The sequence below is a fragment of the Astatotilapia calliptera genome, chromosome 20 (genome assembly GCF_964374335.1).
Source record: "Astatotilapia calliptera chromosome 20, fAstCal68.1, whole genome shotgun sequence".
Taxonomy (NCBI): Eukaryota; Metazoa; Chordata; class Actinopteri; order Cichliformes; family Cichlidae; genus Astatotilapia; species Astatotilapia calliptera.
The window spans coordinates 5,066,586-5,342,393 of NC_137441.1; the positions used below are offsets into that span (position 1 = coordinate 5,066,586).

General features: G+C 39.4%; 17 protein-coding genes and 8 long non-coding RNA genes across 38 annotated transcripts; 5 read left to right on the forward strand and 20 right to left on the reverse strand.

Annotated features, from left to right (window-relative positions):
- Positions 1-479: 479 nt before the first annotated feature.
- Positions 480-2,791, reverse strand: LOC145423007 (uncharacterized). The gene is made up of 2 exons (XR_013904146.1): positions 2,594-2,791; positions 480-1,116 (listed from the first exon to the last, which is right to left on the reverse strand). It is a non-coding gene; the product is annotated as an uncharacterized LOC145423007 (long non-coding RNA).
- Positions 2,792-6,884: 4,093 nt separating this feature from the next.
- On the forward strand, positions 6,885-13,987 carry LOC145422923 (uncharacterized). The gene is made up of 2 exons (XR_013904095.1): positions 6,885-7,056; positions 11,410-13,987. It is a non-coding gene; the product is annotated as an uncharacterized LOC145422923 (long non-coding RNA).
- A 4,978-nt stretch (positions 13,988-18,965) lies between these two features.
- On the reverse strand, positions 18,966-23,473 carry LOC113013904 (uncharacterized). Of its 3 annotated transcripts, none has more exons than XM_080295201.1 (7): positions 23,378-23,473; positions 22,506-22,856; positions 22,102-22,317; positions 21,531-21,632; positions 21,157-21,191; positions 20,919-21,074; positions 18,966-20,345 (listed from the first exon to the last, which is right to left on the reverse strand). In XM_080295201.1, the coding sequence occupies exons 1-7, from the start codon at positions 23,409-23,411 to the stop codon at positions 20,175-20,177; spliced, it is 1,065 nt and encodes a 354-aa protein (XP_080151327.1). In that variant the 5' UTR covers positions 23,412-23,473; the 3' UTR covers positions 18,966-20,174. The 3 variants fall into 3 exon arrangements, with proteins under 3 accessions (XP_080151327.1, XP_080151328.1, XP_080151326.1); XM_080295202.1 differs by having other exon boundaries at positions 18,966-20,341; positions 22,506-22,859; positions 23,378-23,438; XM_080295200.1 differs by having other exon boundaries at positions 22,506-22,859; positions 23,378-23,438.
- A 4,587-nt stretch (positions 23,474-28,060) lies between these two features.
- Positions 28,061-66,984, reverse strand: LOC113013450 (uncharacterized). The gene is made up of 9 exons (XM_080294441.1): positions 66,814-66,984; positions 65,389-65,724; positions 65,028-65,171; positions 62,125-62,265; positions 36,227-36,397; positions 35,123-35,221; positions 34,713-34,747; positions 34,475-34,630; positions 28,061-33,903 (listed from the first exon to the last, which is right to left on the reverse strand). Exons 1-9 carry the CDS (start codon positions 66,851-66,853, stop codon positions 33,727-33,729), a joined length of 1,299 nt encoding a protein of 432 aa, XP_080150567.1. The 5' UTR covers positions 66,854-66,984; the 3' UTR covers positions 28,061-33,726.
- Positions 39,554-45,472, reverse strand: LOC113013451 (uncharacterized). Its single transcript, XM_080295218.1, has 6 exons — positions 45,260-45,472; positions 44,241-44,579; positions 43,876-44,025; positions 41,880-41,978; positions 41,280-41,320; positions 39,554-40,260 (listed from the first exon to the last, which is right to left on the reverse strand). The coding sequence occupies exons 1-6, from the start codon at positions 45,432-45,434 to the stop codon at positions 40,126-40,128; spliced, it is 939 nt and encodes a 312-aa protein (XP_080151344.1). The 5' UTR covers positions 45,435-45,472; the 3' UTR covers positions 39,554-40,125.
- Positions 46,758-52,559, reverse strand: LOC145423087 (uncharacterized). The gene is made up of 6 exons (XM_080295219.1): positions 52,467-52,559; positions 51,445-51,783; positions 51,081-51,230; positions 49,084-49,182; positions 48,484-48,524; positions 46,758-47,464 (listed from the first exon to the last, which is right to left on the reverse strand). The coding sequence occupies exons 1-6, from the start codon at positions 52,504-52,506 to the stop codon at positions 47,330-47,332; spliced, it is 804 nt and encodes a 267-aa protein (XP_080151345.1). The 5' UTR covers positions 52,507-52,559; the 3' UTR covers positions 46,758-47,329.
- Positions 66,985-70,976: 3,992 nt separating the features above from the next.
- Positions 70,977-72,762, reverse strand: LOC113013999 (uncharacterized). Its single transcript, XM_026155281.2, has 2 exons — positions 72,461-72,762; positions 70,977-72,319 (listed from the first exon to the last, which is right to left on the reverse strand). Exon 2 carries the CDS (start codon positions 72,231-72,233, stop codon positions 71,238-71,240), a length of 996 nt encoding a protein of 331 aa, XP_026011066.2. The 5' UTR covers positions 72,234-72,319; positions 72,461-72,762; the 3' UTR covers positions 70,977-71,237.
- Positions 72,763-76,586: 3,824 nt separating this feature from the next.
- LOC113014002 (uncharacterized) lies at positions 76,587-82,221 on the reverse strand. Of its 4 annotated transcripts, none has more exons than XM_026155282.2 (7): positions 81,431-82,221; positions 80,375-80,710; positions 80,015-80,156; positions 79,355-79,456; positions 78,997-79,034; positions 78,777-78,914; positions 76,587-78,328 (listed from the first exon to the last, which is right to left on the reverse strand). In XM_026155282.2, the coding sequence occupies exons 3-7, from the start codon at positions 80,133-80,135 to the stop codon at positions 78,140-78,142; spliced, it is 588 nt and encodes a 195-aa protein (XP_026011067.2). In that variant the 5' UTR covers positions 80,136-80,156; positions 80,375-80,710; positions 81,431-82,221; the 3' UTR covers positions 76,587-78,139. The 4 variants fall into 4 exon arrangements, with proteins under 4 accessions (XP_026011067.2, XP_080150569.1, XP_026011068.2 ...); XM_080294443.1 differs by having other exon boundaries at positions 79,355-79,402; positions 81,431-82,219; XM_026155283.2 differs by having other exon boundaries at positions 80,015-80,099; positions 81,431-82,215.
- Positions 82,222-83,840: 1,619 nt separating this feature from the next.
- Positions 83,841-91,216, reverse strand: LOC145422731 (uncharacterized). 2 transcript variants are annotated; one of them, XR_013904019.1, is made up of 6 exons: positions 91,136-91,216; positions 89,473-89,808; positions 88,846-88,887; positions 86,475-86,620; positions 86,214-86,254; positions 83,841-85,336 (listed from the first exon to the last, which is right to left on the reverse strand). XR_013904019.1 is itself a non-coding variant. In XM_080294442.1 (6 exons), exons 1-6 carry the CDS (start codon positions 91,173-91,175, stop codon positions 85,184-85,186), a joined length of 711 nt encoding a protein of 236 aa, XP_080150568.1. In that variant the 5' UTR covers positions 91,176-91,216; the 3' UTR covers positions 83,841-85,183. The 2 variants fall into 2 exon arrangements, 1 of the variants encoding a protein (XP_080150568.1); XM_080294442.1 differs by having other exon boundaries at positions 86,475-86,573.
- Positions 91,217-97,035: 5,819 nt separating this feature from the next.
- Positions 97,036-105,074, reverse strand: LOC113013348 (uncharacterized). 2 transcript variants are annotated; one of them, XM_080294955.1, is made up of 7 exons: positions 104,842-105,074; positions 101,239-101,583; positions 100,872-101,036; positions 100,238-100,282; positions 99,969-100,003; positions 99,740-99,886; positions 97,036-98,260 (listed from the first exon to the last, which is right to left on the reverse strand). In XM_080294955.1, exons 1-7 carry the CDS (start codon positions 104,882-104,884, stop codon positions 98,084-98,086), a joined length of 957 nt encoding a protein of 318 aa, XP_080151081.1. In that variant the 5' UTR covers positions 104,885-105,074; the 3' UTR covers positions 97,036-98,083. The 2 variants fall into 2 exon arrangements, with proteins under 2 accessions (XP_080151081.1, XP_080151080.1); XM_080294954.1 differs by having other exon boundaries at positions 97,490-98,260; positions 100,238-100,348; positions 104,842-105,057.
- A 926-nt stretch (positions 105,075-106,000) lies between these two features.
- Positions 106,001-111,545, reverse strand: LOC113013548 (uncharacterized). Of its 3 annotated transcripts, none has more exons than XM_026154552.2 (7): positions 111,449-111,545; positions 109,668-109,994; positions 109,267-109,455; positions 108,403-108,504; positions 107,352-107,389; positions 107,125-107,268; positions 106,001-106,729 (listed from the first exon to the last, which is right to left on the reverse strand). In XM_026154552.2, exons 1-7 carry the CDS (start codon positions 111,486-111,488, stop codon positions 106,541-106,543), a joined length of 1,029 nt encoding a protein of 342 aa, XP_026010337.1. In that variant the 5' UTR covers positions 111,489-111,545; the 3' UTR covers positions 106,001-106,540. The 3 variants fall into 3 exon arrangements, with proteins under 3 accessions (XP_026010337.1, XP_026010338.1, XP_026010336.1); XM_026154553.2 differs by having other exon boundaries at positions 108,403-108,450; positions 109,668-109,997; positions 111,449-111,518; XM_026154551.2 differs by having other exon boundaries at positions 109,668-109,997; positions 111,449-111,518.
- A 4,229-nt stretch (positions 111,546-115,774) lies between these two features.
- LOC113013503 (uncharacterized) lies at positions 115,775-127,221 on the reverse strand. Its single transcript, XM_026154486.2, has 8 exons — positions 124,976-127,221; positions 124,231-124,421; positions 123,335-123,385; positions 121,691-122,089; positions 121,128-121,562; positions 118,462-118,575; positions 118,277-118,317; positions 115,775-116,794 (listed from the first exon to the last, which is right to left on the reverse strand). The coding sequence occupies exons 2-8, from the start codon at positions 124,268-124,270 to the stop codon at positions 116,675-116,677; spliced, it is 1,200 nt and encodes a 399-aa protein (XP_026010271.1). The 5' UTR covers positions 124,271-124,421; positions 124,976-127,221; the 3' UTR covers positions 115,775-116,674.
- Positions 127,222-139,096: 11,875 nt separating this feature from the next.
- Positions 139,097-143,935, reverse strand: LOC113013528 (uncharacterized). 4 transcript variants are annotated; one of them, XM_080295284.1, is made up of 7 exons: positions 143,825-143,935; positions 142,496-142,852; positions 142,095-142,301; positions 141,559-141,606; positions 140,280-140,317; positions 140,044-140,199; positions 139,097-139,633 (listed from the first exon to the last, which is right to left on the reverse strand). In XM_080295284.1, exons 1-7 carry the CDS (start codon positions 143,880-143,882, stop codon positions 139,478-139,480), a joined length of 1,020 nt encoding a protein of 339 aa, XP_080151410.1. In that variant the 5' UTR covers positions 143,883-143,935; the 3' UTR covers positions 139,097-139,477. The 4 variants fall into 4 exon arrangements, with proteins under 4 accessions (XP_080151410.1, XP_026010310.2, XP_026010308.2 ...); XM_026154525.2 differs by having other exon boundaries at positions 141,559-141,651; XM_026154523.2 differs by having other exon boundaries at positions 141,559-141,660.
- A 5,319-nt stretch (positions 143,936-149,254) lies between these two features.
- Positions 149,255-155,843, reverse strand: LOC145422915 (uncharacterized). The gene is made up of 2 exons (XR_013904089.1): positions 155,101-155,843; positions 149,255-151,881 (listed from the first exon to the last, which is right to left on the reverse strand). It is a non-coding gene; the product is annotated as an uncharacterized LOC145422915 (long non-coding RNA).
- A 7,062-nt stretch (positions 155,844-162,905) lies between these two features.
- On the forward strand, positions 162,906-174,088 carry LOC113013687 (rhamnose-binding lectin-like). The gene is made up of 17 exons (XM_026154791.2): positions 162,906-162,920; positions 163,974-164,016; positions 164,282-164,314; positions 165,835-165,912; positions 166,928-166,972; positions 167,063-167,201; positions 167,304-167,407; positions 168,324-168,368; positions 168,456-168,594; positions 168,691-168,794; positions 169,001-169,045; positions 169,134-169,272; positions 169,381-169,484; positions 171,294-171,338; positions 171,427-171,565; positions 171,675-171,778; positions 173,920-174,088. Coding segments are annotated over exons 2-17 (1,293 nt in total). The 5' UTR covers positions 162,906-162,920; positions 163,974-163,988; the 3' UTR covers positions 173,922-174,088.
- On the reverse strand, positions 164,403-164,883 carry LOC113013688 (uncharacterized). Its single transcript, XR_003270852.2, has 2 exons — positions 164,770-164,883; positions 164,403-164,672 (listed from the first exon to the last, which is right to left on the reverse strand). It is a non-coding gene; the product is annotated as an uncharacterized LOC113013688 (long non-coding RNA).
- Positions 174,089-178,073: 3,985 nt separating the features above from the next.
- On the reverse strand, positions 178,074-181,558 carry LOC113013946 (uncharacterized). Its single transcript, XM_026155196.2, has 6 exons — positions 181,489-181,558; positions 180,135-180,494; positions 179,735-179,839; positions 179,085-179,183; positions 178,398-178,435; positions 178,074-178,317 (listed from the first exon to the last, which is right to left on the reverse strand). The coding sequence occupies exons 1-6, from the start codon at positions 181,526-181,528 to the stop codon at positions 178,207-178,209; spliced, it is 753 nt and encodes a 250-aa protein (XP_026010981.2). The 5' UTR covers positions 181,529-181,558; the 3' UTR covers positions 178,074-178,206.
- A 15,467-nt stretch (positions 181,559-197,025) lies between these two features.
- Positions 197,026-198,812, reverse strand: LOC145423236 (uncharacterized). The gene is made up of 4 exons (XR_013904339.1): positions 198,652-198,812; positions 198,422-198,520; positions 198,252-198,289; positions 197,026-197,161 (listed from the first exon to the last, which is right to left on the reverse strand). It is a non-coding gene; the product is annotated as an uncharacterized LOC145423236 (long non-coding RNA).
- Positions 198,813-205,908: 7,096 nt separating this feature from the next.
- On the reverse strand, positions 205,909-211,837 carry LOC113013530 (uncharacterized). Its single transcript, XM_080295110.1, has 7 exons — positions 211,474-211,837; positions 209,791-210,141; positions 209,600-209,692; positions 209,347-209,442; positions 209,118-209,158; positions 207,533-207,640; positions 205,909-206,236 (listed from the first exon to the last, which is right to left on the reverse strand). Exons 1-7 carry the CDS (start codon positions 211,511-211,513, stop codon positions 206,231-206,233), a joined length of 735 nt encoding a protein of 244 aa, XP_080151236.1. The 5' UTR covers positions 211,514-211,837; the 3' UTR covers positions 205,909-206,230.
- Positions 206,244-207,157, forward strand: LOC145423027 (uncharacterized). Its single transcript, XR_013904151.1, has 2 exons — positions 206,244-206,834; positions 206,966-207,157. It is a non-coding gene; the product is annotated as an uncharacterized LOC145423027 (long non-coding RNA).
- A 10,313-nt stretch (positions 211,838-222,150) lies between the features above and the next one.
- On the forward strand, positions 222,151-224,916 carry LOC113013529 (polymeric immunoglobulin receptor-like). The gene is made up of 6 exons (XM_026154526.2): positions 222,151-222,251; positions 222,675-223,013; positions 223,098-223,421; positions 224,152-224,256; positions 224,398-224,432; positions 224,537-224,916. The coding sequence occupies exons 1-6, from the start codon at positions 222,212-222,214 to the stop codon at positions 224,666-224,668; spliced, it is 975 nt and encodes a 324-aa protein (XP_026010311.1). The 5' UTR covers positions 222,151-222,211; the 3' UTR covers positions 224,669-224,916.
- A 1,210-nt stretch (positions 224,917-226,126) lies between these two features.
- Positions 226,127-229,045, forward strand: LOC113013962 (CMRF35-like molecule 6). Its single transcript, XM_026155223.2, has 6 exons — positions 226,127-226,268; positions 227,385-227,723; positions 228,004-228,084; positions 228,615-228,707; positions 228,797-228,852; positions 228,940-229,045. The coding sequence occupies exons 1-6, from the start codon at positions 226,223-226,225 to the stop codon at positions 229,042-229,044; spliced, it is 720 nt and encodes a 239-aa protein (XP_026011008.2). The 5' UTR covers positions 226,127-226,222; the 3' UTR covers position 229,045.
- A 451-nt stretch (positions 229,046-229,496) lies between these two features.
- LOC113013963 (torsin-1A-like) lies at positions 229,497-242,341 on the reverse strand. Its single transcript, XM_080294745.1, has 5 exons — positions 242,080-242,341; positions 238,428-238,691; positions 233,483-233,657; positions 231,352-231,479; positions 229,497-231,276 (listed from the first exon to the last, which is right to left on the reverse strand). The coding sequence occupies exons 1-5, from the start codon at positions 242,306-242,308 to the stop codon at positions 231,032-231,034; spliced, it is 1,041 nt and encodes a 346-aa protein (XP_080150871.1). The 5' UTR covers positions 242,309-242,341; the 3' UTR covers positions 229,497-231,031.
- On the reverse strand, positions 234,130-238,068 carry LOC113029003 (uncharacterized). Its single transcript, XR_013904070.1, has 4 exons — positions 237,310-238,068; positions 236,804-236,959; positions 236,260-236,352; positions 234,130-235,959 (listed from the first exon to the last, which is right to left on the reverse strand). It is a non-coding gene; the product is annotated as an uncharacterized LOC113029003 (long non-coding RNA).
- A 21,836-nt stretch (positions 242,342-264,177) lies between the features above and the next one.
- On the reverse strand, positions 264,178-266,145 carry LOC145422862 (uncharacterized). Of its 2 annotated transcripts, XR_013904072.1 has the most exons (4): positions 265,873-266,145; positions 265,349-265,496; positions 264,900-264,987; positions 264,178-264,315 (listed from the first exon to the last, which is right to left on the reverse strand). It is a non-coding gene; the product is annotated as an uncharacterized LOC145422862 (long non-coding RNA). The 2 variants fall into 2 exon arrangements; XR_013904071.1 differs by lacking the exons at positions 265,349-265,496; positions 265,873-266,145 and having other exon boundaries at positions 264,900-265,337.
- Positions 266,146-275,808: the final 9,663 nt, after the last annotated feature.

Below are 275,808 nucleotides of genomic sequence, written 5' to 3' on the forward strand. Positions count from 1 at the left end.
AAATAAAATGGAGACAAATAAAAGTTAGAAGAGAGAAAGTGACAGAAATAAGAAGAGAATTTACTCACTGAGGAAGATGAAGCAGAGCAAAGTGTGTTTCATCTCAGAGCTCTGATGGTTTAATGCTGCTTCAGTTCGTCTTCACTTCAAACCAGGAACTTCTTACTTCTCTTAATGACGAGGTCACGCCTTCAAACCACACACACACACACACACACACACACACACACACACACACTCCTCTCTCACCAGTCGGGGTGAGTGATGCGATCCTAAATCCCGTGAAAATGTTCATGCCTGTCTGAGAAAAGTGTATAAAGTGTGTAGTGAGGGGTTTTACAGCCTTACATCTATACAGAAAATATTTACATCTATAATAAACGAGGGAACACTGTACATGTTTTGTACACTGATTGTACAAAACATGCACTAAACAAATCATACTTGTGAGTCCTCAAAGTTACACACCAATCATTGTGTACATTTGTAAATCTTACTTTATGGTTGTGGATCATATCGTACACATTTGCAAACCTTCTCTCCATATTTATGCTACATCAGCGTTTCTGACACTATTTAGAGAACAAATAAAAGGAGACACTTCAGACCTTCATCCAGTCTCAACTGAAACTTCAGCGCTGTTATGCTGAAAAGTTAAATATTAACAAGTGTAGGTATTAAAAAACATTTTTTACATTAGAATTTTTTTCTGTCTTTTTATTGTTTGTTTCAGTCTGACTGATGACAACAGCAACAGGTGACACAGCAGTTAATCTGAGTTCCATTGGTTTGGTAAAATACACACTAAAATAAAATAGATGAAGTTAGCCACCTGGAGCCTTTTTGCTGACTACATTTAAGGATCGTGCTCCAGGAGCAGCCTGCCAGTCATACCATCATGCCATCTGTTAAACTAAACTAAAAGTAGCTGTAATAAAAACAACTTTCAGTGTAATTGTTTGACAGACAGATGGTCATAAACAGAAAAATATACTGTTGTATGGATTCTGTTCATCTGTTAGCCACCGAGCTTTCATCAGCAGCATCACTACTGATGTTTTTGGACATATGAGGAGGTGAAGCATCTGCGGTGTGGTCGGCAGAGCTGGCATGTACCTGGGATGAAGTACAAACATATATTGCATTACCACAGGGGGCGCTGTTGGTGGCACGATAGTGGGAGAAATCCACTTCAGTATAATCAACTGCATTCATGTCATCTTCAGTCCTAAACAGTGTTGGTCAAGTTACTTGAAAAAAGTAATCAGTAACTAATTACTGATTACTCCCCCAAAAAGTAATCCCGTTACTTTACTGATTACTTATTTTCAAAAGTAATTAATTACTTAGTTACTTAGTTACTTAGTTACTTTTTAAAAACACGATTTACAACCTGAAGAGGTGATAAAGTGATAGCTCTTTCAGCCCAATTCTACTTTTTCTACATAATCCATCATACAAAATGTAATCAAATGGAAAAGTCTCTTTTTTTAACTTGTTTTATCAGTTTTAATCTTTTAACTTTATGCATCAAGCAAAACATTTAATTATATGCAACATTCTCTGACTTGAATAAATTTGTTTAATATTTAAACCTATTTTCTACACATTCCAGCACATAAAATAAAATATTTTTTGTGTTTTCACTCACTCTTTCAAACAGATGCAAGTAAAACACAGCAGAAAATAAATAAAGTCAAAGACTCAGCGGTCCTTTTGCTCTATTTTCACCTGTAAAGCAGGAGCAGGGTAGGCGGAGGGTTACCCTGGTGTAGGTGTGCTGCGGTCAGTTGAAGAATCCGCGCGAGTGTCTCTGTGAGTTTCCCATCACGTCGTAGCTACTCGGTGCTTGCTCGGAAGTTTAGGGGTTTTTTTTCGCTGTAAAAAGAAGTTTTCTTCCCACGCACGATGGACGCTAATGTTTTTGTCACTTTTTATGGAATCAAACTCAAAGTAAGGTCAGTACTTCCACACTTTAAACGCTGCACGCTCATACTCTCTCCCGCACTCGATATATTATCCATTGTTGATCTGCACACAGCTGCTGTCACCAACGTCGCACTTGCTTACGTCACTGTCATGAGACATTCTCGCAAAAAAAATCACGGTTTTAGTAACGCAGTAACGCAGCGTTCCTACGGGAAAGTAACGGTAATCTAATTACCGATTTTGCAATAGTAATCCCTTACTTTACTCGTTACTTGAAAAATGTAATCAGATTACGCGTTACTGCCCATCTCTGGTCCTAAAGGAATCAAACTTCAGTCTCTCAAAATATGATGTAAATGAATAAAAATTCATACAGATAAACTCTGAGAGAAGATAAAATATGTGTACAAGAAATATTTATGTATGAAATCTTAAAAAACATTTGCTATCAGCTTGTTAATAAAACAAGAAAGAACCAAAAAAAAATGCAATTTATGTTAAATGCAAAAAAACAAACAAAAAACTAAAAAGCAGAATCTTTAAGCATTAATACTAGCAATCGCATAAAATATCTATCAATGATAAATTACTTTAATGCACAAACTGTGATCTAGATCCTAATTTCTGACCTCAGAGCTTAAAATCAGACCACAGTTTTAATTACTTTGTTGTGAGGAGAGGTGGAGAGGCTGTAGAGGTCTATTGTTTTCATCTCCATCTGGCTGGAGGTTTTTGGTGCAGCATCTGTTGAGGACACGTCTGCAGGAGGTGAACTGCTCTGTCTGTCCCCCTCTCTGATCTCTATATATACGTTGTTGCCCTGCAGAAAGAGGTCTCAGAGTCCCGTTTGGTGTTGAAGTGGTTGAAGTTGTGAACAATGAAACCATCAGAGTCATAATAAGACCACTTGAAGCAGTTTATATATCTGCATGTGACTGACGTGGTTATGGGCTGTTTGACAGCAGAACTGATGAAACTTGATGTTTCAGATAAATATAACATCTGTAGGTGATTTGAAGGAAAAGTAGCTGCTTTTGAGACGTGAAGCTTCTGTCACACCTTCAAAGACAAACACGACTGTTAGCAGAAACTCACCTTCTGTGACAATCAGCTCAAAATCATAGTTTCCATCTGGCCACAAGACTCTCTCCAAGGAGCACCTGTACCGTCCTGAGTCAGACTGTTTCAGCTGTGTGATGCTCACATACATAATATCATATGAGGTAACACCTTTGTTTTCATATTTAATGCTGTATCTGCCGTTCTGAGCTGCATCATCAGATGTTTCAACAAGAATGTTTCCATCTTCACATTTTTCCTTACAGAAGAGTTTCCTGCTTCCAGGGAAATAAAACCTGCATTTAACTGTGATGTTTCCTCCTTCCTCTGCTCTGTGAGGGAGAGTTTGTGCTTTGACCAAACCAGTGTTTCCATCCTGAAGTGCTGCTGAAAGGATGAACAATCTTTAGTTACAATCTTACTATAGATTAAATGTGACAGATGATTATTAATTTGAACTGATCACAGAAGTTCAGTTAACTTCATTTTTCTGGTTTTATTTGCAAACAGCAAACTTCCTGTTTTATACATGAACACAAAGCATCTTATGTGGAAGATTCAGAGTTTAAGGTTGTGAAAAAGATACAAAAATGAAATTTGACTTTTTTTTTTTTTTATCTTTGATGACATCATCATCATCATCACCAGCAGCAGCAGCAGCAGCTATTTCCATATTTGTATGTGAAATGAACATTTTAGTCGCGCTGCTAAACATCCAGTTCTCACTTTGTTGCTCTTCAGCTCATTAAAAGAAGAAATGAAACACAGAGTGTTTGTTTCATCAGCTGTACTATTATAAGTTTGTCTCTCATAGAAGAGTAGACGAAAAGCATTTGATTATAGATTCCATGTACAAGAAAAAAGTAGAAATTTCTGGGGATCAAACTGTTGGGAAACTAAAAATATTTTGTAAAGTGCAAAAAAAAATTTGTGGAAACATTTAAATTCCACTCATATCCAAACTTCACACTATGTTTAACCACAGAAACCAATAATTATGAGAGAGAACAAAGAAATGAAGAAGTGAGTCGCAAAACGAATTATAAATGAAAATAAAATGGAGACAAATAAAAGTTAGAAGAGAGAAAGTGACAGAAATAAGAAGAGAATTTACTCACTGAGGAAGATGAAGCAGAGCAAAGTGTGTTTCATCTCAGAGCTCTGATGGTTTAATGCTGCCTCTCTTCTTCTTTACTTCAAACCAGGAACTTCTTACTTCTCTTAATGACGAGGTCACGCCTTCAAACCACACACACACACACACACACACACACACACACACACACACACACACACACACACACACACACACGCTCCTTGAGTGATGCGATCCTAAATCCCGGCAGTCTGAGTGTGTGTGCAGGTCTGGATCCTGGAGGTCACGCTGGAAGGATCCATCTAGTGGAATCACTGGACTCTCTTCATGGAGCTCATGGCTCAGTAAAACAGCTGACACGGAGCATCGTTGATCACATGATCCCTTATCTTACCTGCTTAGCCTCTTGTGTCCTTGTCTAGTGTGTTTTTTTGTATTACTTTTCCCTGGAACACTCTCTCACAAACCTAAAGAGGAATTATGGATTTGATCAACTGGTCCCTGAATGCAATTCACACCCTTTTCTCAACGAGAAGTCTGGGTTCGGGTGAGCCTGAGTGTTGAAGATATCAACCTATTTGGAACCATGGTAACAGGGTTCTTGCTGATCGGAGCTGGCTTGGCCCTGGCTTATCGAAGATTAAAGAAAGCGGAATCAGCTGTTCAAAACCCCACAAGGCTGGGATTGAATCGATGGGACGGGTGGTGAATTCTCTAAATGGGCTCACTGAGCGCAGCACGCATAAGATCTTGGAGAAGCTTACGGCTGCTGTGAACACTCAGAATACGACCTCTGAGCGAAACTTGATCACATCTTGGAGAAGCTCACTGCGGTTGTGAGTTCTCAGTATCTGCTCTTTGAGCATAAGAAGGACAACATCACGGAGCGTAAGTTTGATAACATCACGGCTCTCCAACAGGAGATTGAGAGACCAGTGTTGGACTGTTAGAACAGCTTTGAAATTCACATGAGTTGTTCGCACTAAAGTAAAAACCACCATCACTTCATACGGCTACCACTCCAGCAACAGCTGTGATCTCAAGGCTGGAGCTAAACAAAAACACCCTGATAATAGACTGTCCTTCCTATCCTACGCAAGGCCACCTGGGTTAGCTGGAAGACTGTTTACTTAGCCTGGCAGGGCAAAGGACACTGTCTCAGCTGAACTCTGGACACACACACACACATACACTGATATGCACACACTGATCCCCCCTCCCTTTCCAAACGCCTTCGATGCTTGTGCCCTCCCGGGGAAGATGGCGGTCGACTGGACCAGCGCAGACATGCTGCAGGACCGGATGCGCTGTCTACACCGGCTCTCTCTCACCCTTTACCCACCCCTGTTGCTTGTCTTGTGTTTCTATGCTGTATTGATAGTCATGTGCTTTTTATGCTGAGGTGTTTTTTCTGTTATCAAACTGTTCTCCCATTAGGAGCTCAGTCTGAGTGGAGTTTTTTTTCTCCTCCTCTCACCTCCTGTTATGTATTTTCGTTGTTTTTTTCCTATCAGCCTACGTCTCTGACATGTCTTCCCAATGTGATGTTGGTGTAAGTTTGGTCAGAAGGTTCCTTTGTAAGTGCGCATTTGCCATTAGCGTGCTGCCTGCTGTAACCCTAATTTCCTTCGGGATTAATAAAGTATTTCTGATTCTGATTCTGATTAAATAGTCAGTATTTTAACAAGATGATGTACTTTTGAAATTATGCAAAGGACCTCATGTGCAGCACAAGGCGGCCATTTTCTGCTTGTAGGGGATAAGTTGCAAGATCATCAGTGTGCTCCAATATCCCGAGTGAGCTGAGATATTGCTGTGGAATATAAGTGTTTATATAAAATGCATGTAACATTTCCACACTTTTTAAAGGAACCTGGTGTAATTAAGCTCTTTGTATTTAGTTCTTTACAGTCAGAGGCCACTGCCGTATTTTGTCCTTTGTATTTTATTTAATTTCCTCTATTCTTCATATTGATCTTTTTTCCTCTCATGCTGTCAAAGTTCAGTACAAGTCCATATGGTTGTTGTTGGATAAAAGTAAAGGGGAAAAATACATTTTTGCTTATTCTGTCTTCCCCAACAGTAAAAGACTGCACATTAAGAACCCCAGCAATTGTGTTCTGTGCGGGTCCCAGGCTACATATAGGTGAGAATTTGTGTGTGTGTGTGTAAAAAAGAAGAAGAAGAAAACATTGTTTGTAAAAAATATTTACACAAGTTACACATTTTCTGTTAAGTTCTGGTTACAGATAGAAAGCAAAAAACTATGTGTAAAATTCACACACACAAGTTCCCTCACTTATGTGTGCGTTTCAACATACGAGTATGAATTTTGACCCTATTTTTCTTCCTTTCAGCTGTGTTACAGGAAAAAATGATTCTATGTTTCTTTACCTTCTTTTAAATGTACAAAGATGCCTTTTGTCTGCCCTCTGCCTATGGTTAGATTAGTTTAGAATTATCTTTTTAGACTTTCTCAGCAAAGACATACTGTTTTGGGACATATTGTTTTAGATTGTTTTATCTCTCACAGCTTTCTCCCAGCTCTCTGCTGACGAGACTAGCGCCACATATGGAGTTGTTTATTTTATCTGTTTTGTATTTTCTTATCCTGTTCTCACTGTCTTTCCTATAAAAAGTGCCCAGCCTCTGTACACGGTGTGAGTTGTTCTGAACAGCTTACCCGTGTGCACGTTAAAGCATAAAAAGTGATCTTGTCTCATTGTGTCTTTATTTCTCCTGGGTCTTTTACAGAGTTTTCCCCAACATTTCTTGGTCCTTCGAGCCGGATCGCCTCCATCGTGTCCCATCTCCGTGACCAGTCCACGTTGTTCGTCTGTCGACAGCCCACACACTAGGTGTGTGGTCAAAGACCAAGGGCGTTAAATTCGAGTCTTGGCCAACGTTCTTAGAAAGCGACCCACGGTGGTGGGGCCCGATCGAGGTGGACCAGACCCGGCGACACTGACCAGGTAGATACAGACACACTGACACAATCTTGCGTAAAATCGTATTTTAAATCCAGGGAATTTAAAATAGCGAAAGTAGCTCGTCGCGACTGGAAGCTCCCCACTTCTGTGGGTTTAAAGTAGCTCGTCGGCTGGTAGCTTGGAGCTCGTCGACTGGAAGCTCCCCACTCTTGTGGGTTAGGTTTGGAGCTCTGGGTAGCTCCCCCAGCTGGGTCAAGGGAATAAGTAGCTCGTCTACAGAAAGACTGGCAGCTCCCCTTACGATAAGGGTTCCGATCGCGCGAATAAGTGTGAATGTGAATGTATGTGTGTATTGTTGTAACTAACGGAGCAAGCTGACTTTTCACGGTCCAATAAGAGACTGAGCCGCTCCTACTGTGTTTTTCTTTCACTGCTGTTCGCTGAAGTGCTGGTGGTTTGAGAGAACGGTCGAGTTCCGTCTCGTAAAGTTCACACCGCTTTTGGAAATAGTCCGAAAGTAGAAGGGCGTGTGAGCAACCACTCTCGTCTCTAATTCCAGCGAAGGTGATAGCAGCTGTATCGTGTATATATTACTTAAACAAAAATAAGTAAATACATAAATAAGATGGGTAATCAAGCAAGTGAAATTAAAACTCACTCCTGCTGACGAGCAGTGGTGAGAAAAGAAAAGTCCAGACGCCGGACAAAAACAGTGTCTGTAAACTGAGAGATTTAAGAAAACAAAATATAAACAGTCAGAAGAACAGAACTCAACTGCCAGTTTAGTAAAACCAGAAGACGAGACACTGCAGTTCCCACAATCCTTTTAGTAAACCATCACTCACTCCTGCAGCCGCATCTGCAGCAACACCCATATCAGGAAGAACATAATAATCCCTTATTAAGTGAAAACTAGAGATCACAGTAGTTTTGTGGTAGTTTAAAAGGGTTGACAACAGACCGCACTGAGTAGATATAAATATAAAAAGTACGAAATAAAGAAAGTGATATTATCAATGAAACACAGTTGGCATGATGACCATGCCCACAATGTATAAAATGAATATAAAGCAAATAATTCACACGAAAATATTTTAATAAAATAAACAAGGTATATTAAGGCTGTGTCACTGTTCAGCCAAGGACAGTGTGTGAAAAGGTAACTGTCTCCACCTTGGGAAAAGGATGATTCTGCAGGTCATCTGAAGCCCTTGATGGATACAAAATAAAATATAAATAATATATTATAATAGAACTGCCTGGTCCGCCATGCAACAGAGAGAACAAATGTGACCGCAGATTGGACGAATTCAAAATTATCTGTTTGCTGAATAAGATGATCCTAACTAACAAATTGGCTCAGTAGTAGTTTAGTGGTACACACTGATAAAATATTATAATATGCTATTGCTGTCATATAAGACAAAGAGGATAATATTAACAATGACATAATATTAATATGAAGAGGCACCTTAATCGGTTATGATGTGAGGTGGATAATTGTTAAGCAGTAGTCTGCATCAAGCTTAAGGTTTGCTGAAACTCAGTGTAATGACATGTGAGATGAAGACAATACAGAGAATAACTAAACTAATGAAGTGCATAGAGGCACTTGACCAGCTTGAAACCTATCATTCTAGAATGACACATTGCTGAGATATAGAGCACACCTATAATAACAACCAATAAGCAAAACCCTGTAGACAACAGCTACAACTACAGGATTGAGAAGCTGAATTAAATATGTAGACACTGCTAAGCTGATGAGCATGTTCCACATTTTCTTTTCTTTTTCTTTTTTGTTTCTTTTAGAGCAGAAGCTGCTGTAACACACCCAAAGAAAGACTGTAGGTCTGACCAACCGTCTCAGTCATGGGCAAAAAGATGTCAGTCAATAAAATTCTAAAAGATAATTTATTGACGTAAAATATATCAAGAGATAAAAGATAAAACAGTCCAGTGTCCCACTTATGAATTGTATAAAAACACACAGTCCCAAGGCCAGAGCCAGCTATGCCACACGGCCAAGTTGCACCCCACATGTTGCCTTTAACAGGGTTAGAAGTTGTCCTTGGAGACCCACCACCCTGCAAGCATATAGTCAGTGGTCACTCAAGCCTCTGGAACTCTGCTGCCTTTAGGCTGTGGCATATAATAGGCCCTGGACTGCACAGAGAGACAAAACAACACAGCAGTGTTTGTAGTGTGGGCTATATGTAGACCAGTGTATCAGTGCAATCAAGTACACCTGCCTCTAATTAGTCCAACCCCATTCCAGCCATTGGCTCACCAAAAATGTGACAACCACAAAACCACTCCCAACCCAGTCCATATTATTGTGTGCAACTTCACACAATAATATGGAGCTGAATTAACACAGGCACATTAGTCTACCATGTTACAAGCTGCATGCTATTAAAAGCCAACATATGTAGACTTCTGCCTTGTTCGGATGGCAGCATTTTTTCTTTTTTCTTTTGTGTCCTGACACGTTTATGTTTTTTTGTTTTTGTTTGATTATTTTGTTGGTTTTGGAAATGAATTTAAACGAACTTGTGACAATACTTGAGAATCACAGTGACACATAGTGATTAGGCATATGATTGAAAAATGCCTAGGTTTAGAGCTGTGAGCTATGAGCTGTGAGCAATGCAAAGTTAAATATATATATATTTGTATAAATGGGAAACAACCCTAACTTAAAAGTTTGAAATGTGTGAGATCCATGAATTGTTTGAAAAACTAGAAATTATTTAAAATTGCCTTAAGTGAAAATGTAGAGTTGCATCTATTCTCCCAAACCAAAAAAAAAAAAAAAAAAAGGAGAAGAAGCATTCTGTAACTTAGAAATACGGCTGACGTGTTGACAACAGACTAAAACACTAATTCGCAGGTGGCTATCAGGAACAGAGAGGCGAGCAAAGTCACAAACACCAAGGCTGCAGACAGCCACGCAGAAACAGCAGATAACATAGAGACAACGCCTGCTAGAACCGTGGAGAGGACGGTCACTTCACACGAGATTGTAGGAGTGGGCCACAGAGAAATAATGCAAAACAGTTTTGAGGCAGCCACTTAAGAACTTATTTGACCTTACAGCACAGGCCGAGATTGTGTAGGTTACGCAGTAACCACAGATAGTACAATAATAAAAGCAAAACCACTTTCTTCTTCATATTCTGCACAGAGCGCTGAGCTGATAGCTGTGATACGCGAAAGCTAAATACACAAAGACAAACTAATAAACATACATACAGACAGCCAGTATGTTTTCTCTGCTGTGCATCATTTTGCAAAAAATTTGGCATAACAGAGGAATGATTACACCAACTGGCAAACCAGCATGCCAACCTCTTACAATGCCTACTGACTCTTTTATTACTACAGGCAACAATTTTGCTGACAGTGCCGCAAAACAGGCGGCACAAAAGACAAACATGACATTGATGGCAGTAAACACGCATCAGATTCCACTGGATGTGTTGCAAAGTGAACAAAAAGCAGCAAGCACAGCAGAGCAGGCAAAATGGCTAAAACACGGTGCAGTTCTGACAAACGATTTAATGATGTGTTATGGCAAGCCAGTGTTGCCAAAATCGCTCCACAAGATGGCGGCATTAGTGACTCATGGCTGTACGCATTTGTCATCGGGGGGAATGACCTGTATTGTCAACTCTCATTTCTACACTGTAAATTTTGAAACTTCAGCAAAACAATTTGTCAGAACGTGCATGACGTGTCAAAAATATAATGCTCAAGGTAACCTGCGACCAAGGAGAGGCCGTTTTCCAACTCCGCCTCATCCCTTTCACACAATTCATATGGATTTTATTGAACTAAGCGAATGTCAAGGGTCAAAATACGCCCTAGTGGTTATAGACGTGTTCTCAAAGTGGCCGGAAATCTATCCAGTGAAAAAGGCAGATGCAATTTCAGTAGCAAAGTGCCTATGCAATCACTTCATACCCACATATGGCATCCCAGCTTTGATACGATCAGACAACGGCACTCATTTTGTAAATGATGTCATCACTAAAGTCTCTGAAGCACTCGGTTTCAGCATAAAACACCACTGTGCTTATCACCCTCAGAGCGCAGGCCTTGTAGAGAGAACTAACGGCACTATAAAACAAAGGCTCAGGAAATGCATGGCAGAAACAGGAAGGCCGTGGCCTGAATGTTTGGGTTTAGTGAAGATGTGGATGCGCTTAACACAAGGCTCCCATAAACTAACTCCATTTGAAATCATTCATGGCAGGCCGTTTCCACTGCCTATTACCAGTCAACCAATAGACAAAGCAATCAGAGAAAACACATTAGCAGAGTGGATGTCTAAGCTGTTAGAAAACAAAGAGATCGTTGTACATAATCAACAACCTGATGATGTTTCTCCAGTGTCTTGCAGACTAAAGCCCGGTGACTGGGTTCTGATCAAGGTGCTCCAAAGGAAAAACTGGAGCACACCCAGGTGGGAGGGGCCATACCAAGTCCTCCTCACTACACCGACCGCTTGCAAAATTGCGGAACGACCATCCTGGATCCATCAGAGTCACTGCAGGCGAGTAAGTGAAGCCATCTAAACTCAGTCGACACAGGCTCGCCCAATTGTTGTGATCTCGCCCGGTGGAGGGAACAGCCTTTCTGGCCGGGGGGTCTACTCACGACAGGAGGGTGTGTCCTGTTGTCATGAGGTGGTGGCTCCTAATAACTGCAGCGGCCCTGACCCTGGCCGGGCTCCTCACCTTTGCTTCCATGAGGGACAACAAGTCACGCTATATGGAGAAAAGGCAGACACTGTATGACAAAGGAAAGTACACCAAGTTTCCCCATGGCTACGCCACTAACTTCTGGTGGCAGTTTATGAACACTACAGCTCATTTGAATAACAAAACTGACTGCTATGCATGTACCCATATGCCCCTATCCTCACAGACGTCTGGCCTGTGGCCGTACAGCATACCTGAAGATCGCAGTTGGTGTCTGTTGGGCCTGGCAACACATCCAGGCTACGGTACTCTTTGGTCCAAAGCCAACTACAGCATCCCAGCAAAAGCAACCTGGAGGTCATCGTCACTCACAAATGTGAACTGTTCCGGACAGACCTACCTACTGACCTGGCCCCAAGTCTCAGACCCACTGCCTGATGTAATTCTACTGAACAAACTGAACGCATCACAACTGCCAGTATGTGTGATGAACAATGGATCGCGGGCAGTGGGGGAGCTGCCTACTCACCTATGTAAGTCCATATACACTTTCTGCCCACCGAGGAACGAGAGGAAGTGTATGGACTGTTCACTCAACGAAACCTGTGCCAGTAACGCGACACTGATGAGCCTCAACTGTCGCTCCAACTACAGCTACCGAATGATACTACAAACAAAGACTCATTACCAGACAGGATGTGCACGGACGGCACCAAGCAGCAAAGGAACCAGAGTTTCGCATCTGAGGAGGAGTGAAATTCTTACAGAACTTGATCCCCGGCATTGGAGTTGCCGAGGTGCGGGATCATGTGGAAATCAACCGATATGCTCTGCTACGACACATCAACTTGACTAAGACCCTGGGAACCGCCTTAGCAGGAGAACAGCAGGCCATCAGAACGATGGTGCTGCAGAACAGACTGACACTAGACCTGCTAACAGCATCACAAGGAGGAGTTTGCAAGCTGATCGGGGAAACATGTTGCACTTTTATCCCTGATGGATACGAAACTGGAGGAGACATTTATGAAGCTTTGCAGAATTTGACCGCTCTGCAAAAATATGTCACTGACCACACACCTGGAGCAGCTACAGCACAAGGCTGGCTGGACTGGCTGTTCAGCGGTTCATGGCTAGCTGCTGTAGCAAAGCCATTTTTTCTTCTAGGTCTCATCATGATAGCACTGCTCATATTAGTGTTGTGTGTGTTGCCATGCCTAAGAGTAATGATTTCAAAGATGATAACAACTACAATGACTGCTTATGTTGCCGTGCCTGAAGAAGAACAACATCCCGTTGCAATTCTGTTAGAGGAGAACTTGTACTAGCTGCTAATAAATGACGTGGTGATTAAAAATGACTTGTCAAGTGATCATGCACTGATTAAAACATTAGTAGGTTATGCAAGTTTTCATGCTTTTATTTTTTTTGAAGTCTTCAGTTTTAAACATAAAGTTTCCATTTTAAATATGACGTTTTCATTATTTTACATATAAAGTTTTCAATTTAAGGTTTGCATCGTTTTAAGTATAAGGTTTCAGGCTTGTATTTTTTGAAGTTTTCATTTTATAATATAAGGTTTTCATCCTTGTATTTTTTGAAGTTTTCATTTTACATATTAGGTTTTCATCATTTTTAAATATAAAGTTTTCATTTTAGTTTTCATCCTTTTATTTTTTGTAGTTTTAGTTTTATTATTTTTTCTTGTTTATTCCACTTGTTATTTCATTTACTATGATTTTCATTTACTATGTTTTTCTTTTTATTATTTTCTTTTGTTTTATTCTTTAGACCAAATGACTTCCATTTCTGCTATGCTGACATTTTGAAAATTAAAAAATTGCTTAAGATACTTAATAAATAACCTTCACAGACAATTGTTGTATACGTTTAAAATAAGTTAAAACAGGAGGGAATGTTACAGGAAAAATGATTCTATGTTTCTTTACCTTCTTTTAAATGTACAAAGATGCCTTTTGTCTGCCCTCTGCCTATGGTTAGATTAGTTTAGAATTATCTTTTTAGACTTTCTCAGCAAAGACATACTGTTTTGGGACATATTGTTTTAGATTGTTTTATCTCTCACAGCTTTCTCCCAGCTCTCTGCTGACGAGACTAGCGCCACATATGGAGTTGTTTATTTTATCTGTTTTGTATTTTCTTATCCTGTTCTCACTGTCTTTCCTATAAAAAGTGCCCAGCCTCTGTACACGGTGTGAGTTGTTCTGAACAGCTTACCCGTGTGCACGTTAAAGCATAAAAAGTGATCTTGTCTCATTGTGTCTTTATTTCTCCTGGGTCTTTTACAGAGTTTTCCCCCAACAAGCTGATTGGTCAATGTCATGTCACTCACAAATGTAAAAATCCAATCAGAGAACAGATGGGTTTGGCTGTCAGAGGGGCACTTTATGCAACTCACACACAAGTGCAGAGTTTAACACGTAGTTTTTTGCTTTGTATCTGTAACCAGACCTTAACAAAAAACGTGTAACTTGTGTAAATATTTTTTTACACACACACACAAATTCTCATATATCATTGCACAAACATTTTCAGATATTTTGGTTTACAAGGTAACAAAACTCAGTCCACAACTACACATTTGATTTACAAGTACAAAATATTTATGGCCACAATTTGAGCCGGTACAATCACATCCAATTTGTGAAATGTGCCATGATGCTTCTGCTGTGCATACACAAAGTTTCACAACACATCTTCTAAAGAGCTGCAAACTTCTGTATACATGTACATGTAAGAACTGCATACACGCGCTGAGGCTACATGACTGGCTAATATTGACCATTTTAACAGTTCACTGCCGCTTCCTCTTAATTCTCTGCAGCAGCATGTTTAGATGAGCTTCAGCTGATCTGCATGGACTGCTGGCTGAGCTTAACCCAGGATAATGTGTTTTAATGTTAAAATAGGGCTTCATGTCTTGTGTCATTTAAATACTTGTTCACTTGAAAACATTGTTTCAATCTGCTCTACCATGATGTAGATAGGAAGTAAAATGAAGTAGGGGTTATATACTCAAGAAAGAGTATATAAACAGTGTTGTGGAGGTGAAGAGAGTGCAAGAAAGAATCATGAAATTAAAGCTGGATATTGAAGCTGTGATGATGAGTGTTGTCAGTGAGTTTTCCCCACAGGCTGGATCTCAGTTAGAAAAAAGAGAAATTCTGCAGTAAGCTGGATTAAGTGTAGTGTAGTGAACACGCTTCAACAAAAGATGACTGACAATATACAGCTGTAGTGCTGAGGGAAACTGCCAAGCAGGAGTTTGATATTTCCTCTGGACAAAGATTTAAAAAACACAAGGAGAAAAGTATACAGGAGTGCTGGGAGGCTATGCATACAAAGGCAGACGTGACAAAGAAAAAGACTAGTGAGTTGTATGTGAGGCTAGACATTAAGGAAAGACAAAAGGACTTGTATTGATTGGCTGCGCAGAGACATAAAGCTGGAAAGAATTTTCAGCAGGTTAGAGTGATTGTGGATAGAGATGGAAATGTAGTGAGAAACTAATGAAAGAGAGAGCGAGACAGAGGAGGATAGATGGTGGAAAACTTGTGAGGAAAAAACGCAGACCAGACTTGAGTATAAAGTCAGATGTTAAAAGAAGGAACTCACTGTGAGTTCCTCATTTCTTTTTCTGCGTTGTTAACATCAAAGTTCCTGAGAAAAAATTCTGCGTGTGATCCAGCTTTGAACCACATTTCACTCTGTTTTTCTCATTGTATCATAATGGGACAGATAGTTAACCAGACTGAGGTCTCCAACAGAATGTTTGACACTGCTGTGAAGTCTTGTGTCAGGACACCAGTGGAAGATCGAAAATACTGCAGGTTCGTATTTTTTGTTTCTAGCCTCTGATGGTAGGAGGTTGCAGAAACACTTCCTACTGAGCCGCAGTTGTTTTGCACTTTGCGTTTTGGTGTCACAGCCCTCAGACTTTACTTTATCACAACATGCATGAACACATATTTCAACATTACTGTGAAACAGGATGCTTCTAATTTTGGAGATATTGCGAAAATGAAAGAGAGCAGTCTTACATATTTGTTGAATGTGTGCATTGAAGGACTAGATAGACACCATATTTCTAAGGGTTTTAGGGCTGCACCCTGTGGAACTCCATAATTAACCTTTGTGTTGAAAGAGGACTCCCTATCTACATGAACAAACTGGAGTCTGTTAGATATGATTCAAGCCAGTGCAGCACAGTACCTTTAATACCCACAGTGTCACGGTACTGGTTCTGTGACCCAGTGTTTTGTGTTTAAGTTATATTCCTTGATTATTTGTTATTCATGGCTTTGCTTTTCTTGGTGGTTTTCTGTTTATATTATCTTTATAGTTCTAGCTCCTAGTTTTGGTCACAGTGTCTTCCTTTTGTTCCATGTTGCATATCCAGTCAGTCATGTCTCAGTGTCAAGTCTGTGTCTCTGAGTTTGTGTCTTTGCAAATGTCTCTGGCTTCCTGTTTTACTTTGAGTGTCCTTGTCTTATGTCAGCTTTGTTCCCACTTGTTCTCCATCCTCTCGTTAGCTGTGTCCCAATTCATAGGCCCCATCCTTCGGAGGCCGCTTTGAAAGCCGATAATGTCACAGCCAGGCAACAAAGGCTGTCCCAATTCGAAGGCTGCTCGAAATGCGTCCTCCTTTTCTCTGGATATGAAGGATGGGTCGGGTGTATCCTTCGTGGCCCAACCTATCCCAGGATTCATAGCGCAGCGGTGGCTGTGGATAATTTTTTTTAATGGCAGATGGCTTAAGCGGGCTGGCTTAACAGTAAACTTTTAAAAGTACTGACTTTTATGTCACGTATTTATGCGGCGGTAGATGCCGTTCAATTGTTGACCTTAATCTTAAGCGAATGTGATGATTTTGTGGATAATTAACTCAGTAATCAATACACAAACAGAACAAGCTCATAGTCTGTGAAGGCTGCCGTGTTTAGTCCCAAATATCACGGCACAAGCAGGATTCACTGCACTGTTAATGTTGCTATTTTGCTGCCTCTGTTCAGTGGTTAAAGCCAAACAGACTTGTTAAGCTAAACAAAATGTGCTTTATTCATAGGAGTCAAACATGTGGCCACTGTACCATCTGGGAACTCTTCTTATTTAGTACTCGTAATAACACAAACAGAAAATACTCCTTCTCTTTCGCTGTTTTGTGTAGTAGTGTGTACCAGCGGTCCCCAACCTTTTGATGTCCGGAGTGGTTTAATGTCAGACAATATTTTCACAGACCGGCCTTTAAGGTGTCGCGGATAAATACAACAACATAAAATGATATGACCAAGACAAAAACTGGTATTTTGTAAGTATAATAATAAACGCAAATTCACAGTGTAATCGTGTAACTTTATTCGCAGCGTCCTCCTGAAATGCAGCAATAACATTGAGAGTAGCATCCTCTGCCCCTTAATGGTCTCTGGTCGCTATGGTAATGCATAAATATTTCTTTCAAAATAAGATACACAACTACAACACAGGAAAAGACCCAGGGAGACCGAGTTAACGATAAAATCCCTGAAAACCATAAATTGCACACCCGAGGCCATCTGAGACCGTCACCTTTTTGTCTGTCCTGCACTCTCTCTCTTTTTCTTTCTCTCTGATTGTTAAATAAAAGTATAAACATGTATTTATAAGTTAAACTTGTGTTTGAATCCTGTAGGTTATCACACATTTGATCTCCATGTGTGAGAACTGCAAGTGCCCAGAGTGAGGACAGACTGAGGGACCCACTGCTGCACATCATCTGTGAGACTTTGCGTGTGTGGGGAAGAGGAGGAAGAGGAGGAGGAAGAGCCAGCACCAGCTGACAGATGGAGATAATAGAACTTTGTGAACGACTGCTAGAAACGTTTAAAAGCAGCGATGTGGTTGGGGATGAGGAGTAGGTCTCTAGCCCTCCATCATCCCTGCTTCCTCTTCAAAGAGGAAGTGGCATCCACGCCGCGACGCTCCTCACCACAGCCGGATTCCGGGACTTCTGAACAACCGGCTGTGGTGTGTAACGCAGGTATTTTCTAGTCACCTACTAAAAAATTGACTGTTTGCTCTGGGACAGTGTATTGTGTGGGGAGCAACGAAGCCAGTTTTTCTTGTGCTTCTTCTGAGCCAAGGATTATTACCATGGGCACTGTCCATTTCGAGGACTTGCATATTAATCCTGTGAATAAGTAGATTTCCCCCCCTCTGTTTCTCTAGTCAGCCCTGAGTCTGTCAACTCAGTGACTGTTCATTCCGAGGAAATCTGCTCCGAATTAATGGATTTTAAGAAGTGTTCCCTCCGGAAGATTTAAAGACTGTTTCTCCTGAGAGCTCAACTGAGCTGCCATGTTTCTGTTCCACCAAAGGTTTTCGCACCATCTGGTTCAGTTTCTGTTCCCGCTGGGGGCTCAGGAGAACCACTCCAGCCATCCACGGCTTCCACGCCACCCTCTGTTTCTGCTGGGGGCTCTGAGGAGTCTATCTGGAGAGTTCGTCCAGTTGTCCAATGCTTCCATGCTGCTGCCTGTTCTCGCTGGTGGCTCAGGAGAGTCCATCTAGCTGCCAGCACAACTGTCTGCGGCTGTCACGCCGTCACCTGTGCCTCCACCACGCATGGCGTCCATGCCACTGCCTACTCAACTGCTAGCTCAACCACCAGCTCAACCATCCACAGCTGCCACCAGCTGAACCACTTGCAACCGCCATGCTGCCATCTAGTCCAGATCCGTATCCGCCAGAGGTTAGTGCGCTGTCTGGTCCTGCCTCGCCTGGTCCTGCTACGTCTGATCCTGCCTCGTCCTGCCTGCCATGTGAATGGCCATCATTGAACAGAGAGGGTGATTGATGACACCACCTACTAAGCAGTTTTGAGATGCCTTGCTTCAGGTGACCTCAGTGGGTCATATGATATATCACAGTGTCTTCACCCTAAATGTTTTTTCACAGCTTGGCTCATGTGATGAGGCACATGATCAATAGTGGGCCAATGACCACTAGGATTCAAACACCTGGGATTTTCCACTTCTTGGTTTTTAGAACTGAAGAAGACTCCTGAATGAAGCATCTTCAAAACACTGCTGAGCTTCAAAAGAACTCCAGTTGCTTTCTTTTTCAGTATCCTTTGTTAGAAGAAGTTGAGTCGAAATACTTCCACTGCAGAAGTTAAGGAAATGTGTGTATTTTAATATTTGTATATTTTTATTTATATTTTATAAAAAAAAAAAAAACCATACACTGTTAAAACTGCCAATGTTCATGTTTATTTTCATTAAAAATGAGTAGATTACTGCATCTCTTCACTTTTTGTCTTCCTTATATCACATGTCCTTAAAAGATAGCAGTCTGTTTCCTGGTTTCAATGAATCTATCCTATAAAAACCATAATATCAACATTTTTTGTATCTGTTGAGCTAAATTATAAGCAGCTGTAATGAACTTTAACCTGAGGCCATATAACTGTGCAGTTAAGCTATAAATATGTCAAAAGTAAATAAAGATAAACTAACTTTAGTATCATTTATACTGAGCTGTTGCCCGCTGAGATAGTTGAGGTTTCAACTATTTTCTACACCCTGCCTGATGCCGAGGCTGGCTGGTGATCGGGGGACTGGTTGACTGCGTCCCAGGATCACTGCTGGCTATGGGAAGGCACCTGTCCATCCACACTTCAGAGTGTGGGGATGGCTGTGTGTGTCCGGGGCTAGCTTGGGCCTCTTCTTCATGCGGTGGGGGCTCCGCTGGGTGTTGGGCAGTTATTGAGTCTCGCCTTTGGCTTGTGCTGGGGTGGCCAGCGGGGTCAGTTGCCTGCTGGCTATAGGAACTCCGTCCGGGGCCTCTGTCTTCCCTCGGCTAGGATACAATGCATGGTTGTTGGGATTCAGATCTTCAGATCTCTTGGGAGCTATAGATAGCTGGGGTCTCCTGGGTCTTTCCCGGCCTTCACCCTCATTTTTCAAGTATTTTTAAGTACGTTTCATGACAAACAATCATGCACACTCCCATCTTCTCTCTCTCTCTCTCTCTCTCACACACACACGATGTGCTTTGTCTTTCAGGTGTTGCCTATTGTTTGTATACTTTGTCACAGCTGTAGCAGTTGGAGACCCAGCATGTCTGTTTGTTTCATCCTCAAAATTTCCCCCACCCCCATATTTTTCTCTTGTTTTTCTCTCATTTTTCTTCTTCTAGTCCTCTAAATTTCTTCACCTATCTTTTGCCAATCCAATCTTCACACCCTGTCCGCTCCAACATAATATCCACACACAGAATAATATGAATAATAAAATTAAATAAATAGATAAAACAAAAACATAAAAAGAGGAGCCTACAGAGAGTCTACAGTGCCCCTCTTGGGAAAGCAAATATGTTTGGCACAACAAAGCATTCAGACCATTACGCTTGTTACAGCTGCTGGACAGGACAGGTTTAAAAATAGTACTAATATATTCATAGTGAGGAAACAGAGTACACAGGAGGTGAAGCATCTTTGGTGTGGATGGCAGTACTCAGGTCCACCTGAGGCATTGAGTAGACAACATCAGTTGCTTCACCACAGGGGGCGCTGTTGGTGGCAGGAATGTGGGGAAGATGCACTTCAGCGTAGCAGAGGTTGTCTGCCTTAATGAGATAAAGAGGTGAGATCAAACATTAGACATAAGACTGTTAAAATTAAATAATGTTGAATATTTAAATTGAAAAACCCACATCTGAAAAAAACAAAAATCAAAAATACATTTTTGTCATAATAATCATAAAGCCTCTGAAGTCACCTTTCAAAATACCTTTGTAACAAAATCTGAACATGACAACGTTCACAAACGAAGGATTTACTAGACTGCTTTGTTTTTTCTTTACTGGACAGTGTTTTACAGTTGTGTTAAATACAGATTAATTAACCTTAACGTTTGATAGACTTGTTTTCCACCAGAAAGGTGTTTTTTTTTAAATCCCACTGAGTATGAAGCTGATATTTATTCAAAAATACACATTTCAGAATAGAAAGGATTCTTTTGAATCTTTTTCTCAATTTAAAAGATTTTATCTGCTCCAAACATAGAGGAAGAACTTTTATTTCTTCAGTCTTCAGTGGAACATGGCTCTTTGTGTCTGAGAACAGATGAATTACTTCACTACACAAACAGTTACCTGGTTTATGACCTCAGCTTAGAATCAGACCACAGTTTTACTCACGATGTTCTGAGGAGAGGTGACGAGGCTGTAGAGGTCTATATTTTCAACTCCATCTGAACTGGGGTCTTTGGCGGTGGCATAAACTGAAGACACTTCTACAGGAGGTGACCTTCTCGGTATGTCACACTTTCCAATATCTTCATACAACCTGTTGGCCTGCAGCAGGAAAACAAACCAGCTGACAGATACAAAGCAAACAATAATGAAGCTGATGTGTGCCACAGTTCCTAAAACCCACCTGCGTGTCAGCATACTCTGTTTCCACAGGAGGTCCTGAAAAACATGCAGGTCAGAAAATAAACGTCTGTCTTTAAGGCACATTACAGGAAGAAGAACCTGAGGAACTAAACACAGGAACGATATGAACAACTACATATGAACTACAGTTAGATAAGACACATGACTGATAAAGAATCAAAATCATATCAATCAAATCTGCTACAATTAGTTTCTGTTGTGAGTCATAAATGAACATCCGGTGCTCTTTTTACAAACAGACTGAACTTCAAAAGTGAAAACTGCGTGACAGAAACATCACACCTGACTTAATTCATGCAAACTGGGACATTCTGAGCTGAGCATGTTTAGCCTTTTCTGTTTTCCTAGCCTCACCTCTGGGTTTAGTGGTCCTCCTCTTCATGCAGCAAATCAGCAGAGCTGCTGATAAGACGACGATCATAACGAGCAGAATCAGACCCACATAAATCAGCACATCTGCAGGAGTTTAACAGAGAAGATTTCTTTTACTCACAGTGTAAACATGTGGCCTGCAGGTCTGTTCATCTAGCAGTAAAGTTGTGCACATACAGAATAACGTATCTTTGGACTGAAAACAGTTCCTCAAACACTATCTGACAAACTGTTTATCAAGAATGACAGAACAATTTATTGCTTCTAATTTATTCACTAAAATATCAGAGCGCTCCTTCCACAGCTCTTAATGTGTCATTCTTTTGTAGTTCTCTGATAACAACACATGAATGAACCCAAAGCCCTTTTCTACTCGAGCACTCGTACGACCTGCCTTATTCATCCTTTTAGACAAACACTTTTTTCCTACACCTTGTGCTTTCTATCCAACAGTTACACTCTGATAAACACACTGGAATATGGGATCAGACGAATGGCCTTCCAATTAGAAGATGACTTGCTCTACCTGCTAAGCGACAGCCACCCAATATACCTGATCTTGCATGTTTGGTTTCAGTGAAGGCTGATGAAGATGTGGAGCTTAAACTCTGTGTTGTTTCCATTTTTTGTGGCGTGGAGGCTGATGAAGGTGTGGAGCTTCCTGAAGTTGAGCTTAAACTCTGTGCTGTTGGTGGTGTGGAGGCTGATGAGAGAAACACTGAAGCTGAAAAAGGTCTCAGAGTCCCGTTTGGTGTTGAAGTGGTTGAAGCTGTGAACAATGAAACCATCAGAGTCATAATAAGACCACTTGAAGCAGTTTATATATCTGCATGTGACTGACGTGGTTATGGGCTGTTTGACAGCAGAACTTTGATTTGAAGGAAAAGTAGCTGCTTTTGAGACGTGAAGCTTCTGTCACACCTTCAAAGACAAACACGACTGTTAGCAGAAACTCACCTTCTGTGACAATCAGCTCGAAATCAGAGTTTCCATCTTTCAACAAGACTCTGTCCAAAGTGCACCTGTACCGTCCTGAGTCAGACTGTTTCAGCTGTGTGATGCTCACATACATAATATCATATAAGGTAACACCTTTGTTTTCTACATATTTAATGCTGTATCTGCCGTTCTGAGCTGCATCATCAGATGTTTCAACAAGAATGTTTCCATCCTCACATTTTTCCTTACAGAAGAGTTTCCTGCTTCCACGGAAATAAAATTTGCACCCAACTGTGATGCTTCCTCCTTCCTCTGCTCTGTGAGGGAGAGTTTGTGCTTTGACCAAACCAGTGTTTCCATCCTGAAGTGCTGCTGAAAGGATGAACAATCATTAGTTACAATCTTACTATAGATTAAATGTGACAGATGATTATTAATTTGTTGTACTTCTTCATTATATGAAATAAAGAATAAGTCAGTGTTGTATCAGGAGATCTAGTGAGTTGTTCAGAAGGATAGAGAAAAAAATTGATTGGAGGCTTAATGTACAATAAAAAGTCTAATGTTCCAAAGTGATTTCTGGGGATCAAAGTGATGTGAAACTAAAAATTATTTGCACACTGCAGTCGTGCGTGCAAGAGCAGAAGTTTGTGCAAAAATTTTAATTCCACACATCTTTATATTTCCGGGTTTTATCTGTTTATAACTATTACAAAGTGTCCTTTCTCTGAGCTGCATGTTTGAGTGACTCTTTTCCAATTTGTATGAGAGAGAACAAAGAAGTGAAGCAAGTTGTAAAGCCAGCTGATTACCTACAAATGACAATAAAGCGAAGGTAAATAAGACTTAGAACGGAGAAAGTGACAGAAATAAAAAGCAAATTTACTCACTGAGGAAGATGAAGCAGAGCAAAGTGTGTTTCATCTCAGAGCTCTGATGGTTTAATGCTGCTTCTCTTTTTCTTCACTTCAAACCAGGAACTTCTTACTTCTCTTAATGACGAGGTCACGCCTTCAAAACTCACCCACACCCACACAAAGACTTTTTTTAACTGCAATAATGTTTCTTTATTTAAATTTCCTGTTTCCTCACATAACTTTAGTGTTTTTGATTTTCAGAGTATCATTCACGCTCTAAAGAAACCAACTGCGTGAGGTTTACTAAACTATAATTATAGGATATAAACTAGACTATTTTATAACTAGACTAGTTGACTAATGTTGGCTGTCCTCCATTTTCATCACACCAAACAGAACAATCTTTAGTATTTCATTTATCAGACGATGCAGAAATAAAATGTCTATTTATTTACGACTTCTATTTTAAGTTTTGTGTCACAAACTGAATCTTTTAATGTTCAGAAGTTCATCCAGTCTCTATCCAAACTTAAACACAGCAATGCTTTTAAAGGAAATATTTACCAGGTGTTTATTTTTTTATTTATTCTTTTTAGATTATTTGAAGTTAATTTATTTTTGATACTGTGTTGTTTCTGAAAAAACTCTGACCAAACAGAATAACCTTATATATGTTACATTTTTATTTTACACGTTTATAAGCAATTCTACCCCCAGGTCAAAAACATACAAAAGAAATAGACAAGTAGCCCCCAACCCCTGGGTCATGGAGCGGTACCGCGCCGTGAGAGTTGATGCTTGTTTTTATCCTTAAATCGGTTTCCCTGGGTCTTTTCCTGTGTGTTATGAATAAATCTTCTTTGTTTTGGTACCGTTACTGGTTTTATTTTGTTGTATTTATCGACACCTTAAAGGCCAGTCTGTGAAAATACTGTCGGACATAAACCGGTCCGTGGCGCAAAAAAGGTTGGGGACCGCTGAAATAGACTATATATATAAGCCATTATATGTGTGTGTGTGTGTGTGTGTGTGTGTGTGTGTGTGTGTGTGTATGTATATATATATATATGTAAATGTACCTGTACACTGCCCAATTTACATAACCACGTGGAGGCAAGGACCTCACAGCACATGCATACTCCAAGTGTATTATAAGAGTTTGCTGCACACAAGATTGGCAAAAGTACAGACATCTGTACTTACTTAGAAGTACAAATACTGCTGTTAAAAAGAAGTTGAAGTACTGATTCAACTTCTTTAGTCAGGTAAAAGTAAAGTACAGGCTCTGAAATGTAAAGCAAAAGTATTAAAGTAAAAAGTAGCTCTTTGGAGGATATTTCCATTTTGGTGCAAAGCTAACTGAACCTTGTGCTATAATAACATAATTATAAAATAATATCACTAGATGGGAATAAAAACTTTTGTTATGGGTCAGACCCAAAAGCAGACACAGGAAAAATGAACTGACGATCAAACAAAAAGCGAGCCTTTATTATGGCTGATACAAAAACAAACAAACAAACAAACAAACAAACAAACAAACAAACAAACAAACAAACAAACAAACAAACAAACAAACAAACAAACAAACAAACAAACAAACAAACAAACAAACAAACAGAAAGCAAGGACAGAAAGACAAGGCCAGGTGAAATACACAGGCCAGTAATGAGGGAAGAGAAACACCTGGGGAGACACAGCTGACACAAATAATCATGACCCCACAAGTGGAAGTAACACAAAACACAGTGAACATGGACAAGACAGACTACATGGAGGACAGGAAAAGACTCATAAATCAGGAGACATAGATGAAACAAAAACTAGAATAAAACTTCACCAAATCGTAGCTCATAATAACAACACAAGAACTTAACATATTTCCAATAAAACATATGGAATCCAAAAGTACAAAGTAAACTCAAAATGCTGCATCACAGACCAAGCCCCCGACAACTTTAGTCTAACTTTTTAAAATTTTAATTATACTCAGCTTGGATCTGAAGAAAAAGAAGGAAAATAAAGGCTATATATGTCTGTGAAGGTTCTCAGTCATCCAGGTCATCGTAGTCAAAGGAGCTTGCAAAGAAAAGCGTCTGGACTTCTTTAAGTTGCTTGAAGACGTTTCACCTCTCATCCAAGAAGCTTCTTCAGTTCTAAGGTCAAATGGTGGAGAGTCCCAGATATAAACCTAGTGGGAGTATCCCTCCACAGAGGGACAAAAGGACCCCCTGATGATCCTCTAATTGCCTGAGCCAAGGTGGGAAACTGGGCGTGGGTCCCAATCAGCCAGAGTTTCGGGTGAGTTCATTGTGAAACCTGGCCCCACCTTATCATGCTAATTCCTGAGATCAGATGGCCCAGGATGTGAGTGGGCGTTAAGGCGTCTGGGAAGGGATCTCAAAACTGGATTATAGATGGCAGAGAGTTGGTGTCGTAAACCCCCGCCTCTGTTCAAAGATGGTCGCTCACAGTGGACATAGATGGCTTCTTTCACTCCTCTTTCAAACCATCTGTCCTCTCTGTCCAAAATGTGGACATTGGCATCCTCGAAAGAGTGTCCTTTGTCCTTAAGATGCAGATGGACAGCTGAGTCTTGTCCTGTGGAGGTGGCTCTTCTATGTTGTGTCATACGCTTGTGAAGTGGCTGTTTGGTCTCTTCAATGTAGAGGTCTGGGCATTCCTCGCTGCACTGTACAGCGTACACCACATTGTTAAGTCTGTGTTTTGGCGTTTTGTCTTTCGGGTGAACCAGTTTTTGCCTGAGCGTGTTGCTGGGTCTGAAATACACTGGGATGTCGTGCTTGGAGAAAACTCTCCTGAGTTTTTCTGATACACCGGCTACATAGGGGATGACAATGTTGAGGCTATATATCCATTTTCTGTTGCCTTCATTGTAGAGGGTGACTTTGCCTCTAAACAGGAAAATGTGTAGCTGTCCCAGTAAGATGTGATTATATTGTTCAAAACTGGGCATTTAATGTCATTCCTATGTTGTATTGTTGCCACCTTCTGGTGGACCTGAGTATTGCGCTTTCAGGTGCGCATGGTTTGGACAGATGTTTAATTAAGGCACACATGTCGCCAGAGAGTGAAGACTCAAGCCAGAAAACAAGCTAGTCAAAGTCAAAGTCAGCTTTATTTTTAGCTTTATTGTCAGCTGTAGCTTGTGGATAAAGAGCAAAACTGGACAACAGGGACTGCAATTGCTCCTGAATGTGTGGTAGAAAGGCACACGCAGCATGTTTGTGTATTTTACTTTGTGTGTACGTTTTTATTTGGGTTGTAATTTAATTTTGCTCACACATTATTCTGTGTTTTCTGGTGAAGAGGAGATTAAATTACTGGTTAAACATCAGCTGAAGCTTGGCTCTTTATTCTACACCAAACATAAAAAATAACCTTTGGGGGCAGTTACATGTAGTCAGGGGTTAAAGTGGATTCAGCAGGTGGGGAACCCTAACATTGGTTGTAATGGTTCAGTGAGAGGAAAAGAATCATAGCTCACAATCATTTCTACTGAAAGCTCCAGCGGATTTTCTTAGTGCACAGGCTGTGATCAGCCAACCTGCTGCTCTTTGTGGATGTGAGCAGATGTTTCAGAGTTGTTCTGCCTGATTTGCATCCTCTACACTGTTTATGCTGTATTTTTTTTAGATGGTATAAAGTTTGTATGAAAGTGGAATTCAGTGGATGAATCTAAGCATCATGAGCTTAACTTCAATTCATCTCTGCTAAACTTGATACAACCTTACTCTGACCATGAAACCGCAGCCACTGTGCACCAGTCAAACACTGTTCTCTAAGTCCATCACAGTACAGATCCTGCACTAACATACTGAGGATTTTCATGCAGCCTTTAAATAACACAGTTATACTACCTCAGTTTGTTTTGCACCATGATATATATACTGAAAAAACATAATGTCACATGTACAGACCCAACATTTAAAAACATGAGGACTTACACGTAAGCTTTATATGAGGAGTCCTTCCCTTTAAAACTAAGTTCTCTTCTTCCTCTCCTGTCTTTCTTATCTTTCTTCATCTCTGAGTGAAGTTAGCTTTAGTTTTTCTACATGTGAAATACAGCAGCTGGACCTTTAGCTAGCAACACACTGTGAGACAAACTCCACAAACAGTTTGTGTGTTTGCTGATGTTTGTTGAGCTGACTGAAACGCTGCATTTGAAATTACCTGACACTTAAAAAACAAGTCACTCACTTTATGCTTGCTCCTCTTTTGTAACGCTAGTCAGATGCTCAAATACCTTAACCGCAACCATGGAAACCTGCAGTCGTTCCATTGTTGAGACCAAATCAAAAACAGAACAAAACAACAACAAAATACCTTCCTACTTTTAACCCCTGACTTTGCACACGTCATTTCTTTTTATGCAACATCGAACAAGATTGCCTTTCATGTGCTTCTGTTCAGGCTCGAATTGATTTGATGTTTGAAAGCTGGCAGTAACAAAATAATACTTTGACCCAAATGTGTTAAACCAAAAGTGAAAAACCTGTTTTGAAAATGTAGGGAGTCAAAGTAATAAAAATAACTGAAAACTGTACTTTAGTACAGTAACAAAGTATCTGTGCTTTGTTACTTCCCACCTGTGGTTGCACATTATTATATATGATGTATTTTTATCTATCATGTCTACAAATGTCAAGAAGTCACAAACAAATGGAGAACATGTCACAGGTTTATTCATTAAAATGATTTATTAAACATATAGACATAACGTTATTTTTTTACACCCCAAAAATACATGTTCAAAGCACCACAGAGATATTCCGATATCAGCTCAGGTAGAATGGACAGTCACAATGAAGCAGTTCATTTTAATTTGCTCTGCGCTTCATATTTTTGGCCACCAGATGTCACCAAAGAGCACTGTGTTGAAAACCTTGGAGTAATGAACCCTTTTTCAATATAAGCTTCAGAAAGCAGCCTGTGGCTGTGTCAGCTTATATCGGTCATGTGATTTGGAGGTGCGACGTCCGTCAACCCCAGAGAGCTAATAACACTCACCTTAATTCAATTTTCAGAGTGGAACAATCAACCAACTGTGTTTAAATCTGAAATGTCCATGGTGTTGATTCCTAATGTGCTCTGGCACAATCACAGGCATCCGTAAAGCCGCTCTGCACTATGAGCTGCACCATTTTTAAATGGTGGAGGGTGGCACCAGGGGTGTCAGGAGATCATTTTAGTGATTTTTAAGTGAGTGGTAAAATGAAGAAGAAGATTTGGGTAAATGCTGTTTTTCTTTTCTAATGAATGCCACAATGTGATGAAAATCAAGTCTGTGTTTCCTGTTTGTAAGATGAGCTGTAGCTGATAAATGTTTTATTAACATATTTATCTCGCTGTGGTTGAAGAGTTCAAAATCAGAGCCAACAAGTTTTATCGCCTTGTGGTGGTCATTATTAAACCACAATATATAAAACAATGAACGGCGAACCTCTGTGGAGCACAGCGGATTCTTTCATGTATTACACACAGTGTTTTATATATTGAAGGCTCTATGAGAAAATTGTGGTGACCTAATTACAATAGTCACTCAGCAGACAGATGTTACATTTTTGCCGTTGGTTTCATCTGCATGTATCATATTAGCTGATCAGCTGTGACATAAAGAAACAGGAAGTCAAACACCACATTGTGGTAAAATTTGCCTCGACCGTCACATCATGTATCGTGCTTCAGACACATTTTCTGTATTTTGAATTCTCCGCCCTCATTTCATGCCGTTCAGAGAGAGCAGAGATCCTCTTACACAAAGCTGTGATGGGGGTTATTGTTAGTACAGCGATTCCTCTAAAACAGATGAGACAAACACTGATGTGATTGTCTCTGCTGCTGTGACATCCAGTTAAATTACTTTCCTTCTGCAGTTAGTTTGCTTCTTTAAGAAACATCAACACTGTGTCCCAAGACAATGTAATGGTCTGCAGTTAAATATCGTCTCACCCTGAGGAATGCAACCCTGTCTTACTGCAGTTGTTCTAATTACACACTCTTTCCCCTTTAGGGTCGACTCAGAAAAGAAGACAGTTTTTCTGTTTTTACGAAGGAAACTCTGCCTGTTCTTAGGCTGCAAACCACAGACCAGACTGACCTGGTTAATAACAGGAACAGAAATGAAGATCTAACACTGCAGTTTATAGAATGAATATGAATATTTGACTATTTGGTGTTAAACACAGGACTTTGATAGCTCCTGATACCTTATAGACTGCATTATTAAACCACAAAAATATTGTCTTTAGTTACAGTTCTTTAATTGTCATCGTTTCAACTTTTAACACTCAGCACACCCCGGTGATGACTCATTTCTGGGCACTAAACCGCGACCTTCTCGTTTAGACAAAGCGCAAATGCATTTCCCACGTTAACAGAAGAAACTCGCTGTGGCTACGGACTTCCTCTTTTCTTTTTCTGCACTATTAACATCACAGCTCCTGAAAGTTTCAGCTTATGAACTACCTTAGAAACACATTTCACTCAATGTTTTTGTTTTCACGGTATCACAAAGTGACAGATATTTAACCAAACTGAGGCCTCAAAAGTCTGATGTCAGCACACCAGTGGAAGATTTGTAGCTGAGTACTTATTATTTTTATAGCCTTCAATGACAGGAACCTGCAGAAACACTTCATACTCACTGAGCTCAGCTATTTCTGCACTATATACAGGATGTAAACTCGTACTTGAGTAGTAATATATATATACTAAAGTCAGGGTCAAGTCATCATTTATTTTACATCATAAATTACTCTCAGTCTGGGCCACAGGTGTCGAACTCCAGGCCTCGAGGGCCGGTGTCCTTCAGGTTTTAGATGTGTCCTTGATCAAACACAGCTCATTTAAATGGCTAAATTACCTCCTCAACATGTCTTGAAGTTTTCCAGAGGCCTGGCAAGGAACTAATCATTTGATTCAGGTGTGTTGATCCAGGTTGAGATGTAAAACTTGCAGGACACCGGCCCTCGAGGCCTGGAGTTCGACACTCCCGGGGGCTATACCGACAACACCATGTACCACGTAGGCAGCAGAATCATATATTTAAACTGTATCTACATAAAAGGAAGTAAAGCTTTGCTGTAGACAGCAGAACTGAGGGAGTCAGAAATATATTCTAACACTTCAACAAAGTGAAAATAACACTTGGCTTGAGAGAAGAAACAACACATGAGCTTCCTAAATCATCTTCTGTGTGATATTGACTCTGTGCAGCATTTATGCTGTCGCCTGACCTTCATCCTTTCTCTGTTTATCTGCAGTGTCTCATTATTTCTTTCAACCTTTCACATGTTGTATTTAGGCTGTTATTTCTAATATTTACTAGGATGATAGTTACTGCATCTAGATGTAGAATTTTAAACCTGCCAATCTTCATGTTTTTTTTCACAAAACAACAACAACATGTCTCTGGGTCTGAGCTTTTTGGGTTAATCAGTTAGAGCCCAGGAAGATCGTCAGTGTCCAAAACGTTCTTCTCTAAACCAAATGTAGATCTGCAGGGTCACAGATTCAGTGTCCAAAAACTGTCCAGGTGCCAACTATTGACTTTTCAGGGTCTTGGGTTCAATGACCCAGCACCCAACTGTCGAGTATGGCACAAAAAACTCCTATACAGGTAGTCTGGTTGTGCTCTCTGATTATAAAGTCTTGACCTGGTAACCTGTAAGAGCTTTGTGAGCTAATAAAGAATACGACTCAGACTTTACTGTTTCACAAAAGGTTAGAAAGTGAATGCCCACAATTTAGACTTTAAATGCAAGAAATTTTATGCAAGAAATTTAGCAAAAGCAAAAAAGAAATCTAATAGTTTAAGTGATGATTTTTACTGTCTTACTACTCACTTATCTACCTGAGCTAACGCTGATTTTGCTCTTATCTTTGGTGAGGAGAGGCTGGAGAAAGGATGAGCACACCTGGATCTGAAGATGCACTTATCCTGATGTTCTGAGTTGATGATAATCACTCAGCAGGAAAGCCACTGGGCAGTGGAAGTATAAATGTAAATGAAAATCCATCTGAATTAACTAAAGAGGCAAAAATGAGCAGATGAAAAGCCAAAAAATACAAAATTTTCCACATTTACAGGTTGGACTGCAGTTTCCCCTCGAGCATCGCTGCTGGAATTTGAACTGTGAACCTCTTAGATCCAATTGTCTGAACCGCTCATCTCACAGAAGACAAAAGGGAAGAACTCAGAATCTCTTCTTCATCCCACTTTTATACCCACTCACCCTTTCTCCCCTTTCCTTCACTGGATGTCACATCTTTACATTTTAGCCATCCAATCAAGGTGCTGACATTTAATTATCCAAGGTCCACCCACACCTTATCCCCTCTGTCTATCTGACTGTGTTACTATCAGTAAAACCACAAATCATGGTTCTGTGTTTAACAATGACAATACTTAATAATTTTTCTCCCGGTGGCGCCACTGTCCGGCAGCCTCGCCTCTGTCAGTGCGCCCCAGGGTGGCTGTGGCTACAATGTAGCTGCCATCACCAGTGTGTGAATGTGTGTGTGAATGGGTGGATGACTGGATGTGTAAAGCGCTTTGGGGTCCTTAGTAAAGCGCTTTACAAATACAGGTCATAAAGAGTCGGTGACACAGTTCTCAGATATCATCATTTCTACTACTCAAACTACATTTCTCATTTACATATTGATCAAACTTATATTTTGATTTATCTTTGATTAAGAATAGAAATGATTTATTAGCAGGAAACAGTTTCCTCTGATCATTTTTAATCACCTAATGCTGGATATTAAGACTGTTAAACCTCTTAGCTGTGATGTAGAGGCAGTAAACTTCAATCTCTGCTGACCTCAGATCACAAGACAAAGTTGATTTATTACAGTTCAGTTATTTAAACAGCATTATTGTTTTACAGTTTACTGCATCCTAAAAAAATACTGTAATGCTGAGCACAGTGAAACATAAATAACAGATATAAAACATATACATATATATGCAAATGCAATAGCTTAAATGAATATAATAATATTGTTTTTAATTTAACAAAATAAAATTTGTTAAATTAATACAGTAAATTCAGTACATTCATCATTTTCAGTGTAAAATGACATAAATAAGAAGTTTTACGGTGACACTGTTGGGACCTTATATTTGTGGCCAATATCTATTAAACAGTTTGTAGAATTTCATTCCAACCAGCTCTTATTTCATTTTGTATTAAAGGTTGGGAGGATACAAAGAGATCTTCTCAGAACTACTGCTGCTATTATAAGAGACATCCATCACTGACATTTATCCACACACGGGATACATGTGGAAAAAGACAACATAACATGACATTTAAATTCATCCCTCAAATTCTTGTGTGAACCTGCAATAAAATGTTCTGTGACTGAATAGATTAGAGGAAATGAGCTGGACTTATTGTCCACTTTCTCATTACTTTCATATATTGTTTTAGTAAGTATCCAAAACATACAAGTTTCATTTATAATTTTTCAAGGGATCTTATATCTGTTTTCACTCTTGTATGCTTTTCATACAAGTTTCACACAAGACAGATACAAACGTTATAAGATTTATATATATCTTTTCCATTTGGGATATCACACTGCATTCAGTAAAGTTGTTAGAATATCCTTCTCAATATAGACTGTTGGCAAACATTTCTGGATATAATCCAGAAATGGGCGATCGTGGCTCAAGAGTTGGGCGTTCACCTTGTAATCGGAAGGTTGCCGGTTCGAGCCCCGGCTTGGACAGTCTCGGTCATTGTGTCCCTGGGCAAAACACTTCACCCGTTGCCTACTGGTGGTGGTCAGAGGGCCCGGTGGCGCCAGTGTCCGGCAGCCTCGCCTCTGTCAGTGTGCCCCAGGGTGGCTGTGGCTACAATGTAGCTTGCCATCACCAGTGTGTGAATGTGTGTGTGAATGGGTGGATGACTGGATGTGTAAAGCGCTTTGGGGTCCTTAGGGACTAGTAAAGCACTATATAAATACAGGCCATTTACCATTTATATCGAGTAACAGACAGAGACAACTTCACAGAGAGTATTTTTTTTAAATAAAAAGTTGGACCAGCTTTTTGAGGTCTTTAATGATGCATTATTCTCTTTTCTGTAAACACAAGTGGCCATATTTGAACAAAAAGGTGGCCGGAATTGTACTGGCTAACGCCAGCTAGCACTAATATTATGATTTTATGTAATTGTCTGTCAATTATGACAATAACATTATTGGGAAATACCATAGTTTGAAAAAAAAAGTGAATTAGTTATCTTTTAAGCTAAATAATGAGTAACTATCATAAAATATTGCATTTATCCAAGGCTAATTATGTTCACCTGCTGACTACTGAGGTGCCATCCACAGCATTAGATCTAATGTATTTCAACAGTAGAGTACAGAGGAGGTGAACCAACGTTGGGGTGATTGGCATAAATCGCAGGTATACAGTAGACAGTGTCACATATATTACCACAGGGGGCGCTGTTGGAGGAAGGAATGTGGGAAAAATCCACTTCAGTGTAATCAGCATCATTCATGTCATCTGTAGCCTGAAATAAAAAGGTGGCATCAAGCTTCAGAATCTTAAAAATGAATTTGTAATTACATGAACATTTAGAGATACTACCAGACAGAAGATAATTTTTGTACATGTAGGTTAAAAAATAGACTAAATTTGTGAACTCTTAAAAAAAGTTTACCTTCATCTTGTTGATAAAGTAAGAGTGATTTAAAATAGAAATCTATTTTACTTATGCTACAGAAACGGATACCAGCACAAGCCTGTGAGCTTCCACTCTGCTGTTTTAACAAAAGATCCATCACTGCACTGTTTAACTGTCATTGGTCATTTCTGCTGCTGATTTGTCACAAGGCTGCATGGTTTGATTTAGAGTTTTTTAGAGTTTTGATTTAGTTTTACATCTGCTGCTCTTCCTGAAGCAATTTCTGTTTCTGCCTGGAATCAAACAGCAACTTTTTGCATGTAGTAAATCACTATAATATAAGAGACAGTATAACAGATCGATCAAGACAGCTAGTGAATTACTTTACTGCCCAAAATGTTGCACCGATCATTGTTTCTGATGCCAGAGTTTAAAATCAAACCATGATTCTATTTACTGTGTTCTGAGGAGCGGTGGCGAGGCTGTAGAGCTCTTGGTTTTCAACTCCATCTGGTTGCGAGCCTTCGGGGTAGTCATAAACTGAAGACACCCGCACAGGAGTTACACGGTTCTGAGCTTCATCCTCTGTGATGTTTCCATAAAGCCAGTTGGCCTGGAGAAAGAGAACAAACTGGCTGATTGATCCTAATCAAGTAGTAATGAAGCTCAGGTCACTCATAACTCCTAAAACCCACCTGTGAGATGTCAGCATGATCAGTTTTCATAGGTCCTGAAAAACATGCAAAAAATAAACATCTGTATTTATGTCACATTAAGTGACACAGTAACAGAACTCAAAGAACTGAACAGTATGAGGAAAAAGAACTGAAATCATTAAACAATGACTGATTTGAAGTAAACTGCAACCAATGACCGTGTCACAGGGCTTTCGATTCCTTTCAGATTTTCTTGTTACTTTTATTATTAAAGCATAAAGTTATTTACACTTTCACATTTTGCAATAAAAAGTCCCCATAATAAATATTACACAATATATTATAAAGGTTTGGCTTAACATTAAGTTTAGGGTTAATCTCCAGGAAATGAACCTGCATGCCGGTCATGTTGTGGAATGAAGAGATGAATTTGTTTACTACAGGCTCACCTTTTAGTTTAATCTTCCTGTTCTTGTAGAAAATCAGCAAAGCTGCTGATAAGATGGTGATCATAGCGACCAGAATCAGAGTCACATGAAGCAGCTTATCTGAAACGTAATAGAACAGATTTTATGCTGTTACACTCTAAATATGTGATATGTAATAAATGCATTTGTGAAACAAAGTCTCAGTCATTCAACCAACCACAGATAAAAAAAAATGCTAAATGGCCTGTATTTGTATAGCGCTTTACTAGTCCCTAAGGACCCCAAAGCGCTTTACACATCCAGTCATCCACCCATTCACACACTGGTGATGGCAGCTACGTTGTAGCCACAGCCGCCCTGGGGCGCACTGACAGAGGCGAGGCTGCCGGACACTGGCGCCACCCCAGAGGTTAATTCTGTTCATCTGGACGTCGTGTTTTTAGTGGGAGAAACGTTTCGTCACTCATCCAAGTGACTTCTTCAGTCTCAGCTGACTGCAGGATTCCCCAATCTTATAAAAAGTACACTTGCACAATGACTGAAACTAGCACCACTGAATGCCCATTGATAAAATCCCATTGACCATTGATCAACAACCACTGATCAATGGCCATGAGTACCATTCACAGAGAGTTGGCAATGGCTGCAATCACAGCATTGTAAGATGGTGACAGATGTAGCCTTAGGCCCCCTCCTCGATTCAGAGTTGGTCTTTCCCTTTTTATGTAAATGGCCCCGTGTCTGATCTTTACTGCAGTACATTTATTTTATAACTTCACTTCTGTAGCTTAATATTACAAAACATACTCAAATAAAGAATTATATAAATTTCGTTCAAGCTATAATGAGGGTACAATAAGATGGAATAACAAGAAAAATGTTTAAATAAACAAAAATAATATACCTCATCCTGCAGCGAATCTGGAATTTTTACTTTTGATACTTTAAATCTATTTTAATTTAAATACTTTTATCTTTTACTTCTGAGTTGTGTATTTCTCCAATGTGTCTGTTTCTATTCATACTTATAGGAATAAATCAGACCCCTTCTTCCATGAGGTTTGTATTTTTTTGATAAACATAGTGACGGATCCACACTCACACCCACATGCATATACGATGTACCTGAACCTGCAGCTGTTTGAGGCTGTCTGGAGACTTCAGAGGAGGCTGATGAAGCTGTGAAGCTTCCTGAACTGACGTTCACATGCTGTGTTGTTGTTGTTGTTGTTGTGGAGGCCGACAGGAGAAATGTTGATGTTGATAAAGGCTCATGAGGTGTTGGAGTGTCTGAAGCTGTGAACAAGGAAAAATCAGAATAATCACAATCCTGCTTGAAGCAGGTTTTCTGTCTGCATGTGAGTAATAGAGGTTAATGTGTGTTTACAGCACAACTCATTGAACTAAACTTGTAGTGTAAATATGACACATGTAGGTTATTGAAAGAAAAGTAACTGTGGTCAGTGAGAAGTTCACATCTTCAGGGACATGAATACATTTCTTTACTCACCTCCTGTGATGACAAGCTGAAAATCACATGGTTGTAAAGTTCTGTCCAGTGTGCACCTGTACCATCCTGAATCAGACTTGTTCAGCTGTGTGATGCTCACGTACACAATATCCTTTAACAGTAAATTCTTTTTTACAAATGTAATGCTGTATCTGCCGCTCTGAGCTGTGTAATCAGCTGTTTCAATGAGAACGTTTGCTTTTTCACATTTGTCTTTGCAGAACAACATCGTACTTCCTGGGAAATAAAATTGACATTCGACTGTGATGTTTCCTCCTTCCAGTCTTTCATAGACGAGAGTTTCAGCGTTGGCAAGTCCAGTGTTTCCATCCTGCAGGTCTGTAGAAAATATGAACAATCAGTTACCAACTTCCTGTAAACACTGCATTTGATTTTAAATATTGTATTAAATTAAACTGAAACAGATAATTATTCTCTCTAATTGAACAAAACAATTTAAAGTAGTTCATTTAAATTCACTCTCTTTGTATTTTTCATTTGAACAAAATCATCCTGGTTCTTCCTGACATCGGTACAAGCCATCTGCTGAAGAACCGCTCAGTTAAAAGCTTGAAAACTGACCTCTTATTTGTTTGTATTAAGATCTTGATCTGCTTTGAGGTTTTTGAAATAGTTACTTAATATTCAGAGTTTTCATTCCGTTAACATTAAAGCTGTGCTGTTCCTCCTGAACTCAATGATAAGGTTGTTTCCTTACAAGCTCTAAATGTGGTTTAGTGGTTTGGAAAAGAAGGAAGCAGCACTCTGAACACAAACGAGCTGCTGTCGGTCTGAAAGCAGCTGCTAACCAGGTGACGTGTCAAGGTAGATATCCCCGACAGAATTTGTTTCCCCTGCTTCGGGAGCGCGCACTGGGCTTTTAGATCACAAACACCTCTAATAATGAGTTATTACTTCTGAAATTTTGGACGTTTTAGCTCTTTGTACAGTACAGTTAGAGAAGGATACAAATAATTATCAGTCAAAATATCCTTGCTTTATTGAAATCATCCAACAAACTAAACGGTAATGTAATGGAGGCGGAGGCAATTGGATCCGCTCTCCGTCCACACCGAATGCTCCGACGTAAGGGAAACAAATTCTGACGGGGATACTTACCTTGGCACACCTGTCAACTCGAGGAGGCGGGGTATGTCTTAATCTCAACAAACTATGCTGTAATTCTGTCATTTCCATTGACTGTTAAACCTTTACCAGTATGAATGCAGGCTTTCATCTGCTCTGTGAGAACAGTGGTGGACATTGACTTACAGACAACCTTGGCTTCTGCTTTCAGCACTATTTCTGATGTAGCGCAAAACCTGCAAACATCTTTATAAATAAGAAATAAGAAGAATTTACTCACAGAGGAAGATGAAGCAGATCAAAATGTGACAGAGTTTCATCTCCAGGTTCTGACGGCTTAATGGTTAATGCTGCTTCTCTTTCTTCTCCGTTTGCAAACCAGGAACTTCTAACTTTCGTTTCTTGTTGTGGTCCCTCCCTCAAACCCACACTCCTCTACTTTCACAGGGTTTTTTTTGTCCATTTATTTATGGTTTCATTTTACATTTTCTTGAAACTTTTTTTATCTTCCAAAACAGTGTTTGGAGTTAACTAATCTTATTTAACTGGCTGCTGTTTCATTGTATAAAGCAGTGAGATCCATCTGCAACTCACCTACTAAAGGAGCAGTGACACTGACAGAAAGCTCATCACTGAGGGGCTTCCTGTCAAAATAAAAACTGTTTAATACAAAGCTGTGTTCACTCACCTGCCACATGATTAAGTACACCTGTCTAGTGACTTAATTGTTTGATTCTTTTCGTTCTCATCAGAAAATGTCCTGCAAGTCGTTTATCTTTTCAATATTGAGAAAGTTATCCAAGCTGTAAACAACAAGACATTTGGAAGTGTGTGCTGAGGGTGTAGGTGCAAACTCAAAAAGTAGCATCAGATACATGGAAATGAACAGAGCTAGATACTGACAATAAAAAAAAAATTAGCCTACACCTGTCATGGTCCCGAGTCTTTGATTCAATATTTCCAGTTTTATTCTGGACTTATTTACATCAGAATCGGAATGAAAATACTTTATTTGTACCTAAGGAAATTATGTAATTATGTATCTTTGAAAGTTACAAGTTAATTTAGCTTCTACTTCCTGCATATGTTACACTCTGTTGTCTATGAGTTTGTTATTTATATTTCTTGATTTCTTGTCCTTTTGTGTCCAGTCTGTTTCGTCCCTGTGTTGTGTCTCCAGTGTCTCTGTGTTGTTTTACCTCTGGTCTCCCCATTGTGTTCATGTCTGTGTGGTTTGTTTTTGTTTATTTTTTGTGCATATCTGTGTTCCCTGTCTTCTGTAGTTAATATATCTAGTTAATATATCTCAAGTTAATATATCTATAGTTAATATATCTCAAGTTAATATATCTATAGTTAATATATCTCAAGACATTCATCTCTGTGTTTCATCCTTTTGTGTCCCCAGTCTGTCATGTCTCCATGTCTGTTTATCCCTAGTCCAAGTCTCAGTCTCAGTGTGTTCCTTCCTGTTTTATTTTGTTAGTCCCACGTCTCCTGCCCGTACATTCAGTTTTGCATCCTCTGTCTTATTTGTCAGATTTAGTTCACTTGTGTTCTTGTGAGTTCCATCTCCCTGATCACCTCTTGTGTATTTAAGCCTTTAGTTTCCTTCACTCCCTTGTTGTGATCACCCCTCATGTTGTGTGTTCTCCCTTCTCCCTGTCAGTGTTAGTTTTCAGTCTGTTTGCTCCTGTTTTACTCATCTGTATGTGTTGTTAAGTTTGCCATTTGGTAGCTAATAACGCTGTGTTTTGAGTTCAAGTCTTTCTGCATTTGGAATCCACACTCTTCCTAAGACACAAATGTGTCCTCATAACATATTTTAAACAAAGAATGAGACGAGTGATTCCAGATAGTTTAGAAACTTTGAAATGACTTTTATTTTAATTAAAAAGTAGACCTTCTAATAGGTGACTTGGGCAGACTGTAGATCCATGTACGTCATTCATTGACACTGTGGCTAAAGGATCAAACTGATATCACGGCAAAACGTGTAACAGACACGTCGGTCGACAGTGTCCATCGCACGCTTTACCTCTTCAACAAATGAAATGGACATGAATGCAGAAGTTGCATTACCAGCAGGGGGAGTAATATATGTAAAGCCATGAAGTCGGTAGTGAGGACCAAGTACATTCGTCCTTAATCATCAGAAACAGTTAAGCTAGGTGGCTAATATGTATATGCATGTAAATGTGTTAATAACATTTATTTAAAGGCTTTCGGATGATTATTTTCATGTTGGCTTGAAATAAATCTCCCTCTGCTGTTACTGCAACTTCTGCATGTGTGTCCATTTCATGTTTTGTAAGGGGCAAAGTGTCAAATGTACACGGTGGACCAGCGTGTCTATTACATGTTTTGACACGATACTGGGCTAAAAGATGGAAGCAATGGGAGAAAAATGACAGGTACGCTCATGCAGTCATTCAGCTTCACAGGAGTTCATGTCTGAAAACTGGTTATTGTGTCTGAGTGTAGAGTAGGTTTGGTCGTGATCTCTGCTCGAGGTCGAGTCTTCACATGAGGAGACTGGACGATCGATTTCACTGAGACCAATCTGGGAAAATAAAAATAACAAATTGACTGAATTGAGGAGAAAAGACAAAAACACAATGACAGCAAAGACATATTAAAGCAGAAGATGATGATGCGCAGCAGGTTTTTAGTTTCAGGATGGAAACAGAAGCTGTGTGTTCTATTTATAGTACACAGAGAAGTGAAAAAGTAAGATTTAAATGAATCATATAATAGTGGATTTCATTTATATAGCGCTTTTCGGGCCCTCAAACCGCTTTACAATTCCACTATTCATTCACACACTGGTGAAGGTAAGCTACAGTTGTAGCCACAGCTGCCCTGGGGCAGACCAGGAGGCGGTAGGTGAAGTGTCTTGCCCAAGGACACAACGACCGAGACTGTCCGAGCCAGGGCTCGGACTGGCAACCTTCCGGTTACAAGACGAACTGCCAACTCTTGAGCCACGATCGCCTCGATATGATTGAAACTGGAATGAAATATTGTTTTAACATTTTCCTATTAGGTCAGCATTTACCAATTTAAATTGAAAATCATGAACTTTTTGTAAACCATGAAATCACTTTTTGTTTTTCTTTTCTGTCATGAATTGCTCTGTGGCAGGCAGGAGATTGGACCCAAAATGCAGGATTCGCAACACATGGGGGCGAACTCAAAATGCAGCTTCATTGCTGACTCGAGGGAAAACGATACAAAACTATAAAATATAAAAATATAAACTAAACTAGAGGGAGAGAGAACATGAGGAGCATGAGGGAGAGAGGCAGCCATGATAGGCTGGGGAAAACAAGATGTCACAAGAACTCACACAACCATATAAATGCAGACACCCAGGGGGAGACACAGAAGGCAACAACACAGGGAGACTACTGAACAGAGTGACGTAGGAAATCTAACCTTAACATAATGCAAAAAAATGACAAAAAGCACAGGAAACTTAAACCGCTGGGCCAAAATGACCCAGGACCATGCCATTTCTTTCCAGTCTCGTACAGATTTTTAAAAGATGACATAGAGAAAAAACAAACTGAGATAAGTCACCTCAGTGTGGTCAAATGCTGAGTGTCTCCTGCTGTTCAAACCTGTAGAAAAGACAGGTAATAAGTTTCATTAGCTTGACTTACTTATTCTGAAAACGTAATACAATTTTAACAAAATGTTGTGTGTCCAGTGTGTGTGCCTGTCCTGTGAAACACTGAGTTTATCAGCAACCAATCAGTACCACAAGAAATATTTTGAATAAAGGTTATTACAGTTAAAATACATTAAAAACAAAAATGCAATTTATTTAAATTAAATCCACTTCTCCTTATTAAGGTTGTGGGGATGCTGAAGCCTTTCTCAGCTGTCACAGGGCAAGAGTCATGGTACACCCTGGACAGGTCTAACGCAGGTGTGTCGCTAATACAGTTTTTATTGTAATACCTGTACTACTTATCTTAAATCTTGCCTCTGACATATGCCCTCCTCAGGATAATAATTGAAACTAATAAAACTGAAATATGAAAATCCACTCTGGAAATTAACTGAAAATAGAAAATAAACTGAATTGAAAACAAACATCAAAATGCAAAAGTATAATAACTCTGTTGTCAATTAATGAATCTTAAAGGTTTTAAATAATGTTTGAAGGTAACTCACCGTTAGAGGCCTCGGCCGTGATTCTGTAGATGAGCAGCAGAACAACAGGCAGCAGAACCACCACCACAGATAAACGTATCACCAGCTCCAAGGACAAACCTGGATGACAGACACACAGACACAAAACTTCAAATGCTGCTTTTCACGAGTTTCTCAGAAAAAGACGTGAAATGTTGTTGAGCTTTGCTCTTGTTGGAGAATTGTAACTTGTTTCTTTTTGTGAGGGAATAGTTGTTGTTCTGGGTATGGATCATTTGTCAAGTAAATAAACTGCTGCTCAGTGTCTTGAATCATTCTGTGCTGCTGGAATTTGGTCTTGGAAATGTGAAGAGTGGGTGAACATAAAGTATGATCTGTGTAGGTTAACAGTAGGGTCTTAGGAAACAGACATGCACCACAGCAAATAATTTCTAGGGTTAGTTTTCTGTGCACACAAACAACTTTTTGTCAGTTTTTCATGTTTTGCCATGAGACTGAGCTTCAGCTCCAGCCTTTTAGCTCAGCAGCTTGAGTCAAATCTTGGTAATTATTTTAAATTCCCATCCATCTAAACAAACTGGGAGAGAACCATCACTTTCATTTCCATGGTCACTGGGACATTAAAAACTCAGTGAATAGAATCTGTGGTCTCATCCAGTTCATCATATTCAAATGTTCTGCAACTTTACCCCAAACTTTTAAAATAAGCCTTTAAATGTGTTTTTCCTATAAGCTACACTCCTACTAAGCATGCACACAGATTCTGAACATTATGACAGAGTGAGTCCAGAAGATTTGGATTTAATGAGCCTCATCTCCATGATGAAAATCAGAAAAACTGATTAACAGAACAGATTTAACTGTTACAATTTGTACACACAAAACTAAACACAAATATTCAAAGTTAAACTTTTTTTCCATTATTTTTTTTAATAAAATCCTGGAGATTCACCAAAATGTTTTTGTCATGTGTATCTGCTGTAATGCTTATATAAATTCATAGGAAGAAATCTAAGAAACCACTGAACTCAAATATTGACTGATCACATCTTTGTCTGCCATCAAGAGCTCATGTAGTGACACTAAGAAGTCAGCCAAGTTCTCAACCAGCTTTTATCTGCAGTGGTGGTAAGTTTTTAAGTGCTTCATTTAGACGTTGTGCTCTTTACATTCCTAGATTTATCTCATAACCTCACTTCCTTCATAATTTTATATTCATTTTACAAAATGTAATATCTTAATCTTCTTCCACCTTTAAAGGGCGGGTCGCGGGCACAGCAACCTAAGCAGAGAAGCCCAGCCCTCCCTCTCCCCAGCCAGCTTTTCCAGGGGAACACAAAGGCATTCCCAGGCCAGACGAGAGATATTATCTCCCCAGCGTGTCCTGGGTCATCTCCCGGTGGGACAAGCCCGGAACACCTCACCCAGGAGGTTCCCAGGAGGCATCCTTGTCAGATGCCCAAACCACCTTAACTGGCTCCTTATGATGTGGAGGAGCAGCAGCTCTACTCTGCGCCCCTCCTGAATGGCCGAACTCCTCACCCCATCTCTAAGGGAAACACCAGCCACCCTTGGAGGGAGCTCATTTCCGCCATTCTTTCAGTCACTACCCACAGCTCACGACCATAGGTGTTGGGTGAGGACAGGGATGTAGATCGATTGGTAAATTCAGATATTCGCTTTTACACTCAGCTGTCTCTTACATCAAATACATAATTCAGTTTAAATTATGAAAAGGTTGCCATTGGGAGCAATTAACAGATAAAAATTCACAAACATAACCTCATCATAAAACAACTCTGGTAATTTTACTTTTGATACTTTGATGAAATTTTAATGTCAATACTTTTTTGTGTGTATTTCTACACTGTGGCTGTTTCTACTTATACTTCAAGAATTAATCAGACTGCTTCTTCCACACTGATGTGTCGTTAATGGACATGGATGAGGTTTTTATTTTTGTGATAAACAATGACAGATCCACACTCTTATCCACACTCATGCATATACGATGTACCTGAACCTGCAGCTGTTTGAGGCTGTCTGGAGACTTCAGAGCAGGCCAGAGGTACGAAACTTGCTGAAGTGAAGTTTGTTGTTGTTGTGGAGGCCGACAGGAGAAATGTTGATGTTGATAAAGGCTGATGAGGTGTTGGAGTGTCTGAAGCTGTGAACAAGGAAAAATCAGAATAATCACAATCCTGCTTGAAGCAGGTTTTCTGTCTGCATGTGAGTAACAGGGGTTAATGTGTGTTTACAGCACAACTCATTGAACTAAACTTGTAGTGTAAATATGACACATGTAGGTTATTGAAAGAAAAGTAACTGTGGTCAGTGAGAAGTTCACATCTTCAGGGACATGAATAAGATTTTTTTACTCACCTCCTGTGATGACAAGCTGAAAATCACATGGTTGTAAAGTTCTGTCCAGTGTGCACCTGTACCATCCTGAATCCGACTTGTTCAGCTGTGTGATGCTCACGTACACAATATCCTTTAACAGTAAATTCTTTTTTACAAATGTAATGCTGTATCTGCCGCTCTGAGCTGTGTAATCAGCTGTTTCAATGAGAACGTTTGCTTTTTCACATTTGTCTTTGCAGAACAACATCGTACTTCCTGGGAAATAAAATTTACATTCGACTGTGATGTTTCCTCCTTCCACTCCTTCATAGACGGGAGTTTCAGTGTTGGCAAGTCCAGTGTTTCCATCCTGTTCATCTGTAGAAAATATGAACAATCAGTTACTTCCTGTAAACACTGCATTTGATTTTAAATATTTTATTAAATTTAACTGAAACAAATTATTGTTATTATTATTATTATTATCTAATTGAACACAACAATTAAAGGTAGTTCATTTAAATTCACTCTCTTTGTAGTCTTCATTTAAACAAAATCATCCTGGTCCTTCCTGCCAACACAAGACATCTACTGAAGAACCGCTCAGTTAAAAGTTTGAAAACTGACCTCTTCTTTGTCTGTGATAAGATCTTGATCTGCTTTGAGCTGTGCTGTTCCTCCTGAACTCAATGATAAGGTTGTTTCCTTACAAGCTCTAAATGTGGTTTAGTGGTTTGGAAAAGAAGGAAGCAGCACTCTGAACACAAACGAGCTGCTGTCGGTCTGAACGCAGCTGCTAACCAGGTGACGTGTCAAGGTCGGTATCCCCGACAGAATTTGCGTCGGGAGCGTGCACTGGGCTTTTAGATCACAAACACCTCTAACAATGACTTATTACTTCTGAAATTTTGGAGGTTTTAGCTCTTCATCTGCTCTGTGAGAACAGTGGTGGGCATTGACTCACAGACAACCTCAGCTTCTTCTTTCAGCACTATTTCTGATGTAGTGCAAAACCTGCAAACATTGTTATAAATCAGAAATAAGAAGAATTTACTCACAGAGGAAGATGAAGCAGAACAAAATGTGACAGAGTTTCATCTCGAGGTTCTGACGGCTTAATGCTGCTTCTCTTTCTTCTCTGTTTGCAAACCAGGAACTTCTAATTTTTGCATTTGTTGTGGTCCCTCCCTCAAACCCACACTTCTCTGCTTTCACAGGGTTTTTTTTGTCCATTTATTTATGGTTTCATTTTACATTTTCTTAATTTTCAATTTCAACTTTGACATTTTCTTGTAACCTTTTTTTTTTGTCTTTCAAAACAGAGTGTTTGGAGTTTACTAATGTTATTTAAGTGGCTGCAGTTTCATCGTGTGAATCCATCTGCAACTCACCTACTAAAGGAGCAGTGACACTGACAGAAAGCTCAACACTGAGGGGCTTCCTGTCAAAATAAAAACTGTTTAATACAAAACTGTGTTCACTCACCTGCCACATACAAAATTATGTAATTATGTGTCTTTGAAAGTTATAAGTTAATTTAGCTTCTACTTCCTGAATACAGTATGTTACACTCTATTGTCTATGAGTTTGTTATTTGTATTTCTTGATTTCTTGTGCTTTTGTGTCCAGTCTGTTAGTTTTGTCCCTGTGTCGTGGCTCAAGAGTTGGGAGTTCGTCTTGTAATCGGAAGGCTGCCGGTTCGAGCCCCGGCTTGGACAGTCTCGGTCGTTGTGTCCTTGGGCAAGACACTTCACCCGTTGCCTACTGGTGGTGGTCAGAGGGCCTGGTGGCGCCAGTGTCCGGCAGCCTCGCCTCTGTCAGTGCGCCCCAGGGTGGCTGTGGCTACAATGTAGCTGCCATCACCAGTGTGTGAATGTGTGTGTGAATGGGTGGATGACTGGATATGTAAAGCGCTTTGGGGTCCTTAGGGACTAGTAAAAGCGCTATATAAATACAGGCCACTTAGCATTTGTGTCTCCAGTGTCTCTGTGTTGTTTTACCTCTGGTCTCCCCAGTTGTATTCAGGTCTGTCTGGCTGTGGTTTTTCCCTGTTCCCATCTTCATTTCCATGTTTCATCCTTTTGTGTCCCCAGTCTGTCATGTCTCCATGTCTGTTTATCCCCAGTCCAAGTTTCATGTCTCAGTCTCAGTGTTCCTTCCTTTTTTATTTTGTTAGTCCCACGTCTCCTGCCCGTACATTCAGTTTTGCATCCTCTGTCTTGTTTGTCAGATTTAGTTCACCTGTGTTCTTGTGAGTTCCATCTCCCTGATCACCTCTTGTGTATTTAAGCCTTTAGTTTCCTTCACTCCCTTGTTGTGATCTCCCCTCATGTTGTGTGTTCTCCCTTCTCCCTGTCAGTGTTAGTTTTCAGTCTGTTTGCTCCTGTTTTACTCATCTGTATGTGTTGTTAAGTTTGCCATTTGTTAGCTAATAATGCTGTGTTTTGAGTTCAAGTCTTTCTGCTGAGTCCTGTGTTTGGAATCCACACTCTTCCTAACACACAAATGTGTCCTGACAACATCTTTTAAACAAAGAATGAGACGAGTGATTCCAGATAGTTTAGAAACTTTGAAATGACTTTTATTTTAATTAAAAAGTAGACCTTCTAATAGGTGACTTGGGCAGACTGTAGATCCATGTACGTCATTCATTGACACTGTGGCTAAAGGATCAAACTGATATCACGGCAAAACGTGTAACAGACACGTCGGTCGACAGTGTCCATCGCACGCTTTACCTCTTCAACAAATGAAATGGACATGAATGCAGAAGTTGCATTACCAGCAGGGGGAGTAATATATGTAAAGCCATGAAGTCGGTAGTGAGGACCAAGTACATTCGTCCTTAATCATCAGAAACAGTTAAGCTAGGTGGCTAATATGTATATGCATGTAAATGTGTTAATAACATTTATTTAAAGGCTTTCCGATGATTATTTTCATGTTGGCTTGAAATAAATCTCCCTCTGCTGTTACTGCAACTTCTGCATGTGTGTCCATTTCATGTTTTGTAAGGGGCAAAGTGTCAAATGTACACGGTGGACCAGCGTGTCTATTACATGTTTTGACACGATACTGGGCTAAAAGATGGAAGCAATGGGAGAAAAATGACTGGTACGCTCATGCAGTCATTCAGCTTCACAGGAGTTCATGTCTGAAAACTGGTTATTGTGTCTGAGTGTAGAGTAGGTTTGGTCGTGATCTCTGCTCGAGGTCGAGTCTTCACATGAGGAGACTGGACGATCGATTTCACTGAGACCAATCTGGGAAAATAAAAATGACAAACTGACTGAATTGAGGAGAAAAGACAAAAACACAATGACAGCAAAGACATATTAAAGCAGAAGATGATGATGCGCAGCAGGTTTTTAGTTTCAGGATGGAAACAGAAGCTGTGTGTTCTATTTATAGTACACAGAGAAGTGAAAAAGTAAGATTTAAATGAATCATATAATAGTGGATTTCATTTATATAGCGCTTTTCGGGCCCTCAAACCGCTTTACAATTCCACTATTCATTCACACACTGGTGAAGGTAAGCTACAGTTGTAGCCACAGCTGCCCTGGGGCAGACCAGGAGGCGGTAGGTCAAGTGTCTTGCCCAAGGACACAACGACCGAGACGGTCCGAGCCAGGGCTCGGACCGGCAACCTTCCGGTTACAAGACGAACTGCCAACTCTTGAGCCACGATCGCCTCGATATGATTGAAACTGGAATGAAATATTGTTTTAACATTTTCCTATTAGGTCAGCATTTACCAATTTAAATTGAAAATCATGAACTTTTTGTAAACCATGAAATCACTTTTTGTTTTTCTTTTCTGTCATGAATTGCTCTGTGACAGGCAGGAGATTGGACCCAAAATGCAGGATTCGCAACACATGGGGGCGAACTCAAAATGCAGCTTCATTGCTGACTCGAGGGAAAACGATACAAAACTATAAAATATAAAAATATAAACTAAACTAGAGGGAGAGAGAACATGAGGAGCATGAGGGAGAGAGGCAGCCATGATAGGCTGGGGAAAACAAGATGTCACAAGAACTCACACAACCATATAAATGCAGACACCCAGGGGGAGACACAGAAGGCAACAACACAGGGAGACTACTGAACAGAGTGACGTAGGAAACCCAACCTTAATGTAATGCAAAAAAATGACAAAAAGCACAGGAAACTTAAACCGCTGGGCCAAAATGACCCAGGACCATGCCATTTCTTTCCAGTCTCGTACAGATTTTTAAAAGATGACATAGAGAAAAAACAAACTGAGATAAGTCACCTCAGTGTGGTCAAATGCTGAGTGTCTCCTGCTGTTCAAACCTGTAGAAAAGACAGGTAATAAGTTTCATTAGCTTGACTTACTTATTCTGAAAACGTAATACAATTTTAACAAAATGTTGTGTGTCCAGTGTGTGTGCCTGTCCTGTGAAACACTGAGTTTGTCAGCAACCAATCAGTACCACAAGAAATATTTTGAATAAAGGTTATTACAGTTAAAATACATTAAAAACAAAAATGCAATTTATTTAAATTAAATCCACTTCTCCTTATTAAGGTTGTGGGGATGCTGAAGCCTTTCTCAGCTGTCACAGGGCAAGAGTCATGGTACACCCTGGACAGGTCTAACGCAGGTGTGTCGCTAATACAGTTTTTATTGTAATACCTGTACTACTTATCTTAAATCTTGCCTCTGACATATGCCCCCCTCAGGATAATAATTGAAACTAATAAAACTGAAATATGAAAATCCACTCTGGAAATTAACTGAAAATAGAAAATAAACTGAATTGAAAACAAACATCAAAATGCAAAAGTATAATAACTCTGTTGTCAATTAATGAATCTTAAAGGTTTTAAATAATGTTTGAAGGTAACTCACCGTTAGAGGCCTCGGCCGTGATTCTGTAGATGAGCAGCAGAACAACAGGCAGCAGAACCACCACCACAGATAAACGTATCACCAGCTCCAAGGACAAACCTGGATGACAGACACACAGACACAAAACTTCAAATACTGCTTTTCACGAGTTTCTCAGAAAAAGACGTGAAATGTTGTTGAGCTTCGCTCTTGTTGGAGAATTATAACTTGTTTCTCTTTGTGAGGGAATAGTTGTTGTTCTGGATATGGATCATTTGTCAAGTAAATAAACTGCTGCTCAGTGTCTTGAATCATTCTGTGCTGCTGGAATTTGGTCTTGGAAATGTGAAGAGTGGGTGAACATAAAGTATGATCTGTGTAGGTTAACAGTAGGGTCTTAGGAAACAGACATGCACCACAGCAAATAATTTCTAGGGTTAGTTTTCTGTGCACACAAACAACTTTTTGTCAGTTTTTCATGTTTTGCCATGAGACTGAGCTTCAGCTCCAGCCTTTTAGCTCAGCAGCTTGAGTCAAATCTTGGTAATTATTTTAAATTCCCATCCATCTAAACAAACTGGGAGAGAACCATCACTTTCATTTCCATGGTCACTGGGACATTAAAAACTCAGTGAATAGAATCTGTGGTCTCATCCAGTTCATCATATTCAAATGTTCTGCAACTTTACCCCAAACTTTTAAAATAAGCCTTTAAATGTGTTTTTCCCATAAGCTACACTCCTACTAAGCATGCACACAGATTCTGAACATTATGACAGAGTGAGTCCAGAAGATTTGGATTTAATGAGCCTCATCTCCATGATGAAAATCAGAAAAACTGATTAACAGAACAGATTTAACTGTTACAATTTGTACACACAAAACTAAACACAAATATTCAAAGTTAAACTTTTTTTCCATTATTTTTTTTAATAAAATCCTGGAGATTCACCAAAATGTTTTTGTCATGTGTATCTGCTGTAATGCTTATATAAATTCATAGGAAGAAATCTAAGAAACCACTGAACTCAAATATTGACTGATCACATCTTTGTCTGCCATCAAGAGCTCATGTAGTGACACTGAAGAAGTCAGCCAAGTTCTCAACCAGCTTTTATCTGCAGTGGTGGTAAGTTTTTAAGTGCTTCATTTAGACGTTGTGCTCTTTACATTCCTAGATTTATCTCATAACCTCACTTCCTTCATAATTTTATATTCATTTTACAAAATGTAATATCTTAATCTTCTTCCACCTTTAAAGGGCGGGTCGCGGGCACAGCAACCTAAGCAGAGAAGCCCAGCCCTCCCTCTCCCCAGCCAGCTTTTCCAGGGGAACACAAAGGCATTCCCAGGCCAGACGAGAGATATTATCTCCCCAGCGTGTCCTGGGTCATCTCCCGGTGGGACAAGCCCGGAACACCTCACCCAGGAGGTTCCCAGGAGGCATCCTTGTCAGATGCCCAAACCACCTTAACTGGCTCCTTATGATGTGGAGGAGCAGCAGCTCTACTCTGCGCCCCTCCTGAATGGCCGAACTCCTCACCCCATCTCTAAGGGAAACACCAGCCACCCTTGGAGGGAGCTCATTTCCGCCATTCTTTCAGTCACTACCCACAGCTCACGACCATAGGTGTTGGGTGAGGACAGGGATGTAGATCGATTGGTAAATTCAGATATTCGCTTTTACACTCAGCTGTCTCTTACATCAAATACATAATTCAGTTTAAATTATGAAAAGGTTGTCATTGGGAGCAATTAACAGATAAAAATTCACAAACATAACCTCATCATAAAACAACTCTGGTAATTTTACTTTTGATACTTTGATGAAATTTTAATGTCAATACTTTTTTGTGTGTATTTCTACACTGTGGCTGTTTCTACTTATACTTCAAGAATTAATCAGACTGCTTCTTCCACACTGATGTGTCGTTAATGGACATGGATGAGGTTTTTATTTTTGTGATAAACAATGACAGATCCACACTCTTATCCACACTCATGCATATACGATGTACCTGAACCTGCAGCTGTTTGAGGCTGTCTGAAGACTTCAGAGGAGGCCAGAGGTACGAAACTTGCTGAAGTGAAGTTTGTTGTTGTTGTGGAGGCCGACAGGAGAAATGTTGATGTTGATAAAGGCTCATGAGGTGTTGGAGTTTTTGAAGCTGTGAACAAGGAAAAATCAGAATAATCACAATCCTGCTTGGAGCAGGTTTTCTGTCTGCATGTGAGTAATAGGGGTTAATGTGTGTTTACAGCACAACTCATTGAACTAAACTTGTAGTGTAAATATGACACATGTAGGTTATTGAAAGAAAAGTAACTGTGGTCAGTGAGAAGTTCACATCTTCAGGGACATGAATACATTTCTTTACTCACCTCCTGTGACGACAAGCTGAAAATCACATGGTTGTAAACTTCTGTCCAGTGTGCACCTGTACCATCCTGAATCAGACTTGTTCAGCTGTGTGATGCTCACGTACACAATATCCTTTAACAGTAAATTCGATTTTACAAATGTAATGCTGTATCTGCCGCTCTGAGCTGTGTGATCAGCTGTTTCAATGAGAACGTTTGCTTTTTCACATTTGTCTTTGCAGAACAACATCGTACTTCCTGGGAAATAAAATTTACATTCGACTGTGATGTTTCCTCCTTCCACTCCTTCATAGACGAGAGTTTCAGTGTTGGCAAGTCCAGTGTTTCCATCCTGCAGGTCTGTAGAAAATATGAACAATCAGTTACTTCCTGTAAACACTGCATTTGATTTTAAATATTTTATTAAATTTAACTGAAACAAATTATTGTTATTATTATTATTATTATTATCTAATTGAACACAACAATTAAAGGTAGTTCATTTAAATTCACTCTCTTTGTAGTCTTCATTTAAACAAAATCATCCTGGTCCTTCCTGCCAACACAAGACATCTACTGAAGAACCGCTCAGTTAAAAGTTTGAAAACTGACCTCTTCTTTGTCTGTGATAAGATCTTGATCTGCTTTGAGCTGTGCTGTTCCTCCTGAACTCAATGATAAGGTTGTTTCCTTACAAGCTCTAAATGTGGTTTAGTGGTTTGGAAAAGAAGGAAGCAGCACTCTGAACACAAACGAGCTGCTGTCGGTCTGAAAGCAGCTGCTAACCAGGTGACGTGTCAAGGTCGGTATCCCCGACAGAATTTGCGTCGGGAGCGTGCACTGGGCTTTTAGATCACAAACACCTCTAACAATGACTTATTACTTCTGAAATTTTGGACGTTTTAGCTCTTCATCTGCTCTGTGAGAACAGTGGTGGGCATTGACTCACAGACAACCTCAGCTTCTTCTTTCAGCACTATTTCTGATGTAGTGCAAAACCTGCAAACATTGTTATAAATCAGAAATAAGAAGAATTTACTCACAGAGGAAGATGAAGCAGAACAAAATGTGACAGAGTTTCATCTCGAGGTTCTGACGGCTTAATGCTGCTTCTCTTTCTTCTCTGTTTGCAAACCAGGAACTTCTAATTTTTGCATTTGTTGTGGTCCCTCCCTCAAACCCACACTTCTCTGCTTTCACAGGGGTTTTTTTGTCCATTTATTTATGGTTTAGTTTCACATTTTCTTAATTTTCAATTTCAACTTTGACATTTTCTTGTAACCTTTTTTTTTTGTCTTTCAAAACAGAGTGTTTGGAGTTTACTAATGTTATTTAAGTGGCTGCAGTTTCATCGTGTGAATCCATCTGCAACTCACCTACTAAAGGAGCAGTGACACTGACAGAAAGCTCAACACTGAGGGGCTTCCTGTCAAAATAAAAACTGTTTAATACAAAACTGTGTTCACTCACCTGCCACATACAAAATTATGTAATTATGTGTCTTTGAAAGTTATAAGTTAATTTAGCTTCTACTTCCTGAATACAGTATGTTACACTCTATTGTCTATGAGTTTGTTATTTGCATTTCTTGATTTCTTGTGCTTTTGTGTCCAGTCTGTTAGTTTTGTCCCTGTGTCGTGGCTCAAGAGTTGGGAGTTCGTCTTGTAATCGGAAGGCTGCCGGTTCGAGCCCCGGCTCCGACAGTCTCGATCATTGTGTCCTTGGGCAAGACACTTCACCCGTTGCCTACTGGTGGTGGTCAGAGGGCCCGGTGGCGCCAGTGTCCGGCAGCCTCGCCTCTGTCAGTGCGCCCCAGGGTGGCTGTGGCTACAATGTAGCTGCCATCACCAGTGTGTGAATGTGTGTGTGAATGGGTGGATGACTGGATATGTAAAGCGCTTTGGGGTCCTTAGGGACTAGTAAAAGCGCTATATAAATACAGGCCACTTACCATTTGTGTCTCCAGTGTCTCTGTGTTGTTTTACCTCTGGTCTCCCCAGTTGTATTCAGGTCTGTCTGGCTGTGGTTTTTCCCTGTTCCCATCTTCATTTCCATGTTTCATCCTTTTGTGTCCCCAGTCTGTCATGTCTCCATGTCTGTTTATCCCCAGTCCAAGTTTCATGTCTCAGTCTCAGTGTTCCTTCCTTTTTTATTTTGTTAGTCCCACGTCTCCTGCCCGTACATTCAGTTTTGCATCCTCTGTCTTGTTTGTCAGATTTAGTTCACTTGTGTTCTTGTGAGTTCCATCTCCCTGATCACCTCCTGTGTATTTAAGCCTTTAGTTTCCTTCACTCCCTTGTTGTGATTTCCCCTCATGTTGTGTGTTCTCCCTTCTCCCTGTCAGTGTTAGTTTTCAGTCTGTTTGCTCCTGTTTTACTCATCTGTATGTGTTGTTAAGTTTGCCATTTGTTAGCTAATAATGCTGTGTTTTGAGTTCAAGTCTTTCTGCTGAGTCCTGTGTTTGGAATCCACACTCTTCCTAACACACAAATGTGTCCTGACAACATCTTTTAAACAAAGAATGAGACGAGTGATTCCAGATAGTTTAGAAACTTTGAAATGACTTTTATTTTAATTAAAAAGTAGACCTTCTAATAGGTGACTTGGGCAGACTGCACATCCATTTACATCATTCATTTACACTGTGGCTAAAACAGTGGTTCCCAAACTTTTTCTGCTAGGCCCCTCTTTGTTCTACAATCAACGCTGCTGTCAATACATTCTTCAAAACATGCCTCTCTGTGCAAAATGGGTTTAAAAACATAAACAACTGTGGTATACTGTTTTTCCGTGATTTGAACCGGGGGAACAAATTGTGGCAGGGTCAGTGTTGTGCCAAGGTAGGTATCACCGACAAAATACATTCCCCCTGTGTCGCGAACATTCGCTCGGCACGGAGTGCGGATCCAGTTTACTCCGCCTCCATTACAGACTATTAGACGTGGAAGTAGTGATGTTTTAGTTTTATGAAAAAGTAAAAAATGAGTGTCGTTACATTACCATTCAGTTTGAGGGTTACAGCAGAAAATGATATATTTATTGTTCTCATGTGGGATTAACAAACGAAGGACATTTTGCCTGATAATTATTTATATCCTCCTGTAACTTTACTGTATAAAGAGCTAAAACCTCCAAAGTTTCAGGAGTAGTTAGTCGTTATAGTGTTTGTGAACTAAAAATCAAGAATGTGGGATACTGTTTGTCTGTGATTTGGAGAGCCCAGCGTGTGCTCCCGACACAGGGGAAACTAATTCTGTCGGGGAGACCTACCCTTGGTTTGACAGCTGTTGTGCAGGTGAAGCCAAAGGCAAGATATGCTTCATCATATGTTTGTGTTTGGCTTGGAAGGAAGTTGGTTTGGAAGCATATTTGGTGATGCTTCATCTTCTGCTTTGCATTTGTGTGGGAGCCCCGTCAAAAAACCTGCCTATTATACTAACAGTGTCCACTCTTCTTTTTCACAAAAATTCATACCGCACCCCCCATGCAATGTGGCACGTTCACCACTTTGGGAACCACTGAGCTAAAAGATCGAACTGATATATATAATAGACACACCGGTCCACTGTGTCCATTTCACGCTTTGCCTCTACAAAACATGAAATGGACGCGTCCATACAGAAGTTGCATTATCAGCAGGGCGAGGACAAACGTATGAAGTACATTAGTCCTTAATCATCAGAAACAGTTAAACTAGGCAGGTAATATAATATGTGTGTGTGTAAATGTGTTAATAACTTCTGTTTAATGGCTTTTCCGTAATTGTTTTAATGTCAGTGCGCCCCAGGGTGGCTGTGGCTACAATGTAGCTGCCATCACCAGTGTGTGAATGTGTGTGTGAATGGGTGGATGACTGGTTGTGTAAAGCGCTTTGGGGTCCCTAGGGGGGACTAGTAAAAGCGCTATACAAATACAGGCCATTTACCATTTGGCTTGAAGTAAAATCTTCCTCTGCTGTTACTGCAACTTACTGCAACTTCTGCATGAGTGTGCATTTCAGTTTTGAAAGGGGCAAAGTATGACATGTACATGGTGGAGCAACGCGTCTATTACCTGTTTGGTTGAAAAGGAGGAAGCAATGGGAGAAGGTGACATGGATGAGATTGACTTGTGGATTCTAAGAGGTCCATAATCTCATTCCTGCTTTTACAGAAGTTTGATAATCAAATCTTTATCACTGACCCTGGTAACTTGATTTAAAAAGTCATATTATACAATTCCCCAACGGCTCGTATCAGAACAAATGACCAGACATCCTCCAGCTTCTGTCTCCTGAGGGGCACCAGACAGGGATGCCCACTCTCCCCCTCACTTTTTGCAATTTTTATCGAACCTCTAGCAGCAGCATTTAGACAGGCTACAACAATCAAGGGCATAAAATGTAAGAACATAGAACATAAAATCAGTCTCTATGCGGATGATGTGTTGCTTTTTCTGCAAAACACACAAACCAACCTCTCTGAGGTAATTACTTTAATAAACTGGTTTTCAAGAGTTTCAGATTATTCAATTAACTGGCCAAAATCTACAGTTCTCCCCATTAACTGCTCCTTCCATAATTCTTCCTCTGCCCCACTGCAATCCGGAAATATTAAATATTTAGGTATTAATATCTCTCCTAAGCTTTCAGACTTAACTAAACTAAACCACATCCCACTTCTAAAGAAAGTAGAAGGCGATCTGACTAGATGGCAATCTCTACCTATCACTCATGGGAAGGGCCGCCACTATAAAAATGATGATCTTGCCAAAAATAAATTACTTATTTTTGATGATCCCTAACAAACCATCACAAGATTGGTTCAGATCTCTGGATTCATATATTTCCAAATTCCTTTGGAAAGATAAACCCCCGTGTATTAGCTTAAAAACGCTACAAAGAACCAAGGATAGAGGAGGATTAGATCTGCCTAATTTTCACCAATACTTCTTAGCCAACAGGCTTCAGTTCATCTCAGAATGGTTAAAACATACCTTCTTAGTTGAGCCCTGGCTAGATGTTGAACAGGCACTATGCAAGGATCTAGAGATTTCAGACCTACCATTTATTAGCTCAAACATCAAAAGACATGAATGCTTTAAAAGTATCAACATCAGCTTTTCTCTTACAGCATGGTGGGAGTTTCTAAAAATAACGGAGTCTTCATTAATCCCATGCAAACGTACACCTATCTGGAATAACCCTGACATATTACAAAACAATAATATGATTAATTTCCCAGAATGGAGTTGTAAAGGAATTAAATACTTAGAACATATATTAGAGGGAACAGAATTTATTCCATTTGACAGACTAGTTGAACAATATGGGATCAACAAGACAAGGTTTTTAGAATATCAACAAATTAAATCCATAGTAAAAAAGAAATTTAACCTCAGTCAAGTTGAATTACAAACACCACTAAGTGCGGCACATTTTCTTACTCTTAAATCCCCCAAATTATTATCTAAAATATACAGAACATTTTCTAAATTAGATGAATCAATATCCCTTCCTACTGCAAAGTGGGAAGCAGATTTATCAGTCAACCTAGACCAAAACTTCTGGTCTCAGATTTGCTTAAAAACTTTTAAATTAATTAAAAATCCCAGTCTGCAATTAATACAATACAAAATACTACATAGAGTGCGCTATACAGGTCATCGGATGTTCAAGATGGGCTTTACATCTTCCAACAACTGCTCACACTGTCAAGGCAATACACCAGACAATTACATCCACGCTCTTTGGTTCTGTCCACCAGTGCAAAAGTTTTGGCGCGAGATATGTGAAGACTTATCAAAATGTCTGAAATGTAACATTCCAACCTCCCCCTTAGTGTGTTTGTTGGGCAGCTTAGATAATGTCACTTCAGAAAAGAATATAGCCCATATGATCTTCACTGCCCTATGCATAGCCAAGAAAACAGTCCTCATGAACTGGAAAAATAAAAATAATCTTAATTCTAACCAATATAGAAATTATCTATTAGATTACATTAGTCTTGACACAGCCTCTGCCACCACATTAGATTAATTGCTCTGGGCCCCTTTTATCAGCTCCATCACCTAGTGGGGGTGGGGGGTCATAGTTTGGTCCCGCCTTCACTGTTGTGATTGGTGAGGGGGTAGGGACAGGCTTAGGGCGTCGGGGGGTTCCCCGGAGGCATCTTCCTTGGGGGGCTCAACCCGGGGTAGCGGTCACGTCCGGTTGAGGGCTCTGTTGGCTCTCAGGTGACTGTTTCCTCGCGGCTGCGTGCAGCGGGACTAGGGGAGGGTCTGTGCTGACGGACGTGGGTTACTGACCTGGCAACCTGGCTGCCCCTGGGTGGGTCCGGGATGGGCGTGAGGTTCTGGGGGCGCTCCGTCTCTGGGCTGGGGCCCGGGCCGGGCCTCGGGGGCTCGGGTCCTGGTTGGTGTGTTGCCGGGGTTGTGGGCGGGTGGGTGCATGGGGGCCCGGCCCTGGAGCAGGGTGCCGCCGGTGCATCGAGCCGCCTGGGGGGCTCTTCAACTGGTGGGGGGGATGGTCACATCTTGCAGGAGCTTTCTTCTCTCAGGAACTCTCTGCAGGAGGGGGAGATACAGGAGAGGTGGAGGAAGATCTCAGCCTGGGCGTTTACCGTCTTATGTAGTCTGGAAGATGTGTGGTTGGTGGGGTGGGTGCAGTTTTCTCTGTGGTGGGGTTGGGTGGACTGTCCAGGGCTCTGTGGAGCCGGGGGGCGCTACTGCACTGGGCCCCGGTCTGATGGGCCTGGGCCCCCCTTCCCTGGCGGGTCGCGGAGGGTGGGAGTGCCTACTGGGGTCAGCGGGGGAGCTGGCCCCAGGGAGGGGTTACCTGCCCCCCCCTTCCTTCCCTCCCCATCTCCAGCTGCCTCCCTCTTCCCGCTCCTCCACAACCACCCACACATGCAGGGCCTTGGAGTGGGGGTATGTCACCAGGGTGCAGAGGAGGCTACCTCCCACCCCCATTCTCTGCGGCCTGCTGGAGCGGGAGGGCTAGTAGGAGGAGTTGGCCGTCCGACTGCGGTCTGGGGTGTGGGGCCTCCCTGCTGCTGCGGAGTCGGGGTGGTCTGCCTCTCCCCACCGCAGGGAAAAGGGTAACACCACCTGGGTCTGGGTGCAATTCCCCCCTCCAGGGGCAAGGGTACCTAGACCCGGTTTGTAGAGTACGCTTGGGGAGTGTGATTGTGTGTACAGCGTCTCTTTATGTCTGTCTCCACGTTGGTTGAGTGTGGAGTGAGTGCATATGAGAGCATGAGGGTGGGAATGGATGTTTGTGTCTGTGTGTGCCTGTATGTCTGTGTCTATATGTCAGGTTGGGTATCAGACGCCACCTCCCTGGGCACACCTCAGGCCCTCCAAGGTTTGGAGGCCTATCTCCACCCACCACCACTTCCCCTGCCGGTGGCGGACTCCCTCAGGTGTCGGTGTGTTGGTGGTTCTTTGTATCTGGGGGTGGGCGTCCGGGTACACACCGGCTCACTCCTTGGCGGCCGCTTGTCGGGGCCTGGGGCTTGGGGCTCGCTCGGGCCCCTTTGGAGGTGGGGTGCCCCCGGCCTCTCGGCCTGGGGCTCGGTCACTCAGGCGCAGCTGGGGGCCGGCGGAGCTCACGGGCGCGTCACTGCAACTCCCCCTGACTTCTGCTCCGCGGCTGCTGAGTGAGCCCTCATCTGGGACTCTCCTCAGCTCTTACTGGAACAGTGGCGCGGCTGCCCCTCTGTTGGTCTTCCATGGTCTCTTGTATTCTGGGGGCCTCTGGATGTCTGGAGTTTTGATCTCCTCCATACCCACACTCCCTAGCAGATCATTACATGGAGAAACCTTTGGAATGCAAGCATGCTGATCCACACAGGTATGCACACATGGGTATTCACAGACGCGGACTAAAGCTTTCTTGGCTGCTACCTCAAAGCACACTGTGCGCTGTCTATCTTGCGTGCTGCACAATATCGTTTATTATTTAGTAAATATTGATATCTATGACTAGCTAGTTTATTGTGATGGTGCTTTGTTTTCTCTATTATTATGTTGCTCTTTGTTGTTTGCTGTCTCCTCTGTTTGTTTTTTTTGTTTGTTTGTTTTTTTTCTCCATACAGGTGACCCAGGAGTTCTTTTTTTTTTTCTTCTCTCTCTTCCCCCCCCCTTCTCACCGTCTCTTCTCCCCTTTGGTTTTCTTTCTTTCTCTCCCCCTCTTTCTCTCATTCATTCCCCCTGTCCTATTTATTAAAAAAAAAAAAAAAAATGACAAAGGATGAACTGAAGCTCTGCCATCACGTAATGTCGCATACTGCTGTTTCTGATGTCATTTAGAAAAAAAAAAAAAAAAAAAAAAAAAGTCATTTTTCCTTCAGAAGGAAAAATGACTGTTCATGCAGTCATTCAGCTTCACAGGAGTTCATGTCTGAAAACTGGTTATTGTGTCTGAGTGTAGACTAGGTTTGGTCGTGATCTCTGCTCGCTGTATTGGGACTTTGGTAGGTCAAGCCTTCACATGAGGAGACTGGACGATCGATTTCACTGAGACCAATCTGGGAAAATAAAAATAACAAACTGACTGAATTGAGGAGCAAAGACAAAAATACAATGACAGCAACGACATATTAAAGCAGAAGACGATGATGCGCAGCAGGTTTTTAGTTTCAGGATGGAAACAGAAGCTGTGTGTTCTATTTATAGTACACAGAGAAGTGAAAAAGTAGATTTTGAACTTTATTTTGGTTCATTTTAGTACCGCTTGCATCTTTTAATATAAAACAGAGACTAGTGCAGATTTAAATGAAAATTAATCATATGATTGAAACTGAAAAGAAATAATGTTTTAACATTTTAGGCATTTACCAATTTAAATTCAGAATCCTGAACTTTTTTTTAACCATGAAATCTCAGTTTGTTTGTTTTTCTTTCCAGCCTGGTACAGATTTTGAAACCATGACATAGAGAGAAAACAAACAGAGATAAGTCACCTCAGTGTGGTCATATGCTGAGCGTCTCTTGCAGTTCAAACCTGTAGAACAGACAGGTAATACGTTTCATTAGCTTTACTATGCCCTCCTCAGGATAATAATTGAGACAAATAAAACTTCAACTAAAACTAAACATGTTCTTACAATAAACCTTAAACTGAAATATGAAAATCAACTCTGGAAATTAACTGAAAATAATCTGAATTGAAAACAAGACATCAAAATACAAAAGTAAAATAACTCTGTTGTCAATTAATGAATCTTAAAGGTTTTAAATAATGTTTGAAGGTAACTCACCGTTAGAGGCCTCGGCCGTGATTCTGTAGATGAGCAGCAGAACAACAGGCAGCAGAACCACCACCACAGATAAACGTATCACCAGCTCCAAGGACAAACCTGGATGACAGATACACAGACACAAAACTTCAAATGCTGCTTTTCACGAGTTTTTAGAAAACGACAGATGAAGAGTGGTGACGGGTAAATTCAATGGGGTTGGTGTTTTTGGACTGACTACTTTAGTCAGTTTGGCAACTTGATGAAAGATTTTTAGTTTTGTGATTATGTTTAGTTGTAGCTTCATTTAAAGGAAGAAGAGCTTGTGAATTGGGACCACCACAGGAAAAGAGAGTGAAGCCATATGTGCAGAAGAATGCATGATACTACCTCCTGTGTTAACAGAGAAGCTATCGGTCTCTCTCTCTCTCTCTCCTTTTTTGGGAATGTCTGAATTTCTATACATACCAAGCTATCTCCCATTTCAGCAGACAAGTGAACAGTTTTCTCCTTTTATGGAAATGTTTTTGTATTCTGAACATGCCACTCCTACTTCCTTGAAACCTGTTTTGAGTATAAATAAAGAAAGCTCTGAAAGCCCTGCGCGGTTTTCCTCTGGTCACATCTGTTCTGCACAGATACCGCAGGGCAGATCGGACCAGGGACGGGAAATCGTCCATGTATGCATGAAAAAGATATCTTCAGTCTAAGTTTCTTTGCCTTCAAATAATTTCTCTTCACACAACTTTACCCCAAACTTTTGAAAATAAGACTTTAAATGTGTTTTTCCTATAAGCTACACTCCTACTAAGCATGCACACAGATTCTGAACATTATGACAGAGTGAGTCCAGAAGATTTGGATTTAATGAGCCTCATCTCCATGATGAAAATCAGAAAAACTGATTAACAGAACAGATTTAACTGTTACAATCAAAATATGTAATAAATACATTATATCAATAAAGTTGTACACATACATATTCAAAGTTTAATTTATTTTTGTTTTTTTAAGTAAGTCATGGAGATTCACCAAAAAACGACATAGCATGAACTGATAACATCTGAAGTAGGGGCTTTCAAAAAAAAAAAAACTAGTTTAAAAAAATGTTTGTCATGTGTATCATGTCATGTTGTAATGCTTGCTGGTAAGACTTGAACACCTCCTCATTCTGCTTAAAATATTCAATAAAAACTAACCTACACGCAACATTCCTGTGTGACTGTTACACTGATGCTTATATAAATTCATATGTAACTGTGGTCAGTGAGAAGTTCACATCTTCAGGGACATACTTTTTTTTCTTTTACTTCTAACAGAGTTGTGTATTTCATCACCGCGACTGTTTCTAATTATACTTCAGGAATAAATCAAAGTGCTTCTTCCACTCCTGCTGATGTGTCATTAATGGACATGGATGAAGGTTCTTTGATAAACACGAGACTGATTCACACTCACACATTCACACGTGCATATATGATACCTGAGCCTGATGACAGTGTTTCAGGAGAGGTTGATGAAGGTGTGAAGCTTCCTGAACTGAAGTGTGTTGTTGTTGTTGTGGAAGCTGATAAGAGAAATGTTGATGTTGATAAAGGCTCATGAGGTGTTGGAGTGTCTGAAGCTGTGAACAAAGAAACAATCAGAATAATAAAAATCCTGCTTGAAGCAGGTTTTCTGTCTGCATGTGAGTAATAGGTGTTAATGTGTATTTACAGCACAACTCATGAAACTAAACGTGTAGTGTAAATATGACACATGTAGGTTATTTGAAAGATATGTAACAGTGATCATAAAACAGTAAATGAGAGCAGCTAAACAGATTCCACCCACAGAAATAAACACAAAGCGGACCTGACACATCACACGGATCTGTGAGATGTCGGCTTCTCACCCAACGCCACGTACACAGACACGCCATTGGGGCTGAAAGCCGACATCTCACAGCTTCTGAAGCTGCCGGTTTTGTCACTCTCTGACCAAAAGACACTGAACCAGCAGCAAAAGAAGATCAGAACTGCACTTCATGTTTGATAAATATTGTCATTAATTCCTTCTTACTTTGGCTGTTTTGCTTCCACCACAATATAATCACACTTCCTGCTCTCTCCCCCCCCCGCCCCCCCCTCTCTCAGTGTATTTCAAGAACAGTTTCCAGTCTAAAAATCTCTGGTTTTTGCATTATTTATTCTCTTATTATGCACAAGTCATGTACAGCACTGTCGGCCACTATTTTCCCCCCAAAAATGATCTCTGACAAGAAAGCCTCATTTCTGCTGTTCAGTACGCAGAAATTTAAACTTTTTTAAAATTATGCCAAATTGCAAAACGCTTATCTGTGTCTCTAATAAAACCTCTCTAACTTTGCTCTGCTTCACTCAGCATCAGGTAATGTTCATGTGTTATAATGACCAACTACTACTGTAATTTTGGAGATGTTATATCCTTATACAGTATAGTTACAGTAGAGTTATAGTGGGATGCAAATAATATCAGGCAGATCCTCTCGCAATTTGTTCCCCCGGACAAACAGTATCCGACGGTTGTTTATGTTTTCAAGCCCATTTTGCACAGAGAGGTTTTTTTTGAAAAATGATAGCAATGTTGAATATTATTACACAGTAAAAAAAACCAAAACAATTACACATTGAATAATTACACCATAAAGATGGTTTGTTTTTGTTATTCAAAAGAGATAAAAGTTTATTGTATTGTAACCTGTAATTTATTGCAGTTTACTTTTATTTGTTTAATTGTTTACAAAAAGTTAAATAAACAGCAATGGAGTTTGAAAACAAAAAATGGGTGTGTGTGGTTGGAGGATATGTTTGTTCAGGAGGGCACGAATATTTTCTTATAAAACAAAGGGGGACCTAGCAAAAAAAGTTTGGGAACCACTGCTGTCAGACTTCACAACAAAGACTTATTGCACCTGTGTGGGTTTGTGTGTGTTTGATCAGCTGCAAAAGTCTTTGTTGTGAAGTCTGAAGACTAAGTGCAATACTCTTTTTCTGACAAAGTTGTATCTTTACTCAGTTGCATATAGCATTTGTATTCTATTTTATCCTACTGTATATTTTATTTTATTCTATTCTGTACAGTTATGTACAGAATATTATTCTTATTGTTCTAACAGTGTTCTCTAATTTTTGCTATATAGCTTTGCACTGTCCGCTTTCAGCTGGGACAAAACAAATTTCCCACGTGTGGGACTAATAAAGGCAATCTTATCTTATCTTATCTTATCTTATCTTATCTTATCTTATCTTATCTTATCTTATCTTATCTTATCTTATCTTATAACAACAGAGTAGTAAGTGGTGCTGTTGTGGAACAATCCTAAATGTACAGAGAAGTTTTAATTGGTCAGATATGATTTAAATCATGTCAGAACCACGCCTTTGATTCTGACTTCATGTTCCAGATGAGATAAAAGGATCTTTTGGTGAAGTGTCAAGCAGCAGGTCTAGAAGCTGTAAAACTGCAGGGACTACAAAAATCAGCAGTGATGATTTTCAGCATGATGCAACAATATTTCTTTATCAACCTTTATCAACAAAAGGAAAACTGACAATGAAAACTGTCAGTTTAACCCTGCCTGGGCTGGCCTGACCTGAGAACCATTGAAGTCAAATATTGACTGATCACATCTTTATCTGCCATCAAGACCTCCTGCAGTGACACTCTGACACCCTTTACAGCACTACATTTATTTGATGACTTCACTTTTTTATAAGTTCAGATTAATTTTCTGTTATACTTTAACTCTAGTTTAATGTCAATAACATTTTGGGTTTGTTTGGTTTTTTTTTGGGGGGGGGGGGGGGGTTGTTTTTTTTTTTACTTATATGAAAATTGTGTATTTCTACACTGTGGCTGTTTCTTCTTATAGTGCAGGAATAAATCAGACTGCTTCTCGGGTGGAGGCCGACAGAAGAAATGTTGATACTGAAAAAGGCTGATGAGGTGTGTTGAGGAAGTGTTTGAAGTGTTTGAAGCTGAGAATGAGGAAACAATCAGAATAATAATAATAATCATTTTTCTGTAGGTTTTCTGTTCGCTTGTGAGTAATAGGGGTTAATATGTGTTTACAGCACAAGTCATTGAACTAAATTTGTTGCGTGAATATGACACATGTACGTTATTTAAAAGATATGTAACTGTGGTCAGTGAGAAGTTCACATCTTCAGGGACATACTTTTTTTTCTTTTACTTCTAACAGAGTTGTGTATTTCATCACCGCGACTGTTTCTAATTATACTTCAGGAATAAATCAAAGTGCTTCTTCCACTCCTGCTGATGTGTCATTAATGGACATGGATGAAGGTTCTTTGATAAACACGAGACTGATTCACACTCACACATTCACACGTACATATATGATACCTGAGCCTGATGACAGTGTTTCAGGAGAGGTTGATGAAGGTGTGAAGCTTCCTGAACTGAAGTGTGTTGTTGTTGTTGTTGTGGAAGCTGATAAGAGAAATGTTGATGTTGATAAAGGCTCATGAGGTGTTGGAGTGTCTGAAGCTGTGAACAAAGAAACAATCAGAATAATAAAAATCCTGCTTGAAGCAGGTTTTCTGTCTGCATGTGAGTAATAGGTGTTAATGTGTATTTACAGCACAACTCATGAAACTAAACGTGTAGTGTAAATATGACACATGTAGGTTATTTGAAAGATATGGAACTGTGATCATTGAGACTTTCACATCTTCAGGGACATTAAGAAGATTTTTTTTCTCACCTCCTGTGATGAGAAGCTGAAAATCACATGGTTGAAAACTCGTGTCCAGTGTGCAGCTGTACCGTCCTGAATCCGACTTGTTCAGCTGTGTGATGCTCACATGCACAATAGGAGTTAAGAATTTTTCTTTTTCATATTCAATGCTGTATCTGCCGCTCTGAGCTGTGTAATCAGGTGTTTCAATGAGAATGTTTCCTTTTTCACATTTTTCTTTGCAGAACAATGTTTTTCTTCCAGGGATATAAAATTTGCATGTAACTGTGATGTTTCCTCCTTCCACTCCTTCATAGATGGGAGTTTCAGCATTGGCAAGTCCAGTGTTTCCATCCTGCAGGTCTGTAGAAAATATGAACAATCAATTATTACCAACTTCCTGTAAACACTGCAGTTTGATGATATTTTATTAAAATAAGACAGATGATTTTTCACTGTAATTCAGAACAACATTTTAAAGTACTTCATTTAAATTCACTCTCTTTATATTTTTCATTTGAACAAAATCACCCTGCTTCTTCCTGACATCGACACAAGCCATCTGCTGAAGAACAGCTCAGCTCAGAGTTAAAAGTTTGAAAATTGACCTTTTAGTTGTTTGAGATAAGAAATTGATCTGCTTTCAGGCTTTTGAAATAGATGCGTAATATTCAGTTTTCAGTCTGTTAACATTTAAGCTGTGCTGTTCCTCTTGAACTTAGTAAAAAGCCACAAATAACGTTGTTGTCTTTTGCCAGTTATTGCCCACAGTTAGATTGCTGCAGTTTAGCTTTCACAGAAACGTGACTTACTGGCCAAGACCAGGACCTTTTATTCTTTACTGAAAGCCACAAGTTACCTGGAAAACTCGAAGTGGTGGGTATGTCCTCATTCAAACAAAGTATACTGTAATTCTGTTACTGCTGCATCAAATTCAACAGTATTATCCCACTGACTTGTGTGTAGTAAGGTATTTGAAAATCCACAGATAAAGAAATTAGATGATATTTTGTAGAATTTGCTGATGAAAAATTGAACTTGTTTTGACATAAAAAAAAATTCAAAAGCTTCCTTATAGTCATGATGTTAGCCTGAATTATATAAAACACTGCATCAAATAGAACAACAAAGTAATTACAGATGTTTATCCCAAGAAAGCAAAATTAAACTGAACCAGCCTTTTAAACATTCTGATGTGTTCGGGAGTATAGATGCACGAGGTGCACCTAAAGCCACCATGAATATCGAACCCATATTGTAGCGTACAAAACGCTGAAGGCGCACAAACTTTTTTTTTAAGTGTGGATGTTGTGACCGCGGTTCAGTATCGAAGCATCCAGCTGTGGACATTCACTCACAGACAGCCTCTGCTTCTGCTTTCAGCACTCTTTCTGATGTAGTGCAAAACCTGCAAACATTTTTATAAATCAGAAATAATAAGAATTTACTTACAGAGGAAGATGGAGCAGAAGAAAATGTGACAGAGTTTCATCTTGAGGTTCTGACGGCTTAATGTTTAATGCTGCTTCTCTTACTTCTCTGTTTGGAAACAAGGAACTTCTAACTTCTCTTATCCTCGCAGTCCCTCCTTCAAATTCACACTCCTGCGCTTTGATGGGGTTTTTTCTACTGCAGAGTCAAAGATTAAGTGTCCATTTATTTATGGGTTTCTTTTAAATCGTCCTTCAGAAGTTGCAGAAGTTGATTCTTTTGGTTTCTGGAAGTCTGTCCTGCGTCTCACAAAGCAGACTTTTCAGACTTGATCAAATTCACTTTAATTTAGCTGTCTGGCTGTACTCCAGTTTCGTGTGAAACCAAAAACACTGCATCATCTAAAAGCAACTCGACTACTAAAAAAGTTTTGACACTGACAGAGAGGAAGTTTTGAGCCATCAAAATAGAAAATTTCAAACAAAAATGTATTCACTCACCTTATTACTCAATTGTACTGAGATTGGGTGATCGTGAAGATCATCTAAGTACAGTTAACTCACTTTCATCTTCAGTAAACAAGTTTGAAGTCATTTGAGTTTCGTGACACAGCACTTTATTTACTTGAAGGAACCATCAGATGGTAGGTACATTATGATCATAAAGCTGGACATGGTCAGCAAAAATAATCAGGTGGGTTCTCAGTTGGCCATATTGAATGTGAGTATTATAAGAATGTGCGTCTGACAGAAAATAAGAAAAAGCAGAACAGGTAAAAAAAATGTGGTGTTTCATCTTCTTATATGTGAGGGAATGAATTACAGAATACTTTGCGGCCATGACCTGTTGTAAAGTTTGAGTTTCAGGGTAGAAGCAGAAGTTGTATTTAAGATATAGAAAGTGAACGTGCATTAAGGAGAAGTGGGCTATGTAGCCTGTGCTTTTTAAAGTTCAAACGCACATTTTTGTTCATCTTTTCTGTAAGAAAATTGTCACTTGTTTGAGACATAACGCCCTTATTTATAAATGGCTCGTACAACCCAGTTGATTTTAAAGTGTGCTGAGGAAACACATTGTAACTGATGTTGCTGGATGTTCACTGTCTGGATTCCTCCATCAGAGGTCAGAGATACAGAGGTCATACATACAAATAAGATAAGATAAGATAAGATAAGATAAGATAAGATAACCTTTATTAGTCCCACACGTGGGAAATTTGTTTTGTCACAGCAGGAAGTGGACAGTGCAAAAGTTATGAGGCAAAAATTAGAATACAATAAGAATAAATACAGTACACAACTGTACAGAATAGAATAAAATACTATATACAGTAGAATAAAATAAAACAAATATACAATAAGATAAAAATAGAATACAAATACAAATACTATATACAACTGAGTAAAAATACAACGATGACAGAAAGGATTATTGCACTTAGTATTATTGCATATGTATGGATGTGTGTGCTTGATCAGTTAAAGTCTTTATTATGGAGTCTGACAGCAGTGGGGAGGAAAGACCTGCGAAATCTCTCCGTCCCACACCGTGAAATGATGGCAGCTCATTAAAGGCTCTGTTAGAATGTTTCAGTGAAATCAAAGCCTGGATGGCGTTAATTTTAAACTTCAGTGACAGCAAAACTAATTCCACTTATCTGGGTCATGGGGGCAGTAGCCTAAGCAAGGAAGCCCAGACCTCCCCAGTTACCTCCAATACGGGGGAACACCAAGGCGTTCAGGCTGACAGATATAATCTCTCCAGCATGTCCTGGGTCTGCCCTGGGACCTCCTCCTGGTGGGATATGCCCAGAACACCTCACCCAGGAGGTTGTATATGTCTGAAATAAAGTTATAATATTAATAATAATAATAATAATAATCCTTGTCAGATGTCTGAATCACCTTAACTGGCTCCTTTTGATGTGGAGCAGTAGCGGCTCTACTCTGAGCCCCTCCCGATAGCCAAGCTCCTCACCCTATCTCTAAGGGGGAGGCCAGCCACTTTTCTGAGAAAGCTAATTTCTGCTGCTTGTATCTGCCATCTCTTTTTTTCAAACACTACCCAGAGCTCGTGACCATAGGTGAGGGCAGGGATGTAGATCAAGAACTTTGTCTTTACACTCAGGTTTCTCTTCACCATGATGGACCAGTATGGTGTTGGCATCACTGCAGCCACAACACCAATCTGTCAGTGGATGTCCTGCTATCCTCTGTCTTCACTTGTGAACCAGACCTCAAGAACTCCTCCACTTGGGCCAATAACTTGTTTCTGACCCGGGGTGGACACTCCACCTACTTCTGACTGAGGTGTCCTAAGACTTGGAGGTGCTGATTCTCATTCACGCTGCTTCACACTCAGCCCCTCTCTTCACTAGAGTCCAGAACATACAGCTGCAGATCTGCTGATACAATTGTAAAATCACTGACCTTCTGGCCGAGGGTGGACACCCTTATGATCAAACATGGTCTTTGTTATTGATAAACTGTGGTTTGCACAGAAATTCAGTAACAGAACACACTGTTCCTCTCAATTGTGCCCCTCCAGGTTACATTGTTATTGCCTACATGAGCACTGAAGTCTCCCAAAACGATGGGAGTCACCAGGTGGAGCACCCCACCCTGGGACTCCAAGAAGCCCGGCCATTACCTGACCAGAGGTTTCAGGGAACCCTCTTGTCTACAGGGAGAAACACCAACGTATTGGTAGCAAGCCAAGGGGATACTGGGATATAGTCCAACCTCTTTCCAGGAGACTGGACTTATCCAAGGTTTTGAAACTCATCTACCTTCACTATCTCTGCTGTGATTAGATGGAAATTGTGTTGTTTAAACTAATTTTAATTTCCATTTATTATAAGAGAATTTGAAGCAACATGTGTTGGCTTACCGTCTGCTGCTAAATTGTTTTGCTACATTGTGCAACATCAGCTACAAGCGATAATCAAACACTTTTATAGAGATTGACAGACCACGTGACTTTCGCGCACTGCATGCCGGTAACTCGTGGCAAAACGATCCAAGCGCCGCATCAAATGCACGCATTTGCAGCACCGCAAGAAGTTCATTGTCGGTTCCAATACACTTTTGTGACTTTGTTGTGTGGACAACAGAAGCTTGTGTTATTACACGTGTGATGCCAGATGTAGACTTGTGGGCTAAAATGCTGCCTGTCGCTCAGGATTTCTTCTACAAAGTTGTGATGCCTGAGCTCTTGGCCAATCACTACACTGGTCCAGAACCCAGTGTTTCACAAGGGCCACATTCCATGGATGTTACCGTGACAAAAAAAAAAACGAAAGAAAAAAGCTTGCATAGAAAACTAACCAGACAGTATTTCAATTACACCCGTTCAGAGACAACTCTCTTATATTGAAGGACTTTATTGTGATTTCATGTTTAGTGTCACTTTAAGGTGGACCCATCTTCCTGTACTCTGCACTCTATGGTTTGTGTTACCTGGTGTTCTGTCACTCACAGTGAATTATAAGATGTTTACATTGCTATAAATGTCTGTCACAACAGTCATACTTTGTTGTAAATATTTGCCGATTTGCACCACTGCACTTTACAGCTGTGCTGTAAATTATCTCTTTATGTCCAGAATGGGCCGACGCAATCTCTTTCTTTTCAGTTTGTACTAATATACAGTGTCAGAACCAATACAAATAAAGTAAGTGTTGCACAAGTCTTTCATCAGGACTGTCTTTATTTATAACTGACAACAGTGTTACATGTTACTATTGAAGCTGTCACGGACCCAGTTCCAGGGATTCGGGGTCTGTGAGCAGTGTGGACTATTGTTATTATCGTGGTTATTGTGATTATTGTTATTATGGTTGTGTCCGCTGTCCTGCTTTCCGTGTTGGTGTACTGTCAGGTGTTTATGTGCATGTGTGTGTGTGTGTGTGTGTGTGTGTGAGGGTGCGGTCGTGGCAGGCACTTTTAGGCCTGGTGGGTGTGGCCCTGCCAGCTGACCGGTCCCACCCAGGAATCCACACACCTGGCGCCAATCAAGCCTCGTCAGAGGAGCTTCAAAACAGTGTGGCTGAGAGCTCCTCGACGCTGGATCGTTGAGTGACTTCCCGAGGAATTGTGGCGACCAGGAGGCAGCACACGGAGAGTACACAGGGAACGGAGACAGAGCACGGAGCACGGGCTAAAGGAGAAGACACGGAACGGGAGTTGGGATCGCACGGGGGGATTTATTGTTGTTCGGATTGTCACCACTGTAAATAAACACTGTTGCACTGTAGAGTCCTGCATTTTGGGTCCTCCTTTCCCCACATCCCCACGGTCTGCCAGCGAGACCGTGACAGAAGCTTACAGGACAAAGGCAAAATAGTATACCGTTGTGCATTATTTGCTGATTTGTATAAAAAAACAGCTGCACAACAAAACAATAACAACCACAACAAACAATTGATACAACAAATTGGAAAACAGTTATTCATCACTTGCATGCTTCACAACAACACTTGGGCACATATTTGTGAGCGCACATGACACAGCGACTATCTTATCCAGCAAAGTCATGTTCTCACCTTCACATGGCACCACAAAACCTAAACGGATGGTGTCATTTAGGATAGTGTACTTGGACCGTAGACAGCCTATAACGCGTTCAACATGGATCCTGACATGTGCCAGTTTTCGTGTGTCCTCCACATCTTTTGCTTGTAGCTGACTACGACCCCGTGTAAATGCTGGGATTTTTAAAGTGGCACCCATTAAGGCAACACTTTCCTTGATATCAAAACCCCGGTCAGCGAGCACTGTGTCCCCAGGTGACAGCTTCTGTAGAAAGCCAGATGTTTCAGCTATTCGTTTATCGCTGGTACGCCCTCCCCATCCTTTAGAAATGAAAGAGATGGTCCCTTGTGGTGTGATGCCAATGAGATATTTCATTGTGTGTCTACTTTTGTATGTGGAATACGTCTCCGCCATGGCGCATAAATTTTGTGCTCTCTCTATGAACAGTTCAAAACAGTCAATAATAACTGTCACCCGGTCACCAAACATCTCAACATACTGGTGTGGCATACTGGCCTGTATGCAATGTCTTCCCGGCCAGTGCACCAGTGGACTGAGGTGAGCATATAGCACATTTACAGTAATGTTAAATACAGTGGATGTGGTTGTCCGGCTAATATCAAAGAGGTGTGCAATATGTGCAGTTGGAAGGTTGAGTCTTAAACGCATGAGAGTCAACAAGAGCATCTGAAACTGGGAAATTTTCCTGTCAGTGTCTGGCAAGCTCGGGCTGATTTGTTGTAGCACCCCCATTAGTAAAGCAAAAGAAGGCAGCCCTGTGTAGAATTTAACTTTAGAGTTGTTATCTTTCAAGAATTCCATGTCTAATTTCCTTTTGGACAGTTCTTTTTGTAATATTAGGTTTTCTTCCTGCAGGTGTGCTATTTCTTGTAACCTTAGAGAACACATTTTACAGTCCTGCAGATCTTCATCCTCGTGCTGTGGAGTTATCTGCTGTGGTTGGATCTCAGCTGTAGTTTCCGTAGTGACAGGTGCTGAAAAACACACATGCATACAGACAAAGACAAGATCATTTTATGATCAAAGGAGCATAGCGCGATGATTTCTGTTCAGCGCCAAATAAGACGTATTAACTACTACAAAACACTTTGTGGAAATGCTTGGAGCAGACTAACATGTGAGGTGGAGTGTTTTCGAACGTTATATTAGGTCTTCGGATAGCGGCAATCCAGGCCATCCGTCGCCTCTTCTTGACTTCGGAGACATGGCTTGGAATATTTCTGCTCCACGCCGGAATCCGATAAAAACCAGTCGCTTTACCCGTCGGCTTCACGCGGCTGTTGCTCGCCCGGCTTGTGCAGTTAATAATACAACAGCTTCTTGCCATTTTTGGTTTCTTTTTATCGCTGTGTAACTGATTTCAATTGAAAGCCTGTGTGCGCTAGTAGCTCTTGCCACGAGTTACCACAATCCTTTGCGGTTTTCCCCTTGAATGACGTCACATTTTTCAATCTCTATTCTATGCCACTTCTGCATGAGAACTTATCTGACTCAACAGCACAACCTTGTGGGGTAAATTGTGCAGTGCACACCTTAAACTTTGCAGGTCAGGCCAGCGCAGGCAGGGTTAAACCGACAGTTTTCATTGTCAGTTTTTACATTTATGTTAGGCTACTTTTAATTAACTGCTTTAGCCCACTTACAATGAAAATTTAAAAAAATCTTGTTCATGACCTGTGTAGTATGTAGAACTTAAAATTTTAAATAACCTGGCACCTAGTTATCTGATTGACCTTCTTAATTTATATATCCCCACAAGGGCACTCAGATCCTCTAATCAGGGGCTCCTAATGCAACCAATGTCTCGACTAAAGACGAAAGGGGATCGTGCCTTTGCTTTTGCTGCACCAAAACTTTGGAACAGCTTGCCAGTTGATGTCCGTGCGTCGGAAACTATTCAATCTTTCAAGTCACGGTTAAAAACCCATTTGTTTAAGCTCGCCTTTCAAACTACTTAGTATAATTTCCTCCCGGTTCGTGCTTGTAATAATATTACCATCCTATAACTGTATTTCTTTGTTGTTGACTGTTCTCTTTTGTTGTAAATCTGCAAATATGGCTCGTCTGTGAAGCACTTTGTTGTACCTGTGACTCTTAAATGTGCTATAGAAATAAAATTGAAATTGAAACTCCAATTTCGAAAACACAACTTTCTTTTCTTTCTTTTTTTTTTATAAAGCTCTGACTTGTATTATGAGTATGAGTCTGTGGTCTGGGAGAGAGTCCTGTAACTCTGTCTGCAAAATACAGTATATAATGACCAATGCTGGGCAGTTAATTATATAGTTATTTCTTCAAAAAAGTTACTGAGTTTGGCAAACAACAAAGTTTTTTTGCAGCTATTTTTTTTTAAATGCAGCCAAGGCATTTTTAAATAAACATTTCAAACTATTTACAGAACAATCAGCTGTTCTGCATCAAATCTGATGCCACACAAATTATTTGTGCCACTCCAAAAATAATTTCTGTCCACTATGAGATAAAGAAGAACAACAGCCTGATACCTGCAGGCCTGACAACAGGAGATGTGTCACTCCTGTCACTCCTGTAACATTCAGCAGTCGCCTCATTGTTCTGACACACACAATAAAACTATTGACTACACTACACACCAGAGGTGGGACCAAGTCATTGTTTTGCAAGTCTCAAGTAAGTCTCAAGTAATGTCAGGCAAGTCAGAGTCGAGTCTCAAGTCACTGGTGTAAAAGTCCGAGTCAAGTCACAAGTCTGAAACTTTGAATTTCAAGTCCTTTCGAGTCTTTAAAAAAAAAAAAAGAAAAAATAATGTTGCAGTTATGCTAAATGTAAATATTAGACCATGTAATTTTAAAATCTGTGTTTTTCTCAACACATGACAAAATAGTGAACGTAGAAAATATACACAAATTGTGAAATTGCACCTCTATAAAATGCAGCTCAATTAAACCTAGCTCCAAGAATAATTTTCACCGACAGTTCTGAGATAAGCTGCATGTTATTCTTGGATGCGGTTGTAGGACCGGCTTTAAAATCGCATGACAAAAATATCATACACATTAAAAAAAACTGTATCACCAACGTAGCCTGGACAACATTTGCTAGTTAGATGAAGTCAGCTATCTCATCGTAGCATATTTATATGCATATTTATAATTATACGGTTCTTGGAGTGAGTGCATACACTCATGAAGTTTAGTAACTTCAGGTCACTGCAACAAGCCCAGGTACAGTTTACCGACGGATGGGTGCAGGACCTTGAAATGCACCGTGTAGAACGAAAGACCATCATACCTATCATTACCAGTCTCACAAATTGTCGTCATAAATACACATTCCTTAACAGTTTATTAATAGGACCTTTGAGCTCAACGGTAATTAATTAGTAGTGGAAATAATTTCTGGCAGCATCACAGAAATGTAGCAGTGACAATAATATTGTATGCTGTAATCGTACTGGGCAATTAGTGATACAAAAAACCTGTTTTATCCTGTGAATAAAAGTATATGTTTTTGTCAATGTACCATAATAACAGAGGCGAAACGCAATATTGTGTCAGGACAATTCACTATTTATGCACAATAAATAAAGGAGCATAGCGCGACAATTTCTGTTCAGCGCCAGACTTGCTTGTAACCTATATCACCAATTATGTTATGAAAATGACGTATTAACTACTAAAAAACACTGACCTTTGTGTAAATGCTTGGAGCAGACTAACCTGTGAGCTGGAGTGTTCTGGGACGTTATATTTGATCTTTGAATGGCTGCAATCCAGGCCATCCGTCGCGTCTTTGTTACTTCGGAAACATGGCTCGAACAATTTCTCTTCAACGACGTAATCCGATAACAACCGATCTCTTTACCCGTCGGCTTCCCGTGGCTGTCATGCGACCGGCTATTGCAGTTAATAATACAACGGCTTCTTGACATTTTTGTGTTTCTTTTTATCGCTGTATAACTGATTTCAATTGAAAGCCTGCGTGCGCTAGTACTTCTTGCCATGAGTTCCCAGAATCCTTTGCGGTTTACCCCTGAATGACGTCACATTTTCAATCTCTATATAATATGCATGTTAAATTTTATATTTGGGGTGAAATATCAAGTCTTTTCAAGTAAACCGGTTCAAGTCCAATTCAAGTCCCAGGTCATTGGTGTAAAAGTCCAAGTCAAGTCACAAGTCTTACAACATTTTTTCAAGTCAAGTCTAAAGTCATAAAATTAATGACTCGAGTCTGACTCGAGTCCAAGTCATGTGACTCGAGTCCACACCTCTGCTACACACTAACTACACAAGATTTGCGCTAAACGTCTCAAATCTCTCACATCTCAAAGCACCGCCGTCACTCCTAAAACTTCCCCCCGTTTCTTAACAACTAGATGCCATGTTGCCATATCATTTTTCGATTGGTCGACATGGTACTTTTTTGGACGAATAGGAAAGGGACAGGGGGGTGGGGTTTGTTTTTGCTCACAGGTGGAGAGTGCTTTCAAGCCTTTTTTTTTTTTTTTAAATGCCGTTTTTACCGTTTCTTCCTGCAGTAAATATAAACAACGACAGTATTCAGGAAGAAAACCAAACATTGCATATTTTTTTATCATAACTCTGGTTTTACGTGGCCGATCAACAGAATTTAAAAACTGGTATAAAGTCCACACTTTTTCCGTCAATTTTTCCGTCTGTCCTGCTCACATCTCCAATGGTTGTACACGTTGTCAATAACGTGGCTTCACTCCACATCAGCCACACCGCTTTGCTCGCTAAAACACCGGTGTCGGCGCATAAGGACGCTGTCATAGCCTGTCAACGACCTTGATTGGCTGCATATATAGGCATCATTGGCTGGACTATGGGATAAGGTGGCATCGTTCTAATCCCATATGGGAGCAGCCAGTCACTCACTGACTAACACTGCAAAACAGAATTGTTAAAGTTTTAATTTTAATTTAAATTCAGGTTAGATTTTTTTTGTGCGCAACGCAGAATTTCTGTGCGCAAAGACCGTGCCAGCAGTGCGCAATTGCGCACGTGCGCAGCTTAGAGGGAACATTGCTTGCATGCCATACAAATGTGATAAACACACACACACACACACACGCACACGCACACGCACACACACACACACACACACACACACACACACACACACACACACACTTGCGTTGTATTGTAGTTCTACAGTATGATAACAGGTCCTGTAGTTCCAACAGCTACATTGGAGAATAAATTGCCTTTCAATGCAGACACTGAAGAAATGTGTATCCAGACTTGGAGTATTTTTTATTGAGAAAACACATGTTATGTACTTCTTTTGATCGTTCATTTCCTTGAAACACATCAAAATATTCTTACATTTTATTTATTTAAATAGTATAATCCTTCCAGTGAAATATTATTTTACAGCAACACTGTAAAAAATACATTAACATTGTTCAATAAAACATAAATCCATCCATCCATCCATCCATCAATTCGCTTCCGCTTATCCTTGTCAGGGTCGCGGGGGGTGCTGGAGCCTATCCCTGCTGTCATAGGGCGAGAGGAGGGGTACACCCTGGACAGGTCGCCAGTCACACAGGGGCAGACAACCATTCGCACTCACTTTCCCTCGCACATTCACACCTAGTGGCAATTTGGATTATCCAATTAACCTATCCCCACATATTAAAACATAAATATAAAACCAATTTTAAATAAGAAAACGTATGTGCAAATGCAATATCTCAGAAAAATAATAATGTAATATTATTAAGATTATATAGTAATACGTATTTAGTTACTCTTAGTATGAGTGAATGATATGTGAGCCTTATTTAGACTGATTGGGACCTGATGAATGGAAAATCAAAGAATTACCTGATTATTTTTTTTCTACCTGATTTTTGTTTCTGAGAATAATGAGATCCACATAAGAGGACATTTGTTTTAAATTTCGATAGAACAGCGGCAGTATAATGTCCTCGTAAGTGGATCTCTGGCCCTTGTAGAGCAAAATTGGGTATTTTGGTGTCGACAACCCAAAATGTATTTTCCACATATGTGGATGTCAGGTCCTTGGAGGTTAGAGAATGTATATGAAAGATGGATGTAGCCACCATGACAGCTTGTCAACCACCTGCTTGTAGCAGGTCACAGTTTATTTCTGCTGTGATTTTATACACAGGTAAAAGTTGTTTAGGACCAGGATGGCTTTGGTGAGAGTAAACTGGAATAATAACATAATATAATAACAATTTCTTTGCTTTTGTTTTGTTTTGCAGCTTCCTTAATTTGTTTCTTTTTAGTATCAGTTTTTTTAGGTCTGGTAAAAAACAAACAAACTACTATTTGATTAAAATAAATGCTTTTAAAATGATTAACCATGCACACCGTTAGCCAAAGTTATGGAGCATGAGTTGAGACAGAATGGTCTTGAGGTAAACCTCTATCCAGACTGTTAGCCACAGTAAAAAATACAATTAGGGATCTCTAATAATGCTGCATGATTACAGACACAGGCTTGGTTATAGGATTACTATCTGGAAATCCAACAGCTAAATGCAATGTACTACTCACAGGTCAGTTTGCAGAGCTTTATGCAACTGTTTCATTAAATCTGTCCTACAGAGTTTCTATGGAAATATTAATGGGAATAACAGGATTAGTTTTCTGTTAAGTTAAACTAAACTATCAACTACCATAAAGAAACATTTTTAACCTGAGATTAACTGATTGAAAGCACATTAATATTTGCAATAAACAGAAAAGAACATTCAGTTTTGTCTGAATTATAATCACTTGTTGATCTTTGTGAGAGGTAAAGTGCCATCAACAGCATTAATACTGTTTCTTAACTGCAGAGTACAGAGGAGGTGAAGCATCTGTGGTGAGGTTGGAAGGGCTGGTATGTACCAGAGGTGTGGAATAGACGACTTCATCCGTTTTACTACAGGATGTGTTGTTGGTGGCAGGAATGTTGGAAAAATCCACTTCAGCATAATTAACTTTATTCATGTCGTCTTCAGCCTGAAAGAAAAGTGAGATCAACCTTCAGACCCTTAAAAACGTGTTTGTAATTAAATAATGGTTTATGGAGCTACAGCCTGAGACATCATTCTTTCTTGTACACATAAGTTGTACCCACATTTTGAGTGTGAAATCTTTAAAAACATAACCCTCAGCCATGTTTTCTGAATTGCTCTTTAAGTTATATCTAAACAAAAAGTAAACAAATGTCTCGTGAATAAAACGAAAGTGTTTGTACCTAATAAACTGGACCCAAATCCTGTGCATTGAATTTGGCCATTTCTAGTCATTGCTATTAGCTGGCAGAAAGAAATGCAACAGTATATCCACAGGGCATAATAATAGTATAATATCCATCCATGACTACTGATGAATTACTTCATTACTCAGACTGGTTTGTCCTGGATTTGGACATCAGAGTTTAAAATAAGAAACGAGTTGTATCTACTTTGTTCTGCGAACAGGTGGTGAGGTTGTAGAGGTCGATGTTTTCAGCTCCATCTGGTTGGGGGCCTTTTGCAGTGGTGTAAATTGAAGACACTTCCACCTTCCTCTGTGGGGCCCCCTCTCTTATTTCTTGCTTGGCCTGGAGAAGGAGAATAAACCAGATGGTGGATACAAATAAAGCGATAATGAAACTCAGGTGTCTCACAGTTCCTAAAACTCACCCGTGTAATGTTGGCATACTCTGTTTCCACAGGAGGTCCTGAAAATGCAGTTCATAAAACAAACATCATTTAACATAATTGATAGTCTGACCTGTTTAAAGCCAGGCTGGAAAACTACTGACTTTGTAAGATATCTCAGCTTTTTCGTTAAGACACAATAGAATTTAAACAAAATGTACATGAGTCAGTTTTTTTATTCTGTCAGCAGCAGAGATCAGTGGGTGTTAAGTTCATACCTGATGACTAGGTCTGCAGCATAAGTTTAGATTAACTGTAATGTCGGGTTAATCTCCAGGAAATTTATGTGTGATGTGCGCTGTAAAGATGAAACACTGCTGTGTGTTTATTGTAGGCTCACCTTTGGGTTTAATGGCCTTCCTGTTCTTGTAGAAAATCAGCAAAGTTGCTGATAAGACGATGATCACAAGAACCAGAGTCAGAATCATGTAAAGCATCTTATCTGCACCTCAGCAGGACAGAGTTTTAGTGTTACTCTCTTAATCAATAAAGGTTAACTGATGCAACTAAAGACACACAAACTGTTACACTGATACTTGTATAAATTCATGGAAAGAAATCTGAGAAACTGCTGAGTGATGGACCAACAACATCTTTGTCTGCCACTAAGAACTCATGTAGTGAAACTCTAATGAAGTCAGGCATGTTCTCACTCAGCTTTTAATGCCCGGTGGTTTAAACTTCTTGAGTTCTTCATTCAGATGTTGTGCCATACTGCACTACTTTTATTTGATAACTTTGAAGTTTAGCTTAAAATAAAATGACTCTTGTACTTTACTTTTTGTACTTTAATTCTATTTTAATGTGAATACTTTTTTTTCTTTTACTTTTAACAGAGTTGTGTATTTCTTCACCGCAACTGTTTTTAATTATACTTCAGGAATAAATCAAAGTGCTTCTTCCACTCCTGCTGATGTGTCATTAATGGACATGGATGGAGGTTGTTTGATAAACACGAGACTGATTCACACTCACACATTCACACGTGCATATATGATACCTGAGCCTGATGATGGTGTTTCAGGAGAGGTTGATGAAGGTGTGAAGCTTCCTGAACTGAAGTGTTGTTGTTGTTGTTGTGGAAGCTGATAAGAGAAATGTTGATGTTGATAAAGGCTCATGAGGTGTTGGAGTGTCTGAAGCTGTGAACAAAGAAACAATCAGAATAATAAAAATCCTGCTTGAAGCAGCTTTTCTGTCTGCATGTGAGTAATAGGTGTTAATGTGTCTTTACAGCACAACTCATGAAACTAAACGTGTAGTGTAAATATGACACATGTAGGTTATTTGAAAGATATGGAACTGTGATCATTGAGACTTTCACATCTTCAGGGACATGAATAATATTTTTTTTACTCACCTCCTGTGATGACAAGCTGAAAATCACATGGTTGAAAACTCGTGTCCAGTGTGCAGCTGTACCGTCCTGAATCCGACTTGTTCAGCTGTGTGATGCTGGCATGCACAATATCCTTTGAGAAAATTTTTTTTTCATATTTGATGCTGTATCTGCCTCTCTGGGCTGTGTAATCAGCTGTTTCAATGAGAATGTTTCCAGTTTCACATTTGTCTTTGCAGAACAATGTCTTTCTTCCAAGGATATAAAATTTGCATTCGACTGTGATGTTTCCTCCTTCCACTCCTTCATAGACGAGAGTTTCAGCGTTGGCAAGTCCAGTGTTTCCATCCTGCAGGTCTGTAGAAAACAGGAAGAATCAATTCTTACCATCATGTAAAACACTGCAGTCCAATGATAAAGTATTTTAAATAAATAAAACTGGAAACAGATACTTATACACTTTATTATAGTGCAACATTTAAAAGTACATCAGTTAAATTACATTTTTACTTGTCATTAGACTTTGTACAGACTTACACAGACCATCTGCTGAAAAAGACTCAGAATTAATCTCTTGAAAACCAACCTTTCATTTGTTTATGAGTTTATGGCAATTTGACGATGCTGCGTAAGTGTTGCCCTGTTGTTCTTAACTAGCTTAATAAAAATGTCATGGAAAAATGATTGTTGCATTACAAGCTCTGAATAATTCAGAAAGAAGGAAGCAGCACTATTTACTTCCATACAGATATATTAGTATAAGACTACAGTCTGCATTTTAACTGTCTGCGTGAGAAAAGGCAACCTTAAGTTAATTTTTTTAGACATTATAGAAAAAACATTTGACTGGAAACAAACTGAGATAAAACATTTCTGGGCAAGGCAGTGGGACGAAACAAAATTTGAGTGATCTTACACTATGTGTAACCACAGGAACAGAGAAAGACAGAAACAGTTTGTGGTTAAAACGGTTCAACAGGAAACAAAACCTAGAGGTCAACTTTCTTATAAGAAAGCAACCAAATAAACACCGAGAGGAGAGAAAATTAAATATGAAGAAGAAGAAAATTTACTTACGGAGGAAGATGACGCAGAACAAAATGTGACAAACTTTCATACTGATGCTCCAAAGAGTTCAAGCTGATTCTCTCCCTTCTCTATTTACAAGCTAGGAACTTGTCACTTCTCTTATTAATGTGCCCCTTCCTTAAAATAAACACTCCTCCTGTCTGCAGTTTTTCCACAGAGACATGATAAGTGTCTGTTTCCATTTAAATTATCCTCCAAAACTTTACTCTTTTGGTTTTCAGAGTTCTTTTTTTGTCTCTACCAAAACAGACTGTATGGACTTCAATGAAAATTTCTTTTAAATAATTGTCTGACAGTGTACTACTGCTTCCCTCAGTTCCTCCTCCATCCTCTTTCAGCTCACCCCTCCGTTAAGACCAGCCTTCATTTAAGTCAGCTTTCTCCTGATTGGCTTGTAAACATGAGTTTGTAACGGCAGGTGGGTGGAGCTTCCTGAGCTGTGTGTCAAAGATTGCAACATCTAAAATATCCCCTCTAACTGACGTCATACACAGAAAAGAAAAGAAAAGAAAAGAAAGACTGTCTATCAAGTGAATGCTTGGCTTTGCTTCACAGTTAGGGTGATCAGATGTTCCTCTCTTTGTGGGACTCGTAAGACTTTTATTATAGTCAGAAGACTTTCACGTGAGACAGTCTAGTGACCTGTCCACCTGTCCACTTGTGTCCCTGTGGGACATGCGAGGCTCAAGAATCCCGGAACCAATGAATAGTGCAAGCAAATTACTATCAGGAGGGGCTATGCGCTTACCTGCTGCTCTCTGGCAGGTAGCTCCATGCCCCCTGGGTTTTAAATCACCTTAGAACACACATGCATCAACACTACAATGAGCGGGTGGAGGGAGGTATGGCGTCTTCACACCCCCGTTTTCTGTTGCCTGTTGGGCGGGGGGGCTGGGAGGAGGAGTTGGCCGTCCGATTGGGGTCTGGAATGTGGGGCCTCCCTGCTGCTGCAGAGTCGGGCGGTCTGCTTCTCTCCACCCCAGGGAAAAGGGTAACACCACCTGGGTCTGGGTGCAGTTTCCCCCTCCAGGAGCAAGGGTAAGTAGACCTGGGGCTTAGAGTACGCGTGGGGAGTGCGATTGTGTGTACAGTGTCTATTTATGTCTGTCTCCATGTTGGGTGAGTGCTGAGTAACTGCATATGAGAGCATGAGGGTGGGAATAGATGTCTGTATCTGTGTGTGCCTGTATGTTTGTGTCTATATGTCAGGTCGGGTATCAGACGCCACCTCTCTGGGGACATCTCCCCCCACCACTCCCCCTGCCATTGGCAGACGCCCTCAGACATCGGTGCATTGGTGGTTCTTTGTGTTCGGGGATGGGCATCCAGGTACGCACCGGCTCACTCCTTGGTGGCTTCTTGTCAGGGCCTGGAGCCTGGGGCTCGCTCGGGCTCCTTCGGGGGTGGGGTGCCCTCGGCCTCTCGACCTGTGGCTCGGTCACTCTGGCACAGCTGAGTGACTGGGTGACTCCCCACACCCTCCAGCAGATCATTACATGAAGGAACCTTTTAAATACAAGCGCGCTCATGCTCACAGGTGTACACACGGGTGCTCACACACACAAACTACACCCTTTTTGGCTCCTACCTCAAAGCACACTGTGTTCTGTTGATCTTACGTGCTGCACAATAATATTTAATATTTAGTATTTACTGTTATATTCACATAGATCATCACAATGATGTTGTTTATTATATTGTTCTTTTTTTTGCTTGTTTTCTCTTTTTTCTTTCTCAGCAGGTGATCCAGGTGATTGATATTTGTATTTTCTGTCTGTTTGTTTTGTTGGTTTTTGTTTTTTGCCCTTTATCACCGTCCCTCTTCCCCGCTGTTTTTCTTTCCCTCTTTCTTTCTCCCCTTTCTTTCCCCCAGTCAAGTCTGTCCCGTGTTTAGCAAGTGAAAATAAAATAAAATAATCAATTAAAGCAAAGGTGAAACAAATAGACCAATACGGCAAGGCTGGGATGGTCCATTTGGTAAAGTAAATCCGTTGGACTTCTTTCTTTGCCTTTAGACAACAATTCTGATGGCAAAAGAACCAATCAGGACAGGTGGGAAAAAAAGGCAAATGAATTACATCCAAAATTTTCATGATATTACAGGTTTTATTTTATGTTATTTCATTTTCAATATCTTTGTCCTTTTTGATATTAGAGAGTATAAAGTCACTCCCCTGAGGTTCAGATTTGTCCATTATGTTTATGTTTTACTATCTGGAGGAAAGTTACACAGATTTTAAATACAAAACATTTTGAATGCATGCTAAGGCTGCTGGTACATCCTTAAAAAACTAGGAATAAATCAAGTGTATGAAAATAAACCAAGATAGTGTTACGAGTTCAAAATTGGGGATGGAGACAAGAGAAAAACCACAATAACAACACTGGTCCGGCCGGGTTAAGTCAAACGATGATTTTAATAGTCACACGCGTGGGAGATGGACACTGATGCAGACAGCCTCAGATCTCCAAATGGTGGAGCATTAATCAAACTCTTATAGCCTCTGGTGCCCCCACCTTATCATAAAAGCCTAAACATTCACATGCTTTTCTCTCACACGGCGCCTAAGCTACGACCTTGGCTCCCTGTTTTATCTGCTCCTGCTGAGATGGGGCAGAAAACTCCAGCACACTCTGTTCTCTTCTAATCAGACAAATAAGGCGATGACTTTCTGCAAACAGTATTTCTTATAACATCATAAAACAATATCATTCATCCACAATAAATCAGCAGTCTAATGTAATGCAAATCAGTTTAACTAATGCAATAGTTATCAGCTTCCTCTAATTCAGGAGAATAATGCAAACTAAAACTACATAATAATTCACAATCTTTAACTAGGGGTATGACATGGCATAAAATAATATTATAATTTTACACTCCCCCTGATGAGCTCATTAGAATAATGAGCTCACCAACACCCTATAATCCAGTGTGGCCGGGTTCATCTCTTCTCACTCCTGAGGTCCTTTGTCCCCCTGATGGGCAAACCATATGTGAGATGACCTCTGTGTTTGCGCAGTTCAGATGTAAGAAAAACTATTGTTGCAACAGTAGCCGGCACAGATGACACTCCCCAGTTCTCCCCCAGCTTTATTTGGTGCTACCTTATACCCTTCACACTTACTCAGCTTAGAACCTCTGTCCAAGGAGCTTTTAGCCTTTATTTTATTGCTGCAGTTACCAGTGTCGTCCAGTTGGTTTTGATACGCAGCTCAATCGTCTGGATGTCCGTGCCAAGCTCCAGTCTACGCTGCTGCGCCAGCTCTTCCTCTGTCTCTCCCAGCCAAGTCAAGATTTTTGTTCAGGTCAGAGTTCAGCTGCTGCCACTGCTGCTCGTTCTGCTTTGTTCTCATCACAATAAATCAGCAGTCTAATGTAATGTAAATCAGTTTAACTAATGCAATAGTTATCAGCTTCCTCTAATTCAGGAGAATAATGCAAACTAAAACTACATAATAATTCACAATCTTTAACTAGGGGTATGACATGGCATAAAATAATATTATAATTTTACAATAGTCTCTGACACTACTCCGTTACATTTCCTTGAACTCATAGTTGGTGCACTGTAGAGGAGTTTCCTGTCCTCTGCAAATGACTCATATCTGCCATCATTAAAAGTTGGCAGGCACGTGGACGTCTGCACAAAACCTTGAGCTCAAAGTCTGACGACAAAATCCGTGTCACTGAGCCTGGTAACGTAAACAATAGAAGTACTATTGCCATGTTTCATGTAGTCATTCAGTCTGACAGGAGCTCATGTCTGAAAACTGGTTATTGTGTCTGAGTGTAGAGTAGATTTGGTCGTGATCTCTGCTCGCCATATTGAGGCTTTGGTAGATCGAGTCTTCACATGAGGAGACTGGATGATAGCGTTCACTGAGACTAATCTGGGAAAAAAAACAACAATAAATTAACTGAACTGAGAAGAAAAGACAGAAACACAACAATAGCAGTGACACAACAGACCTAAAGCTGATGACGTACTACAGGTCTTTAATGTCAGGATGGAAACAGAAGCTGTGTGTTTTATACTTGCTTAGTATAAAGAGAAGTGGTGTAAGTGGAGTTATTTATTTATTTATTTATTAGCAGTTTTTCAGTTTGCTCAGCTTCATAAAATGAATTTATTGTAACACAGCAGAGTCATTGAAATGCTGCTTTTGTTTTACCAACCAGACCTAAAAAAAAATCTATTTCAAATGTAAAAGTATACGATGGAAAATGTCACTACTTGAATGAAAGCTGATCACTGCTGCCCCTGTGGAGGACAAATATTTATACAACCAAACATGTAAGCAGTGAAAAACAGTGAAGTCTTAACTTCTCTGTTTTTATTTTGAGTTTAGTTTCATACATATCCAGAAAAAAACACATCTGCTTCTGAAACTACTAAATATGTTACTTTCTTGTAGTGTGTGGTTGCTGTCAGATTTCGTACTTGGGTTGATGGAAACAGCAACATTGTGACTAAAACACTAAGCTGCAAGGCACAGAAGACTGAGATAAACTGAGCGGGATTTAAAAAATCAGGTGATGATTCTTTTGGATTATTAATGTTCAAATTACAAACAAACAGTTTTTTAGTGTAGTATAATGTTAATGCATGTTAGGCACATGCTGAAGTGCAATATTACTTAAAAGTTTCCCATTAGATCAGCACATAAACATAAATTGGAAATCCTGATCTTTTGTTTCTTTCCAGCTCAATAGTACAGTTTTTTTTTTAAGATGACAAAGCGAGTAAACAAGTAACTGATAAGTCACCTCAGTCTGGCCTTGTTCTGAGTGTCTCCTGCTGTTCAGACCTGTAGAAAAGACAGAAAGTTACTATTAACTTTATTCACTGAATTCTTACATGTTTTTTCAGAACCTAAAACATTTTCAGCAAAGTGCATTGTGAGTGCTTTTGCCTGTTGGATATAAACTGTGACGTAACCTGGGCACGTCAGCAACCAATCAGTGGCAAAAGAAATATTTTGAATTAATGAATATCAAATGTGCAGATAATGTTGGAAGGTAACTCACCGAAAGAGCCACCAGCCCATTTTCTGTAGATAAGCAGCAGAGCAACAGGCAGCAGAACCACCACCACAGTTATACTTACAACCAAATGCAAGGAGAAACCTGGATGAAAGACAAGAGAGGCGGAGACGCACAGTTCCTGGTAAATCCTGGTGAAATATAAAGTGAAATACTATCATCCCTGATCACATGTGTAGCATTTGTGTGTGTGTGCATTTGATGCTGCGTTGGTGTTTTTGGATGGATGACTAGGCCTCATGTTTACTGGTTAAGAGCTTCTGTTAAAGAAGTATGATTTATTTTCCTTTTACTCTTTTTAAGGAAGAGCACAATTCAGTAAAAACATTATTGTTCTGTGTATGGATCATCCGTCAAGCAACTAAAATGAATAGAATGAATTCAATTAGGTGAAGCATGTTCGGTGCAGGTTACCGCTAGGAAACAGAAATACATTACAGGAAATAATCTATAAAATATAAACCACAACATAGTCCTACAGGAGCTCGTGAACTTTTCGTGTTAGACACATGTTTGTAGACACAAACGATTTTTCATGTTGAAATACTATCGTTCAAGTTTGGTGAATTTTCGGTGTACAAAAACAGCTCTTTCTTGACGCTTTCATGGTTTAGAACTGAGCACTAATCAGAATAAATGTTCTGAATCCTCACCTCATCATCTAGATCAGCGGTCCCCAACCTTTTTTGCGCCACAGACCGGTTTATGCCCAACAATATTTTCACGGACCGCCCTTTAAGGTGTCGCGGATAAATACAACAAAATAAAACTAGTGCCGTTACCGAAAAAAATAAGATTTATTCATAACACACGTAAAAAGACCCAGGAAAACCGAGTTAACAATAAAAACTATAATAAAATAACGCTGAAAAACGATAAAAACCCTGAAAACCATACATTTCACACCTGAGCCTCAACTCTCACGGCCCGGTACCAATCGACCGGTACCGGTCCTTGGCCCGGGGGTTGGGGACCGCTGCTCTAGATGTATGAGGAGAGGCAGAGCGTAATCAAGTGCTGCATTTCAGTAGGAGTAAATCCATGTAAACAGCTAAAGTATTTTTTTATAGTAGAGTCTAGATTTAAAAAAAAAAAAGACCACATTTTATTTTATGTTTTTGCAAATACAGTATCAATATGAGTTGAAGTGAAATAAAATGACACTTATATGGTTTAGTTTTATCTGCAAAGAAAACCTTCTAAAGATTTGTGAGAGAATATGATTCCTCTGAAGGCAGCTTTTGCAAAAAACAAAATCAAAAACAAAACAAAACCATAAAAAACAAAGAAACCAAATAAGTAACTGTATCTAAACTTCATGTGTATAAGACGCAGTTGTGCTTGAAACTGATGCTATCTATCAGCAGGATGATGCTTCAAACTCTCTTCTGCTTTTGGGTTCATGCTTGAAAATACAGCCAAAAATAAAATAAGTGTAGTCACTGTTTCAACACCAACAACATGATAGAAATTGCCACAATACAAGAAGATTACATTTTCTAGCTGTAGATGCATATAGCCCTGACAGGACTCAGACCCACACTCACTCACTTGAGCTTTTCCTTTGTCTGTGACTGTTGTAGTGAAACGTGTATAATTATAGATAGAATTTATTTTTATCTTTTATCAAGACCACATGTAGTGATGCTCTGAGAAAGTCCCTCAAAGCTGTTGACATTTCATTTAACTGTTGTGCTGTTCACTTCATTACATCTATGTCATAACTTTTCTTCTTCTATAGTTTCAGCTTAATGTTACGAAATGTAATTTAATCCCACAATCCTAGAAAATTAGAAGCAAGTCCATTTTATAGTTAACAGACGTTAAAGTTAAAATCCCAAAAATATAATGTCCCTGTTTATGAAATAAATTGTATTTTTACTTTGATAATTCTGTTTTAGTGCCAATACTTTCGTTTTCTGTTACTTCTAACAAAGTTGTGTATTTTTGTGGGGCGATCGTGGCTCAAGAGTTGGGAGTTCGCCTTGTAATCGGAAGGTTGGCGGTTCGAGCCCCGGCTTGGACAGTCTCGGTCGTTGTGTCCTTGGGCAAGACACTTCACCCTACTGGTAGTGGTCAGAGCAGCAGCCGCGCCTCTGTCAGTGCGCCCCAGGGTGGCTGTGGCTACATTGTAGCTGCCATCACCAGTGTGTGAATGACTGAATGTGTAAATCCTTAGGGACTAGTAAAGCGCTATACAAATACAGGCTGTTTACCATTTCTGCATTTTCAGTAATAAATCAGACCGGTGCTTACACAGCTGTTGATGTTTCATTCATGAACATGGATGAGGTTCTTTGACAGACATATGGATGGATGCACACTCCATTCACACAGACATGCACACATGACGTACCTGAGTCAGGTATTGTTGTTGTTCTTGTTGTTGTCATGGAGACTGAAAAGAGAAATAGTGATATTGGAAAAGGTCGTGAAGTGTTGTTTGATGGTGACGTGATTAAAGCTGCAAACACGGAAGCAATCAAAACTATAAGATTCCTGCTTGAAGACTTTTTGCATGAGAGTAATGGGGGTTAATGTGTGTTTTGCATGTGAAATGAGGATGTGATACTTAACATTCAGAGACTTCAGTGTGTCAACATCCATGCATCTCTTATTATCACAGATATTTTAAAAATTCTGAGAAAACAATGTTTAAATTTAGTTTGTTTAAATATATTTTGTAAATCTATTTTAATCCTCGTTTTTAAGACTAGTTTCACTGCATTGTGGTTGTGACATGGAAGTTCAAATTATTTCCTGTTTTTGTAGAGCCTGAAAAGAGAAATACTGATGTTGAAGAAAGTTGTGTTTGATGCTGAAATGATTGAAGCTGTGAACAAGCAAGTCTTTTGTCTGATTTTTTCCTTGTTTGTTTGTCTGCATGCAAGTAATAACATATGGAGTTTATTTAAATAGAAAACAAGCTGAGAAGTAAATGTTGATTCAGAAACATGAAGAAGATTTTTTAGTAGAGACTCACCTTCTTTGACAAAGATCTTGAAATCACATGGTTGTAAAGTTGTGTCCAGTGTGCATCTGTACCATCCTGAGTCAGACTTTTTCAGCTGTGTGATGCTCACGTGCACAATATCCTTTGAGAAATAATTTTTTTCATATTTGATTCTGTATCTGCCGCTCTGGGCTGTGTAATCAGGTGTTTCAATGAGAACGTTTCCTTTTTCACATTCGTCTTTGCAGAACAATGTCTTTCTTCCAAGGATATAAAATTTGCATTCGACTGTGATGTTTCCTCCTTCCACTCCTTCATAGACGAGAGTTTCAGCGTTGGCAAGTCCAGTGTTTCCATCCTGCAGGTCTGTAGAAAATATGAACAGTTACCTGCAGTCTGAATAAATATTTTAAACTAAATTGAAAAGATGTAATTATTTAAAACAAAATAGCTCAAATTAGTTTCAATTCAATTTCACCTAAAATCTCTACTTTTATTTTTGAATTTGTGAACAGAAGTCTTCCAATTCTTCCTTACAGCTGCAAAAAGACATCAGCGTCAGGCTAAGCTCGAAAGCTTAGTTACAGGCTTAGTTTTGTTTGTGATGACTTCTTTATTTGCTTTTTGTGTATTTGTCTGTCAGATGAGGTTTTTGAAATTGTTGTTTAACACATGTTGTAAGGTTTTCAGTTTGTCACCATGAGGCTGTGCTGTTCCTTTTTAGCTTGAAAAAATTGTTGACACATTGACTTAAAAAACATGAATTTTTTAAGGCTTCATAAGGTCTAAATGGTGAGTCATTCAAAAAACTTTGAAGTTCTGTAAAATACTTGTAGCATTTAGTGATTTAAAAATACTGTTTAAGTCCACTTTAATTTTAATGACCAATTTACATTATTCATAATATATATGCTAAAAGTGCATTAAACTGTGTGCCTCTTGTCTTTATCATTTCATTTTTAACAATGCTGCAACTGGCTTGAACTTATTTTCAGGATGAAATATGAAAACAGAACAAAGCTGCCTGCAACTACAGAACAGGTGGTCCTCTCATTACGCCAAAAAGAAAACAGGCAACCAGGTTTTAGAAAACAAAATCAGTACACAAATAAGAGGGAGATGGTTATTTCTGAAGTTAGCATTAAAGATGAAAACATTCTGGAACAATAATATTCTTCAACATATCTGTGGCCTTAGAGAGACTAGGATCTGAGTCTACCGGTTCGTATTTATAGCCAATTCAATGAGTTGAGACAGGTTCTTCAAGATTGGGCAGTCCAGAGAAATAACAAGAAGAAAAATTAAACAGAATTCAACAAGGCTGCCTTGGAAAGATGTTTCCCTTCATAGGATTCATAGGATCATATCATCGTGTGATCAAATAAGACCTGATCTCCACTTCAAGGGACAGAAAATAATAAATAAATAGATAAATAATGATTCTGAAAAGAAATTTGCAATGCTTACATTTTTTAAAATCGAAATATCAAAACATTTTTTCTTCTGGATCTCAGGAGGATGTTTTCAACTTTAAACACCACATTGAAAAAAAAACGCGTGAGTGATGAAACAGTATGCAGACAAAACTGTTTATGAGGAACAAAACTTACAGACGATCTCCTAAAAAACAAAGATAAAGGCCAGCGATGACGAGAACAGAGAAATGAGAGAAATGTGAGGTTAATTTACTCACTGAGGAAGATGAAACAGAGTAAAGCTTGACAGACTTTCATATCGAGGCTTTGGTGGGTTCATGCTGCTTCTCTTCCTTTTTCACTCACAAACAGGAACTTGTGTTTTTTGGGTTTTTTAAAATGATGACACTTCTCCTTCAAACACATCACACACAGATACACAATCTTCCCTTCTTCATTTAAAAAAACGTGGTCCTACAGAATCCATTTATTTATCCTTTTGGGTTACTTAGCTTTATTTAGTTTCTACTGACACAAGCTGTTTGGGTTTAATTAAATTACATGTATGAATTTACTGGATGGCAGTATTGTAGTTTCATCGGGTCAAACAATGAACACAAACCCGTCAAACTGCAAACACTGCCTAGCAACTGTTTTTACTCTACAATCAAAGTTATTCTAAAGCCGTACTCAGCTGGATTTCTGTGAGTCTCAACACACAGTTCCTTAACTGTGCTGTAGGATATAAAATTCTGATATTTATACTGTTCAGCACTAATGGATTTCAATTCAGTCAAACATTTCTTAGAAGCAAAGGGTTCTGCACAGAGAAAATTACCCCTGATATAGTTTTAATGAAAGTCTTTGTTTGTTCAAGATATAAATCTCCTTATTGCAAAACTTATTGCTAGTTTGAGATGACGGTGCACCGCAGGAGACAGACATGCATGTGGTCAAGACGAATACTAAGACAGGCTGTGACATTAAAACCATGACTTAAGCAAGTAGGCCAACCTTCCCACAACTGCAACACTACCAGCAGCAGCCTCTTGACTTCTGCCCATACCAACCAGAGATTAGGCCGACACTGTGGAGCTGTGTAAATTACACTACTTTTATTTTTAACAGACCTTTAAGCAACATGTGTTGGCTTACCCTTAGAAACCTCTGCTACAAAAAATCTGATTTAACTGCGTGCAGCAGGTAAGAATAAGGACACTTCCTTCTTTTGTGACACGTCTGCTTGAGAATTTTCCTCATTTACTCAATAGCACAACTTTGTGGCAGGAACTTTTAGTCCACAGAGTTCTTATGGATCAGTATTTACATTCAAATTGCAGAGGTTTCTCCAGGGGAAAGCCCTTTTACTCGGCAGCCATACTGAAACATATCTGGGTACTTAGATGGGCAGTTTGGGCAATTTGGGCAGTTATTTGGAATCATTGGACATGAACAGAATATCCAGTTAAATCTGAGAAAAGAAATTACTGCCTTCATACAGGAAAGAAAGAAAATAGAACCGGGTAAACAAGTTTGAATTTATTCTGGATTTTCTACACAACATCAAAAGTATACATACAGACTCAAATATATACTTACACTGACTTTAATTTTTTACCATCCAAGAAGGAGAAATGTATATTTAGACGAACTGGGAAGATCTCTTGGAACCATTTCTAAACAACTGCAGATTCCAAGATTATCAGTTCAAATAACTGTATGTAAGTAAAAGTTATTCGGATGTGTCAGCACTTTGCCAAGTAGCATCATGGTCTGGGGCTGTTTTGCTGTGGTACTGTACATCGCACAAAGTGGATCGAATAATGAAGACAAATGACTACATCCAAATATTTCAGCTTCACCCAAATCAACAGCTCTGCAGTTTAAACTTAAATTAAACTGGGGTGAAGCTTCAGGACCGTGATCCCCAACACAATTCAAAACAAGTTTTGGAAAAAAGCAAGCTAACATTACACTTCTCAAATGACCCTGACCTCAATCCTACCAAATATTAGTGAGGTTATTGTGTACAGATATTATAGCCTGCAGTCTGTCTCAAATGACCCATGTATGGTCCCGTGTCAGACTTTTTCAGTTGTGCGATCCTCACATACAGAATATCAGATGACAGAATACATTTTTTTACATACTGAATGCTGTATCTGCCATTTTTAGCTGTGTTCTCTGTTGTTGCAATTAGGATATTTCTTTTTTCACATTTTCCCTTACAGAAGAACTTGTTGGTTCCAGAGTAAGAAAATTTGCATTTAACTCTGTTTTCTCCTTCCATTATTCTATAAGTGGGAATTACTCTATTGACTTGACCAAAGTTTCCGCCGTGCAGTGCTGTAGAAATGATGAACAATCAATAGTTAATATGTACCCTGTAATAAATATGTTGTTGAAATATTTTTGTGTACAATTAATTCACTTTATGTGAAAAGTCGTAACTTGTTCAAATTAGTTCAGCTGAACTCCCAATTTCTTACTTTACTTTGAAGGAGGACAGGGACAAGTTGCTTTGATAAACACGTGGATGGATCCACGCTCACATCACACCTACCTACCTGAGCCCGATGAATGACTCTAGTCATGGTTGAGTCATGGAAGTTCAAATTCTGTGTTATTGTTGTTGTGGAGACTGATGTTGAAAAAGTTGCGAAGTGTTGTTTGATGTTGAAATGATTGAAGCTGTGAACAAAGAAAATATCATCTTTGTCATTTTTGTGTGTCTGCATGAGAGCAATGGGAGGTAATGTGTGTTTTACAGCAGAGCTTCGCATGTGAAATGAGGATGTGTTGCTTAATATTTAAAGACTTCAGTGTGTCAACATCTATGCAGTGCTATTTCTCTCATTATCATTCACATTTTAAAAAAAGTAACATTGTTGCTGCATCAGCTCCAAGCAGAAACCGGTTTGACAAACAGAGCAAATGACATTAACATTTAGTTTATTTAAATATGTTTTCTAAATCTATTTTAATCCTTGTTTTTAAGACTAGTTTCTAAGGTATATTTCAGTGGAATGAAAAGCCAAGTACAGGGGTGGATATTTCATTGGATATTCAACAACAAGTTAACCATTTCTAGGCAGAAAAACGAGCACGAGAACCACAGAAAATAACAATATACATAAGAAACAGAATATAATAACAATATATTTAAAACTATATAACAAATATATTAAAACAGTTTACCATTAAAATGTTTCATCAACCATGCAAAACTTAATGATTAATTAAAAGAAAACTAAATGACAGGGGATTTCTTTAGATCACCCTGTAATTCTTCAGCTAAGACACCTGAGTTAGAAAACACAAAGACTGCAGTCGTTTTTACACGCGTGGGCAGCAACTTCTGAGATCGGCACTCTGCGTCTGCCTGCGTAGTTTATTTATAGGTCTTATGTCTGTGTGTGTGTGTGTGTGTGTGTGTGTGTGTGTGTGTGTGTGTGTAAAAATAACAACGTCACTCAGAATCAACAGGTTCTTGCCCTTTTCTACAACTGCATGTTCTCGGAAAGAGCTGCGGTTTATCTTCTCTACATCTATTCTCTAAAAACAGGAAGTGATTTAGTAGCTGAATAAGTTCATCACAAAGTTATTAGGTGAAAAGCCACATAGACATGTAGATTGCTCAGTAAACAGAAAAAAGCACATTTCATGAAGCTGATCAAATTATATAAAAAAAATCAAAACTCTTGACACAAAGACAAGTAACACCCAGAAAGCACAAAATTACAAGATTACAGCGATAAAGCAGAACAAAAAGTGACAGGCTCTCATGTTAAGGTTCTGATGGTTTAATGCTGTTGTCTTCCTTCTTCACTTGTAAACCAGGAACCTTTCACTTCTCTTAATGATGAGACCCATTCGTCAGCTCTGCATTTCTACTTATTTATTTATATTATATCTCATGTTTTCTATACCCTGAAAAGATCTCACGTTGTTATCCTCATCCAAAATCACACATGTACCTGAGTGCTGAAAACTAGAAATTGACTGTATATGTACAGTACAGAGTACTGTACTCTGTACTGTACAGGGGGTTGGGAAGCGCATCTGTAACCGGAAGGTCGCCGGTTCGATCCCCGGGCTCTCTGTCCTGGTCGTTGTGTCCCTGGGCAAGACACTTTACCCTACCGCCTCCTGGTGATGGCCAGAGGGGCCGATGGCGCGATATGGCAGCCTCGCTTCTGTCAGTCTGCCCCAGGACAGCTGTGGCTACAACCGTAGCTTGTGATAATGTGAGAGAATGTGAGAGTGAATGAATAGTGGAATTGTAAAGCGCTTTGGGTGCCTTGAAAAGCGCTATATAAATCCAATCCATTATTATTATTATTATTACTGTTTTAACTATAATGATAATTATATCCATAGGAAACAAATGTCATCAGTGATATTTCAGAAAAATACAAACCCTTCATTTGTGTGCATTTTGTACTATTCAAAAATATCTCTGTTTCTGTATATTGAGGCCAATGCACAATGTTACGTCCCTTGGCTTATGTGTCATCTCATGGAAATATGATGGACATTTAAAGACACTACACAGGGTAGTTTGTGTGTCAAATGTAGATAAAAATAGTGCAATGACAAAAACAAAAGTAGTAAAGTAAATGGTGAATAATTATTAAACTATTAAGAAGAAATTCTAAAGAAAAATAAGTTAACAAAGGAAGGCGTGATGTGGTTGTGAAGATAAACGTGATTAGGTGGAAATAGCACAGAATCAGCTGATTACGCTGTAGTACAAAAAAGTAGCAATGCAATACTAAGTTTTGATTAGTCCTTAGCTCTCATTAATAATTTGCTTTTCTGAAAAGTGAACCCAGGGCTAACCTGGATGAGATGAAATCCTGCTTCACAAATTAATCGTTGGGTTTCAGAGAAACTTATTTTAGTGCCAGTGAGCTTTTGTTCTGTTCACCAGATGAAGCGTTACTTAAAATAACAACAAAATAGAAAACATCATGATGCAATCTCATAAAAGTCAAAACTAAATGTAGCCTTTTTATCAAAACAACTTTTTTTGCCTTCGAGTTGTCACATTCTTCTTATGTTGATGTAACTATATTTTCATTGGATTTCACAAGGAACGTTGCATTAAAACAATTCCCAATAGGAAGTTTGAATAAGCAGTCATCTAAAAATTTGCATGAAGTGAAAATATTACTCCAAAGAAAAAGGAAAAATATATGAAATTCTCTGATATTAAAGTCACAAACTTATGTGAACAATATAAAAAGTCAGTATAAAAGTCATTGCAAATAACACAGTTTATAATAAATTTTGCTGTCTTGTTGTCTGCACTATTATTAGACAGTGCTGTGGCTTTGTGATGCAGTTTGTAGTTTGACATTTGAAGGCAAACCTTTTTTTTCTCTTGTTCTTTCTACGCAAATTTGAAAGCTTGATTTTTTCCCCCTCCTCTTTTTGATTTTAAAAATTAGATTACCTGCACCAAACACGTATTCTATTTTCCAACTTTGCTGGTCTCATTCAGTCAAACTTGTGGTGCAGACAATTCATTTTTGTTAAAATTATGAATGCAGAAAAGGTGTGTTTGCATCCATTCATGAATAAAGATGGAAGTGAAAATTTGTTTTACGACACCACCGTTTCTGAGTTCTCATACATCGCCACTAGGTGGTGCCTTTTTGATCCATCGACTATGATGTAGTGCTTCCTCACTGGGAAAAAATACCAGCGTTGTAGATGCTGGTAAGGTTTATAGCTGGGTTATCACCACATAGAAGAGGGAGGTCTTGCAGTACAACACTGCACAGTCCTCTTCCATCTGACTTCACACAGAACCAGACGCTATACCATAAATACGTTTACAATAGCAATAAAAACTTCACCATGTGTTACAATACAGCTGCAGAGGGGAAAATAACCAGGCACAACAGGACCTGTACTACTACATTTGCACTAGAGGACAGTTTGTATTTATGAATTAATAGCAGAAACATGCATAAGTATAAATGTGTGTAAATGTTGGATGGAAACAATTTAGATGTAGAAAAAAGAATGAATGTCTGTGAATGGGTGAACGAGGCGTGTTGTATAAAGCACTTTGAGTGTTCAAATAGAGTAAAAATTGCTATATAAGAACCAGTCCATGTACCTTTATATATAAAAATATTCTGCAATCAAGACCATACAGTTAAAACTGTTGATGTTCATGTTTATTTTAATTAAGATTTAAAAATCAGGTTGAGCACAGTGAAGCAAACTAAAATAAGAACACAAAGATCCTTGTGCAAATCCAATAACCCACAGAACTGTGATATTGTTAAGATTATAAAAACAATTAACACAGTACTTTCAGTGTCTGTGTCAGTACAAAATTACACAAACAAGCAGGTTTGTGAGCAAAGCTGGGGGCCTATAATTCAATTTGGTGTTTTGCTCATTTATTTGTTTTTTTATGGTGGGTTGCATTTTGTTTCATCTGTGGATTTGGGCATCTTCACATTAAAGTCTAACATGTGGTTGGATTTGCTGGATTTGTTGAACCTTCCAAATCAGCTTCACTTTCAGGCCTGAACAATAAGACTGCGCCATGTATTATAGAGATTATGGGAGCCAAGTATGATCGAAAACACTGGATAATGAGGCAAGAAGAGCGCAGTCCCAAAAGCTTTATTAAAAGAATATTTTAAATCAATTCACCCATTTTTTTTGGTTTTTTTTTGCTTGTTTACATTGCCAACAGAAAGTATACAGAAACTGTCTCTAGTGAACTTGTCTTTAGGGTTTTCTGACACAATGTTTTTGAGTTTTCTGCAGCTTTTCATGCCATTATTCACTTTTCAGTCTCAGTTTTGTTGGGTTTGGGCAAGAAAGACATCACTTGAGGTACATTTCTATATGTGAAAGAAGCTGTTTTGCTAACTCCATTTATGGATGTTTCTCCAAGAACAACCTGCTGACTGAGCTGAGACCACTGCATGCTCTCACACAGCAATGGATGTTCCATGTCAGTTGGGTTTTCCTGTATTTGTTAATGGAAAATACTCCAGTTTCCAAAAAGTATGCATGCAATTATCTGTTAAGTTAAAGTTGATATTACTAAGTAATTAAATAAATTAATCCGAGGCTAATAGTTTGAACATTCAGTTCACTTAAATAAGCAGAAAAGAACCTCATTTTCTATGAATTACGAACACCTGTTGATCTTTGTGAGAGGGAAGGTGCCATCGGCAGCATTAATACCGTTTTTAAACTGCTGAGTACAGAGGAGATGAAGAATCTTTGGTGTGGCTGGAAGGGCTGGTATATACCACAAGTGTGGAGTAAATAGCATCAGTTGCATTACGAGATGGAGCGCTGTTGGTGGCAGGAATGTGGGAAAAATCGACTTCAGAGTAATGAAGAGTACTTGAGTTGTCTTCAGCCTGAAGGAAAAGTGAGAACAAACTTTAGTTTCTTAAAAGCAATTTGAAACAAATAATTTTTTATAGATTTATTTAAGATAAGATAAGATAACCTTTATTAGTCCCACACGTGGGAAATTTTCTTTGTTACAGCAGTGGACAGTGCAAAGTTGCATAGAAAAATTAGAGAACAACACTGGAATAAGATATCAATAAGATACTGTACACAATAGAATAGAATAAAATAAAATAAAATACTACATACAATCGAATAAAATAGAATCCAAATGCTATATACAATTCAGTATAATACAGCGATGCCAGAAAAAGAGTAATGCACTTAGTGTTATTGCTATTGCACATGTGTGGGTTTGTGTGTGTTTGATCAGTGGAAGTCTTTGTTGTGGAGTCTGACAGCAGAGTGGAGGAAAGACCTGCAAAATCTCTCCATCCCACATCGTGGGTGCTGCAGCCTGCCACTGAAGGAGCTGCTCAGTGCTGCCAGAGTCTCCTGCATGGGGTGGGAGATGCTGTCCAGCAGGGATGACAGCTTAGCCACCATTTTCCTGTCACTCATGCCTCTGGGTCCAGAGGGCATCCTAGAACAGAGCTGGCCCTCCGGATCAGCCTGTTCAGTCTCTTCCTGTCCCCGACAGAGATGTTGTCGCCCCAGCAGACCACACCGTAAAAGATGGCTGAGGCCACCACAGAGTCATAGAAGGTCTTCAGGAGTGGGCCCTTCACTCCAAAAGACCTGAGTCTCCACAGCAGGTACAGCCTGCTCTACCTTTATGCATAAACAGTAAAAATCCACATTTTGTGTCCCAGATCTTTCTAACATCCTCAGTTATTCTCGACATTGTTGAATACACAAAAATGGAGTGTACAAAACAAGCTAGCTACTTTACTGATGCAAAACAAATCAACAGCAACACTAACTACTTCCTCCAAAATCTTCGTAAAATTCATTAATCATCTCTCGAAATACATTTTGAACAAATAGTGAACATAATTTCATCAGTGAAGGTTTCATCAGCTGCACATCTCTTTCCCATTGACATTCCTAAACTGCCCCAGGGACAGCTGTGGCTACAGTGTAGCTTGCCATCACCAGTGTGTGAGTGTGTGTGGGTGAATGACTGAATGTAGTGTAAAGTGCAAAGGGGTGCATAGGGACTAAGTAAAGCGCTATACAAATGCAGGCCATTTACCATTTACTTCTTACTTAAAACCAAAAATTGAGAACACATGAGCCCTGTTTTAGCTTCTTTTCACTGGTGACCTGTTAATTTGAGAATTGACTTGAAGATTTTTTTTGTGAATTTTCCAAGGCCCTATGTAGCCCCGTCATCAAAACGTATTTCTAATCTGCTGATGCTGTACTCTCTCAGCCATAACCTGAGGTCCTCATTACTTTTTTACTCAAACTGTTACCTAATTTAATATAAAGATCCAGATTTCTGACCTCAAAGCTTAAAATCAGACCACAATTTTACTTACTGTGTTCTGAGGAGGGGTGCTGAGGCTGTGGAAGTCTATGTTTTCAAATCCATGTGATTGGGAGTATTTGGGGTACGTGTAAGCTGAGGACACACCCAGGGGAGGCAAAGTGTCCATTTCTCTGACCTCTTCATAGAGCTGGTTCATCTGTAGAGAAAGAAGAACCCAGGTTATTCATACAAATCAAGCAGTAATGAAGCTCAGGTGTCTCAGAATTCCTGTAACTCACCGGTGTGATGTCACCATTTTCATTTTCCAAAGGTCCTGAAAAACATGCAGGTCAAAAAATAAGCCACATTTGAAGAATTAAACCAGAAACTCTGTTATTTTCATTCATTTCTGCTTTTAAAAACTTTTTCTTTCTTCCACACACGGACATCTCCGAGGTAGATAAATAATGCATTTTATGTTTTTCGGTACCTTTTAAAACCAGGTTTTCTGTCTGTGTGCGCGCGTGTGTGCGTGTGCGTGTGCGTGTGTGTGTGTGTGTGTGTATACCTTTGTCTTTACTGGCCCTCTTGTTCTTGCAGAAAATCAGCAAAGCTGCCGAGAAGAGGATGATCATAATGGCCAGAAACAGACCCACATAAGGAAGCATACCTGCAGCAGCTTAAAAGAACACATTTGTTTTACTCAGAGAGTCTAATGATTTTTTTCATTATCTACTCGGATTGACTCGCAATGTCTCGCCAAAATTTGACTCAGATTGACTGGTTTTCCATGACAGTCAAGTACTGCCTAATGTGCGTGGTCATTGTTATAGCAACATGACGCGAGCATCCCATGATGTAATTATGCAACATGAAGCAACATTGGATGTCGACACACCTGCTGCTTGGTCTGTGGCTTTTCGCCAGAGTCGGGGGACCACGGCATCATTTTTTGTAGCCATTTCCCTCAATGTCGGGTTTCAAAAATGGTGGTTTTGATTTTTGTGAACAAGGTGCTATCATAACTCATCGAGTGATGCCAAGTTCGGATCTCTTGGAAACCCGGCCGAGCAGGTACTATTTTAGTGCCTGGTACCTGAACCGTAACAAGTCTGTGCAGGTACTAATGGAAAAGGGTCTGAATAACCGAGATCATATCTACATCAGTATATTACATATTAAACATAAAATGTATAATGTACCTGAACTTGCAGGCGATCTCTGGGGCTGTTTTGAGGTTTCGGGGGACACTGATGAAACTCCAGCACTTTCTGAACTGAAGACTGAAGTCTCTGTTGTTGGTATTGCTTTTGTTGTTTTTGTTGTTGATGTTGTTGTTGTTGCTGTTTCTGTTTTTGTTGTTGAGCCTGATGACAGAAATGTTAAAGTTGAAGTATACAAACAACATGAACAATGAAACAATGAGATTAAATCTTAAAAATTATGCTTAAAGCAGATTCAGTGTTTGCATGTAAGGTTTAGTTTGTGGTCATCAGTGGAACTTATAAAAACTAAATTTTAAGTTTATGTAAAGCAATGACATAAAAAAATATTTTTGCTGGAACTCACCTTCTGTGACAAGAATGTAAAACTCATGGCTCAGATCACCAAGCCAGGTTTTACTCAAACACATGTATGGTCCTGTGTCCGACTTTTTCAGCTGACCGATGCTCACATACAGAATATCAGATGACAGAACACTTTTTTCTACATACTGAATGCTGTATCTGTCATTTTTAGCTGTGTTCTTTGTTGTTTCAATTAGGATATTTCTTTTTTCACATTTTCCCTTACAGAAGAACTTCTTGGTTCCAGAGTAAGAAAATTTGCATTCAACTCTGATGTTTTCTCCTTCCCTTCTTCTATAGGTGGGACTTCCTCTTTTGACTTGACCAGTGTTTCCATCGTGCAGTGCTGTAGAAATGATGAACAGTCAATGGTTAATATGTACCCTGTAATATGTTATGAATAATACATTTTTGTACATTTAATTTAATTTATTCACTTTTATTCACTTCATGTGAACGATCATAAATGTTTAGTTGAATTCACTAAATTCTTACTTTACTTGCAAAGTAAAGTAATTTTACAAACAGCAAATGTCATGTTTTTTCCCTAATATCTCCACAAATCATCAGCTGAAGAAGACTCAGAGTTGAAGTTTTGTGTAAAAGCTAGAATATCATCTTGAGTTTTACTTGCTTCAGAATCCATCTTCATCCGCTTTTCCGACCTAAACGTAAAATGAAGATATGTTGTTGCTGAACATTCAGAGACTTCGGGATATCAACACTCACGCAGTGTTGTTCCTTTTATGTTTCATATTTAACAAGTATGGAAAAAATAACATTGCTGTTGCATCATCTTCAAGCAAAGAATGGTTAAACATAATTTACCACCAAACTGATCCACCTTCGTGTTCCCCTTGCCAAATGCTCCTCAATCAAAGATTTCCTCACAAACAGACCTCAGTCAGTCAGACTGCCACCAACTCTTCGCCCAACTGTCACTCAGCATCAAGTCTCCGCAGGGCTGTACTCTCAGCCCCCTAATTTACTCCATGTACACACATAATTGTGCATCAATCCAACCAATGAACATCATCTTCAAGTATGCCGATGACACCACCATGAACAGGCTCCTCTCTAATTGAGATGAGACAGCATACAGGGTGGAGGTAGAGAATAATTCCTGCTGAGGCTCAGAAAATAACCTGAAGCTGAACATCCTTAAAACAAAAGAACTCATAATGGACTTCAGGAGGCACAGACAGATCCCCAACCCTTTGATTCTAAATGTTGAATGGGGGGAATCTGTCTCCCCCTTTCTGGAAACCCACATTTCCACTGATCTCACCTGGACCCACAACACCAGCGTTCAGGTGAAGAAGGCCCAACAATGGCTGCACTTTCTTTGTGTCCTGAGGAAGAACAACCCCCGACGAGAAACTGCTGCTGGCCTTGTAACGCTTTTCTGGAGAGAGTGCTCTACATATGGGCCATAACTGAGAAACAACTTTCATCTGCCACCTCTGCAGGCCATGCAAGCTCCAGCTCACGAAAACCAGGGCCATCACAGGTGACCCCTTGATGCCCACGCACCATCTGCTTGCAGTGGGTCAGGTCAATCAGGTCCCACACCACCACACTCACAAACACCTTCTTCCTGTGGGCCATTCAGACTGTTAACAAGCATCGGTGTTGAACATCAGTGTAGATCACAGGTGTCGAACTCCAGGCCTTGAGGGCCGGTGTCCTGCAGGTTTTAGATCCAACACAGCTGATTCAAATGGCTAAATGACCTCCTCAACATGTCTTGAAGTTCTCCAGAAGCCTGGTAATGAACTAATCATCTGATTCAGGTGTGTTGACCCAGGGTGAGATCTAAAACCTGCAGGACACCAGCCCTCGAGGCCTGGAGTTCGACACCCCTGGTGTAGATGATGCAGCACTACGGATTTGTACCACCTGTGGTCTGTCTTTCAGGAAGTCCAGGATCCAGTCCCATAATGAACCACAGATTCCAAAGCTTCATCGTGAACCTGGATGGAATAATAGGGTTGAAAGTGGAGCTCTAGTCAATAAACAGCTTCCACACATATGTGTTCTTATGGTTCAGGTGGGATAGGGCAGTGTGCAGAGCAGTGCTATTGCGTCGTCTGTGGGTCGGTTTGGCCTGTAGGCAAACTGAAAAGGATCGAATGTAGCAGGCAGTGAAGACATAATACTATGTCTTATAATACATAATACTGTGTCTGTGACACACATGTTGCAGCTCTTCTTTTTGTTGCTGCTTTATCAGGAACAAAATTTAGATCAGGGAGCATTTCCCAGTAGATGGCACCTGGGTTGAAAAGAAATAAGATTGTATGTCCTGCACAACAGTAACAATCATTTGTGTTAACCCTGATTATGCCATCTTTGCAGCAACGCTGAGTGGTTTCTTCCTTATTTGAGCAACGATGCCCACCCTGAAGGTCATGGTGGGCAACCTTACATCATCTGCTATCACCATTAACACAGGAGTACCGCAGGGCTGCGTTCTTAGTCCAGCTCTTTTCACCCTATTCACACACCACTGTAAACCCATCCACCTCTCTTCTAACATCATACATAGTTCTGTATTTGCCAGTTACTGATGTGGTTGTTTTGGAGCGTCTCATGTTCACCTTAAAACTTGCTGTAAGACTCTGATTAAACCATCTTGCTATAACTGGTCCAGCAGAGTCCCATGTAACAAAGACTGGACTCTGGATTTCAGGTGGATTTCTTCTTCATCATCATCTTCAGTTCTTCCTTCTTCTAAAAATCACTGTTGTTGTCTGACAGATAATCTTTCTGTCATCTTGATTGATTAAGCAAAGCTACGTGTATTTATTTGTTATGTCCTACCCCTTACTGTCACACACACACACGCACGCACACACACACGCACAAACTAGAATAACACACAAACGTTAAGACCAGTTTCCCTTTTTCCTTCCTTTGTGTTGCAAAGCGGTGAGGTTGAAACAACAGTGTGTACTTGTCAACTATAAATACATCCTTAAAATAAAATAAATAAAAAACAAGTGTATGCAGATATTTGGCTGTATATTCAACAACAATACAAGAAAATCAGGATAATTTCTTTAAAAAAAATTGAAATTATTGAAAAACAAAATAAACTGAAGTCGTGTTTAAATAAAAATGGGGAAGTTAAGTTGTACTTTCAGAGGCTCTCACACCTCTGAACATGTTTAACCACAAACACTCTGACAAAGAAACACTGTTAAACTTTACAATTGTTCATCAAAGGTGCAAAACAGCTCCAACAGTCCAAATGTTAAGTCCAGTTTTTTTAGTTTTCCCAGTGTGTTGCAAAACAGTGATACTGTAAACTGTCGGTTCCCCATAAAAAAACTCAACTATAACACTACTCTTTAAAAAAAAGTATATACGTGGAAATTTTATTAAGTATTGAAGTGCAATACAAAAACATCTGGAGAATTTTTGGAGAAAAGAAAGATAACCTTAGGTAATAAAAAATGGTAACCTTAAAAAAGGTTCCTGCGTGGTTTATATTTGGGGAAGTTACCTCATATTTTTAACAAACGTCATGTTCCAGTAAACATATTTAACCACATAAAGCAATGATATGCAAGAAGGAGTAATAATACAAAAATTTACTCACCGAGAAAGATGAAACAGACCACAGTGCCACATACTGTCTTCATATTGCTCGTCTTACAAACCAGGAACTTCTCACTTCTCTTAATGATGGACTCCCTCCCCCACACACATCATACAGCTCTACACTTCTCCCCTTTGCTTTAACTTCTTGAACTGCAGAGTGAAGGATTCTGTGTTGGTTTAGCTTTTGTGTCTCATCACTTCTAAAGCTGCGTTAGGCTGGATTTACATCCTTGGAGTCTAAACAAGCCAGATGGCTAGCAAGCTCAACACAAGAACGTGACACACTGCTGTAGAAATAATGATGGATGGATATGAATAAAAAAAATAATCAAAAGAGAAAGTCACAAAGATTATGAATTCAACCTTTTTTCTCACTGAAGATATTCATTTACAACGAATATTTAATAAAGAATACGTAAGAAAGAATTTATAGATGCAAAGGACAAAAATAATGAATTGAAATAGAAAGAAAGCCAGCAAAAATAAAGATTAAGCAAAGCCTTGAAAATTGGAATACAATTGAGTATTTAGATATATTCATATGTAAAATAGTTTTATTTTTTTCAGTTGCGGTGTCGGTGGTCTTCAACTGTCTGAGAGCAAGGATTAAAATAAAACAGAGTTCAAAATGAAATGCAGAAGAACATGAGATGACAGGTGACTCAACCTTTAGCTGAGTCATCAGCTTCCTGTTTTAAAGAAGGACACCTCTCAATACATTCCTGAAGTTCACAAAAACAAAAAGTAAATAAATGCATAAAATTGTTTGTAACCAGTGGGGGGATTAAAATAAGCATAGTCATTAGGGAAAGAGGATATTTTAAAATGTGTACTGGTAAACTTACACTCATCTTTCAGCAACGGTGAAACCAACATCTGTTGAACTGACTGGTCGTTAGGGAATTATTTCATATCTGATCAGCTCTAGAAGAATACCTGCTCCAGGGCAGGTTAGGTTTAATACCAGTTACCATGGTGATATACCCTGGTAAACTTTAAGAAGTGAAACTTTGTAGTACAGGAAATCCTCTTTTGCACTAGAGGCCTTTAGTAGGAGGCAAAAGTTCAGGAACATAGTGTAACATTCATTAAAGTACTGTGTACTGTGCAAGGTTAAAGAAGTAGCCACCAGAGGGACACAAAGGTCAACATCGATACTCTGTTATTAAAAATATTTATAACTCACCGCAGGTTTATAACAAAAATATTTTGATGACAATGACTGCATATTTTAGATTTAGATAATTTTTTACATAGTGAACATAATCAATCAGATAAACTGGCTTTTGAATTCAGCCCACTGTACAATATGTTTCCTATGAAATAAGAACAGTGAAATAAGAATACAGAACCAAACTGAAAGAAGACAGTATAGGTCGTTTTTCAAATAAAACTACTGTTAGTACAAAACAACATAAACAAACAGCTTTTACTGAGAACAAGCTTCGTTCCAAAAAACTAAACATCCAGTCGGATAAAATTTACTGCATACAAAGTGTAAATAAAACATAAATATTCTGTTCCATCATCACATCATGTGAAGTCTTTTGTTTCACACCGTGGCTTCCAAGTTAAACTTTGAATCATTTGTGAAAAAACCCTTCTCAAACACTTTGTTACGCCCCTCTGCAACCTCTATTCTCTTTGCAGTGACAGTGCAAGACTCTTCAGGTGTTGCGCTTTTTTCAGTTTGTATTTTATTTCAGTTTTGGTTTTATAGAGTACAGAGGAGGTGAAGCATCTTTAACATGGTTCCTGGGGCTAGCATGTATCTGAGGTGTGGAGTAGACAACATCACCTGATTTTCCACAGAGGGTGCTGTTAGTTACAGAAATGTGGGAAAAATCCACTTCAGTGTAATCAACTTCATCTGTGTCATTTTCAGCCTGAAAAATAAGTGAGGTTAAACTTTAAACGTACTTAAAAAATAAACCCATCCAGCAGATAAAACAGGAGTGGAAAAAAACTTTTTTGCTTTACTAAACTTGGTTTACTGAAACTAAACAAATCACTTCAACCTACAACCTCAGCTACTGCATTAAATTATCACCTCACAGAAGCTGAAAATTATAACGTTTAGGAACAAAGGATTTGTCCTGGACTTAAAAAAAAACTAGCCACGCCTAATAACCCTGAACCAGAGCGTGTTCACTGAATTTGGACATTTTTTATTTTTTACTATTAGCTGGCAGAAAGAAAATATCCTATCGATGATTACTAATGACACTACTCAAACAGGTCTGTTCTGGTTTCTGACCAGTCAGACCACAGTTCTACTTACTTTACTTTGAGAATAGGTGATGAGGCTGTAAAGTTCGAGGTTTTCAACTCCAGCTCGCTGGCAGGTTTTGGGAAAGGCATCAGCTGAAGACACTTCCGCAGGAGGTGAACCACCGTCTCTTATCTCTTCACACAATCGGTTATTCTGGAAAAAAGAGAACATACTGGCCAACTGATAAAAATCAGAAGGTAATGAAGACTGCGTGTCTCATAATTTCTAAAACTAACCTGTGTGATATTGGCGTATTCTGTTTCTACAGGAGGTCCTGAAAAATGCAGGTGAGAACACAAACTTAAACACCTTCCAGGAACTACAACCAACTACAAAAAAGGAACTAAACTTGGGAACAATATGAAGAATGAAAACTGAATATCTTTCAACTTAATCTTAAAGATGTATTCAGTGCCACAGCCAAGTCACACTTGACTTAATTCATGCCTATTGTAATCTGTTACATCTTGCATCTTTTTTTCCAGCTGTGCAGATGTTGTGCTTCTGAAATGTTCAGCTTTACCGGGACATCTGTCAGCTTTCATATATCCTAACATCTTAATAAGTCAACCCAGTGAGTATCAGTCTAGTACTTCTAGCTTCTAGTGTAGAAGCATCTGAGAGTCACAGACATGGATAGGTCTACTGAAGTTAAAACCTCTGTCACTACATCATTTTTCATTTTTCTTTTAATGAATTTGAATTTTCCTAAGTCGATGGTTTAGCAATGTATGAAAACTGGTCAATGTGACTCTGTGCTGAACACCTTTCAGTCAAACAATCAAATGTTGTCACAGCAGTTTATTCCAGATCAGAAATCAGTTTAACAACAATTTTATTTTTCTATAAGCATTTAACCATCCTAAAACTCGACACCAACATTGTACTTTGTGACCTGAATCCAATTTGTAAACTGACTACGCCTGAATTTTCACTTGTTCCATTGGCAGATTTTTTTCACTTAATACAATAAAAAATAAAATAAAATTGTAAGAAATAAGTGAAAAAAAATCTGCAATTGGAACAAGTGAAAATTCTCCAGATCCAAGATGCACTGTCTAAAAACGAGTTCATATATCTCACTGAAATGTTACTGTGTAGCTGATTGTGTCTTATTTTAACTGCGATGAGATATTTTTGACTTGAAATTAGACAAATATACTTGGTAAGTTTTTGAATTTTTGCAGTGCAGCATAAGAACTTAATTAAGGTTAACCCTGAGGTTAATCTGCAGAGTTGCTCTGAAGTGGTAAAAAACAGAGGTTTCTCACTGTGCTACAGACTCACCTTTAGGTTTAATGGCCTTCATCTTCTTGTAGAAAATCAGCAAAGCGGCTGATAAGAGGGTGATCATAATGACCAGAATCAGAATCACATAAAGCGGCTTATCTGCACCTCAAGAGAACACATTTCTTTTTACTGTCACACTCGTAATATTTGGCGATGAATTATGCAACCAAAACACAGATACTCTGAGTTACATTTCATTTGTATGAAATTACTTTTGGTCCTCCTAATTTATTTTCAGATGAAGTTTCAGTTTCGACTGTTGCACTTGAATCCTCCATCACATGCAGTGCCAACTACTCAAATGAGGCTGTCCTGTGTGTGACTATCAAGTCTAACTTTTTACGTTAAGCTTGCATGCACATCATGAGAAATGTAACGTAATGTCAGGTCGACGTAGCCCACAGCTAATGTGATTGGCCAGTTCTGTGCAGTCTTTTCCCCACTGCATTTTTGTCTACTTTTTGATGGCATAATAGTCATAGGATCACATATAGAACACTGAGATATGACCACACAGTAACAGGTAACCACACAGAAGTGGAAGTCTATAACATCTGTCATCTAGATCTCATGTCATGGTGCTTTAAGGAAGTCAAACGTGGTCTCACTCAGCTGTTCATGTGCAGTTCGTGAGTTCTTCATTTAACTCTTGCACTGTTTATGCACTGCATTTGTTTGAAAACTTTACTCATTTTGTACATTGTGCTTAAAATTTCAAAATCAAATAGCTGACAATGCATCATTAGTTAATGAATTAAAGTTTACACGTTAAGTTTACACTTTAGTAATATGACCGAGCGATGTTTCTACTGCTCTTGAATGTGGTTGAGGTTTTTGATAAATACACAGACGAACCCATACCTGGACCTGCAGGTGTCTCAGAAGGGTTCAGGATTTCAGTGGAGGAGGATGTAGATGTAGCGCTTTCTAAACTGAAGTTAAAACTTTGTGTTGTTGTTGCTGCTGTTGTTGCTGTTGTTGAGGTTGATAGGAGAAAGGTTGATGATGAAAAAGCCTTTGGAGTAGAGCCTGGTGTTGAAATTTTTACAGCTGTGAACAAAGAAACAATCAGTACAAAAACAATCCTGCAGTTTGTATGTCTGCATGCGAGTAATGTAGGTTAACAGGTGTTTTATGGCAACGCTAAGCTTATATTCAAAAAATGACTGAATGGAGATCAATTGAAAGAAATGTTGTTGCCAATGAGATGTGAATATGTTCACATCTTCAGAAATATGAATATAATTTTTGTAGAGACTTACCTTCAGTGACAATTATCTCAAAATAATCTGGGTTCAAAGTGCTGTCCAAAGTACACTTGTACCTTCCTGAGTCAGACTGTTTCAGCTGTGTGATGCTCACATACATAATATCATAACTAAAATTTTTTTTGAAATATTGAATGCTGTATCTGTCGCTCTGAAATGTGTCAGCAGTTGTATTAATCAGAATGTTTCCCTTTTCACATTCTTCCTTACAGAAGAGCCTCCTGCTTCCACTGATAAGGAACGTGCATTCAAGTGTGACGTCTTCTCCTTCCATTTTTCTGTGTCTGGGTGTTTCTGCATTGACAAGACCATCCTGCTGTGCTGCTGAAAAGATTAGCATTCAATAGTTACCATCATCCTATAAAGACAGATCATTATGTGCTTTAATTGTACAGTTAAATTCTTCATATTGTTATTTAAATATTTAAAAAATTAAAAAAAAAAACTTCCTGATTCTGACATCTACACAAACATCTGCTGACTGAGAGTTACTTGAGTGTCATTTGCTTCTAATGATGTATTCATCTCCATATTTTTTTTACAGTGTATTGAATAATAATTGTTTCTATTGTGGAAAATGTTTTGGGATTGTTGCTTAACATTAAAATTTTCATTTTTTGAACATGCATGCTGTGGTTTTTCTTGTGAGCCTAAAAAAACCTGACTGATGCCTCATTAGTTCAAAAAAGAGGAACCAGGTGCATGTGGGGTTTCGAAAATGCTCATAGAATTTAGTTGTGTCTAAATATACATTTCCTGCTAGATTGCTTGGATACATTTGTATTTGGCAAAACAGTGAGACTGTCTATACATGAAAAGACACCTGCAAGTTTTAGTATGGGCAACGTTCACAAAAAATACAACAAATAGCCATTTCTGCATATGAGATTAGGATGAACCTAAGAAGAACTAAGGAGCAAAATGCAGCTTAAAGAATATTGTTTACGTGATTTTTTTTTTTATTCTAAGGAGTTTGGAAAGAAAACCGTCTGGACTTCTTTAAGTTGCTTGAAGACGTTTCACCTCTCATCCGAGAAGCTTCTTCAGTTCTAAGGTCAAATGGTGGGGAGTCCCAGATTTAAACCCAGTGGGAGTTTCCCCCCAAAGAGGGACAAAGGACCCCCTGATGATCCTCTACCTAATCACATGAGCCAAGGTGTGAAAACGAGTGTGGGTCACAATCAGCCAGGGTTTCAGGTGAGCTCATTGTGAAACCTGGCCCCACCCTATCATGTGATTTCCTGAGGTCAGATGGCCCAGGATGTGAGTGGGCGTTAAGGCGTCTGGGAAGCGATATCAAAACCAGATTAACTCCCACTGGGTTCAAATCTGGGACTCTCCACCATTTGACCTTAGAACTGAAGAAGCTTCTCGGATGAGAGGTGAAACGTCTTCAAGCAACTTAAAGAAGTCCAGACGCTTTTCTTTCCAAGCTCCTTAGACTACGATAACCTGGATGACTGAGAACCTTCACAGACATTTTTTTTTATTGTTTTAAAACTTCTATTTTCAGTGACCTGCATGTTCAAGTTACATGTTTCCAGCTATAAACACCACAAAACAAACATGTAAGAGAAGAAAATTAAGAAAGACTGAAACAGTTTGTGGTTCAACAGAAATCAATGATTCAACATGAAAAACCAATAAACAAACAAACCTGGTGATTGATTTTTAATAAACAGACACCATTTTCTGTTTTTAACAAACAGAAAATAAAGATGCAAACAACAAAGAAAGAAAGAGAACACGGAAATTAAAATTTAGAATTCACTCACTAAGTATGATGAAGCAGACCAGAGTGTGACAGGCTTTCATCTTGAGGCTCTGATGGTTTAATGCTGTTTCTCTTCCTTCTTAACTCACAAAACAGGAACTTCACTCAATAATGAGGACACACACACACAAACACACACACACACTCCCCTTCTTCTAAATGTGTCATAGGCTAATTTTCATTTCCATCAACGTGTCTTTTAGACCCCATTCCTACAAAACTGCTCAAAGAAGTCCTGCCATTAATTAATTCTTCGATCTTAAATATGATCAACCTATCTCTAATGATCGGCTATGTACCACAGGCCTTCAAGCTGGCTGTAGTTAAACCTTTACTCAAAAAGCCATCTCTAGACCCAGCAGTCTTAGCTAATTATAGGCCAATCTCCAACCTTCCTTTCATATCAAAAATCCTTGAAAGAGTAGTTGTCAAACAGCTAACAGATCATCTGCAGAGGAATGGTTTATTTGAAGAGTTTCAGTCAGGTTTCAGAGCTCAGCACAGCACAGAAACAGCTTTAGTGAAGGTTACAAATGATCTTCTTATGGCCTCTGACAGTGGACTCATCTGTGCTTGTCCTGCTAGACCTTAGCGCAGCATTCGATACTGTCGACCATAATATCCTATTAGAGCGATTAGAACATGCTGTAGGTATTACAGGTACTGCACTCCAGTGGTTTGTATCATATCTATCTAATAGACTCCAGTTTGTGCATGTAAATGGAGAGTCCTCTTCACACACTGAGGTTAATTATGGAGTTCAGTGCTAGGACCGATTCTGTTTACATTATACATGCTTCCCTTAGGCAGCATCATTAGAATACATAGCATACATTTTCACTGCTATGCAGATGACACCCAGCTCTATCTGTCCATGAAGCCAGATAACACACACCAATTAGTTAAACTGCAGGAATGTCTTAAAGACATAAAGACCTGGATGGCCGCTAACTTTCTGCTTCTTAATTCAGATACAACTGAGGTTATTGTACTCGGGTCTGAAAAGCCTAGAAATATGGTATCTAACCAGATTCTTACTCTGGATGGCATTACCTTGGCCTCCAGTAACACTGTGAGGAACCGTGGAGTCATTTTTGACCAGGACATGTCCTTCAATGCACATATTAAACAAATATGTAAGACTGCGTTCTTCCATTTGCGCAACATCTCTAAAATTAGAAATATCCTGTCTCAGAGTGACGCTGAAAAACTAGTTCATGCATTTATTACTTCCAGGCTGGACTACTGTAATTCATTATTATCAGGATGTCCAAAAAACTCACTGAAAAGCCTTCAGCTAATCCAAAATGCTGCAGCAAGAGTACTGACAGGGACTAGAAAGAGAGAGCATATTTCTCCTGTTTTGGCTTCCCTTCATTGGCTTCCTGTTAAATCCAGAATTGAATTCAAAATCCTGCTCCTCACATACAAGGTCTTAAATAATCAGGCCCCATCTTATCTTAATGACCTTGTAGTACCATATCACCCTATTAGAGCACTTCGCTCTCGCTCTGCAGGCCTACTTGTTGTTCCTAGAGTATTTAAAAGTAGAATGGGAGGGAGAGCCTTCAGTTTTTAGGCCCTTCTTCTGTGGAACCAGCTTCCAGTTTGGATTCAGGAGACAGACACCATCTCTACTTTCAAGATTAGGTGTCACAATACGGCTGTGTGCAGGCAAGAGTAGGACCCAAACGCAAACTCACAGAGTCAAAAGGTAAACTCAAAAAACACAGCTTTATTGCTGGCGTGAAGTGGGACACAAAAAACAATACAAAATAAACTAAACTGGGAAAACTAAAGCACACGGCGCCACAGGGAAAACTCACACAGCTATGAGGGAGGACGCAACACTGACAAAAAGAAACATGGGGCTTAAATACACTGAGGGATAACGAGGGGGAATGAGCCACAGGAGGAGAGCACAGCTGAGAGTAATTAAGCAGGACGAGGCAAGGGAAGCAAAACTAGAAACATTAACATAGAACAGACTGTGAAAGTAAAACAGGAAACACACTGACGGAACTCAAGACATGTGAACTTAACAGACTGGGGGAGACAGAACATAGGGATCTGAAACATGGAACAGAAAGGCACAGTAGATCAACATGAACATAACAACGCCACAGGGGAAGAGTAAAACTGAACACGATGAACACAGAAACACCAGACCTCTTCACAATAAAACAGGAAACATAATGAGACGTAGACATGACAACCCGAACTTCACAATGTAAGACACAGACATGAAACGCATGAAGAGCAGGGGAGATTTACCATAGTTGGAAACACGAGGGGGAAATAATAAGAACTAGAAACACCTAGGCATGATAACAAATGAACTTAGGAACCTGAAGGGCTTACATTAACTAAAACATCAAAATGAACTAAAACTCAAAACACTGGGTCATAAGACCCAGGATCGTGACATTAGGCTTAAATCTTTCCTTTTTGCTAAAGCATATAGTTAGGGCTAGACCAGGTGACCCTGAATCCTCCCTTAGTTATGCTGCAATAGACGTAGGCTGCCGGGGGATTCCCATGATGCATTGAGTTTTTCCTTTCCAGTCACCTTTCTCACTCACTATGTATTAACAGACCTCTCTGCATTGAATCATATCTGTTATTAACCTCTGTCTCTCTTCCACAGCATGTCTTTATCCTGTCTTCCTTCTCTCACCCCAACCGGTCGCAGCAGATGGCCCCGCCCCTCCCTGAGCCTGGTTCTGCCGGAGGTTTCTTCCTGTTAAAAGGGAGTTTTTCCTTCCCACTGTTGCCAAAGTGCTTGCTCATAGGGGGTCATATGATTGTTGGGTTTTTCTCTGTATCTATGAAGCGCCTTGAGGCGACTTATGTTGTGATTTGGCGCTATATAAATAAAATTGAATTGAATTGAATTTCATTTCATTTTCTGCCTAAAAAGCATCTCATCTGTGTTGCTGTGTTTATGAAATTATGTTTATGCCAAAGTTTAAAGCAGACACTCTTGTGTACGCACTGGCATCTCGCTGCATGTGGCTAATGAGTTTGATGCAGACAGGCTGTTGAATTGGCGTACAAGATATATAATTGTTTTTTTCTCATACAAAACTTTTGCCATAAAGCAGTAAAACAGATGTGATTGCAAACTGACACACAGTGGTTGGAGCACTTGCACGGCATGATGTATATAAGATTCACAAATGCATGAAAAATTCAATCCTTTCTTTTTTCTGAGTAATAAAGATGTTTCTCACAGAGAAAATAATGAATCCTGCAATCGAGGTTCTTCAGATTTTGTCAGCTGGAAATTTCTGTTTCACTGTATCTTTAAAGTGTTCTGGTGATTGAAGCTTAACAAAGTGTTAATGACACCAGTTTGAGATGACTTTTGCTTTGTTGAATGGTGCTTTATTCTCCTGGAAGTCACATTACAAGTTGGTAAACTGACGCACATCATCAGGAAAAAGTACTCAGAAAGGATGTGGCAATAAAACCTTGACTGCTTTGTTATCAAGGTACTTAAACAGTGACCACAGAAGACTCCTACCATGAGAGCATCAGCAGCAGAAGCATGGTGGCTTCAAACTTTGAGTTTGTTGTAGGCAGTGATTACAAAACAAGTAAAAGGGCATTCACACAGGAAGTGACTCACATTGTGCATCACTTTGCCGCTAACATTCAGCCCCTAGTGGAAATTACAGCTTCTGGTTGCCTAATCTATACTGTCATAGGTCAATCATCAATATTTTAATTTCTACTCTCATTGGTGGTTGCTTTAGTTGAAGTTTAACTCATGACCCACTCATTTTGCATCACCAGGAGGTATTTTGCTTGAAGTTACTGAATGTTATTGATGTTCTTTAAAAAGTCAAACGCTTTTTTCTCTAAAAATGATACCTTTACTATCATATTTGCGGTTGCAAAAATAATTGATTTTAACCTTAAACAACATATTTTGTTTTTTTCACTAAATATATAAACTTTGATTTACTGCTGCTGTGTAAATTGCTCAGTGAATCTCATTGTCTGAGGCTCAGTTATCAAGAATTGCCAAAGCTACAGGTGAACATGAAAAACTCCCTACATCGAGCATATTAAAAGGTACAAAGGTGAACACTGACTTTAAAAAACTTAGCCAACATCTTTTAAACTGATAATGAGAAAAATCCTTCAAATATACCAGTAGGTTAAGTGTTTGTTTAGCTTTGTCTGACCAGAGGGGTACACTATGAACACAGACAGGCTTTCTTTGAATTACCTGGCTCGATGAAAACTAAAACCTCATTTGGAGATAACGGGTATCACATTATCAACTTCCTCTGTAAAAGCCAAGATTTCTGCTTCAGACTTTTTTTTTTTTGAAAATATTTTTATTGAAAAAAAGAAAACAACAGCACTTGCAGTTACCGAAATACAATCAACCTTTCTTCATTTTCCTAAGTAAACAAACATACATATATATATATATGAAAAAAAAAAACACAACGCCCCCCCCCCATCCCCAGTCCCACACAGATCAACACAACCATCAAACATAGAGGAATATAACAGTAACAAAAGTAGATGTAAACAGGCAATACCTCTAGACTAGCAAAATAAGAGATAAAGGGTTAACACTTGTGAAAAAATTTGGCTGTGCAACCTTTCAACGTATATTTAATTTTTTCAAGTTTTAAAAAAAACATGACATCTTTAAGCCACCGGGAAACAGTAGGATACTTAACAGACTTCCAATGCAACAATATTAGACGTCTCGCTAATAGGGATGTGAAGGCTATAATATCCTTTTGTGTGGAATCAAGTGTAAGTGAGCGAACAGAAATCCCAAATACAGCAATTAGAGGACAAGGATGAAGAGTTACCCCAAGAACAGTTGACATAATAGCAAAATACCCTGTCCAAAACCTTGTAGCTCAGGACACAGAAAAAACATGTGGCTAAGGTGACAAGGAGAACCGTGGCATTTATCACATTTATTTTCCACTTCTGGATACAATTCAGAAAGTCTAGACTTAGAGAAATGCACCCTGTGTATGACCTTAAATTGAGTCCAAGACGAGCACAGGAGGTGGAAGATCGTACCCTCGCTATAGCCTGTTCCCAAGACTCCTCATGTATTCGAATTCCCAGTTCTCCTTCCCATGTACACTTAAGCTTAACATTAGTGGTTCAGACTTTTTGTGCACGCACATAAAAATAAGCATTTTCTGTGTCATATGAAATGATCTGAATGCTTTTCTGAAACTGTCTACTTTGAGTGCGTGAGACTGCAGTAGGTTTGGTCTTGGTCGCTGCTGGTGGGATCGAGGCTCTGGTAGATTGAATCGTCACATCTGGAGACTGGACAAAAATTTTCATAGAGGGCAATCTGGGGAAAAAAGAAAGCAAAAAAAATATTTAATTAATATTCAAATGAAAAAAAAGAAAAGAAAAATAGAAAATAACACAGGTGGCTGTAGTTCAGGAGACAGAGCAGGTCTAACAATTGGAGGATTGGTGGTTCAATCCCTGGCTGCTCCAGTCTGCATGACACATATCCCGTGCCAAAGCTGATGGTTTGAGTGCTCCGGTAGAGTAGAAAAGCACTAAAAACTATAAAAAAATTATAACAGCTGTAAGGCCCCTTTTAAGAGATACTAAGGAATCGTGTGTCTGCGGTTGCACAAAAAAGATTAACGTTAATGGGCCAATGCTACCACCTACTGTCTCAAATGTCACCCTACATTGGCTAGGAATTGCAAAGGACTGTGGGTAATCTTCAGAGTAACAGGGGATTCACGCAGAGGTATGTGCTTGTGTGTCATGGACATAAATATGAATGCAATTAGAAGTTCATCTGGCTGTGTTAAATAATAGCTTTTGTGGATTTTTAATGCTTTTGTTCATTCCAGTCTCTCCACCACCATGGGTGAGACCAAAGAGCTGTCAAAGGATGTCAGGAATAACACGGCAGACCTGAACACAGCTGGAATGGCTACAAGACCATCAGCAAGAAGCTTGGTGAGAAGTTCACCACTGTTGGTGCAATTGGTGCACCGTTGGAAATGGAAGCAATATAAAATGACCATCAATCATTCTCAGTGTAACCATCCTCATGGGGTAAGGATAATAACTAGAAAGATAGTGTATCAGCCCAAAACTTCACAGGAGTTTGTTAATAAACTGAAGGCTATTGGGATCAACTGGGAGTGGGGCAAAATTCATCCTGATAAGTGTTTTTAATTTATGTGATTTTAGGTAATTTTTTTTTCTAGATTTTTGGTTGATCTTCAATAAACTGAAACTGCCATAAAATGACTTTAGAGACTGTTCATTTCTTTGGAAGTGAACAAACCTACAAATTTAACAGGGGATCAAATAATTTGCACTGTGGCTAGATAATTCTGATGTGATGCCATCTTTTCCCACAGAGATCACTCCATGCATTTAGAGACATAACCATCCATTCTTGACATAATGTAATTACAGGGGATTGTGAGTAATGGATGATTCATGTAGTGAGCTTACCCTCTGTCCTCGAGAGATAAAATTCTTTTTTGTTATCCTTTGTCATGTAGATGCTGAGGGGTGTTCCTCCAAACTTGACCTGCCTCTTATCATTCATTCATATGCCTCTGACAGATTGTTAATGTTCAAACTACACAAAGACATCTGATACATTCTTGGTATAAATCACCAATTAGGAAAGTGAATTTGAATGTTAATTGTGGAAAACCATTTGTTCCATTAGGTGAGAGAACATCTGTATTTACTAAATAAAAAGCAAAAGCCTGACTTTTTCTGACCTACAAATTCACACTGTGCTTTGTTTTGTTACAGAGTAATAGTAAAGCAAATACAGACGAGTCACCTCAGTCTGGTTGTGGTCTGAGTTTCTCCTTCTGTCCAAATCTAGAAAAAAGATATTGATATTTTACATCATTAGATTAAATTAAGTGTGAGTGAAGTTGGTGTCTATCCTGTTGGATAAAAGGTCTGAAGATAAATAATTTGAATAACTGTTAAAGGTACAGATAGTGGTAGAAGTTTACTCACCAACAGAGGTCTTGGTCCTCCTTTTGTAGATCAACATCAGAACAGAGAACAGCATTAGTACTACCATGACCACAATTATAACAACCAAAAGCAGGGAGAAATCTGGGTGAGAGCCTGGATGAGAGAGGAAAAAAAGAAAGAAAGAAATAATCTAAACTGTGAACCAGTCTTTGTTTATATGACATGCATAATAATAATAGCATTAATACTTTAAATGTGAAATGTCTTCTTCCCAATGAACAATTACATACATTTCAGTAGTCGTGGTAAAAACTATTACTCAAATCCATAAATTGCCTACTGCCAAATCCACGAAGTGACAGCTAAGTCGATCCCCAGCTACATATTCAGGCTGCATCATTCATCTTCTGTTATATTGGTTTGCCGGCTTATAATAAGATAGTAATTCATTGAAATTTCAGTTAAGCAACAAAAAAGGACTTTAATGTGGTATATTTCTTATTTTCATTGTAATATCAGGAAACTGACCCTCTTAAATTTAAATACTCTTTGTGTAGTTTATAGTTATAGTAAACACTATTTGCATATTGCTATAAGGTGTTAGGAGTTTATGCAATGGTCCTGTTAGCAGTATTCTCAGTTTATATTGATTTTCTGGGTGTACTTTAAGTTGCATAGTCTTGATTTTTCAATACATACTGTATTATGAGAAAAGAAAGCAAGGTCTCAGCTACATCAGTATGAATACTTGGCCAATAGGCTACACTCATAACAGGCAGGGCTCCAACGATTCGTTGACATAATCAATGATGTTGACTATAAAAATTTGTTGACATTAAATTTTATTGTTGATGCATCATATTTTAAAACCACCTAAATGTGTTTTTGTAACTGTAATACATTACAGGAAGCTACGGGGCAGTATCACCTCTCGTCTGCCAACACTGTACTCAATACTAATGAAGAAGAACGTAGCACGACCAGGAGGGCAGAAGAAATTGGAAAAAGACATTAAAAAAAAAAATGTTAAAGTGTTTCATAGAAAACAAAGTTAAATGCAGACTGTACAAAGTGGAGCTTTCCTTCCACGACGGCACTACTACAGTGCACTGCAGCACCTGTGACATCTACTCTGAATAGATCAGTTTTAGAGAGTGCGTTGCATTGATACCTTGTTTATGTTAATGTCTGTACAGTAATGGTTATCTTAATGTTTCTACAGTAAATTGTATGTTAATATTTGAGATGAGATGAGATGAGATAGCCTTTATTTGTCAGTTGCAGGTCTTTTGCCCACAACAGTAATGTTTATGTTAATGTTTGTACAGTAATGTTTATCTTAGCTTACCTGTTGGAAACATCTAATAGATGATGCTTGCTGAGCAAACACAATTTCAGTTTTGTTAGCTAATGAGAGAAACGTGATAGTAAACCATTAAACAGGAGTAGCCACACTACCAGTCAACAGTTTGGACGCACCTTATTTAGTGTTTTTTCACGTAACCATTTACATTGTAGATTCTCACTGAAGGCATTAAAACTATGAATGAACACATAGGGAATTATGTAGTAAATAAAAAGTGTCAAATAACTCAAGACATGTTTAATATTTTAGATTCTTCAAAATAGCCACCCTGTGCATTGATTACTGCTTTGCACACGTTTGACATTCTCTCCATGAGCTTCATTGAGTCTTGAAGGAGTTCCCAGAGATGCTGAGCACTTGTTGGTCCTTTTGCCTTCACTCTGCGGTCCATCTCATCCCAAACCATCTTGATTGGGTTTAGGTCAGGTGACTGGAGACCGGGCCATCTGGAGCAGCACTCCATCACTCTCCTCCTTTAAATAGTCCTTACACAGTCTGGAAGTGTGTTTGGGGTCATTGTCCTGCTGGAACTCTGTGTGGCATTTATCTGGGCTCTAAACTGAGATGCTGTTAACTTGTGATTTCTGAGGCTGGTGACTCTTGACTCTTTGTCATCCTTTCCTGGGGCGGTCCTCACGTGAGTCAGTTTTGTCATAGTGCTTGATGGTTTTTGAGACTGCACTTGTGGACACTTTTAAAGTTTTAGCAATTTTCCAGGCTGACTAACCTTCAGTACTGATGGACTGTCGTTTCTCTTTACTTGGCTGACTGGTTCTTGCCATAATATGAATTCTAACAGTTGTCAAATAGGGCTTCAGCTCTGTACCAACTTGACTTCTGCGCAACACAACTGATGGGTTCAAATACATTAAGAAGGGAAGTAATTCCACCAAGGAACACCTGTGAAGTGAAACCCATTTCAGGTGACTACATCATGAAGCTCATTGAGAGAAGACCAAGAGAGAAACTATAATGTACAACCAAATTTGTGATTAGTAATGGTCTTTTTCAAATTCTGTTTTGTTCCGTCTTACTAGGATTAAGCACATGCATATGAATGAATTTGTCCTGAAAAGAGACTCATGCACCTCTCAAATGGCTGAAGTCATTATAGAGAGCGTCTTTAGAGTGATTATTAGCTGCTGGGGACGTCATCTCAAAAGAGTCAAAAGATTAAAAATATAGACTTTATTTCTAATAATTCAGGATGAAAAGACAAAATATTTTATGTTAAAATCATGTGGTTATAATACCGTAAAATTCAAAAATATAATATTTCTATAATTGTTAGTGATTGCAAACCTCTCGACTAAACAGACCTCCAGCTGCACAAATTTACCTTCACAGATGACACCAGCATCCTCATGGTGGCTGCAGTTGTGGGATCCAAACCCTGAGTGATGGCACTCAGAGAGCTGTGTTTCGCTGCCTGAACATGTGACATTGTCCAACCAGATGTGTCTTTTGCCCTGTTCAAATTCTGCATTTGTTGGTATGGAGAGGAGCCTGCCACAGCCCAATTGTCTACACACCACCTGCGCTTCCCCTAGGCTCCAGGCATCATCACACACTGCCCCCCACTGTCCACCATGGAAGATCTCCACTCTGCCAGAGCAGGAGTCATTACCTGCATTAACCAGGCGGACCTCCCCCTCAACTGCTGTGCTGTTATCCACTGCTGTTGTAACATTGATATGGACCTGATAGGGTGACGAGACCTTTGGTGTTGGAGCAGGTGTGGTAAAAGGAACTGCAGGATCTGTTATGTTCACCTCTGTTTACAATAAATAAAAAGATATTACTGCGTTAGTGTTGAAATCATTTTTGTTATAAACAGCAGAATTTAAGGACAAGGTAGAAAATTTTTTTTACAGTGCAATCTTATTTAAAGCAGAACAATACCTGCACAGTATGCAAGCTGGCATGTGGCTGGCTTCACAAGTTTGTAAACATAGTAGTTTCCATAGCAGTGTTTGACATGGATGATGTGTGACTCAAATTTGCAGCAATTGCCTTCCCAAGAACTGCACACAGTGCGAGTTAGAATTTCACCCGACTGTGTGGGATGAGGTTGTGTTATCCACAGTGGAGCATGAGTTCCACACCTGTTGGGGTCTAGACACCTCTCTGGAATATGAGCACCAGATTCCCCCAGAAACAGGCGATACCAACCTTGCCAGTCAATGTTTTTATCACAGTGTAGGACCTGAATATCTGTGTTATTCGTTGAACGCCAGTCATCATTCAGTACAGTGTAGTTATGACAGGGGTCAACACACTGGGAATTACTGCAGTCCATCCCTGAAAGACAAAAAAGACAAAGGCTTTTTACTGCAAGCCAAATTCACCCATATTCATACAGCACTTTATTCTGTGCTTCAAGCACTTTTCTAGCATACGCACGGGGGGCTGCACGGCATAAACATGTTAACGAGCTAATCGCGCCAACGCATTGATGGCGTGCAGCCCTCTCACAGGGCGATTCCCGTTAACTCCCTAACGAAGATTTGCTGCCTTAATGCAGTTATAGCATTAACGTCATTTTAACGAGATTAACGCTGACAGCACTCATTTATATTAAATATCCTCCTATACTTCTTAGTTTGTTTTTTTCATTAGTTATCTTTAGATTTAATTCCTTTTAAGTTTTATTATTTATCGTATCTTCTATGTAAAATATCTTCTGGGTTCTGTTCTTGTATTTGTTTGACACTAGTCTCCTTAGTGTTTTCTTTTTATTGGATCCCTGTCTCTGTGTTATGGGTTTTTTTCAATGTATTTGTTTAGTTTGGTAGTCTTCTATCTCTTGTGCTCTATATTTACTTTTTCTTCCTTAGTCCCCTGTTCCCTGATAATTCCACTTGTGTTCCCACCTGCTTATTCTTTTCCCTCATTAGGCATTAATATACACTATATTCCCAAAAGTATTCACTCACCCATCCAAATCATTGAATTCAGGTGTTCCATTGCCACAGACATATAAAATTAAGCACCCAGGCAAACAGACTGCTGCTATAAACATTTGTGAAAGTAAGGGTCACTCTCAGGAGCTCAGTGAATTCCAGCATGGTATCGTGAAAGGATGCCACCTGTGCCACAAATCCAATCATGAAATTTCTTTACTACTAAATTTTCCACAGTCAGCTGTTAGTGTTAGTATAACAAACGGGAAGCTATCAGGAGCGACAGCAACTCAGGCACAAAGTGAAAGGCCAGGTAAAATCACAGAGTGGGATCAGCAGATGCTGAGGTGCATAGTGCCCGGAGCTTGCCAACTTTCTGTTCAGTCATTGGCTACAGACCGCCAAACTTCATGTGGCCTTCAGATTAGCTCAAGAACAGTGTGTACAGAGCTTCATGGAATGGGTTTTCCATGATCACCAAGCACAATGCACAGCGTCAGAGGACTCTAGAGCATTAACGTGATCTCCGGAGTGACAAATCACACTTTGTCATTTGGTAATCCAATGAGTCTTAAGAGACACACACGAGCATTCTCCTTCAAGGGATAACAAATCTGCATTCGCTTGTGATGTTTTCACTTACCTGTATGGATGGAACTTTCTGCGTTGGCGAGGCCAATGGTTCCATGCAGGCCTGTGAAAATGATAAATATTATACACTCACTATATTCCTGTAAAATACAGCAATATGTTTTATGTTCGTTAAATTCAAAAGAGATGAACTTCCTGATTCTTCCTGACATGTACCCAAACCATCTGCTGAGGAAGATTTAATTAAGATCCGGCAAGAGAGAAAATGGATTTAATTTATTGGTCTGGGATGACATCTTAATTTCCTTTTAGTGCGTTTCTTTGTCAAATGACATTTTTTAAACTGTTGGCTAGCACTTCAAGTTCTAAGTTTAACACTTGAACGATGTTATTCCCCTTGGTGTTGATAAATATGCATGCAAAAAAAGATTGTTGCTTTGTAAACATTTTCTAAACGGAAGAAAAAGGAGGAGGAACCAACTTTCTGGGTAGTTTTGAAAATTATGGTATCATTTAACTGCTTATAAATATCTGAGCCGAGGTCTCTTTTAAGACTCTTTTCTCTGGTTTGTTATGAAGAAACAGTGCAGTTTAAGTAGTTGTACAAGTTAAACTGCACTTTTTGAAATAGTATGGAAGAAAAACATCTTCATATATTATAAAGATTATTTCTAGGGAGCAAAGTGGGAGGAAACTAACAAAAATAAGCTGCAAACCGTGGTTGTGCTAAATGATGCTTGTGTAAATTCCACACAGGTTTATATTAAGGAGTTACCGTGTTTTCAGTAAACTGCAGTGTAAGTGTATTTTTGAATCTGAACAACATGCTTAACCACAGGAGATAGATGGAAACTGTTCAACAATGAGCAAAATTTACCAATGAACTCCAAATAAAAAAAGAAAACAACTAACACAGAGAAAATCTGAGAAATAGGAAGATTTACTCACTGACGAAGATGAAGCAGCTCAAAGTGTGACCGACTTTCATATTTAATGCTCCCTCTTTACCGTCTTCACTTGCAAACCAGAAACTATCTTCTCTCAGCAATGTAGTTCTGCCTTCAAATGCGTCACACTCTGTTCTGCACCCCCCCAATGCAAGAGCTGACCACAGGCTTGGAGGTCCTAGTAGTCAGGGACTGTTTAGGGTTTGGAACAGATTTTGTGTAATTATAACAATATGTAATTTATGACCTTGCAAGAATTGCACAAAATCCCAGTCTCATTACATACTCCGATGCAGGAGACAGAACCAACAGTATGGGTCCATTTTCAGAAGTGTCAAGGAGTTAAATTCCATAAAGAAATACACATTAAATAATCACAAACTATCACAGAGTTCAAAGACGATTTGCTTGATATTTTTTAAGTCACAAATAGATGAAAAGTCAATTATTATTTCTTTTTCTTTAGCATCAAACAGGGTACAGACTGTGAGAGGAAATCATCAATACAGTGAATTCCTCCGGTACACACTGTAATCTGGTACACACATTGAAAAAGTGAAGCGTTAATAGACACAGACAAGAGGCAGAATAAAATATAACGGAGAGAAAGAAAAATCTGCAACAGATAATCAGTAATGATGGGATTTCAGCAGCCAAACCCAACTTGCATAAAATGATTTGTTTGAAGGAAATAGACCGCATACTACTAAGGCTGGCCCCCAAATGGCCACCTCTTAACCACTCACCTCTTAGCCAAGTGGATTCACCTGCTGTGTGGATTGGTGAATGCAGCCAGCTGTGCAAAGCAACAGAAAATTTATTGGTTTTGCAAAAATTAATAGCATGCATAAAAGAAAAAAGCAGAAGCTTTAACATGTATTTACTGTATGATGACATACAGTAAATACACCCAGTAACAGTAAGTGAGCCTGGACGGAAACAGAAGTTGTGTGTTTAAAGTGTTTAAGATATGCTAATTATGTATAAAAAGGAAGTGAACCATGCATTTGTGGTGTGAGAAGTTTCGAGGGACATCTTGTTTCCCTTTTCTCTGACAAAATAAGTTATAGAAACACTGGGAAATGTCTTTTAGCCAGTTTGCTGGTGTTTAAACAGCTTTTCATTATCTTTGTATTGTACAATGTTTAGTTTTTACTCTACTAAATTAACTTTTACTGTTCAGGTTTTATTCAGATTGCGTTGAGTTGACAAATGCACAATAGACTGAACTTAAACAGTAACAACAAAGAGATAAAAACACTAAATGCTCTATCATCAGTTGTACAGAGGAACCAAAGGTGAAGATAACTGAAAACTGCCTTTACAACAATCCTAACACCCCCCCCCCCCCCCGACAAGTTACAGACACAAAAAAAGGAAAAAAACATGCTGACTTATAAAAAGGAAAAAGGAAAATTTTGTCCATGTACATGAACAAAAGGGATACTTTTCCTGCTTATTTCATGTTACAGGACAGGCAAAAGAAAAAAAGAAAAAAGAAAGAAAAGAAATTCTTTGATTATTGTTATTCCTGGGTTTGTTTATCTTGTCTTTAGCTTTTCCTGATCCCACGTTTCACATCTAGTCACCCTTGTTCCCTCTGTTACCAAGTCTGTTATGTTGTTGTGTGAAGCTCTGAGTGTCTGTGCGTATGTGTCGTATTTCCTGTTTTACTTTGACAGTGTTGTGTGCTATGTCAGTGTGTCTACTTTTGCTTCCCTTTGTCTCTCCAAAAGTTGAATCTGTTCATCTGGACGTAGCGTTTTGTGGGAGAAATGTTTCGTCACTCATCCAAGTGACTTCTTCAGTCTCAGCTGACTGCAGGTTTCAATCTTATAAACAGTACATTTGCATAATGACTGAAACCAGCCCACATATATTCAATGTCTCCCCAGGACATTGAAAGAAACTCCGTCCCGGGTTTGGTCCGTGGATTGGGTTTCTCCGAGGCGTGGTTTTGTCTTTACTCTATAAGATTCAAAATTATTCTTAAGTAACACTCAGCAATATTCTCAAGTAGCACTTAGATATGCCGTCAGCGGGTTAGTTACGACGTCGGGAGCAGTTAGGAGAACAAAATGATACAGAGACTGTTCAGGTTGCATTCCCAAAATCAACTCAAAGATTTATTCTTTTGTGCAGGGTTTTTGTAGGCGGAAGGGTTCGTGTGTCAACAAGTTTCAAGTTACAACCATATAAGGAAGTTCCCCCTACCTCTGAAAGGGGCCTTCTATAATCTCAACATACCTTTGACAGGTCCGTTAAACACTAGACAGTTAGAATCCTTTAGTGATATAAGTTTGCACATGGTAGAATACTGCATGTAGTTATTTGCATTAGGAAATGTTTAACCATGTATACCTAGAGGCATATAATCAATTGTGTGTGATCTTTAGCAGGATGCAAGCTTGGTGTGCACTCCAGGAATGCACCTTGTCCTATTGTTCCACGGCAGGATCAACGCAGCTATGCCTGTTCCAGTTTAAGTGCCTTCTTTACATATAGATGAACTGTTGGATTTTCCAGACCAGCAGGCCAAGGGAAGTCGCCCATGGGGTCACACTCTGAACACACCCACACATACACACGCTCAATGGAGCACAAAATAAAGACCAGGGGCAGTGCTCAGCGCGAGTCTGAGAGACTGCCCTTGCTAGCAAGTTCTGTGTTTCTCTTCTCTGAGTCTTTACTGAAGAAGTGTTTTATAATATTTTCCCTAACATTGTCTAATATCATCAAAAAAGGTACCCAGTACATGCTCCCATAATAATAAAATATCTAACAGACATAGCTTACATATTACTGTAATATTCTTGTCTGCTTGTTTCAGAAAAGTGAAGAGACGGGTATATGTCCATTTCAAAAAACAGCCACTCGCTTCAGCCGAGTCCGACATCTTCCGCTTTAGAATACGACTATGCAGCAAACTGGCGCAAAATGACGTGCACCTGCACTGCAACGATGTTAAAGCGGCAGAGTTTACTTCTACGTTTAGAAGATAAATTGTTGAAATTAAATAATGATATTCAGCAAGTTTAATTATTTTACAATGTAACGCAAGTACATTGTAAGTAATTGTAATTAAAATACCTAAAAATGAACAGTAATTAGTTACTCTAATTTTTCAGTGGAAAAGTAATTTAATTACAGTAACGCGTTACTTAGTAACACATTGCACCCAACACTGGTCGGGGGACTCTATCCTTGGGGTGGACCAATTTTTGGCGCAGTGTGTTTTGGGGTTTAAAAGCCACAGAGACCCGGTGTTTAGAAAAAATGTCTCAACTGTTCCGATACTCCTGACACATATGGGATCACTGCAGGTTTTCGCTTGGGCAGCGGTTGTCCTTCTCTCCTGGATCGGCTGGAGCTTTCTTTAGGTGTCTTTCCAGCTTTGACAAAGGTCCAGGTGGGATAACCACATTTACTTAGGGCCTTCTTGATGTGCTGTTCTTCTGCATCCCTGGCCGCTGTGTCATTGGGGATGGTGTTTGCTCTGTGTTGTAGCTTTGAGCATGCAGCGTACTCAACCTCTGGGCGACCACTATGGTTGCAATGCAAGTCCACAAATCACCTGGGATGAGGCAACCGATCCTGGTGGTGCAGGTTTGCAGTTAATCACAATCTAATTTATAAACACAGACAGATTGCCATCATATCGTAATCACCTGGGATCAGTTTGCATGAAGAGCACAGCCCTATTGCTGCATCAAAAAGTGACACAAAACTGTGAGTTACCGTGAGGTTTGTGACAGGTAGTTTACTAAAAATATATAGTTGATATATAGTTACAATGACCATATCTCCGCTGTAGACTGCTCCACTATCTTCCTCTCCCTCAGGAACAGAAATCAGCTGAGGAGGAGTTCACAGGATAACAAAAAGCCTGTTTGATTTGTTTTCTTTCGACTCAACCTTTATGGATACAACTGGGGGAAAAAAACAATAATTTAACAGAAAGTATAAGACAAATAATGCCATGATTGTAACTCTAATGTAATGACTGAATTGGGTTGGTAACATGTTACATTAAATGTTACAAAACAGATGTTTTCAGCAGCACTGAATTATTATTATTATTAGTAATTAATAATAATAATTCAGTGTCCAACCTGTATGGCTAATTGGACCATGTACATTGATTTTGGCTTTTTTACATTTTCGAATATTAATGCAATTAATACAATATTTCTTATTTTACTTAGACAGATGTCTGCCCGGGATCTTAAAGTGGGAGCTCACAAAGAGCTAGTGTGTCCTCCTAATTGGCTGGATATGCCTGACATACACAAACACGAACAGTGCACAGGGCAGCCTGGCACTGATCCCTGCTTCAAGCCCTCAGTGGGAGTTATTCGTAGCCTTTGGCATGAACGCATGGTTGGGCTGGAGGATCACCCCTTTCCTGTCCGGCAACCACCTGCAGCAACGCCTGTGGACCTACGGAGCATGGAGTTCACTAATCTTTTTGGTAGATATTATACCCAGCAAGAAGGCAATTTCAGGGACAGACATTTCAGGTCAGTGTCCTCAAGCTGTTTGAAAGATGGCACTGAGGACAAGGTCCAGGTACCAAGGGGTAGCCAGGGCACAGGTATGTGAATTGTAAGTTGCTGGGCACCCCTCAGGAACCATCTTTCATGCCCGTCTCCTAGAGGCATAGAGAGTGATGTCATACGTTTATGAGACATTCGGGCTGCCGTACTCACACAGGGCAAAGACAGCCATAACATAGAAACCAGAAGACAACACACAAACACACTCACTGGGTTTCCCATGTCTCAACGGGTAAGACACGAAGCATCGCCACACCACTGTTCTTATTGTTTATCTTATGGTGTGAATGAAATGCTTGATGTTACATGTTATGAACTGGGAAGCCTGAGACTGAAACTTGCGAGAACAAGCTGGGTTCCTCTAGCAGGCCTCTAGCAGGCCAGAGAAGCTTTTGCTTGCTGAGCTAACGCGCTAGCCACAGCCAGGTCCTGCTGGCTATGTAAACCCGCAAAACCGTGGGCAATACGCCAGGGGATACGACCGGCTGTAGGACCCTAGGCGTGCAACAGTGCTACTGTGCAACCCTCAAGACCGTGAGACAAGGTGCCAGCAACTAGTCTCACTGTAGCTTATAAGCTTTTAACAATCTAATATTTTTTTTTTATAACAGAGACAGGCTCCCAACCACAAAGGTAAACAGACACACCCTGCCTCCTAAACCACACAGTGTGCCACACAAAGTACATGCATGCAACCAAGTGGAGATCAAACAATCACCAATTTGATCTCTCTCTAGAGAGCTAGTCTCGATATGATAACGAACACATTTTCTTTCACTCTACACTGAGCTCACCATCTTGGTAACAGCTCAGCCTCTTTGCTCTTCCTGGTGTGTAAACAGAATCCAGCTTCACAATAAAATGTGCCAGCGTCATCATTTCTGCTGCCAATGGTTTTTATGTTTAAAACTGAGGCTGCGTCTGCTTAATGTTGTCAGACTGTTTATTCATACGCTGCTCCTAAATACATTTGTATTGCAGGTCTGTGTTTCATAGCAAATGTGGGTGAAACACTTGCATTTACATAGTTTAACACATCGGTGCACCACAGAGCCGCGCATCACACAATGCATTGAAGAAAATACATTTTGTCAAGAATTTTTTTAAATGAAGTTATTTAATTGATGAGTCGTTGCAGCCATAGTTGAAAGTTATGTCCAATTTTTTGGGTGGTCTTTGGCATTCTTCAGTACATTCTGTGCAGTTTACCCAGAGCAAATCATATAAGATGCATGTTAGAGAATGTAACACCACAAATGTGTGAAGAAAAAGTAAAAGATTAAGTATCAATTTATTTCTAATGTTCTGTTTTCAGCACTCCATTCAGCATCTGCTGAAACTGTCACTAGAGATCAACTAATCCCGCCTATTATTTATTTATTGCCTGTAAGGACTGCAGTTCCATCATAAACATACAGCTTAAATGTAAAACCTAAAGGTTTTAAATGATCTTAGATGTAACTGGGACTCCCAAAAGCTCTCAGTCCTGGTGCTACTGGATCTAAGCGCAGCCTTTGATACAGTAGACCACGCTATTCTTTTAAACAGACTGAAACACATGGTGGGCCTCTCTGGTGCTGTACACAGCTGGTTCACTTCCTATCTCTCTGACAGAACTTTTATGGTGAGTATGGATACATGCTCCTCTAAGATCCATAAAATGACATGTGGTGTGCCTCAAGGGTCGGTTCTAGGCCCTGTACTTTTTAATTTGTATAAGCTCCCTCTCGGCAGTGTCATCAGGAGGCATGGAGTGAACTTCCACAGTTACGCTGATGACACGCAGCTGTACATCTCCGTGTCTCCTGATGACACCAGACCAATGGATGCCCTTTTTAACTGTATCTTGGATATAAGATCTTGGATGGCAGAAAACTTTTTACAACTTAACCAGGACAAAACTGAAGTTTTAATTGTCGGTCCTGAGGCTCAGAGAGAGAAACTCTTGCCTAAATTAGAGGCATTTTCACTATGTCCTTCGCTACAAGTGAAAAACCTGGGTGTTATTTTTGACTCTGAGCTTGGTTTTATCCCACATATTAAACATGTAACTAAAATTGGATTTTATCATCTAAAAAATATAGCCAGAGTCCGCCCTATTCTCTCTCGGGCCAACACGGAGATGCTGATGCATGCTTTCATTACCAGTCGCATTGATTACTGTAATGCCCTGCTCTCTGGTCTTCCTAAAAAGAATATTTCAACTTTACAACTCTTGCAAAACTCGGCAGCTCGTGTGCTGACGAAGACCAGAGGGCGGGCCCACATTACACCGGTTTTAGAATCGCTGCACTGGCTCCCCGTGTGTTTCAGGATCGATTTTAAAGTTCTTTTATTGGTTTTTAAATGTCTTAATGGTCTTGGGCCTTCTTATCTCTCAGATCTGCTTTTACCATACGAACCCTCGCGGACCCTGAGGTCCTCTGGTACTGGCCTTTTGATTGTCCCTAAAGTCAGGACACATACTCACGGAGAGGCAGCGTTTCAGTGGTATGGTCCTCGTCTGTGGAACAGCCTGCCGGAGGAGCTCAGGGCCGCAGAGAACGTACATGTTTTTAAGAACAGGCTCAAGACCCACCTTTTTAATTTAGCTTTTACTTAGCGTTTATTTATTTTATGCTTATTTATTCTATCCTGTTATTCTATTATTAATTTAGGATTTACCTAATATTTGTTTGATTTTATTCTTATTCGTTTTTTAATCTTCTTATTCTATTTATATTTATATTGTATCCTGTTCTTATTTATTTTATCATTTTACCCTATATATATTGTATTGCGTCATATCTCCAGTGTTTCCTCGGAGGGCGCTCTCTGCACCGGGGCTGTTATTGACCGTGGCTGCTGGGTCTCTGGGGTCCTCTCAGACTGGCTGGGGGGCTCCTTTGCCTCCCTCCTGCTGTGTGCCCAGCCTGGAGGCTGCGGTCTGTGACCGGCTCCCGGTGCAGACGGCTCCCTGTTATAGTGTTTCCTCACTTGGCTCATGCGAGCCCAGCCCAATTTTTACTCTTTAAGTGTGCGCGTGTGTGTATGTGTGTGTGGGTGGGGGGATATATGTGTATTGAGAGTGTGGGGAGTGAGTTGGAGGGTGGGGTGGGCTGCTTTTAACTATGTAAAGCACTTAGTGCTACATTTTCTCTGTATGAAAAGTGCTTTATAAATAAAGATTGATTGATTGATTGATTAAATTGTGCCCCAATCTGCATATTTACATTTTGCGAACTGAAATCGGCTGTTTTGCTTTGTAATAACAGCTTACATAAAATGTGCAGGAGATGACATTGCTGCTTGTATGCAAATTCAATTCAATTCATCTCAATTTTAAGTAATAGCCCAAGAAAAAAAAATGGTGAACATGTTACGGGAGGTCTGTTAAGAGAGCCTCCGTGCAAAAAGAATAGGAATTCTAGTAGGGACCAGCAACAAACCACCACGCACACACTGCAATGGGTTACACAAAATTTATTTGTTCTCCCTCTAGGCAAACTACCGGCTGAAGACGACCCCGGCCAGGGATCCAAAGCCCAAAGACCACCGCGGTCCGAGTTCTTCGCCTAGTTACAAACAGGGGAGAGAGGGTCACTGCACGAACACGCAACCAACCGTATCAATCCTGCAGCTCCCTAAAACAGGTTTGCCACCCACCTTTTCAGGCTTTAACTTTGTTCGAGGCTGGGTCTCCACATTACCTCCCGGCAGTTAAACTTCCCCGAGCTGGTCCAGTTCTTCTTATCGGGGCGCAGGAGGTCTCCAGTCTAGTGCTCGTTTTCCTCTTTTCCAACACGTCCCTTTTTTTTCCAGCACGTCCTCTCTTTTCCAGCACGTCCTCTCTTTTCCAGCACGTCCTCTCACAGCTCCATAGGAATACGTCCTCCTTTCCACGTCCTCCGTTCCGTTAAAAGCAAAAACCAGGCCAGGCTAAAAAAAGATCCTTTCTATTAAAAATGCGCACACTTTGTCCTGGATCTCCGGGGCTCTCCTGCTTCACCAAGGTCCTACTAAAAACAACAAAAACACTTCCTGCTTCCTCTCCCCTTTATAAAGAGGAACTCCAATCAGCCGCTCCCTGTATTCAACTCCGCCTCACTGGCAGCTGGGCTAGAGTAAAATCTCCCCTCCCACACAGGTGCAACAACCGTAAATAAACACAAAAACATGCAATTAATCCAAAACAAACTCAAAAACAAAACCAACAAAACTTAGGGGGGGGGGTTTCTCTCCGTCCTTTCCCACCATGCTATACTCCGTAACACCCACCCCAACTTTTTCCTAGCCCGTCCTCGGGCACTCTACTAAGTATATCGAGGTGGGGGCTTCCCGAGATTTTCACGGGCAGATCTCCTTAAACCCTCCTGAGTTGCAGGGGCGGACTTGTTGGAGGACGGATAGTGACCTGGCCCTGGCATCTGCTGTGCCATACTCCATAGAAGTAACCACTGGTCTGAAGCTGTCGCTATATCATGCGCAGCTGCCGTTCCTGGTTCTAAGGCGCCACCTCCTGTTTTATCATTGACGGAAGGCAAGAAAGTACATATGCGCAGGCGATTACGATGGACCACTCTAACAGGCCCATCTTTACCTTCTGGCCGAACTCTGTAGACTGGGTTCATAGGGTTTGGCTGGCCAACTACAATTTGGATCTCTTCCTCCCAGTGTGCTGCCAGTTTACCCTGTCCGTCCCTTCTTGTCGTATGGACTAGAACCCTTTCCCCCGGGAGCAATGGTGCTGCCCTAGCCCCAACATCATACCTGTCCTTCATCCGGCCTGCAGCCTTCTGGCTGCTCTTTTCCACCATCTGGTATGCCAGCCTCAAGCGCTCATGATGTCTCCTCACCCACTCCTGCGTCGTGGTTGACTCCATGGGTCTCTTCGTCCCCATAAACAGCTCGCCTGGCAGACGAGCATTCCATCCAAACATCAGGTAATGGGGGGTGTAACCTGTAGACGCATGGACAGAGTTATTATAAGCCTGGAGCAGTTCGGGCAAACATTGTACCCACCGAGTCCGCCTCTCTTCCTCTAGGGTGGACAGCATATTTATTAATGTCTGATTGAAACGTTCACAGGCCCCATTTCCCTGAGGATGATAGGCAGTAGTTCGACTTTTCCGACAATTATAATACTGACAGAGCTCCTTTATGAGGGCGGACTCGAAATTAGCACCTTGATCCGAGTGCAGTTGTTCTGGGCATCCAATTGGCTGAATAATATGTCTCAACAACATCTTCGCTGTAGTTGCAGCGGTCTGGTCCCTGGTAGGTATTGCCCAAGCATACTTTGTAAACAAATCAGTGGCGACCAAAATGTACTGGTATGAGTCTGCCGGTCTACCTAATGTCAGGAAATCAACTGCCACGGTTTGGAGAGGTGCGTGTGTAAGAACAGGACTAAGTGGGGCCCGACCGTCACCACGACCTTTATGACGTACACACCGTTCACAGGATGTCGTCCAGTCCCGCACTCTCTTCTCCATTTGAAGCCAATAAAAACTACGGCGCAGCATCGAAAGTGTCTTTGCCACCCCCAAATGACCATTCCTTTCATGGAAAGCCTTCCATGTTGGTTGCTGTTCCTCCAAAGGAACAAGGATTTGGTAGTACGCCTCGCAGGTGTTGGAATCCACCCCCCTGCGGACCAGAACACCCTCCAACAACTCCAGCCGTGACCATTGTTTCATGTAGTTTAAGACTGCAGTAGGCTCCTGGCGTCTTTCCTCCCCAGATGGCATCTTTCCTCGGGCCATGTAGTATCTCACTCTATGCAGCGTGGGGTCCTGCTCTTGTAAGCCTTGCCAGCATCCTGGATCCCAATCGATGTTCACAGCCTGAACCCATGCTTTTTCGTCCACACTCTGTGGAGGCACCAAATCCTGGGGTTGCACCTGCAATGGCATTCTAGACAGAACATCAGCATTCACATTTTCCTGGCCAGGCCGATACTTAATATCAAATTGATAATTTGCGAGCTGGGCTACCCACCGTTGTTCCACTGCGCCCACTTTTGCAGTCGATAAATGGACCAATGGATTATTATCAGTATAAACTGTGAACAGAGACCCCCATAGATAATCTTTAAATTTCTCAGTCACCGCCCACTTCAAAGCGAGCAGCTCCAGTTTAAAGGAGCTATAGTTTGCATCATCCCTTTCGGCGGGTGCTAAGCTTCTGCTAGCATAGGCTATCACACATTCCTTCCCATCTTGTACTTGAGACAGTACTGCACCAAGGCCCACTTTACTGGCATCCGTATAAAGCCGGAAGGGTAATCTGAAATCAGCAAAAGCTAAAATAGGAGCCTCGAGCAATTTCTGCTTCAGAAGATCAAAGGACTGCTGACAATCCTCATCCCAATTTATGGGGATATTCTGTTTTTTATTCTTCGGTACTCCCACTAGCAGCGAGTTAAGAGGCCTAGCAACACCCGCAAACCCTGCAATGAACCGCCGATAATAACCGGCAAAGCCCAAGAAGGAACGCACCTGATGAATAGTCTGCGGGGCCGGCCACTTCTGTACAGCGGCAATCTTATCAGGGTCCGGAGCCACACCCTCACTGTTCACCAGGTGACCCAGAAACTTCACCTGTTGCTGGAAAAGAACACATTTATCAGGTCGCAACTTCAGCCCATAGCTCTTCAATCTTGCAAACACTGCCTGCAGATGTTCTAGGTGGCTGTCAAAATCCGGTGAATATACTATCACATCATCCAGATAGACAAAAGCGGACTCTGTGATTTGACTTCCCAAACAACTCTGCATCAACCTTTGAAATGTTGCTGGAGCATTACACAATCCAAAAGGCATTCTTTCAAACTCATACAAGCCAAAAGGAGTACAAAATGCAGTTTTTTCCCTGTCAGCTTCAGAAACTTTCACTTGCCAATACCCACTTGCTAGATCAAGGGTGGAGTAGTATTTCGATTTAGTCAGCATCGTCAAGGTCTCTTCAATTCTAGGTAATGGATGGGCGTCTTTATGTGTCACTGCATTCAACTTGCGGTAATCCACACAAAATCTCAATTCCCCATTCTTTTTCCTTACCAGGACAATGGGTGCTGCCCAGGGACTTGTACTCTCTCGCACCACCCCTGATCGAATCATATTATTCAGCAATTCTCGCACTTCCTGATACATTTTAGGGGGGATTGGCCTATACCGCTCTCTAATAGGAGGTGCCATACCTGTCGGAATAGAGTGCGTAATTACATCTGTGTGGCCATAATCCTCTTCGTCGGCAGCAAACACATCGCCCCACTTCCTCAAGAGACCATTTAACTTTTCCTGCTCCTCCATAGATAGATTCGACCGCCCTTGTGTCATAACTTCAATGTGAGGAGCTTTACCAGATGGTTCCGAGCTCACCTGGGATACGCCCACTTCAACGATGCCTGGCCTGGTTTGCTCAAACGTGACTTCAAAAGGTTCCTGAATGTCGACATTTTCCGTGGAGAATGTAGCCAGGGCCTCATAACGTCGTAATGTAATAGGAAAAGGATTGAGATTCCTTACTTTGATGGGGACCCGGCCTCTATAGACAGTTCCTAGCGATCGAGCAACGGCAACTGTACTAGGCCCTTCCAATGGCTCCACCAAGATACATTGTCCTTTCCTCAGTGTCTGTGGGGCCCTAGCCCAAATCACCTGCTCACTGTGCTCAGGGATCTTCACCGGGTGGCAGTAAGCGGGTCGCAGGGTCCCTACTTGTGGTATGGGGACAGCTGCCTGAATTCTTTGACAGTCCTGAAAAGCAGATGCCCACGCTTGTTGAGCGTCTACAGTCGAGCCAACAGGCCAGGTCTGGGTCTGAGGTTTCAAAAAAACACATCCCAACATGGAACGATGATGTTCATACCTAATATAGGTAATGCATTAGAATTATTGGGGTCGTCCTTTGAAATCACAATTCCCATATCTTTCAGGGTAATGTCTCCCACCTGTACTTCAGCTAACACATAGCCCACGTAAGGAATAGCCAATCCATTCGCGGCCTTCAGCTTTAGCCAATTAAGATCACTCTCTTTCCCCGGCTCCTGTTCACCAAACAATCTCCTAAAACAGGCTTGTGGCATTAATGTTACATTAGACCCAGTATCCAGCAAAAATGTCACTTCTTTACCATCAATGAATACTTCTACTTGACGGCATGCCCCTAAAAATTGAGGGTGGTTTAACTGAGTTGGACCACTATCATCCTTTCCAATCACCTGGCCCATAGCGACTGGATTTACTCGTTTAAAGCCATCTGAGATGAAGTGCCCCGACACTCTCTTGCCATGTGTCCACTAACTCCACACCTACTACAAATAGGCTGCCCATGCTCATCCCACCTGTGCCGTGGTCGCTCCACTAACCGTGGGGTTTGCTTTGTCACCGGGGGTGGCTCGGACACTTCAACACCTCCCCTATATTGAGGGGAACTAAGGTTCCACCTTTCTCGCTCACCTCTAGGAGCTGAAAACGTCCGTGGCATTGGTGCTGGTCGGACAAATTCCCTCAGCTCCTCCTGAAGAGTATTTTTGAGATCCATAATTTGCTCCTTCATTTCTGCAAGGATCTCCACTTTAAACTTATCTCTCCAATTCAGAGTATCCTGCCACTTTAAATCCCCTCTTACTACAGCACAAGCGGAGTCCTCATGTACGCCATACAGCGCATCCGCTTCCAATTGCAGAGCCTCTTTACGCACCTGTTCAAATGAGAGGTCAGGATCGTGCCTTAATAAACGCCGCAGATCACGCTGTATCTCACCCTCCCTAAGACCCAAGACAAACTGATCACGCAGGTGCAGGTCAGCCCGCCGAAACCCTTGTGGCTCTTTTGTCTGCAGGCGATGGCCCAACTCCCTTAAGCGTAACGTGAACTTTCTAATAGGCTCTTCTGTCCTTTGTCTACATTCATAAAACATGGCACGCAGGGTACCCACGGCTGTTTTGTCCCCATACAGTTCTTTAAGCTGAAGAAAGATTTTATCTGGCGTATCCCGCTCCGCTTGTTCCAGAATAAGAATTTCACGTCGTGATTCTCCTCCTAATGCACTCAATACAAAATCACATTGCTGTTCTATCGACCACTTTTGAGCACGGAGCATTGCGCTAATTTGACTCTCCCAATCTTCATAATTCGTATTAAGCCCACAAAATTTTGGTACCCAGGGCGCACCGATAAAAAATGGTGACGCCATATTCCTGGTTTCAGATAACTCATCCGCCATATTAATCAGTCTAAGGCAGGTAGGTTTGTATACTGGTCACAAATCCTGTCGACAAACGCCAAATGTTACGGGAGGTCTGTTAAGAGAGCCTCCGTGCAAAAAGAATAGGAATTCTAGTAGGGACCAGCAACAAACCACCACGCACACACTGCAATGGGTTACACAAAATTTATTTGTTCTCCCTCTAGGCAAACTACCGGCTGAAGACGACCCCGGCCAGGGATCCAAAGCCCAAAGACCACCGCGGTCCGAGTTCTTCGCCTAGTTACAAACAGGGGAGAGAGGGTCACTGCACGAACACGCAACCAACCGTATCAATCCTGCAGCTCCCTAAAACAGGTTTGCCACCCACCTTTTCAGGCTTTAACTTTGTTCGAGGCTGGGTCTCCACATTACCTCCCGGCAGTTAAACTTCCCCGAGCTGGTCCAGTTCTTCTTATCGGGGCGCAGGAGGTCTCCAGTCTAGTGCTCGTTTTCCTCTTTTCCAACACGTCCCTTTTTTTTCCAGCACGTCCTCTCTTTTCCAGCACGTCCTCTCTTTTCCAGCACGTCCTCTCACAGCTCCATAGGAATACGTCCTCCTTTCCACGTCCTCCGTTCCGTTAAAAGCAAAAACCAGGCCAGGCTAAAAAAAGATCCTTTCTATTAAAAATGCGCACACTTTGTCCTGGATCTCCGGGGCTCTCCTGCTTCACCAAGGTCCTACTAAAAACAACAAAAACACTTCCTGCTTCCTCTCCCCTTTATAAAGAGGAACTCCAATCAGCCGCTCCCTGTATTCAACTCCGCCTCACTGGCAGCTGGGCTAGAGTAAAATCTCCCCTCCCACACAGGTGCAACAACCGTAAATAAACACAAAAACATGCAATTAATCCAAAACAAACTCAAAAACAAAACCAACAAAACTTAGGGGGGGGGGGGGGGGGGTTTCTCTCCGTCCTTTCCCACCATGCTATACTCCGTAACAAACAAAATACAGAAATTCTCAAAGATTATGTAAAAAACGGGCTTTAATATAAACTTCACTGGAAATGTTATTTATAATTTTACTATTTTTCTTATTATTTGATAATCATTAGTCATTGAATCATCAGTCAATCATCATTGTGTGAACTACTTTATTACCTTTGATCATTGATTATTGTTCGTGTATTTTTTTTCCTTTGCACTAAAACAGAACTTTTCTTCATGTGCAAAGTTGTGTGAAGTTAGTACCAACTACTTTTAAGTAGTTATCAACTACAGGCTAACTTTCTATAAACTCCTCAGCTAAATACAAAGGTGGACTATCCAATGGACTATGATCAGGTTGCTACAAATCAGTTATGCCTGTTGATCCACTATGAAATCCATTATTTCAGCAGTTGCTTGTTTCCCTGACTAATAAAAATCACAATGGCATGATTAATGGAAGAACGTTTGTGTTACCAGTTGGTCTGAACAAACTACAACTATCATAGCAATAAGCCTGTAATAACATTACTACTGATGGTTTCCAACAGTAGAATACAGAGGAGGTGAGGCGTCTTTGGTGTGGTTGGCTGTGCTGAAATGTACATGAGGCGTGGAGTACAAAACATCTGCATGGCCACAGGGGGCGCTGTTGGTGGCAGCAAGCTTACTCAAGTTCTCTTCACTCTGGAAGATACAAATCAGTCTTTAGAAACTATTTTCTAAACAAATTAAATTGTACAGATGCACAAAGATTCAAATTTATATAGTACAAATTCACATTTCTTTTTTTCACAGTTTACATCATTTAAAAAAGGGGGTTACACCCAGCTGTGCCTTGTTAGTTAAAAAAAAAAAGGGGAAAAAAAAGAAAAAGGAAAAGAAGAAAAGAAAAAGAAAATAGGTAGAAATCACAGAAATAGATACTATAATGATGCAAAAACAAATTGCAGCAACACAAAGTGCTTCTTATGAAATCATCCTGAATCCTTGACTGTAAGAGGACCATGATCTTTATATGGATGATTCCACAGTTCCCACTACCTGATAAAATCCAAAAATACTCTGGCATGAAACCTGAAAAATCAAGTACTTACTTTGTTCTGAGGACAGATGACAAGGCTGTAGTCATCTGTGCTTTCAACTCTGTTTCCTTGGGGGCATTTGGCAGTGGTGTAAATTGAAAATACTCCTTCAGGAGGTAAATTGCTCAATCTGTCCTCCTCTCTGATCTCTTCATACAACTGACTGGCCTGGAGGACAAAAAAAAAGTTAATTGAAATCAAATGAAGCTAAAATCAAGTTCAGGTGTCTTGTAATTCCTAAAACTCACCGTTGTAATGTCAGGGGGCTCTGTTTCCACAGGAGGCCCTGAAGAACATGCAAACAGTAAACATCTGTCTTTAATATGCTGCTCCAACGCTGTTTAAAAAAACCTAAGGGAACACTTTAAAAACACATCAGATGTCAATTAATCTCATTTGGCAAATGTCAGTCAGGCTCCACGGTGCCAGGTAATGAACAGAGGGCCCACTAAAGTACATTGGCAACTCGGGCCACCCTCATGAAGTCTTTTTCTGATTATTTAGTCAGAGACCTTCACACTAGTACACCTTTTGGAGGTCATTTTGCACAAAGTAGCAAATACCAGCCCTGCTGATGTTGCTGAGTTGGACTATCTATGCAACCTGTGTAAGGTCCAGGTATCACCTCATTCTACCAGTAGTGACATTAGTCAAAAATACAGAAGACAAAAGATGGGGAAGGTAAAATTGTCAGTGGTCTCCAGTTGTAAAACGATTCCTGTTTGGGGGGGTTGCCTCATTGTTGTCATCAATTCATTAACACCAAAGGAGTTCAAAGATTATTATCCTGATTAAAATTTTTCACTCATTATTCTAATAAGAAACTGCAAAGATTACTGACTTCACAACTGTCAGGAGTTCAATAACTTGCTGTGACTAGTCACGGTTCTGAATCCTAAATGAACATCTGGTCGTGTGGTTAAAAATAGAGAGGCATAGATGGGTGTTAGAGTTGCATTCACTGCCACAGCAAAATCACAAGCCATGAAGCTGCCACATCTGGCTGCACCTCAGATGTTGTGTTTATGACTTTAACTTTAAACACTCATCAAATATCCAGTTTTTCGATCCCCTTTTACTGTAATAATGAAGTGATGATAAAACTTTGTGGTTTCTTTGGTCATTCAAAGCTATATATATATTTTTACTTTGACTCAATCTTAGATCTCTAAATGTTTGTTCAACAACATAGTGTATAACAGTATCATCATTAGGAGTCTAAGAATATAAGGTGTTAAACAGAAACTTTATGGTAAATATGGCAGAGCGATGATACTGTTATGCAACTTAGAACTTTTTTTAAAGTGAGAAAGTTGCCATAAGTTGCCCTCATAAGCCTCAAGCTTCGATTAGGGAGCTGGGGAGGAATCAGGGTTCATGATGCAGAAGCACTTTTAAGAATTACCAGCTACATATATTAATACATTTTTGCAAGGCAGCTTGTTTAAGGTTGGCGATAGACATCAATACCGTGTTTTCTGAAGTGATGAAGACACTGTCTTATGTTCATGTTTACTTTAGGCTCACCTTTAGGTTTACTGGCCCTCCTCTTCTTGCAGAAAATCAGCAAAGCCACTGGTAAGACAGTGATCAGAATAAGAGCCACCACAGGCAGCGTACCTGCAGTAACTTACCACAAGATATTTGTTTTAGTCAAACAGTGTAAATATATGGCCTAAAGGCTTTACTCACTTTTCAGAAAAAACTGCATACACCCAGTGTCATATGGACTGGCATACTTACCACAAATATTGAAACATTCACCAGACAAACTGCTTATCAAGCATGACTGAAACTTTTACAGCTGCTCAGAGCAGTTTAGTGTAATATTTGCCTGATTTTACATGTTTTATTTACACTTATTGAACTTTTTACTTAAAAGAACAGATGCGTGTATACTATTCCAACCATTTACTCGTTTAAAGGACGTGCAGGTGGCTCAGTTATAAACACACTTGAAATTTAACAGGCCCGGAGGACATCCTAGTCCACACACACACATATATATATATATATATATATATATATATATATATATATATATATATATATATATAATGTACCTAAATTTGGAAGAGGTGTCTGTGTCTGTTTGGAGGTTGAAGAGGAGGCTGGTGAAGGTGTGGTGCCTCCTGAAATGGAATTTAAACTCTGTGATGTTGGGGTCTTTGGTGATGTTGTCACTGTTGCTGTTGTCATGGGGGCTGATGAGAGAAATGTTGAAACTGGCGAAGGTTGCACAGTAGACTTTGGTTTTGAGGTCACTGAAGCTGTGAAGATGAAACATCCACAATCACAACAATACTACTCAAAGAAGTTTGTATGTGTTCATGCGAGAAACAGTTTGGGGTTGTTCTGTGTTTTACAGAAGAATTTATAAAACCAATTTTGTCTAAATATTATGAGTCACTTGAAAGAAAATAATTCTTCATGTCTTCACAAACATGACATTTAGTCAACTCACCGTCTGTGACAACAATCTCAAATTCTTCATTTGAATCAAATGGCAAAATTCTGTCCAAAGAGCATCTGTACATTCCAGAGTCAGATCTTCTCAGCTGTGTGATGCTCACATTCAGAACTGTCTTATGTAATGGATAAAATCCTTCTTTATATTTAATGCTGTATCTGCCATTCTGCGCTGAGTCATCAGTTGTGTCAATGAGAATGTTTCCTTCTTCACATTTTCCCGTACAGAAGAGTCTCCTTCTTCCAGTTAAAGAAAATGTGCATTTAACTGTGATGCTTCCACCCTCCATTTCTGTATAGATGGGAGTTTCTGCATTAACAAAACCAGAGTATCCTGCATCCTGCAGTCCTGCTGAAAATACAATAAATCACTAGTTACTTTCTTCTCGTAAAATTTTGCAGCCTAAGAAGATATATTAAAATGAAAGAAGACAAATCTTCACTTTAACACAACTTTTCAAGTTAAGTCAGCGTTTTCAGTATGTTTAACTTATGTTTTAGTTATTTGAATTTGCAAACCATGGACTTCCTGGTTTTTGTTGGCATCTACACAAACCTTTTGCTGAGGAAGACTCAGAGTCACAAATTTAATGATAAACAATTCTAATTAATCGAAACAGTGGGAACCGGTTCTTGTTGAGAGCCTCATTTACCTGGCAGGAAACATGGCGCCTAAGCGGCTCAAACGCTCAAAAGTTTGGTTACACTTTACGAGAACAGATGACAACAGGGCAACTTGCAAAGTAGATATTTCATTTAAGGGAGGAAGCACTACGAATATGCAAATTTACAAACTTGTAACAAATATAGACAAATGACTGTGAATTTCATTTATTTATGACGACATCTTAATCTGCTTTTTGGATGTTTACAGGTTAAAATTGTCTTTTTTGTTGCTTAACATCCAAAGCTTTCAGGTTGTCAACACTTGTTCTCTAATGTTTTGCTTCACAAAAGATGAGAATGGTACAGCAAACAAGGAACCAACTCTGAGTACCTTTCGAAAATGATGGTAACATTTAACTGCTTTACCTATCATTTCAAGGGTTTCTTGTCTTTGCTAAAGCAGTTTTTAGTTCTTCACAGGTTTAGTTGTACTTCCAGTGAACTGCATGTTTGACTGACTCTTTCCAACTCTGCATTTAACCACAGAAACCAATAACATGTAAGAGGCAGAAGAAAATGAAAAAATGCTGAAACAGCTTATCGCTACAACTGCTCAACAAGAAGCTTAAACTTACTGATCAACTAGAAATAAAAAGGAAACAAAGACAAATAATACGGAGACTAACAAAATTAAAGAAATATTAATAAATTGACCCACCAAGAAAGATGAAACAGACCAAAGCACGGAAGACTTTCATACTGAGGTTCTGAGGCATACTGATATTCAGGTGGCTTCTCTTCTGTTTTCACTTTCAAACGAGGACGTTTTCACTTCTCTTTTATGATGTGGTCCCTTCTTCAAACAAACCTCACTCACACACATGCATACACACACACGCACACACACATACACTTTTGGTAAAGTTGTTAGTGAACAGCTGCTTATTTACAGAGTCATAGACCCAATGGAATTACAACTGTGTGAACTCCAAGTAACTGGCTCTGGTAGGTTGAGTGTTGATGTTTAAAGAACAATTCATATGACAGTAGACTTCAAACCAAGTAGTTCTATGTGCATTTTTACTTGCCTTTCCTATTTGAAAATTGTCAGTTAAACTCTCAACATCACAAAAGTACCAGATGAATAATGAAGGCGTCATGGCCTTGAACACAGTTTAAGGTACAACTACATAACAATAAGGCAGAGGTCGGGAGAGTTGAAACAGAAATTTTCCATCATCGTATATTTATTTTGAATCATTCCATCAAGACCCTACCATAACACAGAGAAAACCCCTACAACCAGACGACGCACCTATGAGGAACCACTTGGCAATAGTGGGAAGGGAAAATTTCCGTTTTACCAGGTAGAAACCTCCACAAACAGAACCAGGCTCAAGCAAGGGCAGCCATCAGCCATGGCCCATTGGGAGTGAGGGGAGGAAGACAGGACAAGAGACACAATGTGGAAAAGAGCCAAAAATTAATAATAACAAATGAATAAATACAGAGTGGTGCATAAAAACAAAGAGTGAAAAAAAGATCAATGAAGAAGAAGAAAGATGCAGTTGTCATAGTTTAAAATGGAGCTGGTTTCTGTCTACACATAAATGACGAGGAGCAAAGAGGAGAGAGAAGCCATTACCAAAGAGTTGAGGTCAGCTGTCTGTGCGTGTGCATGTGTGTGTGTACACAAGGTAGCCCAGGAGATAGAGCTCCGGGCTCCAATCTGCATGCCTAAGTATCCTCGAGCAACATACTTAAACCCAAGGTGCATTCATTAGAGTGTGCAAATTTTAGATAGAAAGCATTTATTTGTAGGAAAAGGTGCATGTATGAATGGCTGAATGAGGCTTCTTACACAGAATGCTCAAGTAAAGAAGGAAAGTCCATCCATCCGCTTCCGCTTATCCTTTTCAGGGTCGCTGGAGCCTATCCCAGCTGTCATATGGCGAGAGGCGGGGTACACCCTGGACAGGTCGCCAGTCTGTCGCAGGGTTAACACACAGGGACAGACAACCATTCGCACTCACTTTCATTCGCACATTCAGACCTAGTGGCAATTTGGATTATCCAATTAACCTATCCCCACAAGTTGCATGTCTTTGGACGGTGGGAGGAAGCCGGAGTACCCGGAGGGAACCCACGCAAACACGGGGAGAACATGCAAACTCCACACAGAAAGACCCTGGCCTAATGTTGGAATTGAACTCAGGACCTTCTTGCTGTGCGGCAACAGTGCTAACCACCGTGCCACCGTGCTGCCCAAAAACCAGTCCATTTACACACATAGACAGTCAAATCTGAACATGAATATGAAAAATACCATCTGCTTTGTGGAAGCAGCCATGTTCAAACCTGTAGAAAAGAAGAAAGTTGACAAATGTTTGTACACCACTATTTTTACTTAGTAATTCTGAAAACGTCATACTAACAAACATAGCTTGCAAAAAAAAATTCCAATAGCCCAAATACAATACAGATTACTATCTAAGACCAGATAGATCTAAACAAAGGAGTGAGTACGGATGGGAATTGAAAACCGGTTCTTGTTGAGAACCGGTTCCCACTGTTTCAATTAATTGGAAATGTTTATCATTTTTGCAAACGATTCCCTTATCGATTCCAGTCACCTCGACGTTGCCACGTTGCAGAGCCTCATTTACCTGGCTGGAAACACGGCGCATAAGCGGCTCAAACGCTCAAAAGTTTGGTTACACTTTACGAGAACAGATGACAACAGGGCAACTTGCAAAGTAGATATTTCATTTAAGGGAGGAAACACTACGAATATGCAAAAGCATTTGCTCACAAAACACACGATGACCTTAAATGAATGTCGTGTTTTTAATTCCGCTCCTGACTCGTGAATCTCAACCCAGCAGCAACGGTAACGTTTGCACGTCGTCTCCCGTTAATGCGGCAGGTAAATAATCAACTAACATTTCATATTACGTTAGCGCGATCTGCCTTATTAGAAAACCTGCCATTACTGTGCATTTAGGTGACCAAGATGAGAGAGACAGACAGAGTCTGGCTGGCTCAGATGCTGGCAGTTCTCGCTGCAGTCTACCGGTAGCGTCTCCTTTTAGTCCAGGATAGACGAATGTCACCGAGCAGTGACTAAGTTTGTGGTCAAAGGCTTGCACCCATTTGCCACAGCAGATGGCCCAATTTTCAGTAAGTGTTTAATTGTAGGCAGGGACATTACTGGATATTCTTGTGTAATTGCTACAGAATAATTTAATGTTATACTTTGTTATTGCTACAGAAGAATAATTATTTTATTAATATTTTACATTTACAATTTTTTTTTTCTGGGGACCCTGTGACACCCCACTGAAGAGCCGTAGGCTGTGGATCTCTTAAGATCTCACTGTTGGGTTTGTAAGGCCATGTTACTTCTAAATTTCTATCTTGTTCAAAGAGAAGATATAAAACAAAGTTCTAAGCTAATCAACCTTAGTGTTCTCCTTTTTTAAAAATAAGAATCGATAAGAGAATCGATAAAGAATCGAATTGTTAAACAGAATCGAAAATGGAATCGGAATCGTGAAAATCTTATCAATTCCCATCTCTAGGAGTGAGGCAGGATCAAGACAGTAGTGTATCCCAGATGTGTTCAGAGCAATTATGCTTTGGTTTTAGCTAATTGCTGTTTAACACTAGGGTGGCTCAGCTAAGTTTTACATGGATCAAAGCTACAGTTTATATTTTGTGTGCACCTTTGTTGTGCTTACCTAACATTTACACAACATGATGATGATTTTTTCTTTTGCACACAGGACAATATTGTTTCCTAGACAATCTTTGTCATTCAGTGTACAAGGAATTATTTTTTGTTGCAGTTAAACAACAACATAAAAATATAAATACTATTGTGGCAGCACGGGGGTTTAAAAAAAGAGTGATTCAGTACTTTGCCCTTTAAACTCACTGTTGTCACGATAGCTAGGACAGCCAAAGGTTGCCAACAACACCACCTTTGGGATTCCATCCAAGGAAAGCAGTAGAAACACCATTTAGGTACACAGGTTTGTTCCACTAAATAGGCAGAAGACATGAGTTCACAATTCAAAATGTAAATTTATTTCACAAGGAAAAACATTACTTTAACACTCTACACATTCAATCATACCTCATGTCAATGCCACTGTTTACATGCAGCCGACCAAACAGGGAGCGACAACAGATGCCAGGAAATTCGACCATGAATAAGCATAGACAGGGAGGTGATAGAGCATCCTTATATATACAATACCCCTGCTGGCAATGACATATTAATTAAGACTAAGCTTAAACCATCCTGCTACACAATGTTAAAATATATTAGCAATGAAAAACTCTAAGTGTAATGGTATCCTCCTGAAAACCATCCTATTCATTTATGTCCTCCATAATGGACATTAGTTTTTTTGGTCTATATCTTTTGACTTATTTGAGCTACCCTGCGTAGTCCTGGTGTACTAAATAGAGCAAATCCTGGGCTTTCCATTTATATCTCATGTGTTTGGGTTGGCTCTTTTACATGTGTGTGAATGGGTGAATGACTGAATGTAGTGTGAAGCGCTTTGGGGTCCTTAGGGACTAGAAAAGCACTATACAAATGCAGGCCATTTTTACCTCTAGAGAGGAAGGAAAATACAAAAAATGTTCTATGGGAAGGTTCCTTTTTCCTCTAAGAATATGGAAATATGGTATCCAGTATGAGCAGTAGAGCAGTCTGATGACCTGGAATGAAAGGCTAGTGCACCTAATGCTACAGAACCTCTTTCCAGAGGCCAGCAGCCAGAAGAATACATGGTGGGGCTATGAGGAGTAACTGATGATGTTTCTTGCTCAAGACAAGGGTCGTGTCCAGATCCATGGGCTGCATCGTCCTGAGGCCGCATTTGTAGACCGATTACATTACAGCAACGTGCCGAAGGCTGTCCAAATTCGTAGACTCCTCCGAATGCTGCCTACAAATGCGTCCTCCTTTTCCCCGATTTTGAAGGATGGGTCGGGTGTGTCCTTCGTGGCCTACCATATCCCAGAATTCATAGCACGGCCCAGCCAAACACCAGTTTCCAACAATGGCGGCTGCTACTAAGTTTAATTACTCTTACTAAGCTTTCTGGGTCACAAAATAAACTTTTTACATATTTTCAGGCGAGAATTTGTTTTTTCTCAGTGTTTTATTTGATCCTAAGTAAATCGGTTTGGCAGAGATTAATAGATTTGAATGTTCCCTTATTATTGTGGCATAATTACTTCTATCCAAAATAAATAAATTAAACAAATAAGTCAAGCTGTCCTACCTTTATAGTTTTCACACAGCTGAATAAACCTCAAACAGAAAACTGATTAAACAGAAGTGTGAGATGGTAGAGAATTTATTCAGTGTCCTGTTATATTTTAGGGAGAAATGAGCAGACGGCTGAGTTTATTAAACTCCACTGGTAATGCACATCTGAAGCCTAGACCATCCAAATTCACAGCCACTCACTTTCGGCCTACCCGGCCTTCGAAGGACTGCCCTATGTGGACTGAACAGGGTTTAGTCTCGACAACCTGTGAGAGATGCTTACGGAAGAAGACAATAAAAAAAAATCACATCACACATACCTTGTGTCAATCAATCAGAAAGTAAGAAAGGAGAAAATAAAACATTTAAAGTACACAAACCTGAGCTGCCATCCAGGAGGGGCAAAACGGGCCTTTATGGCCTTACTATCATCTTCTCTATCTGCTTTCTTACTTATTTGTTCAATTTATTTAATTTTGAACATTACTTTCTCCATGTGTGGAGCTAAGCCAGAGCTGCAGCATGCAGATACCATGTGGACTAGCAAAAGAGGAGTCGGGTGGAGACCTAAACTGCAAACAACTGTACTGTCCATGGTTCACCACCAGATGGTGCAAAAAAGCAAGATCTGGGCATACAGTTCACCAATGCATTAAATGCAAAAGATCGTTACATTGTCCTTCTGTTTGTACCCACTGAAGGAAATTGCCTTCCCGGGTTTCCTCCGTGGCGTGAGCGATAAGCAGAGTTTGTCCTTTCCTTATAAGACTCCTAATTATTCAAAGTAACACTCAGGTATGCCATTCAGCGTGTTAGTACGAGCTCGGGAGCAGCTTGGGAGAACAAGAAAACAGAGACTGCTTTAGGTTGCCTTCCCAATCGACTCAAAGGTTTATTTGATACACAGCAGTTTATATAGATGAAAAAAGGTTCGTGTGTCAGCTTTCCCAGTTCAAACCGGTACAGACCAAATAAGGAAACGTCTTCCTGCCTTGTGAGCCAAGAAGTATCCTGTGTGTAGTTTATCAGTTCAGCTACAATTTATGATCATCCCAGCAAAATACACTCCTAGACATAAAATACAGAGTTCTTTCATCAGTGAATTCTGAAACAAACCACCTAGCCTTTAACGAGCCTTTTCCAGGAGATAAGGAAAAAGGGAGGATGGGAGTAAGGAAGTGGTCTCATCTCTGTGGTGTTTTCGACCTTGAGGTACCAGCCTGTAAGTCTCACATTAATTCTTGGGTCACAGAGAAAGAGAAAAACAACTAGTAGATCGGCCTTATTGAGTAACAGTTTTCCTGTATAAAACAATATCCTGTAAATGCTTACCGTGGTATCAAAATATCATAACAGTTCCCCTCTTTTATTATTTTTTAAAAATAATAACTCAAATAGAAAGGAAAAATCACAAATGTAATAACATAATATAAAAAGCAAATCATAAAATGTAATAGTTCACAACCTAATGTTCAATATACACATCAGGAACATCATTGATGACATCTGACACATAATCTGGGTCAATTTGTGCCAATTGCAAATACATTGAAGTAGCTGTACTAGTAGCTATACGGGTTATCATTGAACGTACACAGGGTACCACACAACAGACAATAATCATCAAAAACATGCTGCAACGGTTACAAAGGCTACAATTAGTTCCTTCCATCTTCCAAACGTGTCCTGTAGCCACTTATGTAGCCACTGACCGTGACCTGTATTGGCAATTAGTTCTATCTGCAATGCTTCAAGTTTATTCATAGCTTGTGTGAATGAACCGTTAGGAGCGGTATTATTGGGAATGAAAGTACAGCATACATCAACGGTTACTAGACCACAGGTACCGGTCCAATTAACAGGTAAAGCTAATCTAAGAGTATTATTGCACATCCAATAAGCATGTGGGATTGGTCTGGTCAGGCGCGTGACCATGTGTGATTTAACTAACTCCCCCCAGTCAGTGTCATTTAATACACCGTCTGGGGGAACAATGATCGGGTCTCTGCTCGAACTTGAACTGTGTGTGTGTTCCTCCAGATATGATAAAACTTCAGCCACAGAGACAGCTAGCCATGTCTCATTACAGCGTGCACCTGGGGAGTCAGAGAAAAATGTGTAGTCATCCTTTGTATAATCTATGTGTGTGTCTGGGCCAGTTAACTTTAATCTGCGCAGACATATCATACTAGTATTAAAATGAAGAGGGATCTGTCCTAAGGGCAGTGAGGGCTTTAACCTATTCTTAGGGCGTTTCATTGGGGCGCAGGTCCCTGCGGTGTCATTAGATAACTTCAATAATTCGCCTAATGGAGTCTCAGGGTTAGTTGGTGTGTGTGTGTGTCTAAGTAAGCAGTCGAGAGGGCTCAGAGTCAACTGTAAAGTGTCTTTAAAGAGAGCATTATCTCCGCTGATTTTCTCTAGTCCCTCAGTGAGGGGGAAACCGGATATGGGGTATCCTACTATTACCTGTTCTGGATTAGCCTTTGAACAGACATAACAGTTACTGTTTCCTAAATCACGAGCGGCTGTTCTGGCATTTTCATACCAGGCGTTAGCTCCTGTTCTAGAGGGCGCATAAGATGGTTTATTAGTGGCGTCTATGTTGCTATTTACTGATTTTAGGGAACGTAATGAGTGCATTAAGTAGGTGTCTTGCAAAATGGAGCATGAGGTATAGTCAGCAAAATATGACCTGCAGAAATGTGAACATGGTTGCAGTTTACAATACAAAATAGCAAAGAGAAATCCTAAGGTTAATGCGATAGATATGATAAATAACCTAAATATATAAGACAATATATAAGAAAAACAGTTCTTCAGTTGTCTTCTGGCCTGGTCCCAGGTTCGAGAGACATCGAATAAGCATCGTATGATGACAATGGGCATTTCATTTTCTCCATTATCAGGATGAAATGAGTCTGGCTTTATCAGGTTAGACATCATGTGGTACTTTTGGCTTTCTGTTCCTGCTGGATGTTTGAGTACCTTGTTGTTGTTCTTTCAGACGTTGTGTCTTAATCAGTGATTGTGTGTGTGTGTAAATTGGATCCTGGCGCTGGCTCGCCGGAGATGTCATCTACCCGTGTGTGTTTATTTGCTCTAGTTCCGGGCGCTGGCTCGCCGGAGATGTCGTCTGCTTGATCCGACGCCTGAGATGGTCCGATTGGGCTGGTCTTAACCCTGCTGGCATGAATCCACTGAGGTTGTCCGTCTGTGAGGATGCTGGTTCTTCGTCACTGCCAGTAAAGCCTGGGGGCTGGAAAACGCGGCCTCCCAGAGTGTCCTTGGTTTTAGTGGCTTCTCCAACATGCGTCTCCTTGTCTCCACTGGTGGAACTGTGGAGGGGAAAAGCTGAGAGAGACAAACTTTCTGATAGTTATTATTCAGTTTTTCTACCAGGTTGTGAACATCAGTGGACAATGCAATATACATCACCTTCTACTAGCGGTGCCCCTCTGGAAGCTGACCATGGTCTTGGAAATAGTCTTATTTCAAATGGAAATAATTTGGTTACTGCAGATTGAGTCATTCTAATCTCACACAGGACTTGAGTAAGTAATTTGACCCAGGTCATTAAAGTTTTAGCACATTTTTTAATTACTTCTCATGTGAATGAAGATCCTCTATCACTGTTAATTTGGTGAGGTATTCCGAATCTGGGTATTATTTCATTGCTCAACTTTTGACAGACTACTTCTGCAGTTTCTTTTGAGGTTGGATAAGCTTCTACTCATTTACTAAATTGATCCACTATTACCAGTAAGTACTTGATACTTCCTTGTGCTGGCATATGTGTAAAATCAATTTGTAATGTATGAAATGGAAAATCTGGTTGTGGTAAATGCTGATGTTTTGCTTTTGAGCTACCTACATTAGTTCGTGCACATGTTAGACAGGTTGCTAATATGCTTTTTACTGCATGTGATGTTTTCTCAATTACAAATCTTAATTTTATTGCCCCTATTACCCCTCTTTGTCCGACATGACTCACACAGTGAAAATGTCGGGCAAGGACTGGCAGCAGGGAATATGGGAGGGCAATCAAACCCTTAAGATTTAGTATAGGTCATCTCTGTCATCTAAGGTACAGTCATTATTCTATGCAGAGGCTTGCTCTTGTATAAATTTTAAATCAACATTTGTGTCTAAATAGTCTGGGAGTGTAACAAATGGCAGCTGTAGGGGCACAGATAATACTTCCTGCGGAGGTGGGAGCTGTGATGCAGCTGCAGCCTTGGCTGTCACGTCTGCTAAGGCATTACCTGTTGCTTCGTCTGTGTCAGCTGTACTGTGTCCTTTCGTTTTTACAACTGCAATGGCCGATGGCAGCTGTATAGCCTGAAAAAGTCTTTGAACAAAATCAGAATTTAGCAATTTATTTTCCATCAGCAGATCTAAATCCTCTCTGTCTCCACAATGTGCCAAAGTCATGCACAACGCCAAATGCATAGCGGCTGTCTGCGCAAATTGTCACATGCTTATCCAAATGTAGCTCACAGGCGCGTATTAAAGCCATGAGCTCTGCTTTTTGTGCTGAGTGAAATGGTAATGAGTGAGCCTCTAGTATGATGTCAGGCACTGTTACCACTGAATAGCCACAAAGAAATGAGTTGTCACTCGGCCTTGAACAGGACCCGTCCACATAAACCGTGGCTGAGTCTGGGATAGGTGTTTTCTCTAAATCTGGACATGGTGCTGTGGATTCCTGTATACGTGTCATGCAGTCATGATCATCAAGCTCGTCTGAGCCATCCTGTCGGTCAGAAGAACACAGCATAGGATCAATAAATGTGCTGGCGAATCAGGTGTGCTGCTCGCTTTTATAGTGAGATTTGCATATGTTGTTTAGTTATGTTTGCTACAATGGTCGTGACCTGGTGATTGGTGTGTAGAATAGTGTCATGTGGGAGTGTGAGCTTCCCGCAGTCCCTTATCATGATAGAGCAAGCTGCTACTGCCCTCAGGCAGGCCGGCATTCCCGAACAATTCAGGCAGCACCTTTGAGTGGCGGAGGTCAGCACTCCCTGTAATGCATTGAAAGAGGCAGTCATTTCTGTGGACCACAGTATTCGAGGAGGCTTGTCTTTTTTTTACAACAGTCACGCAGAATGTGGTCATGAAAAGAACAGTCTGGTATCCACTGTCTGCAATAGTTCACCATGCCTAAGAAGGACGACATTTCCTCCTGTGTAGTGGGACGAGGGACAGAGGTCACAGCTTTGACCCTGTCTGCAGTCATGGAACGTTTTCCGTGAGACAGTGTGAATCCCAAATATTGAACAGAAGTCTGACAGTACTGCATTTTCTTTGCTGATGCTTTGTGGCCAGTCTTTTGGAGGTGCTGGATAAGCATGTGTGTAGCAGTTTGACATAGTTTTTCACTTTCAGCACAGAGGAGGAGGTCATCCACATGTGGATCAGAGTACAGCCCTCAGGAGGAGTAAAGCTGTCCAGGGTAGCACGGATCACCATTGAGAAAGCAGCAGAGCTGTCTATCATGCCTTGAGGCAAACGAGTCCAAGTGTACTGCTTATTTCTATGTGTGAATGCAAATAACGGCTGTGTGTCACAGGTACTGAGAAAAAGGAGCGGAGCATAAATCCACCACGGTAAAATGTGTATGCAATGCATGTCAATGTGCTGTGAACATCTGAAACGAGAGGTGGCAGAGGAATGTTGACTGCATTAATTTGCCTCAAGTCTTGTATGAAACGCCATACGCCAGGTTTGTTAGGCTTTGGCACAGGATTGACAGGAGTGTGGGCTTTATTACTCCTGTAGTCAATAAATCTCCTATGATGACATCTAGGGCTGCGGCTTTTTCCGTGGAAAGGGGACATTGCCTGACATATACTCGCTTTTTGTTTTAATAGGTGTACGTGATAAAGTGTACAGTCAATAAATCCTATATCATTCTCACTTTTAGACCACAATGTCATATTCTGGTATTCAGCTGGCAATGTAACTGCAGAAATAGTACAGTGGATAGGGTAGGTTAGATCTATGTGACGACATGGTGTAGTTATATCATAACCTATGTCTGAGTTATGTGACAAAATCACTGTTTGACCTTCACTTGTGTGAGCAGTTATCATGTTGTTGAACAGTGTGAGAGAAACAAAAGTGTGGCTCCCAGTCATGGGATTACCTGTTAGTGGCGTCTGTACACGTTTTTTTGGCACAGTGTGTGACATAGAGTACCGGACAAAAAGGATGTTGAGTTCATTCTCTGCTGAGGGTCCAGCTGACACAGAGGATGTTCCTTCTCCATCATGTCGGTACATAGGGCAGAGAAAACATAAGCTGTTATCAGTGTCAGCAAACATTTCACCCTTTATGTTAAATGAAATACACAAATTCATTTTTGCTTTGGGTGTCTGCGGCTGCTGGAAAACTGAGCTGAATTTGCACCTCTAGCTTGTCCAACAGTGCATAAAGCGTTTTATGAATACTAGGATAGATTCATCAGGCTTCTGTTTACACATAGTTACTGCATTTAAGTCAATTTTGTCTCTGGACATTGTTAGCAGGAATTTCTTTAGATTCTTAAAGAAATCGGCGACTTTGTCATTATTTACCCTCCTTTTGTCCATAGCGGTAACATTTGATGCATCACGTCGCGGCATTCTATCATATATTTTCTACAGGACTTTTTAAGCAGACTACTTTTCTTATCACAAATGATATTCAACATTTCTACTGACCTGTTTTCTGGCGATAATCGTTCGGGATAAGGCTCCGAAAAGAAATTAGAATGCATTGAACTTCTTAAGTTGTAAACAAAGTCAGTCACATAAGCACTCCCGCATGTTCTGGATACGTGATCATGGACGTCTTCACCGATTCGTGGACGTAGGTTACACGTAACCGGAAATGGGAGTTGTACTGAGCCGTTATTTGAGACTTTATTTTGTATTTTATTAATTTTTGGTTTTACAGGTACTTTAGATTTTTTTATCGGACCTGTCTGTGGTCTTTGAATAATTCTGACCCATGTTCAGTGATTTCCAGAGGGGTTTACACGCTAGGAGGATTTAGGTTAGTATTTTCGCTGCGGCACAGCTGAGGTCACTTTAAATTTATTGCTAGCAATTTTTTGTTTGTGTGAGCAACTCTCACTTAGCGAGCAACTTCTCGCTTAACGAGCAACTTCTCGTAAAACAACAGGCAACTTCCTGTGTTCTTTCTGCTTTTAATTTACTGCTTTTAACCCTTGTATGGTAATCGGGTCTGTGAGACCCGTTTTCAGTTTTCTTTCGTTTTTTTTTTTTTAACAAAATTAAATTTAATTATTTACTAGCTTTCTGTGAGTGAGCAACTTCTCACTTTTTAACGTACGTTTCAAGATAACAGGCAACTCCCTGTGTCACTCTTTGATGAGCAACTTCTCACTTAACGAGAAGTATTTAAGACAACAGGCAACTTTCTGTGTCACTTTTTCTGAGTGAGCAACTTAAAATATTCAAGACAACAGGCAACTTCCTGTGTCCACCAACACCACACAAGGGTTAATTTACTTTATTCGGGGACTGAGGAAGTCAGTCAGTGTATCTCTCTGGATCACTAAGTGAAACTTCGTCAGCATATCCCGTTTCTTTATTCGGGGACTGAGGAAGTCAGTCAGTGTATCTCTCTGGATCACTAAGTGAAACTTCGTCAGCATATCCCGTTTTTTTATGGATCGATCACTGAGAGAGGTATAATAGGTCTTTATATAAATATGAAAGACGCATATTTACCTTCTGTCAGTAATCCCACTTCTGACACCAAGATTGAAGGAAATTGCCTTCCCGGGTTTCCTCCGTGGCGTGAGCGATAAGCAGAGTTTGTCCTTTCCTTATAAGACTCCTAATTATTCAAAGTAACACTCAGGTATGCCATTCAGCGTGTTAGTACGAGCTCGGGAGCAGCTTGGGAGAACAAGAAAACAGAGACTGCTTTAGGTTGCCTTCCCAATCGACTCAAAGGTTTATTTGATACACAGCAGTTTATATAGATGAAAAAAGGTTCGTGTGTCAGCTTTCCCAGTTCAAACCGGTACAGACCAAATAAGGAAACGTCTTCCTGCCTTGTGAGCCAAGAAGTATCCTGTGTGTAGTTTATCAGTTCAGCTACAATTTATGATCATCCCAGCAAAATACACTCCTAGACATAAAATACAGAGTTCTTTCATCAGTGAATTCTGAAACAAACCACCTAGCCTTTAACGAGCCTTTTCCAGGAGATAAGGAAAAAGGGAGGATGGGAGTAAGGAAGTGGTCTCATCTCTGTGGTGTTTTCGACCTTGAGGTACCAGCCTGTAAGTCTCACATTAATTCTTGGGTCACAGAGAAAGAGAAAAACAACTAGTAGATCGGCCTTATTGAGTAACAGTTTTCCTGTATAAAACAATATCCTGTAAATGCTTACCGTGGTATCAAAATATCATAACACCCACTGTCTGTTTTTAACGACAGATTTAGATTTTTTACTTTAATACAGCCTCTGAGTGACCCCTATTTCCTTTTCCTCCGCCAATTTGTTACATTTGTCACAGTTGTTTTAATTTTAACAACACAGCTTTCCCACAGCATACCTGCACCGTCTCATTGAAAGACAAAAGGCAAGCAAGAAATATCCTTAGCCCACTTATTTTGAAATAGAAAAAATGTATTTATGTTCTACTACATTTTTGTATGCTTATACAGAATGCTGTGTGTTGGGTCTGTGTTTCCACAAGCCCCGCTAGTTTAGAGACTTATTCATCATGAAGAACACAAGACATAACAGCACATATTCAACCGGTTTTTCACTCGCTAACGAGGGAAGTTTTGGTCAAGAACCAGCTCTTGAAGCTCAAATCCTTCAAAGAGCAGCTTCCCCCTCAGCTATTTATTGACAAACTGTTACAGTACACATCACAGCACAAGCACCTCCCCTCGTAAGACCCCTCTTGGTTACAAAGACAAGGCACTATGTGTGTGTGTGTGTGTGTGTGTGTGTGTGTGTGTGTGTGTGTGTGTGTGTGTGTGTGTGTGTGTGTGTGTGTGTGTGTGTGTGTGAGACCTCCTGCTCACCAAAAGGATCATAAAAGCAGGAAGCTTACAACACAAACGAATGTATCTGGCTGGAGAGGTGGTCAGGATCAAAGGAATGGCTTTGATCCTACCGCTTGAACCAAGACTGTACAAATTTAAGAAACACAATGACACATTCAACAATTAGACTTAACTGTTTTATCCTAGTGATTTATTCAATACATGAGGGGGTTTTTTTTGGGGGGGGGGGGGTTGTTATTTTATATTTTCCAGTTTTTTCTTTAACAGGTCCATGTACTGACTAGCCATTAATAACTGAGATATAAAATTATACATTTGACACCCCTGCTCTAGGTTAGATTAGTTTGGAGACACATAATATCTCTTCAGAAACAAGGTTGACAGTGGAGGATGAAAACTTTAAGGTCTTTAGCCCATTTTTTTTTCTATCGCTCAGGTGCTATAAGGTATCTTTGACATTTTAATGTGAATTGTGAACTCATCCTTCTTTCCTTGGCAGCTCTACAACAGATTATGAACTGTCAGTCTTGTTTTGTAATTGAAAAGCTTATCAGCCAGCTCATGAGGTGTTGTGTGCCTATAGGTTGGCTGTTTTGTATGTCATGCAACTGTAGTCCATAGTTCAATGTAACTTGTTCTGCTCTTTATGGTAAACACCACTGCTGTGTGATGGAATACTGAGTATTGTAAAGCTGGGTTTTTCTAAACCAGTTTCGTCTTTGTCAGGTGGTGTGTACTCTACAGTTTGGACATTGAATGAGGTGTCCTTCCCTTTTAGGAGCTAAACCACCTAACAATGTACGTGTAATGATCTCATCGTCTTTCCACTTGTACAACCCTCAGTCAAATAAACAGTAAAACGAAACTAATCTGGATTAACGCCTGTGTTTACAGATGACTTTGAGAGTTAGACAGAGGTGGAAATGCCAGAGAGAACTGGATTAACTCCTACGCAATTCTGACAGTGATGGTGAACAAGAGGGCATTGAAAATGATGATGACTGTGCACCTGTTTAACGGGCAAAGTAAGCAAAGTCCTCTTGGGGAGTATTTAAAAGACCAAATACAAACATCTCAAAGAATCGCAAAGACAATGGTATGGTTTATAAAGGCCAGACTTACACTGTCAATATTAATACTCTGATTTGTGACGCGCCATCTGAAATGTTTTAAAGGTCATACTGTCACAGTCCTGGGTCATTTTGACCCAGCATTTTCAGTTCTTTTATTCTTTTGTATTATAGTTTGTATTCTGATCCTTTTGTCATGCCTTGTTTATTAGTATTCTATGTTTCAGTTATTCTTTGTGAGGGATTAGTTCTTAAGTTGTGTCTCTCGTTTAGTGTAAGTTCAGTTCAGTGTCAAGTCTGTGTCTGTTTCTTGTTTCCTGTTTTATTGTGAAAGGTTGTGCCTCATCTCAGTGTGTCTCGTTAGCCCAAACCCTCCCAGCTGTGTCTCCCTCCTGTTTTCCATTCCCTGATTACTCCCCTGTGTATATAAGCCCTGTGTTTTCCTGTCTTCCCTGTTGCGTCGTACCAGAACACACACTAGCTGTGTGTTCTGTTGCGAGTGTTGCGTCTCCTGCTCCAGTTTAGTATTTCTTTTCCAGTGTTTCAGTCCTCGGTTCCTCTGTTCAGTTTGTTTGGCTTTTGGTGAGTTTAGTTAGTACGAGGTTTTTCCCAGCAATAAAGCTGTGCTTTAAGTTTCACTTCCGTGTCTGAGTTCTGCATTTTGGGTCCACCTCTCCTGCTTGCTCGCCTGCCACACAGCCAACCATGACACATACTCCATATAAGAGTTGTGAAAGATAATCAATCAGAGGTGATCGTGTTGATGGAAGAATAGTTTTAAGGGAACAGGGATGCACTTCTCAAACAGATGAAGGTTTTTCATAGTGGAGTACAGTAACCAAGAAACTGGTATCAGCCCCTGGAATTCTTTGTGTTAGCTCATTTGTCTTAGATTATATGCACATAATAACCACAGGCTCTGTGGTCGGCATTAAGCTGGACACTCTGGTGACAGTGGCAGAGAAAAGGACATTAAAGAAACTGCTGGACATTATGGACAATGCTGGGCATCCTCTGCACACAATCATAAACAATCAGACGAGCCTATTAAGCGACAGGTCGCTTCTCCCAAAGTCAAAAACCAACAGACTTAAAAATTCCTTTGTCCCACTCGCCATCAGACTGTTTAACTCCTCACTGGAGGGGACAGGGAGGGGAAACAGGGTCAAGGGAGGGCGTAAACAACTGAGCTGTAGTGCTTATTTACACTCAATATTTGTTTCTTATATTCAATTGTGCAATAATCACTGTGCAATATACTCACTCAAATGTTCAATCCTATTTATCCATATTATATGTTCTGTATTTATATATGTGTATATATGGTATATTTATGCTTACTCTCATTCCCCTTATTGTATCTGTAACATGCAACTTCTGTCGGTGCTGTGCTACTGGAAACTGAATTTCCCAGAGGAACCCACCCGAGGGATTAATAAAGTTTCATCTTGGGAATAGTTAGGCACCTGTTTATTTACTTAACTCGTGGCCCAAAAGTCGTTGTTGTTTATCTATGAGGCAAAAAAATTTAATTTCTCATTAAGTAATTGCAGGAAGAGGGAAGATGCCAAATGAATTTGCTCAACAAATGAGGGTTTTACACGATATAAGTGGAAAGCCACTGAACTATGTCGTTTTTTGCTATACACAGGTCCTGTGGTATTGAAAACTGTTGTCCCCTAAAAGATGCAAACATTTCTTGTCCTTGACTGTATCCATGTCGATAATGCTAGAGTCAGATGAGTGGATTTGAAATGCTTATCGTCAAACTTTTTGTTATGTGCTGTGGTGACCTGACAAGACCTTTCCTATAAACAGTGTACATGGAGTAATTCATCTCCATGAGGATGCCAGCCACTTGAACTGTTCCTTAAATGGCATTTCCTGTTTCCTATTTGAAAACTACCTGCAACAAATCAATAAACATGTGAGGAGTGTGAGAAACCCCCTGGAACAAGTAACCAGGTGTTTGTCTGAAACTGAACATTCAGAAGTGGACGATACCCAAATACACCCGAAAGTGCTTGATTCTGTTAAAGAAAGGGACAGTTGTTTTCTTTTGAGCAAAGCAGCTTTTGTTTTGCTCAACAGAAAAATGCAGACGGGCCTTTTGCTTGTAAAATTCTGTGCAAGCGTCACACTTCACCACTATTTCACCAACCATGTGGTTCTGGACATTTGAATAGAGTGTGCATGTCAGGATGAAAAACTACTGTCAGGATGCACTACTGCTAGACAGGGATCTGTTCCGTAGGGTGGCCTGCCTCCCACAAGAAGCTGGTGGTTTTGTCCTCCAGGGATCATCAACTGATCGTCTTTTCCATCTGTCTGTTTTCTGTATCTTTCATTGTGACTCCTGCATGTCCTTTCTCACTACATCCATAAACCTCCCAAGGCCTCTGTGTCTTTCCTCTTGCCACAATATCCTACCCCCAGTCTAACCCTCATCGCTCTTCTCTGCATGTCCAGACTCTCTCAACCTCTCCCCTTTTACTCGATCCATTAGCTAAACCTGTACTGCCTCTCTAATGTAGTTATTAGCCACTCAAGTCGCTTATTTATGTCTGTCACCTCCACCTCCGCATTGTCTCTTTTAACATGACAAACTGTGATTGTTGATTAGGGTTTGTGTCATTTTCTCTGCAATTGAACTATTTGCTTTGTATACGTCTGCTACATTGGTACTCAAAATGGGCTCCCTGTGCTATTGTAATGTATTCGGTTCTAAATTGGATGCTAACAGGTTTGTAACTGACAATGTAAAAATGGAAGGCATCGAAGGCGTTTGGAAAGGGAGGGGGGATGAGTGTGTATCAGTGTATGTGTATGTGGGTGTGTAGAGTGTCCTTCGCCCTGCCAGGCTAAGTAAACAGTCTTCCAGCCTACCCAGGTGACATGCGTGCGTGCGTGTGTGTGTTTATCCCGTGTTCAGCTGAGAGAAAGCGTCACCACGCCCAGTTAAGCAAAGGTTCACAGTCTTCAGTGGACCCAGGAGGCCTTGAAGGAGGGACAAAGAGATCTGACAACAGTCCTGTTTTCATAGGAGAATTTTTGTTGTTCCAGTCAGCTTCGACCTTGGCAGGCCTTTAGCTGACGCCAGTGGGATAGCTGCATTAGTGATCATGGTAGTTGTTTTGGTTAGTGCGAACAAACTGCATCCAGTTTTACAGTTTTGTCTAATGTCCGTCACTGGTCACCAGGTGTCAATTCCCGTTCTTCTTCTCCAAGATCTTATCCATAATGCCATAATGGCACCGGTTCTGACATAAACAGTAGTAACCAGACCGAAAAGCAGCGCACATTTCGGTGCTTTATTTCGGTTCTTTTTTTTTTCCTGAGATGTCATACACTTCAGATTCTAGCTAACCATTTTACGTTTCCAAGGATAGTAGGCGGGCCCAGGTGCGTATGTTCTTTTAGAGCAGAGCTACAGATTAAAAATGCCCAAGTCCAAGCGGTCAAAAGTCTGGCTGTACTTCACAGCTGCATGTACTGCATGTACTTCACAGATGCAAACTCAGCAGCCTGCAACAAGTGCTTTAATGTGATACTGTGCAAAGGAGGTAACACCTCGAATCTGATAAAACACCTGGCGACGCATAGCGTCGCGATCGTGGCTCAAGAGTTGGGAGTTTGCCTTGTAATCGGAAGGTTGCCGGTTCGAGCCCCGGCTTGGACAGTCTCGGTCGTTGTGTCCTTGGGCAAGACACTTCACCCGTTGCCTACTGGTGGTGGTCAGAGGGCCCGGTGGCGCCAGTGTCCAGCAGCCTCGCCTCTGTCAGTGCGCCCCAGGGTGGCTGTGGCTACAATGTAGCTTGCCATCACCAGTGTGTGAATGTGTGTGTGAATGGGTGGATGACTGGATATGTAAAGCGCTTTGGGGTCCTTAGGGACTAGTAAAGCGCTATATAAATACAGGCCATTTACCATTTACCATAGCGGGTATAATTTAAAGGCAAGAAATGCACCAAACCTACTACAGGTGTGGTGCTTGTTATCGGTACCGGAGTTAGCAACATCCCCCAAGAACCCGAAGAGGAGAGTCCTGGCCCCTAGCCCTGCCAGTGTAGCACAATCGATGACGGATGATGATGGCAGCAGCAGCTTTTCTTCTCTGCGTGAGTAGCTTAATGTTGTTCGTGTGTAATTTACATTGAGTAGGCTAACCACGTTATTACATTAATGCATGCTACAGTTAAACTATTTACTAGTTAACACCCTTGTTTTCTTAACTAATATTTACTTAGTTGCATCCGGGTATGTCAATGTGTAATTCAATATTTAGTTTCTTTTTATTATAATAACAAATTCCTAACTTGCAGTTGGCGGATGATGTGAACACTCCCAAAAAGGTACTCATAAACGCTGCGTGTCCCAGATACTGGCTGTGCAGCTTTGCTGGATCGTTCTAACAAGGTAACGCTTAACTTCTTTGTTCGTATCACAGCATAAACAGAATAAATAATTTTCTACTATAATTTGTGTATAATAGTAGATGTTGTGTATAAATGCAATAATTATAGTGCGTGAATTTAAAAATATAGTTGAAACTGCATTTTGTGTGTCATAAAACTGAACATTGAATCATATTCCTTAATAATATTTACATTTAAAACTATTAATCTAATTTTACTTAAAAATTCTCAAAACTGTTACTGTTGTAAATTAGCTATGTGATTATTAGCATATGAGGTTTATTTGTAAAGTTTGTGTCAGGATTTAGTGTTCATCAGAAACAGCAGCTACATTATTTATATGTCGCTTCCCTTTGGTAATATCTGTAGAAAACAGTAAAAAAAAAATCATATTAATGGTCTGATAAAACAATTATTTTAGATTATAAGATTAGTTCAACTACAGGCATGGGTTAAACACATGAAAGTGACTATGGATGCCCTAACTTCAGCTTCCAGTGAGAAATATGTAGAGCTGACTTCTTTCGTATACACATTACTGCTAAAATAAAAAACTTTGCGTCTTGGAGTGATGTTGAAAAACAAGTTGATACATCTGTTAAAAGCATGAAATTGTTTTTGGAAAACCTACCCGAAGTGCTTTCAAGTTCATCCAAAATACCACAATGAGAGTACTAACAGCAACCTATACATTTTTGCCAGTGTAAGTTTTCAGTCAGCTAAGCCACAGAAATCTAAGGAGCTTGGAAAGAAAAACGACTCGACTTGTTTGAGTTTCTTGAGTTTCTTCTCGACTCAAACAAATCCAGTCGCTTTTCTTTCCAAGCGCCTTAGATTATTCCTTTTCCTTCACGTTTTTATAGTTTTTGTTTTTTATGGTTCATATTTTAGTATGGTTACATGTAATCTTTCAATTATTACTTTTTAAAAAAATATTTGTGACGTCTGATAAAGCAAATATTTTCATTTTTGCATTGTGTGTTTGTCTTGCATGCACATAATATTTCTTAGCCAAGCAGTAGAAATACACAGGTTCCCTGTTTTATCTGCTCAGCTCTTCACTAACATCATGCTCTCTGGACTCAGCAGGATGTTCTGTGAGTACAACAGACTGATTATTTAAATATAGAGTTTTTCATAAAGTCAGAGGGAAAGATTAAGTGTCACTCTTCTTAAGCTTTTTATCTTTAAGAGGTACTTGAGATGAGGTGCTTTCTAATCTTCCTTTATAAAAGACTTCAAACTTTTCAAATCTAATTAAATGGGTTATTAATTATTTACAAGTTACTTGTAACAACTTTTAGGTTGGATTTTAAATCATTCAAACTCAATAATAGTATTTTTTTCTTTTCTGATTTTCAGTTCTGGGAGTAACATGTTTACTCATGAGTTCAGGTAAATACACGTTTCAGTCACTTTTATCCTAATGTGCCAGTTTTTAACTTTATGTAGCCTGGCTAAATTAACCAGCCCAGAACACAGATTATCTTTGGGGTTCTTTTAATCTGAATGATAAAGTAAGTGCTCAGAAGAAAATAACAAGGTTGTAAAAATAAAGAAATAAAATTGTTACAGACAGCTCCTATCCAGTAACAGCTTTGTGCTCTGGTAACCCACTGCTACTGCAGGTTATTTCCCCAACTTTATCAGCATCTGGAACTCAAGGACATCTAGCGTCATTTCGTGTCTGATATAAACCCAAACATAAATAAAACAAAACTTAGCAGTGCAAAAATAACTGTAGTGGCTTCTCCTGCATAGATACAGAGCCAAGATTAAACAGTTAACACGGTACATTTCCCTCTTACCCACAGAGATAGTATAATACAAGTGTGAACTCAAATACATACAGTGCATTAATCCAGCAGAAAACGGAATATGGATCCCTCTGAGACGAACGGCGAAGTTGGTGGCAGCTACTCCTGGTGCCTTAACTGTTGCACACTTTGCGTTCAAAACAGATCAAAAAAGGCATTGCACACCCACATAACACCAATGCAAGCTAGCACTCGTGCATGTCTCCGTAGATCCCCATGATCCCTTCCGCTCTTAGAGGTACCCCAAAAGAAAAACAGTGCCATCCAGTGGCATGTCCCATAATATCGAACTTCCACCCGGCTACATTTATATTGCCACCTTGATCCGATCTAATAGATTTGCTGAACTTGTGCTTTCACTCTGATTACATGGGACCTTTTATTTACATCCTGTCTGTTAATTCTAAACCATGTAAGAAACCCTGAGTGTAAACACAAGCATCAAGCTGTTACGTGAAATTGCGCAGGAAGCTGCCTGTGTTAACTGTGACTATCACCAATAAACGTGGGCGTGTTTCCTGAATCAACAGCAGGCCTTACCTCCTTTGTCGCTGGATTCGGGATTCTGATACCAAGTACTAATACTGATAACGATTTGCAGCTGATGGATCCTGTCCTGATTTAAGACGTGAATCTGTCATCAGATTCACGTCTTTAATGTTTTTTAATTACAACCAAATGATGTGATTGGGTGTCAACTTGTATTCTGTGAAATGTGCCATACAAATAACTGACAGTAAATGACAGTTAACCCAAGATGGTTATTATGCTCATGTCATACGCTGTGTGGCAGGCAGGATGTAGGACCCAAATGCAGGACTCGCAGACACGAAAGGATGAACTGAAAACGGCAGATGTATTGCAGTGTTGCAAAAACATACTAGAAACCAAAAGCGCTTTTCTACTGTAAAGCACTTTGGGTTTTCAGTTACTATATATAACATTTATTTACTATTGTGTAAGTAAATAGGTGGATTGTTTATTTGGATATTTATTTGCTTAAAAAAGGCAGGAACAACTAAACTATTAAATTGTGACTATAAAATTAGCAATACAGCACTTATTAATACAGCAAAGACTCATTATTTTAAATTTCAGGCTATACCAGGGCTGAGACCACCGTGTCCCCACAAAGAAAGCCCCCCTGTGACAGCCAGATCTGCCGCTTGAGCCACGGTAAGAAAAGCATACTCTGTATATGAAAGATGTACAGACCTCCTGGGTTAGAAAAGTGGAGCTAATATGGAAGTGCCTTAAGCCAGCAAAAGAAGTCCATGTTGCTTGAGTCTAAGCAGAGATGCTCAGACGTTGGGTCCAAATTTGTGCTCGTAAGTTCAAACACACACACAGCCAGGGAAGTTGAGTGCAGAGTTTTACAAACACAAATCTTTTTTACACACACACAAATTCTCATCTATAGATACACAAACATAAAAATTTTCACATATTTTGGTTCACAAGGTTACAAAACCCAGTTCACAAGTACACATTTGATTTACAAGTACAAAATATTACTGACCAAAATTTGAGCCCATACCAGCAGAGTTCACACAACTGTAGACACTGCATTAATCCCTGTGTCAACTACTTCTCCCCTTTTCCCTCACTTGGAAACAAGACCCAGAGTTACTTAAACTCCTCCTACTAGGGGTCACCTGTCCCATTGAACCAATCAGCCAAAAAGCCAACGCCCATAATAATGGAAAATTTATGCTTTCATTAAGCGTTTAAACTGGTCTGTTAAAAAAAAATTAACCTCACACATATAATTGTTTTAAAAAATTGTTATTTAAATAAACAGTAATAGAGACCAAAACAGTTTTACTTCTGCTGCCATGTAAAGGTGGACCTTTTATTATGGCAGTGACTCACTGCGGGAGACTCCGGTGGATGTTCAGGGAACTGCAGGTTTTAGGATTTTAGCACTGGCTTCAACTTTTAAGGTTAAACTTTCTTTTTTTGTTTTGTTTTGTTTTGTTCATCACCTCTGTCCAAATAACAAAAAATAATAAATTTAATCTACTAATAAATACTGATTCGATATCAAAGACAGATGTTAGTCTGTGCCATTGAGCTCCACTGTTAGCACTGAACTCTTAAAATCACATTTGTAAGTGTTATGTCACTTCTTTTTTGTCAGAGAAATTCAAAAAATTGCTGAAAATTAAACAATTTATGTCTCTTCTTTTAGTCCAGAGTGTAACATGCGAAGGATTTCAGGCAAACCTGCAGTGTGGTGAGGGTTATTTTTTGTTGGTTTGTCTTTTTATTTTTGAATTAATTTGTTTGAAATGCAAACATGGTTATAGTTTAATGTCTCCCTCAGGTGAAGGGCAGGTTTTAGTCATCCACGGAGCTAATTATGGACGCCGTGACAAAACCACATGCTCTGCTGGACGTCCGGCCTCTCAGCTCCAAGTTGTCCAGTGCTCAAGTCAGACAAGCACCAATGTTGTAGCTGAAAGGTACAGATTGACTGTCTTTGTTTAGTTTTACTTTTTTTTCCAGATTACACAATGTGCAGTATGTTAAACATCTGCTGACTCACTTTTTATCTGCATTCAAAGCTGTAATGGGAAGAACAGCTGTACTATCTCAGCGAGCAACTCTGTGTTTGGAGACCCCTGTGTGGGCACCTACAAGTACCTGGAGGTGGATTATACTTGTCAGTGTAAGTACCTCAAACAGTAGTGCACATACAACTCCAAAAAAATGCTAGCAAACAATATATTCACAAGAACCATCAACTTTAATTTCATCCAGCGGAGTCAAACCTCTGTACCTTAAACAGTAACGTACACATGCTAGCGACCAAAGGACCATTCTTTTTGATTTCACTTAGTGCATAAATACACATTTCGATTTAATTTTTGGATTTCAAGATTGTGCTCCAGAATCAAACTCAACTTTATTCCACTTTTAAAAGCTAGAAGGTGAACAATCAAAAATTTAAAAATGTGAGGTGGAAAACACAAAATCAAATCCAAACCAAGAAGGAAAACGTTGCAAAACTTACAAATTAAATCTGTGATCATGAAATAATATTTAGTGTGAGAATAAAGAAATTATTTTACTGCTACAATGTAGCTTTCATCATTAATATTGCATTAAAATGTTTATTAAAGCTACTGGCATCATATTAACCTTTTTATTACAGGTGCAGCTATAATCATTGTATACACACATTTTATGTTGCGCTCATTAAAAGAGTTGATGTTCGGTTTATTTAAGGTCTTAAGCTTCGGTGGGCGCGATGTCCCAGCCGATCTATTATGTAAGTGACTTGGACCAATGGAAGGTTAAAACAGCATTCACGCTTACAGACATATATGATTTAAACATAGGCCAGGCCGAAGGCCAGGAATTCATTTAGCTTCTAACTGCATTTGAGCTTGCCTAGTAACAAGTGACAGAAGAAGAGTCAAGAAAGTGTAAATCCCCCGGGGAGTATTCGGAGAATGAGTTTAATTACCATGTATGGAAGAATGATTAGAAAGAGAAATGTCTCTGTTTATTTTAGCTATTTTTCTCCACATTAATTTTTAAAGTTTGTGATTTAATGAATGTGATTTACGCTTTTCTCTCAGTCCAGACTGTAACATGTGAAGAATCTGAGGCAAACCTTCAGTGTGGTGAGGTTTTCTTTTTTGTAACTTAATGAAAACATTTCATTGAAATGCAAACTTGTTTATAGTTTAACGCTGTGATCTCGTCCTCAGGGAAAGGGCAGATTTTAGTCATTCACAGAGCTGATTATGGACGCCATGACCAAACCACGTGCTCTAACTTACAACCTCACTGTAGGCTCAGAGATGTCCAGTGCTCAAGTCCAGAGAGCATTGAAGTAATAGCTGCAAGGTACAGATGGTTACTGTCTTTTTTCAACTTTTAATTTTCTCCCAGATATGCAGTATGTCAAACTTCTGCTGACTCACTTTTTATCTCCATTCAAAGCTGTAATGGGAAAAACAGCTGTAATATCTCAGCGAGCAACTCTGTGTTTGGAAACCCTTGTTTTGGCACCTCCAAGTACCTGGAGGTGGATTATACTTGTCAGTGTAAGTACCTTATTACAGAGGAAAACAAGTATAAAAAATCATACTACGTTTTTAATTTATTCAAAGACAGATTGCAGGATGCAGAAACGATGAAACAGGAGGAAAAGGATGCAAAAGAGTTCAACTTACGAATTAAATCATGAACTAATAATCAGTCTGCACATGAATTATTACACTTTCTAATGTGTTTTGTGTTTTTCTCTCAGTCCAGAGTGTAACATGTGAAGGATCTCAGGCAAACCTTCAGTGTGGTGAGGTTTTCTTTTTTGTAACTTTGTTGAATTTCATTTATTGAAATGTAAACATGGTTATTGTTTAATGCTATGATCTCTTCCTCAGAAAAAGGACAGGTTTTAGTCATCCACGGAGCTGATTATGGACGCCATGACAAAACCACATGCTCTGCTGGACGTCCGGCCTCTCAGCTCCAAGTTGTCCAGTGCTCAAGTCAGACGAGCACCAGTGTTGTAGCTGAAAGGTACAGATTGACTGTCTTTGTTTAGTTTTACGTTTTTTCTTTTACCAGGCTACACAACGTGCAGTGTGTTAAACCCTTTGCTGACTCACTTTCTATCTGCATTCAAAGTTGTAATGGGAAAAACAGCTGTACTATCTCGTCGAGCAACTCTGTATTTGGAGACCCCTGTTTTGGCACCTACAAGTACCTGGAGGTGGTTTATACTTGTCAGTGTAAGTACCTTAAACCAGGGCTGTCCAGCTCCAAACCTCAAGGGCCGGTGTCCTGCAGGTTTTGGACATCACCCAGGGTCAACACACCCAGTGCAAGTGCCTTAAACAGTAATGTACATACAACTCCAAAATAATTCTACTAGCGTCCAAAGCAGTCTCAGGGACCATCCTCGTTGATTTCACTGAGTGGGGTCAAACCTCTGTGTCTGAGGCTTTATAATGGACATTCACATCACGATAACCAATAGGACAGATTCTTTCTTATACTTTTTTACTTTTGTACAAAGAGATTTTGGAGAATTCGCAGCTAGTACTTCTTGTTCAAAATATCAGTGTATTGTGTTGACAAGCTGAAGTTGAACTTTGGGCTAAGTTACCCTTTGTATACCAAGGTAGTGCTGCAAAATCAAACAAAACTTTATTTGAACTTTAAAAGTTTAAAGATGAACAAACAAGAAACAAAAAATGTGGAAATGCAAAAAAAAAAAAGGCAATAAAAATATGGCATTGGACAGAAAAATAGATTTTAAACATGGATTCAAAGACTCAAATACAGATTACAGGACATGAAACAATTTTAAAAAAAGATGAACTTTAATAGCTGATTTGAAGATTCACAAAAAAGTCGGGTTTTTTTTTTTCCTTTAGTGGATAGAGACGGTGTTGATAGACGTGAAAGCAGGATGAGAAAGGAGAAGAGATGCAAACCTGGGCCTACTGCTCTCCAGCCATACGGAATACGGTTGCCTGCTCACCCACTGAGCTAAACCGGGACAAGGTTTTTTTTTTAATTAGTTGTTTTAATTTGCAAACAGAGGGTTAAGTGGGAATTAGACACCCCTGAGCAACAAGACATGGGTGCATGTAATTAACACAGCTGAGGACAACCAAACAGTAGCATATCAAAACCCAAATAAAGACAGAACTAAAAAAGGCAATGAGCAACCAGTACTAAATCAAGGAGACATTGAAACATGAAAATAAATACTGAAAATGGACTTGAATGGAGAAATTAATGGAGAACAGAGTAAGGGAAGGTTATAAGAGTGTGGACAAAAAGCAGAGAGGAAGGCAGCAAAACTTGAACTTCAAGATATTAAAGAAAAGTTTACTTTAAAGTAGAGATGGACCGATCCGATATTACGTATCGGTATCGATATTACGTATCGGTATCTGATATTACGTATCTGATATTACGTATCGGTATCTGATATTACGTATCGGTATCGGTCCAATGCTGACATAAATTACTGGATATCGGAGAGAAATAAAAAATGTAATCCGATCCATTAAATATCAGAAAAGCACCTCACAAAACTTGCGACACGGCATAACTCGGCTCATAACGTCGGAGCACGTTGGAGCAGTGTGCTCACGTGATAGAGCGGCTGTGTGTATTTGTAGCCTCGCTACCAAACCAGCATTTCATCTCCTAGGAAGTGATCCCAGAGAGAAGTAAAGCAAGTGTGTAAGTTCATCTCTGAATGTTTGTAAAGCATTCCCGCGTTAAGCTTAACAACCGATGTAAGGAGCGAGTGCCTCTTCTCTCTCTCCCTCCCTCTCCTGCTGCTACTTCAATCGTGAAACTGATTAATGATCAGCTGATCGCCTTTTCTGTCGCCAGTCAAACCTCTGTGACTGAGGCTTAATAATGGACATTTAGCCACTGAATCATGACATTTTACAGAACATCCTCTTTTTATTCTCGTTTTCTTTAAAAAATGAACAAACATCAATATAATGTGGAGCATTCGCAGCTAGGACTTAATCCAAAATATCTTTCTAATGTGTTTTGTGTTTTTCTCTCAGTCCAGAGTGCAACATGTGAAGGATCTCAGGCAAACCTTCAGTGTGGTGAGGTTTTCTTTTTTGTAACTTTGTTGAATTTCATTTATTGAAATGTAAACATGGTTATTGTTTAATGCTATGATCTCTTCCTCAGAAAAAGGACAGGTTTTAGTCATCCACGGAGCTAATTATGGACGCCGTGACAAAACCACATGCTCTGATGGACGTCCGGCCTCTCAGCTCCAAGTTGTCCAGTGCTCAAGTCAGACGAGCACCAAAGTTGTAGCTGAAAGGTACAGATTGACTGTCTTTGATTAGTTTTACGTTTTTTTCTTTTACCAGGCTACACAATGTGCAGTGTGTAAAACCCTTTGCTGACTTACTTTCTATCTGCAATCAAAGGTGTAATGGGAAAAACAGCTGTACTATCTCAGCGAGCAACTCTGTATTTGGAGACCCCTGTGTTGGCACCTACAAGTACCTGGAGGTGGATTATACTTGTCAGTGTAAGTACCTTAAACCAGGGCTGTCTAGCTCCAAACCTCAAGGGCCGGTGTCCTGCAGGTTTTGGACATCACCCAGGGTCAACACACCCAGTGTAAGTGCCTTAAACAGTAATGCACATACAACTCCAAAATAATTCTGCTAGCGTCCAAAGCAGTCTCAGGGACCATCCTCGTTGATTTCACTGAGTGGGGTCAAACCTCTGTGTCTGAGGCTTTATAATGGACATTCACATCACGATAACCAATAGGACAGATTCTTTCTTATACTGTTTTACTTTTCTACAAAGAGATTTTGGAGAATTTGCAGCTAATACATCTTGTTCAAAATATCAGTATTGTGTTGACAAGCTGAAGTTGAACATCAGGCTTAGTTACCCTTTGTATACCAAGGTAGTGCTGCAAAATCAAACTAAACTTTATTTGAACTTTAAAAGTTTAAAGATTACGGAGCCCTGCAGGGGACATGGGAGAAAAAAAAATTAAGACGGACTTTTGCGAGATCTCCCAAAACTATCTCGGGATCTCGCAAACGTTTTGCAAGATCTCGCAAAACAAACTCGGGATCTCGCAAAACTTTTGCGAGATCTCGCAAAAGTTTTAGCCGCATTCTTCGGACGCCCGCTCGAAGCCGACCGTGAGGTCGAGACCTCCCTTTAGCTTCGAGCTAACGGGAGGTCGAGACCTACTACAGCCGGAAGGAACACCGCTTTCCCCGCAAAACAAACTCGAGATCCCGAGTTTGTTTTTCGAGATCTCGCAAAAGTTTTGCGAGATCCCGAGTTTGTTTTGTAAGTTCATCTCTGAATGTTTTTAAATCATTCCCACGTTAAGCTTAACAACCGATATATGGAGCGACTTCCTCTTCTGCTGCTACTTCAATCATGAAACTGCTTAATGATCAGCTGATCGGCTTTTCTGTCGCAAGTCCGTCTCTCTTGTTTGTTTTTGGCCCACTTTGCACCAGAAAGAGGAAACCAGCAGCTGAACAACCGCAGCACGTTTAACCTTGATAAGCTGTTGTTAGAATTTATTTAATATTACTTTCTACACCAGGATCTTTTTCTACGCAGCTGACGGCTGGTAACTGTGCAGGGGCGGATCTAGCAAAGTTTAGCCAGGGGGGCCGATAGGGCATGAACAGGGAAAAGGGGGCACAAAGACATACTTTTCTTTCTTATTCTCATTTAAAATGTCGAGCTTTTAATAAATAATTATCTGAATCTTACACCCAAAGTTTTAATCTTATGTAAAATGTATAGAAGTCCATTACTGTATATAGTAACTGTTAAGTCTAATATACCCTAGTAAGCTATAGTACTTTTTCCTTTGGAAAGATACCATCTGTGCAGTCTGCAATTCTGTTGAAGAAAGATGTTGAATCTATTTAATTATTCTTGAAAAATAATTTATTTCTGTGCATCTTTTTTCACACTGCATCAAATTAAAGTTGATTACGTCAATTAAGTATCATGAGGTGGAGGGTGGGGGGTGGTTCCCTATTTTTTTTGCTGGGAGTTTGCAACCCTATTAGTTAGGTTGCTTAATATTTCTGCTAAGTACTCTTTAAAATACCAGAATAGGGAGGATGGAGCAGGTTTAAGTTTATTAGATTGATCAGTATTGCTGAACTATGAAATATTTTGGGTGCAGTGTATTTTTTACATACAGGTATAACAGAATAGCTTTAGTGTTGTTGTTTATTTAAACTTGAGTATGAACTTATACAAAATGCAGCAATATATTAAAAAAACAGTTTTATTGATTAAAACACACGATATCGGATTCATATCGGTATCGGCAGATATCCAAATTTATAATATCGGTATCGGACTTAAAAAAGTGGTATTGTGCCATCTCTACTTTAAAGTAGAGCAGGAGATATACAAAATACAACTGACAATGAGGCCCAAACACTTGGATGAGACAGAAGGAACATTCAGGGGGCTAGAAGAACTAAACATAAGTAAAATAAATGAGTTAAGGTTTAAGCTAAGGCTTCAAAGTTAAAAAAAAAAAAAACGCATCCATTGCATGTCAATCAAAACAAGAAGCAAAATGTAAAAGAAGATATAAAGAACTGAAGCTTAATACAAATAAAAAAAAATTCAAAAGCAACTTTAAATCTTTTGTTTCTTTTCTAGGAAAAGATTATATCATCAACACATCGTGTAACATCTGAATGTCACATCCCCTCTGTTGATGTCACTTCCACCAGCATGTCAAGCCTCGATGACATCACTGCTGGAACGTGTTAACAAATATGATTTTATTGGAAATAAACACAAATAAACATACATCCTGAGCATCAAACAGTCTCACCTGTTTTTCTTTTTCATTTTATTTTCATATTTTGTTTGATTTATTGATGAAGATAAGAAAATGCAGTAAAGTCACACACGTAGGTGCCAGTCACATTCAAAAACACTTGTACATCTAGACGGTATACACAATCAAAATACTGTCAGCATGATAAAGAAAAACAGACTCAAAGGATATCACATGGATAACATACAGCTCCATTAGATTCCCTGTTTTTATTCCCATCAAATTTCTTACAGAATCGCTTGGATAGTGTTGTGTCTGTCTTGATGCCACAGTTCAGTCCACAGTTTCAATATCTGACTGCTTTTAAAGTACTCCGGTATTTTTTTGTTAGTTAAGCCACTTAGCACTCATCTATGTATTAGTCAAGCATAAAAATGCTCCTAATAGCACAGTCTGGCAGACGTAAATAGTAATTTTGTGCCAACGAGGTGATTCCTAAAGACCTATTAGCTGAAATATGCCAAGTGTCTTAAAAAAAACTATGCAAAATCAACAAACAAGAGGAGGCAGGGTGGAAGGGTGGCTGTGGAGAAGCCATTCCTAAGGAAGGGAAACTACTTGAAAAGGCTTGAAAAGACAGTTTACACAAAAAACAACAAAAAATGTTGTATGTATGGAGGAGGTCAGGAGAGAGGTACAACAATGAGTGCTTACAGCCATCTGTAAAACACAGGAGAGGTAGAGATGAAGCCTACTTAAAGAGAAAGCCTGCTTATAAGGCTGTACTGAAGAAAGCTTCATGTGTATGGAGGGTGAAGAACCTTTCTCTTTTTAGTATAGTCTTTAAGTTATCATTACTTTCACCACGACAGGTTAATTTTCTTTAATTATATTATTGTATGACTAGCATGAAGCATTTTCAAGAATAAAGTATAATCAGTAAGCTGTGTATTTTATCTCTTTTTGGCAAATGAATTATACTCACAATAAGAATGAAGGGTGGTAGAGAGAGAGTCTACCACTGGCCTTTCTTATGTTCATATGTTGAGGAGCAGGTATGCTGTATAAATCTGTGCTAAAATACAACTGTGTTGCAGTGTTGTATGGACTCAGGACAGTGCAGGGACTTTGATGGGTTGTTTCATATGCACATACTGGAGTTTATTCTATAGTATGGTGTTAGATGAGGCTACAGATCCAACAATAGACTATATAAATTGTTGTAAGAACAATATAATCCTGAAAAAAGAGGCTATTAATTTCCCAAATATTAAACCACGTCACTAAAAAAGTTAGAGATTGCATCAATAAAAAGTAGAGACTTACTTGGTGATTCTGATAGTGTGAAAATTAATTTGAAGCCATTTCAGTTGGTTCTCAGAAATGTTTGTGACTGATGTCTGCTTCTTTATTGAAACGCTGCTCGGTGAATTAACCGATGCACGGTGCCCTTTTTTCCCAAACGTCACACAGTTTGCAAGTTATGGTGATTATCTTAAATCATTCTTACACCAGAGGTAACATGTCTGTAACACATCCTATTGAGAACAAGGACTTCAGGGATGTTGCCACTAACATGTGTAGTGATGAAGTGTTTTAAGAAAATTATTTTGAATATGATCAAACCAAAGATATCTTCAAGTCTAGACCCGCATCAGTTTGTAAACAGTGAAGGATGCTATGATAAATATCATTCATTTAATAAAGGAAGCATTCAGAAGATCCAAAAGCCTATGATCAGATTCTATTTGTTGATTTTAGTTCTGCATTTGATTGTTCGTCCATACCTGCAGGCCCAAAACTCTTAAATGTGCCTTAATTATCAAATGTTTTTTATCCCTCTTGACTAGCAGGTGACAACAAGTTAAATGATTCAATTTTTATGACTTCCCCCTCTCCTTTTCACCATGCATGCTAATCACTATAGTGATAACTGCACTAATAGTTGGCTGTCAAATTCTCTGATGATAAAACTATTTTAAGTCTTCTGCACGCAAATGACTGTGCATCAGCAGTGGTGTCATCATCATCGTTTTATTTTGAACACTGATAAAACTAAAGAAATAACATTTCACCCTAAGGGAATATGGGAAGTACATGTAGATTTATTTTTTTACTGACAAATAAGCTCGGATTCAATTTTCTTCAACGGCTCAAAATGTTTGAAGTGAGATCTAAGGATTTTTTTTATAATACAATGCTTGAAAGTTTGATTAGATATGGGATAGCAGTTGGTGTGGCTTACTTACAGTAAAGTCAAAAGTGCTATGACAATGATAGGAAACAAAAAGCACTAGTCTCACCAAACAAAATATTACAAAATTGTTGTTTATCAGGCTCCTAAAAGTTTTAATGATTCATCCCTTATCCAGTTTTTTCAGAGCTTGAGTTTTTACCCTCAGGGACTGTAAAACAAACTGCTAAAAGCTCTCATCAATCCCAGCATCTTTTGCACATAAGGACTCAGTGCACTTTGAAAGCTCTGGAGCCACATCATCCTGTACTTAAATGTTTCCTGGAGTTTAATTATGGGAAACTATCAGTGATGAATGAATGAATTATTAACATATTTATTAATTGAATTTTGGTGCTGGCTTTATTGTGTGAATACTTCTATGCACAGCACTATTTGTACAAATTAAATTTCACATGTGGGATAATAACGTTTATTCGTATCTCTTATTGTAGCCATCCATCCATGTTCGTTTCTGCGCAGGCCACTGTTGATGGCCATTATTAATGCTGTGGAGAGGATAACAATGACAAGCCTAACAAATGGATTCTGAGTCAACTCATCCTTGCTTTTATGTATGTTTTATGTGCCTGACTGGCCAGTGTCAGTGTTACTGGTCTGGCCTAGTAAGGGCAAGGGAAGTGACATGGTTAGTTCTTACAGAACAATTGACCATGGTTCTAGATAAGACATCAAACCCCCAAACCTAATAAACTGGATCCAGAGTGTGTGTACATTACCAGCAAATCTGAGTATCATAATTACCTGGGTGACAGAGATCCATCAGAAAAGCATAGCAACTAACAGAAAAGGGAAGGTTAAGTTGGTATCACTCTACTGTGTTTATATAGAAAGGTTTGAATAGCTTGATTCTTTTTATATATATATTAGTATCAACATATGCTTAGTCCTGAACCGTCCAACATATTATTGACATAAAATCTGAACAATCTTTGAAATCCTTAATCCCATAAATTAAAAATAGTTTTTTTTAATATAAATTTGAATCCAAATTTATTGTAAAATACAAATTTAAAAGACTTTTCCCTCTCCAATACACTTTTCTCCTCAACAGGCAGCTCCACAATTCTTTCATAGGGGCAGCCATATGGGGGCCACCAAATAAAGAATTTCCAGTTGTATTATGCTGTTGTCAAATACAGGTTACTTGAAAAATATGGCAAAAATGAGTGAAAGAAAAGAATTATATAATAATAATGGATTGCATTTATATAGCGCTTTTCGGGACCCCTCAAAGCGCTTTACAATACCACTATTCATTCACTCTCACATTCATACACTGGTGGAGGCAGCCACAGTTGTAGCCACAGCTGCCCTGAGGCAGACTGACAGAGGCGAGGCTGCCATATCACGCCATCGGCCCCTCTGGCCATCACCAGCAGGCGGTAGGTGAAGTGTCTTGCCCAAGGACACAATGACCGAGACTGTCTGAGCCGGGGCTCAAACCGGCAACCTTCCAATTACAAGACGAACTGCCAACTCTTGAGCAACGATCGCTGTCAACTTAATTTCCTGCTATTAAAGTCGATATCACTGAAAATGGGTAAATATGAAAATCAAATAAGATTTTGAAATCTATAATAATTTGCTTTAAATAACGATTTAATGTTTCAACTCATTGTAGGGTGTTTTTGTCTCTCCTGTGCTCAAGTTTATTTAACTTATTACCATCACAGGACAGTTTTGGCAGGAAGGCCTGCAAATTTTGAGGTGGTGGCCGGTGCCACCTTGGTGCACCCTGTTTACAGTTAAAGAAGAAACGTTCATATCTTTAACCGTCAACAGTTTATTGGGAAAAATTATTTCACAACTTTCATCTTTGTGTCTGAGAACTGAAAAATGACTATTCCTATTTTTACCTGATTCACTATAAAGAACTGAACTGAAAGATCACGCCACTTACACCGTTTTAAGTTCTAAGTGGCGATGCTTTAGTCATCTGAGCTTTCAACTCCATCTGGCTGGGGGCGTGTGGCAGTGGTGTAAACTCCTCTCTGATTTCTTCATACAGCTGGTTGTCCTGAAGGAGGAGAAGAAACCACCTGACTGATACAAACTTAGCAATAATGAAAGTCATGTCTCATACTTCCTAAAACTTACATCTATGATGCTGGAGTACACATTTTCTACTGGAGGTCCTGAAAACATAAAGTTCAGAAAATAAACATCTTGCATGAGGAAACCTTGCAATACGTAGAACCTGAGGAAGCAAACTCTGTAAAATATGAGGAACTAAATCTGAAGAACTAAAATAAGTTCAGGTCAGTGACATAAATATCTAAATGACTAGTAACTATTAACTAAATAGTAACTACAAGTAATTACTGCTGTAACCAGTCACTGTTCTTAGTTATAAATGAACATCTGGTGCTTTGGTTACATACAGGGAAGAGAGAGTGTGTGTGTGTGTGTGCGTGCGTGCGTGCGTGCGTGCGTGCGTGCGTGTGTGTGTGTGTGTGTGTGTGTGTGTGTGCATGCGTGCGTGCGTGTGTGTGCGTGCTATGGAAGACAAGTTTGACTTCTGTGTACACAATTTAAAAGAAAATTATAGCTTCATAGATGAATAGTATTTTTTAAAAAGTGTTCTTTAAAGTCTTACACTAAACACTTGGTACATACAAATCTGTCCCACTGAAAGTTATTTTTGCAAATAGTCTCCATAAAGTATATTTCTAGATCTTACTGCAAAAACTAGGTTGGGGATAGTCTCCAAAACAGGATAATGCATCAATAAAGTCCTTTAAAAATATTACAAAATGCTTTAAAATTCATTTTTTGTACGCTCACTTATGGGTTTAGTGGCTCTCCTCTTGCAGAAAATCAGCAAAGCTGCTGATAAGAAGGCGATCAGGACAATCACAAACAGACCCGTGTATAGCAGCAGATCTACAGGAGTTGAACAGAACAGACTTAGTTTATTTAGTTTAAATACAGCATGTGGCCGTGGGCCAGTTCATTTAGCCACAGTGTTATGTGAATTCATGTGCTTGCATGTTCACAGTAAGCAGGTATTTTCCTTATCCATTCAGCACCAACACATACAACAGCTCATTAGGTAGAGAGAAGTGTTCACTTAATATTACTTAAAGCATAGTTGCTCCTACATGTCCACCTTAAGATGAAAACTATAAAGAGAAGTTTTTTTTGGTTTTAGGCATGATTATCTACTGCTGTGCTTCCTCATTTTAATTAAAGTATTCATTAATACCTACAGTTCAAATGAGGCTTTTTGTGTGCTATAACTGCTGTACTCACAATTGTAAAAATAGAAAGATTAGAAGATTAGAAGTACTGCACTTTTTCTACTTGTATGTTATTTCAATTTAATGTATTCTTACTTCTAACACAATTATTCCTTTGTGGGTATGTGACACATTCTAATAAACTCATGCATAATTTAAATAGACCCATCTACATACATGCAAATATAAATGTACCTGAACTTGCAGGTTGGGTGGGAAAGTGGTGGAAAGCTTCAGTGGAGGATGATGTAGCAGTGGAGATTGAACTCTCTGGTGTCATCTTCATTGTTGGTGTGGAGGCTGATGTGACAAATGTTTATGTTGAAAAAGGTTTCAGAATTAAATTTAGCATTGAAACACTTGAAGCTATCAATAATGAATAATGCAGCTAGTTAACTGACAGGTTCACTGGAGGTTCATTAATATTCTTTTAGTGAAACACGTACAAGAAAGTAATAGTTTGGGCTTCACAGCAGAACTGATAAAACTGCATTTTTACAGTTGATATAATATACAAAGGTTATTTGAATAAGGTGTCAGTAAGTATTTGGACAGGTATGAACAAACATTTTCATGACATTCAGCAGAAACTCACCTTCTTTGACAGAGATCTGAAATTCATAGTTTGAATCAAAAAAATCTACACCCATTCTGCCCAAAGAGCACCTGTACACTCCCGAGTCAGACACTTCCAGCTTTGTGATGCTCGCATACATAATTGTCTTAGTTCCTAGAAAGCTTCCTTCTTTATATTCAATGCTGTATCTGCCTTGTTGAGCTGTGTCCTCTGTTGTTTCAATGAGAATTTTTCCTTGTTCACATTTTTCCTTACAGAAGAGCCTCAAGCTTCCAGACAAAGAAAATGAACAGCCAACTGTGATGTTTCCTCCCTCCCTATCTGCATGGATGGGAATTTCAGCAGTAGCAAGATCAGCGTTTCCATCCTGAAGTGCTTCTGAAAATGCAAACAATCAGTAATTACGACATGCCCAAAATAATTTAAAACACCTTTATAAATTAAATTGAAGACCAAAAATTATTTAAGCAGATCGAACATTTTCAGTTTCAGTTAAATTCACTACATTTTTATTGATTTTGAATTTGCAAACACAGCTCCATGATTCTTCCTGACATCAACACAAACCATCGGCTGATGAAAACTCAGAACCTTATTTTAAAAAAGCTTGAAAGCTGGACTTTTTGTGTTTCTGATTAAATCTTCTTTTGCTTTCTTTGAATGTGAAATGGAGGTTGTGGATTTGTTGTTTAACATCTGAAGATTGCCGTTAACACGTTCATGTTGTGCTTTTTAAAACTGTCACAGTTCTGGGTCCGTTGGACCCAGTGTTTTGAGTTTATTATGTTTTGGTTTATTTTTGCATTATGGATTGTTTTCTGCTGTTCTGGTGCTTTGTTTATCCACCTCCCCGCACACAGAGCGCTGACAAAAACAATGGAAACGACTCTCTAAGATTATTTTTTTTAATATCCTGCGTATTTGCTAAAGCAGTAAGTCTGACGCAACACCAGTCTGCACTTCTAACTCTTTATACCAGAAAAGGCAACGAAAAATTGATCTTTTAAAAAAAGAAAAACATTTGGGTAATTCAACAAAGATGAAACTATGATTAGAAGGCCAATGTCTAACGAGAGATCTATTGTGAAACTAAAAATATATCTATAAAAAAATATTTTTGTGCTAAGAACTTATTTTCTCCATACATTTATATTTTTAAGCAGTTAAATTGTGTTGTTGGTGAGCTATGTGTGGAAGTGACCTTTTCCCAACTCTTAACCACGTGTTTAACCACAGAAACCAATAACTTGTAAGCGAGAGGTGACAATAATGAGCAAAACAGAATAAACCATTTAAACTGTTCGTTAACACCACATAGAAATAAAATAATAATAAAAGTGATAAAACAAGTTAAATAAGAAAATTTACTCACGAATGAAGATGAAACAGACCAAACTGTGACACAGTTTCATATCGAGGCTGTGATGAGTAACTGCTTCCTCTCTTCCTTCTTTACTTAGAAAAAAGGAACATTCGACTTCCTGTTTTGCAAGAATGATTTAGTCCAATTTTATGAAAAGGTTTCATTAACTACAGACAAAAATTTAATCCTTTGTTTTGAATGTAAAACAAACCAGAACTAGTGTAAGTAAAAGTGCATTTCAGTGTATGCTTCAGCTGTTGCAATGTTTGTTCATTGCCCCTCATTGGTTTTGTTTCAGTCCTGATTTTAGCTGATATTTGTGCAAAATTGTGAGGTTAACCACAAACAGTGATATTGTCTTTTGTAACAAAACCATGATAATTTACTACTCACACAGGGTTTTTACCGCTCAGAAATTTGACACCGGAAGAAACCTTAAGTTGAATCTAAAGGTTAACTATGTTGGCACATTAGAAAAAGTATGTGTAGGTTTGGTGGCAGAGAAAGTCAACGAGGTTACACACAGATGAACAAGGAAGGAGAGGTGGCAGTTTAAACTGTCACATGAGAGATGACCTACAATACTGAGACACAGAGACTAGAAGGATTTCAGAGTCTGCCAAGTTGTCCAGGTGAAGTTTAAGATGAGCATGTGCAGTTTCTAATGTCTCTAAACTAGGAACCATCTTAACAACTTCCCCAAACACTATTCAGCTGAATTACAGTCAAAATCTTGTCTTGTGTGTTCTTTTGCAAGAACATGAGATTGTACGCTGTGCTTAACACTCGCAGGTAAGTACTCATGACTGCGTGTGCCTTTGTTCTGCAAGGAGATCTTACCTGTCATGAGCAAACCAGTCTTCCATACTTGCCTGTTTTTTTTTTTTTTAGCATGCTTTTCTTTTTGTACTTTCACTTTGTGTTGGACCATGTCCCGTGTTCCTGCACACTGCACAAAAACATATATTAGTGTCACACATTGTGAATACCCACAGTGGCATTGAAGTCAAGCACTTGTGGTTGCAACATGCCTTAGGTTGTCCCAAGGTTGTGCAGGTGGATCTTACCTGTGATGGTTTCACCAGCTTCCATATTTGCCTCTGAAAATGTAATAAGTGATTTATTCAGCTCTTTTGGTCTCAACTGTGCCAAACATGTTGCGTAGCAGGTTATGTTCCAGATTAGAAATCCACAGATATTAAATCATCACGAACTGACTGATTGGATCATTGGAAAAAGCATCTCCATTCCTGGAAGATCCCTCAGGCCTCTGTGTGTGTACAGCAGGAGGGTGTAAAGTTTTCCGGTGGGAAAATATGGTTAGGAGTAAGGTGGACATCATAGACATTAATGTCTAATCAGGGAAATGTGCTGGACAATAGATGCTAGTAGACAATTGTGTCTATTTTCTACCACTTTCCCATGATTATCAGTAAGAAATATATAGTCTTCGAGGAAACTTTATTTTTTCCTGTTGGTTCCAAATATTTTGTTTGTTCTCTAAGCACAAATACATGACACTAAAACAGAGTACTTGTTTGTACTTGCTAAACTTACATCCAGTTTGCATGTAGACTAATTTTTAATTTTGTTATTTATTCTTTACTTACTCTCAAACTATTAAACACCACCGAGGATTCAGATGAGAGAATAAAGTAGTGCTACATTTATATCTAGTCTACATCTAGTAGATCTTCAGAGAGTACTTCAAGTAATCTTGGTAACCATGCAGTAGCTTGGTTTCAAGCTTCACCGTGATCCCATCTTGCAGGTCAGTTCCTCTCACACTCAAAGCTCCTTCTTCCATCACTCTTGGGGCTTGTTACCCGATTTTGGGTGGGGGTGGTTATATTGTTAATGGACTGATTCATATATAGCACTTTTTTACTCTCCTGGAGCGCTCAAAGCTCTTTATGCAACATGCCACATTCACCCATTCACACTCAGTCACACATGCACTTTTTTAAGTGCTCACTAACTGTTCTTCTAAAAAATGTAGCTTGATCTCTGATCCTTTAAAGAAAGTTCAATTCACCTTCATTATTAGCTTCAAGGGTCTCTAGACCCAAATACAATATTGTATTTTATATTTGATTTCAGTTAAATTTTAATGGTGTTTTAAAACTTTGAAGTCCTTAAACTTACTACTATGCAGTTTATTATGTTGCCAGAGTCACTGAAGACCAGTGTTGGGCAAGTTACTTTGAAAAAGTAATTAATTATAGTTACTAGTTACCTCTTCAAAAAAGTAACTGAGTTAGTAACTGAGTTACAATATTCTAAAAGTAATTAATTACTTGAAAAGTAACTATTGCGTTACTTTAAAAAAATGTTTAAAATGTTTAAGCCTCTGGGGTCCAGGGGCCATTTTTAACTACTTTTGATTTTCCCTCCACATTTCACCTTTAAAAACAGTTTATTTGCCTTGTTTGGTATCATCCTTTTCAGCGCAACCTTGTGTGTCTGAATAAAGAGTTGTGTTTTCATTTTGACATACTGTATTAACACAACTGATCTAAAATCAGACAAAAAAAACATAAAATCAGAGTAGAAAAAGTTATATTTTTTATCGTAACAACCACAAACATGTTTATTGAATCATATTTCATAACTTTAAATGCAAATACAAATTGTCAATTTTAAAATCATATGCACAAGTTTTGCAAACAACAAAGTTATTCATTTACCTTTTACCCTTTTTTTAAATAACCATTTCAAACTATTTACAGAACAATCAGCTGTTCTGCATTCAATAAGACACACAAATTATTTGTGCCACTCCAAAAACACAATTTCTGTCCACTATAAAGGAGAATATCAAAGCCTGATACGTGCAGGTCTGACAGCAGCAGGTTTCTACCTGGAGACAGCAGTCGCCCCATTGTTCTGACACACAACACAAAACTATCCACAACACTACACACTAACTACACAAGACAACACATTAACACACTCCAAACACGCTAGACGTCACAAATCTCTCACATCTCAAAACTCCCTCTCTCTCTCTTTTTCTGCTCTCTCTCTCTCTCTCTCTCTCACTCCTAAAACTTCCCGGGTTTTTTTGTTGTTGTTTTTTTGGGGGGGGGGGGTTACTCATGAGCAGAGAGTGCTTGCTAGCGCTGTCCTTAGACAGTAAACATGACTAAACTATTCAGGAAAAAAATGCTGCCTATATATTGTTTATCATGACTCTGGTTTTACGTAGCCTATCAACACAATTTAAAAACTGGTATATATCACCTTGTTGCTTTGTCTTTAAGTGGTCATGTGATTGGCTTACCACCACTACTTTATTCTTCCTCAGTCAAACAGCAGCACTCATGCGATTGTTTTGACCCCTTAGCTCCAGGTGTTGTGCTAGAAAGTGATCGTGATTACTAGGGGTGCAACAATACTCGTATCGATATTGAACCATTCGATACAGTGCTTTCGGTTCGGTACACATATGTATTGAGCAATACACAATTTTTAATTTATTTTATCAATTTTTCTTCTGTCTGTGTTGAGCGCTCAGTGGATCTGCGTTCGACTACTCCGCCTAGGCTGCACTGTCGAGTGCAGATCCACTGAGCGCAGCACAAGCTAGCAAGACAGAAGTTAAGCTTCTTTTTAAAAAAAAAAAAAGAAGAAGAAGAAGTTAAGCTCGTTGCAACATGGCAACTGCCTCAACGATACCCGAAATTGAACCTCCCCCACCCTCATTCAGATCTGGGGTTTGGAACCATCTTGGTTTTCATGTGAAACATGACCCTGATGGTAAGCGCGTCATGGACAAAAGTAAAACAGTATGTCGGATGTGCCACACAATGCTCAATTGGTGGGAACTAGTGCGTTAGCGCAGTTAGCTCGTTAACGTGTTGACGCCCCACGCACGGAGTGATCCGAGGTAACTTGTTAACGGAGATTTTCCGCGTCATTTTAACAAGATTAACGCTGACAGCACTAGTGGGAACACAACAAATATGACTGCACATTTACGCCGACATCATCCTAGTGCAAAGACAAGTGGAAGCAGACAAAAACAACAAGCAAGCATGCTACAAACTTTACCCGAGTCATTTAGACAGCCGTTAGCACATGATTCTCCTTATGGGGACCTGATATGTTTAATATGCTGCTGGGAATATATCCCAGAAGAAGCGGATAGTATAGCTTTTATTTTGGAAAGAGCCATTTCTCTGTAATAAACTCTCGTTCCCAAAGATGAGTGATTTCTTGATCAGAAAGATTTATTTATTTATTTTTATTATTTTGTTGTTTCAGCAACATTTAATTTAAAAACTGTACTTTTGAATTAAAATATATATTTATAATTTTAATAGATGACAAAATTAAAAGGCATGAACATTTTTTTGTATCGAAAAAATATTGAACTGTGACACCAAAGTATCGAACCATCACTGCTGAAGACAAACAAATTGCTGTTCATCAATACTTTGAAACATAAGAGTTCAGTTTGAAAGCATACAACACAATATTTGTGAGTACTGTTGCATCACCACCAGGTGGTGCTTTTAGGTTAACTGAGGATTTTGTACATTACAAGAAAAAAACAAAAGAAACTCACTGGCACATTCAAATCTTTATATTTTTTTTTCATTAAAGGAAAGAAAAAGGATGAGTTTGAAGTCACAATCCATAGTATGAGTTTTTGTTTCTCTGGTTGCAAAATCAACCTTTATGGTATAAAATCCATATTCAGATGTGGACAGTATCATTTGTGTTGTTATGTGTGAGTGAAGAGTAGATTTGATCCAGGTCCCTGCTGGCTGGATCAAGGCTCTGATAGATCGGATCGTCTGGCGTCGGGACTGGAGAACAATTCTCATAAAGTGTAACCTAGGGGGAAATATACAGATTTGATAAAACTGTGACACATTCAAACAGAAACTGATGACATGCCTTAGCTTTAAGTAATTGAGGAAAATTGCAGAATTCACCACCATCCTCCCAGACATTTTCACCAGCACAATGCATCCGGACCTCACCACCATCATCTGCATGTTGGTAAAATACTTAGCTAACTAGACATAGAGAGTTAGACTCCATCCCCAATTTTTTCCATGTCACTCTGCACCACTGCTCCTCGAAACCAAGCCTACTGCCTTACTTCCTGTAGAAACCAAACAGCGAGCCCATAAATGCACGGCACAACAAAGACAAGCCACCTCGACAGGACAAGACTCAGCTGTACATCTGCATCTAAAGACAAACGGTCAGATTTTCAAGGATGCAAGTGTTCACATTTTGGTCCAAGAAGACAAATGGTTTGAAAGAGCAGTGAAAGAGACCATTTATGTCCATCATCACTGATCACAGATGAACCATTATTAAACAGAGGGGGTGGCTTACGACATCAATTGTCAGTCTTGAGATCCCTTCCCAGGCACCTCAACCTCTACTCACATCTCGCATCACCTCAATAAATCCCATGATAAGCTGAGGCAATATCACACAGTGGTTTCACCCCAAACCTCTGGTGGTAATGACCCATGCTTTTTTTCACACAGGCAAAAAACACCCTACATGGCGACATCCGATCTGCTGCAAAGATCATTGGCTTATCACTACCCACAAAGGATGACATTACCACATCCCACTCCCTCAGTAGAGCCAGGAACATCATAAAGAATCCCTTACACCCTGGCCATAATCAGTCCTAGCTGCTGGCATCAGGCAGGCACAATAGGACTGCTAAAAAATCCGCATCCAGACTCAGAGATACTTTATTCTCAGTTCCAAAATCATAAACTCTTGTATGCAGTAACAGTCACTGAGTCACAGAGACAATACAATCAATCTTGATTTAAAAAGAAATGTGATTTGTGATTCCTTTCATCGATAACATATTGCCACTGTTGTGGTTTACAAAGAAGACCCGGATTTGTCTGTAACAAGTAGTGAAACCTGAAATATGTGTGATGCACACTGGAAACTGAGATCTTCACATTCAAAGCACAAGTTTCACCTTACAGCTACTCCCAGCATGTTTCAAAAGGCACATCAGCAAACAAACAAAAAGAAAAATGAAATTGTACTAAAAGATTCATAATTGTCAACACAACACAAAGCTATTTGATACACCATTAATTAAAAGAAAATCTGATTACTGCAACTTTAATTAAAGGTGAAGTAGGGATTTGATACAAAATCAGAAATAAAGCTCTTCTAAAAACAAAAGAAGAAGAAGAAGAAATGAAGATGGCTCGCCTCAGTCTGGTTGTGGTCGGGGTTTCTCCGTCTGTTCTGACCTATAGAAAAAACATCAGTTAAATATAACTTCACAGTCATGAGGACAGTAGAAAGAGCATCACTTCCTTTGAGGTGACAGTGCTGACCACTGCACTACTGGGCCACCTGACTATTTGAATGAGTTACAGTATCTCACAAAAGTGAGTACAGCCCATACATTTTTGTAAATATTTTGTTATATCTTTTCATGGGACAACACTGAAGATATGACACTTTGATACAATGTAAAGTAGTCAGTGTACAGCTTGTATAACAGTGTCAATTTGATGTTACCTCAAAATAACTCAACATATGGCCATTATTGCTTAAAACCCTGGCAACAAAAGTGAGTACAGCCCTAAGGGAAAATGTCCAAATTGTGCCCAAATAGCCCTTTTCCTTCCCTAATGTCATGTGACTCATTAGCGTTACAAGGTCTCAGGTTTAAATGGGGAACAGGTGTGTTGAATTTGGTGTTATTGCTCTCACACATTCTGATATCATCATGGCAAAGTATTCTCTAAGGATCTGAAAAAGAGAATTGCTACTCTACATAAAGATGGCCTAGGCCAGCGGTCCCTGACCTTTTTTGATAAATACAACAAAATAAAATGATACGACCAAGACAATAACTGTGGTGCTTTGTAAATATATATAAAAACATAAATTCACTGTGCAATTGTGTAACTTTATTAGCAGCGTCCTCCTGAAATGCGCCAACAACATAGTTATAGTTATAGTTTATTTATTTATATAGCACATTTAATTACAACAGGAGCGTTGACCAAAGTGCTGTACAAGAATACAACATACCTAAAATAAAATAACTTAGAGTATTGATGGCAAAACACCTAATATGAATTAACAAATAACTCTCATGCTGTATTAAAGGCCAGTAAATAAAAATGTGTTTTAAGATAAGATTTAAAAAGATTGACAGTACAAACCTCGCCATGGTCGAATATGGTCTGATGAGACCAAGATAAACCTATTTGGTTCAGATGGTGTATAGGATGTGTGGAGGAGTATAAAGCCAGATGTGTCTTGCCTCCAGTCAAGCATGGTGGCGGGATGTCATTGCTGCATGAGTGCTGCTGACACTGGGGAGCTACAGTTATCTGAGGGAACCATGAATGCCAGTATTTACTCTGACATACTGAAGCAGAGCATGATCCCCTCCCTTCAGAAACTGGGCCACAGGACAGTATTCCAACATGATAACGACCCCAAACACGCCTTCAAAAAGACCAGTGCTTTGCTAAATAAACCGAGGGTAAAGGTACTTGACTGGCCAAGCATGTCTCCAGACTATTGAGCACCTGTGGGACATCCTCAAATGGAAGGTGGTGGAGCGCAAGGTCTCTAACATCCACCTGCCCCATGATGTCATCATAGAGGAGTGGAAGAGCTCTAGTGAACTCTATACCCAACAGAGTTAAGACAGTGTTGGCAAATAGTGGTGGCCACACAAAATATTGAAACTTTGGGAACAGTTTGGACATTTTCCCTTGGGGCTGTACTCACTTTTGTTGCCAGCAGTTTAGAAATTAATGGCTGTATGTTGAGGTATTTTAAGGTGACATCAAATTTACACTGTTACACAAGCTCTACACTGACTACTTAACATTGTATCAAAGTGTCGTCATGTCTTCAATGTTGTCCCATGAAAAGGTATAATAAAATATTTACAAAAATGTATGGGGTGTACTCACTTTTGTGAGATACTGTATTCTTAATCACACAGATAAGGTTGGAAGGTAACTTACGATCAGAGATGTCTGTCTTCTTTTTACAAACGAGAAACAGAAATACGGGCAACACCAAAACCCACAACGCCTCCTTTTTAAACTCAGGCAAATCTAATGGAAGACAATGAGAAAGCGAGACAGAACTTTAAAAGGCCAGAATAACATTATAGGAAGGAAAGAGACCCTTGAAGCTCAGACTACCATGTAGAATAATGAAGGTGAATTAAACTTTCTTTAAAGGATCAGAGAAATCAAGCTACATTTTTTTAGACAAAACTCACCTGTGACGACAATATGAAAATTACAGCACGACTCCAGATTCCCCGATTTGTTCAAAGTGCAGTTGTACATGCCTGAGTCTGAGTTTTTCAGCTGTGTGATGCTCAGATAAAGAAAATCTTCGTTGTGAATGCTGTATCTCTCCCTCTGAGCCGAGTCGTTAGTTGTTTGAAAGAGAATAATTGTGTCACCATTTTTCTTGCAGAACAGTTTCTTTTGTCCAGGAGAAGAACATTTGCACATGATTGTGATGGACCCTCCTTCTTTTGCCATATGATTGGGAAAACCAGTGTTTCCATCCTGCAGCGCTGTTGAAAAACCATTAGTTAAGATTTTCCTACAGGTTAAAGCAGCGCAAAGCTAATTCCTTCTTCATATTTACAGGTTTACAATTTGATTTGATTATTCAGATTCAGAAATTTATACAACATTATCTTCTGCTAATAAATGTATAAGACTTGTAAAAAGAAAAAATACCAGCAGCCTATAGAAAAAATATTGATGTGACCAAAGTTTATTGGTCTTCATCTGTGGATTGCATTTTGTGTAAGAAAAGGTCATGGATGTGGAAGAGTGCATCTACAAATGTTTTTATCAACAAGTTGTTTAGTGGTGAAATGCTGTTCTAAAAACTCTGTGAAGGTTTTCAGTCATCTAGGTCATCGTAGTCTAAGGAGCTTGGAAAGAAAAGCGTCTGGACTTATTTAGGTTGCTTGCAGACGTTTCATCTCTCATCCGAGAAGCTTTTTCAGTTCTAGGATTAAATGGTGGAGGGTCTCAGATTTAAAGGGAGTGTCCCCCCAACAGGGATAATGGGCCCCCTTATGATCCTCTAATTAGTCACACAAGCCAAGGTGTGAAAAGAGGTGTAGGTCACAATCAGCCAAGGTTTCGGGTGAACTCATTGTGAAACCTAGCCGTACCCTATCATGTGAGTGGGCGTTAGGTGTCTGGGAAGGGATCTCAAAACTGGATTATAGATGGCAGACAGTTGGTGTTGTAAACCACCGCCTGTGTTCAAAGACGGTCGTTCACAGTGGAACTAGATAGCCCCAGTGGACATAGATGGAGTCACCACTCCCACCACCCTCTGGAACACAAACTTGGAGTAATCAAGACCCTACAACACTATCCAGGAAATGTTCCCTCTGAGCCTGATGGGAAAAAGAAGGAACGCACACATGTGAAAGAGGCTCTTAAAACATGTGGTTATCCTAATTGGGCCTTCATCAAGTCAACAAAGAGACTGAAAAAAAGATCAGACAACTGGGGAGGGGAGGATCAGAAAGAGAAACGCAATATTATTATCCTGTATGTAGCAGGTTTATCAGAAAAACTCAGGAGAGTCTACAAACACTACATCCCAGTGTACCTCAGACCCAGCAACAGACTCAGACAAAAACTGGTTCATCCCAAGAACAGAAATCCTAAACACAAACTTAACAACGTAGTATTTGCTGTACAGTGTAGCCAGTATTGGGGAGTAACGGAATACATATGAGTAACTGTATTCCGTTACAGTTACCGTTCAAAAAGGTGGTATTCAGAATACAGATACTTTGTAGAAATAAAAGGATTACACAGTGGTCTTCTCCTGTTTCATATGTTAGCCCCCCCCCCAAAAAAAAAAAAAAACATGCATTAAGAGGCTCTAATGCCTGTGTCTCAATCTCGCGGCCCATGTCACCCCTAGTTGCGGCCCGCATTATGAAGTGAAGAAATATTTTTTAAAATTATTAGTCAAAAACTTATTTAACATGAAGGCAATAGGCAGAGTGTTTGTACAGGCATCGCCCTAAAGAATGTAGCTTCATGGGCAGCGTAGCCCATGCTGCACGGAGAATGGAGGGAAGGAGAAGGTCACTCCTTTGAGGACACCTATGTTCACATTTTGGACAGAGAAGACAGATGGTTTGAAAGATGTCATCTATGAACGACCATCTTTGAACAGAGGCGGTGGTTTACAACACCAACTGTCTTCCATCTATAATCCAGTTTAGAGATCCTTTCCAAGACGCCTTAATGCCCACTCACATCCTGGGCGTTTGACCTCAGGAAATCACATGATAGGGTATGGTTAGTTCTCACAGCGAATTCACCCGAAACCTTGGTTGATTGTGATCTACACCCGTTTTCACACCTTGGCTTGTGTGATTAGGTAGAGGATCATTAGGTGGTCTATTTTCCCTCTTGGGGGGACTCCCCACCATTTGACCTTAGAACTGAAGAAGCTTCTCGGATGAGAGGTGAAACATCTTAAAGCAACTTAAAGAAGTCCAGACGCTTTTTTTTCCAAGCTGTGCTAATAAAATAAAATAGCATGTTTTAGACCAGTGGTCCCCAACCCCCAGGCCAAGGACCGGTACCGGTCTGTGAGTCGTTTGGCACCAGCTGGGGTGTGAAATTTATGGCTTTTGGGGGTTTTAACTCGGTTTCTCTGGCTCTTTTCCTGTATTGTAGTTGTGTGTCTGATTTTGAAAGAAATATACATGTTACCATTGCGACCAGAAAGCATTAAGGGGCACAGAGAGGAGGATTTTACTCTCAATGTTGTCAATATTTTAAAGGCAGGTCAGTGAAAATATTGTCTGACATTAAAACGGTCTGTGGGCAAAAAAGGTTTGGGGACCGCTGTTTTAGAACATAAGGAAGCCTCTAAATTTAGTGAACTTGTCATTTGCAATGGGGTTTTCCTAGCTGCAGTCTAATAAAAGCAAAATCCACCCACTCTTGTTTTGGTTGAGTGAGCTTCCTGCTTTATCTGTTTTAGTATCTCAGCTAGAGCTAGGCAAAAGCAACATGAGTAAAACCTAAAAATGTGTTAAATCTTTAAAAAATATATATATTTTTACGGCTTGGACAGTCTCTGTCGTTGTGTCCTTGGGCAAGACACTTCACCCGTTGCCTACTGGTGGTGGTCAGAGGGCCCGGTGGCGCCAGTGTTCGGCAGCCTCGCCTCTGTCAATGCGCCCCAGGGTGGCTGTGGCTACAATGTAGCTTCCATCACCAGTGTGTGAATGTGTGTGTGAATGGGTGGATGACTGGATGTGTAAAGCGCTTTGGGGTCCTTAGGGACTAGGAAAGTGCTATACAAATACAGGCCATTTACCATAGTTAGAAATATACTGTAGTATAATATATAATAAGCTCAAGTTATTTGTGTCCAGTTATTTCCAAATCAATACCCATTATCGATTATCCTAGTGCTACACAATGTTTGTGTAGTCAAAGTAAACAGCTGTCATGTGAATATATCAGATTTTTACAGCACTACAAACTCCTTAAAGTACATTTAAAAAGACCAAAGGAAACAAAATGAATATATATACAAAATATATTATATCATTTTCTTAAAGTAAATGGTGCCCAGAAAGTGAGCTCCCTTGGTTTGCTCTCACAGTGCTTCGTGTGTGTCTGTTCTTATCCTGAGTATAAATTGCTATCGAACTGTGCTTTAAAAAGTGCTAGACACTTATTATATAAGTTATTATTATTATTGCTGTTACTGTTATTATTATTAATATTGTTATTATTATATTATTATTATATTATTGTTATTATAATTGTTGCCTAAATTAAAATTGATAATTGATAATGTGCACAAACTTACTGGTCAACTCTAAATATGTTAGTATGTAAATAAAGAATAACATATTACAAAGATGTACTCACAGATGAAGACGAGGAAGATCAAAGTCTGGTATACAGTCATGTTGAGAATCTGGTTTCATCTGACGTCTCGTTTTTCGCTTGCGAACCAGGAACTTCTTACTTCGATTAGTAATGAAACTGTATTTTTCTTTGAAAGACAGCTTTTGTTTGATTTCTCAGCAAACCAGACTTCACATAATAATGAGCTACAACATGCTGAGAGAGCGAAAGATCATTCACCAAAATAACTGTGTAGAATTCATATGATAAGAAAAAGTCCAGTTTTCCCTTAAGAAATGTCTTCATGTATTTCAGGAGCTGATGCATTGGTCAAATCTTAATCACCTCTGCAGAAAACAGAAGGATCAACTTGTAGATTCATGAGAAGGCTACTTTAATGATTCGAGTCATTGTTATAGAAATAACTCCACAGGAAAAACATCATAGTGGTGTCATTTAATGTTTGAGACAATTTTAACTTTTCTAAGAACCATTTTCTTAAACTCCCTTAAATACTGTCACTTCCTTTTTTCAAACCTCTGTATGCAATTGTTCTTATATCTTATAAAGCGCAGATTAATTTTAAATACCTTCAAACTTAGGGGAAGTGAAAAAAGTTACTAGTAAGGCAAGAGTAAATAAACATGTTGTTGGTGAGTCATATTCTAAAAATAAACAAACCAAAAGTCACTTCTGAAGTTCTTTATTATTAGTAAAAGGAAAGTTAATCACAAAATCACCACTGAAAATGATCAATAATAACATTAGCCTAAACCACATATAACAAGTTAAACATTCTAAGTCAAAACAATTGCATTATAATGAACTTTAATGAGTTTCTTAGATCAGTGATTCCCAAAACGTAGGCCATGTCTCACAGGAGTATCATGAATGTAATGCTCGTGAAAGCGAAAGGTCCTTTAAGGAAGTGTTTGCTCACAGGGGGTCGTTTGACGGTTGGGGTTTTCTCTGTACCACCTTAAAATATAAAGAGTTTCCGGGTGACTGCTGTTGTGATTTGGGGCTTTATAAATGAATTTCAATTGAATTTATTAACAATAAATATACACTAATAATCACGTGATTATGTCCACATTGCTAGGCTGGGCCCCATTTTACCTTAACTGTAATAATTTCAGTCCATATTGACGTGATAGCATCACACATTGCTGCAGATTTGTTGGCTTAACATCAACAATGCGACTCTGATTCCAAAACAAAAGTTGCTTTACTTCCTAATTAAGCTTCAAATTCAAAGTTGCATTTTCCTTGCACCGCTCCATCAAAGCTTGCTTTGTAAAAACACATGCTACCAATGATGCCTGAAGCAGTAACTGCTTCGGCCCTCTGTTTGAATCGCATGACTGGTCCAAATTAATGGAACTGCTAAGCAACGCAAAATGCTTCGTAACAGCTCATCAGTGCTGGAGAAAGAAAAACTGCAGAAAAGATGTTGTTTCTCAATTACAGTCTTTGAATTCCCATACCATAACTACACCCTGTCCTAGTTATACAAGCACAGCTTACCATCGCATCCCCTGTTTCTCCAAGCACATCGTCTTCCAGCTACTAAGTTACATAAGTTTACAGAATCAATTGGCTAGTCAAACTATCTTTACAAAATTGTATTTACATCATTCACACAATCCTTAGTTACACTCAGCACATGATTACTGAGATGTTGTTTTGGTCTCTCCTGTTTCGCCACTGTCACTTAAACAAAGCTTTGAATGAATGAACCAACTTTCAAAACAACTTATGAAGTGGTTCAATACTGATTGATTGCTTTATTTGCACATCACTACTAGCAAATAAGACAGAAGCAAAACAACCTCACAACTTCTCATCTAGTTTTGTCATGCATCATGGGGCTGAAGAATGACAACAGTTTTGGGTAGGAACAGACTGACAGGGGCTCAGAAAACAGAACAGCAGGAGAGGCAGACAATATACAGTGGCTTACAAAAGTATTCGGCCCCCTTGAACTTTTCCACATTTTGCCACATTACAGCCACAAACATGAATCATTTTTATTGGAATTCCACGTGAAAGACCAACACAAAGTGGTGCATACGTGAGAAATGGAACGAAAATCAGACATGATTCCAAACATTTTTTACAAATAAATAACTGCAAAGTGGGGTGTGCGTAATTATTCAGCCCCCTTTGTTCTGAGTGCAGTCAGTTGCACATAGACATTGCCTGATGAGTGCTAATGACTACATAGAGTGCACCTGTGTGTAATCTACTGTCAGTACAAATACAGCTGCTCTGTGATGGCCTCAGAGGTTGTCTAAGAGAAAATTGGGAGCAACAACACCATGAAGTCCAAAGAACACACCAGACAGGTCAGGGATAAAGTTATTGAGAAATTTAAAGCAGGCTTAGGCTACAAAAAGATTTCCCAAGCCCTGAACATCCCACGGAGCACTGTTCAAGCCATCATTCAGAAATGGAAGGAGTATGGCACAACTGTAAACCTACCAAGACAAGGCCGTCCACCTAAACTCACAGGCCGAACAAGGAGAGCGCTGATCAGAAATGCAGCCAAGAGGCCCATGGTGACATAGGACAACTATTAGTCGTGCACTGAACAAAGTTGGCCTTTATGGAAGAGTGGCAAGAAGAAAGCCATTGTTAACAGAAAACCATAAGAAGTCCAGTTTGCAGTTTGCCACAAGCCATGTGGGGACACAGCAAACATGTGGAAGAAGCTGCTCTGGTCAGATGAGACCAAAATGGAACTTTTTGGCCAAAATGCAAAACGCTATGTGTGGCGGAAAACTAACACTGCACATCACTCTGAACACACCATCCCCACTGTCAAATATGGTGGTGGCAGCATCAAGCTCTGGGGGTGCTTCTCTTCAGCAGGGACAGGGAAGCTGGTCAGAGTTGATGGGAAGATGGATGGAGCCAAATACAGGGCAGTCTTGGAAGAAAACCTCTTGGAGTCTGCAAAAGACTTGAGGCTGGGGCGGAGGTTCACCTTCCAGCAGGACAGTGAACCTCACGTGTACACCACTTTGTGTTGGTCTTTCATGTGGAATTCCAATAAAAATTATTCATGTTTGTGGCTGTAATGTGGCAAAATGTGGAAAAGTTCAAGGGGGCCGAATACTTTTGCAAGCCACTGTATGTACAGGAGCAGATTAGGGCAGAGTGTACACACCCGAGAGCACAGCTGAACAGCATCAGACTCACTAGACAGGGGAAGCAAAACTGAACCTAACACAGGAACCAGAAATAAACAGACATGGAGACATGACTTACTGGGGGCACAAAAGGACGGAACACAGAGAGATGATAAAGAGATAAACACAGGGACCAGGAGATAGAGTGACCAGACAGACACAGGGGTATGACCGGGGAGACAGAAGGAATAACAAAACACAGAGACAAGACTGATTTCCACAGGGTCGCTGATGACAAGACAAGAGACGAGATTGGGACAGATAGGGAACTAACATAATTAAACAAGAACCAAGAACTAGAAATATCTCTAGAAGTAGAAGAAGTATCTCATAATATTTGCAAAGAAATAAATCATAAGAACAGAACAGGCTCAGTGATCCATCACCGTTGGCTTGTGTGTCAACATTAAACAACTCATTAAAAGTCAGGGTCCATCTGCAGATAGGATCGTGTGTGTTATTGTGCCTCCATGAGTGTGGAAAAGGTCCAGTCCTTGTCCTTCAGGTTGCACCAAGAGTAAGGTAAGTTCAGCCTTCACATCTGGAGGTTGGAGAAGTGTCATCATAAAGAACCATCTGAGGGGGGAAATAAATAAATAATTTAGCAGAAGCTGTCAACAGACAGCAGATTTTCACTTCAAGTTGTTTTGTTCATATTTTTTTATCTATCTACTGTATATCTATATATAGTTTTATATTGTATATATATATATTGATTCCTTTTTCTGTGAAAGCTTTCAAAGTTTATGTAGGTTGTGTGGGTATTGTTGAGAGTCCATATCATAGCTGGTATGCTCTTTGCAGGGCCGATATTTAAACTGCCACAGATTTAAGTAGAAATATTTGATTTACAAAACCAGTGGTTCTTCATCATTGTCATTTTTATGTTTTTTTTTTAATTTAGTTTGCCTTTCTATTTGAAATTCAATTTAGTTTTAATTTCCAGGTTGAGTCAGTTCAAGTGTGAATAAAAATTTGTTTTAGTTATACGTAACTGTGATTGCCAGTGACAACACTGCATACAGATATTCTAAAACATTATATTATGAAACAACTTCAGAAGAGCATTCAGCTTTTTAACAGGTTAATTCTTTTATTCAACAGAAAATCACTGACTGTGTCTGTCTGTGCATTGTACTGGGGGTTCACTGAGCTTTGCTCTTTTTTGTACTCAAAAGGCTTAACAAAAGCACAGACTCTAAACCAAAACAAACACCAACACCATGAACAATAAAACCAAAAGACTGCAATCACAGAACTGAACAATTATGAGGTGTAAAAATTCTGATATTACTGGTTTTAACATTACGTAAAGATATTTGATTGACTGTTAATATAATTGCAGATTAGTGAAATTTTCAGTGAAAAGAAAACTTTAAATAGAAACAGATGAATGATTGATCTTGGACTGAAATAATTTTCTCATGAACATTAACCACAAAGATGACCATGAAGTTAATCACTGCCCTTAAAACACGGCTCTGAATTGGTAGCATAATGATGATTTAACTTTATAGTCTTTGTGTTTTTGAATGTAAAATCCTTGACTGCAGTTTTAGTGGATTTAGCAAACCGTGAAATCACTCCTTGGTTCCTTCTTTTTATTAAGTAGTACTTAATACTAAAGTACTTAAACTTACAGAGAGAATAAACAAAGATAAGTCACCTCAGTCTGGTTGTGGTCTGAGCTTCTCCTGTTTAAATCTGTAGAAAACACATTGCCATTGTCTAATCAGTCATGGCACTGTTGAACCACCGAACTACTGTCCCACTTTTTAATAAATTTAATTTGAATAAATTGCTCTTAAGGGTGCAGAAAGAATCGTTTGGACTCACCATTAGAATGAACTGCCCTTTTTTTATAGATGAGCAGCAGAACAACAGGCAGGAGAAACACAGCCAATACCACTATTATAACCACAGGCAAGAGGATACCTGTAGGAAAGAAGATGCAATTAAAGAAGCCAGAATAACCTCCACTATATGCACTGCAGAGTAGTTAGGAAAGGAACTCTGTTCCTGTCCATTGGCTGAGAGAAAATCTTATAAAATGTAGAATAATGAACCTGAACTTGCAGGTGATGTTTTAGGCTGCTTGGTGCTTTCACTGAAGGCTGATAAAGGTAAGGTGCTTCCTGAAGTAAAACTCCATGTTAGTGGTCGTGGTGATGAAGGGAGATGTGCTGACGATGAAATAGGTTTCACATGGGATTTAGTCTTGAAAGTTGAAGCTGAGAACAAAGAAACAATCAGAACAACACTTACTGCTCAAAGCAGTCTCTAACCAAAGAAAGTTCACTAATATTCTAACAACACAGTTGTTCTCAATCTACGATAAACTAAATACACATATAATCCTCAGAGACATGAAGGTTTTCGTGACTTTCTGTAGAAACTCACCTTCTGTGACAACAACTTCAAAATCCCAGTTTAAAGATAAGTGATCTGAAGGTGTTCTGTCCAAAGAGCACCTGTACCGCCCTGAGTCCGACTTTTCCAGCTCAGTGATGCTCACATAGACAACTGTATGAATGAGAAAAAATCCTTCTATATATTTAATACTATATCTGCCACTCTGGGCTGAATCATCTGTTGTTTCAATGAGAATATTTCCTTTTTCACATTTTTCTTTACAGAAGAGCTTCCTGCTTCCAGACAGAGTAAATGAGCATCCAACTGTGATGGTTCCTCCTTCCATTCCAGTGCGGATGGGAATGACTGCACCCACAACACCAGTGTTTCCATCCTGCAGAGCCGCTGAAAACACGAAAAATCATTATTTACTGTCTTCATGTAAGACAAGACTGCTTTATATTTAAAGATACACATGTTGCTTTGATTTTAAACTATTTAAAATGTTCTAATCAATTCTGTTTACAGATACTCTACATAAAAAGGTCAATCATGATCGCAAAGATCTAGATTGCTGAGAATTGTTTAAAAAAAACCGACACGAAAAATCATACAACGATTTTTGATACATTAGTTCTGAATTTAAAATTTACCAGTAGCCCAAAGTAAAACTCCATACTGTGTTGCAGTTGTCTTAGAGAATTACTACAACTTACACATATGAAAAAGAATATTTTCACATGACCCTGTGTACTTCTGTGATTGAGTAGCTTGCTGAACCACCATAGCAGTGGTACCCTGAAATCATTGCTTCTAACATAAAAAGTGTTTGTTTTATCAGTCTTTCATATCTTTGTGGACACAAAGATATGGCCCACTCTTATTTACAGTGTAGGCTCAGTTCAGTCGAGGCTTGCAGGTATTCATTTGTGCACTGCTCTCTTAAGTCCCACCAAAGCATTTTAATCAGGTTGAGGTTTGGACTTTAACAGGGCCATTGCAATATCTTTATTCTTATATTCTCCCTCAAAGGGAGGCAGTATCAAATTGGTTCCATTTGTTTGTCTGTTTTTTAGAAATCCATCCATCCATTCATCTTCTTCCGCTTATTGTGGCCGGGTCGCGGGGGCAGCAGCCTAAACAGAGAGAACCCAGACCTCCCTCTCCCCAGCCACCTCCTCCAGTTTCTCCGGGGGGACACTAAGGTGTTCCCAGGCCAGTCAGGAGCGTGTCCTTCGTCTGCCCCGTGGCCTCCTCCCAGTGGGACATGCTTGTTACACTTCACCCAGGAGGCACCAAGGAGGCATCCTTATCAGATGCCCAAACCACCTCAACTGGCTCCTTTCGATGTGGAGTAGCAGCTCCATTGAACTCCTCACCGTATCTCCAAGGAAGAGGCCAGCCACCATTTGGAGGAAGCCCACTTCTGCCACTTGTATCTGCGATTCTTGTATCTTTCGCTCTGTCTTCACCACAGTGGACTGATAGAGTGTCCGCATCACTGCAGCAACAGCACCAATCTGTCTGTCGATCTCCGGCTCCCTTCTCCCGTCACCAAGACCCCGAGATACTTGAACTCCTCCACTATGGGCATGAATTCGTTCCTGACCTGGAGTGGGCACCCCACCCTTTTCTTGCTGAGGACCATGGCCTCAGAGTTGGAGTGGCTGATTCTCATTCCTACTGCTTCACTCTTGGCTGTGAGTGCTAGTTAGAAATCTATCCTTCAAATTCTTATCATATTCTTAAGATTTTGATTCTTAAGATATCATGTTTTGTGTGAAGACAGACAACAACAACAACTCAAGCTGATTTAAGTTTGGTGAAAATCGGGTCAAGGTCAAGGTCACACCGTTTTGGGGGAGTCTTATTTTTAGGCTTCTGTTGTGATTTAGGTTTTGAGTGCTCAGATAAGTAGAAAAGCGCTATATAAGAACCAGTCCATTTACCATCAGCTCATCACAGCGGTTGATAGGGGGGATAAGGTAATAGCTAAAGCTGATGCTAAAGAGGATGATGAGACAGACAAAGGGTTATTTAACCTCACATTTCAGCCTATCAATCTCAGGCTATGTTGGCTGATTAGTTTTGTCCTAATCATAAAGTGAAGCATCTGATCCACTGATGTCATTTCAGTTGCTGTGTAGAAGATGCTTAAAAAAGATTGTTCTAACTTATTCACAACAATAAAAGGAGACATTGAAGAGAAGCCTGGAGCCTGTGAAACTGCATCAGTGTCAGACAAGCTGCCCACTGTTCATGTCTTTGAGCGTGAAATTAGATTTTTGATGTGTTGCTCAATAAGCAGTTTACTGCCGCACTGCTGTTCCTCTTTAACATTAGTCTAAAAAACAAACAAACATGTTTTTCGTCACCAGCTCTACAAGGCATGTAGAACTATTTACAACACACTTTGTGTAGAATGAAAGGTACACTCTGTGAGTGGGTGGGGATGTTTCAGGCTATTTGTTGATTATAGTTGAATAACCCACAGATCACCTATAAATAAATGAATAAAGCAACAGGAAACAAAGAGGTGGATGTACTTACTGAGGAAGATAAAGGCGATAAAAGTGTGGCAGACTTTCATTTTGATGCTTTGATCGTTTGTCGCTACCTCCTCGTCCTTCTTCACTGGCAAACCCGAAGCGTCTCGTTCTTTTTATGTTTGGGTTCTTCTTCTAAACACAGGACACACTCAGCCCTACTCTCCTCCCCATCTCTCTTTACTCAAGGTTCAAGGTTCAAGGTTCTTTATTTGTCACATGCATAGTTATACAAGTATAACACACAGTGAAATGTAGCCTGACACGCTCCTCGACATGTGCAAATTTGGGGGGGGGGGGGGGGGGGGGTGTAGAGGAAGAACATTATATATATATATACATATACATACATATAGTATGTACATTGGGTGAATGTGCAGTAGTAGCAGCAAGCAGGTGAATTCTGTACATTAATATGAATAGACATCTGACTATTTTACAGGATAGACAATATAAACATATTTAAAATTAAAGGAATTGAAATGTACATTGTGCCTTGGTTTAGTGTCTGGAAGAGAGTCCTGTCTCAGTCAATTATAGATGATGTGAGAGGGCGGGTGTGTGTGTTTAGGGCACGGATGGCTTGGGGATAGAAGCTCCTCTTGAGTCTCTTTGTCCTTGCCCGGAAGATGCGGAACCTTCTACCAGATTGCAGAAGTTGGAACAGTTTGTTGCCAGGATGGGACGAGTCCTTCAGTATCTGCGCTGCTCTAGTCCGGCATCTCCTGGTGTAGGTGTCCTGAAGCGGGGGGAGAGCAAACCTGCAGCAGCGTTCTCCTGCATGTGGGATTTTTTTTTTTTTTGAGGGGGGGGGGGGGGGGGGGTGTAGAAATGACTGAAAGATTAATAGGCTCTGTTTTGAGTTTTGTTCAAAAAAGAATGACTTCATATAGGGAAATATATATATCACACATGCAGGACACCTTAAACTAGTTTTTTAATTGAGCAGCAAGACAGAACGAAGTCGGGGCTGTATCAAGACACAGGGACTAAACCCCAATTCAACCAGACCCAGAACTGATCCAGAATTAAAACAGGACTACAACAGTTCAAAAGCAGGATTACTGAGGACTTAACCAAGACAGAACCAGAATCAGAACTAGATGATAGTAGCACTAAAAATCATCATAGACCTGCACTACACTTATTTATTTAATTCTACCAAAGTCCACTATTTAGATTGAGAAAAGTTTATATAATTATTTAGCCTTGTTGTGCAAACAAGCCTGCAGAACTTAATAAATATAGAATTTGAAAAATAGCAAACCTAAAAAGAAACACTAGGTACGAGATACATGAGTACCTATGATACAGTGATACTTTTAGTAAGCAACCATTTGACTAACATGTGTGTCTCACCTGCTCTTGTTCATCTCTGTTCTGTCCTCATTCTCCATCTCAATCTCTGCTCCTCTCTCTCCCTCTTTGTGCTGACAATCATCAAATATACAGTTGAAACCAGATATTTACAAACTCTTCAGATCAAAACACAAACACTTTTTTAATTGTAACATCAAATCAGACTAAATGTTTATTTTTTTAGATTGATAAATATAAAAACATATTTGTTAACTTTAAGAGTAAAGAGAGAAACTGTCTGTGTTTTTTAATTGCAAATGGCACCAAATTGTATTCAAATTGAGCCACACTTATGGAGCTCCACGATTCTTTTCCTGGTGTTTTGGTTGATATCTCTTGATTTTCCCATGTCAAAGAAACAGGCTCTGTGTTTTGCCTTATATGCATCCACAGCTGTGCCACCAATTTACTCACATGGACTCTACTAACCTATCAGAAGCCTCTTCAGCTCAGAATGGAATCGTCTGGAGTTTTCTTATTAATTAACAATAAACTTAGTGTACATGTACTCCTAAATTTAATGAAAGTGATAAAAAATAGACAGCTCTGTCTCTCTTTATTCTGACATTTAACTAATTCAAAATATATTTCAATATTTATCTAAAACAAAAGTTTACTCTAAATTGATGTTGTACAGTAAAAATGTTTTATGTTTTCTCCCTAAAGTGTAAATATCTGGTTACAAATGTGAATATCCTGCTGTGTACTGAAATCCCTCTTGTTTTGCATAGAAATATACTGAACAACATACAAAGCATAATATATAAAATAACATTTACCTGAGTTTTTTCTTTGAAAGAACCCTCTAATGTCCATTCTTATATTTCAGTACATAACTGAAACCGAATTAGTCGGGGAGGGTAAGAAAACGTAAGCTAAGACTCTCTAAAAAATAGCATTTGTTCGGCTTTTCATTTCGCCATTTGTTGATTCACTTGAAGAGCAAGTAAAATAATATTGGTCAAGTGATCAGTTTCATATCAATCTTTCGTGATTCACCGTCATATTTACATTATTTGTACGGTACGAATGATTTTCTTTGGTACCTGCTCAAACTTAAGCTCTCCTTAGTATGGCTGGCTCCGTCTCTCCAACAGCGCACTCACGGGCAGCAGCTCCCCCCGCCCCCTCGCTCAGTCGCTTAGTGCCTGAGCTTGGATCATACCAATATCAGGGGGGGATTCACGCACAGTCGTAAATTCCCACAGTGTGCACTATGTGCTTCGAATATTGTGTGTACTTTTTGTTTTATACAGTTGTCAGCCAGGCATCAAACTATGAAAAAATTACACTCCAAAATACCCCGGGCTTCTGACAAAACAACCCGGGCTTAAGCCCCGTAAGCCACCCCCACGCTCCGCCCCTGTCCTTCACACAGCTGTTCCCAAACCACGATGTCATGTTCTGTGTGAGGATGCTCTCCACAGCGCCTGTATAGAAAATCCTGAGGATCTTTGGAGAGACCCTGAACTTCCTCAGTTGTCGTAGGTGGTACAGGCGCTGCCTAGCCTTTTTGGTCTGGACCTGAATGTGGGCAGACCATGTCAGGTCTGAGGAGATGTGGACACCAAGATACTTGAAGGACTGCACCCTCTCCACTGGAGCTCCATTGATGATGATGGGCTTGTAGTTTCTGTGCTGACCCCTTCTGAAGTCCACCACCAGCTCCTTGGTCTTGCTGACGTTCAGCTGGAGGTGGTTGTCCTGGCACCACGATGCCAGATTCTTCACTTCATCCATGTAGGCCACCTCATCGTTGTTGGAGATGGCACCCAACACCACTGTGTCGTCAGCAAACTTCACAATGGTGTTGGAGCCGTGGGTGGCCACACAGTCTGAAGTGTAGAGGGAGTAGAGCAGTGGCGAGAGGACACATCCCTGAGGTGCTCCTGTGTTGATGGTGATGCTGTTGGAGAAGCACCTGCCCACCCTCACCACCTGAGTCCCTGCATTTGATCGTATTAACTGATATAATACAATGAAAGGATAAAAAATTAAAGCCCCATCTAAATGTTCAAATATGTAGAATTCATGTGGTGACAAATGATCCAGTATAATTCCTGGAGCAATTTCTTCACAAATTTCAGAAGTGGAGTTTTTGGTGTAAATTCGGATCTTTTACTCAGTAAAATCATTTTTTTTAGTAGTAATGAAAGACTTACAAGAGCTTAAAACCATTAACAACAACCAATTAACTAAAGAAGAAGTTAAACATAAAGAAAAAGAAAATAATGTTTAAATACAGTTTTTGTCATGGATCCTATGTGTTAGCACATGATACAGAATATAGCGGTGCTTCAAAAACAGATGTCAAGTCATGATTCTGCCTAAATCTTTTTATGAAGTTTTGTCTTCTGCTGGGAGTCATTCCACAGCAACATCAGACATATTTACTTTATTAAAAAGTCAGACCAGATTTTGGGGCAATTTTATACTTCTCTTTTCGACCCATTATCACAGATCAAAAATAAATAAATAAACATAACTAAAAATCCCCCCTCCATGAATCGGGGTTTGTGCCTCCCACAGGTTCCAGGGTGTGTGCTGACAGTTAGCTTTTGTTCCCTGGTAGGGTCTCCCATGGCAAATTGGTCTGGGTGAAGGACCCGACAAAGGCACTTATCAGTGTAAGCTCAAGGGAACAGTTCACCCTGCCTGGGATAGGGTTACCAGGGCCCTGCCCAGGAGACAGGCCTGGAAGGGGGGGGGGGGGGGGGGGGCCAAGGGAGAGATCTTGGTGGCCAGGTTGGACCGGAAGAAAATGGGTGGATGACAAAAAAAAAAATCCCCCCAAATAAATAAATGAAATTGCAATTATTTTTTCTTTTTCTGTTGTAACCATCTCCAAGTAGGTTATGTTTCTGGTAGTTTTAACATGCATGTGTGTCATTCTTTCTGTGTGTAAACACAATAACTCAAAAAGGTTTGTGTGAATTCTAATAAAACTTTGGTGGATGTTTGCACTCTCAGAGTGCTTCGTGGTTTTTAGGGTAGGAGGGTTTGTTTTCCCCTCTGGTTCTCAGATGTTCTCAGAGTTTGGAAAACCTGTTTGGAAAGAAGACATACCAATATACAAATGTTTATTATTGCTTTGCAACTTTACAGATCAGTTTGATGAGCTGTTATTTAATCCTGATATTTGTCACTACTCCTACAGCACCCCCAGGTGGTGCCTTTGAATATAAGATGAGCTCTAATTTTGCACCAGAATGAGAAGAGAAATTATTTTAAACCAAAATATTATAATGATCATAATGCTCAATCTGTAAAATCGTTATCTTTTAGTAAAGTGAAGAATAAAGAAGTGTTTAAAGATGTTGTCTGTTGTATCAATCTGTGTCTGTTGTGACACATAAATTCAGGCCTGAATGCTGGATTATTTGTGCTTTCATGTCTGTTTAATAGTGATGGGACGTTCTGTATCGAGGCTTCGGAGCGTGTGTCGAGTAATGGAGGGGGCGTTTCCGCGAAGCGCGTATCGAGGCTTGCTTCATTTATGGGAGGAGCTGAAAATGATGACGTCCGAAGCCTCGCTGCCCGGCTGTACCACGTGACTGGTTCATGAAGTGGTTCGAACTTTGCCGCGAGATATGACAGCGATATAAACCCCTCAGACTTCATTCAAAAATGTAGGTGTTTGATGGAGAGTTGCGGTTAGTGAGAGTTTGGAGACAGTTTGGAGGTTTATGAGAGTGAGGAGAGAAAGTCAGGAGAGAATGGAGCCAGCTAAGAAGAGGAGGATGTCCTCCCCTGTGTGGGAACATTTTGATCTTATTCCTCCCAACAAGGTATGTAAATTTCTACAGAAGATGTATTTTCATAATACTGATGGTGCAATACAATTTATGTTAAGCTGTCTGTACTTTTGTACAAGGTGAAGTGTTTGCTATGTGCCAGGGAGCTGGGATATAACAACAACACCTCATCCATGCTTAGGCACTACAGAGCTTTGCATGAGAATAAGGGGGACACCGATTGTGGAGCAAGACCAGGTGAGCCATCAAATGCCATGATAATATAGCATGCAGTAATGTTACTAAATGATATAACAATATTATACAGCTGTAATAAGTTACGTGTGTGATATTTATATTTGTGCTTTATCTTTATTGTCTTTCCTCAGGAGAACAATCTCAAATAGATGAAGACCTGGTCAGCATGGTGATTGAGGACTCACAGCTATTTAGCATTGTGGAGGACAAAGGATTTAAAAGATTTGTTAAATCATTAAATCCCAGCTATGTTCTCCCCACTAAAAAGGCCATAAAAGCAGTGAAAATGTAGTTTTTACAGAATAAAATGTGAACAGGCAGGACTCAGTGTGTAGCTGTCCATACCTCAACGTTACAAAAGCACAACTACTGTCCACACCCCAACCACACCTCACCTCACAGTAAATGATCATTTCCATTTCAAGCATTTCCAAATAATCATTTTCCATACTGCCAGTATAAATATACACAGTATACTGCCATCACTACAATATACATGTTTTACACACTCCTTTTGTTGTTGACATTTACAGGCTGTGTGCAAAATGCCACACTCTTCAAATTCATGCCAGCTATTATTTTTTACGTCCAGTAGGTGTCCTGCTAGAGCAAATGAAGCTTCATGAAGCTTCGCGTTGGGGTGAACCAATTGGATGAAAAGCTTCAGTGCTTCATGGGGCTTCATCTGCCCATCACTACTGTTTAAGTGTAAGGTACACTTGGTCTTCATCCCTGCTGGCTGGATCCAGGCTCTGGTATACTGACTCTTCAGGTGGCAACGTCAGAAGATTGTCATAGAGAACAATCTGGAAAAGACAGAATGATGAAAGTAACCCTGTGAAATCAGAAGCTCTTGAGGTTTGAGATAAGCACCTTTAGGTGGGGGAACTCCAGGCCTCAAGGGCTGATGTCCTATCTCCTCAACATGTCTTGAAGTTCTCCAGAGGCATGGTAATGAACTAATCATTTGATTCAGGTGTGTTAACTCACGGTGATATCTAACACCTGCAGGACACCGGCCTTTGAGGCCTGGAGTTGCCCATCCCTGATATATAGTAATAATAAGGACTACATTACCCAGAATGGCTCCAGGCATTCTGGGTAATGTAGTGCATAGAATGAGGCATTACGAATAGGGATGGGTATCGTTTAGGTTTTATCCGATACCGGTGCCAAACCGGTACTTTTGAAACAGTGCCAGTGCTTAAACGGTGCTCAAACCGGTGCTTAAAGAATGGAGAACACAAACGTTGTCGAAAAACCTCTCATGTTTAGCTGTTTTCCACTTTTTCTTTGGTCATTTTTGGCCAGGGTGAAGGGAGTATCTGCCATCAAGCAAGAAGACAGCCGCATTTAACTACGATGGTGTTTGCTAGTTCACCTTACATGCATTAATGTAATAACGTGGTTAGCCTACTCAGCGTAAATTACACATGAACAACATTAAGCTACTCACGCAGAGAAGAACGGCTGCTGCTGCCGTCATCATCCGTCATCATTTCTGCTACACTGGCAGGGCTAGGGATCTGGACTGTACTCTTCGGGTTTTTGGAGGATGTTGCTAACTCCAGGTCCGATAACAGACACCACACCCGCAGTAGATGTGCTCGGTGTGAGGTCTCGCAGCAAGCTATCAAATACGGCGCATTTCTGGGCTTTTAAAAAAAACGCTATGCGTCGCCAGGTGTTTCATCAGATTTGAGGTGTTACCTCCTTTGACAGTATCACAGTATCAGCTTAAAGCACTTGTTGCAGGCTGCTGAGTTTGCATATTTTGCTGTGAAGTACAGCCAGACTTTTGACCGCTTCGCCTTGGGCATTTTTAATCTGTAGCTCTGCTCTAAAAGAACGTACGTACCTGGCCCCGCCTACTATCCTCGGAAACGTAAAATGATTGGCTAGAATCTAAAGTGTATCACAGCTCAGGAAAAAAAAGCACCGAAATGTGCGCTGCTTTTCGGTCTGGTTACTACCGTTTAATCAGAATCAGAATCAGAATCAGAATACTTTATTCATCCCGAGGGAAATTAGGGTTACAGCAGGCAGCACGCTAATGGCGCATGCGCACTTACAATGTCAGAACGATACCGGTACCCATCCCTAATTAGGAATAGTGCCATCATTATTGTTGTTCTGGCTGAGTATAAAACTTTTGGGCCAAGTCAGTGTACTATAAGCGCTGCTCTATGCTGTTCATAAAAGATGCAAAACAAGATTCCTCCCCCTGCCTTCATTGGTATTCGTCATGTTGACATCATAAACAATAGATTCTGTACAAATTACCTCGCTCTTTTCATAATTCAGAATTTTCTGTTTCTTCAAACCTGAAAACGGTAAAACACAGAAAAGTATTAGACAAACATGAAATATTCTTAGATGTAAGGCTGGTTGGAGACTGTACACTCTGTGCGCTCCACAAATGTCAGCAGTCGGTTACAGGGTTAAAAATCCACACATTAGAATCACTAATCAGCTTATCATAAAGGTGCCAAAGAGGTGAAACATAACTCACAAGAGTCCGTAGTCTTCTTTTTGCAGATGAGATGCACAACAACAAACAACACCAAAAACACCATGACTACAGCTATAACCACAGGCCAGAGAAAACCTGCAGAGAGAAAAGAGAAGACCAAAATATGGGAGAATATAATCTTTGTATAAAAACTACTGTTCTTATATATGTATGTAGTATTTATGTATAGAAAAACTACCCCTTCATGTTTCTGGATTGAGAGAAATAACTTGTGAAATATATTTCACTGCACCTGAATTTACAAATGTTATTTCAGGCTGTTTAGTGATTGCTGTGGAAGTTGAAAAAGATTGCGGGCCCAATGCTGGTGTTGAAGCTGTTGATGCTGCAAACAGGGACACAATCAGAAACATTACTGATGTAAAGAAGTTATCAGTGAGCAATGAAAATATTGCATGTTAATGATGACTAGTAAAAACTCACCTTCTGTCACCGTGAGCTGAAAGCTATCAAACAAATATGGATCCAAGTCTCTGTCCAAATAGCACCGGTACAGCCCCGAGTCAGATTTTTCCAGCTGTGTGATGCTGACATAAAAAACTGCATGACGTGTTGGAAACTCTTCTTCTTTGTATTTAATAAAGTATCTGCCTCTTTGAGCTACAAGGTCGGCTGTTTCAATGAGAATGTTTCCCCTTTCACATTGGTCCTTACATAAGAGCTTCCACTTTCCAAAGATATAAAATGAACATTTAACTGTGATGTTTCCTCCTTCCACTCCTGTGTGCATGGCAATCTTTGCATTGTAAGGAACAGTGTTTCCATCCTGCAGTGCTATGGAAAAGATTAGTAAATCATTACTATCACTCAAATAGATATTCGGGTCTGATGATAATTTGAAGATCAACAAATTGATTTAACAATAATTCTCTGTACAAATATCCACATTTCCTAACACCTGAAATACTATATTAACGTTTTATCAGCTGTAATTAATATTTAGAATCTCTCTATGTTCACCTAGGTTGATTTTCTTGCTTAATTTTATCCTTTAACCATCAACTAAATGCTGATGTTCTTTCAGTGGATACTGAAGCTGAAGACGTACTTACTTGTGAAAGTCTGCTTTGTTTTCACAAGTATTTAAGCCTCAGCTCCACCAAGAGACTCATTCTGCTTTTATGAACTTTATAAAGTGCATTGGCAAAATTCAAGTGGCGCTGTGGGAGTGTTGAGGGTGCCACAGCACCCCCTGTGTAAAGCTAAGATCACTGCATTCCCAGTCAAGTGCAAAAATAAATAAATAAATGCACAATGTAATAATTTAGTAAAATAAACAAAGGTGTTAAAACACTTAAAATATTATTTATCTAAGAAATACATGAGTTGGACAGCTGTGGTAAATAAATCAGTAAGGATTTTTCAAACATATGGTCTTATGATTTTACACGTAGCCTCTTCGTCACCATTAACACGAAATTATGCAAAATGAGCTGACAGATCATTTTGCATAATTTCCAGCTGGTTCAAATGGGCTGGTATCTGATAATTACCACAGCTGTGGTAACGAGCTTGCAGCTGCTGCTGTGTTTACCCATGTCAGTGGCCTCATCCAAGTGAGCATTACTGACAGACCACCATAATGCAAAAGTGACTCACGCACTGTTGTTTTATTAATGTCTTCACAGACATTTTGAACACATCAGTGCCCCTCATGAAGAAATTTATCACCAAGTCACATTATAAGTCACAATATCATAACTGTGCACCCAAATCAAGGTAAGTCTTTGGCTAATTATGAGCAGCACAAGACCCGTTTAACATTAAGCAGTAGTTCACCACTGCTGCGAAAGGGTGTTTGATTATGTTATAATATGTTGATTATGTTACTCAACCTCACGACTATTCCTGAGGCTCTGAATGCAAGTTAACAAAAAAAAGTTTGGTTTAGAAAATGCTAATATAGTTGGAAAAGGCTCTTTGGTTAATCAGAATAAATGTGTTCCTGTGTTGATGTATAAACTATTCTGAGAAATACATGAAATGCAAGAAAGAGACAAGTGGTGTCAGAATGATGAAGGTAAATTCTACATAGTGACTAATGAATCTTAAAAATTAAATCAAATAACAAAAAACTTTAGAAATAATACAGGTAAATGTACTTACTGAGGAAGATGAAGCAGATAACAATGTGACGGACTTTCATGTTGAGACTTTATCACTCGAATCCTTGAATTTCACTGTCATATCAGAAACTCCTTATTTCTAAATGAAGAAGTTGTTCTGCTAAACAAACAGTCAGCCCTACTCTCCACCCAAATTTTTGCATCATTTCTCTTAATACAGTCACAGCAGGACACTTGATTTAGCTAAGTCACGGTCAGATGACTTTGAAAGAAAGCTGTTATTGGTATTTTTTTCTTATAAAGATATGAAATAAGAACGTTTTTTTTTTGTTTAGTTTTTTTTTAATTATAAGATTAACTGTATGCTCTTTCATGAACCCTCACTGACCTTCAAGGTGTTGTAATTACTTTAAGATTTCACAAGAGAGATTGCAGGAAAACAGCTGCTATGAGGAAGCACGCTCAATGAGTATATCATTTTGAAATTTCTAAAAATGCAAGAACATGAACATGCTGGTGGCAGAACTGCATTTTTCTTTTTCAAAAAAAGAGGGGGAAAGGACATATTTTTCTCTTCCGGGTACTGGTTGTTTTTTCATTTGTTTGTTTTGAAATAGAAATGAATACCTAAATTTAAAAATGTGCATTCTGAAACTAGATGAAAAAGTAGCTGATATAAACGCATCTGAAGCGCTATTATTTTGAAATCCAAAGTTCCATAAAGTAACGCTGAGTGTGTACCCTGTCATCTACTCTTCCACTGGTCTGTGGAAACAAAAACTTTCCTTGCAATAGATTCTGAATTCACACACAAACAAGATCATGGTAGCGATTTCACAAGGCTATTATTATGAAATCCAAAATCAGACTGACGTGTGATATTGACTGAGTAACAATATGAGGGCGTATTCTGTTGATCTACGTATAAACTGGTCTGTGGAAACAGGAAGTTTCCTTATAACAGCCTTCTAGTTTCAGAGAAAAATTGCGCATATAAGACATTTCTGAGGGCTTTCAATTTGAAATTAAAATTCATGTTTCTTTTTTTACAAACAAAATATGATATTGGCACAATAAAGGATTTTCTTTTTACCACACAAATACAAAATTAATTGGTATTTTGTAATGAAATCGAAATTCGACAGGTTCATTTGTGTTATTGTGTCTGTGTGTGTTAAAACAGAATGATAATGATATTTATTATGACACTGATGTTTACACTCTGTGAAACAAAGTAAGCATAAACAGACCGGTGGAAGTTTGGAAAGTTTCCTTAAACGTTTTTCTTCCACTTTCTCTTTGAGAAACCTGTCACGCTGTCACTTTTTTTAATGTGTAAATAACTTTGAGACTATGGGGTAAATAGTTTAATTTTATCAGAAGCATAATGACCATGCTGAGGCAAAATCAGGTTTGAAAACTGTAACAAACTCTAATCAATAAAGATGTGCCTATCCTCACCTATGGTCACAAGCTGTGGGTAGTGACCAAAAGATCAAGATCGCGGATACAAGCGGCAGAAATGATCTATCATGTAGATCGACTTCTTTCCATAGTAGAACTTTTGGAAGTATTAGAAGCAGGTGTTACTGGTAGGGACTCAAGCCAATACCATCATTTGCAATAGTTAATATCATTGTATGTATTATGTAGAGACAAAAGTAGTAGTTTTCATCAGGAACGGGTTCTTTAAAGTGTAAAAGAAGGTTCTGGAGAGCTGCTAAGTCTGCAAAGTTTTTGAAAACTTTATTGAGTTGAATGAACTCATTAAGTAAAAAGAAGACAGAGTCATTCAAATGAAAAGACTGAAAATGCTGAGATCAATTAATTAATAAAACTTCCATACTTAGTAAGGAAAAAACAGGTAATTTCAATTTCAATAAATGTAGTGAAGGAATAATAGCGGTGCTATATTAGGCTTAAATGTGGCTCAGCAGTGCACATTCTTGACTCACTACTTCCTCATTTTAAAATGCACTAAACGTACAAATAATTGTTTTCTATATTTATCTATATTGTTTTGGGTTTCAGACATTTTTAAGACATGTACCACAGCTATTTAAATGCAAGTATATCCTTTATAATATTACTGACTGCATCTCATTTTCACTGTATTTTATTTCATTTTTACAGCTCAGTATCCAGAGAAAAGCAAAGAGCTGCCTGAGGTGTCAACACCTGAAGACACAAGCGATCCAATTTCAGGTAAAACACACCTTACAAAGTAAGTCTCCCACTTCTATGGGAGTTTCCCTGTGTGAGATTCAGGGAGTGTAAGTGTGAATATGTTAAGGCAACATTGAGTCAGTTCAGTTCGACTTTCTATGACTATTTCATACAGTTTCATCTCCTGTGTTTAATAAAACAAAATTAAGAAAAAGCTAAAGTGACTGTGGAAAATTACAGTATGTAATTTTCACTGTTCACAGCGTCAACCACGTTCCCTACAACCACCAAACTGTATGAACGGGAGCTGGCTGAGAAATCAACTACAGGTATTAATCCACCTTCTTGGCTTTAATTACCTTGCAGTCCTACAGCTGATCATTTTATTAAAGATGAAAGACTTTAGACAGTTTTTCAACTCTCAGTAATGCCATAGTGATCGTTTGATATATGGACCTGCAGCGGAGTTTAGGTCCAGACACGGCTAGTGACGTCAGACTGAACAACCGGATATACGCGGAATTCTGAGGACTCTCCTTATCAATCTTGCACCTTCCGCAATGGGTGGCTCGCGTATACGGACAGGACATGGCTGCGACAGACTTCCCAAATCCACCTTCGCTTTTATAGCCGTGGTCTCTCATCTTGCTTACATGAAGTAATTTACTATTACTACTCTGAACTGTGAATTACATCTGAAATAATCAAATACATGAAATAGAATGATTAATAGTACATTTCCCTTTTTTTAGGAAATGACCTGTATGTATCTGTATGAAATCAATAAAAGGATCAAGTGCTGCATTATCTTTAGTTACATTGATAATATTTATTTATGGTGAAACAGTGGTAAAATATCGCTGTTGCTTTCGTATAAATGAAGCGGACATACCTGAGTGGCCGCGATCTAATCTTGTTTACATAAAGTAAACCTGCTCCCGAGCAGGTTTACGCTTACGGATCTGTTGCTATGACAGCAAGTCCCGGATGAGCTTCGGAGAACCGAACGATCCAAGATCACGCGAAATCATCAGCAATCAAATCCAGCTAACTTACTTAGCGAGGTACGAAGAACGGACCCCAGGTTATTCTCCTGCTTGTCTTTTTAGTAGACCACATATTGTAGTTATGGCTACAATATGTAATAATACATATGATTTATGTACTACATATTGTCGTATGTAGTACATAAATCAGTTGACACCAAATACTGTACTCAGACCACTTAACCACCTGCAGTATTTAAGTGTTCATGATCTTTTCAACTTTTTAGCGTCCATCAACAGAGTCTGAACAAAACAAGAACAATCAGTAGCAACTTGGATACTTTAATTGGATTGAGAGAGAAAGCATTGTATTGTGCTTAAACAGCACAGCTGCTTTGAAAAGTTCAATAGGTAAACGCTCTACAGCAGGGGTGCCCAATCCCGGTCCTTGAGAGCTACCGTCCTGCAGCTTTTAGATGCATCCTTGTTCCCACACACCCGAATCAAATGAATGGCTTGTTATCAGGCCTTTGCCAAACATGATGGCATGCTGAAGAGGTAATCAAACCATTTGATTCAGCTGTGTTGGAGTAGGGATGCATCTAAAAGTGTTCCGTTATTTGAGGTTATGGATGTTATTTGACTGGAGGCATAACTCACAGACACACGAGACGCGCCATTACTCCAATGAGTGTCCTTTATTATTTTTCATCCCCCCCCACAACAACAACCCAGCAGAAACGTTCCTACCACTTAACATTTACCTGATACTACAAAAAGCTGCAGGATAGTAGCTCTTGAGGACAGGGATTGGGCAGCCCTGCTCTACAGTATTTAATGAAAATTATTACCACAAGGGGGCAGTGTTTTCATCAGGTTTTAGTCAGGCAGCCGCAGTGGATTCAGCTCTGTTCTTCTGTACTGTTATTTTCATGAATGACTTTCCAACGATTCTAGTGCTTCTGTGCTCTTCTAGCTACCAAAATAACTGTGAAATTATTTCTGATCAAAAGTTGAGCTAAAAGTAGCTTTAGGGATTGTAGAACAGCTCATGTTGGGCAGATTTTACTTTACTTTTTAAAAAAAAAAATCATCCAAAACCTACATTAAATGAATAAAATGAAGAGATAAGGTGCTATGTGGAATGGCAGAGCTTGGTCACTGTCTTAAATAGACACTACCGGTATGAAGAAAAGTGTATTTATCATGTTTATTCAACACCAAATCTTGCAGGTATTCGTTAAAATGCAAACCACACCTGATCAACTTCCTAATTTCTTGCTTTGTCTCTTATAGTTTACACCCTGATTGTCATATTTACTGCGGTTTGTGCTACGATGGTTGTCATTGTGGTGCAGGTGGTTTTACTACTACTGTTTTATAAATGGAAGTCAAAGGTGGAAACTGCTGGTGAGTTACCTGCTCAGGATTTTATTTATTTATTTATTTATTTATTTTTAGTTTATTTAAATATACCACTGGGGATGGGAACTGATAAGATAAGTTCTCATTGGCTCATTGTCACCTTGATCTCTAATCAGCATACCAAAGACATTACATTCATGCAAATGAATCACATGCTACTAAGTCAAATGTTTGTGAATGTTGGCGGTATTGGCCGTCTTTGTTGTGATTGGTGTTGAATTCATTGCTCAAAAAAAGTAAAGTAAAAAAAGTTATTACACATATTGCACACAACACTTTTCTTAAAAGTAATGGAGTACTTTATATAATTACACCCAGTAGAAAGACATTCATTATACTACTTGTTACATTACTTTCATGTCAACAATACAACCCTACAGGCTACAGCCCTGCACACCAACACACACCAGCACAAAGAGACTTTAAAGCATCACTGTGATTCTACTGCAGAAACATAAACAGGTAGAAACGGAGGCAGCAGCATAACTGCTCATCAGTTTGATACCTGTTAAAGTGACTTCTTGACTAGCTTATTGTTAGCATACTGTCTGTGCAGGTGCTTGCTAAGAGCCGAAGTTGCGTTAACAGTATAATGCAGTTGTTTCTGTCTTTGAGCATTGTCCACTTTACCATTTGTGCAACAAAAATAAACGTAATGTCCATAGTAGGGTTGCCAACTATCCGGCTTAGTCCCTTATGAAATGTCCCGCATATTGACCGGTACCTGCAATGTCCCTTTCTGACCAACAGATGGCACTGTGATACATACCAAATCTGATTTGATCGTGATTATATCAGATAAGCGCTTGTGTCCAGTCAGTGATGGCCCATCATGCACACCAGATGTAAGGTGTGATACGTGATTCGTAAAAATATGGCGAGGTTTGGTCTGCGTAGCATAATAACATGAGTCATTAAAGCCGGTATTTACAGTATTTTAAAATTTTTGTCTTGCTTATTTTTCAAAGGAAATGCCCAGATATGACGCAAATAACAAGAAACTGCATGCAGTCATGACGCAGTCTGACCCAAGACAGTACAAATTTCCTGCGAGTAATTCTTCCTCCCTGTGTTTATTTCAGGAGTTAGAGCTCGATATAAGGGTTGAGTCTAAAGTCTGCACATTTAACCTCATTGCATAATACTCACCACGTTATCATTTACAATTTTTGATGTCATAAAAAGCATTTATATAATAAAACAAGTGAACAGATGTTTTTTCACATTTTTACACCTGTAATTTTCTGTTCAATAAACGAACGTTTTGATCTCATATTGCTGGAATTTGCTCACTTGGGAAAAAATATAAACTGATTAAAAATAAAAACCACATCCTAAAATTGTTGCACTTTAAATGTTTTTATTTTAATGAACACATTCTTCAATCTAAATGAAGCAGCCATCTGATGCTAATAAGAAAAAGAATACAGCAATAAATGCGAAATATGCTGTCACAGCTTCATAAGTTAAATTACACACACAAATAAAAAGCAATTTTATGTGGCAAAATGTGATTATTATTCTTACTACTCATCTGAATCACCTAATTAATCTAGTTACTAATTGATCTAGTTACTTGTCCTCTGAAAAGTGCCAGGACAAAATGTATAGAAGTAGTACAAAATAAGCTACAGCCAGATTTCCAACCACTTGATTGGTCTGTTTTTAATAAATCAGCATGGACTAACAATGCCATATGTGAAAAATAATCAGATAAACTGAAGACACGTATGTGAGGATGCTGTTTGTAGATTACAGCTCAGCATTCAATACCATCGTTCCCTCGAAGCTGGACAGGAAACTGCAGGATCTAGGACTGAGCAGCTCCCTCTGCAGCTGGATCCTTAGCTTCCTGTCTGACAGACGCCAGGTGGTCAGACTGGGCAGCATCACCTCATCCCCCATCACACTGAACACTGGTGCTCCACAGGGGTGTGTACTGAGCCCTCTCCTGTACTCACTCTACACCTACGACTGCACAGCCACTAACAGCTCCAACATCATTGTGAAGTTTGCGGACGACACTACAGTGGTGGGTCTTATCACCAACGGTGATGAGACGGCTTACAGGGAGGAGGTCAGCGCCCTGACCCACTGGTGTCAAGACAACCATCTCACCCTCAACGTCGCAAAGACAAAGGAGTTGATAGTGGACTTCCGGAGGTGCAGAGAAGTACACACCCCCATCACCATCAACGGCGCTGCTGTGGAGAGAGTGAGCAGCTTCCGGTTCCTTGGAGTACATCTGGCTGAGGATCTTACGTGGTCAGTACACACAAACAAAACAGTGAAGAAGGCGCAGCAGCGCCTCTTCTTTCTCAGGAGACTGAAAAGATTCGGCATGAGCCCCCGCATCCTCAGGACCTTCTATCACTGTGCCATTGAGAGCATCCTCACTGGATGCATCACCACCTGGTATGGCAACAGCACCGCCTACAACTGCAAAGCTCTCCAGCGAGTAGTGCGGTGCTCTGAACGGATAATTGGAGGTGAGCTTCCCTCCCTCCAAGACATCTACAGGAAGCGCTGCCTGAGGAAAGCGGGGAGGATCATCAAGGACTCCAGTCACCCCAGCCATAAACTGTTCAGACTACTTCCATCAGGAAAGAGGTTCTGCAGCATCCGGTCCCGAACCAGCAGACTGAGAGACAGCTTCTTCCATCAGGCCATCAGACTGCTGAACACTTCATAGACACCTCAGCTTCACTACTGGAACTTTAACATTATGCACTCCACACTGTATATAAATGCCACTTGTTTTGCACATATTCAACTCTGTATATTTTATATATTTTATTATTATTATTATTATTATTATTTTATTTTATTTTTTTACTATTTAATTTGTAAAAATGTGTGTATACACACACACACACACACACACACACACACACACGTAGGAAAATATTTAGTATACACATCCAGAAATGCATACACTATTATATATTGTACATATATTTATTAGTTTCAGGTTGGCCATTCTTGTATTTTGCTCGTTTGTGTTGTTGTGTTTGCACATCTCTGTTGCTTGTGGGGCTCGCACACAAGAATTTCACTCGCATGTGCTGTGCCAGTGTGCCTGCACATGTGATGTGACAATAAAAAGTGATTTGATTTGATTTGATTTGATTTGATGTCCAATGCATCTCACCTGTTAACCAGTACCACCACAAAGAGATCAACAGCCTCATGTATGAAAACTTTTTGCACCTGAATTTGTTTGTACTTTATGAACAAATAGGCCAGTAGCATATTTACTGAAAACAAGTAAGAAAAATTCTGTATCTGATAAAACTAGACAAATGTTTACAGACGTTTTTTCCTTTAAGACACTTTGCCAACAGAAATTCTGTATTTTAACTAGCATCATTAAAAGAAGATAATCCCTGTTAGCTAAAATCAGAGGTTTCAAACTCCTCTGTCTCTGGTTTAAACAGTTCTCTCTACGAGGCTCCATAAGGGGTCAAAGGAACTAGAGATCCTTAATATGGTCTACCCACCAACCAACTGTTCCAAACATCTGTTTACAAGAGATAGCCAATTAGAGAAAAAATAGCTTAAAAGAGGTTAGCTTTAATGCTACAGAAGCTGATTTCAAAAAGAAGATTAACTACAGGGCTGCACCAAGAACCAGTATAAGATAAAGGAGGATTACCTTGCTGACTGAGGTTAGCGAAACGAGATTAGCATAGCAGATTCAGGTGGGGGATTCAAAACATTATTTGATTTAAAAAATTTATGTCATTGTCATTAAATTCATTTTCAATGTGAGATCTTTATATTTAGAATCTTAACACTTTCTTTAACAGTATATTACTTGAGCTAATTCATACTCTTTGAACCATCAAATATACAATATAATCAAAGTTGTTCTATTTTTTCCTACTAGATACATGTTAAGAAATTTCTGTTTAATTCTATTCTTTTTTTTGATGATCACTTCCACTTTCATTTATATCAATTTAAGAAATCTGTATTACCACAGGCTTTCGGACCCCTGAGGAGAAAGGGACTCTTGAGATGCAGATATCTCTAAATATCACAACCTGTTATGTACGGAAATAGACACAATATATTATCTAATGTGACTCCACAAAGTACTGATTAATTCTGATCATTTTTATTTTTTACAGAAAATCTAATCGGTCTTTCTCAGATCTGTCTCCACCACAATAAGGAAGTAGTCACTTCCTTATTGTGGCACCTGGCATCTATTATTATGTTTAAATTATGCTGCATACCTTCTATGAGTAACAGCCAATCGAATTCAACTGAAATTTGTCAGATGTCCTATAAAATAGAAATTGTATGTTTGGAGGTTAAACTGAGACATGTGTTTATACAAAAAGAGAAATTTCAGGGTGGCACATTTTTCTCAGTTTAGAATCTAAAGTGAAACTTGAAATAAGTTTTTTCTTTTTCTTTGTCATATATAATCCCTGTAAATACAATTCAGAGGGACCAGGGGCTTTAGAGACTCATAAGACTTTATCATTGCATTGACTAAACAAGTCAAATTTATATAGCTCAGTTTAAACCACCAATATACAAATCATTTCAAAATTATTTAATAAACAGACTTCAGTTTGAATTAAGTTCTGGAGGTGGAAGTTTAAAATAGACTTTGGTAAAAGAACGATAATCATAAAAACAAGTGTGCAAAAATTACTGAGGATGCAAGAGTGTGTGGGTGCAGGAAAATATGTTGTAATGAAAACTTTTCAGAAAAGGGAACTAGAAAAAGAATGTATGTGTCACACAGGCAGAAACAGAAAGTGTTTTTTCCTTTACACTTAAAAGAAATGTCCAATCTGTCTCATGTGCTGAATGCTGGGTGGGGACTCATCACCTTAATTTATCTTAAATGCTTTTCTTTGTGTAACATTTGTTCTTTAGTTGTGCTCAGATGGAAAGTTCTGACTACTCTAATTATTATCACCATAGTCTTCCTGAACATGCTCTTCATCATCATCCACACAATCATCATCATGTTTATTAATATAAATCCTTAATTTATAAAACCTGGAGTGTTTCTGTGGACGTAAGATCTAGGCGTAACCAGGTGGTGGAGTGTGTCCACTTTGGTGGCCTCAGGATTTCATGTTTGCTTTTTGACAGACAGATTGAGGAGATGTCCGCAGTGATGTGGAAGCTTTACTAATATGTTGTGTTAGAGAGAGACCTGAGCATAAAAGTGAAGCTGTCGATTTATCAGTCAGTCTATCTTCCTACCCTCACCTATGGTCACGAGCTCTGAGTAGTACCCGAAAGAATGAAGTCGTGGATACAAGCAGCAGAAATTAGTTTCCTCTAAGGAAGAGTGGCTGGGCTGTCCCTTGGAGATAGGGCAAGGAGCTGGGTCATTCAAGAGGGACTCAAAATAAAGCCACTGCTCCTCCACATCAAAAGAAGCCAGCTGAGGTGGTTTGGGCACCTGACAAGGATTCTTCCTGGGCGCCTTCACGGTGAGGAAGTCCAGGCATGTTGTACCGGGAGTTGCCCCGGAGCAGACCCAGGAGTTGCCTTGGAGATTATGTCTCCCGGCTGGCTGTCTCAGTGTCCCCCTGGATGAGCTGGAAGAGGATGCTGGGGTGAGGGAAGACTGCGTTTCTCTGCTCAGACTGTTACCCCCGTGACCTGAACCCTGTTAGGCACAAAAATCACACAGAAGTGTAAGAATCAGTCTCAGCACTTAAAAAATGATGCTGCAGTTTTTTTTGACACATCTGCCAGTTTGACCTTTTCAAGAAAAGAATATGTTTAAATATCTAAGGTGTTTGTTTAGTCAGTTTGTAGAGAATCATCCTTGTCAGTTGTATTCAACCGGGAGAAAGATCTGTCAACACCTGAGACGTAAATGCCAAATAGATACCAGTGAGGAAGAGTGAAGTGGTTTAACTGGAGGAAAGGGGTGACAGGCATCATCTAAAAATGTTCAACATTTATCTCAGGTTATTATTTCCAAATGAGGTCACAGTCAAAACAAAAATAAGGAAGACTGAGTGGGAAATTGAGTAAAAGCTCAGTTTTGGAGAAGGCGGCAGGGGGGTGACATAACAGTTTAGTGGAGTAACTTAACTCAGGAAGTTGGTAAAGGTTAAACTGAGAAGTTGCAAGGATTTATTTAAACACCAGACAGAGGCAGTTCTCCAGCCATTTGTTGATTGTCTGACTGTCAAACCAACAGGCTCAAGATTCAGAATGAATATCCACCATGTTCTGTTCTTCTGTGTCTTATCAGGTGAGTATCCGTCACCAGAATGACTCTTAAATACAGCAGCTCACATTTTGTGAAGTTTTCATTATCATTATTACCAGTTTCTGGGCAAAAAAAGTTAAATTCATACTAATTTATCTCTGAACACACAGAGACTATGAATTTGCAAATTTTGAATGTTTTTTTATTGATATTGATATCATTGTTTGTCAATAAAATAGTCCAAAATATTTCTTACTGTCCAGGGTTTAAATCCAAAACCCAGAAATGTCAAATTTGGATGACAAAAGCAAGAAAAACACACCTGCAAATTTCATAAATTAGAGACATTAGAGAAAATAATCAAAATACAAGAAGGTATTAAATTAGCTAAATACTCACAACTCTTGAGTTGAGTCACAAACAAGAGTTTTATATTGACCAAGGGTGTTGTTCTTTATATCACAGCAGGACTATTTGACAAAAATACTCATCTCATCAACGCACAAACAAACCTTTATACAAAAGTGGAAGGCGAAGACTTCAGAATTGAACTTGACCATGAAGTGCCTGCAGGAAGTAGAAAATATATCTGCAGGAATGATACTGAAAAGGAAGACATCCTCATTGAAACTACTGAAAACAGAGCTGAGAGTGGCAGATACATAATACGATATGACATAAGTGACAAGAGAGTGCATGCAGTCATCAAAGAGCTGACCCAGTCTGACTCTGGACGGTACAAAATTGGTGTGAGCAATTCTTCATCCCTGAATTTATTTCAGGTAGTAGAGCTCAAAGTTAGAGGTGAGTTTCTTCCAAAGTCAAGGATTTTATATTGATTGCTTCAGGTAGTTCTCTATGTCAATCTATATTTTTATATCTCAACAGAACTCTGTGAAGAAGATATCACCAATGGTAAACCCAAAGTCTACAGTGCTACTGTGGGAGGGGAGGTTACAATCAGATGCCTCTTGCCTTTACATTCACGAAACATAAAGTTCCTCTGTAAAGATGAATGTAAAACAACGATCATCAACACAAATAATCTCACAATTATGAATGGCAGACATGAAATTGAGTATTGGAGTAACACGGTGTTTAACGTGACCATCACAAACCTAATCAAGTCGGACTCTGGGCGGTACAAGTGTGGCGTGCGAAAAAAAGATGCAAAAAATACATGCCTGGAATTTGAGATCTCAGTAACAGATGGTGAGTTTCTACTGGAAAATGTACCTGCATGTCTCCGGGTCTGATGAACGACTTTACTGATACATGCAATGGTCCATAGTAGTCCTTCCATTTGCTTTCATTGTGTTTTCAAGATGAAGAATGAACTTTTCCAGTCCAACTTGATGCAGTCTGCAGAAACCCTGTGTCAACTTACATCCCTTAATCAAAGAGTAGCAGGTTATAATCAAGCTTATATCTCATTTTAAAATGGGAGAATATGTGAGGCATCTTTTAGAGCCCTTATCACAAATAAAGTTCAGTATAACCAGAAAATCCTTTCCTTATCTGATTAAGTTTACTTCAATATCAGGAATCACACAAAGACGGTTACCACCTCAATAAGTTGATCCAGGGTTTCAGGCAGTTTGTTAAATTATTTTAATGTGCATAAAACTCTTTTCTCCTCAGTCGTTTAGTCCTCTTCTTTCAGCTGCAGTCCCAGGAGTGTTAAAAGTGAGATCATGCAATGAACAAGTATGAAAACAAGAATTAAAACCAGCAGGAATGAAGTTTGTAAGAGTCAGTGTTTATACAACTACTACTTTGGATCTTATTAAGCAGACTCCAATCCTGCTTCATCATACAGACCTTGAAGGTGTACTATATGAGAGAAAATTACAAGCTAATTTGCCCGAGGTCATCTGCAATTCTCATGTGCAAATGGTTTAATTTGTTCAATCGTTCCCACTCCCCCCCGCCTCTCAATCAGGTAACATCCTGCTGCTGGCTGTATGCGTGACTGTGGTTGTGGTGCTACTCGCTGTTTTTGTTCTGCTCTTCTACAAACTGAAGATAAAGCGTAAGCGTGTTCAGTGTAAGTTACTTTTATTGTTTATTAAGTTTCTATTAACTCATTCACTGCCAGCCATTGGCAGTGAATTGACGGCTATAGACGTCAATTGCAGTGAATGAGTTAAAAGGAAAGAAAAAAACACGTTTCTGCTATATCTTACAGATGTGAACACGAGAGGTAATGGAAGAAATATGGAGGTATTTCTCTCTGAAATCAGTTATTTCAGCTATCACTCCTTGTCATCCCAATAATTTGTTTGTAGGTCTGTCTGTTTGCTTGATCGATTGTTTGTTTGTTTTAGGTTGCTGTCTATGATGATGTTGCTGAAGTCTACCAAAGTGCCACTGACGGGTCAACATACCAGGAGCTCAGCAGCAGGGAAGAAGCGCTGTACTCTTTATTTGAGCCTCCACCAAATGCAAATCTGCACTGATAATCAATAGGTTATGTTCGGGGGGGTTTCTTTCTGGTAGAATGTGTCTTTTCCTTTTCCTCACATTGTTTATAAATTTAGTTAGAAAAGAAGAAGAAAGGCAAAAGGTGTGGATTTACTTTGGTAAATCTTTTATTCAGTTAAAAGTAAGTGTTACCTGGTTAGTTACGGAGTATTCAGTAAAGATGTAGTAGTTTCTCGTGGTATTTTTGCTGCATGTGACAATAAAGCTTAAACAGTACGAACAATTTGGAGAGTTTTACTTTTTTTCATGTCTACATAATGAAATAAAGAGAAAAAACATAAAATCAACATTAGCCTTCACTGGTTTATTGCTAGGCAAGGAATGTCTCAAGTCAATGAGCGTGAAGTTAAATTTCAATGTTTAAATGATATCTGATCCCCTTAAATGCGGCCCTGTGAATGTAATTTATTGGTAATGTCACATGAATCATAATTATTCTTTTGTCTGCTAGATACATGTCAAGAACTTCCGTTTATTTCTATTCTTTTTCATGATGACTTCCACTTTCATTACTATTATTATAAGAAATCTGCATTGCTGTAATTTTTACGGCCCTGAGGAGGAACTCAGGTTACCTCAGGTTATATCTCAATATATATATATATATACAAACACAATATGCTATCCAGCCTCAATCTGACTCCACAGAATACTGATCACTTCTGACAGGAGATGTAGATGATCTATTTTTTTCTTACATCTGTCTTCACCACAATAAGGAAGCGACTACTTGTCAGAGAGGCACCTGGTGTCTATTTTTAATCTCTTTGAAATTATGCTGCAGAGTTTTCAGGAGGAGCTTATCAAATGTAACTAACTTTGATGTTCATATATTTACTCTTTGTAGAGTAAATATGTATATTTTAGAGACATTATCACGTAAACAGAGGATATGACTTACAAAATATATCCACTTCGTGTTGTATTAGGCACATGGCAACTTAGAACAAGACAAAAAGAGCATTTTCCTTCTGCTGCCTTCATCAAAAATGGGCACTGATGTACATGAAATACATAAACTGTAAATAATTAAACAATGTGGTCAGACATACTGTGACCATTAAATTTCAGACAGTCAACATCCCAACAAAAAATACTCAGGTTGAAAAAGTTATTGTAGGAAGGAAGATGTGGCGTTAAAGTTCACTCCAGGTGAACCTCAGCGGGGGTTCAGTTAAAGTGTTTTTGTTTTTAAGATTTTATTTTCTGCAGCGTTAGCGGGGAGGGTAACCTTTGTGTTTTCAAAACAAAGAAAACAATCTTTAAATCCTATATTTTACTGGTAACCAGTGAAGATAGGCCTTTACTGGGCAAGTATTACTGGTGAATTCTGAACCAGCTGCAGGTCAATAGGACTGACTGATTCCTAACACAATTAAATGGTGGGTGTAGAAGAAAAGTTCAAAGCAAAATGAGGAAGCGAGACACTGAAGTGTGTAGCTTCAGCTTCCCGACTGCTCAGATATTTAGAGACTAGAAGCAGTGAAGTGATCTCCTGCAGTTTATTCTCCTACTGAATTAACTTCAGAATGAACATCCACTGTCTCCTCTTCTACTGGTCCTTCTTCTTCTCAGGTGAGAACTCATTGTCCTTCTCATCATATTGATTCAAGCGGTTTAAAGCAGCTATAGGTTCACTCAGGCGCTTTACTTTATAGTGCATTTCAGTGTTCCAGTATTAATCATATGCATCTGTTTCAATATATTTTTGTAATCTAATTTAGTAAGAACTAAAAGGAGTGTAAAAAAAAAAAAAAACCTATCTAAACCTAACTGGCCCAATGCTAAAAGAAAGGAAACCACGCAAATTGTGATTAATACTTATTTCCTTTTGTTTTCTGTCATAGTGCTATTTAATTTATGTTTTTATTTATTGTTACGTTTCGGTGTTGTCAGTTTTTTGTTTTTTGCGTGACTGTCATGTATTTCCTGCTTTACTTTGAAAGTCTGTGTTATCTTAGTGTGTTCAGTTTACGTTTCCTTGTCTCGTCAGGTCGAATTTGCCCCAGCTGTGTTTCCCTCCTGTGGTCCATTCCCTGATTGCTCCTTCTATGTATTTAAGCCTTGTGTTTCAGTATGTCATGGTCGCGATCTCCTCCTGTGTTGTAAATAAATAGTTTGTTGTAAATAGCTGTAAATGGGTTTTGTCAATACTTTCGTTTTGAGACACTTCCGTTTTGGGAATTTGGTGGAGAGCCTTAGTGGGTTTTTTTGTCGTGTGTTTTTTCCTTATTTTTATTTTCCTGCGTTGCACGCCGGTTGCCTAGGCCGGGGTGTAACATAATAAACATTATTTTGACAATTTTCCAGCCAAAAATTAACATTTGTATATATATTTGGTTTCCTTTGACGAAGTAGTAAAACCTTGTGCAAAGAAAGAAGGGAAACATATTTAATGAGAATGACATAAGGTAAAAAGAAAAAGAGTTTTAAATTTTTAACTTAGCAGTTAACTGACTGGACCTTTTAACCCAGAGTAAAATTTCCACACTGTAAGATTTAACAAATATAGAGTTAATTATATGAAAGAGAGACGAATGCAGACGTAAAACTTGATTGTCGGTAATAAACTAGATGAATTAAACAGAATCAGAGATATGCTGAACGTTCTCAGCCTGATGCTGGATTCTGTTCAACAATTAACGTTTAACAGAAAAGAGTAATCACTATCATTATGTATGTTTTCCACAGCGCTGTGTAGCTGTGGGCTCATCAGTGCAAAAACAATCATCCACACAGAAGGAGGCAGTATCACAGTGGAGTGCTCCTTCTCCTTATCTGGAAGAAAAAAGTTTCTCTGTAAGGATAAATGCGAAGAAGGAGACGTTCTCATTGAAACTGAAGGTGACACAGCTCAAAGGGGCCGATATAGCATCCAGTATGAAGAGGGATCCTTTCCAGTATCGTCTACAGTTCTGTATGTGAGCTTCACAGAGCTCACAAAGTCCGACTCTGGACGATACTCGTGTGGTTTGGAACGGCCTCTCTTACCAGACTCATATCAGGAGTTTGAAGTCAGAGTTATAGATGGTGAGTTTCTTCGTCATTTATAAATAAGGACAAATCAAAATCCTCAGTCATAATCCTCACAATGCATTGCATTTTTATGGATCAGCCATAAAGTTTTCACCATTTCGTTTCATCTGTTTTGTGTAATACAAGTGCCGCACCTGCAGATTTACCTGCAAGAATAGTTTTCTTTTTAATGTCATATTATTATATTTAAATCAATAAACTTAGTTGTTGGTCATAAAGTATTGCATGCATCATGCAGCTACATTAATTAACTGGTTTATTTTGTTATTCACAGCCTTGAAGACTTTCCCTGAGACACTGAGGCAGCTTGAACAGCAGCAGACTGGCGAAACAGCTCAGGCTCTCAGTTTCAAAGGTACGAGTGTGCACAGCTGCCTCTCTCATATCTACAGAATATTTTGTTATTTATAACAAAATGTAAAGACTACTTCAAGTTTTTAAAACCTTATTTTAGGAGTCAGTCAGAAAGCTTAACTAGTGACTCTCTGGAGTGTTTTTATTGTCTGGTATGAGTGAAATAAAGTTGATGCCTTGGACTTGGGAGCTGAGAAAGCACAAATAAGCATGTTGAGCAAAAATAAGCAAAAAGAACTCCCTGTATTTTCCTTGTCCTTGAAAATATTTGTCATCTGACTGCTCTTGTATATACAGATTCATGACTATATACACAAAATGAAAATTTTTCACTTTTAAGCTGTTAAAAGTACATTTTTGAAGGCAGACGTGGTTGGAAGTAGCATAAATAAACTTTATATACTGTCTATATATTCTACATCAAAAGGTATTTAAGTGGGTAAAGTATTCACTTAAATAATGATTTAATTATTAGTCATTTAATTTTTCTGATGTTTTCTTTTACTCCTCTGTCTCTTCTTACCTGCTCAGCTCATGTCCTGCCTCTGGTCACATGTGTCTCTGTGCTGTTTGCTGCTGTTGTGTTGCTCTTCTACAAATGGATCAGAATAAGGGAGACTGATGGTGAGTGGTTCTCTAGCTCAATATTAATAATCTTTTAACTAAACAGAAAAAGAAAAGAAACAAAAAGCTTTTGTATTTGTGCTCCACAGGTTTGACCACCAGGAGGCAGTCAGACACAAAGAACAACACAAGCAGAAACCTGGAGGTGAATCATCTCTGTTTATGTCTAAATTCAGAGGCTGGATCACCGAGTATATGAATGTAGAACTAATACTTTACACTGTGTTGTCAGTTTTCCACATGCAGGAAGTGCTCTCCAGTCTCTAGATGTGCAGACTTCACCCCCCCAGTGGATGAAACCTGCAGCAGTCATAATAAAATCTACTGTAACCTCTGAACCTTTGTTTCACCTTCTCACCATCAGAACTAATGCAACTAAAACGATCTAATCACTCACCAAACAATTTATTAGGAACATCTTGCTTTTACCAGGTTGGGGCCACTTGTCCCATGCTGGAAGCACCTGCCGTGTGGTCATCAGGTGTTGTACATGTTTAGCAACAATACTCATGAAGGCTGTGGCACTTAAACAATGCACAGTTGGCACTAAAGCCCCTTTTCCATTAGTACCTATTCGACTCGCCACAACTCTACTTGTATGTGTGCGCTTGTCGTCAAACGCATCTCTTATGACTCGAGTGATGCTCTTAAAGGGAGCAGCTAAAAGAAAAAGAACATTAAGATCAGAAAAACATCTTGAATCCCCAAAAGACTGTTTATATGTGATATAGTGTTTGTTCAGTTTGCTTATAAATGTTATAATTGTGCCAAAAAGGACCTCCCAAGGTGTATAACCTAATAAACAAACCAGTCTTTATTTAGGTGAAAAACTGAAGTCCATAAAAATCCACAAAGAAAACTCAGAAAAGACTCCAAAATCTTCCTGAGCTCCAGAAGCACACATGAATAGGCAAAATAAGCAAACTACAGAATAAGGAGAACAGCACAGGGTTGAAATTCAGGCCAAAGTTTGATTAAAATCAAAACGGTAGCTTTTATTGCTGGAAAAAACTAACATCAAATGCAAAACTAAACTAGAAACAGGAAACAAGAAACTTCAACAAGAAAACAAACCAGCATCTGTCAACTTGGCATAATGAGGGTACAACACAACAAAGAATAAGGGAAAACCCAGGGCTTATATAAACAGTGGGATAACAAGGGAATGAGACACAGGAGGAGAAAACAGCTGGGAGTAATCAGACTCAATAAGACAAAAAAAAGCAAAGCAGAATCCAATGACTAAAAACAGACTGTCAAAATAAAAGAGGAAGTATAAAACAGAGAAGCGGACTCTACACTGAGGCAGAGGATTGAACCATGGGACGGGAAAAAAGCACAGAGTAGATATAACATGGACACAGGGAAGGCACACTGACTGAAACTATAAGCTAGAGCAACACAATATAACCTCAAAACAACTAAAACCACGAATAACAAATAATGAAGAAATATTAATTAAACACAAAACACTGGGTCACACCCAGGACCATGACATTGAGAATTACACACAGCTGAACAAGATCAGATAATGAGATTTGAGAAAATAAAATAAAAACAAGGCACAAAAGACAAAGACTGTCAACTTAAAACAGAAAGTAAACATGGCAGAGAAACAAGAAACAAAGTATACAAGGGAAGCTTAAGTAAACTTAAAGTAAAAATCATTACAACAACATGATGTCACAGCCCTGGGCCTCGGAGGGAGTGAGACCTCCCTTTGCTTCAAGCAAATCCAAGAGTGCAAGGACTCGTTGACAATTGGTTAATTGGAGTCCTGTGCCTCCCTCTCGTAGGCAGATTGAAGTGTGACAGCCCACGCAGATGATTGGCTGCCTGGGGATCCCATGGTAATCCAAGAGGCAATGAGTGGCTGATTGTGTGCACCTGCAGTTATAAAAGGCTGAAGCGCCTTCACTCTATTCACTTCTTTCTAATCAATGATTTTAGATGTTATTTTTTTCTCTTTTTATATAAGCAAATATGTGTTTTTGTGCTTGAGTAAATTAAAGCCCAATTTAAAAAATATAAGATGTACTATGTTTCATATTATAATCATGATGATTTTCTTTTGCGTGTACGCCAAAAATCCTGTCAAGTGGAATCAAAACATTCTTGTATGCATAAAAAATTCCTGCAACACATTTTGGAAAACTTTATACATGTAATATGAGACAGAAAATTGCATCATATTTTTATTTGAAAATCTTGTTTTCTGTAACATGCTTTGCTGACTTTTGAGTTGTCTAGTTTAGAGTTAATAAAATCAAAAAAAAGAGTTAATAAAATCATACATACACTAGAAATCAGAGTAGAATCAGTCTTCATCTGTATAAGTGCACCCTATTTGCTACTGTCTTGCAGCCACTCACGGAAAATACTTGCTCCAGTTTGGGGTAATAGACTAAACTTCTGGCCACCTGGTCTGCCACATTTTCATCTGGCTGAAGACCTTTGTCTCTCATCGCAGCCATCGCACACTGTACAACATGTTTGTACTCCAGAGGCAGGAATGGGATGAAAACATCAACCAGACAACTGTCAATAAAAGTTGACTTTGAAAAACCGCCTACAAAGAGAGATTTTCAGTAAGAAAGATGATCATCGTAAGTGGTGAACGATAAAGACATAAGGATACACTCACTTTGATCACTGTTGAAAACTATAGGAGAAATGAAACTTTCAAAATCTTTGAGCATCATCTCTTCTCGATCTTTTCCATTTTTCCAGAAATCTACAGCTGTTTTTGTAATTTGATCTGCTCCTGTATTGCTGTGAGAAAGAAAAAAGAAATAGTAAAAACATAAGAAGTGTCATAATGTGAATGAGCAACTGGTCCGTTTTCAAATATTTTGTATTTTATAATAGGTGCTAACAAATATAACTATATATAACTATAATATATTTTATAGATAGTAGATGCTAAGATAGCATCTTAGTTAGTTTGTTAGTTATCACTTTTCTAATCACATGCCTGTTATCATCCAGATTTCGGTGCCATGTCCTCCAGTTAAACCTCTTTTACCTGCGCATGAATTCTGCATCATCACTCCTGCTACTGCTGGACATTTCTCGGCTGTTTATCAGAATATTGGTGTCCCTTCCTTGGACAATTGTTCCCTTAAACCGCATGCTGATCATTTGCTCACTTTGTTCAATACCACTTGTTCAAATGTTCTTGATATTGTTGCTCCTTTTAAATAAAACAAGTTTAATAGGTCTAAAATGATCCTTGGTTAAACTATGTCACTCGGGCTGTCAGAAGGACGTGTAGAAAAGCGGAAAGAAAATGGAAAAAGATAAACTCCAGATTTCCTTTGATTTGTTAAGGGAAGCCCTATTTCTTTATCAGGATGCTATTCAAAAAGTATTTATCAGATATAATCTCTAACCACAGCTACAGGCCCCGTGTCTTATTCAACACCATTAATTCTGTTATCAACCCTCAACCCACCTCACACCTACCAGGGTCTCCAGCCACCTGTGAAAACATTTTTATGTTTTTCTGTCGATAAGGTTGATACTATCAGGTCTCATATCTCTCCTCCAGGTTATGATCCCTTTGTTCCCCTGATTTCCTCAGTTGTGTTTGATCACTTTGAGCCTTTTTCAGTGAGCACTCTGCCCGAAATAGTCTCCCATCTTAAACCCTCTATGTGTCACTTTGACTTTTTTTTTTTTTCTTTCTCACCAAATGGACCATCCCAGCCTTGCCATATTGGTCTATTTGATTCACCTTTGATTTAATTGATTATTTTATTTTATTTTCACTTGCTGAACACAGGACAGACTTGACTGGGGAAAAGAAAAGGGAGAAAGAAAGAGGGAAAGAAAAATAGCGGGGAAGAGGAACGGTGATAAAGGGCAAAAAACAAAAACCAACAAAACAAACTGACAAAAAATACATAAATCAATCACCTGTTGAGAAAGAAAAAAGAGAAAACAAGCAAAAAAAGAGCAATATAATAAACAACATCATTGCGATGATCTATGCAAATATAACAGTAAATACTAAATATTGAATGTTGTTGTGCAGCATGCAGGACCGACAGCGCACAGTGTGCTTTGAGCCAAAAAGGGTGTAATTTGTGTGTGTGAGCACCCGTGTGTACACCTGTGAGCATGAGCGCGCTTGTATTTAAAAGGTTCCTTCATGCAATGATCTGGTAGAGGGTGTGAGGGGGGCCATAGCCCCATCCTCCTGGGCATGAAGCAGGTATGGGGGAGATCCAGGCTCCAGACATCCAGAGGCCCTCAGAGCACAAGAGACCAAGGAAGACCAACGGAGGGGCAGCTGCCACTATCCCAGAAAGAGCTGAGGAGAGCCCCAGATGAGGGGTCACTCAGCAGCCGCGGAGCAGAAGCCAGGGGGAGTTGCAGTGACGTGCCCGTGAGCTCCGCCGGCAGCCAGCTGTGCCAGAGTGACTGAGCCCCAGGCCAAGAGCCCGGGGGCACCCCACCTCCGAAGGGGCCCGAGCGAGCCCCAGGCTCCAGGCCCCGACAAGCAGCCACCAGGAGTGAGCTGGTGCGTACCTGGACGCCCATCCCCGAACACAAAGAACCACCAATGCACCGATGTCTGAGAGCGTCTGCCACTGGCAGGGGGAGTGGTGGGGGGAGATAGGCCTCCATACCTTGGATGGCCTGAGATGTCCCTAGAGAGGTGGCATCTGATACCCGACCTGACATATATTGTAACAAATTAAGTTATTTTACCAGTCCCTAACAAAGTGGAAGCATTAAACTTACCTCTGGAAAGGCTTCCAGATTTTTACCTGAGAAAGATGATGATCGATCTTTGAAAAAAAACTCCTTCCACTTTTCCATAGTCCAAATATGGCTTTATGCTGTCAATCACACCAGGAGGAATTTTGTCCATCTCATCAAATATGAACATTGAGCGTTCACAGTTTGTAACGCTGTTTTTGATGGACTCCTGTAACTGAGACTGAGGAGAGAGCAGCAAATAGAATTAATACAGACAGAACAGACAAACCAACCAGAACAAATAAACTGAGTTTCACTTGAAACACATGATACTCCATACTTTATACACTCAAAAAAATGAAACGTTGACTTTAATTAAAATTATTTTGTCAACAGGTTCCACGAAATTGAATTATGTTAGTTTAAAGCAAAAATCTTTAGTTCATCTAATTTAAAAAAACTACTTAAGATTAACAAGACATATTTAAGACTAACTAAATCAAGTTATGTTGTATGAACATAGATGATATATTTTCAGGTTAGATAGTTTAGATTAGTTACTTCAACACATTTCTTATTTGTGGCAGTAAAATGTTAAATTTAAGTTAGATTAATTCAAATATTATATTTTCAGCCACCTTGTGCTTTATTAATTAGTTTTACATAAATCTATTTTGTCAACAGGTTCCACACAAATGAATTAAGTACATCCAACTTATTTTTTAAAATTTCTTTTATTGCCAACACATTCAGTGAGCATTTGTGTAAACCCAGTCCAAAATAAAACACAACAGCTCATTAGGGTTAGTAATTAACAGTATGTAGACAGATGCAACATCAAGACTTTAAATTAAATGTCTGTATCTACCAGAAATAGAAGAAGAAAAAAAAAACGCATTGAAGATCACATAACACATTGATAAGATGACACTTGAGTTATGCACATGTGATGCTAGTAAGGTCTGTGAGTGTTTTTTTCTTTTAGTGTCTAAAATGGATAGCAAAGTTGCTATTTGCAATGATTGCTTAGGGTCAGTCCAGTAACACAATGCCAATGAAGTGCTTTCCTTTAACAATGCAAAGTGAAGTGTCCACCTCAACAGCCACAATTAAAAAAAAATTTATGTAACAACAACAATAATAATAATAATAATAATAATAATAATAATAATAATAATGATAATAAATAGTCCACTGATATTAGCAATCAAAGAAAATTACATCACCATCCCAAATAAAACTTTAACAAAACATGCCAACATTATGGTCTAACAATAAAACAGCTTGTCAGCGTTCAGTTTTTTTGCAACAGCACAGCAGTAACCATTTAACACTTGCCACTGTCAACATTTATTTTACCAGTGTTTGGGCAAAAAACTTCAGATGTAAACATTTTAACATGGAAACAATTGTTCGTCTTTAAAAGTCCACAAAATATACATTCATCCTGCATTCCCAACTTGGATGATCTGATATCCTCGTGTTGGTGTTGTTCCCAGACCATCATGAAAATGTTGTTCCAGGTTCAACATTGCAAGTGACCAATCACATTGTTGTGACGTTATTCTTTTGCGCGCCAAGCCATTTGTGCATTTATGAAATTCCAATGTTACAAGGACAATATCAATTCTGCTTACTGTTTATTAAAGGGTTACGGTTAGGGTTAGGGTCAGTTGATCGGCGGACAGAGGCGGTTTCACGCAGCTTAAGTACAGTTTTTTGTTTTACGCCGTTTTTTCCCGAAGTCGCAAAAGTATGACGTCACAACATTCTGATTGGTCACTTGCAATGTTGATCCTGGAACAACATTTAGTATGATGATCTGGAAACAACACCAACACGAGGATATCAGATCAACCTCCTAACTTACCCTTATTTTTAGTATGTATTGCAATTACCTTTACAATGCACACAATGTAACACAAACTGAATATGAACATATTTCCACCTCATAACAATATGCCTTGAACGCTAATATACACACCACCCTTCAACATTTCTGGTGCAGTATCATCTCTCAATTAAATCCTTTAAATCTCAATACTTTTGATTGTCTCTTACTAGCCCCCCCACAAAAGTAAAATCTCTCAAATTGTAGTAGTTTACAAACTTTTCAAAATGTTCTAAATTTCTCTTAAATGTAATTTTCCCGTTATCTGTCATTTACAAATTACCATTTTATTCCCATTCAGCCTCCGAAAAACTTCTGTCCATCTGACAGAACATTCATCATCCAAATTAAAGGTTGGCTTATTCATTCAGTGTATTCTTGAGCAACTGTACCTTGGTCAAGAGTCTGCTGACATACAGATGAAGGAAGAGCTTCTGAAGTACTTCAAAGAAAGCTTTCAGTCTTGAGGTTAACTGAGATTCAGTGCATATATCCCACCCATTAAGAGTGCACATGCAGAGGCCAGGTCTTCCAGGTCATGCAGGACACACTAGATGGTTATACCCACATCGGCTGGAGGAGTGCTGGCATCAGCTCTTTCGATGGTAAAGATAGCAAGGGTAATTTGTTCCAGCTCCCTCTGAACAGCTGTAGCTTAGACACAAAAACATAGAAAAATGGCATCCAGTTTTAAAAAAAGAAAGAAAAAGGGCCAAAGCTACCCTTTAATGACGTAAACACAATATTAGGAACATGCACCCCAGTGCGCCACTATTTCAGACTACAGATTCAACGATAAATATAAATAGTTTGGGTATACAAGAAGATTTCCCAAAACATTTAAACAGGTTCCATGCAAATTACAACAACAACAACAACATTACAACATGCAACAACATTAGTTATTCAAAATTTGGTTTAATACAGATAAAAAACAAAACTAAAATTACCAACCAATTATTCTTTGAAGAGGATGCTTGGGTCTTCATTCAGGTAAAAAGGTAGTGCCCTGAGGACACACTCCCTCCCCTTTTCAATAGTTTCCTTCTGTAGAGAGTGGCAGAGATACAGGAAGAGAAAACAGATATACTTTAGGATGACAGAAACTCACATTATACGCAAAATGAATGACATATCCACTGCACAGATAGACATGTACACAAGACCAACTAATCATCACATGGACATGAATAGTTAACCTGTTGGGCAGGGTTTCCACCACATTATATATGTCCATAATGGAGGTAAAGACAAACTAATACATCATCTTTTTTGCATTCAAAACATAACATAAAAACATTCACTTCTGGTTTAACCTAAATCAAGGGATCAGATTTTACATATGTTTAGGTAATTTAAATTTTCAACATTTTGAGTACCAAACTTTGTCTTGCTTAATATAAATGTAAGTGCACTGTGCAGCTACCATACACTAGCTGTTTAAATTTGAAAATGATCTTATTAGCCATAATATTTTGCTACCAACAGAATAACGCACCTGTGTGGCTGGGGCCAAAGTTTGTCTAATTTTCTTCCCTGCAACGCCTCCTTTTTTCTTGAAGACTTTTATGAGCTGGTCAGTGTATTGGTCAAGTTGTGTAAAAAGCCTTGGAACATGTGCAGCAGTAGTAATCCTCACATATTCTGCTTCCACCTGAAAATATGTCAACAAACACAACATACTGTACTGTAAATATACATACTATATGTACACATATACAAACTAAAACTAATGTAGTAAGACCTCATTAAAGCTATAATTTTAACACAAACATTTACACAAAATGCTAATGGAGCCATTACAGCTTTTATTGTTATTTATCAAGTTCCAAAAAATATTGATCACAGCTGATCTGAAAAGAATTTCATGCCTCAGGCCCTTGAACTGCAACCTTTACCATGGTTCAGATGTGGAGAAGAAATAACAGGGGCATGGGATGGGTCACAAAAGAAAACTTAACTTATAAAACAGTTTTGTTTTTAAAAGTATAACAGTTCACATACCACATACAAGCTCAGCAATACCACATACACCACATCAGTATAGGAGGGAGCAGGTAAAGGCAGGATCTGAGATTTATAAAGTAAAACAAGAAATTCATTACTTAATTTCAAGAAGCAAATTATTGTTTGAATTACAACTAAATAAAATACTACTCAGAAGAAAAGCAAGAGATTGACACTGCCATGTGCTAACTTTCTATAGAAGCAATTATCACCAGGTCTGTCGACCTCCATTGTCTGTCCACTCATATGTCTTGAATAATTTTATTAAAAAAATTAAGTGTGTACTTTCACAAACTGTAATTTATAACTACATTGATATGTATAACTCCGCTAGGAAACATGCTGTATTTACAGACCATTTTTACATAATACAGATTACTGATAGAGCAGAACAATGGTGTCACAGTGGCTTTCGCCCTTGACTTTTTGGATTTTAAATGTCACTTTATGCTATCCTTGCTATCCTATTCGATATTTCCGACTCTCGGATTACAGAAAAGGAATCCCAAGAAAGCAAATGGAAAAATAACCCCTTGAAAGAATAACCCCATGAACCCCTGTAGCTAATCCCTTAATAAAACAAAAAACAATAAAAATGTTTCTTACACAGTCCACAAAATAAGCATGTCCAGGACCCAGTAAAACTAATGTAAAACAAGCGCACGCAAACGATATAACATGTCTTGTAAGACAAACGCAAAATATAACCATGCTGGACATATAGATACTACACAACATAGTCAAAGAAAAAAGTGGTCTTACCTCTCAAAGAAACAGCAGCTTGGCGCCAAAACAGCCTTTTTCAGTTAAATTTGAAGTCTTGTGCATGAGCAGGCACAAGCCGTGAAACCTTCTTGTTCTGCGCGGTTTCATTACAACTGTTTTTGCATTACTGCCACCTTGTGGATATACAAGGTATATCGATCCTAATTGACTTAACTTAAATGTTATGCGATCAAGTAACACATTAGTATTATGTACGTTGAATAATAGACACAATTACGTAGACTTGATTAGAAAAACATATGTTAACTTAACAAAAACATATATTTTAAGTAAAATGAAAATAAATAATTAATATACACTGAACAATCCACCTCATTCATTTTTTTGAGTGTAGGTAACAATTTCACTTCGATGGGGGAAGTGATGTGTAGCTGAGAACACGTGAACAAACTTGCTGTGATATCCCTTCTTGTAAACATTGTCTGCAATCAGCTGGCTAACAAAGTTCTTCCCTGTGCCAGTTGGTCCGTGCAGAGAGAGCACCAGAGGCTTCTTCGGGTTATTATCTTTCATAAATCCACTCACAGATTTAAAAATGGTATTTGAAGCAATATGTTGTCCAAAGAGTTTGTTTCCCAGGTCAGCCTTCAGACCTATAGAGTGGAAGAATACAGAAAGTCACCAGGATCCGTTGCTAAAAAGTGACTGAAATTACACTAATCCAGTAAAATTCTACTTCCTGTGGTAACCTAACATGTCAAGTCAGCCTTCAGACCTTGAGAATACATAGCAGAAAGTCAGCAGGATTAGTGACTGAAAATGTGACTGACGTGAGAGGAGGTTTAAAAGAAAAGCTATTTGAGCAAGGGTGGACTTAGCAGATCTACCCACGCAAAAATTGAGACAAAATTAATTTTTTGTTCAGTGAATGGAGAAATTGCATAGACTGCACAAGAGCCCTGTCTACTTTCCAAAGGGGTGGGCAGGCTGCAGGCCGACAAAAATGTGTAGATCTTCACTCCTACAGCAATGACTGTTGCTCTGAGAAACCATCACAAAACTTGTGTACATGTGTAGTTTAGTGGAGTTGTCTACAGTGCTAACTTTTGTTAAGTATCATATACAAAACTGCCATCTCAAAAATGCCAGGATCTCAATATGGACTCAAAACAGAAGCCTGCTACTAATAAATACTGCTTTTTAGTGCCTAGCCTGATCAAGTATCTCCATAAAGATTTTTAACGCTCAACAACTGCTGTCTTTTCAGCCAGTCGTGGTTCATGTCATGAAGTCATTACAGTTAAAGTTAAAGAAACAGAGCAACAGAACTGACTTTTTGTCAGCCTGACTACAGTGCTGAAGAGAAATGTAGGGTTGTTCTTATTTTCTTCAATCAGTGATGAATAGTAAAATGATCTAGCTTTATAGAGGGCTTTTTTATAAAGCAGTAAACTACTTTTCCAGACTAAAAGATGATCTTCTAAATTAGTGCACGCCATTCCTTCTCAGGCTTTAACCTCCTAGGACCTGGCGTCCACATATGTGGACATCACATTTTGGGTTATTTAGACCAAAATACTCAATTTTGCTCTGCAAGGGCCTGATATCCACTGACGAGGACTTTATAATGCTACTGTTCAATTGAAATTTTAAACGAATATCCTCATATGTGGCTCTCATTTTCTTAGAAACAAAAATTAGGTTAAAAATAATCTGGTAATTCTTTGTTTTTACATTCATCGGGTCCCAATCAGTCCAAATATCAAAGAGAAATTAAAAATGCATGCTGTGGAAGAGTTTGGGACTTAGGAGGTTAAGGTGAGTTTTTGAGAGTTATACCAGGAAATCAAATACTTCTGATTTAAGGCTCTCTGTTTCTGAGAAGCTACAGTATCCAGTCATCCACAGTGAAGATGTAAAACCATTAACAGTATAATCGACCTCTGTTGGATTTGCGTTCATGTAGCTGCTCTCCACTGTGTTGGTACAGGGCATTGAAGATGATAACAGTGGGTGAATTATATTTTTCAACTTAGTTACAGTGTTTTCAGAAAGATATCTACTGTGATGAAATCTACTACCCAGTGCTGTGTAACCAAAATGTAAATGTTTTTAGGAAATGATCAGAAAAAAGAGGTATTTCAGGAAATAATGTTAAATGTTACGTTTCTATGCCATATGTCAGAGCAAGATCTAGAGTGTGATTAAAGTGCTGGGGGGCTCTTTTACATTTAGAATTAATTTAATTCAGTCTAATAACAGATTAAATGCTATGCTGAGGCTGTCATTGTTAGCATCTAAACATATATTAAAGTCTGACCACTAAATCAGATTAAATAAAAGCCCTGAGAAATCAGACAAAAACTTTGTGTAAGGCCCAGGTGGACGATAGATAATAACAAATAAAACAGGTTTTTGAGTTTTCCAGTTAGAGTGGACAAGGCTAAGCATCAGACTTCAAATGAATCAAAACTCTGTCTGGGTCTTTGGTTAATTGAGAGTGGAAGACTGCTGCCACACACCTTCCTCAGCCTGCGCTTCAAGGATTCTGATAGTATGACTCGGGGGTGTTGATTTATTTAAACTAACATAGAAACATCAAGGATGATCCAGAAGCAATCTTATCTGGGGCAAAGCTAATTTAAAATAAACTGAAGCAAAGTGCAAAACTGTTCTGTGGTCAGATTTGATCAAATCTGTTGGGGTTTTTTTGTTTTTGTTTTTTGGGGTTGTTTTTACCAGCACTCAGTTCAAAGCCTGCATTTGCTGATAGGATGTTCGTGCATTATTACCTATGGAACTGGCAGCTTGAACAGCTGGAAAGATTTTTAGAGTGACATATGCTATCATTTCTTTTTCTGCAGGGAAAGCTTTGCATACTTCAGGAAGACTGTGTTAAATCATACACTACATCTATTGGAGATTATGTATCTGAATTTCAGGAGCGGGACCACGCCTCCAAACACACTCCTTCTGGTTGCATCTATATAGGTTCCCCCCAGTTCCACAAACTGTTCATTCTCGTTTACGTGCCCCATCCACCCTCCCTCCTTGTTCTCAGTTCTTTAACTTCTTCACTTCTATTTAATACATGGGGATCTGCCAGGCCCGGGAGCCGTCGCCAGTCCCCTTCGAGGCCTTCCCCACACCGCAGCTCAATTCATGTCCAAGCATTCACCTTTACCTACTAAAACGCTGTAAATCCTAAAATGAAGACGTGGGCCCAGCCAGTGAATTACAACAGCATGACTTTGTAGAAGACTCTGGATGCTTTACATTGAGCTCTTTGCCCAGTAGATTTATATTTAAAAAACATAACATAATAATTATCAATTGAAATAATATCAATATCTGTACTGTATATCTATGGAGCTATTTTTTTAATCATACTAGAATACTAGTTCTAGTAAAGCAGAGATCACAAGCATTTCAGAAGCAGTCAAGTAAGCTAGGACTTTTGCGCCCCACCCTGAAAGCAGGTTAAACCAGCACGGCTGCTTCTTGGGTTTTGTTTTAAGAGACAAAAGACACTTTGATATCTAGACTGTGTAGAATCACAAAGACTCAAGGTTACACAGTTCTCCCTTTTCTACATGGCAAATGTATGAATAATAATAATGATAATAATACACAGTGGATCACCCAAACTGTGTGACCATGTTTGCTTCTGTATTAATCTTTTATATTGTTTTGTATTTTTTTCATGTAGATTATTTAATATACAGTAGTTTTCAGTAACCACAAGGACTTATAATTTGGAAATACAATAAATATTTGTGTTGTATTATTTTGTTATATGGACTTTTGTTTTCAAGGCAGATGCACCCCAGTTGATTTAGGGGGTGGACTTCAGCCCACTACCAAGATCCAACCTGTAAAGGTGCTGTATCTGTGTCATTTATAAACTATATTCTTGTCATCGGTCTTTTTTCTAAACTCAATTTAAATCATGGAAATTGGTTACCTTCCCAAGTAAAGTTAAAAATTAATAATTAGACCTTTACTGTTTAGATTTCACAAGCTGTTTGCTGGGTGTGTTACCTGTCTTGTTGAAGGAAATCCAGTATGAATTACAGCTCTCGCCCCAAATAGAATTCCATGTCTCTTTGATATTAGGGAATTTGAAACTGCTGAAGGGCTCAGTTTCCTTGATCACAGTGGAGGAAAGTAGAATCCACAGCAGCAGGACATGTTGCTTCCTTGGTTTCATTTTGCAAGTATTGCACCTTAAACTAGCCCAAAGAACAAACTGACTAAGAGTTAACATCATGTAACTTCAGGGCGTTTCATCGTGAAATCTAAAAATAGACATCAGTTCAAACATACAAAAGGAAAGCAGTCTGTCCTCTCAAACAGTGTTGTCTCACTTATAGTATCGAATAGTCCCTCTTTTCATTAACCCTGTAATGTAGCGCCATCTTGTGGCCATAGTTGGCCATTGTCTTTGTAACGTGTGTGAACATTCATTCATCATTTTATACTTTACACTTTATTCTACACTTTACTAAGTACACAGTTAAACTGCTTATTATTGCAAATATCTAATCAGCCAATCACATGAAGGCAGTGTTAAAATGTACCTTGAAAGACAAACACCGAAATACCATTAGCTCAACATTTTTTTGTTTGTAACAGCGTGGCAATGAACATTTAGATGTCCACTGCTGTTCTAGCAGAAGGGTATCATTTGCAATGGTAACTGATTTAGTTTTACACACTTGAGTTTCATAATAAGACTGCCAGCCAGTTTCCCCTGTACCCGAATAATTTCCTGAATGTTACTCTAGCAAACTCTTAAAAATAACATTTATTGGTTTACAGTTTTAAAAACATTACACACCAATAAATGATCAACCATTTGTTGTCCTGTAATAAGTCATAGTGATGTAAAAATATTAATATTAATGTTCTTTTTTACTGAAAGAAGGTTGGAAGACAATCTAGTGGTTCACACTATTTTATTATCAAACAATTCGAGATGCACAGCTGTGCACACAAAGTACAATTTGTTATTAAAGACAGACAATACATGTGATTGGCCATTGATGGAGAGAGTCTGTGGTTTAAACTTGTTTCTGATTTGTCCTCCTTGTGCTCTTTCCGCATGCCAATTGTTGGTGTTGGTGTCAGCTTTAACCCGACACCTTAAAGTTTCTGTGCCTTGCCCCACCATCACCAGTGCAGGAACACCATTCTATCATAACCCCCCACTCATTTCTAAGGCAGCTCTCGCTGATAGTGATCTGTATTGGTGTCAGTGTGAGCCAGTCTACCTTCAACACGCCCCTTCATACCATGAAGTTAAATACATGCAACTTTCTAATAAGAAGTTAATCAACTCTATTATGAACATACATTACAATTATTATTAAAAAGGTTATTAAAACTTATTTCTAACATATTTACAGGCTCTTGATGATGTGAATAAGCTGGTTGTGACTGCTACACCTCTGGAACACTAAAGCGTGGTCCTTCAGATGTTCATTCCCACTCTACCGTTCAACAAATTTGTCTCATAAGGGAAACAACTAGGTCGTGTAAGAAAAAGCTAATGTTCTGTCATATTAACAACTGCATTTCCTGCTGGTGCTATAACTTTAAAACCACTCCCTTCATAATCAAGCTTTAAAAGTCCTAGATAGCAAACCAGTTTTATCACTGCAATGTTCTTGGTAAATATAAAATTATGCTTTGTTAAGTTCTTTATTCATATGCGTGACTATGTGTCATTTTATTAAGACTTGGGCATTGTTTGTGATTTTGACATATCAGCTTGGGTGTTTTATTTGTCCCTTAATTTATTGATTTTGTTATTAAATATTATTAAATATTTACAATTCGGTTGTTATCTTATTATCGTTTACATTTTCATCTTGTATTTCCTTAATATTTTGAGTCTTTAGTTAAACTGGAATTAGTTGAATTTCATAGAGTTGATTAGTTCCTTTTGTTTTACCCTCTTTGCTTTATTGTCTTTCTCCCATCACGTTTACTACTGTCTGTGTTTTCCTATTTGTTGGTGGCGGTGAATTTTTTATTTATTTATTTTTTAAACCAATGTCTGGTGATAAAGTGGTTTTTTTAAAATTAATTTCTCTTTTTTGGGGGGGTTGACAGTGCTACCACTTAATTTGCTGTTTTCTTTGCCACAGGTCCATATTTTCAGTTATTTTGTTTAATAAAATTATGTAAATTGATTTGCCATGCCTCTGCCTTTGTTAATAATGAGCCTGTGTGCCTTTGCAAGTAGTAAAACCTTTGCGCTGGTTTATGGCAGTTCATGAGATTTTAGATTTTTTTATTCTTTATTTCTAGACACCAATTCCTGTTGTTTGTCCATTTGAAAAACAAAAAATCTATTTCTTCAAATTAGAGCCCGACTGAAAAACCAATGGGAGGTGAAATGTTTTGGGGTTTTCTTTGTGATTTGTTTTGTTTTCAAATGTATAAGAAATCCTTATAACCTGTATTAAAACATGTCTTGCAAAAGTTGCTTTCAATATGATTTATTAGCAGTACAGTTTTTTGATTCATATCTGTGCAAATGCCCATTTCTGTAACACATTTGCTGTGATGACCTGTGTACGGTAAACATATGCATAAAAAATCAAATAAAGACAGTGTTTATTGTTTATCTACTCACATTAACTAAACAAAGCTGGGCCATTTCAGACCAATGCAAAAAAGTAAAATCAGGAGCAAATACACAGATTTAAAAAAAAAACAAAAAAAAAAAAAACAGTGACAGTTTAAAAGGAAACCAACACTCATTCACATATGACAGCGTTAATCTTGAGGTACCCATTTGTTACCTGAAAAAACAGAAAACTCCTCAGGCTCTTTATTCAGTATAAATGAGACAGGTGAAGGCTTCCTGATATCAAAGCTCAGACACAGAGACAGACCTCCACACAGACAACAGTGAAATATTTGAAATAACCGAAATATATTTAATTGTGAAGGAAAATAGCACAGCTTTCAACAGTGCAGAAAGTGTATGGATTACGATGGATTTTTGGTTCATGGATCTAAACCATAAACCAAACATATTCCTGATTACTGGGGAAAATTCAGTGTTGGCACACATAGACCCCTTGTACAGCAATCTGAGAAGTTAGTTAAGGAATGACTCCTCTTTGGACCCACCTCTAACAACCTCAAACCAGGATAACAGACAAAGGGAGAGAGTGAGCAGTCATCACAAGTGAACTTTACCTCCTTAGATGCTGACATTAAATGTACAAGTACAACCTGCTTGCTACAGTCATACAGCCACTCTTGACAAACACATTCTCAGAGACGTGAACAAACTGCAAAAGTAGACTTAGTCAACATCATGGGTGTTCCCTGAGGGCATGCAGAAGTGCTGAGTGAAGTCCATTAAAGTACAGGGTGGGCCATTTATATGCATACACTGTAATAAAATGGGAATGGTTGGTGATATTAAAGTCCTGTTTGTGGCACATTAGTATATGTGAGGGGGCAAACTCCTCAAGATGGGTAGTAACCATGGTGGCCATTTAGAAGTCAGCCATCTTGGATACAACTGTTGTTTTTTCAATAGGAAGAGGGCCATGTGACACATCAAACTTATTGGTAATGTCACAAGAAAAACAATGGTGTGCTTGGTTTCAACGTAACTTTATTCTTTCATGAGTTATTTAAAAGTTTCTCTTTGTTCACAGCCATTGACATGTTGAAGAGGTTAACACGTGAGGAGCGGATTGAAATCGTGTTGATATCTGGTGAACGCAGTAACCGGGTCATTGCAGCAGATTTCAATGCAAGACACCCTACGAGACCACCCATCTCCCATGCTACAGTTAGCAAACTGCTTGCTAAGTTTCGTGAAACTGGTTCAGTGTTGCCAAAATGTGGACGCAAGAAAACTGTCATTAATGAAGAAACATCAGTGGCTGTCCTAGCTTCATTCAGCAAGAGCCCACAGTGTAGCACTCGCCGCATGTCACTGGAGAGTGGCATTAGTCGAACATCCCTTCGGCGGATGCAGAAGATTTTGTTCAGTGATGAGGCAAACTTTTATGTGAATGGTGAAGTTAACAAACAAAAGTGATGGTTTGGTGTGGTATATGGGGTACAACGATAGTGGGTCCATTCTTCATCAATGGAAACCTCAAGGCCACTGGATATTTGAAATTGCTACATGATGATGCGTTTCCCTCTTTATGCACTGAAGCTGGCACGTTCCCTGAGTTTTTCCAGCAAGATGGTGCACCACCACATTATGGGTGCCAGGTCCAAGCATTCCTAGATTAACAGTTTCCTGGAAAGTGGATTGGTTGTCGTGGGCCAGTTCAATGGCCCCCAAGGTCTCCCGATTTGACCCCCTGAGACTTTTATCTTTGGGGTCATCTGAAGGCAATTGTCTATGGTGTGAAGATACGAGATGTGCAGCATCTGAAACTACGGATACTGGATGCCTGTGCTGGCATTTCTCCTGCGGTGTTGCTATCAGTGAGTGAAGAGTGGGAGAAGAGGGTTGCATTGACAATCCAACACAATGGGCAGCACATTGAACACATTTTATAAGTGGTCAGAAACTTGTAAATAACTCATGAAAGAATAAAGTTACATTGAAACCAAGCACACCATTGTTGTTCTTGTGACATTACCAATAAGTTTGATGTGTCACATGGCCCTCTTCCTATTGAAAATACAACAGTTGTATCCAAGATGGCCGACTTCTAAATGGCCGCCATGGTCATCACCCATCTTGAGGAGTTTGCCCCCTCACATATACTAATGTGCCACAAACAGGACTTTAATATCACCAACCATTCCCATTTTATTACAGTGTATCCATATAAATGGCCCACCCTGTATACCAAAGTGATCTCTATCCACACATTTCAAACAGTAGTGTTCTGTACCACAGAGATGCTAACATTGTCTTTTTGCATCAAGCCTGTAAATTCCTACCACCTTGTGGTTGTAATTGGCTGTCATCTTTGTAAGGTAAGTTGACTACCAGCAACAGGATTAAGTGTATAGTTGGTGTAGCAGTCCTGTTAACAACTACTGTGAGTAAAAAACTTCTTTTTTTTTTTTTTTGTGACTTATTACAGTCATGATAATTTTCCTTAAGGACCTGAATCCTGAGTTCGAATTTTGGTTGGTGCACAGTGTTTAATATTGATTGGCTAGTAAATAACTTTGAAAAGTAACTTTTTATTTACTGAAAATGCAAAAGATTTCAGGGCTGGGGAACGCCCCCATTGTTTCCCTATCCTAACAATGCCTCTGGTGATCATCAAAGAATGCAATAACATTTCCGACCATTATTCTATGTTTAGAAAGTTGTTTATCCTCTACTGAGGGGGTATCAGTTTCATTCTGACTCACATAAGTTTCATTTTGAGTCTCTGCTCAACAGAAAACAAAAGTTAAAAAGTTCAGACCAACTAAGGCTACTCGTGGGTGCACTCAGCAGAAACGCACACACTACACTCTTTGTTGAGCAAGAGTAGGTGCTCCTGGTTCAGTGTTTATACTCAGTTTTGGATTGTGTAACACCTATGCCAGTCAGTCTTATCTGGCGGTGCTCTCTGAGTTACTCAGCTCCACCTCTCCTCCTTGCAGTTGAGCTAAAACCATGAGCTAAATCCTGTGTGTTTGTTTCCATTCAGAATTCTGTACAGTACCTACACCCCCCTGCTGAGAAAAACAAAGCCCCAGACAAAGACAATAAAAACCTGGCCTGAAGGAGCCCTTTCTCAACTGCAGGACTGCTTCTCAACAACTGTATGGGATTTGTTCTCCAGCCACAACCTCCAGGAGTACACGGACACTGTACTCTCGTACATCAGGAACTGTGTTGACAATGTCACCGTCAACAAAAGGGTCAGGGTGTTTCCAAATCAAAAACCCTGGATGAATAGCGAAGTGCAATCCCTCCTAAAAAGCCGCAACACTGCCTTCAAGTCAGGGGACAGGGCTGCGTATAGGGCGGCCAGGGCAGACCTGAGTAGAGGCATCAGGAAAGCTAAGGCCGCCTATAGGAGGAGGATTTGAAGATCACTTTGCTGACAACGACCCCAGAAAAATGTGGCAGGGGATCAATCACATTACCAACTACAGAAGCAATAACCAGGCAACATCTAGGACTGATGCCTCACTGGCTGAGGATCTAAACTGTTTCTTCGCCCGCTTTGAGACGACCAGGCCCTCAGCTGCCACACCACTTCCACCCGCCCCCAGCACTGGCACACTAACACTCAGGGAGCATCAAGTGAGGTGTGTTCTAAGGTCAGTGAATCCCAGGAAGGCGGCAGGTCCTGATGGAATACATGGAAAGGTTCTCAGAGCATGTGCTGACGAAATGACCGGAGTCTTCACTAAAATCTTCAACCTTTCCTTGTCATCAAACACCGTCCCACCCTGCCTCAAAACCTCCACCATCATCCCCATCGCCAAGAAGACAGCTGTGGCCAGCCCAAATGACTACAGGCCTGTTGCACTTACGCCTGTAGTGATGAAGTGCTTTGAGAGACTGGTCTGTCAGCACATCAGGGCCGGTCTGCCTCCCACTCTGGACCCCCACCAATTTGCCTACAGGACAAATCGTTCCACCGAGGACGCTATCACCATAGCGCTCCACACTGCGCTGAGTCACCTGGAGCACCGAGGAAGCTATGTGAGAATGCTCTTTCTGGACTTCAGCTCAGCATTCAATCATATCATCCCGGAGATCCTGGTCCAGAAACTGTCTCACCTGGGACTCTCCACCCCCATCTGCCTCTGGATCAAGGACTTCCTGACAAATAGACCACAGTCTGTCAGACTCGACCCCCACCGGTCCAGCACCATCACACTCAGCACCGGGTCTCCACAAGGATGTGTTTTGAGTCCCCTCCTGTTTACGCTCTACACATCCGACTGCTCCCCTACCCATCTCTCAAACACCATCATAAGGTTCGCGGATGACACCACAGTGGTTGGACTCATCTCAAAGGGGGATGAGTCGGACTACAGAGATGAGGTCAACAGACTGACTGAGTGGTGTTCAGTTAACAACCTCCAACTGAACACCACGAAAACTAAAGAACTTATCTTGGACTTCAGGAAGGGCAGAGCAGACCCGGCCCCACTTTACATTCACGGGAACTGTGTGGAGAGGGTACGCTCCATGAGGTTTCTGGGCGTGCAGATCTCTGATGACCTCTCCTGGACTGCAAATACTACAGCGGTGGTTAAAAAGGCCCAGCGGCGTCTCCACTTTCTGAGAGTGCTCAGGAGGAACAACCTGGAGGACAGGCTGCTGGTGACATTTTACAGAGCCACCATAGAGAGCATCCTAACGTACGGCATAACAACATGGTATGCAGGGTGCTCAGCTGTGGACAGGAAAGTACTGCAGAGGATCATCAACACAGCCCAGAAGATCACTGGCTGCTCTCTGCCCAGCCTGGAGGTCACTGCAAACTCTCGGTACCTCAGCAGAGCTGGCAATATCATCAAGGACTACTCTCACCCCAGCAACCAACTGTTTGAACTATTACCGTCAGGCCGACGGTACAGGTCACATAAAACCAGGACAAACAGATTCAGGGATAGCTTCTTTCCCAGAGCTATCACCGTAGTAAATAAGCACTAAAACAATTGAACCTATTCCATACCGTCACTGTCATTATATTATGCTGCTATTCATACTGTCATTATATTAATGCTGCTATCCTGTATATATTGTACATACTATTGTTTGAGTACTTACGATTGTTTTTTTTGTACTTTTTATATTTTACATTTATATTTATTATTGAAACTTGCACCAAGGGAGTGGCACTCCAATTTCGTTGTACTCTGTACAATGACAATAAAGGCTATTCTATTCTATTCTATTCTATTCTATTCTATTCTAGTTGAGAATTAAAAAATGTATGATACAGGTGATGAATGCTGTAATGATTTTCCAAACATCATAGTAACATAAAAGTTGTATAAATGGCGGGAATACATCTTCAATGTTAAGCCAAGCTTCAGTGTTGCAGTTAAGATGGCGCGGCCATGTCCAGACGCCTTCCTGACCGGTCCGCTCCGACTATGCACGTTTTTAGTTTTTCACTTATTTTTTGCTCTGGTTTACATTCCAAAATCCTCTAGTTTTATAGTCTACGACAGCAGATCACTTGTAAACATTGGTGACAAGGTTGCACATTTAATCTTGGACACTTTTAAACCCGACCCATCCTGGCCACCAGCGATACTACTTGGCACGGAGAACAACAACGGACGGGCCGCTCATCCAAGGCGTAGAACAAAGAAGCGCGCTGGCATTCGGGACAGACTGAGACAGCAGGCGCATCGCTCACCGCTGGCTGTCCAGCATTCTACTGGCCAACGTACAATCACTGGAGAACAAGCTCGATGACCAAAGAGCAAGAGTCACCTTCCAACGTGACATGAGGGACTGCAACATTCTGTGCTTCATGGAGACATGGCTGACCCCCACCGTGCCGGACCAGGCCGTAACTCCGTCGGATTCATTCTTTGTGCTCCGCGTGGACAGAACAGTAGAGTCAAACAAAACCAAAGGTGGAGGAGTGTGTTTCATGGTAAACAGAAAGTGGTGTGATGCCGGGAGCATTTCTACTCTTTCCAGCGGCTGCTCGCCACATCTGGAATTCCTGAGCATTAAGTGCCGCCCTTTCTATCTGCCCCGTGAGTTCACCTCGGTCATCGCCACGGTGGTCTACATCCCACCCCAAGCGGACACAGGTATGGCTTTGTCCGAACTACATGATGTGCTGAGTTCGCTTCAAAACCAGGACCCGGGCACAGCCCTCATTGTAGCAGGAGACTTTAATAAAGCGAACCTTGGACAAGTCATGCCAAATTTCTACCAGCATGTCTCGTGTCTGACGAGGGGGGAATCGAATTTTGGACCACTGCTATACGCCATACAAGCAGGGCTACAAAGCTGTCTCACACCCGGCTTTTGGGAAGTCTGACCACAACACCATCTTCCTCATTTCCCAGTATAAACAAAACATACGGAGGGAAGAAGTAACCACGAGGGACGTGAAACGTTGGTTTGCCCAATCAGAAGCTACACTACAGGACACACTCAACAACATGTTCAGAGCATGCACAGTCGACATCAACGAGTTTACGGAAGTAGTAGTATGCTTCGGCAATATGCTAGCGGAGGCGATTATCCTCACTGCGAGAGTCACCACATTCCTGAACCAAAAACCGTGGGTGGACAGATCGATCCGCACTGCAGTGAATGCCAGGACCGCCACCTACAACGCGGGTCTCGCCACTGGCGATATGAGCTCCTACAAAGCAGCCTCATACGGCGGTGAGAGATGCCAAGTGCCGGTACCGGGAGCTACGCACCATTATGGACTACAAAGCAAGGGACACTGCACTGATCAACGCCGACTCTGCATTCACCAACAAGCTGAACCAGTTCTACGCCCGTTTCGAGGTTAGCCAGGCAGCTAATGCTAACTATCGCCTGACTACCGAGGACAGTGACGTCATCAGCGAGAGACCGGCGATCAGCATCGCGGATCACGATGTCCGAGCGGCACTGAGGAGAGTGAACACAAGGAAAGTGGCGGGGCCAGACGGCATCACCGGCCATCTGCTGCGCTGCTGTGCTGACCAGCTAGCAGGTGTGTTCACTTCCATCTTCAACGAGTCCCTGGCAAATTCTCTGGTCCCCACATGCTTCAAAAGATCCACCATCATCCCTGTGCTCAAGAACAGCAAATCCTCATCCCAGAACGATTACCGGCCAGTTGCACTGACATCGGTAGCAATGAAGGTGTTCGAGAGGCTGCTGAAAAACATCATCTCCTCCTCCATCCCACACACCATAGAGCCGCTCCAGTGCGCCTACCGACCCAACAGATCCACAGAGGACACCATCACCCACGTCCTGCACACCACCCTTAGCCACATGGACAAGAAACAGGGTAACTATGTGAGAATGCTGTTTGTTGATTACAGTTCAGCGTTTAACACAATAGTGCCCAGCAGACTGTTCACAAAGCTGATGGATCTGGGACTCAGCAGCCGTTTGTGTGCATGGGTGTTGGACTTCCTCACTGGCAGAACTCAGGTGGTGAGGGTGGGCAGGTGCTTCTCCAACAGCATCACCATCAACACAGGAGCACCACAGGGATGTGTCCTCTCGCCCCTGCTCTACTCTACACTTCAGACTGTGTGGCCACCCACGGCTCCAACACCATTGTGAAGTTTGCTGACGACACAGTGGTGTTGGGCGCCATCTCCAACAACGATGAGACAGCCTACATGGATAAAGTGAAGAATCTGGCATCATGTTGCCAGGACAACCATCTCCAGCTGAACGTTGGCAAGACCAAGGAGCTGGTGGTGGACTTCAGAAGGAGTCAGTACAGTGACTACAAGCCCATTATCATCAATGGAGCTCCAGTGGAGAGGGTGCAGTCCTTCAAGTATCTCGATATCCACATGTCCTCAGACCTGACATGGTCTGCCCACATTCAGGTCCAGACCAAAATGGCCAGGCACCGCCTGTACCACCTACGACAACTGAGGAAGTTCAGGGTCTCTCCAGAGATCCTCAGGATTTTCTATACAGGCGCTGTGGAGAGCATCCTCACACAGAATTATGGTTTGGGAACAGCTGTGTTAAGGACCAAAAAGCTCTTCAGAGAGTGATCCGTACAGGAGAACGCTGCTGCAGGTTTGCTCTCCCCCGGCTTCAGGACATCTACACCAGGAGATGCCAGACTAGATCAGCGCAGATACTGAAGGACCCGTCCCATCCTGGCAACAAACTGTTCCAACTTCTGCAATCCGGTAGAAGGTTCCGCATCATCCGGGCAAGGACAAAGAGACTCAAGAGGAGCTTCTATCCCGCCCCACCCCACCCCTTTTTGCACAAGTCGAGGAGCATGTCAGGTTACATTTCACTGTGTGTTATACCTGTATAACTATGCATGTGACGAATAAAGAACCTTGAATCTTGAACCTTGAAGCCAGAACACTGAGGATGGGTCACAAATGGGTCCAAATCATAACACCGATGCAGCAAAAAGAATGGCTAAAAAAGAAGCATATTAGGGTAATGAAGTGGCCTAGCCTAGTCTGCTGCAAAAACAGACAAAACCCATCATTTCCATGGTGAAGAGAAACCAAGTGAACAACACTCTCCAAGAGGTGGGCACATCGATATCCAAGTCTACCCTAAAGAGAAGACTGCATGACAGTAAATACAGATGGCACTGTCATTTTCGTTCATAGCCTTGTTACCTCTCAGATCTACTGTAATTTACTCTTATTTGGCCTTACACAATAATCCTTTAATAAGCTTCAACGTGTCCAGAACTCAGCCACCCGTATTGTCACTAGGACTCCCTCTACCCACCACATCACCCCTATTCTGAAGCAGCTTCACTGGCTCCTGGTCAAATCTCACATTATATACATTTAAGGCTATTCATTCTCTCTCCCCACCATACCTTTCTGACTTGGTTCAGATCGCCATCCCATCCCAGTGCCTCAGATCATCCTCTTCCCTTTCTCTTTCTGTTCCTTCCTCTCCTCTTGTTTCTATGGTGTGGCAGGGCTTTTAGTCGCTCTGCCTCTTGACTTTGGAATTCCCTACCCACTTACCTCAGAAACATCACTTCATTCCCTCTTTCGAAGTCCAACCTGAAAACCCACCTTTTTAAAACTGCCTACTCCATATAAATTATCCATGATCTTAGACTTTCTATTTGCTACTCTAATTATTGTGTATATTTCATGTTTTTATCACTTTTTTATTTTGCTGTACAGTGTCCTTGAGTGTTTTGAAAGGCACTTTTAAAAAAAAATTATTATTATTATTATTATCGTTAATATTACAGAGGGTTCACTGCAAATGCAAGCCACTATAAGCTTCAAGGATAGAAAGGATAGATTGGACTAGATTGACACTAAGACACTCCCAAACCAAGACATTCTCCTTTGGGATTTTTGGTAAGGGGGAGAATTCATAGCTCCATCAAGTACGTTCAGGTCCTGAAGCAGCAAAGCAGCCCCGGACCAGAGACACACTACCACCACAAGGTTTGACTGTTTGTATGATGTTCTGTGTTGTTTTTACAGCAGACATAACGAGACCTCAGGACGAAAAAAACAAACAAACAAAAAAAAACAGCAGCAATTTTTACCTTGAAACTCTCCCGTGATTCCATTTTCACCCAGTCTCTTTCTTATGGTTGAATTACAAACTCTGATCTTAACTGAGGCAAGTAAGGCCTGCAGTTCTTGAGATGTTGTTCTAAGTTCTTTTGTGATCTCCTGCATGACTATTGTCAGTGTGCACTTGGTTGGTCGTCCCAAAGTCATAGAAATGGATTTGCAACCCTTGTCACACCAAATTTGTTGACATCTGTCAGTTGCATAGTTATCTGTCAAAATCATCTGAGGAAGTCATCTGACAAAGTAATCTGTCAACAATGCCATCAACTTTATTTCTGATCTTGAGGTTTTTAGACTGTGGCATAACGTGATGCTTTTTTAAAAATCTGTTAGCCTGATTGTTCAGACAGGTTAAATTTAAGCGATTTCTCACTTCAACATGGAAGTAATCAGGGTGTTGTAAATTAAATCAACTCAGATGATCCTGTTTCATTATCATTGTGTGCAGTGATACAGCTTGTTTTAAGTTCGTCCTTCCTGATGCTTGCAGAGTTCAGTAAACTCTATGACTAGATTTTACAATGTTCCTGTCTGATATTTGTCATCAGTTCTTAAGCACTACATCACTGTGAAAACTGTACCTCCAAAAACAAAAGTTTTTGTCTGTGCAAACTGATATAAATCAAAAGATGCAAAAAACCCAACCTATCTCATAGATATTAGATGACTTTAGTTTCATTTGGAATCACAAGTTTTTAGTATGTTAAACAGAAAGCAATTAAAATAATTGTTTTTCTTCTAATGGTCTTCTATTATGCACTTGTCATAGTATTTGAAAAAAGCGGAAGCTTTTTTCTTAACAGTTTTTAAGATTTTTAAGTTTTGAAAGACTTTGATAAACTTATGCATACATTTATCACCACTAGACTGGACTACTGCAACTCTCTACCTCTGCCTCCAGCACTCTTCTCTCCATCGTTTGCAGTTATTTAAAAATGCTGCTGCACGCCTTTTAACTGGTACTAGAATGTATGATCACATCAATCCAGTTTTAGCTAACTTGCACTGGCTCCATGTCAAATATCACATTGATTTTAAAATTCTCTTGCTTACTTTTAAAATTTTAAACAACTTGGCACCTAGCTATCTATCTGAACTCCTACAACCCCAAAAAAGAACTAAGATCTTCTAGTCAGATGCTCTTAGTTCAACCAAGGTCTCGGCTGAAGTCCAGAGGTGATCGTGCCTTTGCAACTGCAGCACCTAGACTCTGGAGTAAACTTCCTGTTGATATTCATACTTCTGAGTCTATTCAGTCTTTTAAATCACTTCTTAAAATTCACTTTTTTACTTTGGCTTTTAAATCAAAGTAGTTTCACTATCATTCGGCTTGCTTTTTATGTTTGTCATCTGTGTTGTTTGTTGTTCTGTTTTGTTTGTTGATGTTTTGTATTTAATTTTTTATTCTCTTTTTTGCTGATTGTGAAACATTTTGGTCAACACTGTTGTTTTTAAAATGTGCTATAGAAATACATTTTGATTTGATTTAATTTGATTTGATTTAAAGAATCACCGACATTGCAAAAATCAGTGGCTATGTATTGTTATTATTATTATTATTATCATTATTAATAATAATAATAATAATAATAATAATAATAATAATAATAATAATAATAAACATTGACTTACCCTTAGCATCTGGATTTGAAGGAAAGAAAAAATGTTATTTAGACAAGATTTTTAGTCCTTTTTAAAAATCAGATCAAACTTGTTGAACTCAAAATTACTTTTTTACTTTTTTTCTAGTCATGTTTACTCCATTCGAGATGGAAGCAAATGAAAAAACATACATATCAGAAACTTTTAAGGTTTACGAAAAGGTGATGGCGTTGGTTAAAATATATTTCTTATATTTCTGTACAGTAAACAAGAAAATATGTTTGTTTGCATACCAGGCATCTTCACATGATTTTTAGTCTCTCTTTACTCTGAAATGAAATGTTAACCCATGATTAAATTATTAGACTAGTAAATTAGTAAATTATAGATTATATAATATTAAATATTGAATCCAGAGAAAATGATTTCTGTATGAATGTTCAACAAGTATTTAAAATTAATTTTAAAAGTCACAAAAAGCTGATTCACAGTCCTCTGCAAGTCAGCTTTAGAAGTAACAAAATATCAAAAATCAGACAAACTATAACTTCCACTAAAACATGCCACACCATTTATATTATAACACACTCACACACATAGAGTTTTTTTTAACTCAATAGTTACATCATCCCATGATTACTTCCTTAGAGAAGTTGCTCAGATTATAGGAAATGGTCTTGTGCTGGATGCACCGAGGCGGAGGGGAACAAATACCAGACCAAAAATAGAAGAGCCCTCCCACCCAGTTACTGTGTGTGTGTGTGTGTGTGTGTGTGTGTGTGTGTGTGTGTGTGTGTGTGTGTGTGTGTGTGTGTGTGTGTGTGTGAGTTTGACAGTAATATAGTGCACGTAAGAAAGAAAATGAGAAGAGACTAATACAATTAATAAAATATGGTAAAGGGCTCATACAGTGTTGTGTACAAGCCCTGACCATCTTTATGCTTTACTTAGCTGACAAACTAGTATTGAAATAAGTTGAAATAATAAAAATTTAAAAATTCAGCTATTAGTAGGTAGAAGACTGACCATTCTAAATTAAATACCGCACGTGTTTATTATTCATCATTCTATTATTCTTCATTTCTCTAATAAGTCTTTATTATTCTTATTTTACCATTTCACACATCAAGGTCAGTGAAACTGCTATATAACTTACCATGTGGTTAGGGTTAGGGTCTTAGAGGGTTAGATGCCTTGATATCTCGCTCTGTGACTTTGCACTTGTGCTGGATGCACAAGGGCGACCGTGCTGTACAAACTCTAGCACCAAAGCTGTGGAACAGTTTACCTCCCCCTCTACATACCATTAACTCTGTGGCTTCTTTTAAAAGCTGGTTTTTATATTCCCCGTAAAGCACTTTTTAATAGAATCCTGTTTTTAAAAGTGCTATATAAATCAGTTTTACTTACATAGCCTGATTCTCTGACCTCACCTGCAGCTCAAGTGTTATGTAACCCTCCATGGCGTCAAGGCTTTTATGCTAACATCAGCATGTGTAGTAGGCTATCCACAGAAACCTTAGAATCTCAGCTAAATTCTCATACAAACCTTTTGTACAACCACCACATGTAAACGGCTAAAGAAAGGCTAGTTAGCTTCTAGAGCTATCACCAATTCCAAACACCAAGTTTCACCATGCTCCAACTAAAATTCAGTGAACGAGCCGCAAAAGAAGACCACAAAAACGCGTAGTGGCACAAATGAAACTGAGTTTTTAATTGCAGAGAAATGCTCCACTGCTTTTGGGCATTTCATTTTCAAGCAGGAAGCTCAGAAAACCCCTAGGGGCTTAACAGTGACCAAATATATGGGTCCATCTCTCTGTTAGCACTGCATCAGACTGACCAGGGTGTTTTTTTGTGAAGTACTTTGTGACTCAAAAGGCGGTATATAAAAACTTACTTACTTGTTTATTTGGTGTCAAAACCAAAAGGATGAGAGAAAAAACAAAGACTACTGTATGATACACAGTCAGTCTTAAACCTTGTGAAGTAGTATTGACCTCCAGCTCCAGTCCATCATTTACATAACCAGGAGGCACTCTGAAGGGCACCTCTTAGCCAAACAATGGACTGCTACCCAACTTCTGGAAAAGGTGCAGCAGACTGTTTTTCTAAACCAGCTTCTGTCTCCAAAAGTCTTCACATGTACTCTGTAGATGTGTATATTACGTACATGTAGTACCTACATGCATGTATTGATATAGATATGGGTAGATGAACATTGGTGTGTATATACTGAAACCAGGCTGGAGGGTTCCTGTTTTCTTATTGTTAAAGGGATGTAGTGGAGTGTGGTCTGTGACTCGGCTGCAGGGAGGGGTAGTGCATTGGGTTTAGGGGGCAGTGCCAGGGGAGGCTGGCCAACGCAGCTGGCAATGACCATCTAATCATGCCTTTCCTATTTCAGTGGCACGTGGAGACCTGGAAGGGAGAGGAGAGAAGCGGGAAGTGGACAGCAGCAGAGAGCAAAACACAAACAGAAACTCTCTATGAGCTAGTTGATGACATCATCCTGAGCCATCCTGTAAATCAAAGACTGTAGAGCACTGAAACGGTTGTCCTGGTCAGGAATAGCACCGAATCATGTTACAATCCCTGTGGGATGGAGTTTTTCCAATCCCACATTAGCAAAGAGCTTGCTCATGGGGGTCATTTGATTGTTGCCGTTTTCTCTGTATTACATTGTGTAGTCTTTACATTATAATAAAAAGTGCCTTAAAGAAAGCAAAGCAAATCAGTTCTGTCAGTTTGACAGCTTTATACTCCATAAAATGTTACCATTGTTTCATTTAAGTCTGTAAGTCATGACAGAATATTGAAATTGTCAAAAACTTTTATACAAGTATTTTAAAATGTATTTATCACGATTCAGCATAACAGAATAAAAAAAAACAGTCAGTTAAGGCCACGTGTTTTTTGGGCAATGATAATTACTAATTTGGTAATTTTGGATAGGTATACCATTACAGCACATTTTAAGCAAACAGCTGAGATGAGATTAAAGTGCAGAGTTTCAGCTTTAATTCAAGGGCTTTAACAAAAAATGCATTAACAGTGGATTAACTGTTAAGGAGTTAGAGCCAGTTTATATACGGTACCTAATCCATTCTATTGCCTATCCAATTCAGAGTTGAAGGGTGGTGACCTTTAACAGAGTGTAGACTGAAAATGAAACTGTCAGTTGGGTTAAGGATAAAAAACTTTCTAAACAGAATCTATCAACAGGAAATACACTGTGTATTTACCACATTTTACTTTCTATTTAAACCAGTCAACTTTTCACTGCTGCTGTCGGTGTATAAGTTTGTGTGTGTTTTGGTGGATTGCCTCTAAAACTACCTAACTGTTCTTTACGGCTTTTGTCTTGTCTTTCACTTTTTCTTTCTGTTTACTTCAAGAATATCCAGTGCTTTATGGTACCTTAATCATGTTTATACAAATCATATCGTGTGATAGAGTATACTAATACATCTTGTCGCATAGCTTTACTCTGTGACAAGATGTTTCTAATTTAAAAGATGTTGCAGAAATGCAAGAAAGCAGTCCTAGATATTTGTTAAATATGGAGATTAAAGTACATAACCTGGTCAAAAGGGATTCTAAGATTCTTCACAACCAAGGTAATAACATCCAGAGTAAGTCTGGCTAGACAGCTCGACTTACCAGAATTATAACCATTAAAATTTCACTATTTATTTTAGTGCTATGAAGCTTTAATAAGGACAAAGCTATTTTTTAACTTTATTATTAAAAATGTATTGATCAGAAAAAAACAAACAAACTGCACCTTCCATCTACTAAACCAATTCAAACGATTTAAATAAAAAGACGACTGCCTAACGTGAAGTAAAAAAAACACCTTCAGCTGCACGATGTTGTTAATTCTCACCTACTGTACAGATGTCTCAAAAAACATTTCTAATTTCCTTTTCTTGTTTTCTGTTTGATCGGCTTCTCACTCAAAATTTAAATGAAAGCCTTCTAACTACCCCTAGCTCAAATTAATGACACCCCCTTTTCCTGTCAGTTGTCCTTTTACCTTTTTCACATCTTGTAGCTATTTTTGGCTGCTAGGACACACACACAGACAGAGGGTGGACTTTTGATCTAGTATTTAGTCCTCTTCCCCACAGTGGACACACCATAAGAGCATTTCTTATAACCCAAGCAACTTCAAGTAATTGAAGTAAGTAATCATGGGATTTTTTACATATGCGATTTTTTTCCTTCTAAAGTGTATACATTAATTGTCAGTGTGCGCATTTTGAGTGTCTTTTGTATTTTTGATTTCTTTTTGCTGTTTGGGGAAAATGTTTTAGTTCTAGTGTTTACAGTTAGAACCTAACCAAGACTAAACTCCATACCAAGTGTAAGTGTAGTTAGTCTTATGCTCTGTTTTCTTGTTGATGTGTCTTTCCCTGTTTCCTGTATGAGCCTGTATGTCTCTTAAGTTATGCCCGTGTCTCCCTCTGTCTACAAACTATGTAAACTCTTTCGGTTTACATATTCCCCTCATTATATTACTCTGTGTCTCCCCAGCATGTCTCCTCCCATCGTTGTGTGAAATAGTCTGCGTCTTATTGTTTCCTGTTTTACTTTGACAGTGTCGTGTCCTGTGTTCAGTGTGTATAGTTTTGCTTCCTCTGTGTTGTCAGTCCAACTTGCTCCAGTTTTGTTCCCTGTGTGTTTCCACTCTCCCTAATTACCCTTGTGCACTTATATTGTGTCTTTTTTCCTCTTTCCTTTGTCAGATTGTCTCTATTTCCTCTGTGTCCTTTGTGTTATGGTCCAGTTCGCTCATTCGATTTTCCCTGTGTTTTACTTTTGCTTTTGTTTTTCAAGTTTAGTCAGTTAGCCTGGTCTCGGTTTCATGTTTTGCCTTTTATGTTAACATTGCAGCTTCAATAAACGGCTCGCTTTCTGTTCAGCTTTATTAATTTAAAATGTCTGTAGAACATTAATCAATAATTAATAAATTGTTTAACAACTTGTGTCAGAGTGGAAATATATATGGGCCTGACTGTAGTTACATATATATTGGTTGGGATTATTTGAAGTTAAATAAGGCCAAGCGTGAATCTGACAAACATTTTTGCAATTTTGAAAAAATAATACTTAAGCTAATGAAATTTCTCTTGTTTTTTCAGATATGGAGGCTGAGGGTAAGTGATGTAATGTGGCAGTCCTACAGTCATTTTCAGAATGTCTTTTAAAACTAAAATAGTGGTAAGGTGTGCGGTGAGATGAGAGATGAGAGAAAATGGGAGTAGAGAGATACGAGAAGAAAATACAAAGTAAGGAAGCTGTTTGAGAGGAGTAGATTAATAAGCTGGAGCCTGTAGCGTAAGAGGCAGGCTACATCCTGGACAGGTCACCTGTGGGCTAACACTTAGAGACAGACAACCATTTGTACTCACATTCACACCTACGGACTCACACCTAATCTAGAATGACCATTTAACCTAACCTCACTAAATGTCATGGTCCTGGGTCATTTGACCCAATGTTTTGTTTTAATTATTATTATCTTATGCTTTAGGTTATTCTGGTTATGTCTTTTGTTATGATTTCTCGTTCCTAGGTTTTGGTTCCCATGCTCCCTCTGTTCCAGTTCAGTCAGGTCTTTGTGTAAAGCCCGTGTCTCTTAGTCTGTGTCTTTGCATGTGTTTTGTTGTCATTTTATTGATTCCAAAAGCTTTGAAACTAATTATTGGAACGGAAATTGGCTTGGTAAGCTCAGTGACCCCTGACCTACATACACAGGTGAATCCAATAATGAGAAAGAGTATTTAAGGGAGTCAATTGTAAGCTTCCCTCCTCTTTTTATTTTCCCTGAAGAGTAGCAACATGAGGGTCTGAAAACAACTGTCAAATGACCTGAAGACAAAGATTGTTCACCATCGTGATGATACAGAAAGCTGCCTCAGAGATTTAAGCTGTCTGTCTCCACAGTTAGGAACATATTGAGAACATGGAAGACCACAGGCTCAGTTCAAGTTAAGGCTCGAAGTGTCAGGCCAAGAAAAATCTCGGATAGACAGAAGCGACGAATGGAGAGAACAGTCAGAGTCGACCCACAGACCAGCACCAAAGACCTACAACATCATCTTGCAGCATATGGAGTCACTGTGCATCGTTCAACCATTTGGCGCACTTTACACAAGGAGATGCTGTATGTGAGAGTGATGCAGAGGAAGCCTTTTCTCCGCCCACAGCACAAACAGGGCCACTTGAGGTTTGCTAAAGCACATTTGGAAAAACCAGCTTCATTCTGGAATAAGGTGCTGTGGACTGATGAAACTAAAATTGAGTTATTTGGGCATAACAAGGGGTGTTATGCATGGAGGAAAAAGAACACAGCATTCCAAGAAAAACACCTGCTACCTACATGGTGGTGGTTCCATCATGCTGTGGGGCTGTGTGGCCAGTGCAGGGACTGGGAATCTTGTCAAAGTTGAGGGACATATGGATTCTACTCAGTATCAGCAGATTCTGGAGACCAATGTCCAGGAATCAGTGACAAAGCTGAAGCTGCGCCGGGGCTGGATCTTTCAACAAGACAACGACCTGAAACACTGCTCAAAATCCACTAAGGCTTTCATGCAAAGGAACAAGTACAACGTTCTGGAACGGCCATCTCAGTCCCAGACCTTAATATTGTTGAAAATCTGTGGTGTGAGTTAAAGAGAGCTGTCCATGCTCGGAAGCCATCAAACCCAAAATACCTTCAACCACAATCTAGACTCTCATTGGAATCTACAGGAAGCGTTTAGAGGCTGTAATTTCTGCAAAAGGTGGATCTGCTAAATATTGATTTTCTTTCTTTTTTTGTGGTGCCCAAATTTATGCACCTGCCTGATTTTGTTTAACAATTATTGCACACTTTCTGTACATCCAATAAACTTCATTTCACTTCTCAAATATCACTGTGTGCACTGAAAAAAATATGTTGTTGGATTTACTTAATTCAATGGTGGACATTTGTTGCACACAGATGTTTTGCTTTGGCAGCAACTTAAACAATTGAGTTAAATTAACACAATTTATTCATGTTCAATAAACCTGTGCAATTTGTGTTGATAAAATGTGACTTAAACATGTTTTGATGAAGTAATTTGAGCTCTTGAAATATTTTAATCCTTCACAATTTTCTCACTTTATCCCAACACCATTCAATAACTTTTACCCAATACTACTTGGTCACTTAAATACTACATGTTATCTTCAAATTACATTTTGCTATTATATTCTAGTATCAAATACACAATTTTCAAATGGAGGCCTTATAACAGATTATATTGTTCTCTTCCAAGATGGTTGCTGGCATCCACCAGTAAGCTTTCAAAACAAAATGTCTAATTTCACTGCATTGACAGTAGGTAAAGAATTAAACTGACATTACTCCACTACTGAATCTATATAAACCAACAGTTAAATAATGTCAGTTCTTCCGTGTTCTCTGGAATCAATCACAGCAAAGAAATTGGACTGTTTCTTTTGAAAAATGTTGGGAAAGAACAATACAAAACATTCTATTTAAGGCCTCTGACGTCAAGATTCAATTAAACAACAATTATAACTAAACAATTTGAGGTAATGTTAGTTTCCATTAACATTAAATTAGGTTACTGAATTGGCAAACACCTTCCTATTAACATTACCCATTTTACCCCAATAACTAAAGAAATTAGCACTTGCAGGTCAAAACCTTTATTCAAGAGATGCAAAAATAACATTGATACAGTGACTGTCAAAAATTACGGCACTGATCATACTGTGACATCTTAGTTCAAAACAGCAAGCTTAGAAATATTCAACGTTCTTTACTTCAACTGAATGAAACTGAAAATACCATTTCACACGGCCCATATGGGATATTTAGACTGCATAACTGTTCATGCTACATCTCTTCACTAGTAAAAGAAAGAAAAAATACAAAGAGAAATTTAAAAATGCTGCCAAACAGACAGAGAACTTGTACAGAGCAAAAGGAAAAACAAACAACAACAACAAAAACAGCTTGTCCTCATGGCAGTTGCAGTGTATATAAAAATGAACCCTGCGATCTGTTCCTGGAATTGAGCTTCAAAATGCAGCAGAACAAGTGTGAGATTTAAATGTCTTCTCACCTAGAGCTGGTCACCTCACATGCATAACAGTGAGCTTCGTTGCAGGAGCAGTTTTGTCTTAGTTGTGAGCTTTTCTTGAGAGCTGAGTTGCTTCCAACTCCATTACCACCCTTTGAATCACCTCAAAAGTGTAGCAGAGTTGTGATGGGTAACTCATGTTGAAGGAATAAAAAAGGTCCAAACAGCATGGCTACTGCAAAGGTCACGTTATCCAGATCTTGAAGAACTACTATACCCTCGATGATGATGCCAACGTCAGAAAAGTCATTGCCTGGTGCATCCTCTGGAGACAGATGTTCATTGTGGTTTTCTCAATCTGTGCAGTGGCCTCAGTCAAGTCCTGGTTAAACACAAAACATTTCTTTAAGATTCCTTTTTAAACTCATCTCTTTTGAATCTACCAGTTCTAATGTTAGAGTAATTTAAACCAATGCAAGCAACATAGTAAATAGCTATAGCCAAAGAGTGGCCTGCCATGCTGCCATTCATGGTCTAACAGAGTTTCTAAGAGAGGGTGAAAAACATAATAATTTCAAATGCTTTACATTAGTTTTTCTTAGAAAGACACCGGCCCATCAGAAATCCAGGTTTTGTCACTCAGAAGATGTTAGAATTTAGACTTTCAGCCCCACAATTTGGTTAGCTGTTGGTCTTTTTTTTTTTCAAACAAAAGCTAATGTAAATATTGGTGGGATTTTCCTTTGTTCACTAGAATGACAAATTTAAAGTTTTTTCACACTGATGTGACCCCTAATACAGGGGTGGGGCCTCAAGGGCCGGCGGCTGAGTTCACTACCAGGCCTCATGTGAACTTCAAATTATTAAAGAGGACTACTGGTCCTAACTGGTCCAATGAGGATCAAGTGGATAACTAAATGCATTTTAAAATGTTGCAAAGCCACAATCTACTCATAAAACACTCACCATGAACTCCTGCACCAAGATGTTGCAATTGTCTTTCACACAGATGCGGAGCACTTTGATGAGACTCCCTTTGAGCATTAATGTCATCCTAAAGTATTATAACAAAGAAAACAGAGATTTGTGAACTTTTCAGTAGCACAGAAGAAAATGATCCCAGACCAAAACTTAAACCAGTCAACATGCAACACCAGCATCTACAAAGCAATATCAAAAGTTCCTGTTTGACATCAACTTTATGGATATATAGTTTCCAGAACATTTATTTTTTTAAAAAGATCAATTTTTCTCAGTGGGCCAGTAAATGCATGACGAAAATTATGGCATCCTTTCGGTGGAATCAGTACTCACAGGTAATAGTTGACTGTTTCAATGGATGCAGCATAAAAATCTTTTACTGACCTAATGCAATACATATACACTTTGTAGTTAAAGAATTTTAAAGTTCTTACTGTCATTATGGCAGCTACATCCTTTAGCTTTGTGCCCTGTTCCCCCGATCACTTTGCAAACACTTTCAGCAGACTGTCAGAGATAAACTCAGCTCCGTCAGAAACCTGTAAAGGCATGGTTGGGATGCACTGGAATGCTGCATTTCATCTGAAATGACATAAAATTATTTTGAAATAACAGCAGGCACTGTGCTTGGTTAATAATCAGTAATGTTTTGTTGAATAAAAACTGTGTTTCCAGATCTTATGGGATTAAAAAAATCCAAAGATGTTTATTTCTGATTTGCAACCCAAGAACCCACAAGTTACAACCTCATTTCAGTTCAAGTGTGCATTAATGTGAGTCCAGTAATCACCTTTCTGACAATACATACAGGTATAAGTCAAACCTATGGCAGATTTTGGATTTCTCAGTTGTATTAATAGGGTGGTCTATTTGAGTATGCATGCACCTAATAATTATAAAAAACCTATTATAATTAAGTTACAGAAACCTTAAGCGAAAATAGAATATACTTTCTTACCATAACACCTTGAACCCACAATCCATCAGCTGACTCCTGGTGAAATGCAGAATAGAGGTCGTCTCTCAATGTGCATCAACAAAAACAAAAACAAAAACAAAAGGACAGCAGGTGAGGGCAGGAGGGGTAGGGATGTAAGCTAGCATAATGCCGCTGATGATATTAGCTAAAGCTGTTCAATGTCCAAAATCTCACTAACACCACAGTGCAGTAAATACACAATGTAACTGAAGAGTCAGTTGACAAATCTATTCACACAGAAAACCAAATTATGTTATGAGCGCCTCGTAATTAGGTTTAATGTGATATTACGGCTCTTGTGCCAAAGACAAATTCAAATGAAAAAGCGCCAATTCTTTGATAACAGATAAAACAGCAAATAAGCTAACGGCTCTTTTTTAGCATGTTACATGGCGGCACTTTAGACGTTTAACTACATTTGGCTGAAATATGGTAAATATTAATTCAAAAAATCAAGACATACCAAAAAACGTAGAGTTGGCTGCTCGACTTGACTGAGATGGATGCATTTTTTAAACCACGATCCAAAGCCCGCGAGATGAAATCACACGTGGTTTCACGAGATTTAACGTTGCTATCTTATTGACTTACTTCACCTGAACATGATATAAACAATTTAATACACCCTTTCTGCATATCATGTAGTTTTTACACTATATAGTTACATTTATCTTTAAAACATGAGGCAATTGTGTTAAATACATGCAAGATGCTTACATAAATCCAAGAGATGGCCAGTCCCTTTTTTTCAGTGTGTGTCTCGTATATGATATATTTAACTGACATTTTATTTTTTATTGTAACAACCAACGATTTATTCAGGAAAATAATGACTATTAACAAGGATGCCCAAACTTTTGCATCCCACTGTATAAGCACACAGGGAGAAACACGGGACACGGTGAGCAGAGAAACGTAGGTAACACAGATGGACCAACAGCCTGTTTGGTGCCCTGGGCGAACATTTTCGCGTATATGTGTGTGATAGAATTTAGAAAACACATCGGTGCAAATTATAAGTCTATATCATAATGTCTTCAGTTTTTGTGTTTGTTGTAGGCCTGTCAATGTTAATGCGTTAACGCTGTCATCATGATTATCGCGAATAAAATTTGTAATGCAATCAACCCATCTGGAGCGCAGAATGGACAAACTTTGGACAAACAGCCTGAAATGCTTTGACAGAAACATTTCAGGGATTTTGAGTAATTCTGCGCCACAGATGGATTAATTGCGTTAAAATTTTTAATCGCGTTAATTGTGATGACAGCGTAAAACGTTGACAGCCCTAGTTTGTTGGTTTGTTTTTGTGTAGTTTTGTTTTTCGAGCTGGTTATTAGGTGCCACTCCGTTTATGCTCAGCCATTGTTGTGAGTGCGCATGCCAGGGGCTGCGACACATTTATTCAGCCGTATTTCGCACATGACTATGAAAGGCGTAAGGGGAAGTAGTTCCTTACAATCCAGATGATCCGAATGAGTTTCTTTCCACTGTGTTCCTGTTAATGATAAACTACAAATTTACCCCAAAGTACTAAAATATCGATATTTTAATATGAGAATCAATTCTAGAACATAAATTACTGGTATCAGAAGAATCGATACTTCAGTATCGATCTGCACACCACTACCAGTCGCCCATCTCAAAAACCACTACTGACTGGAGAACACACACTAATATACACAAAGGGAAATGAGGAAACCGCACACAGGAGGGAGACACAGCTGAACCTAATAGGCAAAACTGAACACACTGACATAAGACAAAGACCTTCACAATAAAACAGGAAACTCAAAAAACACATGCAAAGACACAGACTAAGAGACACGGGCTTTACACAAAGACCTGACTGAACTGGAACAGAGGGAGCATGGGAACCAAAACCTAGGAACGAGAAATCATAACAAAAGACATAACCAGAATAACCTAAAGCATAAGATAATAATAATTAAAACAAAACATTGGGTCAAATGACCCAGGACCATGACATTTAGTGAGGTTAGGTTAAATGGTCATTCTAGATTAGGTGTTTCATTTTTTTTTTTTTTTTTTTTATTTATTTCACACTTGGTACTACAAATCAAACAAAACAACCACATCTTCTGTCAACAAAACACAACAACCATGTGTGAAAAGGAGCAGGAAGAAGAAAATATTCTTATTAAACCCTGCCCCCTATCTACCATCGAACTTATATCACCGGTGGGCACCAAAAATCAGGAACAAACTAATATTGACATTTCTCTCCGGTCGAATCCCAAACCAACATCACATTCATTCGCATTCTTCATACTGAGTTATCGTTTTAAACATATAACACTTTTTAAAACATTGTAAATTTATACAATTCTTTAAATTATAATGAAGTGAATTCCACAGTCTTATACCCCTAACCGTTGTGCTCATTAATCTTTGTGTAGTCCTGGCTAACTGATGTTTAAAATAAAATTTCCTTCTATTCTCTTCTCCCCTTGAACACATCAAAAATACTCTTTGTAACTTAAAAGGCAAAATATTATTTTTAGCCTTAAACATAATTAATAATGTCCGTAATTTCACTAAATCTCCTAATTTTAATAATTTTGATTCTATAAATAATTTGTTTGTATGTTCTCTATATTTAACATTATGAATTATTCGTATAACTTTCTTCTGTAATAGGTTTAAAGGTTTTATGGTATTCTCATATGTATTCCCCCAAACTTCAACACAATAGTTGATATATGAAAAAAACAAAGAAAAATATAAAATACGCATTGTTTTATAATTTAATAAATCTCTTATACTACCCAAAATATAAATACTTTTGACCATTTTCTTTCTAATATGTTCAATATGAGATTTCCATGTCAAATTCTCATCCACTATTACACCCAAAAAACGAAATTCAGTAACTCTTTCAATCAATTCTTCCTCTATAAACATAATGACTTTATCCTCCTTTACACGATTGCCAAATATCATATATTTCGTTTTTGTCAGATTCAAAGATAATTTATTTACATCAAACCATTTTTTTATTCTTAACATCTCAGAAGTCATAATTTCAACCAAGTCTTTCAAATTCTCTCCAGAGCAATAAAAATTTGTGTCATCTGCAAATAAAATCGAATTTAACCTTTTAGATACGTCACAAATATCATTAATATATAAATTAAAGAGTTTAGGTCCCAAAATAGAACCTTGAGGAACACCACATACAATCTTCAATCTTTCAGAAGTATTGCCAAAATAATAAACATATTGCAACCTATTCTCTAAATAACTCATTAACCAATTCAATGCTACTCCTCTCACTCCATAGTTATACAATTTAGAAATCAAAATAGAATGTTGTATCGTATCAAAAGCTTTTTTTAAATCAACAAATACTCCCACTGTGTATTTATTATTATGTGTTGCAGATGAAATATCTTCAATAAAAGTCAACAACGCTAATGCCGTTGACCTATTTTTACGAAATCCAAATTGGTTTTCATGTATTAGTTGATATTTTTCAATAAAACTATCAAGTCTTTGTGCAAAGAGTTTTTCTAGCAATTTTGAAAACTGTGATAAAAGAGACACTGGCCTATAATTGTTAAAACTATGCTTATCTCCTGATTTATATAATGGTATTACTTTTGCCACTTTCATTCTGTCAGGGAATACTCCTGACTGTAGCGAAAGATTAAAGATATAACAAAGAGGAGTACTTATACAATCTATTGTCTTTTTAATTATGACCATGTCTATACCATCACAATCAGTAGATTTTTTATTTTTACAATTTTTTACGATTGCTACTATTTCTTTTATGATAGTATCGGCTAAGAATATGGAATTAACCATTCTATTATCACCTATCCAGGCTTCCTCATCTCCTGGATCATCATTTTTCCTGATTAGATTTGCTAAAGTAGGTCCAACATTTACAAAAAAAGAATTGAATTCGTTTGCTACTTCGGTCTTATCTTTAACAACTTGATTATTATTAATAAAATAATTAGGCCGAACTATGGGTGTGTTCTTATTACCCAATACCTCTTTAAAAATATTCCAAATGCCCTTAATATTATTTTTGTTTTCCTGAAAAACTTTATTATAGTAATCTTTCTTAGCTTTCCTCAATATTAATACCAACTTATTTTTATATAGTTTATATTTCATTTCCGCATTTTTAGTTCTATATATTATATACTCCCTATATAAATTATTTTTCTTTTTACACGCATTTGCAAGACCCTTAGTTATCCAAGGTTTCATATTTATATTCTTTTTCTTATGCTTAAATGATATCAATGGACAATGTTTATCATACAAGGCCAAATATATATTTAGAAATACTCCGTATGCAATGTTGACCTCATTAACATAAACCTCCTTCCAGTCCGTTTCCATGAGATCTTGTCTAAACCTATTAATTGCTTCATCATTTCTTAACCTTCTATAACTCACAAAACTAGCTTCTTTCTTTCTTTTCATATTTAAATCGAAAATAAAAAAGACTGGTAGATGATCGCTTATATCATTTATGATGAGGCCACTTTCAATATTATTCTCCAAACTATTAATAAAAATATGATCAATTAGTGTTTCTGATTTATCCGTTATTCTACTCGGCTTTATAATTAAAGGATAAAATCCTTTACCATATAATAATTCAAAAAAATCTGACGAAGCCTTATCATTTGTCACTTTACAAAGATCAATATTGTAATCACCACACAAACATACAGTCTTATTTCCCTTAACCTTACTCAATAAATTTTCTACTGCTTCTGTAAATAACTCAATCTGTGATCCCGGTTTCCTATATATACACGTTACAATTATATTACTTCTCTTTTCTATATCCAATTCTACTGTCACAGACTCCATTAAATCATCCATAACAACAGACATACATTCAACTTTTTTACATTTCAAATCACAATTAACGAAAAGTGCCACCCCTCCTGCCTTTGTCTTAATTCTATTCACAAAGTACAAATCGTATCCTTCAATACAAAAATTACAACCCTTATTCTCATCTAACCATGTTTCAGACAGAGCAATTATTTGAAACTTGCCTCTCAGACTATACAGAAAATCTTCAATCGAAGCAAAACTTCTATAAAGACTTCTGCAGTTAATATGAATTAAAGAAAATGTATTGGCTATATCAACCTTATCCCTGAATTGCTCCTCTGTAAAATAATCACATGTGACATTAATTGTATTAAGCACATTCCTTTCAGGGTCAATACCTACTTCAAAATCATATGATTTATAATCTGTGTCGTCAAACATAATGCATAAATTATTCTAGCGCTATCTATTACCTCATAAGAAAGAGAAGGAAACAAAAAAAGAGAAAAGAAGGAAAAGAAAAAAAAAAAACTGAAAAAGGAAGAAAAGATCCTAAGCAATCTCACATTCATTTATCAACATATTTTAAAGTCCGTTGATCTTGTTATCTTCCATATCCAATTTTACAATTTCCTTTTGTCCTTTTCCTCCCGAGGTAGCATTTGACCTTGCCAAAAATAAACTAATTATAGCCATAATTGGTCGCAACCATTTGTCTATCTTAATCATATTATCACGTATAATTGTCCAATTCCTCAAGTTCCTTAATCGTTACAACCTTGGCTTCTTCTGGTGTTCCATTCAGTTTAATCATCACTTTGCAATTCCTGGTCCAGGTTGCTTGAATCTTTTTCTCCTTCCGTAAAATACGAGCTTGTCTTGCAATATCTGCATTTCTTTTTGTAAGATGTTCATTCAGATATACTCCACTTCCTTTCAAAAGGCTGGACCGTCTCAGCAATTCTACTTTGTGTTTTCGATTAACAAATCTCACTACAATTGCTGGAGGAGCATTTTTGTGCCTTCTAGGAAGAGTATAGCATGCAGATATATTGTTACTATGCAGGGGAAGATTTTTACTCGAAAAGAATTCCACAACCTGCCGTTCCAACGATTGTAGCTCCTCCATCGGGGGCACGTCCTCTCCTCGTTTTGCACCAGTCCCAGATTCGGTAACTCTCGCATATGTTCTGTGTTTAGTTTCCAGACCTGTAATGACCATTTCCTCGAGTCGAGCCTGCTGTTCTAGGTCGTCCACCTTCCTTTCCAAAAAATGGATTGTCTTATCTTTCTCCTTGACCAGATCTTTTAGTTCTTTGATTTGCTCCATCATCGACATTAATATTCCTTGTTGCTTATTTACTTTTTCAATTTCCGACGTCAACGAATTAAGTGAATGCTTAATCTCTTCCAGATCTTCTTCGACTTTCTTCATCTTTGCCATTTTGTCTCTCTTTGATGTCAATTATTAGTACCTTTGTTTGCCCAAACAAAATCTATAGCCAGAATTATTTGGAATTTTTTCTTATCACCAAACATTACGGCACCACCGCAAGGACGCCAATCCGGCTGTAATCACTCTGGTGTGAGTCCGTAGGTGTGAATGTGAGTACAAATGGTTGTCTGTCTCTAAGTGTTAGCCCACAGGTGACCTGTCCAGGATGTAGCCTGCCTCTTACGCTACAGGCTCCAGCTTATTAATACTTATTATTAAGTACTTCAAATAGTGTAGTGGTTAATACATTAAAAACTGTAAGGCTGCACATTTAATTCCAGCTGGAGATATTAGCTTTTAATAGTAATAAAATTCTGGAGCTTACCACCAGCACATTGTTATTATCCATCATTAAGATGGTATATTTCCTTCTGTGTAGCCCATGCAGATATCTGAGGACCTTATGTTGGGTTATTTGGCAGACTGGAGGTGATCGACACTTTTCTCTTTTCTCTTTATATCTCTGTATTTGCAGCGCATGCAGTTCTGCAAGGAGGTGCAGAAATTACTGTTAATATGGCCGGGATAGTGGAGATGATCGACACCTTTGATCGGCCCGGTAAAGCTTTTGCTGCTGGTACCTACGCAGGAGCAGATGCATTTGCAGATGGATTTGAGGACAAACCTGGAAAGCGTGTTCCAAAGGCAGGAGTGTATGCTGCTGCAGGAGTGGGCTACGCTCGTGCTGAATGGAGCGTTTTTGACGCGGAAGCCAAAGGTCCAAATGCCAGTGCAGGAGCCGGAGCTTCTCTATCTTCTCTCAGTGCACGAGCTTTTGCCAGAGCAGAAGTAGCCAGTGCTTCAGCCTCTGCTGGTCCATTGAAAGCTAAAGTCGGCCTGGCAGTAGATACAGGAGTTGGAATTGGTGCCAGTGGTCTAGAAGCACAAGTTCTAGGAACTGGTTTCACTATTGGCCCTAGAGTGAAGATTTCCCTGTTAGGCAACAGTTTTGAACTTAACCTTGTATAGATGTCGGCTTTATACCAAGAAACCATCATCTATTTATGGCTTCTTGGTGAAACTGATTACTAACTAATAAATAAATAAAATAACTAATTATTTATTAGTTCTTTTAGTTATTTTAAACAATCTGTTGGGTAATGAACTTACAATGAAATTCAGAATCCACTTTAAAACTCTGTTATTAACATATTAAGTTAGATTACAGGTCCCTGCTTATATATCACAGCTTCTGAGACCTTATCAATGAAGCTGGCATCTCCAGTTCTCTAACCAGGGTTTCCTAACTTTGCCTCGCACTGATTTTAAAAGCAGGGCTGATGGTGCTTTTGAGGTTGGTGCGCCCAAGCTGCTTACTGCTGAAAACACATTTTTATTCATTAGCTTTTCTTTAATGTTCACCTTACAGCCATAGTTGGCAACTATTTGCAGGTATGTGTGTTTGTTGGAATGAATGTCTGAATGCTACGGTTGATTATGTGTCTGTAAATTTGAACATGTTTACATAGCTTCAGTCTGTGGCTTTTGTTTTAATTCAATCTTTTGCTTCAATCTGTTTTGAAAAGTGCTATACAAGAGTATACAAATAAAGGTATTATTATTGTTACTACTACTATTATTGTTATTATTATTGTTGTTGTTGTTGTTATGGCAAAAAATTATAATCATGACTACTTTAGTCAGTATTGTAAATATTTTTCCTAATTATTCAGAAAATAAAAATAATGCCATTGCTGGAGTTGTGTTTTTGCAGGAAGTTGCTGTTGTTGAAAAACATGCAAAAAAAAAAAATTAGAACAAAAAAGAGAAAAAAATAAATAAATGATGAGGTGGTGCAGGACGCAAGTTCATCCACTAGGTACAGTTTGGCACTTTTTCACCTGTAAATCTTGTGAATAGGATGAGCAACTGTAAGAGCTTGTCACCACTGTAGGATTTTGAAGGCATAGATGAGGCTGAATAGATGCCTGGGTGGCAGTAGACTCTCCTCATGTCTTAGATCTAAGGAGAGAGGATTTGAGGCAACATGTAGTTAGTAGAATGAGACATCCTTACCTCACAGCCTCATTTTGATTGAGTGATTGATGACAATTGAATACACTGTGCAACAGAGCTACATCATAAATAATTTCGTTTAATTAATTGTCCTCCTTTCTTCTATGGTTTGTATATTTGACCTGTGTGCCTCTTTTATATGTTGAAATCACTTCTAACGGATACACCTGTGTGTCATCCAGCAGGCTTCTATTCATCACATACACTTTAAGAAGAAAGACATCTATCAACATGGCTTTCTGAGATCAGATTCTGGGTCACAGACAGGAAGACAGGACACAGGAAGGCACAAATTATAGAAATTAAAAATGAATTAGGTTTAGCTTGGGATGAGAAACAGAAATCCAACAGCTAGCTCTCCCAGGCTAACAAGCACCTTGTATGCAAACAATGGATACAGTCTCTGTGATGTCACCTACTGGTTGTGTTGCACTGTATTGCGTTGTGTTAGTTGGCTAACTCTATCCAGACATTTGTTGGTCAAAGTGGCCACACGTGTCTAGCAAGCTGGTGCTCTTTGGTGGTGGAGGAGGGAAAATATCCACAAAGGCCCAAACACTCTTTTAAAATATTTGTTTATTCTCACCCACTGTACATAAATCTGAAGAAAAGTTGTGTATTATTTTACTACAGCAGTTCTCACAGTGAAATTCCAGGACTAATCAGCTTTCATTCAGGGTAAAGCTGAAGTCAGAAAATAGGCAAAAACAATTTCAAAGTATACTTCTTTACTTAACTCAAATAACTATAGTTTATTAAGGATTCTAAATAAAAGAGATTCACTTTGATTAACCTTTAGTTCTGACTTAGATATCTGTGGAAACAAATTAACCTTTTTATGTTGATAGATTTGAGCTGGGCATCAGTGATATTTTGCGCAGTTTTCACCTCTCGCTATGAACACTTGCTGTCAGCTGCACACAGTGATAAGCTGGTTTAATGTTGTGACTGACTTTTGTAATACCATGGCCATAAAGGCTGCCACAAGCACAGTCAAAAGTTTCACAAGGTGTGCAAACAAATTGACAAAATGACATGTAGATGCAGGGTTTGTGTTCTTTGTTCCCCTTCAAATCTTAGTGTAACAGATGCATGCCAGAACCGACCACATATTCACACTTTCGAACACTTTATTTGCTGTCTCTTGTAACGTGCGGTGGAGATGAAGTGACAAGTGTCAATGCAGTTTATTTCCAAATCATTAAGCCCATTCCCATATCCGGATCTGGCCCACACATGGGCCAGCACAAGGCCAGTTGCAGACACACTGGTGGTCCTGTCCTGGCGCATGTGTGGATTACCTCTGGCAAACCTGATCTGGGCCACCAAAGGGCCATCATTCTTTGCGGTATGTGGGCCATGTGTAAGTTTTGTGCAGCCACATGGCCAGTTGCAGACACACTGCTGGCCCTGTGCTGGCCCAGAACAGTTTCAGCTCTGGCCCCAGATGTCAGCCTAATGTGTACCTTAATCAAGCCATGTAATAACAACATGTGCATAATAGTGCAAACGTAACATGACAAAACTCTGTTCAGACAGTGAATTAACTTATTCTTATATAGGGCTTTTGTACT

Bases quoted from the DNA above. Each gene is read 5' to 3' on its own strand.
- LOC113013530 (XM_080295110.1), bottom strand. From the start codon at position 211,513: ATGAAAGTCCGTCACATTGTTATCTGCTTCATCTTCCTCA. The intron at 209,693-209,790 runs GTGAGTTTTTAC...CCCTGTTTGCAG, and splicing joins TCAGCTCACGGTGACAGAAG to CATCAACAGCTTCAACACCA. The intron at 209,159-209,346 runs GTGAGTTATGTT...TACCGTTTTCAG, and splicing joins AAAGAAGACTACGGACTCTT to GTTTGAAGAAACAGAAAATT.
- LOC113013999 (XM_026155281.2), bottom strand. From the start codon at position 72,233: ATGTGTTCTCTAAGGTTACAAGAAATAGCACACCTGCAGGAAGAAAAC.
- LOC113013963 (XM_080294745.1), bottom strand. From the start codon at position 242,308: ATGATGTTAACTCTTAGTCAGTTTGTTCTTTGGGCTAGTTTAAGGTGC. The intron at 233,658-238,427 runs CTCAAAAAAATG...TGCTCTCTCCTC, and splicing joins AAGTGAAATTGTTACCTACA to AGTCTCAGTTACAGGAGTCC. The intron at 231,277-231,351 runs GTGAGTGTATCC...CTCTCTTTGTAG, and splicing joins AGTTTTCAACAGTGATCAAA to GCGGTTTTTCAAAGTCAACT.
- LOC145423087 (XM_080295219.1), bottom strand. From the start codon at position 52,506: ATGAAACTCTGTCACATTTTGTTCTGCTTCATCTTCCTCT. The intron at 51,231-51,444 runs GTGAGTAAAGAA...CCTTGTTCACAG, and splicing joins TCAGCTTGTCGTCACAGGAG to CTTCAAAAACTCCAACACCT. The intron at 48,525-49,083 runs GTGAGTTACCTT...TCTTTTCTACAG, and splicing joins CACGGCCGAGGCCTCTAACG to GTTTGAACAGCAGGAGACAC.
- LOC113013503 (XM_026154486.2), bottom strand. From the start codon at position 124,270: ATGAAAGTCGGTCACACTTTGAGCTGCTTCATCTTCGTCA. The intron at 121,563-121,690 runs GTATTGTTCTGC...TATTGTAAACAG, and splicing joins CCAGCTTGCATACTGTGCAG to AGGTGAACATAACAGATCCT. The intron at 118,576-121,127 runs GTAAATTTGTGC...TCTCTCATCCAG, and splicing joins TGCTGGTGTCATCTGTGAAG to GCTCTCACCCAGATTTCTCC.
- LOC113013687 (XM_026154791.2), top strand. From the start codon at position 163,989: ATGCTCTCTGGACTCAGCAGGATGTTCT. The intron at 169,273-169,380 runs GTACAGATTGAC...CTGCATTCAAAG, and splicing joins ACCAGTGTTGTAGCTGAAAG to TTGTAATGGGAAAAACAGCT. The intron at 169,485-171,293 runs GTAAGTACCTTA...TTTTTCTCTCAG, and splicing joins GGTGGTTTATACTTGTCAGT to TCCAGAGTGCAACATGTGAA.
- LOC113014002 (XM_026155282.2), bottom strand. From the start codon at position 80,135: ATGAGCCTTTATCAACATCAACATTTCTCTTATCAGCTTCCACAACAA. The intron at 78,915-78,996 runs GTGAGTTTTAGG...CTCCTTCTCCAG, and splicing joins AGTATGCCAACATTACACGG to GCCAAGCAAGAAATAAGAGA. The intron at 78,329-78,776 runs GTAGATACAACT...CTTTTCTTTCAG, and splicing joins CCACCTGTTCGCAGAACAAA to GCTGAAGACGACATGAATAA.
- LOC113013946 (XM_026155196.2), bottom strand. From the start codon at position 181,528: ATGAAACTGTGTCACAGTTTGGTCTGTTTCATCTTCATTC. The intron at 179,184-179,734 runs GTACATTTATAT...CAACTCCTGTAG, and splicing joins CACCCAACCTGCAAGTTCAG to ATCTGCTGCTATACACGGGT. The intron at 178,436-179,084 runs GTGAGCGTACAA...TTATGTTTTCAG, and splicing joins GAGAGCCACTAAACCCATAA to GACCTCCAGTAGAAAATGTG.
- LOC113013904 (XM_080295200.1), bottom strand. From the start codon at position 23,411: ATGAAACACACTTTGCTCTGCTTCATCTTCCTCA. The intron at 22,860-23,377 runs GTGAGTAAATTT...TCATCCTTTCAG, and splicing joins GCTCTGCTTCATCTTCCTCA to CAGCACTTCAGGATGGAAAC. The intron at 22,318-22,505 runs GTGAGTTTCTGC...CATTGTTCACAG, and splicing joins CGAGCTGATTGTCACAGAAG to CTTCAACCACTTCAACACCA.
- LOC113013451 (XM_080295218.1), bottom strand. From the start codon at position 45,434: ATGGACAAAAAAAACCCTGTGAAAGCAGAGAAGTGTGGGTTTGAGGGA. The intron at 41,321-41,879 runs GTGAGTTACCTT...TCTTTTCTACAG, and splicing joins CACGGCCGAGGCCTCTAACG to GTTTGAACAGCAGGAGACAC. The intron at 40,261-41,279 runs GTGACTTATCTC...TTATTTTCCCAG, and splicing joins CAGCATTTGACCACACTGAG to ATTGGTCTCAGTGAAATCGA.
- LOC113013348 (XM_080294954.1), bottom strand. From the start codon at position 104,884: ATGAAGACAGTATGTGGCACTGTGGTCTGTTTCATCTTTCTCG. The intron at 101,584-104,841 runs GTGAGTAAATTT...TCATTTCTACAG, and splicing joins GGTCTGTTTCATCTTTCTCG to CACTGCACGATGGAAACACT. The intron at 100,349-100,871 runs GTACATTATACA...TGTTCTTTTAAG, and splicing joins GAGATCGCCTGCAAGTTCAG to CTGCTGCAGGTATGCTTCCT.
- LOC113013962 (XM_026155223.2), top strand. From the start codon at position 226,223: ATGAACATCCACTGTCTCCTCTTCTACTGGTCCTTCTTCTTCTCAG. The intron at 226,269-227,384 runs GTGAGAACTCAT...TGTTTTCCACAG, and splicing joins CTGGTCCTTCTTCTTCTCAG to CGCTGTGTAGCTGTGGGCTC. The intron at 228,708-228,796 runs GTGAGTGGTTCT...TGTGCTCCACAG, and splicing joins CAGAATAAGGGAGACTGATG to GTTTGACCACCAGGAGGCAG.
- LOC113013450 (XM_080294441.1), bottom strand. From the start codon at position 66,853: ATGAAACTCTGTCACATTTTCTTCTGCTCCATCTTCCTCT. The intron at 35,222-36,226 runs GTACATCGTATA...ATTACGTTTCAG, and splicing joins TCAAACAGCTGCAGGTTCAG to ATAAGCTGCTTCATGTGACT. The intron at 34,631-34,712 runs GTGGGTTTTAGG...CTCTTTCTCCAG, and splicing joins ATCATGCTGACATCTCACAG to GCCAACTGGCTTTATGGAAA.
- LOC145422731 (XM_080294442.1), bottom strand. From the start codon at position 91,175: ATGAAAGTCTGTCAAGCTTTACTCTGTTTCATCTTCCTCA. The intron at 88,888-89,472 runs GTGAGTCTCTAC...TTCTCTTTTCAG, and splicing joins CAAGATCTTTGTCAAAGAAG to TCTCCATGACAACAACAAGA. The intron at 85,337-86,213 runs GTGACTTATCAG...TTTTTTTCCCAG, and splicing joins CAGAACAAGGCCAGACTGAG to ATTAGTCTCAGTGAACGCTA.
- LOC113013528 (XM_026154523.2), bottom strand. From the start codon at position 143,882: ATGCCTCAGAACCTCAGTATGAAAGTCTTCCGTGCTTTGGTCTGTTTC. The intron at 142,853-143,824 runs GTGGGTCAATTT...TTGTATTTTCAG, and splicing joins GGTCTGTTTCATCTTTCTTG to CAGGACTGCAGGATGCAGGA. The intron at 139,634-140,043 runs GTAAGTACTTGA...TGTATCTTCCAG, and splicing joins TCATCTGTCCTCAGAACAAA to AGTGAAGAGAACTTGAGTAA.
- LOC113013529 (XM_026154526.2), top strand. From the start codon at position 222,212: ATGAATATCCACCATGTTCTGTTCTTCTGTGTCTTATCAG. The intron at 222,252-222,674 runs GTGAGTATCCGT...TTTATATCACAG, and splicing joins GTTCTTCTGTGTCTTATCAG to CAGGACTATTTGACAAAAAT. The intron at 224,257-224,397 runs GTAAGTTACTTT...TATATCTTACAG, and splicing joins AAAGCGTAAGCGTGTTCAGT to ATGTGAACACGAGAGGTAAT.
- LOC113013548 (XM_026154551.2), bottom strand. From the start codon at position 111,488: ATGAAAGCCTGTCACACTCTGGTCTGCTTCATCATACTTA. The intron at 109,998-111,448 runs GTGAGTGAATTC...TAATCTTTTCAG, and splicing joins GGTCTGCTTCATCATACTTA to CAGCACAGCAGGATGGTCTT. The intron at 108,505-109,266 runs GTATGGGTTCGT...CTTGAGGTGCAG, and splicing joins TGAGACACCTGCAGGTCCAG to ATAAGCCGCTTTATGTGATT.